At 38.7% G+C, this 284,145-nt stretch overlaps 23 protein-coding genes and 1 pseudogene across 58 annotated transcripts; 15 read left to right on the forward strand and 9 right to left on the reverse strand.

Annotated features, from left to right (window-relative positions):
• Positions 1-11,574: 11,574 nt before the first annotated feature.
• LOC120112717 (ABSCISIC ACID-INSENSITIVE 5-like protein 2) lies at positions 11,575-23,219 on the reverse strand. The gene is made up of 4 exons (XM_039132330.3): positions 23,098-23,219; positions 21,381-22,419; positions 21,162-21,233; positions 11,575-12,164 (listed from the first exon to the last, which is right to left on the reverse strand). Exons 2-4 carry the CDS (start codon positions 22,230-22,232, stop codon positions 12,084-12,086), a joined length of 1,005 nt encoding a protein of 334 aa, XP_038988258.1. The 5' UTR covers positions 22,233-22,419; positions 23,098-23,219; the 3' UTR covers positions 11,575-12,083.
• A 7,892-nt stretch (positions 23,220-31,111) lies between these two features.
• Positions 31,112-34,556, forward strand: LOC103719751 (AP2-like ethylene-responsive transcription factor At1g16060). The gene is made up of 7 exons (XM_088711033.1): positions 31,112-31,331; positions 31,491-31,573; positions 31,781-31,789; positions 32,001-32,089; positions 32,202-32,326; positions 32,453-32,529; positions 33,778-34,556. The coding sequence occupies exons 1-7, from the start codon at positions 31,120-31,122 to the stop codon at positions 34,233-34,235; spliced, it is 1,053 nt and encodes a 350-aa protein (XP_088567159.1). The 5' UTR covers positions 31,112-31,119; the 3' UTR covers positions 34,236-34,556.
• Positions 34,557-57,190: 22,634 nt separating this feature from the next.
• LOC103719732 (protein DETOXIFICATION 21-like) lies at positions 57,191-62,266 on the forward strand. Its single transcript, XM_008809109.5, has 8 exons — positions 57,191-57,485; positions 58,677-59,218; positions 59,353-59,439; positions 59,557-59,613; positions 59,927-60,165; positions 61,060-61,178; positions 61,615-61,701; positions 61,902-62,266. Exons 1-8 carry the CDS (start codon positions 57,222-57,224, stop codon positions 61,980-61,982), a joined length of 1,476 nt encoding a protein of 491 aa, XP_008807331.3. The 5' UTR covers positions 57,191-57,221; the 3' UTR covers positions 61,983-62,266.
• Positions 62,267-65,225: 2,959 nt separating this feature from the next.
• On the forward strand, positions 65,226-72,882 carry LOC103719734 (ADP-ribosylation factor 2-like). Of its 3 annotated transcripts, none has more exons than XM_008809111.6 (8): positions 65,229-65,409; positions 65,723-65,816; positions 65,939-66,098; positions 68,103-68,173; positions 68,360-68,479; positions 69,632-69,750; positions 72,097-72,178; positions 72,584-72,882. In XM_008809111.6, the coding sequence occupies exons 3-8, from the start codon at positions 65,951-65,953 to the stop codon at positions 72,587-72,589; spliced, it is 546 nt and encodes a 181-aa protein (XP_008807333.1). In that variant the 5' UTR covers positions 65,229-65,409; positions 65,723-65,816; positions 65,939-65,950; the 3' UTR covers positions 72,590-72,882. The 3 variants fall into 3 exon arrangements, with proteins under 3 accessions (XP_008807332.1, XP_008807333.1, XP_088566847.1); XM_088710721.2 differs by lacking the exon at positions 65,229-65,409 and adding an exon at positions 65,462-65,637; XM_008809110.6 differs by lacking the exon at positions 65,723-65,816 and having other exon boundaries at positions 65,226-65,409.
• A 4,042-nt stretch (positions 72,883-76,924) lies between these two features.
• Positions 76,925-86,687, reverse strand: LOC103719735 (EAP30/Vps36 family protein). 4 transcript variants are annotated; one of them, XM_008809112.5, is made up of 8 exons: positions 86,673-86,687; positions 85,880-86,582; positions 83,987-84,187; positions 81,352-81,445; positions 81,217-81,274; positions 80,937-81,006; positions 78,225-78,360; positions 76,925-77,444 (listed from the first exon to the last, which is right to left on the reverse strand). In XM_008809112.5, exons 2-8 carry the CDS (start codon positions 86,477-86,479, stop codon positions 77,293-77,295), a joined length of 1,311 nt encoding a protein of 436 aa, XP_008807334.1. In that variant the 5' UTR covers positions 86,480-86,582; positions 86,673-86,687; the 3' UTR covers positions 76,925-77,292. The 4 variants fall into 4 exon arrangements, with proteins under 4 accessions (XP_008807334.1, XP_008807335.1, XP_088566846.1 ...); XM_008809113.6 differs by lacking the exon at positions 86,673-86,687 and adding an exon at positions 78,051-78,135 and having other exon boundaries at positions 85,880-86,601; XM_088710720.2 differs by lacking the exons at positions 80,937-81,006; positions 81,217-81,274; positions 81,352-81,445; positions 86,673-86,687 and adding an exon at positions 78,051-78,135 and having other exon boundaries at positions 85,880-86,603.
• Positions 86,688-88,534: 1,847 nt separating this feature from the next.
• Positions 88,535-97,801, forward strand: LOC103719736 (putative ADP-ribosylation factor GTPase-activating protein AGD14). 2 transcript variants are annotated; one of them, XR_015973368.2, is made up of 13 exons: positions 88,535-89,368; positions 89,525-89,586; positions 90,557-90,644; positions 90,720-90,781; positions 90,893-90,989; positions 91,152-91,598; positions 91,711-92,292; positions 92,468-92,605; positions 92,686-92,802; positions 93,970-94,047; positions 96,510-96,954; positions 97,029-97,074; positions 97,158-97,801. XR_015973368.2 is itself a non-coding variant. In XM_008809116.4 (13 exons), exons 1-13 carry the CDS (start codon positions 89,273-89,275, stop codon positions 97,210-97,212), a joined length of 1,998 nt encoding a protein of 665 aa, XP_008807338.4. In that variant the 5' UTR covers positions 88,535-89,272; the 3' UTR covers positions 97,213-97,801. The 2 variants fall into 2 exon arrangements, 1 of the variants encoding a protein (XP_008807338.4); XM_008809116.4 differs by having other exon boundaries at positions 96,825-96,954.
• Positions 97,802-99,405: 1,604 nt separating this feature from the next.
• On the forward strand, positions 99,406-107,189 carry LOC103719737 (uncharacterized). 2 transcript variants are annotated; one of them, XM_008809118.6, is made up of 9 exons: positions 99,406-99,731; positions 99,878-100,376; positions 100,458-100,546; positions 102,989-103,098; positions 103,183-103,259; positions 105,470-105,542; positions 105,863-105,953; positions 106,032-106,094; positions 106,349-107,189. In XM_008809118.6, exons 1-9 carry the CDS (start codon positions 99,660-99,662, stop codon positions 106,871-106,873), a joined length of 1,599 nt encoding a protein of 532 aa, XP_008807340.4. In that variant the 5' UTR covers positions 99,406-99,659; the 3' UTR covers positions 106,874-107,189. The 2 variants fall into 2 exon arrangements, with proteins under 2 accessions (XP_008807340.4, XP_008807339.4); XM_008809117.6 differs by having other exon boundaries at positions 99,410-99,731; positions 99,878-100,546.
• A 1,152-nt stretch (positions 107,190-108,341) lies between these two features.
• On the forward strand, positions 108,342-119,167 carry LOC103719752 (Glyceraldehyde-3-phosphate dehydrogenase-like family protein). 2 transcript variants are annotated; one of them, XM_039132333.3, is made up of 13 exons: positions 108,866-109,192; positions 109,357-109,507; positions 110,083-110,160; positions 110,429-110,544; positions 110,699-110,752; positions 111,866-111,953; positions 112,042-112,134; positions 114,345-114,385; positions 114,811-114,864; positions 115,111-115,274; positions 116,142-116,211; positions 118,019-118,129; positions 118,800-119,167. In XM_039132333.3, exons 1-12 carry the CDS (start codon positions 109,097-109,099, stop codon positions 118,088-118,090), a joined length of 1,077 nt encoding a protein of 358 aa, XP_038988261.1. In that variant the 5' UTR covers positions 108,866-109,096; the 3' UTR covers positions 118,091-118,129; positions 118,800-119,167. The 2 variants fall into 2 exon arrangements, with proteins under 2 accessions (XP_038988260.1, XP_038988261.1); XM_039132332.3 differs by lacking the exon at positions 118,019-118,129 and having other exon boundaries at positions 108,342-109,192.
• A 1,764-nt stretch (positions 119,168-120,931) lies between these two features.
• Positions 120,932-134,348, forward strand: LOC103698772 (mitochondrial import receptor subunit TOM40-1-like). Its single transcript, XM_039132334.3, has 11 exons — positions 120,932-121,248; positions 124,914-124,995; positions 125,081-125,180; positions 125,307-125,402; positions 125,487-125,537; positions 127,211-127,276; positions 129,097-129,198; positions 132,395-132,463; positions 132,548-132,631; positions 133,702-133,797; positions 134,007-134,348. Exons 1-11 carry the CDS (start codon positions 121,083-121,085, stop codon positions 134,061-134,063), a joined length of 969 nt encoding a protein of 322 aa, XP_038988262.2. The 5' UTR covers positions 120,932-121,082; the 3' UTR covers positions 134,064-134,348.
• Positions 134,349-136,747: 2,399 nt separating this feature from the next.
• On the forward strand, positions 136,748-140,648 carry LOC103719739 (non-specific lipid transfer protein GPI-anchored 2-like). 2 transcript variants are annotated; one of them, XM_088710739.2, is made up of 4 exons: positions 136,748-137,204; positions 137,461-137,547; positions 137,739-137,873; positions 140,324-140,648. In XM_088710739.2, the coding sequence occupies exons 1-3, from the start codon at positions 136,856-136,858 to the stop codon at positions 137,870-137,872; spliced, it is 570 nt and encodes a 189-aa protein (XP_088566865.2). In that variant the 5' UTR covers positions 136,748-136,855; the 3' UTR covers position 137,873; positions 140,324-140,648. The 2 variants fall into 2 exon arrangements, with proteins under 2 accessions (XP_088566865.2, XP_088566866.2); XM_088710740.2 differs by having other exon boundaries at positions 140,362-140,648.
• A 6,518-nt stretch (positions 140,649-147,166) lies between these two features.
• On the forward strand, positions 147,167-149,131 carry LOC149751403 (protein ETHYLENE-INSENSITIVE 3-like 1a). Its single transcript, XM_089927320.1, has one exon. It carries the CDS (start codon positions 147,244-147,246, stop codon positions 149,035-149,037), a length of 1,794 nt encoding a protein of 597 aa, XP_089783446.1. The 5' UTR covers positions 147,167-147,243; the 3' UTR covers positions 149,038-149,131.
• Positions 149,132-150,805: 1,674 nt separating this feature from the next.
• Positions 150,806-151,997, forward strand: LOC149751404 (ETHYLENE INSENSITIVE 3-like 1 protein). The gene has a single exon (XM_089927321.1). The coding sequence runs from the start codon at positions 150,913-150,915 to the stop codon at positions 151,957-151,959; it is 1,047 nt and encodes a 348-aa protein (XP_089783447.1). The 5' UTR covers positions 150,806-150,912; the 3' UTR covers positions 151,960-151,997.
• A 7,080-nt stretch (positions 151,998-159,077) lies between these two features.
• On the reverse strand, positions 159,078-172,397 carry LOC103719740 (DNAse I-like superfamily protein). Of its 17 annotated transcripts, none has more exons than XM_088711149.2 (12): positions 172,097-172,397; positions 165,183-165,309; positions 164,929-165,013; positions 163,794-163,859; positions 163,614-163,701; positions 163,404-163,508; positions 162,371-162,959; positions 162,066-162,259; positions 161,851-161,959; positions 161,466-161,614; positions 160,871-161,061; positions 159,078-159,358 (listed from the first exon to the last, which is right to left on the reverse strand). In XM_088711149.2, the coding sequence occupies exons 1-12, from the start codon at positions 172,129-172,131 to the stop codon at positions 159,345-159,347; spliced, it is 1,752 nt and encodes a 583-aa protein (XP_088567275.2). In that variant the 5' UTR covers positions 172,132-172,397; the 3' UTR covers positions 159,078-159,344. The 17 variants fall into 17 exon arrangements, with proteins under 17 accessions (XP_088567275.2, XP_088567282.2, XP_088567286.2 ...); XM_088711156.2 differs by lacking the exon at positions 159,078-159,358 and adding an exon at positions 159,910-160,163 and having other exon boundaries at positions 164,929-165,004; positions 165,183-165,295; XM_088711160.2 differs by lacking the exon at positions 159,078-159,358 and adding an exon at positions 159,910-160,163 and having other exon boundaries at positions 163,794-163,918; positions 165,183-165,295.
• Positions 172,398-181,051: 8,654 nt separating this feature from the next.
• On the reverse strand, positions 181,052-187,127 carry LOC103719741 (uncharacterized). 4 transcript variants are annotated; one of them, XM_089927208.1, is made up of 5 exons: positions 186,358-187,121; positions 185,554-185,652; positions 185,474-185,518; positions 184,300-184,762; positions 181,052-181,810 (listed from the first exon to the last, which is right to left on the reverse strand). In XM_089927208.1, the coding sequence occupies exons 3-5, from the start codon at positions 185,491-185,493 to the stop codon at positions 181,499-181,501; spliced, it is 795 nt and encodes a 264-aa protein (XP_089783334.1). In that variant the 5' UTR covers positions 185,494-185,518; positions 185,554-185,652; positions 186,358-187,121; the 3' UTR covers positions 181,052-181,498. The 4 variants fall into 4 exon arrangements, with proteins under 4 accessions (XP_089783334.1, XP_089783335.1, XP_089783336.1 ...); XM_089927209.1 differs by having other exon boundaries at positions 181,052-181,418; positions 181,532-181,810; positions 185,474-185,652; XM_089927210.1 differs by lacking the exons at positions 185,474-185,518; positions 185,554-185,652 and having other exon boundaries at positions 181,052-181,418; positions 181,532-181,810; positions 186,358-187,127.
• A 9,762-nt stretch (positions 187,128-196,889) lies between these two features.
• Positions 196,890-198,729, forward strand: LOC120112784 (transcription factor MYB60-like). The gene is made up of 3 exons (XM_039132670.3): positions 196,890-197,238; positions 197,425-197,554; positions 197,814-198,729. The coding sequence occupies exons 1-3, from the start codon at positions 197,106-197,108 to the stop codon at positions 198,550-198,552; spliced, it is 1,002 nt and encodes a 333-aa protein (XP_038988598.2). The 5' UTR covers positions 196,890-197,105; the 3' UTR covers positions 198,553-198,729.
• Positions 198,730-204,114: 5,385 nt separating this feature from the next.
• On the reverse strand, positions 204,115-206,640 carry LOC103719742 (uncharacterized; annotated as a pseudogene).
• Positions 206,641-208,389: 1,749 nt separating this feature from the next.
• On the reverse strand, positions 208,390-214,958 carry LOC103719743 (NADH--cytochrome b5 reductase 1-like). The gene is made up of 9 exons (XM_008809129.5): positions 214,681-214,958; positions 213,758-213,899; positions 213,581-213,671; positions 213,305-213,382; positions 210,613-210,693; positions 210,433-210,522; positions 209,199-209,264; positions 208,824-208,910; positions 208,390-208,736 (listed from the first exon to the last, which is right to left on the reverse strand). The coding sequence occupies exons 1-9, from the start codon at positions 214,784-214,786 to the stop codon at positions 208,644-208,646; spliced, it is 834 nt and encodes a 277-aa protein (XP_008807351.1). The 5' UTR covers positions 214,787-214,958; the 3' UTR covers positions 208,390-208,643.
• A 4,934-nt stretch (positions 214,959-219,892) lies between these two features.
• On the reverse strand, positions 219,893-220,676 carry LOC103719744 (mini zinc finger protein 1). The gene has a single exon (XM_017845866.3). It carries the CDS (start codon positions 220,517-220,519, stop codon positions 220,244-220,246), a length of 276 nt encoding a protein of 91 aa, XP_017701355.1. The 5' UTR covers positions 220,520-220,676; the 3' UTR covers positions 219,893-220,243.
• Positions 220,677-225,871: 5,195 nt separating this feature from the next.
• On the reverse strand, positions 225,872-227,123 carry LOC103719746 (gibberellin-regulated protein 6-like). The gene is made up of 4 exons (XM_008809131.5): positions 226,833-227,123; positions 226,635-226,679; positions 226,506-226,539; positions 225,872-226,386 (listed from the first exon to the last, which is right to left on the reverse strand). The coding sequence occupies exons 1-4, from the start codon at positions 227,106-227,108 to the stop codon at positions 226,205-226,207; spliced, it is 537 nt and encodes a 178-aa protein (XP_008807353.3). The 5' UTR covers positions 227,109-227,123; the 3' UTR covers positions 225,872-226,204.
• An 8,051-nt stretch (positions 227,124-235,174) lies between these two features.
• On the forward strand, positions 235,175-242,333 carry LOC103719747 (putative arabinosyltransferase ARAD1). Its single transcript, XM_008809132.5, has 2 exons — positions 235,175-236,870; positions 241,408-242,333. Exons 1-2 carry the CDS (start codon positions 235,953-235,955, stop codon positions 241,918-241,920), a joined length of 1,431 nt encoding a protein of 476 aa, XP_008807354.3. The 5' UTR covers positions 235,175-235,952; the 3' UTR covers positions 241,921-242,333.
• A 1,571-nt stretch (positions 242,334-243,904) lies between these two features.
• LOC103719757 (uncharacterized) lies at positions 243,905-246,135 on the forward strand (the record flags this gene model as incomplete). Its single annotated transcript, XM_008809146.4, has 3 exons — positions 243,905-244,000; positions 244,478-244,671; positions 245,312-246,135. Coding segments are annotated over 3 exons (435 nt in total), but the record flags the coding sequence as incomplete, so codon positions are not given.
• A 5,884-nt stretch (positions 246,136-252,019) lies between these two features.
• LOC103719748 (E3 ubiquitin-protein ligase SIRP1-like) lies at positions 252,020-255,385 on the forward strand. 6 transcript variants are annotated; one of them, XR_015973305.1, is made up of 4 exons: positions 252,089-252,226; positions 252,841-254,115; positions 254,560-255,038; positions 255,181-255,385. XR_015973305.1 is itself a non-coding variant. In XM_008809136.5 (4 exons), exon 4 carries the CDS (start codon positions 253,030-253,032, stop codon positions 254,050-254,052), a length of 1,023 nt encoding a protein of 340 aa, XP_008807358.3. In that variant the 5' UTR covers positions 252,105-252,226; positions 252,445-252,518; positions 252,592-252,662; positions 252,841-253,029; the 3' UTR covers positions 254,053-254,435. The 6 variants fall into 6 exon arrangements, 5 of the variants coding, with proteins under 5 accessions (XP_088567142.1, XP_008807358.3, XP_026665290.3 ...); XM_008809136.5 differs by lacking the exons at positions 254,560-255,038; positions 255,181-255,385 and adding exons at positions 252,445-252,518; positions 252,592-252,662 and having other exon boundaries at positions 252,105-252,226; positions 252,841-254,435; XM_026809489.4 differs by lacking the exons at positions 254,560-255,038; positions 255,181-255,385 and adding exons at positions 252,401-252,518; positions 252,592-252,662 and having other exon boundaries at positions 252,110-252,226; positions 252,841-254,435.
• An 8,078-nt stretch (positions 255,386-263,463) lies between these two features.
• On the forward strand, positions 263,464-265,993 carry LOC103719749 (myb-related protein 2-like). Of its 3 annotated transcripts, none has more exons than XM_008809137.5 (7): positions 263,470-263,604; positions 263,682-263,892; positions 264,001-264,077; positions 264,160-264,217; positions 264,300-264,387; positions 264,468-264,537; positions 265,150-265,993. In XM_008809137.5, exons 2-7 carry the CDS (start codon positions 263,688-263,690, stop codon positions 265,906-265,908), a joined length of 1,257 nt encoding a protein of 418 aa, XP_008807359.3. In that variant the 5' UTR covers positions 263,470-263,604; positions 263,682-263,687; the 3' UTR covers positions 265,909-265,993. The 3 variants fall into 3 exon arrangements, with proteins under 3 accessions (XP_088567141.1, XP_008807359.3, XP_008807360.3); XM_008809138.5 differs by having other exon boundaries at positions 263,685-263,892; XM_088711015.2 differs by having other exon boundaries at positions 263,464-263,892.
• A 5,886-nt stretch (positions 265,994-271,879) lies between these two features.
• On the reverse strand, positions 271,880-273,609 carry LOC103705883 (uncharacterized protein At5g19025-like). Its single transcript, XM_039132349.2, has 2 exons — positions 272,927-273,609; positions 271,880-272,778 (listed from the first exon to the last, which is right to left on the reverse strand). Exon 2 carries the CDS (start codon positions 272,774-272,776, stop codon positions 272,105-272,107), a length of 672 nt encoding a protein of 223 aa, XP_038988277.1. The 5' UTR covers positions 272,777-272,778; positions 272,927-273,609; the 3' UTR covers positions 271,880-272,104.
• Positions 273,610-284,145: the final 10,536 nt, after the last annotated feature.

Consider the following 284,145-nt stretch of genomic DNA (forward strand, 5'->3'; position numbering starts at 1 on the left):
TGGACCCCCGGGAGCGGTCGACGATCCCCGATCCCCGAAGCGAGCGATCCCCCGACTAAGGTCGGGATGCCCCGAGGGTCGACCGTAGAGAACCAGACTCCCTCGACCTCGGGAAGCGTCACAGGTCGGTAGAGCGTGCCCAGACCCGCTGACCTGACGAACAACCCCTCGACTAAGGTCGGGATGCCCCGAGGGTCGACCGTAGAGAACCAGACTCCCTCGACCTCGGAAAGAAGCCGTGAGGGGTGGAAAGGGTGGCCCCACCCGGGGCGCCACAAAGTGGACCCCCGGGAGCGGTCGACGATCTCCGATCCCCGAAGCGAGCGATCCCTCGACTAAGGTCGGGATGCCCCGAGGGTCGACCGTAGAGAACCAGACTCCCTCGACCTCGGGAAGAAGCCGTGAGGGGTGGAAAGGGTGGCTCCACCCGGGGCGCCACAAAGTGGACCCCCGGGAGCGGTCGACGATCCCCGATCCCCGAAGCGAGCGATCCCTCGACTAAGGTCGGGATGCCCCGAGGGTCGACCGTAGAGAACCAGACTCCCTCGACCTCGGGAAGAAGCCGTGAGGGGTGGAAAGGGTAGCTCCACCCGGGGCGCCACAAAGTGGACCCCCGGGAGCGGTCGACGATCCCCGATCCCCGAAGCGAGCGATCCCTCGACTAAGGTCGGGATGCCCCGAGGGTCGACCGTAGAGGACCAGACTCCCTCGACCTCGGGAAGCATCGCAGGTCGGTAGAGTGTCCACAGACCCGCCGACCTGACGAATGATCCCTCGACTAAGGTCGGGATGCCCCGAGGGTCGACCGTAGAGTCCCAAACTCCCTCGACCTCGGAAGGCACTACGGGTCAGCAAAGCGTACACAGACCCGCTGACCTGACGCAAGATCCCTCGACCAAGGTTGGGACGCCCCGAGGTCCGATCATAGGGTCTCAAGCTCCCTTGACCTCGCAAAGAGCTGCAAACCAATAAAGCCTCCCCAAATCCTCTCAGCCTCGGCGGGCGCCGTTGGGTCCGTGAGAAGCCCGAGCCCCCCCTAAAGTCAAAAATGACTCCGGAGGTCGACGAGGAAGGGAGGCAACCTACTCCACCATGCGAAGCATAACTCCGAGAATGCAAGAGGTACATCTAACTAGACGCCCTCCTTGTCAAATTTTATCTACATACTGCTGAACGGAATCTCATCCAATGTTGGAGTCTTATCTCGCCCCAAAGCCGGGCTTCTCCAATAGGTCGGCTTAAGGCCGACCTTCTAACTACATTATGCGTGCTCCGTCCGCCAAGTCTCCACAATTTGTACAAAGTCTCCACAGATTAGGGTCCAACTCGGTTCCCCTACATAAACTCCGATGTTTAGCTGAGAAAGTGGTCCCGGCCGCGAGTATACCAGCCAAACACAAATACCAAGGCAACCTTTGGAAATCCCAGCCTTGCTTACCGAAATCTCGGCAGAGTCCGAGAACGATAACTATGAAAACATTCGGCAATAACTTGTTTATTAGCCCGCGCTCCCTACGAGGGGTTCGGAGTTGAGTTCGGAAACCCGACCAAACTCCCCAAATAGCAGCATGCATAGACCTAGTCCGGTCTTATTTGAAGGGCTAAGGCCCGACCTCAATGCCTTGGGATTTCTCCGAAGGCCGAACGCGACGACTTTCGCGATTCAAAGATCCGAGTTATGAGACTTAGAGAAATTTGCTAGAAACCCAAGCTCGGGGCCCCCTCTGGTCGGAATGACTGAAATCCGAGGAGGCCAAGGCACAATTCAGAAAAAAGGGGCACCTTCGTTAAACAGCCCGAAAATCAAAATACGGAGTCAGAGGTCGTCGAGGCGATTAGCTAAGGCTCTAGCCACATTCACGACAAGAAAGGGTGGAACGAGCACAGAATGACAAAAGCATTTTTTCATTGACAAAAGGCCGGAAGGCCGATTACAAAATTGGAGGTCGACCATTTAAGAGCCGACCCCGGATACAATGAAAAAAGAAAAAAAATACGCTAAGTCCTAAGCGGCGGGAGCAACGTCCGGGGGGTCGTCTGGCACATTGATGATCTCGGGATCTTCAGCCGGCACAGGCTCGGGGTCGGGGGCAGGGGCCTCAGGTACCGCCTCCGAGACGGCGTCCGTCTCGGCCGCCGGAGCCGCCTCCATGACGCCGTCCGCCTCGGCCACCCCCGTCGAAGGCTCGGCGGGGTCTTGTTCGTATATTCCCGCCTCGGATGTCAAAATGGCAGGAAGGCCTTCCGTGTCGGACCCCCAGCCCAGGTCCTCCCTCGGACGGACCGTCGAAAGGTCGTACTGAGGGCAGTACCGGCACATCTGCAGCCGGAAGTTCTCGAAGCCCCGGAGGAACCCGTCCACCGTCTCCTCCTCCAACATGTCGCGGAACTCTTGCGACTCCTTGAAGAGTTCCACGGCATGCTCAGCTCGCTCGAGTGCCCTCCTCTCTCGGGCCTCAAGCTGCTCGATTCGGAGGCGAGAAACCCCGTCCTCATATTTGAGGGCCGCGACCTCGGCCTGGACCTCCCCCAAGCGCGCCTCCGTACCGCGCATGGCCGACCTGGTCAGGGCGTGAGCAGCCCTTTCCTCTTCAAGCGCCCCCGCCATAGCAAGGCGCTCGGCCTCGGTGGCCGCCCTCCGAGCCTCGGCCTCGGCCAACGCCGCCTCCAATTCGGCGACTCTCTTCTTGGCCGGCTCCAACTGCTGGCCGAGCCGCCAGGCCTCCTCTTGACAGCCTTGGGCGATAAACACCAAGGCGTCGAGCTCGTGGACATGCTGCAAAGAGAGGAACAGAGATGATCGTAAATGGAAAAGCATACGAACTCGCCAATAACTCAAGGCAATTAAAAAAAAAAAAAAAAAACTTACTCAGGCAGTGTTGCAGTAAGCGCCGTTTACGACCTCCTCCAGCGGAATGTTCCGGAACTCGGCCCGGTCCGCTGGAAGCATCGCACGCCGTAGCACGGAGCGTGCGACCTCCGCATCGTGAAAAGCCGAACTCCCCTCGGGAATAGGGGAGTCCGGCTCGACTGACTCCTCCCGGAAAGCCCGGGAAGAGCTCGGCATGATCGAGCCCGAGGTCCCGGAGCCGCTCGCCTCGGGGCCTTGGGTAAGCTCGGGTTCTGGCCGCCGCGGCCGAGCCATGGACGACTCCCCCCGCTGGGCAAGGGGGGCAGGGCAAGGAGGGGCCGATGGGCCCGCGTCACTGACGACCCGCGCCCGCCTCGGGTCGGCTGTAGAGGCCCCCGCCTCGGGGCCGCCCGTCCCGGCCGACGTGGAAGCGCCGGCCAACCTCGCCCTCTTCCGAGGCTGGGGCATGGCTCCCCCGGCCTCGGCCTCTCGCCTCCTCAGGCGGGAAAAAAGCGATGTGTTGCTGGTCGGCATATGGGGAATATCTGAAATCAAAATTTCGTTAAGTGTCAGACCAGTGGCAGTAAAAGCAAAGGACAAGGAAAGAAAATAACGCAACCACCCTTACCCTCGGGGCGCGCCGAGCTCAGACCCATGCTTGCTAGGGCGTCCTCCCGCAGGAGCTCGGTCAGGTCGTTGCCCCTCCCGAGGGCTCGCGCAGAGTCCAGGGTCCTCAGCTCCCTCCTTGAGGGCTCGGAGAGCTTGTTGAGGGCCTTCAACCGAGGGTGCCCCCATGTCGGGTCAAACCCCCAAGGCGCCTCGGACGCCAGGAAGAAAAACTTCCCCTTCCACTCATGAATCGAGGAAGGGGCGCCCTGAAAGAGTGACATACCGCCCCGAAAGGCGAAGTATAGCCACCCTGCGTCCGCCGGATTCTTCTTCAACAGAAAACACCGGCGGAAAAGACCTACTGAGATCGGGATCCCGTGCCCGAGGCACAGGGACAAGAACCCGACTATCGTCCTCCACGAGTTCGGAGCCAACTGCGCCGGGACGAGCTGGTACTCGGCCAGCAGGTTGTTCACGAACTCGTGAACGGGAAACCGCAGGCCAGCCCAGAGCATCTCGCGGTAGACCGCGATCCGACCTGGGGGCGGCTGCGTCACCCTGTCCTCAGGCCCCGCGGTTTCAAGGCGAAACCCGGGCTGGAAGAAAAAGCGGGAGCGGATCAACTCCAGCTCCTCCCCCGACAGGCTCGACCCTACTTCTTCGGGACCCAAACCCATTCCCACAGGAGAACGAAATAAAAATTAAAAGCAGCGAATGGAAGGTGGGGAGGAGAAGAAGAGAGGAACTCTAGCAATCACCAGGTAGGAACCTACTGGACATCGCCGGAAATCGCTCCGGGCACCAACGGCAAGGTTCGGTTGGGGAAGGAAGCAAGGAAGAAAGACAACGAAAATAAGAAGCAGCCAAACAAGACCTTTAGGGCAACCTCGAGGGGTTTATATAGACCCCCCTGACGGCCCAGATCAACAGGGTCGGTTCCCATCCCCCGATCGGGTTGCGCCACGTGTCGACCTCGAAGATCGAGGCACCATATTCACTCCGGATCAATAAATCGGGTACGAAATCGAAGCGTTGTCCCATCGGATCTCGGGGCCTCATAATGGGTCCGCAGAATCAAATCGTCTTGAGGAACGAACGGACGCCACCCCCGCTCCCCTCATTTAATAAGATCTGGGACACGTGGAGCCACGATGTGGCCTCCACCTCCCCGGAATTATGATCCAGTAACACAAAATCGGAAGCGTCCGACCTTAGGCCATGCCGCGTGTCCGTTTTAGACCCCGTAACGGCGCACTCATTGATGAGCGAGGGGTCTCGATCGAGACACCGCCTCGACGAGCTCGAGGACCCCCATCATTAATCCGCCGCAGAGCGATCTTGGCTATCCGAGAGACGCCACCCCCGCTTCAAGAAGCGTAATGATACGAGCTTCATCATAAGCTCGCTGAATAAAGCAGCCTCGAAACGCCAAAGGGCGTAGGTTTCACCATGAAAGCTCCGAGAAGCGCAAGGGGGCGGACGAGACTCGCCCCCCAACTTTAGCGATAGACTTTACTTCCCACGTCCGAGCCCACAAGCCGCTCGAACTCGGAAGTCGGGGGGTAGTGTTGGGGGGAATAAGATTTTTTCCCTAAATGACGCAAATGCCCCTAAGAAGCCGCACAACCTCCGACCCTGGACGGCCGAAGTCGGCGTCCGACCTCGGAACGCCCGACCTCAAGACGACCGACCTCGAGACCTCCGATCTGAGAAAAACCCCGATGTTCGAGGTCTACTCTTGTCAACCACCTGCTACGGCCGTGCACCTCTGAGGTCCGATCGAGGACCATACCCTGACGCCCCTCTGGCATTTATTGCGCATGGCCGCTGTAACCCTCCGGCTCACTTAACAATTAATGCGGATCTCCGGCTTACTCCACAATAAATGCGGATCTCCGGCTTACTCCACAATAAATGCGGATCTCCGGCTTACTCCACAATTAATGCGCATGGCTCCTGTCATCTACGGACTCTCAGCTCTCCACGGCAAATTAGCCCAGCAGAGTCTAGTCGACAATGATAAGTCTCTGATCTCGGCCATACCTCCGACACCAATGCAATAATTAGCCTGGTAGCGTGCTAGTTCGGGTTGTACGACGCCCTCACCGCCGACATCAGTGCAATGATTCGCCTGACCGTGCGCCGACCTGAACGACATGCCGAGCCGTACTACGGCTTCGCCCTGTTACATCGCAGGTAAACCGACCCCCGCCTATAAAAGGGAGCCTTGGCCTCTCAGGAGGGGGTTGGAAGATTGATGCACTCTACAGACACTGTTTATCTCTCTTTTTACACTATTTGCCCCCTCCCTGACTTGAGCGTCGGAGGGCCGGCGCCGGAAAACCCGGCCACCGGTTCGTGTGCAGGCACCCAGACGGAGGACGCCGTCAGCTGACGAATCGCCGCCTCGCCACGAGGACCAGCTGCTCCCTCTCTCCGGCCACACCAGACAGAGGACGCCGCCCGCCGACCGGTCGCCGCCCCGCCGTGGTGACTCGCCGCTCCCTCTCCCTCGACCGAAGATTGCCCCCGGGTCCAATTTCCAGCAACAGTTCCTGTTCTTTTTAATGGTAGCAAACTGCGAACTCCTTGTACTCTTACACCTTTATCACTTCACAAAACCACTGTTACGTAAGTAGTAACATATGGCTCCACCAATTTCAGACTGATTCTGGAAGGAACTGAAATAATTTGTGATTGCTAACTATTTTATTGGAATGCAAAATTCAAGCATCAATGAAACAATTTTAGCTCTAGTAAGCTTTTAAGAACCTTGTTATATGGTTCAAACCAAGCTTCCGGATTCGGCTCAGGCTGCTGAAGGAGCAAGTCAAACCAAGGCTGAATTGGAAAGTTGAGTCGACTCAGTCGTTGAAGCGGGCCGAGCCCAAATGATGGTCACTGTAGACTAAGCCAGTGGGTCAGGGCCCGTAGACGCGGTAATGAAGGAGGCCGCATCGGGAGAGGGCCACCTCAAGCAGGGCAGAAGCCCACGAGCAGTCTGGAGGCCTTTCAGCCCGGGAAAGGCCGACCTCTCCCCAACCTAGGGAGGGGCGAGCCCTGCGAAACTAGTGACACCCCCTGTCTTCGAAGGAGGGGTGGTTTCTTCTCGCAGTGCCTCCGCGGCCCTCATGCCCTTTGCTCTTCCGTTTAGTGAGGGGGCATCGGCCAGTCCGGAAGAAGCCTTGGCGTCGGAGGGAAGCACGGAGGAAAGCACGAAGGGTGGAGAAACGGGTGGTGGCTCAGCTTTGCATGATTGTGCGCTTCAACAGCTAGAGGTTCGGAGGACATTAATGAAGCCCGATTCGGCCGCCGACCTTGCTAACTTAAGGGGGTTGGACTTCGAAGCAGCGACGACTAGCCATGGGAGGGCGGTGAGGAAACTCTAAGCAGGTTTGGCAAAAGGGTTATGCAGCTCGGCTGGTGCCTGTGGGTTGGCCGAGCATGGTAGAAGAGATGTTGTGGGCCAAGTGAGGACCAAAGAACCGGATGTATGTAAGGAACTGGTGGAGGACTCAATGGCCTGGTATGAAGATATTGGTTTAAAATTGTAGAGGGGCTGAGAAGCCTTTTTATATTGTTCAAATCAAATTATTAGGGATGCAAATATTTTATATTATTTATTTGGTACTTTCCAAGGAGCCGGAACTGCCATTCTAACCCTTCTTGGGGGATTCCATTCACAAACGCAAAACACTCCTACGTGAAAGTGGTAACTCCGTTACCTCTTTCACTCCTCTAGAACACGGAATGAAAGGAGGCAAGGTAAGGCTTCGCCGTTTGAGAACCCCTTCTTTCACCTTTGTGAAAGGAGGCAGTAGTTTTATAAATTCCCATTTATAAAACTATAAAAGGGAAGTACTAATCCATTCAAATTAAATTATTAAAGATGCAAATAGGTGAGAGGTAATTTTTTTCCAAACAATCTTTTCTTCTTACTTTACTCAACAGTACTAGGAAATATAGACGATAAAGACATTCCTGAATAGATGAATCGACCTCGGCTACAATTTGGACTTGGTTGCCACAAACAATTTGGACTTCGTAGGTTTCAATCTGTCCAAGCTTCTCCACTAAATTATAGCTCGAACGCTACAAGTCTTCTTGTCCCCATTTCCTGGAAATATCCAAGGAACAAACTTCCTACCTCCACTCACAGATGGTCCTAGCAGAATTGCCATTGCGGCCTAGCTCAGCTGATTCCTTTCAGAGACAGCCACCGGCCTTCTTGTCCTGATGTATCATATTTCTATTGGCATGGATGATGGGGCCCTCGAGTCGTCGTCGGTCTGCCCCATGGATACGGAGTGGATGTGATTGGCTTGCAGTCATGAACATCATGAAACATAAGGAACACGCCAATAGCAATTCGGCTTGCACCCCAGATTCCTTCTATTTAAGAGGCCCTTCCACCATCCTTGTATCACCCAAAGTCCTACCCAATGGCATCAACAGCACACCTTCTTCCTCAACCTTTTCCCAGTCTACTACTCCGCTATCTTGCCATATTGATCCTCCCTATCAACTCCATCTTTCGAAGGCTCATGCCTGCCTTTCTCACTCCATCTTTCATCAGAACTCCAGCCAGCTCCTTCGAGCCAAGTGATGAAGCAGAATGCGTCGTTTGCCTCTGCAGTATTGAAAAAGGTGAAAAGATTAGTCATCTCAAGTGCCAACACTACTTCCACAAGCTTTGCTTAGATAGATGGTTGCAGCATCAGGGGAGGACATGCCCCATATGCCGAGACCATCTATATGTAGGTAAGGAGGTGAAGAGAGGAAGCAAGCTTGTGATGATCCATGGTGAAGTGGATAGTATTATCATCTCCCCTTTTGGTGATCCAGGCCTTGAGGATACATGGTGGATAAGGTAGATATGAGTCAGCTTTCATCAGCAGCACATATCTGTCTTCTTAAGCCAAATTTTTATTATAAGAAAATAAAGCGTGCCAAAATGATTGGGCCTTCGGAGGATAAATAGTGTCGTTGTCATGGTAATAGACATTATTGTCATATATACTTCCATTTTGACTTGTCTTTTGAATGTAAACTTATGGTTTGGGTTCTACTTTATGACCATTCTAAACACATGTGGATGCTGATGTTGATGTCGATTTGATGACTGCTAGCTTTTTCTCTGGCTCGTGTCTCACGTTGAATTGTTTGGCTCCCAGAGAGGAACATCAACGAGCCTCTACGGCACCCATTAGGAAAATTAAATCACACCTACTGTTCTAGTGGCTGATTGTGATTTCTCTTTCATTGTTCGATCATGCACGTAGAGTTGATTTTGGTTTGTAAACAAGCATTCAACACATGTGATGCATGTTGGAAGCAAGATGAGTGGCTGTGGAGTCAAGATTAGAAGGTTTTATGGCATTTATATTAGATGATTAAGTCCACTTACACTTGGATTGCTAATACCTCTTTTGTCTTTGTTAAACAAAATAAAAAAGAGGGAAAGAAGCAGATGAGTTCAGTAAAAATTCATAAAAATTGTCCTTAAAATTTTGGGTGGCAGTTGATCAATTGTTCGGATGCCTGTCCACTTGGAATTTGATCCGTATAAAATTGTAGAGATACGACGAGAAAGAGTTTAATTCGAGAATATATGTACAATGTTTTTAGGCCATTTTTGTGTTTTTTTGGACTTCCATTTCTCTTCTCTCCTCTTGCTGAAAAGTATAGCTGGCTGTCTAATAAACAAAAAGAGTGCAATGGTCGATTTCTTTCTTTCTTTCTTTCTTTCTTCTTCTTCTTTTGCTTAAGCGGGCGATTCTTGCCACTCGGATTCGAACAAAATTAGAGAACAAAATATCACGAAGTATCTTAGACAACTCTCTCTTTCTAATCCACAATGTACTCTCAGGGTCGCATAAACAGCCACCCAATTTACGGTTCAATTCACCTCTTTAAACACATGTTTGGCTCTTGACATTCTTTGGAAACATACAAGAAAAAAAGGAATTTGGATACTAATGCTGGCGAATATGTTGTCAACCCCATCAGGTATTTTATTTAATGAAGTAATATTTTTGGTTAAACTCTGCAGTTTATTAAAAGATAAGAGAAATGTCCCAAGGTTTTCTGAGATTTTGATAAATCATATATGTGCGTTACCGAGGCGGAGACGCCGCGACAGCTCCGCGGCCTCTTGAATGGCCTCCGATCCCGCTCAACTGCCGCAGGCATCGCGGCGGTGAACGAGCCAGGCCATTTCGAAGACCACCTATAAAAAAAGAAAAAGAAAAAGAAAAAGAAAGAAAGAACCCCGAAAGGCTCACCCGTTCCTGGAACCCCCTCCTCCCTGTTCTCTCCTTGTTCTCGGACCGGGATGTTGCCAGATCTGGGCACTCCGGCCGCGTGATGTTCGCCGCCGTCCTCGCTCATGCTGGGTTCTACCTCCGGTATCCTCCGCCGGGGCCTCTCCTCGCTGGACTTCACCACCCTCGCCCCCTGCTCTAATTAGTGAGGTAAGATCCGTCTATTACCCCTTTCTTTACTGCCTTTCCTCCTCCCGATCCACTCGGGAAAATAGATCAAATAGAAGAGAGAAAGAAAGAAAGAAAGAAAGAAAAAAAAGGAGAAGAAGAAAGAGGAAGAAGAGAAAAGAAGAGGAAGAAAGAAGAGGAAGAAGAAGAAGAAAAAGAGAAGAAAGAGGCCGGGCCGCAGGCGCCGCCGGCCGCGGCCCCGAGCTCGCCCTCCTCCCTTCGCGGGAGAAGAAAGAAGAAGAAAAGGGGGGGGGGGAGGAGAAGAAGTCGGGAGAAGAGAGGGGGAGGAGAAGAAAAAGAAAGAAAAAAAGGGGGAAGTTTCGGAATAAAAAAGAAAAGAAAAATAAATAAAATGGAAAAGAAATAAAATGGAAAAGAAGAAAGAAAAGAATAAAAAAAAATAAGAAAGAAAAGAAAAGAAAAATAAATAAATAAAATAAAATAAAATAAAAAATAAAATATATATAATAGAATAAGTGAATAAAATAATAATTAAGAGAGAGATCACATTTTGAGTGCACCACTGCACCTCCTCTCTCTCCTTAATAAGTAGATTTTAGTCTGAATCACCCGATTGGACTTAAGATCTATTCAAGTTTATTTTAAAATTTTAATTTAATGAATAACGAATAATACATTTTGAACCGTTTGATAGATATAGAGAATTTGTCGAACGAGATTAGGATTCTGCGAGCGAACCAAAGTAAGTAATCCTGGCACAAATCTTATTGATTTCAAATTACTATTTAATTGTAGTATGAATTAGAGAAATATATATTTGTTATGATGCTTTTTTTCGAAAGTAAGATCAAGCATATAGTTGGATATGATTCATAAATTTGATCAAAATGCATCCTTCATAAATATTTAATTGGTATGAATTATAGTTATGATAAATTGCATGAAAATGAATTATTTTTATGAAGGTATGATAAAATTTTATCTTGTTACATGTAAGAATTATTATTATGACGAGCTGGGCAATACCTTACAGTAGCAAGACCGTGTCATGAGCCAAATTTGGGGCGTGACAAATTATGTCCGGATTCAGGTCGTGACAATATAACAACGATACCATGATAAAAGCTTTTAATTAATTTCCCTCGCAGTTTCCAATTTTAAGTAGATACCATGTTGTTGTTTGCATTGATTAACTTACCTTTGTGTGATGTTCGCATTATTGCTTTGGACACCAATGGAAGGAGCCCTCATAAGATGTTTTGCTCTTAGGTGAACTAAATTCCAGATGGAGGGTGGCTTAGCACACTCCGGCCGTCAGTAGATGCCATGCGAGACCGCATGGACTCCTGCATTTCAAATGGAAAAAAATTCTGAGGGCCATTTGCTCCAATACTAAGAAGAAAATTCCTCTAAATCATGCGTAATAGCCTTACTTAGGCAAAACATTTGGTCAGCATGTCTCATTACAAAGGATTGCCTGCTTCAAATCTTCGTAACAATAATCATGTGACTGAGTCCTTCGAAACAATCAACTCCATAGCTTCATGTGGCTTTCTACCGTCTGCAGTATTAATATCTCATCCCATCGCTCAAGTAAATGTTTTATAGACATAATGAAGTATCAACTACATTATATGATTCTGATTGCATGAACTGATAAACTGAGCTAGCATAGCAAATATACATAAATTTTTAACTGAACCTCCGAGTTAGAATTTACAAGTCAAATGAATCGCACTAATCCTGCAGCGACTTTATATGCAAAGCTTGATGCCCCGGAAGAGTTCACTTCAGCACGCAAGGAGTACTGTAATTACACTTTAGCTGCTGCTTTCGATATATCTAATGCCCAGAAACAATCAGAGCTGCAGTTCTTCACGCATCCACCTTTTATCCACTAGTTCAATGACCATCAAAGCTAACGTGCCAAAAAAAGACACATGAAATATATAAAAGAACTCTAATAAGTGCTCATGTGCCTAGCAGATTTACATTGAACAAAGCCTTAGTAGAAGTTTACAGAAGGGGCGGCAGCAGCATACGTAGGGGCCCTCACAATCTTAAAAACCCCAGAGCAGGACAGCGAAAAAACCAAAGCTACCACATATTTCTAACCCAAGACGCAAATACAACATCCCATGTCAAATCTACAAAATTTAATATGAACATGATCAGAAGGGAGCTGAACTTGTCCTCCGAAGCTGATACCTCGGTTCTGGTAGAGGTACTGAGAACAGTATCTTCTCCAATTCCTGCAGGGGGATAGAGAAATAGAGTCAGCTTTCTGGTGTGGCGTACAAGCTCAATCATCAAAAGAGAAACATTTTCACTAATGATCAGAAACTAAAACTAAAACTCTGGTCATGAATCGCTTTGTTCTTCTTTATGCCTGCAACATGAAATGCCCATGGATCCTTTGGAAATATAGCATCTCTGGTTTTCTCGCTAATCAATTAGGGAAGAAGAATGTACATAAGAAATTCAGTATTTTCTTGTAAAAGTCAGATAGCAATATTTCTTAACAACAAACATAAAAACAGCCACAAGATTGTAGAAGATGAATTTGATAATATGCACGGTGAGATGCAGAGGTTCTCTGAGAAAAAAAGCAGCCAAGGAGTATGTAAAGATACCAATGACACTTGCGAGGCGATAAGTTCAAAGAACTCATGGCATATGTGGCATGAGAACATTTACTATCTAAAGCAGACATTCCCAAGCGAGAGGAGAATTAAGCATAAACCGATATCATGTCATCATTTTTTTCGTTTTTTATACAAGTTTGTTCCCGTAGCAATTTCTGAGGCATAGGACCATTCACAAATTTAAGCAACTACTCTTCTGATCGCAGGTGCCTCTTTATCATCCTTTTTCAATCATGTAATACTCTATAATTATATTTTTTATGATATAGCTTAAGATCTCATCCTTACACAAATTTAGGAGCAATTGATGTTTTAACACTTTTCCCACCTACTATTTGGAAAATGCTCAATTGGATCACCAAGGAACAACATGGGAAAAAGAATTATTGAAGTCACGTTACATCTTATTCCCTTTTTTGGGTTTTGGGGGGAGTGGACAAACAGTCTTAATAAACCACCACCAAGGTTTGAACCCTGGACCTTCCCTCAAGAGCAAGCCTTTAGGAAAGGGGTGCCAATGCTGAGCTAACAGCCGGTAGCATCTTATTCCTTCTTTTTTAAAAAATCTATTTGCCATTAAAAATTCCTAATCTTCATGAGCAAGGACATCATCGATATAGATGTTTCTCCCACTCAAAAATTGCATTTGGTCCCTCAAAGGAACACCAGATAAAACTAAAGTAAGCTGATTCAACCTATACTCGCAGAAGGAATAACTAGAGCTGCTTCAGAAGCCCCAAAACTAACCCGCACAGTTTATGCACTAGGGTTGCTTAGCGACAGGCTTATGCTGACTCACTATTACTAAACATATCTATGCTTGTTGGAATGGAATTAGATAATAAAATTATGGCTTTTTAGTCTTTAACAAGAAGCATAGACATAAAAGAAAACTCTTGTCCAAACATCTCAATATGCATTGACAAAAAGATTTTCCAACTGCAAACAGAGGTAATATGAGAAATAAAAGTAAGAAAGTATCTAGGTTCGCCCAGATAAGACCAATGTTATTATTTACTCTAAACATAATAATTATATTAGTCTATTACCAATGATCCTAACAAAATGCAACCTACATGACAAGTAGACCTGTACCAGAGAAGAAATTGGTGAGTTTAGTTAAGATCCCTTCCAAAACATGCGATTGGGAGACGATTAACTGTCAGTACTTGCTTTGGCATGCTGGTCAAGGCTAAGGAAGCCTGCCTTTTGGCTGGGTTTGAAAATTCGGCAGGGCTGGAACAACAAAGTAAACAGATCCGATCACACATTTTTGTTTGACTGCCACATGCACAGGACACTTTCTAGTGGTTGAGATAAAACGTTAAGAAAGTTATATTAAAAAAAATTATGTTCCACTAAGTTAGAAGGGCACGTGATATGAAGATGGAATAGTTATTAGAACATCTAAAAGGAGAGTAGAAGTGACCCAGTGAGGAAGAGCATTCTAATTTCTAGTGATGGATCTGAAAAAACAAAAGAAAAGATAGAGGAAGGACCTAGGCTGAAGCAGAAATAAGGATAGAGTGTAGCTTGAGAAGAACGAACATAATAGTTTGGAATAGCTTGAGATGAAAAATTCATAACTCTAGCCGTGGTTGATGGTTTAAGATATGTCGGTTATAGTTATGCTTGCCCACTACATAGTCTTAAGCAGTCGAAGCAATTTGTCTACATCACCATCATCATCGTGCTACTACTCTCCCATACCTATTATTGGTCATGAGACCATTATTTTAAAAGGTGCAGATTGTGAAGGAAATGAACTCATCTATCATCCACAAAACATATAGAGGAAGATTGTGAAGCAAAACCAACATAAAGCAACAAGCTAGAAACTCAAGAATCTTTTAGAGGGCAACAGAACTCCAGATAAATCACATACATGCCCAATATCAGTTCAGATGGTAGAGGAGTTCACCAAGACATCATCTTGGCCTCCCATCACTAGCATTTCCTAAACTCGTAACAAGAAAATGTCGATAACCCTGAAAAGCTCAAGCATGAAACTTGTGCCTAATCTCCTAATCAGGTTAGTTTATCCAGAGGACATGGAAGGATGGGAAACCAACTATCTGCATCCCCTCTTCACTAATATGAGAACATGAACTCCAAGCAACATACCACAGCAACAACCTACTACTATATACTACTCAAACTAATACCTACTCCAAAAGACTCCCCTCCCATTACTGCTTATGATGACTCAACCAATCATCCTTGCCCTTACAAGATCTTTCAAATATCAGACTACTCAACTCAAAGATGCAGACTACAGAACATCTATTCTAGCTCATAGTTTACACGCAACACCTACTTCAAAAGCCACCTTTGCTACTGTAACTGTTTATATGATTCATTTTCAAATGGGTCACCCCAACATACTTTCGCTAAGTGAAAAGGTCATCCCTTCCTATTTTTGATTGATGAAGATCATTGCTTTTACTTGTTAGGGTTTTCATTGTTCTTGTATGAATTGGATCAGGAGTAATGGAAGCAAATTCATTTTGACTTTATTGCAATTTCTGGGTTGAATACATGACTCTTTTTATCAGACCTATTTTGAATAGAAATAGTTTCAACAGGTACTCCTTTAGGAGTAGGCCAGGTTAGGAATGTCTAAATTCATAAGGTCTGTGCTTTCAAGTAGTTTTGATGTCTCTAATGCCTTCATAAATGGGATTTGCAATTACAGGAATGTTTTGAGTGCCTTTTGTTGGAAAAAGGTCTTATAGCTCAAGCCAGAGGTTAGGAGCAGAATTGAATCTATGAAAGGAGAAGGCCACTTCATGCAGTTAAATCTTATTCAGAAATTTAATGACGTTGCTAGATTTCAACTCCTTGGAGAACATTATCATATTGATGAGATTCCATGATGAGAGTGTGACTTTCAACCTTTGAAATTGATTCTTAGTTCCAAAGCAAGCTCAGGCAATATCATTTCTTTCCTTTCACCCCTTGTTTTCTTCTCTGCCAGGGATTTTTTCCCTTTTCAGTCCGTGACATAGGCCTTTCTCTTCCAAAATCTCAATCATTTACGTCATCCCTTAATCCTATTTATGTATCCATCAGCTAATCAATCTTAGTGGCTCACACATAGTCAAAAATCAGAATTTTCAGGAGTTTCCAGCAAATTAAAAACATAGGTTAATGTTTACCCATATACGTCCAATAGTTTATAAATTTAACTTAGTTCGCTTAAAATGAGCAGTTCTAACTGAACATAGACATTTACACATTAGTTCAGTTCAAAAAATCTTTCTGTTGAACAGAGTCACCCCACCCCCTCCCTCTTCTCCCCTTCACCAACACATAAGCACACATCACCCACCCTTTCCCCTACCTCACCCTCACCCCCTGTGTTCCCCCTGGTCCCTACTCAATTGCCACAGCAGAATTGTTGAAGCCTATAACAAGAGCACGCAGCTTACAATTTAAGCAAGTTGCACTGTTACTTAGTGCTATTTATCACCATAGATATATGGCCAAGCAAAATATCTTTATAGGTAATCTTCTGACATGATTGGATTGTGCAGCATGATTGGTTTTCTTTTAACTTCTTTATGCCTTCTCCGCCTCCTAACTACAGTAGCAAATCAGGAGAAAGTTGCACAAATTGAAGATAAGGTTTTTGTTAAATTGAACTGTTTTTATAATGTAACAGCTATATAAATCCATGTCTAACAATTTCACAACAAGAGCACTTCACTGACTTTTCTCAAAATAAAGGTTGAAGAAGGGCTTCTTTCCACAAGTAGGTTTCTTTTTTTGTTTTTCAGTGCTGCCTTATTGCTTCATCTATTTTGCAAAAGTAATGCAACTTCAACAATATGTTATTTGTATCAAAGGAACCTTATTCTCCCAGTGGCTTGCTATGCTATTGTAGCTATGGTAAGACAACATGCAACAAGTTAGTTTTCCCTGGAAGAACAACTAATCAATAATCGTGATCGAGACTTGAAGGTCAAACTTCATTGACAAATAATACAACTTCTCGTTATAGGAACTCAAATCAGGAAGTCATCATGAACTAGATGCTTGAGAGTTGAAACTGTGCAAACCAATATAGTAATCATGATTTAGAGTATGACAATAGATAGTGAAGGATTGCACCCTTGTTTGTCATTGCAATTGAGTTACTAAACTTCATGGAATTATACTCAGAAAGTTTCTAAGCATCCTAGATTGCATGAATTAAAGATAAAACCAATCAAGCATCCATATCTAACAACTACCCTTTAAGTCTTCATGGTAGGCCTCTGTATTGCCAAAAACTACCTTGACTCAGAATGTGACATGAATTCATGGCAGTAACATCCAGGTGACAATCAGTTGTCAAAATCTCTTTTATCCATCCATGGACCCTTATCGAATTAAAGCAATATTCTTATAGCCAAACCCATTTTGATGAGATATCTTGGATGATGATGATGACCCTTGTGGTGGGGAGATATTTTAATGATTTTAATATACCAAGCACAAAAAGGTGAATATTGTTGTTTGAAAATTGAAACTTCATGATTATATCTAAAAGTGATAGAATATGAGGGCAAGATGAAAACTACCAGCCCAAAGAAGATGGGAAAGTACTTGAGATTTACTTCTACTCACACATGCTTGTATTCTTTTTTTCCGGTAACTTTGTATTCTTTTTCCAAGGCATAAATAAAACTTCTGCTAAAAATAACGTATTGATATGTGGTGAATAGTCCTTAAGAATGATCTGCAAGAAAATTTCTTCAAAGATGACGGATTATAATTTGCTATTAAGAAAGTTCCACAGTAAAGATTTGTTATAGTTAAATATAATGTTAGCTTGATTTTGATGCTTACTAAAAGGCTATTCCTAGAAAAGGAAAGCTCAATAGAGCATGTATTTTATCAAAATCAATAGTAAACATAATTATTATCGGATTCTTACATTTTGATTCACCCAAAACACATAAGTACTCATGTTTTATTTTGATATAGATATAATTCACTGACAATATAAATCACCTAGAAGTTTCATTTATTGTAAATACAGAAGAAGAGAAATTAAAATGACATTGTTTACAGCCACTAAAGTTTACTTTTCCTTGTACAAGCATGTTTTATATCCATTTAGTTCATAAAGCATGTTTTATATCCATTTAGTTCATTGCGATGGAAGTCTATGTTAAGATCAGAAACTTAAATGGATGACTAGAATAACATTTGATTTGATTTCCTTATTTTCTTATAAAGTTAAGAAAAATAATATTTATTACTTATTGAACATTATTAATGAACTTAAGGATTTGGAAATTTAATTTCATTCATATAAAATGAAAATTTAAGAATAATTTGTTTTCTAGAACATTGCATGTGATTGGTGCAATTTGCTTTCCAAGATTCAGGATGGAATCGAAGGATTGATCAAGAAGAGCCTTCCAAACAAGCATACAGATATAATGATTTGAAAGGAGATATATGGAAAGAAATTCCTTGTGCTCTTGATCAAGATGCTTTTCTTTAGGAAGCTTGCAGTTATACTGGGAAAATCTTGCTTTTATTTGTTCAAAAATAATGTCAGATGATGTCTTTGATCATAAAATGGGACAGACAAAAAGTGAAGATGAAGTTATGGGCGATTAACAGGAACTGATTCGCATTTTTATCTATTGTCTATGGCACTGGTTTTACCATAGGCAATTAATATTTCGATGATGTGGGGTGTTATTTACTACTATAAATATTTCTCATATTTATTTATGTTTTATTGCCATTAAAAACAAAGGGTTAATCATCACAGGTACTGTACCTTAACAAGGATATTATTTAGATAACTCTGAGACCTATCAAGCAACCAACTCTGAGACCTAGAAGCAACCTAAGCAAATGATGAGAGAAGCTAAATTACATACTTGGAAATTTTAGAAAAGCAGGCAAAAGGCCACATGCCATATTCGATGTCATATCACAAAATAACTTGGAGAGTTGCAACATCAGGTAAAAGACATGGGTTAAAGGTCTAGCCTGTGAGAGCATAAGCACATGTCATTTGCACACATTTGCACATCATAAGTTTGCAAAATTCCTTATTGCCATCAAATACATTCTTTTTCATTTAAAATACTAAAGAAATTGAGAGACTTTAGTTCATAGTATACAGAATGTGAGCTGGGGGCATATAACAGCCATCCCAAAGAGCCACTAGAGTGGAAAGCAATCAAGAAGAGGAGAGATATAGAAGAAATGAAAAAAGATCAGAGAAAGTCAGAGAACTTCTGGTTACAATTCCCCTCTTAATATCAGTGAGTTTCTTAAAGGTATTCTTATTGGTGGAATCTCTCAAACAATATTTGCATGCAGACAAGCTAAGTTTGGTGCAAAGAAATTAAAATTCTACCATGTGGTTTTCTTAGCAAATCATGGTGGATGCAAAGGATGTCAAAAATAAAACAATATGAACCTTCTCCATTGAAGATTTGAACTGCAATGGTTGAAAATTCAAAAAGTTTGATGGCTACTCCCATGTACAAGGATACGTAACAATACATGCATGCACCCACAAAGGCACGCATGCACGCAGGCGCATGCGCACAAACAAAAGGCTTGGCTCTAAAACCTAAGAAGGCATAAAACCCAACGAAATATCAGCCCTGTCCATGGGATATGTGCTCTTGATGCACATATCCCATGCATAATCGATATGCTTTTCTTGGAAGATCCATAACTATCCCAAAACTCCGTACCTCAAACTACAGATATGAGATCCCAGCTAGAATTAAAACAGCCCACAACCCTTGTTATTTCCACATCACAAGAATGAGAGTTTCATTTGCAAGGTCATCAATTCTTGGTGATGACCCAAAAATTTTCATAAATCTTTCTTGACCAATTGCAAGAAAGATTCTGAACAATTGACTCAAAAATTAAAAAAAAAAAAAAGCAAGAACAACGTACATGCAAACCTTATCCACCTACTTCCATTTTTTTCTTGGGTTATCAAAGATTTGGATCTTTTCTAGAAAAACTAGTCAGAAGAATAGCTACATTTTTCTTGGTACCAGAGTTACTAAATCAACTGTGATACCATACCTAGCCATCCAGCCTTTTCCCAGCTATTTAGGGTCAGCTACTATACCCACTTTGATACGTGTGTGTATATTTACATGCATGCATGCATACACATGTCTAACATTTGTTACTTTATGAACTCGAGTGATGAAATCTAAATATTAGCTAAATTATCAGAGGATAATTAGAAACACAGATCTTGCTCAGGGCATTAGTAAGGATAGGAAAAGAAATACCGAAGGTTTGTCAAATGAGAAATTTCTAGCTGGTTTGTCAAATGAGGTTTGTCAAATAAAACACAGATCTCATATTGGAAATGCATGTGCATCGAAGGCCTACAGAAATTCTTGGTAGTTCTCTAGCTTGTCATACAATAGATTAGAAAAATTATCGACCTATAAAGTGATTAAATAAGTATTCTTGAGTCAAATTAGATGACAAAGGTTGGTTTGCATTCATGCATTAAAAGAGGTATGGTGGACATAGATTAAGATCGGTGACAAGTATCCTTGGTAGTATGGTCAAATATTGAAGCTTCTTACTTGGGAAATTTTATTTCATTAGCTAAATAATTCAAAAGCAAGAAAAATCCAAAAAATGCATTTTTTTTTTGTCCACTTAGAGATAGTACATGATAATAAAAATATAATGATTTGGTGGGCATTGCGAAGATTATGCAGAGATAATTACAAACAACTTAAAAAGAAAAGGAGTAGACAATAAGCAATGTGCTAAAATCTCTGACCTCCTAGTTGTTATTTGTTTTACATAAGGAGAAGAGCTTTCAGGATGTGAACTACATAATCAAGTGCTTGCTCCTCTATTCAAGGTGGCATTTTTTACCTTCTAAAATCGATTACAGGGAATGTGTTCACAATCAGAACACATTCACAAACAACTATACCTGTCACAAATCTCTCAACCAAATAAAGCAATACAAGATTTTGAGTTTAGCCTGATAAATGTAGGGGAATATTCGGTCTAAGCTTTAGAGGAGTGCAAATTAACAGAAGCAAGTCATAGGACATAAGATTTTTAATCTTTTGAAGTAAATATACATTCACCAACAATATGTCTAAGTAAATATCCAATTCAAAGTACTTTGTTGCACTCTCACTTCAGAAAATTATGCAAACACTTAATGCATGTCAGATGAAGTGCTCATGTATTCTGTAAAAATCGGATGAGTAAAGTATGCATCTGTGTGCCAGGAATCTGATTTTTGAAGAACCACTTTCTCAACATTGAGTTTTACATAACTTAATCATTGATAAAGTCAAACTATGACAAATTGCCGGAATAAATACATTCATCTTATTGTTAAAAATCTTGGTTCATGATTCAACATCATACCAAATCTTAAGCACAATGAGTCAAGAAATCAAAAGTTTCTGCATTGAATATAGGAATCATAATTTTCAAATGCACTGATCTTAGATAACCTACAAATAAAGAATAAGAGACTACCACTAGAAATTTGTGTTTGATGATATGGAATACCAAATACTCATGAATAAGGCTACATCCATCAAAATCCTAAAAGACAAAAATGAAAAAATATACCTTCTGTTTCTTCAGTCTCACATTTTCCTCTTCCAGACGAGAAACCTTGATTTCTAGTTCATTTGTGTAGGCCTAGCATAACAACACAAACCTTTATTAGATAATGAATGATTGGATAAAAGTATAATAAATACCAAAGCATCGTATACCACATCATAGCAGACTGAAGAAAGGTGAACCAAAAAACAAGCCTTAAAAAAACATAAAGTGGAGCCCAACCTGCTTCCTAGCTCTTGAACGGGCAGCAGACTCCCGATTCTTAATCATCCTCTTCTGCCTCCTCTCCACTAATCTGTCCGTCCCGTCCCCTGAAGCTGCTCGTTTACGACCTGGCGGTGTCTGTGGATCGGAGAGCGCCCCCAATCGAGGAGATGAAATGTTCATCTGGCCATCAGGGAAGACAGCGTCCAAAATGGGGCTGGTGCCAAGACCCAAAGGCTGGGGGACCGGACAGCTCGGGACATAAGCACCCATCATGCTTTGCTGCCCCTGCTGATGCTGATCCATGGCAGACATCTGATGATATTGCTGCAACCAATGTGCTCCCTGTCCAAAATCCTGCAGCCCAGCCGCTGGATTGGCACTTCCAACAGGACCCACATTCCCCATAATATCATTCACATCCTTAGCACAGCCCTCCACAACCACCCCAGCCTTCACCAGAAAGTCCTCCAGTGTCATCTCTCCAAGTGTCGACTGCCTCTCACAACCTGATCTCTGCTCCTTGTTGCTCTTCTGCTGCCCCTGCTGGATATCTCTCCACAACTCATCCACCGTCTTCTTGCTTAGGGCCTGTGGCATGGTAATGCTTCCCTGGCGCTGGAGGCCAGAACTAGAGGTATATTGGCTGGTGGCGGTGTCAAGGTCCATTCCCATGGGTTGGTTGCCCTCTGGGAACACGCTTTTGAGGAGCTCATCAAGGTTCATGCTGACTAAGGGTTCACCCAAGTGGCTCTGGACCTCATTGAGGGTAAGGCTATAAAGGGAGCCTTGCCTCGCCAAGCTCTGAATCTGGGATCGCTGCCCTCCACTGCCTCCACCACCCTGCGACGCCATTGTCTGAATCCTCATTCACCGACTCCTCAACCAAATCTCAGCAGTCAGAGCCTCAGGCCCAGACCCCACATGCAAAATCTCTGCGAACTCCAAAATACAAAAAGAACCTAAAACGCACGAAGAAGTCTTCTCTTTTCTTCTGAAGTTCCTCTTTTTTGATAAAATCAACAACAAACACCTTCTATCCTTCCAAACCCCTAATCTGCAAATCAAAAGAACACAACTCAGAAAGAGCTTCCAATAAAACAAACCTAGTGATCCTGAGAACTCGGCTGAAAAGACTTCATCTCTGACTACCATGAAAGAACTCAAGATGCCCCTAAAAAGAGATTCCCGGAACTAAAAGGGGCTGAAAGTTTTCATCGATTCCAATACCCAAAAATATTTTTAAAACCCTAACAATGCCCACCTTCCCACATCGAACCAATCCCTTCAAAATCCCAATCCAATCCCCAATCCCAAAACCCAAAACCAGAACAATCCCATCAGGAATTCAAACCAGAACATGTTAAAACGGACCAAATATCTCATTTCAAGAAAAGAAGCAAGGGTTCAAAAAAGAAAAGAAAAGAAAACCCCCCAAAAGGGAAAGACTGCACTGAAAACAACCCCGCGGAACCGGAATTCAATCCCGTAGGCATAAAAGGAGATTGAGGGCATCTAATTTGGAAGAGAAACAAGAAAATCCAACAAGGCCCATCACCCAACACGCGACCTTGCCCCTCCCAAAAAGGCCTCTGGGAACAAGAACCATCATGCCCTCAATCTTTTCCTTTTTCTTCCCCCGAAATTTCCACCCCTAAAGAACCTGTAGAAGAACCCAAAATGCCAGAAATTCTGACCCCAAATAAAGCAAATCCAAAAATCTCTTCGTACTCACCAGCACTCATTCTCCTTGTTTTCCTCCAATCGAGTCGCGGTGAGAGGGAGCGACGATGAGAGAGAGAGACCCAAGAACCAAATGCCCATAAACAAAACCTATGATTTCGGCCGCGGTAATGCTGAGTTTATATATTTGAGGGAAGGGACTACTTGGGGCGGGCCCCACCAAGGTGGACTTTTGACTTGTCGTCTTCACCAGAGATCCTACGTATCCAATGGGACTTGGGTACTGTAGCTTGGTCAGAAGGTGACGTCGTTGGTCAACGTAGGGATATGGCTTCCAAGATATTTGTGAGGGTTAGGGCTTTCTGTAGACATGTTAAGATCTTGACATAGATAATCGGGGTGCATTCTGTCGACTTGGTGGCCCTGCTCCAAGATCAAGCTCTTGTGACACGATGAAATCAGCAAATCTTATCGCATCTAATTGGCGAAAAAAATGATTCGCTTAAGTTTTGATATAAAGAAATGTCGATGTCTGTGACGGTACAAAAAGATATATAGCCAATTTTCTCATCATCTATATCTATGCTATATCTTTGTCATTTTAAATATTTCAATATCTTTATGTGCTCACGGTAGTTGCAAGGTGCTATGGTGCATGAAAAACCAATGGATTTTTTGTTTCTGCTTCTCCATTCTCTGCTTATGTTACAGCTCTAATCTTATGATGACTTCTTCGTTGCAATGAAATGATGGGGGCTGATTAAACTTCTGCATAAAGTTATAAATAAATAGCATTGTTTTCACGCACAAATGCGTTGATGTAATCAGAAATATCACCAATAATATTGAGGTAATAATGTAACAGTGTTGTTAAAAATCGAATCGTTATCTCAAGCATCAAAAAAGAAATAGCGTAGCAACTATAGATTTGTAATGCTTTGCATCGGAGTCTATTGTTTCTTGCAAAACTTCGTAAAGCTAGCATCTGGGCTTTCAAATAAAATGGAGAGTAATTTCGCTATTGCAACAAATTGGAAAGGAGCCAATGAAGGAGAAAATAGAATTGGTGAAAATAATAACCAAGGGCCGAACTAATGTTCCCTTCCACAAAACCTTAAGCCACTTCAACAGTTACAGGCCAATAGCTAAGATCTGGATTTGATCCATCCACGTTGATGGCTCAGGACTAGTTGATTTCGAGTAAGATCTACAAAGCATTACATGTGAACGCCCAGATGTTTCTTGTGTAATCTTTTTTTTGCCTCTAATTGGGTCCGGTCAGATCTGATCGCATCTTGTGTCAAATCCATATACAAACTTGTTGGAAATCTTGGTTTAGATTTGACCTCAGTATTCAACAGTATATTGTAGTAGGGCATATGTGTTAGGTCTAGTGCAATTTGATTAGATGAGGCCCAGATACCTTGCTTTGCTACCTTTAACCCACTTTTTAAGTCAAGACAATGCCTTCAATGCATGACTTGAGTGGTTTCAGATTCCCTTATATCTTAGACATCAGCTTTTGTTGAACTTAGGAAAGCCTTCCTTTCTATTGCAATCTTATGATGGTGAGAGTGGGTGGGAGGCCCCATACTTTGTTTTATGCATCAATGCATACTCTGTAAAGCAGACTAAAGGACTCATCTTTTCTTATTTAACATTCAACCATCTTGTTACCATAGTCTATTGAATTCTACGATCGGAGTTATGTGACATACATGTAAAGTAATTGGCAAATCAATAGATCATTTTTCTTTGAAAAAAACCTTTTTTTTTTGGTTGGAGTACTTACTCTTTTCTATTGTGGAGTCTATTGTGTTTGGCACATTGGATCTAATGTTTGGCACCTACTCTCTAACTACTTACTCTTGAAGCAAGTCCGGGGTTCAAATCGTAATAGCAAAATGGTAATGACCTGTGATTGCTAGCTCAGTTTGACATGAGATTGAGCTAGGAATCCGACCATGTATGATTGAAATTTTGCAGTAAATAAATAGAGCTTCGACCTTGAGGGAAGTTTGGATGATATGTTTGCACCAACATAGTTGAATTATTTTTTCATGCTTAAGAATTTAGCTAGAAAATCATAAGCGATAAAGGTAAATATCATCTAAGCAATTAGATGCACTTATAAACAAATTGTAGTTGGATTAGCTTAACTTTTAACAGTGTAAATTAACCAATTAAAAGGAAGAATCGTGTGCTACAGTTATGTTCCTCTCAAGATTCCTTTAATTCCAGAGTGATGCAAGAGTTTATTTCACTTTATCTCAACTACTTGCTTTTGCTTTGGTTGTCTATTTTCCACATATCAAATGTATCTTTTGGAAAGAGTAATTTGAAAGGAAAAGGAAGGAGCACCATTCAGACCTTTCTACAATAGAAACCCAAAAAGTTAAAAGAAAGAATAGTTTCCCTTAATTTACCCATCCTAGAAAAAAGTGATTATAATAATTAGAGTGCGATCAGAGATCATGCTAATTAATGACGTTTGGCAATAACCTAACCTCTCAGAATTACATGAGCCCTTATGCATCCATTCCCAAATGAAGCTTACACCATCATCCATCTTTAGGGAGGATTTAAAAATTGTGATGAGATGCTATTGAACATCAAGTATTCAAACTCATTATAGAAAATTAAGGGTACATCTTGCATGCGATTGCCAAATGTCAATTATCAAGTCTATGTGATGAAGTTGATGACATTTTTTCAGAAAGACTAATAAATAATGCACTTGCTTGTCTACCATCTTGCATCCAACCAATCTCATCATAGAATATAATATCATGCATTCATGTCCATTGTGACGATTATAAGCGTGTATACAAGAGATGCGTGACCTGATCAACCATATCACAATCTTCTACTTATTTTTTCCATTGTATGAGTGCTATAATTAAACTAGTGACAAGGAGGGGACAGAACCCAACAAAAATGCTAGTATTCAATGCTAGGGCCTGCAAATCCATCATACTTCTGACATATTTAAAATTTTCTAAATCTTTAGTTCCCAGTACGAATTCCTCGCTCCTCCCAATTGGGCACAGGGAGCTCAATGTAAACCAAGGAAGCTGCCTTCATGTCCCCTCTTGTTGTTAAAAGAACCGCCAAATATAATTATACTGCTTGTTGCTTCCATGCCAAAGGACCATTCACAATTCTATCAGAGTCTCCACCCCCCACCCTCGGGTAAAAAAGAATGAAAGAAAAGAAAGGAAAAGAATCCAGGTTCCATCAAAGCATACTCTCTCCCTAGAAAATTTCTCTCTCTTAAGAGCTTCTTTCTCTTCATGAACTCCAGTAAAATTTCTCCTCTTTCTCTTCATGAACAACAGTAAAATTTTCGGGGTTGCAGGAATCTCCTTCAGGTATTAAGAATGATGAGTGGAAAAGCTATGCAAATTCTAGATCCTTTGCTTTAGAAAATATTAAGTGGACCCAAACGTAGGGAAGTAAGTCCTAAGTTTCTCCTTTTTCTTTTTTCATTTGTTTAAAAAACTAGTACACCCGTTTGTTGTATAGAAAAACATTCACGGTCTTCCATTAATTTTTAAGATTTGATGATAGAAGAAAAGGTGTAACGCTTACAAGCTAAGGTGTGATATTAATTTTCGAGCATTATTTTGCGATGCTTACAAGTGTCGATAGATGACTTAAAAAGTATTGGCTTTTTCAATTTTTCCTCTAGTGGATGCCGGCTTATGAGCATTATTTTCTCATTCCCACATCCTATGGCATTTGATATTGCGTTACTACATGGACAGCTTAATTGTGTTCTTTCATATAGAACTTTCTTAGTGGACTATTTATGGTTGGAGACAAATCCAAGGTAGGCAAGCTACATGACAATGTCCGAGTCCCACAACAGTCGGCAATAGAGATGACGCACATCAGCTATAAAATAACGTTTTGCCTTGAAGGATTAATTTCAATGAGCAACCTTTCCTGTCTTGCAACCGGATTGAGTTCAAATGGTGATGCGACGATGCCATGCGGTGGCTCAAAGATGAGGCGGCAATGCCAAGTGCCAAAGGAGCAGTGCTTGCTTTACTCAAAGACGTAGTAATAGTATTCGTTCATTCATGCTATATATGCCCTCTCTCTCTCTCTCTATCAGTTCTTTTTTTTTTATGATTGATAAATAGTTACTACATCACTATGGATGGCACACTCCACTGTACAAATGTGTGATGGATTGGATAGCCTTTCTTATGTCCTACACAATTGGCCTAATTGTTCACAGGTTTCCTGTCGTAAAAGTATAACATGGGAGAGAAAGATGATAAGGCAAACTGTGAGGATCCGAACGAGCATGTATTTAGTTTCATATCAGTTATATTTTAGGTAGATCTTGAATATTTATACGGAATTAAAAAATTTAAATAATGCTTTCTGGCTATTTTTTTAGGTGAGGTTCTGGGTTGACGATGTGCGACATTACAGGATGAAATCAGACCAAGCTCAAGAAGACATCCCATCGTTCTCCGCTGCTTGTCAAGTATTACCAGGCCCACTTTCTGCCCATGGGCCTCCACTAGATTGTTGTCTGAGCTTGCCCTGCCCACACGGCCCAACCAAATGGGATCCGGGAAGCTTGTCTGCCTGAACCCACTTTCACTTAAAAATTATTAACTTGCACTTCCTTTTTTTTTTTTTCTCCAACCACTCCGTGGTCACCGCAGGGACCAAAGCAAAGAGCCCCTCACCAAGCATAAAAAAAGAACTGCACGCATCTTTCCGTAGCATATACTTGCATAATTTCTTGATTTAAATTTAAGGGTCTGGAATAGAGCCCTTTAAACAAATAACCATCACGAGGTCTGTCTCTTCATGAACTGATGATCATTTCTGAATTTTCCAGCTAATGCATGCATATATTTCCAATAGGCTGTTTGGTTTGCGGAAAGAAAAGAGAAAGTATGGTCAATAGAAAAACAAAAAATTTTTTTTTATTGAAGTTTGTAAAAAAAAAAAAGAGATAAAAATAGTATTTTCATAAGAATAAGATTTTCGTGTTTTATAAGAAAAAAAATTCACGAGGGACAAGAAAAACCTTCTTTTTCATTGGTTGAAAATTAAGTTTTTTTTTTCCAAAACTACCCTTAAGCCATCAAAATCTATAAATAAAATATTTTTTATTAAGAGTATAATAGATATTTCACACAATTTTTTTTAAAAAAGTAGATGCACGATCAAACATAAATCACTTTGGAATATACCGCTTTTCCATAGTCAACTAAAAATACCAAAATTAAATTTTCAGTCATCAGATTTATAGAAAAAATATTTCAGCAAGAAATTTTTTTTTTTCACAAACCAAACAAATCCTTAATAATTGAGAAGATAGAAGGGTATCATAGGCTTGACCATATGTATTGTAGTCCATACTTAATTTTATCTGAGCGGCCTTATTTGGAAAAGCTTGCAAGAAACCATTCTAGTAGGGGTGAGAAGTTAGATGGAAGGATTTGGCAAGCCGTGTTCCTCCTTCCTAATTTGGCAGCCTAATATAATACCACAGAAGGCATTGATAAACGGAAGCAATTAAGGTTGATGGGAAGAAGGCTAACCATTAACAGACGGCCTCGCCTGTTTACCTCGTCCTACGTTGCTTTAAGTTAGGGAGACGTTGAAGCAAAAGCACATACAGTATACAGGAGCTATCCTTCACCATTTAATAGATGTATAAGCCTATTGCCATTGTGTCCTTCCTACCATACAAATGTATTTCTAAATCATACAAACTTTTTTCAAACTGGTATAAGTTTTTGAGAACAATTTCATGCAAATCTTGACGTATTATGTGGGGCCATTATCTAATGGGCAGCTTCCGTAGAAGACAAAGTCTAAGAGTGTCCTTTTTTTTTTTTCTTTTTTTTTCTTTTTTTTTTAAGATGACTCTGGTACGTAGAATTTTTACCAATCGAATAACTAATACCAGTGATGCAACGATTCAGAATCTCACCGAAAATGATTAACCGAAAGATATTATTTAAGTTTTTTGATCTTGTATTATGAGTATTCAAGATTTACCCAGTGAATAAGCAATGTGGACTAAATACAGTGAAATCCGATATTGTACAATTTTTGAATAACTTAATTCAAGCCTTGTGCCTACATTCCGGGACTATTATCTATTGCATAGTTTTCATCTATATCTATAATTATATATATATATATATATATATATATATATATATATATATATATATATATATATATATATATATATATATATATATATATATATATATATATATATATTGGGACAAGTGGACTTAGCTCAGATACAGGGCAAGTCAAATGCACCCAAATTTCCCACACCTATCTGAACACCCTCCACGTATTCATGGATGATGACATGATGTAAACAATGACGTAGTGGTTTCAAATTGGATACCACGTGGTGGTGCAGTGTGAGCTCACGTGAGCAGGAGCACGAGTCGTGGACGTATCCCCCGGATCCTGGGTTCTAAATTGTGGGGTGTCTTATTAACCGTACCTCCTTCCATTCATTTGAACCCCGGCGTGGAAGGACGGCGGACAAAATCCAAGCCGCGGTGGGGAGAGCCTTTTTAACTCTATTTACAAAATGAAATTTAAGATTTTAAAACTTAGAATCTTAAAAAGATCCGCAATTATCTTTTTTTTGCCGTTTACGATATAAAGGTCTTTATTTCAAACTATGCAGACAGGAGCCCCATGATTTCAGCAAATAGAAAACTGCCACGTTGTCCAAAGTTCATGTCGTTCTCCGCACAACGGACAGACCTATCCTCCAAACAAACCCATAAAAATTTCTCTGCGAAAACCTGATTGGCCGACACCGCCTCATCCGCTCGTGCAAAATGCATCATACGTGTCTATGGCCCATATATTCAATCCCCTCCATATTTTCTCCTACGCGTCGGAAGCAGGCACTATATGCCGACAACATCATCGTTGTGGAAACCCAGCGAAGGTAATTGGGCAGATTCTTCAGAAGGAGCCAAAAAAAAAAAAAAGGCTGATCATCCACTTCTAGAGAGCATCATAAGGCTACTAAAAAAGTGTGGTATCTTTCAGGCCTATGCATGTCTACTACAAGACAAATAGAGTTGCACATTGAATTGCCTTTTTTTGCTGTCCATCATTCTAGAAATTTTTTTTAGATCCATCTTGTATTTGTTCCTCCATCTCTGAGTTGTATCTTTTCTTTTGATTCTGAGCATGCGATGTACTATGGGGAGAAGGAGAAAGAAGGAAAAAAAAAAAGAAAAAGAAAAGAAAGGAGAAGAAAAGAAGCGGTGCGGCCCCTGACAGTATCCGACCGTGAAGTGTGAACTAAAAAGAATCGGGAAAAGAAAAGCCTCCTACTTTTTCTTCTCTCTCTCTCTCTCGCATGGGCTTTATTCGAGTCGAGTGCTTCATTACCATCTTGACAATGAATTACCATCACAGAATTATACTGGAGTCGAAAGAGTCTGTTTTAGATTTCAAATAAGAAGGCGGCCATCCTGACAATGAACATTACCATCACAGATCGAATTACTTGAATATACCACCATTTTACTTGGAAAATGTTAGGCTACCATTTATTTCATTTCCCACGTCACTAATTTAAAGCTATCAGTTTGGTCAAACGGTTACTTGTTTCAGAGAGAGAGAGAGAGAGAGATTCCAACACGGGCCAGCTGAGCTTGAGAACAAGAGAGAAGTGGAGACCACGAGTTCCATATTGGTGGCATGGGAAACCTTTTGCCCAGTGTTGAGCTCTCTCATGCAAATCCCTCGGGTCATTTGGACTCTTCCGAGCTCAGTAGCGGTGGGTCTTTAAAAGAAGACCCCCAGTAAACCTTAAGCAAACTCACAACTCTCTCCTTCGGATCCATTTCAGCACTCCAAAAGGTGGGGTTAAATCCTCCTCACAAAAACCTCAAGTGCTGAACAGCACACTCCCTCCTTTTTCTTCTCCACCTCCTCCCGTCACCATATATAATCCCCTCTTTGGTGAACCACCATCAGCCAACCCAACACAGTAGAAACAATTAAGGACTCCCTTTCCTTTCTTAGCTACTAGAACATTACCTACATGAAGAAATCACCTCCCTCTCCTCCTCTCCCAGCATCTCGTTCCTCTTCGCCTTCCAACCATGCACCCCTTTCTTCTCCTAACGTGAACCCTGTGAACAAGCCCAGGTCGAAGTCGAAGTCCAAGCCAAAACATAGGAAAGGTAAGAAACCAGATAAAGCACATCCGGACAGTATCAAGAGAAGAAGCTCTATCTACAGAGGAGTCACAAGGTAAACCAACTTTGTTGAAGAAAAAAAAAAGATTTTTCTTTCCTTATTTCTTTCTAAGGTGGCTCTAAATAAACCTTTAATTTTTTTCTGAATTTCAAATGATTTTTTTTCTGTTATATAAGTATCATGTTGATGCTAACTTGGAGTGCATGTCATCAGGCACCGATGGACTGGGAGATTTGAAGCTCACCTGTGGGACAAGAATTGGCAGCACCCTGTCCAAAACAAGAGAGGCAGACAAGGTGGAGAGGACCAACACTGATATCTTGAGATAAAACAATTAATAAGTTGACGATTGCACATTATTTATTTGATGTCTTTTGACTCAATTTTTTAGAGCTGACATTCTGAACTTGTTTCCTTCTCTCTTTTTCTCTCTTTTTCCTTGGGATCTGCATGGTGATCTGGATGGGTATCATCTCTTGATGCCTCACGTCTACGCTTTATAGTTTACTTGGGTAAGCCACAATCCTGTCTGATAAAAAAAAGCTGCCACTTCTGTGGCGTTCTCGTGATCCCCACTATTAAGAATATTCACGTACAAAGCCATTCTTATTTTTTCATTAGACTTCTTGTGATTTTTCTTATAGTTTATCGTTGTTATGTTCATCACCACAAACAACTTTTTATTGTATTTTTCATTCACATAAATGGTTTGATTTGGTGTAGGAGCCTATGATGCTGAGGCTGACGCTGCTCGAGCTCATGACCGAGCTGCCCTTAAGTTCTGCGGGCCGGAAGCAATCTTAAATTTTCCTGTAATATTTCTTTAAATGATAATCTCTTATATTACATTATTTTATATGAATCTTTATTTGAAATATCTTTTTTTAGATCATCGATAGAAAAAAATATATATATTAAATGCAGGTGGAAACGTATAGAGAAGAATCTGAGGAGATGCAAGCCATGTCCAAGGAAGAGTTGGTGGCTTCTCTTCGGCGCAGGAGCGACGGCTTCGCCAGGGGTGTCTCTAAATACCGTGGGGTGGCCAGGTTAATTAACGATAATCTTTAGTTATATAAAACTCTATTGTTTTATATTATATTAAACAACAAATGCTTTTAAAAATAGACTTTTTTGGGTGGTGGCATCTGATCCACATTGCCGGATCTTGGCAGGCATCATCACAACGGCCGGTGGGAGGCCAGGCTCGGCCTGGTACTTGGCTACAAATACCTGTACTTGGGAACCTACGGTATATTTTCTCGCCCTCACGCTCTCTAATTTTATTAATTATTGGGCTAATCATCATCATCATCATCATCATCATCAAGATCACCTTCACCATCCTGTAACAAACTTTTATGCAATGTCTCACCTCCATTCTTTTTCACAATCATATTATTTTTCAATTTGAAGCTTATAGACTTTAAATTTTGTCATGACAACTATAGAAGAGCTCATAAATCCCTATGTTGGTGGCACTCCTCATGCTCTTTTAGAAGGAAAGGAGTGAGAATCGGCTCGTCTTGCTGTCTTGCTTGCCTGCTTAATTTTTAGATTATGTCTCGGCCACTGCTGAGTTCCTCTATTTGATAGTTTTGTTATAGAGCTCTCAAACTGAGAGTAGGCATTGGCAACTCTTTTAATGTAACTATTCTTTAAAATAAAAAATAACATGTTTTAGTTAGATCTTATTAATCTTCTGTTAATTCATATGAGCTACAATGTATTACTGCAAGCAACAACGGGAACACCTTTGCTGGTGACACGCGAGATACACGTGTGTTCATTATGCAAAGTGCCCCCTCGTGGGCTCAACATATCACTGTCGGATCTCCACCCTTTGCTCTGCGCACTGTAGATCTGAGCATTCACGTGCTTGAGCTTATACACCTTTATCTGGTGTATTACGACAGCCTTAGTTTTTTTAACACTTCAGATTCTCTGGTGTGTCATCATCACATGGACCATGCAGTACCAGATAATAATAGAACTTTTTGCGTAAATATCCTTCTAAAAGTTCAAATTTGCATAGGTACTCTCTTAAAATTTATATTTATTTCTGTACTCTCGTAAAATATTATTTTTGCACAAATATTTCTAATTCTTCTGACAAGGTTAATAAAAATCATATTTATTTTAATTAAAAATAAAATAAAATTTTAAATTATCTTTTTTGTCCTCCATTCTATCCATTAAGGGTATTTTAATTATTGTAATTTGAAACCGTTAATTTTTTAATGGCGTTAGATGGCGTGGGTATGTATGCAAAAATAAGAATAAAAAAAAAGTAGAATAACAAAATAAGTATTTTACGAAAGTATACATGTAAATATCAATTTTGGAAAGATATTCATACAAAATTCGATATTTAGAAGAATATTCATGCAAAAAAAAATCCATAATAATAATTAGTTAAGATGAATTAATTAATTAATTATTGCTATTAGAGTAATTACATGTGTTTTTTTTATAAGACTCGGATCTTTTTCTTCTCCAGAGACTCAAGAGGAGGCTGCCCAGGCTTATGATCTGGCTGCTCTGCAATTCAAAGGCCCAGATGCGGTGACCAACTTTGATAGCTGTTTATACGTGAACTACCCTCGACCATGCGTAAAGCTACCACCAAGGCCTCAGATCAGCCCACCCCAGGAGCCCAGGGTTGGGCCTATGGAACCAAGGGAGTCCATTGATCAGACGGTCCCAAGTGAAGACATCTGGGATGCCATCACATGGAGCACCATTGGCATGGACATCTCCAACCACGTCGGCTTTGAGGGTGACATTGAGCAGCTCTTTGAAGGGTTTGAGACCTTCAGCTCCGATGCCGGTGAGGGTTCCTTGGAAGGAGAAATAGGACAAGTAATGGAGGGTGGTCTGAAGCCCGTGATCAGCCCCAATGGATCTATGCTGCAGTATCCCATAATCCACATAGGTTATGGGTCAGGTCTGCTCTAATATCATTTGTAACAACCTAAGACCTCATCCAAAATAGCTAATTGGAAGTTATTATTTGGGTTCCTTGATCCTATATAAGTACTCAAGATTTATCCAGCGAATAACCGATGTGGGACTAAACACACACCCGCACAGATCCTCACAGAATCTCAAGTAAACTCAATTTCCTACCCTCTTCGAATTAGTGTCTGCCCTTAGGAATCTTGGCATCTTGTCTATCTTTGAGTCTCTGAGGCTGTATTGGTGAAGGATGTTTGTGTTTTGATGTAATGAGGAATCTCTCTCTCTCTCTCTCTCATGCGAACATAGATCTTTGATAAATCCATAGTGAGCAAGGTCATGTCCGCTACTTTAAAGGGTGATCCTTTTGTGACCGGACTATACCTTGGTAACCATAATATTAATCTGTAGCCAGATTTTTTTTTATACAGCCAAACAAACTTTTATAAAATTCTGATCTTAAATCCTTAAAGTAAATAATATAATAATATAATTGTGATAGTGTAACAAAAAATACAGAGGTCGTTTAATTTTTATATTTTTTAATTTCAAAAACAACTCTAATCGATACTTCATTAAAGAATCAAAATATTCTTGTAGTAATCTTAATTAGATTCTCTCTTAAAAAACCAGAAACATGTTATAATTCTATAGAAGAAAGAATTCTATGTTAGCGGCTAAAGAAAACATTTGTTTTCGTAACTCCTGTAATCCTATATACGATCATTGGTGTCATTTTCTAAAACTATAGTTTGCATGTATCTCTTTTGTTATAGAGCTGATGGATCATTTTATGCGAGGGTCAAGTACATTTAAAGTCTAAAAGGGGGAGAGAGAGAGAGAGAGAGAGAGAGAGAGAGAGAGAGAGATTTTTTACTTGGACATCTTGAGAACCATACGACCTTGGTTCAAGATAGAGGACAATGGAAAGTAGTTTTGAGTCTTAGGGCTCGTTTGGTTCGCGGGAAAAGAAGGGGGGAAAGTGTGGTCAACGGGAAAGTAATGAGATGCCTCTTGTTTGGTTGGAATTTTCAAAGGAGAGAGAAGGAAAAGTTGTATTCCCATGGAAATGTGATTCCCACATTTCATGGGAAAGTCTTTCCCATGAGAAACATGGGAAAGTTACTTTCCCATGAGGCGGGAATCACTCCATTTTTACTTTTTCCCAAAAAGTCCCTTCAGCATTAAAGAAGCATTAAAGAGGTATTAAAAACCTAATTTTTATTAAGGGCATAATAGGAATTATATATAACTTTCCTAGGAAAGTAGATAGCCAACCAAACATAAGCACCTTGGAAATTTGTCATTTTCCCATGGTCAACCAAACATGCCAAAAGTACTTTCCTGGGCATCCTCTTCCTAGGAATTTGTTTTCCAGGAATCATATTCCTAAGAAGGAAAATGCTTCCCGCGAACCAAACGAGCCCTTAATGCATTTGAGTAGTCTCGTTGAAAGTTTTTGATTTCATTCACTACAATGCTTTTAACAAAATCTTACAGTTTTTTTTTGTTTCCAGAGGTAAATAGTAATCATACTTTGTATATTACTATTATGATGAGAGACATGATGGAGTATGTGCATGATCTGGTGGGCTCTAATGCAACACAAAAGATATTTGAGGACATGGCGAGAAGTAAATCTAGATCAAGACACACCATAGAAGGGACATAGTTGGAGCCATAATATTCTTAGTGTGACGGCGCAGTCTAGCGGAAAGATTTTATTCAAAAAAACTCTGATACTATGAACAAAATTCAAAAATTTTGATTGTTCAAGGAGGAAAATATTAGTCATGCTTTTATAGAACTAGTTAATATGTTAAATCTACTATTTGATTGCCCCCATTTTAGAGAATATTTCTCTAAAAAAAAAAAGAAATCTAGAGAGATGTGGGGAGAAAGCTGGACGACGCAGTGTGAGGAGTAAAAAGTGATTCAATGTCTCTTGCTATGCGACATCTGTCGGATGCTGAAAGACTGCAGCGCCTTCTAAGCAGTGCATGTGTACTGAAAGACGAACAGAACTGCAGACTAGATCGCATCCTATGCTGTGCAGCATTTTGGAGAGATCTATTGGCCACATTAGGGCCCCTCCTCGTATTTGTGCCAGATGATAGCCATTGATTCTGCTGACTGCACTTACACTAGAGTAGGATGGGCAGCCATTGTACTTAACAAAAGAGAGAGAGAGAGAGAGAGAGAGAGAGAAAGGTGATTCAAAAGCTAGAAATTACAATACGGAGATTACATATAGATTAAAGGTAAATTGGATTGAATAACTTTTCATCAGGGAAAGTTCTCTTCAAAAGTTTTTATTTCATTAATATATCAAAAGCTATATCTTCGCATGCTATGTAAGACATGACTTCTTCTACACCTAATTCAAGCATTATACGGTTATTATTATTAAAATATTTGATTGTCCAAGATCGAAAGCCGCAAGACTTGATCTCGTCACTAGAAATTTGGGTTTCTTTTCCCCGAGAAAAGGGACTGATTCGAATCTTTTTCATTCCGGGCGTTGCAGCGGAGTGGATGGGACTGCCGCTAGTCCGGCCGTTCTATGGCGTCAATAGGAGAGACAGCGGCGATGATGGGCAGCCGCCAACTTCGAGCGGACGTTTGTGACGACCGCTTCCTCTTTCAGAGCCTCTGTGGTACCCACTTCTGGCTTTTTATAGTTACTCACGGTCATCATTATAATCCTCTAAAATTAAAGGAAGCCATTAGCCTTGCTACTAATCTTCTCTTGTATTGGTTTAGGACGCTCCAAGTAGGGATGGCAAAATATGACCCAATCTACCAACCTGATCCATGATCAACCTGCCATAAACAGGTTTGTATTTGGCCTAAACAAGTTCGGGTCATAAACAGGTCGATCCATTTAACCTGTTTATTAATTGGGTCGAATACATATTTTAGATGTATGACCCATTTAACTTGTTTAACACGTTTAATATATAGGCCGGCCCGGCCCCGGCCCTTTTTATTGCCGAGGAGAACAAGTGCCCTAGCCCAACGGATACTTTGAAGAATCGAATCAAAGACAAAAACCCTAGGTGGAAATAAAACCCTTCTCGGCTTCTTCCCTCGTTCCCCTCACTCCTCGCGCCGGCCTCCTCCGGACCCCCAGCCATCCAATCCATCCCCAAATCCTCTTGCCCTCCACCATGGACGATGTCTGCGAGAGGAAGGAGTTCTCCTTCCCTCACCAGGAGGAGCGCATTCTCCAATGGTGGAAGGAAGTCGCTGCCTTCGAGACCCAACTGAAACACACCGAGTCCATGCCCGAGTACATCTTCTACGACGCCCCCCCCTCGCCACCGGCCTCCCCCACTACGGCCACATCCCCGCTAGCACCTCAAACCGACAACTCTCCAAAGCCCTTTTTATTGCAGCACCCTCCTTCCAAATCGAAGAAGAAATCTATCTTCAAAACCCTATCCTAACGAAATCCCCAAACCCTCGCTCTTGCGCAGTGATTCCTTTTGTCTTCTTTCCCTGCGATCATTGTTTTGAGATGGCGGCGAAGATCGGAATGATGGATTCGGCCTACTTCGTGGGGCGGGGCGAGATCCTGGCCTGAATCAACTCCACCCTCCAGCTCAATCTCTTCACAGTCGAAGAGGTTTCCTCAATTCTTTCTCTCTTCGATGATTCTTTTTTTTTCTTGGGCTTTTTGTTTTCAAAGGTTTAGATCCGAGATCTGATCCCCTCTTGCTGCAGATCTCGAGCATGCCCGTGAATAAAGATCGCATCTTGAGCTATCGCCGAGGACGAGGCCACCTCCTTCACGGGCTCCTCCTTCGACTCTTTCAAGGACCGCAACAAGGCCACGCTCCGTGGCTCGGCTCACGCCCAATTCCACCACCACCGATCGGCGACCGCCATCCCAGATATATGCCACCGTAGAGATCCCTGCACCGTCAATCTCGCTTCCTCCAACTCCCGCAGCCCTTCGATCTGAGCGAGACCTCTTTGCCTTATTAACTTTTATTTTTTTTTATTAAACAGGTTAAACGGATCAGGTCGAGTTACCTATTTAATAAACAAATTGGGTTCAGGTTGTAATTCCGGACCTATTTAATATAAACAAGTCGGGTTCAGATTTATGATTTTCTGACCCGACCTGTATCTGACCCGACCCGTTTTTGTCCGATCCGACCTGATTGCCACCCCTAGCTCAAGCCTTTAAATTCCGGCAGTAGTAAGTAGAGTAATATTTTTTTTTGTTTCTGTTTTGCATTTTCTGAAATGTGTGAAAATTAACTGAAGGACTTCTTTGAGTCAGGAGAGATGGAAATGCAGGGTAGGAGGGATGATAGGAACCATAATTCCCACAATTTTGATACTTATTAAGATATTGCAATCTATCCGGTAACTCCTTAGACCATGATTCCCATTATGTTTCTAATCTTTGTATGTCGCTCAACCTTTTCCTTCTTCTGCTTCATCCCTTCAGCTTGATTGTGAAAGCATGTAACTTTATTTCATGCAATGATGATAACCTTCTGTGAGGGACCAGCCCACACACGAGCCCAACGTGGCCAGCCCATCTAGAGACACCGGCGGAGTCTTTGGAAAGAGGATGGCTGTGATGGCCTGTAGAGGCGGTTATAACCGCCGAACAGAGAGATTAGCTGGAGGTGGATTCCAATCGTGTGATAGAGTTTTGCTCAGATCCATGAGCGCTGGAGGCGGATTCCAATCGTGTGATAGAGTTTAGCTCCGAATGCTTGGCCACAGAGAGTCTCTGTTGCACTTCCCATTCCTACAAGCTTGTATTCCCATGGTGAAAGATAAAATATTCGTTAAATTCCAGATTCAGCCTTTGAAGCTATGTTTGGTTGTGGCTATGTTAGAATATTCTCTTTTTTTTTCAATATTTAGTAGTAAAAAAAAATAAAATGAAAAATCTTGAGAGAAAATTTGTGGTCATCGAATATCTCTCTAATCATCCTAAAATTTTCCCTACCAAGATATCCAAGTTTTTATAAGGAAAAGCAAAATAAATCTCTTGTGGTAATGTGAATTCTTAACCGTTTTTTATTCTTTTTTACTACAGAATTTTAAAAAAAAAAAAAAAACCTTCTCAGCAACTAAATATTGTCTAAAGAAAAAGACCATATTTGGTTGGATGCAAGTGGCTTCATCTCTACTTCAGGTCAGCTAATGGTTGAAGTGGTAAGAAGGCTAGAAAACTTTCCATCTATAAACTTGCATGGTAGATTTACTATTATATCTATCCCATCTTAGTTTTAAATTATAATTCAGCTGATAGAATCATCAAGCTTTGCAGACCATGATAACGATGGAAGGAAAACAGACCAATAGCCCATTGGCAAAACGGACGAAGAGGGCAAGAACAAGAGCGTAGGCAGCGAGCTCCGTCTCACCATCATATCCCATGAACGACTGCATGCGTGACGACTAAGGTTCCGAAGGACGAAAGCCTTATGAGGATTGCGGGGCCTCCCACCCTCCATAGCTTCTTGGATTCGACCCATACTCTTGTGCTCAAGGCCTCTTCTTCCTCCTTGGTCCACTCAAGAAGCTTCTCTCCCATACTCCACCTTCCATTTTCTCTGGTGTGTGGTCTCAGCACTAACAGAACATAGAAAGGACCCAAAGAGGCTATATAGATTTATTGTCTCGTGTCATCGTGTGTGCACTTAAATATTACGTACGTACGTGGGGCCATATATATTTATGATTAAAATTCCATAATTTTTGCATGATCGAGTTACACTTCGCCAACAGGTAAGAGGTGGCCCCTTAAAAATTATAGTTACTTTCCATTGCTCTCTCTTTCCATTGCCAGCTACGATATCTTCTCTCTTCTCTTTCGTGTTGTTTTATTCTCTGTTTTTGTTGTTTTTATTGGATGTACTCACATTAGACCTGCATGATATGTTAATAATAAAAAAAAAAATATAGTTACTTTCTTGTGGCATTGGAAGAGATGGCATCTAGAAATTTTATCCAGCTGTTTAATTATATGTAAACCAGCTAAGAATAATGCATCGTTTGTTGATAAAAAGGAGAATGACACAAAGTTTAAGAATAATGCATCGTTTTGTAATAAAAAAGAGAATGTTGCATCATCATTTAACATTTTAAAACTAACTAGTGAACATGTTTGAAGGACACGAAGAGCGTTGGAGGAAATTAAGGGTGCTTCCTTTGAAATTGGAGCTTAAAAAAAGAGGTATGAGCTGGTTGGGCCTAGCATTGGGGCATCAAATTTTGGTCAGGAACGGTGTTCTTTCCCATTGCAACAAGATAAAATATATGGATCAGCTAGCGGCAGAGGCCGGACTTCACCTAGGATTCTGCATACGGAATTTTTATATTTTTTACTTATGCAAGCCAGAAAAGAATGAAGAGCTCGACCTCTCTCTTCCTACCAACCCTTTCGCTGGTAGTAGGTGGCAGCCGCGATGGCCTATCCGACAGAGAACTCGGAGGAAGTGCTGGAATTGGCGACTTCCTTTGAGTGATTTGGGATGGATTTATCAGAGGAGAAGAACATGTATAGGCGAGGTCTGTCTTTGGATTGCCTTGAAACTCCAGCATTTGATGCGATCAGGGAGGTTGGAATCTTCTTCTCCACCTCCCCCACAATCGGTCGATCGAACGCGATCAACAGGCAGATGGGCTTGGCCTCTTCAGGCCGGCCCATTAGCCCAACGAACTAAGCGTGCAAGTATAATACAAAAAAAATATATATATATCACGTGTTCCTCCTTTACTGCTCTTAAAAAATTAAGAGCAAAGATGATATCCGTAAAAGTTTATATATTATATATTAAATTTTGATTCTTTACGTCTCATAATGCACAATGCGATAAAAATGTCTTTTTAAAAAGATCATACGCAATCTGTTTCGTAATAGTTCGTCTCAGGATCCAAGATTTGTTCTGCGGGAGTTGTTGACTCTGCAAGCCCAATTGCTCTCGTTTTCTCCTTGAAAACGATCTTAACCTATTTTAATATATCTTTCAATCTCACACCAAAACTACGTACAGCGAGTCTACAGTCTTACCAAAAAGGGTTCATCTCGTCAAAATTACTGGCCAAATCGGCCTCTCACAATCGCCCGGCCATTACCCAAAATGGAGATCTCCCGTTCAAACACACCTAAGGCTGCAAATGGGTTGGGTTGGCCCGAGACCCGACCCGGCCCGACCCACGTAGACCCGACCCGACCCCGAATTGTAAGACCCGCGGGTCCGGATCGGATCCTAAAATTAGACCCGAATCATATTCTGGGTCGGGTCTGGATTTACCGAATGGACATCCGATCCGAATGGACCCGAAGAGAGAAAGAGAGAGGGAGAAAAAGCAAAAGAGAGTTTCTTTTTTTTTTTTTTGTGGGTCGTGGCACTATTGGTCCGTTAGGATCCTCTCTTGGTCTATTACACTGTTGATACCTCTGGGTTGTGTCTCGGTAGCTGGCTTTTTTTTTTTTCCTTCGGTTTTTTTGTTTCTGTTTTTTTTAACTTTTACAGGGAGGAAGTGAGGGAACACCGATCTGAATATGGGTCATGTGCCAGTTTTCTGCAATGGAATTGGATTTTGGAAGAAGGTCTGGGATTTTTTTGTCCTCGTGAGAGGGGAGCTGGGAGACACCAAGTTCCGTCCAATCAGTCATATGGACAAAAAATAGTGTGATATGAAATTTGGCTTGTAGACCGACTTAGTTGGTAAGTCGGGGTCATCTGTTCTGAGATCAATTGCAAGTCTTTCAAGTCATGGGTCACCCAGCACCTCATAATTATGATATAACCAAATTAGATTTGCCCAATTTCTTTCTCAAAAATACAAAAAAATTGGATTCGATTCGGACCCGAACCCGACCCGACTCAGACCCGGATCCGATCCAACCCGACCCGATCTTCAATCGGGTCGGGTCTGGATCCAAAATTAGGATCCGAACAAAAAATCGGATCGGATCTGGGTCACTCAGGATCCGACCCATTTGCACCCCTGTTACACACCTCACTGGCTCAAAAACACACACGTAATGCTGCATCTGGTTAACTCTCTGTTTCATGCGAAGAAAATTTGTAAAAAATTATATATTTCTAAATTCAATTAAAAGCAGATTTTAACATTAATTATATCTGTCTCGGATTTGATAAAGGTTGTTCTCCGAGGGAGAGAGAGTAAATTAATTAACCATGATGTCCGTATCTATGGCTTTAGCTCGAGCATGGTGAAAATTGGAGCCGTGGGCCAAATGATTGCTTACGGTAGGTGCCTAAGATGAAAAAATAATACTTCACACGGCTCGTTCATGCGGTGTACCGAAATGAGCGCTTGATGGATGGAGTTTTTTTTTTTTGCTAAAAAAAAAAGGGAGCAGGGAGGAGGAAGGGACAAGCCCAACTCCGCGTAGCAGCCCCCACTGGGCCCCCCACCCCGCCAGGAGAATGTTCGATGCGGGCAAACCGGGTCGTATGTTGGGCACGCCGACCTATTTTACTTATACCCTCCCCACCCGTGAGCCGGCTTGGTTACCCGACCCGACCCTCCGTGTGAGTACGTCACACCTGGCACCACCCAGGCTATCAGCCGACCAGTAGCACTTTCAGACCCCGTGTCCAGGCGTGGAGCATTCGGTCCTCAAATTTAATCGATGCCCGCGCGTTTCGAACCTGGAACCACTTGGTTGGAAGTAAACGCTCCGTTCCAACTGAGCTACCACCTTGGTGGCTTGATGGATGGAGTTTACCATTTATCCCTTGAAGAGGCCCTCAATCATTATGCCAAAATGAGTTCACTGGGAATTAGGTAGGATGTCTAAGTCGATGATCGAAGTCAAAAAATGTGAGCTCACATAAGAGACGTGACGGTAGAGGAGGACTGATGCTTTGGGAGACCCAAAAACAAAGGAAAGTTTATTGTTTTGTTGTCCTGATCGAGCGTACGGTGAAGGGTCAATCATTAAGTAGGAAATATAATTAAATCCAAACCTGCCATTGTTGTGGGACGGACATAGTGAAAGTTGATGGCTTGGATCATACGTCAGCCATTTTAAATGGCAGTCTGCTGTCCAATCGGCCATAAATGTGGCAAGTGAAGCCAAAACGTTCGAAGCCTGTAAAATAGTGCAACATGGCAGCAAGAACTTAAAAAAAAATTGTACGTCCATCTACTAACGTGTACATTTCTTTTTGTTTGTAGCGGCAATGGCTAAAACTTCTTTTACCACCTTTGAATTCACCTGAGTGATTCAGATTCAACACGCGGACGTCAATTAAATATAAAAATTAGATATCTCTCTACTAATTTATTTTATAAAATAATTATATGATATCACGTACTCACACAAAAAAAGAACTATCATACTAGTAAAATTTTATCATGAATAAAAAAAATATGAATAAAAAATATTCTATCTGTATCAAACATTCTTTACTGAAGAGGGTATGGATACAGTAAAGATTGCTACATAGGTAAGGTTCTTTCTTCTCTCTTCAGGAAAAAAAAAAATCCTTCTTTTTATTCAACTTGGGAACTTAGATGTGAACTTTTTGTTTTTTTGGGGTTACAGAACATTATTTTATTTATATGTCTATTTTTCCAACAGCGGGTGCAGTTTTGTTATTATTTTATCTTGAATAACTACACTGGGCGCAGCTTTTCATCTATTAAGATATAATGGAAAAAGTTTTAGCATCGGCCTCACGCAATCGGGGTTGGAGCCCGAAACGAATGCACCTTGCAACCTGCACGTTAAAAAAGAGAAGAAAATAGTCACATGGTTTTCCCATGCACTTCTTGATCCCACCACACGTGAATAAACTAAATATTATTTTAAGATACGTTCGTTTTTTTTTCTCGTAAATACGATAATTTATATAACTCTAACTTAAGTACAACCTGTCAAATCACGAGAAAGCAAAGCGTAAAAAAAAAAGAATATCTCCTATAGAGAAGAGGGAGAAAAAACGACAAAAAATAAAAAATATCTTATATTTAGTTAAATTTTTAAAAAATAGTAAAATATTTTTTTATAAAAATAAAATTTAAATATTTTGTAAAAATAAATTTATATAGGATACGAAAAAGTCCAATTTTTGTTACTTAGAAATTGGAGATTTTTTTTAAAAAAAAGAAAATGGGATAAAATCTTTTTTTATTAAGAGCATAACAAGTATTTGATACAACTTTTTCAAAAAAAATATATATTCAACTAAATATGAGTCACTTTAAAATATGCCACTTCTTTATAATTAATTAAACATGCAAAAAAATTTCTAGGCATCATAAGCCACTTTGTTTTTTCTTTGGGTAGATAAGACCTATAATAAGTTTTGAACTACACTATTTGGTAAGCCTCCTTCAATACCCCTAAATGCTTTCCAATCTCTAAAATTAAAAACACTTAATTTTAAGCCATTGATACAACTCCTAGGTGGATTAATTTGGGTTTGGGTTTTATCTTCCTCACAAGAGAATGATTCATCTTCTTTCACACCATTGGTCGTTTGATTGCACCATGCACAAATCTCAAAGCAATTATTGGGCGATCCAAGCACCTTGGAGGGCATGAATGATGGTTCCTACAAGTGGAAGGAGACTAAGTCTACCCATGCCTTTCCACAAGCTTCACATGGCCGTTTAGTTCATGAAAGAAGCTTCCATACATGCCATGTGTGACATTATAAGCTCTACCGCTCATATCCAAGATTGGGACAGTTGATGTGCCATTATGATGGTAATATTATATAGAAAGCATAGTAAGAATGTTATTTTACATAGAACCATTAATTTTATCCAATTAGTTGGTTCACTGGTCTCTTTCTATCTCTATTTCTATGCATTTTAGGTTCTATATAGAGATAATAAAAAGACAAGACTCTGGAGAATTTATCTGCACTTATGCTACTGAGCTTCCTTCTTTATTGTATCATTTTATTTTCTCTGATTTGGCAAGCTGTACCTACATAAAGCTATATGAAATGCCCTTTTTTCACCGCAAAGAAAAAAAATGATGACAGCCAAATTAATTAAATAAATAACTAGCTTAGAGGGAATTTGAATAAATTTAGCTTTAAAATAAAAAATAAGCAAAAAAAATCTAACAGAAATGCATTATTATACATGATGTCATGGTAAACATGATTGATTCAATGCACCAAAAAAATATATGATTAGATCAGTCATTCTGACCAAGAAGCTTCGAGTTGGCTAAAGAGAAGACAGCCTTTTATATGGAATTGAGAAGAAAAGGAATATTAGTTTCTTTTTTTATCTTGTTCGACATGAACCAATAATATTATGATTGTTAATTTGAAATTTATTATATTAAACAAGATTTTGATATATCAATTCTAGAAATATCATTCAAGATTTTACTAATTCTCTCTATCTAAAAAAAACTGAAATCACTATATTTTGATCCTAATCACCCCGTGGACTTGGACGATGTGTCAATCACCATGAACTTTTTTTTAAAAAAGCGGACGAATCTCATATATTTAGTATGAGTACATCCAAAAAAATCAGCAAACAAAATATCCGAAAAAGAGAGTGACAAAACTGCACCAACTGTCCACATCTAATTATCAGAGTAATCGGCTATGAAAAAAGCAATTCAGTTTGCAGCTCTATTCAACTCGTATTAAATATAGCATGCTCTAAAAGTAGTGAATTCTCTCGCATACTACCATGTATCTAGAAGTAGAGAATCTTTGTGAGTCTTCAGTCTATGAATCCAACTAATGATGGTGGCTAGAGATTTCACATGGTAGCTGCGTGCCTAGCCAGGATGGGTGTGAAAGTATCACCCTAGCCACCTACTCACCAAGCCTTGGGATTGAGAGCTATGTTTGAATTTAATTAAAATTTAGTATTTTAAATTCAGATATATGATCTTGGAAATTTTGCAATAAAGCTTTCACTTGCACACGTTCCAGATGTGTGGAGACCGTATCTTGGAAATTTGAAGCCAGTAAGATCTACCAATAAAATACTCCAAGGCCGGAATTGTAAAATAAAGTCGATCCTTTGATGCAAGTGAATTGGGAAGCCCGAGTTGCATCGCCACCTATCCTCTAGTTAGGGCCAAAAAGAAGCCTGGTTAGGTTAATTCAAGATTAGCTTAATAAAATCAAAAAAAGGATGCAAGTTCATGATCTTGGACTCGTTAGCTCAATGTCAAAAGAATATAAGAGCTTGTCTTAGACTTAGGTATGTTCAACCAAACAAATGTTGGTGATGTCATTATTTCAAATGGAACTTGAAACCTATCCTTGGCGAGAAAAGGCGCCACTCATAGCTGACTGGGTTGCCTCCTATGCGGCCCAGCACTCCAAAGGTTTTGCATAGATGGAGCATGACAGAGTCTCGAGCTCTTTATCTGCTTTGTTGTTTTCTGATTTTGTTGGCCGTATCTACACCCGCAAGGTATGAACCGCCGTTGTACCAAAAAAACCAAGAAGAAAAGGTGTCACTAGAACTTACTATTTGTCGGTGGACTCTCAGACTCCTCCAATATATTTATATGTATACACATACACACACGTATAAAGAAGCTATCATATATATATATATATATATATAAAAGAGCTATCATAGCTTCTTCTAGAAACTTCGAATAGCTTCTCGGAATCAAGAGATTTTCAGCTCGCACTTCAATGCAAACATTTTGACCAAATGATCCGGGTCACGTACTTTTAAAATCATTGTGTTGAAGTGTTTGACGTACTCACAAAGGAACTCTCCATCCTATTGCTTGATGACAAACAAATACTCTATTCCTTTCCACTGTCAGCAACTAACTAACAAAATGTGCCGTGAATAGTTGGCCGAATTGTTCAAATGAATGAATTGAGTTCGGTTGCAGCATAGTATACCACAACCAAGCTGTCTTTATGAGAGTAGCTAGGAAACTTGGCAAAACACTGTATCGGTGGCTTCTTGGAGCATCATGAGGGCTTTGAAGCTTTCTAAATGATCCAAGAGATCGGTAGTCCCATTGTAGACATTCAGCTAAGGTATCTTGAACCAATGAGGAAGAGGTTCCTCCATGATCTTAGCCAAAAACAAAGGGTTAGTTGTGAAATCAACTTTGTCCTTAAGCTCGACATTGTAGCCTCTTAAGGTCTTGAGACGTTGATCCATCTCCTCGAACCAACGGTCAAGATCAACTCCCTCCTCAGGATTCTCTCAGAACGATGGTTAATCCTCCGATGCTTAAATTAGATATAACTCTCAAGGAACAGAAGGAAGCTTGGGAGGAGCATAGAGGCAATACAAGAAAGTCGACCGAGAACTTACTTGAAGAGTCCCAAGAAATATAATACATAGGTGAGGATTGAAACCCATCGTCGAGTAAGTTGAGGGAGATCCACTGGTTGATAAGGCAACAAACCACGTATATTGCTCATAAATTTCATCCGCATTTTTCGGTAGCAAGATTTGCCCGAGTATCACATTTGTTAAGAAACAGCTAGTGATACAGCCAAGTTCTTTTATTTATGGAGAGGGTTTGAATTGCAGAGGACTCTCCGCACGTCGTTAGAGTAAATGATCATATTGGCAAGCTTCAAATAATCAACCCACATATGGATGACACAAGCTTTCATTATTTGGTTCATGATTCCAGCATTGGTCGGTTTCAAAATGCATAAGAACCAGTAATATAATCATTATTAATTTAAAATTTATTATATTAAACAGAAAGTAGGAAATTTTTAAGTCGCCTCGTGTCTTGAATAGAGTCTTCACGTGGTGGCTGCCACCTACCCACCCAGCCTTCGGACGGAGAGACCCGGCGCTTCGCAGACAATAGGACCAGATCACCAACTGTTTTAATTTAACTAAAATTTAGTATTTTAAATTCACATACGTGACCCAGGCAATTTCACAATAATACTTTCACGTGCTAGGCACTGGCACTCGTCTCACACGTGTGGAGCACGTAAAATTGCCAACCAAATCGGTGGGGCCCGTTTCCTTAATCCAGCTTAGGGTGGGCCCATCGGTGACAAACAACTCGTACATGATGTTGGTCCAGGCGTTATTTCTTTGGACGACAATTTCTCATTTGCGTGTCGCACGCACATTTTTTTTAGTACCCTTAATTTTCTCCCGGTGACAGCCTTGCATTCACGAGAAATTTGTCATTTGTTGTGGAGGGATTACCATGCTAAATATAATCAATTATTTGCTTAAAAAAATAAGTAAAAGTTATGTAGATACAAGATCTTAATTAATAGCCGTTGAAATACAAGGTCCCAAGTAGATCCGTGCGTCAATTGTGCTAGCAAGATCTATCAATAAAATACTCCAAGCTCGAAAATTGTGCTACATATTCGATCCCTTGCTAAAATTAGATTAGAAAACCCTAGTTGCAATTCCTCTAACTAGAGCCAAAAAGAAGCCTATTAGGTTAATTCAAGATTAGAACTCATGTTCCTGGACTCATTAGCACAATAATGTTGAAAGAGTACAAGAGCTCGCCTTAGACAAACACGTTATAGTAAATATGTTTGTGACATCATTATTCAAAATTGAACTTGAAATCTTTCCATGCCAAAAAAAATGTCATCGGTGTTGTTGCTGGAAATGGGACCCGGAGGTGATCGCGGACCAAAGGGGGGAGCTTCTGCCGCAGGCGGTTGTAGAAGGCTGTCTTCGGGAGATGATAGCGGCTGACGGCTACCTCCGGAGAACTTGCAAAAGCATGGGCTGGAGGTTCCGGCAAAGGCCCTCCGATGTTAAAGTCAGAGAGGAATTTGGAGATAGTTTTTTAGTGGAGAAGCCCAGGTGTGGAGGAGGAAGAGTCCCCGTCTTCCTGAAGTTCTTCCTCTTTATAGGAGGTGGTGTGGCAGTTACACGCTATCAGGCATTATGGCGGGGATTTCGAACCGAAATACGTTATCTCAATTGGCCTGGAAATTTGAATTAGCTGGCCCTTGGTAGAAAACAGAAGGATTTGAATTCAACAGCTGTCGTAGCGTAAATTGCGGGGGCCAATCTCGGATATGGAGAACGTGGAAGCCGTTTCGATTCAGAGATTAGCTTGATTTTCGGTGAAGTCGGTTGTGAGTTTTGACTGTGTCCTTTCTAGCCTCGGGATCGAGCAGGCTCTGCTCGGTCAAGGTGCGCTCGTCGAGCTCGTGCTCGCCGAGCCCATGGCTGCCAAGACCATATCTGTTGAGATCACGTGCGTCGTCAGATTTGGGTTCCTCAGCCACGTGTGTTGGTGGGCCCACTTTTCCCCATCAATAGGCGCCCACACACATATATGTATGTATGTATGTATAAAGTAGAAATATGGTAGTATTTTTGATGTATAATTTCTAAAAAGCAGAGATGGATAGATTTTTATCACTAAATATTAATAATGAAAATACTATTTAAGTAGATTGAGTAAAACCGCGCACATGCCGACTTTATGTAATGCTTATTCTCGTCCCGGACCACCAATTATTGCACGGAGCGATGGGTGTTAGGTCGCTGCACGCGATTCGATTAGTTCTTATAAATTTCTATTTTCCGACGGACAGGGCCATCTGGCCGACGCGCAAAAGCCGCGAGCGTGCAGGCTTTTTCCCTCCCGGTCAACCTAAAAGCTGAAACACATGATTTGAGTTGGTTTCGTCCACGGCCATTCCAGGATGGTCGGATCACGTGCTAGAAATTTATTTCATATTCTTTTTGGGTCACTCTTCTAGAACCTCTTGTAATCCAACCAGATCCATAATGGAGCCAGTATAAGACTATCGTTTAAGCTTATAAGCTCTCGTGCAGATCCAAAGAGACTTCAAAGCATCGCACCGGACGCGTTATCTTTAAGCGTATTTTACGGATCGTCGTACATGATTTTTCCCATCATTGTTTATCACGTTGGATTGCTGAATTCAACGGCGACAACTATAGAGACGAAGCTTTAAGATGGCACGAAAAAGCATCTTCTATATAAGACGAAAGCTAAAGATGGAATGCATCATTTTTTGAGAGCGACAAGACTATGGTGATCAATTGATTATAAAAGAAAGGGCGGCAAAGAGATGGAAGCTCTCTTCTATATCCCTCTTCTATAATTCTACCAAATTATTGTTTTTGATTTTGTTGGCTGTCTTTATACTAGATTAAGATGAGCTGCCCTTGTATATAAAAATAAATAAATAAACAGTAAACATGAGGTTGATTTATAGCATTTTTTTAATTTCCAGTAGGTTACACGACAGTCGGAAAACTGCACTTCAGCAACCGCACAACCAAAGACTGGAAGTATCCACTTTCCGGCGTGCATTTCCGAGAAGCACGTAAAAGTTGTTTCCAGTCACGGTCCTCGGTGGGAACACAAACTATGCTTGCCTAATGCTTATCTTACTATCGTGATGGCCAACAAGCAAGATGATAAGGTACGATTGAGTTTATTCTAACAAAATATCTTAGTCAGACTTTTCTAGCCAATTTAAAGATTAGAATGAGCAAACTAAAAGCAACTGACCTCCAAAACTGATATTTCAGCTTAACTAGTTAGCCCGACAATCAACTCGAGCCTAGCGAAACCTCCTCACAGCGGAATCAACTTGGCCTTTGGAGCGGGTATGGTACCAATAATTTTGCCACTTGATTGTTATGCCACATCGTCAATTGTTGCAGCATGATCCTAAGTGCACGATTCTTAAAAAATTCGGGATCCCAGCTATAAATCAACCCAAAGATCCTCCACAAGAGGCAATCTAGAAGAACCATAAAAACCTTAGTTGAATAATATTTTGTTTTTCTAGTTCTTTCTTCTACTTCATTTCTCAATAAAGAAATCCTCTCTAGCTTAATAATTGAAGGGTCCCATCGGAGCCAATCCCACGACCACCGTATCCTTGTTTATTGTCTTGCAAATCTGCGAAAACAGCCTATGTCATCAATTTAGGATCGGCAGCAATATTTTAAAGATCTATGCCATAAAAATAATGTTGGTTTAGATTGTTATAATTAAGTTTATAATCATTAGAGGAACAACCTAGTTCATTATTGGTTTATAAACTAAACAGCGCATGTTGCAAGCTAAAAAACTTCTACAAACGAGTCAGAGAAAATTCTTCCATCTAAGATGCATCATGGTGTTCCTCAACTTACACTATAAAAAAATTTATTTTTTTCGTACTTTTTAAAATTTTTGCCGGCACTTATAAGCATCAGTAAATTTTCCGCCGATGCTTTCTAAAGCGCCGCAAAAGCATTGGCTAGGTGAGAGTGAAAAAAAATTACTGATGCTTTTAAAAAGCAATGCTAAAGAATCGGTTTTTAGCGACTATTAAATTGATATTTTTTATAATGATGCTTTAAAGCGTCGTTATAATTTTTTTTGAAATATATACACATTTTCTACTAGAGAATAATTTAAATTTTATAATTCAGAAGACTCGTTCCAGTGCAACAAAAGTGAACATGATCTTGACGCTAGGCACATTTTTTTTAAAACACGCATCAGATAATCCCAGGGAATAAATTTCATCATCAGTGATCTCTTACTCCATGTACAAGAGATGACACTTCCACTTCCATTTTAAAAATTCATATAACTCCTAGCAATACAAATTAAATCTCAAGTGTTAGTGCATTATTTCCAATATCGAGACAAGAAAACAAGACAGCCCATCAAAATTGAAGCTTTAAAAAATCTACTCTGCTTGAAAGATCCTTCAAGCATGGACAGCAGCAACCCGCTGGATCCCTCAAGTTCCAAAGCATGTTTTTTTTAGTAGCGGGCATCGACCAGGATTTTCTTCAGAGTTGTCAAAGAGGCATAATCTGAGGAGCGAATCAAAAGAACGATTGTTCCGCCGCATCACTAGACCCATCAACCAAATCCAAGAACAAGATTGAGGATGCGAGAACGGAAACCCTCAGAAAACAAAAATCGATAGGAGGAAGGGGGTGGGAATGGGGTTTAGCGGGAGGGCGTACTGTTCTATAGGGCGATGGTGGACTCCTAGGGTTTGATGGAGATGTGGACGTCCTCATAGCAGATCTCGACTTTGGAGGTGAGGCTGATGAGGCTCCCGATATATGAATCCGCCGCTAGCGAGGACGAAGACGAAGACAAAGACGAGTTGGAGCTCGATCCCTCAGCGGCCACCCTAACCTTGGCTTCAAAGCCAAGAAAGTAGAGATCCAAAGGCCAAGGGGGAACGAAAGTAAAAAAAAAAGGAAAAGAAGGGAAGAACCTCGAAGAGATCTAATGAGTGAGAAGATGAGATGATGCTAATTACCCCATGCAAGCGAGAAGCTGAGAGATCCACGAGTACCATCGGATCTCCACCTACCATGCTAGGTTCGTCCTGTGATCGCATCCAGAAAAGGACTTAGACCTAGATTTAGGGCAAGAGGAAAGAGGTCGGCGAGATGGGGATGATCCTCAACTGTCACGCCCCGAACCCATCACCCAGGTCCGGCACGCGACCGGCCGCATGAGCCCTAGAGCAGTGCCCTAAAGATCATGCAAGGCCTAAAAGGTACAATATTCACATATATGCCAAAATCAAAGATTAATGTAATTCAATCAAATCCAACTAAAATGTACTGATTTATTACATAATTTCAAATGTCCATAAATAAAAGATAGATTAACTCCTATCTATCCAGCAATCAAACTCCATGCTGATCTTATTTCTCGTCCCACCCAATGGTCTCTACAAATTCAGTGCCTCTGAAAAAGAAAGTAAATGTAGTATGAGCTTTTCTAGCCCAGTAAGAATCCCAACAGCCACACACAGTAATAATAATAAAATAATCAAAACATTAAATAAATGCCATTTCATCTTTTCAAAAGCTCAACAAACAACAAGTGTATATAATCAGTACATATACACAAATCCTTTTTCACATTATGTGATCCATTCCCGTATTACTCTGATTCCCAAGTTTTCAGACTTTTCACTTCTGGCTTTGGACTAACCAAGATCATGACCCAGTCCAAGACTGCATAAATCCCACGCATAAGCTCGTGGCAGCTATCCCACGCGTAAGCCCGTGGAGGCTATCCTACGCATAAGCTCGTAGAGGCTATCCCACGCGTAAGCCCGTGGAGGCTATCCTACGCATAAGCTCGTAGAGGCTATCCCACGCATAAGCTCGTGGCAGCTATCCCACGCATAAGCTCGTAGAGGCTATCTCATGACAAGGTTAGTCCAACCCATTTTACATGTCTAGTTTTACATGTTTAATCACATTTCCATCACGTCACATATTTTCATAATTTCTCAAAAATATGTTCTTCCTTCCCAATTTTCAATACTTTCATAATAAACAAAATGCACACCTCATAGTGTCATACAAGCTCAAAAACAAATAGCAACATACTGATAAAATATATCCAACGATAAATCCAATATATGCATAAATAAAAGTGCTCAGATGTAGGGATTCTTACAGAAATTTGTGGATTGACTTAAACACGAATCCGAATCACAACCTACGCGCTGGGGTGATGAGTCCCCTGATCAAAATCTCCTGGCTCCGCCGACTCTTCCTCTACAACATCAATTACAAATCACAAACTAAATCATTTAATATTTAAATATTCTAAACCATAATTCACATCTACTATGGGGTCCATCACCAGGTCCCCAAACATCTCAATCCCTCCAGATCTAGGGTAGTCGGGATAGCCCGACTCCCACCTTATACCACCAGCCTACGTCATAGCCAGCCATAGCCGCAACCACGCCGCGACGATAATCGGTCCCGGTGAAGAGACCAAAAGAAGGGGTGGATGAGAGAGAAGGGTTCTTCCTCCACCTCTTTGGTCCAAGGGCAACAGCCAGGGTGGCTGTGCCCTCACCTTCCCCACCCTCGGCCACCATTGGCCGAACCATCGCCGGCCGCCCCTGCTGCAGTCGCCGGCGATGGTGGCTAGCCAAGAGAAAGAGAGAAGAAGAGGTCTCCTCCTCTTCTTCTTCTTTTTCTTCTCTTTCTTCTCCTTCTTCTTCTTCTTCTTCTTCCACCGACACTATCCCCTCCCCCTTCCTCCATTTCTTCCGAAGATCCACTGGCAGTGGCTCGGCCCCCACCCGACGGCAACCCCAGTGGCCCCCGACCGCCGCCGCCGTCGCCACTGGTGGCCAGCCGATGCGAGAGGGAGAGAAGAAGGAGGTGGAACCGTGCGGGACGCCCTCGGTCCACCATCCCCATCCCCACTAAAACCCTAGAAAATCCCTCTCCGACCGTCACACACACCCGACCAACCCTGCCGCCATGGATCCCGACCAACCCGGCGGCCGGCGGGGGCCAAAAACCGGAAAGAAGAGGCCGAAACTTGGGTACCCTGTTTCGGATCCCTCTTCGACGGTTTCGGCAGCCAAAACCCCTCCAACACCACCCTAAATCTAGCAAATGACATGCAAGGAGAGGAACCACACTTACCTCGGTCCGACGGGATGTTCCGGCGATCTTTCCGGCGAGAGATGGGTGGAAGAATCCGTGAGCAACCCGGATTAAAAATCACCGAAGAAAAGAGGAGGGCTTCCCCGCAGCCGGCCGGATCTCGGGTCTCCGGCGCTCGGTCTCCTCTGGCGAGTCACCTCTCCAACGCCGCCGCCGCCGTCGCCCCCCCTTGCCCCCTCCCTTCGTCCACCGCGATCGTGCCCTAGGCACGATCGCGATAGGGGGATGGGCCCAGTCTTTTCGGGCCGGCCCGTCCCCCTTTCTTTTTTTTTTTTTGGGTTTTTACACCAACTCCACAACTTTTTTTTTAAAATCTCAAATAGAAAGGAATTTCACATGCTCTATATGACCTTGAGGAAAGTAGAAGATCCTCTCCCCATCCTCTGTATCTGAAATAGAGAATAATAAGAATCAAGCGAATCCACGAGCAAAAATTCATACAAAAAGAGAAACTGGATACCCATCTCCACCGGCTGTAGAGCTCTACCTCTCCTAGGAGCGTCGGAGGCTGCGGTCCTCATAGCGTCGGCACCAGACTTGCTACATAGAGAGGAGAAGCTATCCCCCTTTCCATTACCACCGTTTTCTCTCGTTGTCACCTCTGACGACGCCATATCATGGTCCCCACAGGAGATCTATCATCCACGCCCCAAAATCGAATGTTTCTACCGGTCAATCGCCTCTCGAACCTCTAATTCGACGAGATCAGAGACGAGAGCAATCCGTAATTTGAAGATTTGTCCCCGGAACTCCCCCAAAACCCTAGATATCACTCTAATATCTCCTTTGAAGCCTCCAGATCTCTCTCTCTCTCTCTCTCATACCCCTTTCTTCTGAGCAAGACAAACAAAATAAATAGAGACAATGGGGATCGGGAGGCAAGCGATGGAGAGAGGAGGGGAGGGGACTAGGGATTTGTAAGTAGGGGGGAGGGCTTCCGACGATGCTTTCTAAAGTGCTATTGGGGGCGGGGGCATACAGGGTGTTGGGGCAATCAGCCTCCGACGACGCTTTAAAAAGCGTCGTTGGGGGAATCAGCCTCCGATGATGCCTTCTAAGGCGTTGTCGGAGGAATCAATCTTTTTTTATTTTCGACGACGCTTTTTAGCGTCGTCTAAATCAAATATCTGCTCACAGTTCCAGAAAAGTGTCGGTATCTCCCAACGCTATTTAGAAGAGTCAGCAAATTTTGGCACGCAGGCCAAATTGCCGACGTTTCTCCCTAGCATTGGCAATTTGGTGTCAGGAATAACTATTTTTTCTTGTAGTGTTAGTATACAACTCAAAGATATCGGTGTAACATAGTAGACTAATAGGTGGTATTGCAACAACGATTTTTGACCTACTAAAAGTCTAAAGGGCTCGTTTGGTTCGCGGGAAGCATTTTCCTTCCTAGGAATATGATTCCTGGGAAACAAATTCCTAGGAAGAGGATGCCTAGGAAAGTACTTTTGGCATGTTTGGTTGACCATGGGAAAGTGACAAATTTCCAAGGTGCTTATGTTTGGTTGGCCATCCACTTTCCTAGGAAAGTTATATATAATTCCTATTATGCCCTTAATAAAAATTAGTTTTTTAATGCCTCTTTAATGCTTCTTTAATGCTGAAGGGACGTTTTGGGAAAAAGTAAAAATGGAGTGATTCCCGCCTCATGGGAAAGTAACTTTCCCATGTTTCTCATGGGAAAGACTTTCCCATGAAATATGGGAATCACATTCCCATGGAAATACAACTTTCCCTTCTCTCTCCTTTGAAAACTCCAACCAAACAAGAGGCATCTCATTACTTTCCCGTTGACCACACTTTCCCCCCTTCTTTTCCCGCGAACCAAACGAGCCCAAAATGAAAAATTATTTGTCTATCTATTTTCCTTTAATTCCAACAATTTTTTTTAGCATAACATTTAAAAGTTTTATGAAAATTCATTAAAATTATGAAATACGATGAAGGCAAGTCATAAACTACGTCACTGCTTGGTTTTGATGTTTGAATTTTTCTCCTAAAAAATATCATGTGAATTATTTTTAAGACAATCTCAAGGTACAGGACCCAACAGTGGTACTTGTTTTTTTATGGTTCTAATCAACTTATCACTCCCATCAAAAAAAAAAAAAAACCGTGCGGTCTAAAAGTTTTGTCTACCATAATTGATGGACGTTCAATCATTCTGAAAACATTATTATAATATTATATGCATTGCGTAGGTGCAACAGCGATACAGTATCGCTAAAAGGACATGGAATCCAGATATTCGCTCACCTGTCCTGGCGGGGCCCAGCCATGCTGCTCACATGCTCTTGACCATTCGATGGGAGCGTGAATCCTGAGGCACCACGTTCCGTTCATGCGGCTTGTCGGACGGCCAAACGGTCCGGCGCCTGGCGAACCCGAGCCCCGTGAGCCCTCGCGAAAGCGAAATTCCCCTTCTACCCTATATCTTATACGGCGGTGGTAGTTGCCGTTGCTCATTTTGGTCATTTTACAAGCTCGCTCGCTACGGGCGCTCCCTACAAAAGCCCTCCCCTAACCTCGAGAAGAGAGAGAGAAGGAGAGAGACAGAGAGGGAGGGAGATGGCGAACGAGTTAAAGGCGAAGCTCCTCCATGAGGAGCGGAAGGGGGAGGTGGCGGCGGAGGAGGAGGAGAAGTTGAGCAGGAGGCTGTGGGTGGAGAACAAGAAGCTGTGGGTGGTGGCGGGGCCGTCCATCTTCACGCGCTTCTCAACGTTCGGCGTGACGGTCATCAGCCAAGCGTTCATCGGCCACCTCGGCGCCACCGAGCTCGCCGCCTACGCCATCGTCTCCACCGTCCTCATGCGCTTCGCCAACGGCATCCTGGTACGTCCTCCGATCCTTGTCCGTGCCATCGTCCGCATCAATGGGAAGGGATGAGGAAAGGATGTGTGGGTAGAAACAAGTGAGAGACAAACGTAAGAAACCATCCATCAGCTATCTCAAAATTTTAGTGATGTCAAAACCAAATTAAAAGGTGATTTTTTTATTTATATATCATAGAAACTTGTAGAAATGCAAGTCTAGCAATCTTCCATGATCCCTCCTAACTACTCGCCTTGCCTCATCTTTTCATGAGAAATTCCGAGGACTCTGCAATGAAGGACTGGACCAGGGCAGTCTCTGCTCCAACTTCAACTTTTTGAATCTTTTTTCTGTCCCTTTTTCCTCCTTCTTGATCAGTTCTTTTGTTGATGACCTTAGAGCCTTCTATACTGTTTTGGTATCTCCTTTCATTACTTCAATGAAAAATGATTGGGCCTCACCTAATCTTTTCTCAAAAAAGAGTACAGAAGATGATGAATCTTAAGCTTTGACAGAGAACTGAAGAAACGTAGAGGAAGAAGATTAAAATGATGTCGTCTTTTGCAATTGGAGTTCACTCCAAGTAGAGATGATGGATTTGCCAAAAAGAGAGTAATATAATATAATCCACGGGAAATTATAACTAAAACAACCTTTTTGATCTGCAGTACGGTTTTCTTCTAAGGATGGATGGCCTCATCCCTATTGCTTGCTCCTTAGACTCTCTTCGTTCTCACCTAAGGAGAATTGACCATATTAAGCGTACCTTTCTTCCGAATAAAAGGAATTACAGCTTTTTTTTTTTTTTTTTTTTGAGAAACCCAAAGCATGCAAACCTATACCTTGACATTTCAAACTCATGTTAAATACTTGATACGTACTAGATCTGCCGATTGGCACCCCTCAACCCAGCAAATGTGCTGGGAGAGGCTTTGGATAAGATAACGGAGCTTGCATCCTCCTCCGTCTCAGGAGAAAAAAAGAAGAAGGAAACATTAGCTCTATAGATTGATGAACCAGTTGCAGAGTATCCTCCTCCATTCACTAAATTTAGGATAATAGATTTAGCTATACTAAAAATATGCGATGATAACAAATCTTATATTCATGGAAGAATTAATATCTCTTAGTTTCAGTGAAACAATTTAATTCTGTCTTAGTTTCAGTGAAGCAATTTGATCGGTAGCTTGAGTCTTATCTTCTACACTGCAGCTGGGCATGGCAAGTGCATTGGAAACTCTTTGTGGGCAATCTTATGGCGCAGAACAATACCACATGCTAGGCATCTATCTCCAAAGGTCTTGGATCATCTTGTTTATGTGCAGCCTAGTAATCCTTCCAGTCTTTATCTTCACGACTCCACTCCTTAAGCTACTTGGTCAAGAGGAGTCCATTGCGGAAATGGCTGGCACGATCTCACTATGGTACATCCCAGTCATGTTCTCCTACATATGGGCATTCACACTCCAAATGTATCTTCAAGCTCAGAGCAAGAACATCATCATCACATATTTGGCAGTCCTGACACTTGCTCTCCACATCTTCCTCTCATGGTTCTTGACCATAAAGCTTAAGCTGGCCCTCGCCGGCGTGATGGGCTCAATGATCTTGGCAATGTGGATACCTGTGATTGGTCAGCTTGGTTTCGTGTTCTTCGGGGGTTGCCCTGAGACTTGGACAGGGTTTTCATTTGCTGCTTTTAAGGATCTGGGGGCAATTATCAAGCTCTCCCTGTCATCTGGTCTCATGCTTTGGTACTAGCTTCCTTTTCCTCTTATTTAAGAATATACCTCTTCTTCCACGGTGGCAAACCTTAGCACTGTCTTGTGAAAAAGCTTGATAGATTCTTCAATTTTTTTCTTCTAAAGTAGCTTTGTTACCTATGCAGTCTGGAGCTCTGGTACAACACCGTCTTGGTTCTTCTGACAGGTTACATGAAGAACGCAGAGGTTGCCATAGATGCTCTCTCCATCTGGTACTCATATTGCTCCAATGGAATTTCTTATCTCTTTGCTGCTTCTGAATCATTTTTCTTCTCGTGCTCTATTTACTGTTGATTTTGATATCAATTAGTCTTCATCAATTCCAACAGCCTCAATATTAATGGATGGGAGATGATGATTTCTGTTGGCTTCTTGGCTGCAGCAGGGTATGCCCACTCTTCTAGTATTTTATCTTACCCCAGTTTAGGATTCTTTTGCTCTTTCTTTGCACATTGAGAATTATAACAATACAAAAGCTTGTGTTGTCAACAAAGTTGAACAACAGCTTATAATTTCATCGAGGCATCCATAATATCACTTTATGCATTTCTATCAGGGAAAAAAAAAGGGGAATCACTTTATGCCTGACAACAAAGTGTAGCTAGATATTCTTTGTGATTAGTGATATAAGCACTTTTCTTGAGCACTGAGAATTTTTTGGATGTTTCTTTGTGCTGCCCTTGGATAAAAAAAATTCAGAGTTCGGGTGGCAAATGAACTTGGAGCAGGGAGTGCAAGAAGGGCACAGTTCTCTATCATCAATGTAGTGGTTACATCCTCGATCATCGGATCTGTGTTTTTTGTGTTGTTTCTGGTGTTCCGTAGCAGCCTTGCTTACATATTTACTGATAGTGAAGCAGTGGCCAGAGCAGTTGATGACCTCTCTCTGCTATTGGCTTTCTCCATACTGCTGAACAGTGTTCAACCAGTGCTTTCAGGTAAGTTTCTTTTGAAAACGTTCACAAGGTTGTATGATTATATTAACTAGTCAAATGTTCCCATCAGTCTATCCTAATTTTGATTTTAAGCTTTAGGATGCTCCTAGCCCATTATTGACACTCAAAGATTCCTGATGCTGTTGATATTAAGAGATCAAAGTCAAACTATGAAATCTTCTTAAGACTGCATTTGTAATGCTTGATGTTCCGTTACTATGAGTTATTTGAAAAAACTTCTGATTAGATTTGCATCAGCCCCTCCTTGGAAGGAACCATAGATACATATTAAGAATGAAAAATATAGCGATACCTCTATATGTTTCTAATGGGAGTTCCCCATATATTATTATAAGATTGTCATCTTTAATCCTTTCCTACATAGATGAGGATAATCTCGAGAGGAATATATCGTTGTTGTGAAACCTACAGAGTAATTAAGAAGAGAATACTGGAGCCGCATTTATTTAGTCTTTTTGTGTGAGATCAGTAGCCAAAGATATGAGATAAGCTCTCGATGAAATGATGAGAACACTGTGCTTCAATTTTTTCCAATCAAATGCTACTAATTCAGAATACCTCTATATCTGGATACGGGTTCACATATTCTTCTCTCAGGTGGAACCTTCGTTTAAGGCTCCAGAAACACAATTAACACAGTATTGTTCTTGACAAATCCATTCTAGAAAGAAACCATCGAAACATAAGAAATTGAGCTGCTTCCCACAACATACATGTTGTTGATGACATGAAATCATCTCGCAATCTTTATGTGATGCTTCTGATTTTTATCTTAAGAGGGAATAAGTTGCAATATATTTGTTGGAACCATTTATTGCTTCCTTTTGTCTGGACTTAAGGATGTGATCTCCTTTCATTGTTACATTTGCTGTCCAGGGGTTGCCGTTGGTGCTGGTTGGCAGAGTGTGGTTGCTTATGTAAACATAACAAGCTACTACTTGATCGGCATTCCTCTAGGAGTCGTGCTTGGTTACGTGCTTGGTTTTCATGTGAAGGTTAGAATTGAGTTCCGATCTCTAATGCTGCTGCTTTGCATCTCAAATCAGACCAGTCTATATTGCAACATAACATCATGCTTAGATGTCATTATTTCTGTTCGGTCCTTTGGCAACATGCAGGCAATAATTATTTGCATAGAACAGTGATACTGAATAGAGCATCTAGTGTTTGCTGAAAAAAGATTAGAGCAGCTGATATCTGTTTAGGCATATTAGGCCACAATAAATTTGAATGATAACAATACCTACAGGCTTCACTGCAAGATTTTAAATATACATCCTGAAAAGTTTATCTGTGGATTTTTCTCAATGAAAAAGAAGCTATATTATAGATTTTGCTCGTAATATCCATCAGCTTGCTACAGAATAATTTCATGCAGTAAAATTAAGAAATAAGGGCTGAATCTTTGTTACCTCTTCGATCTGATTGCAGGGTATTTGGGTTGGAATGTTAGTTGGAACAGCTGTTCAAACTCTAGTGCTTCTGGGCATTACCATGAAAACAGACTGGGAAATGCAGGTAATCCAAACATTGCATGCATTAATGCTCTATTTGCTCCCAGAGTTACTATAATTGCATGCGCTGCTCCTAGTTCCCACAATGGAAAAAAATAATAAATTTCAGCTATCACAGTTAGGATGGAGTTATAAGCATCAATATATACGCACTCACTCTCATAAGCGTGATCGATCCTCGTTATTTTTTTGCATGGCTTACAGGTTGTTTTGGCTCAAGAGCGCTTAAACAAGTGGTATATGGAAGCATCAAGGAGGTCAAATGGTTCCAGGGGAGCTGCTTAGGCTCCTCTTTTTTTTTTTCTTTTCTTTTTTCTTTTTGATACATCCAATTGTTTTCGATGAGGCAGCGGTCGGATCAAAGCATGGCATATATTCTAAGGTTTCCTTTACATGAAAAACTTCATTCAATAGCTCTCCCCAACTAAAAGAAACAACCTCCTGTCATGCTTTTGCCTAGTTATATTGCCTTGAGTACTTTTGATCTCTTCCACCATGCTCAGTTTTGTGTACATGGTGAGACTTGATGCACCATGACTCTTTTTGCGAGAATATATGCATTCACTCTACAACATAGTCTCCATCATGTTTTCAAGGTAAAATTGCCTTATGCGTTGGTTTTAGGTTGCCTTGATATCCTTTGGTCATGTTCACAATAGAGTAGATGACTGTTCTGCAGAATGTCTTGTGAGTTGTGACAGCATGAATGGGGTAAAAAAAAACAGAGAGAGAAAAAAACAAGCAGCTTGATCTCTTCTCTGTTCCATTTCTTGGATGAAAAATGTTCTTCCTCTCATGACAAAAAATAAATAAGTGAATAAATAGAAAGATAAGTTTAAATAAATACATAGTAAAGATTAATGAGCCATAGTATCTTGTGCAATTCAATATTGTAGGCGATATCCGTGCTAGCATACGCATTTGATATCTGATAAATTCCCAAGTCAATAACCATAATTTGGAAGAGTTAACTGTTTCTTGCCCTTGATTTCCTATAGAATGGAGCGACTATAACTCCACTGTAACTCACAAAATAAACATATGTTGTACAATTGATTTATAGGATTGCAAAAAAAAATTTCGCTATTATGACTTGTCCATGGGTTGATGTATGTAATTCGTATGGAGCAGAAACTTTTAGTGGTCTAATTTGTGTGGCTAGACCGTTGTTGTTGCTGTTGTTGTTCAATGCTAGGGTGCCATTTTTTAGGACCAAATTAGGCAAACCAAGCTTTGAAATGCTTAGGGTTGGCTAGCAGTGTGAAAGGTATGATCAAACTTGAGTTCTGCTGTGAGGCTAGGCCTCATCGGGCCGTCCTGTTGGCCCGGCCCAACATTCGAACGCGGACCGAAAGCCCTTCTGAACAAGAACCAAGGCAAAGCTTTGGTTGAGTACGGCGGAGGAGGACGTGTCCTCCTCCTCTTCATACTCTGCCGAAGACTAGATTTCCTAGTCTCTGCTCTATATAAGCCCCTCTCCATCCTCCACCACTGGAGAACCAATCCAATCGGGGTTTAATCGCCGGATTCTTCTCTCATTTCTTCCACGATTATCGATTATTATCGACACCTTTGCCATGGCTAAGCGCTGCTAGAGGCCAGGTGAGAGCCAAAATCTTTTGATTTCCTAGAACATCCGCACACCCTAATTAAATGATCTCACAACTGCATCCATCTCCAACATGTCTAAGCCAAGAGTAGTGATGCTAGGTCGCCTTTGACCTCCAAACAATCTCTGAGTGCCTTCTAGATGTTCTTAGTAAAGCAGCAGTGTGGAAGTAGATGATTTACACTCTTCTAGGTTGAATCCATGAAAGGTGTGTCGGAAATATTTTGCCTAGAAACTATTATATCTTTATTTTATAGAAGTATTATAAAAGAATAATCTACTAGAATAAAATTAGAAGATTGAAAAGAGTCGTTCTGAATCGATGCGTGTGATATATACTGTCCTAAGAATATGATTCGCCTCCTACGTACAAGTTTGCGGCGATCTCCTCCCTAAGGTGCAACAATCTGACTCGGTTCGATCCTTCTCTAACGAGCACGGTCGCTGAAGACTCCTTTGGATGCCCGGATGAAAAGAAAAACTTAAAAAAGATTTAAAAGAAGAGAAAAAGAAAAAAGGAGAAAAGAATTCTCCATTTCATCTCAGAAAGTAGAGAAGTAGTAATTTAGATTAAGTTATCCAAAACATAAAACTCAGAGCCTATTTATAGACTATGTCTGGTGACGATAAGGTGCGGTATTTCCGAAGATACGATGTTTTAGAAACAACGCATCCATACAAAAATCGGAACTAACATTTTTTAAGTTTTTAAATATCTAAAATTTAAGAAATAAAGTTGATATTTTTTTAAAAAAATAAAACCTTTTTTTTAAAGTTAAAATTCCAACAACATGCAACTCTAGTCCAACAACAAACCCTTCTATGGCAATAACTCCTTTATTTTCTCCAAAACTGCAGCCTTCCGCAATGCATAACGTGGGCATCACAAGCCTCCGCCATTGACGACCTTATAGAAGGAATCCCTTACCTTTGTTTAGCTTCAGCAGAACTTGCTGTTAGAAAACTAAATTATTTCTATCCTGCCATTAAAAACACAAGATGGCATGCATAAATAAAGCGTTCCATCATCCATGAAATTGTTTAGTACAGATAGTTACTCTTGGTATTTCCTCCACGCGTATTGGCTATAATTAAACTAAACAGGCACTACTCGGAATAATAAACTTGGAACAATTCCCTTAAATGCTCTTAAACAGTCTCCTTAATCTTGTAAGCAGCTAATCTTGTTTGATAGTAACAAAATCAGCAATGCAAGCCAGTATATCTCAGCCATTATAACTCATAGCAATAAACCGAATTGGGTTCTCTCCTGCTCTACGCTGCCCATTCAAAAACAAGTATATGCAAACTATTAAGATAGTATGGTTTCTATTAGGTTACGCATGTCTATAGAAAAACTAATGGTGTCGCAGATTGGGTTGCCTCCATATTTTATCATTACCATAATTTTTTCTGGATCAACTACGGGTCCGCACTGGAGCTACTATGTGATTTTTTTTATTTCTAAATTTTGTTAGCCCCGCTCACGTTAGTTATGTGTGAGCTCTTTTATTTATATATAAAAAAAAAACAAGTCAAGCCTTACTCAAAACGCGTCCATCTCGTGGAAACCCGAGCCTGGAATGTTCTTCGTGCTTTGTTGACGCCAAAAGCCCATTTGGTCGAACCAGACCGGCTTCGTCCACTTTGGCTGCTTTTGGAAATGCGACCGTCGCGCTGGAGGCAGCTGGTCTCTTGCGCCGACCAGACGATGGCATTATAGTAATATCATACCAAATCGATGGTTGTTCATATAATTGTACTAGGAATTATGTTGATCCGACGGTTCAATGATCCTGTAAGATTAGTGAAACCCGTATAAAATAATAAAATATCTTACGTGGGCCCGGGTGCAAGGAGGAGAGGGCGGTCGGTCGGTCGCAAGCGCATGGTCTTGATGCGGGATCCCATACTTCGCCACTTCACCCTATAAACCATTGTCCTCTTCCGTCGGTTTTTAAACTATCTGGAGAGAGGAAGCCTGGAGAAAGATTTGCATTTCTCGAACCCTCACCGCTCGCTCTCTCTCTCTCGCTCTCTCTCTCTCTCTCTCTCGCGCGCGCGCTTGCTTGCTCGCAGCTCTTCTTCTAAGAGGGTTCCCTGGTAATTTCCCGATCTCTATTTCATCTCGATCTCTCTTTTCTCCGACGGATCTGAGATCAATTTCTTGTTGCTCGCTTTCTACTTATCTTTGATTCGTTTTTCGTTGGTGCATGCAATAGATCGGTCTTTTTTTTGAAGTCACCTGTGAGATAATTTGATCAATTTCTATCTCTTTGATATCATTTTATCGATCTTGAAGTGTTTTTTCTCTGGATCTTGTCGATCCAGGTTTGAGCTCCTTTTCTCTCATAGATCTTGGATTCTTTTACCTTGTTTTTCTTCGATCGTGGGGTAATCTCTTTCTTTTTAACAGATTAATCCTTAGGTTGTTCCGTTTCGTAAGTTTTTCGTCCCGATTTCAACGCTTCTTGCCCTCGGATTAGAAGTTTGTGGTTACCTATCGAGAGGTGCGATTTCTTGTTGCATATCGATTGTTTGTCATGTCAGACTTTAGATCTTTGTCGATCTATTCGATTTTCGTTTTTATTTTCTGTATTTTGAGTTTGAGATGTGCGATTTGGCGTTTCAGAAACGGAGAAAGATGGGGCTTACCTTCACGAAGCTCTTCAGCCGTCTTTTTGCGAAGAAGGAGATGAGGATCTTGATGGTCGGGCTTGATGCGGCTGGTAAAACGACCATCCTGTACAAGCTCAAGCTTGGAGAGATCGTCACCACTATCCCGACAATCGGTGAGCGCTTGGTTTCTTGTCTATTTCTTTTTCCCTTTTCCCCAAATTGTCCGTCTCCTTTTTCTGTTTCTGGCTGCGTTCAGACGAAAAGGAAGATGATTGATCTTTCTGATGGATAAGCGATTTAATTTCGAGTTTTTTTGGTAAACTGATTCCTCATACATATTTGTTTATTTTTTTTTCCTTTTCCGAACTTGCAATTGTTGAAATGTGACGTTCTGGTGGTATATTATGTTGGATCATATGCATGTTCGATGTGATCTGCGCTGTTCACTATTTGGAGCTTTTTAGAAATTTTCAGGATCCCTTAAATCTAGTTGATGCAGTGTGTTTGATTACCTGATTGCTATCATATACTTATGATGCTGACATGGATGGTAAATTTGTGTGCATTTGTTATGGGGATAATTAAAATTGAGGGGATAAATGAAATTGAGTTGGCTTATGGTCCTTCACATTGAAGTTCTAGATATGTTCATAATTGTCCTTTATGGGATCGGCAAACTTGGAGGTACAAAAAGAACAATCTCCAAGTATTATCTATTGAGGCTGGTTTATACCAAAAGTGCAACATCTGCATGTTGGGAATGGTAACTTGAGGGCATATGGAAGGCTGTGATGCGGAAAATTACATTATGGAATCTATATTGGTTCTTTATTACCTAAATTAATGGTGTCATTACCTGTTTAGAGCCCTGTGCAAAGAGGTGTCTATATTTGACACCAACAAATTTTGCATTTTGGCATAAAGCAGCTTCTCTATGATTGGTAGGGCTGCAAATGACCCAAGCTGCTCCTGAGCAGCTCGGATTTGGTCGATTGAGGCTTGGTTCAGGCTCGGATCAGTTAGAAAACCAGCTGAGCTCAAAAAGTTTCTGGAGTTCAGCTCATAAACTAGCCATGTCTGATGGGGGTTAGATTAGAGAACTAAAGGGAAGCTTGGCTTGACTTATTAAAAACTTGGCTTAAAGCTTATATGAGCCAAGCTTGGACAGGATACATCAAGCTCGGCTTGCAGTCAAGCATTAGCTTGAGCATCTCCTCATACACTGAACCAAGCCCAAGCAGCGTGATACTTCGCTCAGCTCAGCTTGACTAGTTTGCACCCCTAATGATTGATGGGGAAGTGATATTCCATTCTATTCTTGTCACATATGGCACTACTGGACAATTCTGGTTGCTATGGTTTGGTATCATTGCTATTCTTTGGTATCGACAATTGATTTAGAGTCTCATGTATGCTATGATATTTTGTTATGTGCAATCACATGCGTATTCATTTTCCATGTTCTTGTATGACTATATTAGGTAATGCAGGCTGCTTCTAGCTTAGGTTAGATTCTTCTATTTCAAGCACTTAATGGAAAAGAAAGGTTGATAGGATAGATTTTTTTTGGTGGTTGTAGTCTTGAAATAGGCATTTATCTCTCTCTCTCTCTCTCTCTCTCTCTCTCTATATATATATATATATAATATATATATATATATATATATATATATATATATATATATATATATAAGTATCATTCAAGATATCATCTCACCACCTTATGTGGAAATAGTTGGCACGACACAACATACAGCAAATGTACAGAAAATAAAAACAGGTTTCTTCTACCCATTTTTACCTTTCAAGAGAGATTAACTAATCTAAAGAAAAACAAAAAAAGGAAATTCTTGGAAATGTATCTTTATTGACCAATCAGAATTGCCTTCCAAGACCTTTATATATATGCAAAATAAGCTTGTTGTAGGGGTTTAAATTTTAGTAGTGCCAAAAGTGCTATACCCCACCTTCGCGCTCACATTGCCCCTCTTTTTCTTTCTTATGCACATGTATAATCTTTTTCCCTTCTAAGACTTTTTAGTCTCTAAATGTTGCTAATATATTAGATTAAATATTCATAAAATCAAATATCCTATATTTTAGGAAATATGCTACAGCTAAGCTAGATGTGTCACAAATGCTTGTACACTCAAAAATTGATATCCAAATTTATGCAGGATTCAATGTGGAGACTGTCGAGTACAAGAACATTAGCTTCACTGTTTGGGATGTTGGTGGTCAGGATAAGGTAATGTGCATAATGCAAGCCTTTGTGCTGAAGCATGGGTTGTATTGCATAACTAACTAGAGGCAATCAAACAATAAACATGATTCTATATAGCAAATAGCTGATTATATCGCCAAATAAACTAGTTATTTTCATGATAGATGACTCGTGTTTTGATAATGTTGATGTGTTTAAAAAAAAAAACAGATCAGACCTTTATGGAGGCACTACTTCCAGAACACTCAGGGCCTTATCTTCGTTGTTGATAGCAATGACAGGGATCGTATTGTTGAGGCAAGGGATGAGCTCCATCGGATGCTAAATGAGGTAGGTTTAGTTATCTTGTTGACAATCCATTAAGATGGTTGCATGATTATGTTTGTGTGCCTGTCTCCTCAAACTTGACTTTAGGACATGCATGGGTTTATGTAAAACAGTATTTAAATCTGTGTAACCTGTGTATTATATTTCTCCTAGTGCACAAATACAATCTTTCAAGCACAAGAATTTTTGGGATATGTCATTTTCAAAATATTAGAAAATTATGCCTTCATGTAATCAATTGGCTATTATTGGGCTCGGAACAATGTTAGATAGTTTGCTTGTCTTCATGTTTCTTTGAGCCAAATTTTGAAACTATGCAATGACCTGTTACTGAATTGGATATCTACGGAGTTATATTTGGAGCTATTTAACCTTAAGTAGGAAGATTATTTTTTTAAGAGGCGTAACTGTTTGTAAAGTTCTTATCTGATTACCAATAGTATGCAAATATGTGGTCATATGTGGTGTTTCTTCACCACGTTATAATTCAGGTGATCATTTCTTGCTTTAAGTACTAATATCATGCATTTACATTTGTTGATTTAGTGACTCCTAGAACTTAGGCATCAAGTAACCATATTCTGGAGTGCTCATTAGCAAACGTACCAATTAAAAGAATCACAGTAACACAGTGGATCAGGTAAACCTGTTTAAAAATTAATGAGACAAGCAACAGGTTTTGGCTGTCATTCTATCTCTATACACAGCTAAAACATTAGTTGTATCTTTAATTGACACGATAGGTTCCAGTAAAATGTTTGGTTTGTGATTCCTGTCATGATTCAAGTAACATAGACTTTAGAAATGACAGGACCTTTATAAAAACAGACCAAATTGTTTAGGTAAGATTCAATAGTTTCCTAGTCTGATAATATGAGGATGACTTTATCAGCTCAACTTGGGGTACTAGGGGAGTTATTGCTGACCGCAACAGTTCGGGCAGATATCTGTTCCTGGACCTGCTGTAGAAATATTTAATTTATATTTTACTGTAACCTCTCGTGTATTATCTTTTATATAAAAAAGTCAACCTCTTTTTTATTAATATGCTTTATGTTACTCAAGTTGCTGTTGAGACTTGCCTCATTGAATTAATAATTTCAATTTAGATGAAATTGGTAAATGGTGACTGATGTTTTTGCGGGATGGTGGCAGGATGAGTTACGTGATGCTGTTTTGCTTGTGTTTGCAAACAAACAAGACCTTCCTAATGCAATGAATGCTGCTGAAATTACTGATAAGCTTGGCCTTCATTCTCTGCGTCAACGACACTGGTATAGTGCTGGTCCATTTTATCATAATGTTCTATGGATCTTGATTTATTTTCCTGGTTATACAAATTAAATTGGTGTTATTTGTGTCTATAGTGTTCCTGTTAGGAGGATTGTGTGTGGTGCTAGATGACAGGCCATTAGTGTTACTTCGGTATATGGGAAAATTGAGACAAGGAACCCCAGACATGATTATCATTATTTATGCAAGCATAAGCTTGTTAAGGAAGGTCTATGAGATTGTTGCTGGCTAAGATATAGAAGATCATGTATATTCTTGTACTAAGGGAGCTTGATGTATCAGTTGCATTAAAAAAAAAAGAGTACCAGCTTTGGTCTTCTTGGTTAAAAAAATTACTTTTGATCCTGAATAAGCATAACCATGAGTTAGCTTCTGAAGTTACAGAAGAAAACAATATTATTCTTTGATGTCTTGTTTAGCTTCCAGATTTCTTTTTGACAGAAGTTCTAGTTCTGTATACTATGTTGATTTGTTGTCACTAATCTATTTAATCAGATGTTTCTGTGAATTGATGCAGTTACATGTGTGTGCATAATTGTAAACATAGATTCGACAGATTGAAGAATTATAGATTAAGGATGCTAAATTTTTAAATTAGCTTTAATGGTAATTGTAAGATATGTATCCATAATGTTGGCTGTAGTTTGGCAGAAAATATACCTTCTTTCCCCTGATTAAGGTGTTCCATATGATTGGTTGAAACAAGGCCTATTTGCTTGGCAAGGTTCTAAACAGGTTAGGAACTTAGATATATGCCCTTGTTTTCCTGTTTTGTCCATATCCACAAAAATGCTGGTATGTTCTGTACGGTTTTGTTGTGGATGAGATTTTTAAATTCTTTTTGGTTTCTAGTATGCATGTATTACATGTGCTCTATTCTCTGTTTCATACATAATCAAAATCCCAGTTTGTTGATATTAATCATATGAATTTGATTTCATGCTATGCGTTGGGTGACCAATGGATCCTACTAGATTCATCCTTCCGATCTCGTACTTTGACATGTGTCTTACATTTTGGCATCTATTATAGAAATTATTTTCTGGTTGTCTGTGGGCATTTTACGCTGTCTGAATGTCTTAGATATGGATGAATAGTCATACTTTATGAATGTCATGGGTGGACTTTCACAGTTGATTTGATGGTTGGAAGAAGGATCCAAGATAGTTCAATTTCCCTAGCATCTCATCTCACGTCTCATGTATGACTTAAATTACAAAATATCTGGGAACCAAAGAACATTCGCAAGATGACTAGCAAAACATAACAGCTCAGCTGCGTATGCGATGAATCAGTAAGATGTGTTGTAAAGGTATAATATATTTAGAATGGGATTTTTGGAAACAATCATGTATTCATAAAATTAAGCTTCCCTTCTCAGCTAATATTTTTTTACCCCCACATCTGGGCCATGATTTTGTGAAATTTATCTTTTATCTATTTCATATTTTATGATTGCTCAAGAAAACTTGAGTATACCTGATAAAAGTTTGTTGATTTGTAATTTGGAGCTTATTTGTTTAGAGAGTGTGTGTAGATGATCTTGTAAATGCTTGAGTGTGAATAGCAAATGAGTCTGTTTACAGCATTACATGGGCAAAAGCGAATATACTAAATATAAATGATTTAATAGTTTCTATCTGGATTTAGTACATAGCATACAATAAATATCAATGCAAAGTGAACTTGCTCACAATGTGAAAGTAAAGTAAATCAATTTTTATCATTTTTATTGATTAATTGCTATAGTCTAGCATTGTTTTTCTCGTGGGTAGGTCTATTTTTGTTTTTACAACTTGACCAGGCGTTCTGGAGGATTTTTCTGATATACAGATTTTTTCCTTCCCGTATCGATCATCTTGAAAAGGATTTTGCATGTTGTATGGTGTTGCTTAGTATGCTAAAATTCAGAGTCCAATACTGACTGGCATCATTGGAGGGGACTGTGCATGCCCCGTGCGAGTTGCCTTTCTGAGTAGGGAACTGCCTATATCTTGACATACCCCGAACATGTTTACTTAATACTGACAAAGTTTGAGCTGGTTGCTGCTTGGCTACATTATGACATACTCTGGAGCATGTTTAGCTAATACTGACAAACCCCAAGCTGGTCATGTCTTGCTATGTTGTATCACCTTTAATGTTTATTACCTTTATTGCCTTAACCTTGTTTGTGCAACTGGATTTTGCTCTTCCGCCTTTTATTGTCTCTCTCTTCTATTTTTAAAGCATATATAGATGTTGTTTAGCCTGCCTGTTCATTTATTTTCTTCTGCCCAAATGAAGCAATCAGCCGCTTATCCAGGAAATGTATGTTGTGGTTGCAGGTACATACAGAGCACCTGTGCAACCTCTGGTGAGGGGTTGTATGAGGGGCTGGATTGGCTCTCCAACAACATTGCCAACAAGGTGCACATCCATTGCCTCTGTAATTATTTATTATTTGAATTGTATCACTTAACTCTTTAATTAACTCACATGGTAGGGCTGCTCGCACAGCCTTGTATGTGGAGGCATGTATCTATCGAGTGCTTTGAGTCTACCCTTGTATGTTGGGCTCGCTTATTAGGATAATGCTATAATTCACATGTTTGCATAAAATTAGATTTGTGGGCCCTGGTCTAGCATATCAGCATTGTCCCTTTGAAGCCTCCCCATCCACTCATGTATGTGGCATGCATTGGAATGCATGCATTGTGATGTGCACAAGATTTACGTGTGGGCGCCCTGGAACCTTCTTAGGGTTGTGGAAATTTCTACTTGGTATTTTCTAAGTTGTGACGCATTCTGACTGTCATTTTTGTTTATTTCCAGGCTTAAAATTTTCAACGTTGCTGGGCAAAGCGTTTGAAATATAAATCTGGGTTATATATGCTTCTTGCAGTTGTGGTGGGTGTTTGGTGTATGACAGTCTTTTAGCCATCAGTTTGTTGGCCAAGGATGATTTACCCTCTTTTTTCTAGGTTTCTTTCATTTTATTGTACCTTTTGGGAACCTTTCTTTTTCCGTGAGCTTTGTAGTATTTGACTTATGCAGTCTGCAGAGTAGTGTTATATGTTCTCATTACATTTTCAGTGGTTATCGTACAGGGCTGTGTTCTATTTTGGGTTCTAGTAGTGGCTCTGCATAGATGTTGACCCTGCTATTGTTTGCCTTATCACAGTGGCTGCGCTGACAGATGATGTGCTCATATGCTGCGCCAAAAGATCGTGTTATGGGTCTGATTCATGTGTAGCCAATCTGTGAACAAATATTTCCACGCCATCTTAAATTTCAGGGACTGGATGTCTGCCCAACGAGTTGTGCATCAGACCTGTTAATATTCTAGATCAGCCATGCCGGATCCCTGAAACTCGGTTTACCTAGGTAAGGAAGAGGGTGACGGCGTGCAGCTCAATCACCATGAGTGTGAACAGTTTACGTCTATAAAGCCATGCACTGAAAACCTGCATCTGTGCGCTCTGACAAATGATCATGATCATTAAACTTTTTTATTAAGATGCAGAATTGTTCTGGATAAGAGTAACGACTTATCCCGTCGGTTGCATTCTTCCTCCATAAGGAGAAGGTTCTAAGTTCAAATCCTAAGCGCTGTTCCCCAGCTGTCTGACGTGGATGGTTTTTTCATCATTTTTCATGGTGTTCATGAAATGATTGTTGGAGATACTGGCTGTTCCCCAGCTGTCTGACGTGGATAGTTTTTGCATCATTTTCATCATTTTTCATGGTGTTCATGAAATGATTGTTGGAGATACTGGCTGTTCCCCGGCTGTCTGACGTGGATAGTTTTTGCATCATTTTCATCATTTTTCATGGTGTCCATGAAATGATTGTTGGAGATACTGGCTGTTCCCCAGCTGTCTGAGGGGGATGGTTTTTGCATCATTTTCATCATTTTTCATGGTGTCCATGAAATGATGAAATGATTGTTAGAGATACCGCCACCGTTGTTCTCATTTTTTTTAAAAAAATAATATCATATATTTCAAATATTATAGGTTTTAAGGGATAATGGTAAGAAGTTGCAAAAATGCAACATATCCTATTTAGCAATTGTAATGTGATTGTTTCTTGGAATTATATTTGACCATTCATTTGACATAATTGTCGTTGCTGGTGCTATAAAAGCTTTGGATGAGGCCGTGGCAATAATCAAGCTTTCAAGTCATATATGAGTTACTGAAATATATACTTATTTTATATAACAACTAATATGAGAAAATCTGAAAAAGCTTGTAGAAAATGAACAGATTTTGAAGAAAATCAAGGCACTGCTTGAAGCATCAGTGTTGTTTGGGTATTTATAATGAAGAACAAAATTTCTATCAATTAGATTGTGATAGAAGTCAAAAAGGAAAATACGGTGGATTACGTGAGTTAAATAGATAACTTTAGCTCCATGCAGTCTTGGCTTGCGAAACCAACCTAGCAATTATTCAATAATTTCTCTCTCCACCTCTAATCTATCAGCTTCCTTGTACCGAAAAAAATCAATCAGCTTGCAGAATAGCATTAATGGAACTCCCCTTAAGATGGATGTGATCCTTGAACATGCCTACGAGGGTAAAATTTTTTTGGTGGAAGCGGCTATGGAACAGACTTCCATGAAAAGATCTACCTCACTAAGGGGAATTATCGAGGGCGGAAACAATTGCTGTGATTTATGCCATGATGTGGTTGAGGCCAGCAATCATGTGCTGAGTGAGTGCACGTTTGCTTCGAGTTGTTGGCACCAGCCGAGAAGAACCTTGGCAATCAGTTTTGTACCAACTTCTCTACCGGGTCTGGTAGATGTTATGTCTGCTGCCGGGGTCGAGGGGGAATGTAAATCCTTAATGGTTTTAATGGCTTAGACTGATTTGGACAGCTCGAAATGAAAGGATTTTTCAAAATGTCACACAGTCCCCTGCTCATTTAGTGACTAAAGCCTTCAGCTATCGTATTCCAAATGGGAATGCAAATGACCACACCAGTGAGTGTTCGTCCGGAACTGGGGAAGCAGTATTCTGCTAAATAAAGGCAGAAATCCATCTTCCCTTGTTACATGGCTACCTCCTACCCCTGAAACCTTAAAGGTGAACTTTGATGCTGCTGCAACATCAGATAAAGCGCTGCTGGATTTATCATTAGACATAGGGAAGGCCAATTAATTAGAGCTGGTGGAAAGATGCTGCCGCCCTCTGCGATCCCCTATGCTGAACTTGTTGCAGCATGGGTGGGATTGCGAACGACGTGTTATCGATTTAAATGCATCAAATATATGGCTGGAGGGCGACTTTATAAAGGTGATATCATGGCTTGCTAACTCTTCCTTGGGCAGGTCCTTGCAGATGCCACTACCTAAAGATATTTTACACTGGAAAGCAAACTGGAACAGATTCAAATCATCACACGCATTTCAGGAGGCAAACAGGGCGGCGACTTCATTGCAAAATTGGCTCTACAAGGGGACTGCAGCTGGGGAAGTGGAGATCCTATTCACCGAGATTTACTGTTTATTTTGCAGGATGACGAGGTTGGCATAGGCTACCGGAGATCATAGCCGATAGCAAGAGGAGAAAGGATCAATACTTGCTGCTGCATAGCTCGTTTACTGTAGTAGACGGGACGATACAAGGAATTCGTTACAAGATAGGTTTGCTCAATGGATGGTGACTCGCTAAACACTGTATGAAGAAGCGGTAACAGGTCCATAGAAGCTTCTTCGTCCAACGCAGGAACCATTATACCTGTAGACTGTTACATTTTGCTAGCAGATCTGATTTAATCTGTAACTAAGACAGTGGGGTGTCGATTAGCAGTGAATGGATTGTAAATTATAAACATGGGTTGTAAGAGTGCATGGACTGAGTTGTATGTTTCTATTACTAATGCAAGCGTCAGCTCCTTCCGTCACCAAAACACACACACACACACACACACACACACATGGTGGTTGTTTTTATTGCTACACTTAAGAAAGAGAAAGTCCTTTTTAGCATGATATTTTAATATCTTATCAATAACAAAGAGGAAAATAAACAATGAAATCTCTGTGCTCATGGGCCGCGCATCTCTTAATTACTCAGGGATGTTTCTCTTTGGGCCCGGAAATGTGCTCTTTTGAAGCCCTTGATTCTCTTCCAACCTTGAACTCCAAATGGTTTATTCTAATCTAAATCATCTGAACTGGTCACTAATATAGACAAACATACAAAACCTCATTTGTCCATGTTTCTAAACTGGTCACTAAGTCATCAGCACTCCTCATTTGTCCTTTCCCCCTTCCTTCCAAGGCAAAGGCCAGTCCCAATACTCTAGAATATAGACAAACATACAAAACCACTACAAAACAGTCGAGGTCCTTGGGGAGAAACTCAGTAATCAATTACCGGAAGGCAGTCAGATCATTCTTGGATTAGCTTCTCGTTTGATACTCCTCTTTCACGCAATAAGCTCTCCTGGTTGATTCTTTTTTGCTTATTGACACCATCCAATTAATTTTATCATACTTCAAAATCTCAGATAATCTTGTAAGCAGAACCACTGATTGATCGTACAGATAGGCAATGCTAAACACCCACTGAAAGATTTATTCCAAAAATGGGCAAAAATGTAAAAGATGGTAACACTAATTTTTTCATGATAGAAACCCGGAACATAAAGCAAGCCTATTTGAACGATTATCTTCAGCTTCAAGAGACGCGCTTCAATTCTTCCTGTTCCTAAGTCAGATAAATCCCAAATACAGATCACCATACACAGAAAGAAACGACCAAATCCAAAAAGAAAAATGTCTAGTCGCAGTCAACAATTAGATATAATTTATATACCCTTTTCCTCTCACATAGAAGGTACTAGTTTCATGTATTGGTTGGCTGTAACCAGTAGATTCTTTTGGAGCCCCCACTCCAGTTGCTAATGACCAAAACAGAACTCAAACCTGGAGCTGTACAACTTGAAAGAGTATATACCAGTGCACCTTCTAATATTTAGCCATAAAACTACAAACTTATCCCACCATGCAAACAAGAATGTTCTTTAAAAAAATCAACATAAGAGCCTCTATGAAAAACCACGGTTCCAACTTCCAAGTCATTCAAAGACCAACCAACTATTAAAGAGATAATTCAATCTAAGTTACATACAAACTAGAGATTGGAAAGAAAATCCAACTAGAGAAACACTCTGCATGCTTGGATAGATCACATGCACTGATATTAGTTTAACAGACGACAATGTTTCCTTTCTGTTTCTAAATCTACCCATTGTTAATGTAGACTCATGTACACTGGATATCTGAATTATACTTAATTTTACAAGCTTACAATAATCAACACAATGACTATTGACATAATATTGAGAGGTTGCAGGTGCTTCGAGCACAAAATGTGCATGCAAATATTGGGCAGCCTTATTTCTCGAATCTAATATTCTTAGTCTACTTTATGCAGTGAGCAATGAGTGTACCTGCTCCTCGCCTCAATATGAATGCTGTCATGAAGACAACAAAAAATGCTGTGAAACCAGTAAGACCATGTGCTTCAAGTCAACAACATTACTTTCACCAATTGCTGCCTTCTGGTGATCAAAAAAGATTCATCATCTGAAGAAAAATTAATTGACAGAATGTTATGTCTATCCAGAGGTAGACGTAGCAGAAACCCAAGCACCCACGAGTCCAGTAGTCTTAATCCTGCAAATGAACCAAGTGTCAATATATATGATTGTATATGATCCATTTTTCCTGACAATAATATAAAGCTGGAGGGTTAAAAAAGAAACACATCTCATCGATGATGCCCAAATAAAAACATAGGAAGATGAAAATTCTACCCAGTAGAAACTCATCTTTAAACAATACAAACTACTTCAGATGAATTTTTGGAATAGGTTAATGGGGTCAGGCTTTACTAGAAGACGGGTGACAAAAAAGAATGCAAAGCATGCCATCACATTCATGCATATTCATCATGTTAATCTGAACCACAAGCTATCACATGTGATGAAAACATGAAATTTTAAACCACAATGAAAGGATCCACAAAATCTGTATGGTCCTCCAAATAGGAAATATGATTTTTGTCTCCTTTTAATAAATTGATCTCTATTGTCTGCAGAGAAAAGTAACCACTCCCAATGGATGTTGACGAAACAGGAGGCAACAAAAGATGCAGTCCTCGAATGTATAACTTGTAGCTTTTATAAAGATGGGGTGCCCAAACTTTAGTATACAAGTCAAGCACAAGAAACCTCATAGCAAAATTAAGATGGTATCTGAATTCACCATAACCGTACTTACGAATATATATCACTTGGATCTATTTCTTTGAATAAATTAATGTAAAAGCGGAAGCCATCAGGGCTAACATCTCTGCATAAAAGACCTAAAAAAATATTGATGTTAGCTAAAGCCTCGATAATTTTGAGGAAATAAGAATCTTTTGGGAAATATAGGCAATTCAACTATGCATACCTTTGCTTTCAGCAGTTAGCATGTGTTCCTTGGCCAGAGCTGGTGCAATTCCTAATGTCAATGCAGCATCGCTGGGGCTTATTCCCATCAGGAGGGCATCTGGCTTCTGTGCAAGGGATGTGATTCTTGCAAAAACCTATATCAGATAAAACTTATAACCATGAACCATGAACCTGCGAGCCAAGAGTAGGAAAGGCAAAGATACAGGAGAAGAAAAAAAAATAAACAGACAAATATATGATAACAATATCTACTCAAGTATGTACATTCTAAAAAAAATGAGTTAAAGATATGCTGGTTTCCCAATTATTTTCAAATTTGATGTTTCTCATGCCACTTTGTCTCTTTATCAGTATATATATATATGTGTGTGTGTGTGTGTGTGTTTAGATATATATGTATATATATGCATGTATATGCATCTATGTATATATATGCATCTATGTATGTGTGTGTGTGTGTATTATGTATGTATGTATGTATGTATGTATGTATATAATCTGTTGGAAGTGTATTTACACACCAAAAGATTAAAATCATTAGATCAGCATGGTCCATCAAATCTACCATTTGATTGGCATATACATGGTATCTCGCCACATCAAGGAAAAGCTTTTCTCCTCACTGGATAAGTTGTGCCATGATGCACAGTAAGTGATGCAGCAATGGATCATTGAGTCATCTAGCATGTGAGTAGGTTGAGGATGGTGATGTTACAAGAGGGGAAATGTTAAAATTGTTTAAGTAATTATATTGCACTTAGAAATGGCAGTTTTGTAATTTCCTCATCTCTTCCTAGAGCCCAAACAGGAGTGAACTTTTGCCCAACAACCAGCTGGTATTTGAAACTGTGGATTTTCTCTAATTTTGAGCATAAATGATTAGCACTAGAGAAGGAAAAAAACAAATTAACTCGATTAGAGTCTAAATCTGATATGGTCGATTGGTTTCTCATTGGATCGAATAAAAAAGCACGGTTCTAGAGAGGTAAAATGCTACCCAACGAACCAGTAGCAGCCAAAATGCCTTCTCTTGTGCTAGACCTTGAAGGAAATCTTGCCTGGCCTCTTCTAGACTTCGGATTGATATGAAAATTTCTCGGGATAAGCCCATTAAAATTCGTATATGAGCAACATGGTCAACAGCTAGCATCCATCTGGGATCCCATTGCCTCTGTCCTCCTCTATATAAAGTGCTAGAGGCTGGGCTAGAGAGGCAGTGATCCAATCCAAGGTTCCGATGCCAAATGGACACTCTGTGCTGAGGTTGTTAAGGGTCACAAACAGCTTAACAAGAGAAGAAGACAAGGTTCTGCCAAGAGAAACCACTCAAGAAGGAAGCTGTGCACTCCCTGTTTTCGCAACTTAGCGAGGATGAGTTCAAGGAGAAAACAGATCTGGGAGATTCTACTCTCTTGTGAGTTCAAGAACAGAAGAAGAAGAGGGGGGGAGGGGGGTTGTTTCCTTTTATTCACACTATACATTTGCTTCTTCCAATTCTTTATGTTATTTCCCGCCCAATCATCTGCACCTTTTTTTAAATCTAATATACAATACACTATTCAGCTTTTCACCAACAACATTTTAGCTACACACAAAGAAAATCATCCTAAATGTTAGCTCTGTTCACTTGGATATACGATGCTAAATAATTAATGTCATCAGATGCTATATCCACATTGGCTGAACATATGAACAAATCTATGAAGCTAATTGCTTGTTGGAGTTATCATAGATATAGCCAGGAGTAATGACTGTTTTAGATCCTGTCGTTTACTTCTTGATAGGCCCATACAACTGATCATTTTGTTGTTATTCCATGCAAGTCTATGAGGGCCATTGCTTGGTTAAATGGTAAAAGGCCTGGGCATACAAGTGCAACAGCACAGGTTCGAGTCCTAGGTTTGTCCCTAGTTTGCCCCTCCCAGGACCCCAGATAGCTATGGGCCTGAGATCTTTATTGGGTAATGGCCTTTTTCTTTTTTTTCCCCCATGCAAAGTCCATGGTCTCATGTGCTTTCCTTGGACCCAAGATAATGAATTTGCATTGCTTGTTGCCATCCGATGTGCAGTTCATGAAGATGGCATGATTGAGTTGTAATAACATACCAATAAGCTATAACCCATGTTTGACAAGGTCCCACCATATATCAAGCATATTGAGCTCTCAAAGCAATAGTTGTTGTCATCCTAGACCCTATCAATTAGGGTTTGCAGGTTTAGCTCTTGCTCTACTATCTATTTAGATTGTGTCGTTGCAGAGTTGACATATGTAGAACCACACATGTCCATTTTCACAATATCTTTTGTTTATCAATTACTTTTGATTTTATTATGTGCAGTACATCACATGTATTCTATCATATTTTATCTACCATAGTTGCTTGCATAATAATAATTTGTTAAGGGATTCTTGATCACTTAGTTGTAGCTGTTCTTAGAAAGAGAATGTAAGTAACTGAGATTTCTTTAGAAGCCTCAAGAAACAGGTCACCCACACTACATATTCAAGTGATCAAAACAGGTTCAGATATCAGAAACAAGTGACTATCAAGTTCAGGCCATAATTATTAAGACAATAAGTACAGAAACAATTTATTGATCAGAAAATAACCAGCATTAAGTTATGCAAATGATACATGGGACACGAAAGTGGAATATTTGTACTGTAATCAAAACATGACAAAATATGGAAGAGGCAAATATGAAATACCTCGTCATCACTGTGGGCCTTATTCTGAATAACCATTACGCCACTATCAAATTTCCTAAGCATTACTGGGCTGTTAATTAGAAATTAATAGCTATAAGCACAGGCTGAAAATGAAAAAAAATAAAGGATACTTCAGGGAATCTATCACAGTATAGTAGCGGGTGGTAAAACCGTTGGATTTGACAATTTTGATTGTTTTGTATAGCTTGCTTAGTATGATGTCATTGAATCAACAGCAGTTTCGGAACCTGAAAAAGATTGAAGGTTCTGTCGTGCATACACATCAAATTTTTCCCAAAGTGCACAGGCTTGTAAAAGGTCCTCTGGCGAAATCAGTTCTAGAAAGAAGAGCACAATAATTAACTTTGGGAAACTACAGAACTATAAGAAAGGAACAAGCCAAAATCACAAATACCTGTTCCTCTTGCACGATTAAACAGACAGTAAACATCTATCAATGCAATCATCCCTCCAGCCTTTTCAAGTGGTAATTTGACAAAATCTGCTAGCTGACAGAAAATTAAACAGAACTGTTTCACGAAAAATGATCTGGCTTCTTATTACAAGTGCTTTCTACCCAAGAAGAAAGGAGCAGCTGATAACTGAATGATTACAGCAGGAAACATAAGCATTTTGTGCTTGAATTTCCAATTGTCTGTCTACCAAATTCCTTCGTGCTGGCAAGTCATTCACATAGGAATGGATGTTTATCCATGTCCAACTCAAGGATTTCGTATTCTATTCCAGCACGTGTAAGAGAGAAATTGAGCATTTATCGATCAGACTCAAACCACGCATATCCTGAATTTTTGTTAGCAAGAATAGCTAGGTATATATCTCACGCTAGGTTTAGTATTCAAGTATCTCTAAGAATCAAAATAATCATATATTCGCAAGAACAGATGAGCCATTGTGCCAGCTTGATAGATTAGAATTGGCATAATCATTTGACACCATACTTATGTTCTTCATCTACTAACTGCCACCTTAAGGCAATCTTGAATCTTAACAATATGTTCATCATTCTCAGATTAAAGGCCTTGAACTGGAATTTAGGAGGAAGAAATACTCTGAACAGCCAAAATTTAAAATTTAATTATTACTATCAGTTAGATAGGTACTGGATAAGGCGGTTAATCATTTGCATTGTTTCAGCACAGTGCAAACTCTCAGCTACATAGCTTTCAAGTGGCATTTGCTATGAAGGATTCAACATACCAACTTTAGACTTTCATTTCAAGAAATGCACTAAAGGAACAAATTTTCTTAGTTGGATTTGTTGGATAATGATTCTTAGAAGTCAACCTGAATAAAGTCAAAATAACAAACTAATAAAGTAGCTTATATTGGAACACCATATGATAACATGACTGGAAATGTCAGTGTGAGTTAGAATATAAGCCTCTTCAGTTCTATTAACAAGTAATGTTTATCTGCAAACATCTGAAAATGTCATATCCAAGGTTTTAAAAACCTATAACGGAGGTGGTATCGGATTTTTGCTAGACCAGCAAGGAAGCAATTTGTCCTGTGCCAACACAAGATACAGGGCAGCATCCTGGTCTCATACCGGGACCCCCAAAGTCCCTCCTTTTTCTAAATTATTACTTCTTTTAAATACTTTAAATAAAATATTTGTTTCTTTTGAAGGTATCTCCTCTCTTGCTGTCATGGTTAAAACGAAGACCCATGCACACAAGTGCATGGATTTGAATCCCATGTGCAACATTAGTTTTACCAGCCCTTAAAAAATAAATATTGTATATTTTTATCCTCACTAAATATACATATATTTTCTGCACAGAAAAACAAATATTATATATTTATCTCCTTACAATATATATAGATATGTATATTTTCCACACAGAAAATATTATATATCCCTAAATTAACATTTATATTGGTATTTTTGTTCAAGATATTAATACATTCATGTTAGCCCACAAAAGTAATTTTAATGATATGCCTTTTCCAAACTATTATGTATACTTTTCTGAAATTAGTACATTCATGAAATTGTTGCAAAATATACAGGAATTAGAAATGATGATAAAAATAATCTTAATGATTCATCCAGATAGTAAAGTAATGATTTTGCTGACAAAAATAACTCATCTAGACAGAAAAAAAAAATCATTATAATTTTACTGATGGCATACCAAAAACTATTGGGCAAAATACTTCTTCCAATGGCACAAAAATATGAAAACATGCAAAAAATTTAAATACGATCAGACAGAAAATAATAATTTTATTGAAAAATTAATATATCAGGATAAGAGAAAATATTTATTATAATTTTAATGATGACATCTGAAAGGAACTCTCCTTTACTCCTCTAGCCCCGTGCAAGCATGTTACTTAAAATTTAAACCTATATATTTTCATAGCAAACATAAACCTCCAACCCTTGGGCTAAATGTCCAATACTATAATAGTTTGGTACTTTTTATGTAACTTTATTCTTTTACTGATTTATACTTTTTTTTTAAAAAAAAGGAACACTCTTTTACTCCTCTAACCTCATGCCTTAGCCCCTTTTACTCCTCTGCTCCTCCATTCACCGCCTTATGCTCCCCCTATCTGCTTCCATCCACTGTTCCCGTCTAAGGAGTCGTCGCCCTTCACCATTGTCTTTGACATCATTGTAATTGTCCTCTCAACGCCAACATCATGAATGAGGTCTACCTGCTTCTTCTTCTCTCTCTCCCTCTCCCTCTCTCTCCCCCACAATTTTTTTATATATTAAGCCCCATCATGCCACCCTTCGAATTGGTTGAGCCAATCCCGGTACCCGCTAATACCAACTTGTTTCAACAAAGTCACACAACCCAAGCATTGTACGCAGCAAAACGGGCTTTGCATCAGCAGCCAAGATGCCCTATTTTTCAGATTTCAGCGATCCGGGGGCATCCCAATGCCAGAGTCATGCCAGAATGGTATAGTACCAGTTCTACCTCCCATTCCGATTGTATTTAAGTCCTTGGTCTCATCCAAGCTATAACAAATGAATGGAACTAAAACAAAGCTCTAAGTGTGCATGTAGGTACCTGACGAGATAATTGTTGATGATATAGAGCACCTGCAGACTCTTTTGTAACTAGTGACACAATACCAACACTTAGTAGCCAATCCTGTATCTCTTGCTTAGAACCCAACTCGTCATCATTTGCACTTGCTTGAGCATTTGAACCTAATAATAGCTTTTGCCTCATGTTCTCTGCCAGCTGCACCATCTCCTTAGCTTTACTCTGCACAAGTCCCTCGCCTTAGTCCTTCTAGAGGATGTTGGAATAGCAAAAAAAAACCCATGAAAGAGCACATAAAAAGCTATAGCAAACAAAACAACCATTAAAAGAGTACAATGGAAGCTTCTATTGAACTAGAATTTGTCTGGAGAACCTACAGAACAATTAAGAACTACCATTTTGACCCAAATGGGCTCAAACATTGGTAATGCTTGTTGAGTGCTGGCACTCAAGTCTCAGGAGGAGATGCTGCTATAACTGTTATTGAAAAGTTCTATATATTCTTATAATTCACTAGAAAAAGAAGACAAATCAAACTTGATTAACTCTTGTACAAATATATGCAACAGTTGTTTTTAGTCATCACATGATACATGGTTACATGAACAACCATGTGAAAAATATCCAAATGTTCAGTTTTTATGTCCAATAAACTACAACTACATACAAGTTGACAGTCATGTATGCACCTAAATTCCACAGCCCACAAAAAAGTATTGCAACATGCTATTTATAATACTGCCCATAATTAATAATAGTAGTTTAGCTAACTATGATGACAAAGACAGCACATGCCCAAAAAAGTGTTATGGAATTGATTCTTTCAAAATTAAGAAAAGAAAAAGATAACAAAAAAAAGAAATGACATGAGACTAAAAACAATAAATGATGTTACTGTTTGGCAGGAATATGAAAGTGTATACCTCTAAAGGCAGTCTCAAACATAATAACAAATTGTTGCCCTATCACATTTTTGAAGGTGTATTGCATTGAAAAGGTTATTGCTTCTCCTTTGGACTTATGTCAAAGATTCCAAAGAAATGTTATCAGAGGCGAAATAGTGCAATTTTATTAAAAAATTATATGACTCACTCATCTGTTCCATTAAGCATGTGTGAGGCAGTCAAATCATGTAGAGACAAAGGTTAGCATCTAAATGCATAGGAGAAGAGAAAAGGCAGACCACAAATGAGTGTCTGTAAAAAGTTTGTCAGTTTTCAAGATCGTGATTCACGCCCGTCTGTATCACATGGGGGGAGAAAAAGAAAAAGAGGAAGGAGGAGGAGGAGGAGGAGAAGGTGAAGTTAAACTGTAAAGAGGTTGAATTTTGCATGTTTCATCTGTTTTTACTGTCAGAAGAAGTTTAACTGGAGTTCTAGCAGCCATAATACGTTGTCATAAATTCGCACGCGATGTATTAAAGACAGTAAGCAAAATCACATGAGGATCTGGAACTAGAGAAGAAATTTAAAATGTGCATTAAAGGTGGGAGGAATAATCTGGGATTCAAGAGTCTTAAGACATGTATCCTTAATTAAAATGATAAGGAGGGCCCAAAATCATATGTTCTAACTTATTATGTCCTGGAAATAGCTGCCTCAAATATATCAAAAATGTATTTCAACTTCAATCAAACATAACAAAGCAACGTACATCATTTCAGAACGTACCAGTGGAAAGGAACGTATAATCCAATGAAAGCAGAATACGGAAACAATTTATTGCAGCTTTGCATCATACGTCATTCATATAAACGAATAGCTATTACATAAGCTTCTGGATATAGAGTAAAAGATCGCAGCTTTGTACATTCAAACTAGTAAGATTACAGAATTCGGTATTCCAGTGGCTATGAGCTCTAACTTCAAACCAAAAAAAAAGGAAGAAGAAGAAGAATGGAAGTCAATTACGAACCATGAGAGCGTTCAGGTCGTGGAAGGCCTCCTGCAAGCTCTTGTCCGTGCTCTCCCACATCTCCTGCTCTTTCCTGAGAATCCCCGAAACCCCCACCACCGGCATCCTCACCCTCGCCGAACCCTCCCCCGATCCCGATCCCCTCTCCCTCCCCTCCGATTCCTCCGACGCCTCCCACGTCCTCGACCTCAGGACCTCCAGCAGCCTCCCGTAGAACACGTCGGGGTCGGTCTTTCCCCTCATCACGATCGTGACCATCTCCGACCGCGTCCCCTTCTCCCCAACCCTACCGTCCGGCGACGTTGACACCTGGATCCGGACCCTAGGGCTCGCGAACATGTTCCGCAGCGACTTCTTAGGGTGAAAGACGTGGACCACGGCGGCGAGGGGGATGGCGCAACCCGAGGAGGAGGATTCGTCGATCCACAGGATCCGGTGGGAAGTGAGGACGAGGAGGCCGGATCGGAGGGTGGGCAGGGCAGGATTCTCCTCGGCCTCGAGGTCGACAGCAGACAGGAGGCAGCGCTCGATCTCGCCGGGAAGGAAGACCGGTCGTCCGGAGGCAGTGAGGAGGACCGGCGGGAGCCAGTTCGCAGCCATCGTCTGTGTGAGGAGATTCGCCGGAGGCCAGGGAGAGAAGGGTTTGGATTCGACGAGAGGAGAAAACAGAAGCGGCGAACTGATCAGCTTGGAATTGGATTGCCTGTTTCACGACATGGTTAAATTGAGATCTAAATTTTTGACCCGCTTAATAAAATAGGTTCAGATTGGCAGATTTTTAATTTATTTGTACCCAAACCGATCAATGTCTGATCCTCCCCGACTTGGGTGCCACCCCGAGCAGTCCTGCCAGTTTCCGGCACTCTACATCTAAATTTTTATAAAAGCTCTACTTTAAAAAATTCTATTTTCAATGACACTATTTTCAAAAATTTTACTGTCAAGCATTTTTTTTTTTTTTTCAAACATAGCCTAAATATTGAAAATGTGAAAAGCACCCAAGACATGAATATTTACTACCATAACTTTGTCATATAATTAATATAGTTATTTTAATTATTTTATTTTTTTCAAATATATATAATAAATTTGAAATTTCAATGTAGTATTACATAGGGGCACCATATTGGTATAGTATTATTGTGCTCGATATGAGTCAATTTAGCATACCTACACTCGGTATGCATCCTGCACCGAATATCAATTCAATATTATTATGGTGCAATGCACAAATAAACCTTGAGTATATATATTATGTAATTAGTATTAAGGGGATCTTGGGATGGACCTGGAGAATTTGTTGTTTCGTTAGTTTGTAGTGTGGTGTTTAAAATATAAATAATAAAAATATATTTTAGTATATATAAGAATAAATATTTTTCTTTGATACTAGTTTTAAAGAAGTATACCAGCTTCTATGAATTTTTCACTAATTATTTATCTTTTGTGGTAGATTTGAGCTTGATAATTCTATCAACATCTACTATTTGTCCATAACATGCCTTATAAAATATTGGGCACGTGCAAGCCACCTAAGGTATGAACATATACTATGATGACTTGCTCGTACAATTAATATAGTTATTTTGATTATTTTATTTTTAGTCAAAATATATATATAATAAGTTTGAAATCTAGATATCAAATTATATATTGGTACAGAATTATTATGCTCAATGTGAGTCAATATGGTATACCAACACTTGATATATCCCTTTACCGAATATCAACTCAACATTGTTATGGTACAGTATACAAGCAAACCTTTATATATATATATATATATATATATAGTATTGAGTGGACCTTTGGATGGACTTGGAGAGTTTGTAGTTTCATTGATTTGTCATGTACTATTTGAAATATATACAAAAAAATATTTTAGTATTTGAGAGAATAAATGTTTTTCTTTAGCACTTTTAAAGAATTATATCCAGCTTCCATGATTTTTTCACTAATTATTTGTCTTTTTTGATAGATTTGAGCTTGATAACTCTAACAATATCCACTATTTGTCTATACCGTTTAAACATTTTTTATGAATAAATTGATAAATAAATATATGGTTACATTGTTCAGAAACTTGATATAATTATGTCTAAATTGTTCCTATCAGCTAAACATGTGTTAGTGTTTCATGAAAACTAAAAGTTTTTGCTAGGTTCAAACTGAGCTACATATTTAAAAAGGTATGGTAATCAACTATATCTGGTAGGTGAGGAAAGAAATGGGGAAAATATAAGTATTGCTCTGGTGATTAGATGTGTTATTTTGTTTTGCAATTGAGCGGACTTCAATGGAGAAGATCTTTCACCAAACATCTAAATCCATGAGTATTATTTCTTAAAATATATAAGATTACTGAAAGGCCACTTAGCTATGCAAGTGCCAACAAATTTAGTTAACAATAATGCATTATGTACAACTACAAAGTTTGGAACTATATTGTTCTATGGTCAAATGATTCTATGGAATACCAAACAGATTACTCATGAATATTTAGAAATTTTAGCTACTAGAACGTAGTACACCAAATATGATGATCTTGAATCATTGAGAATCTAATTACTCTGAGATAAAAATTATCAATGATCTAAAATTATTTTGATGATCCAATCTAGGTCATCAAATGCTACTCAAAGAAATTCATAGAACTCTGATAGGGAGACCTAAGAAGGGCCAGGACCGGACCGGTCCGGCATGGTAAAAGATTTTCCGGTCTCGCCCCGTCCGTTCTCTCACGACGAGAAATTAACGGATCCAACTCATAGAAACCCTCTATGTTCAAAACCATCGTCGGTTGTTTCTGTTCTTTGCCAGCGTTCCACACAAATTTCTCCCCTCTACTATTCGAGCTGTCCATCGTTGCACGACCACAGAAATAGAAGAGAGAGAGAGAGAGAGAGAGAGAGAGAGAGAGAGAGAGAGAGAGCGCCCATCGGAAGCCCCTCTGCTCTCTCCTCTCCTCTCCCTTCAGGCTTTCTCCCCGTCGATCACGAGCTCCCTCAACCCTACTTTCCATCCGTCGAGCTGGCGATCTCGGCGAGAATCCTCAAGAGGAAATTCTAGATCTTTGGGGCGGAGAAGCCCCCTCCACGCTGGAATCGTTGGAAGGGGTGGCGGAGGGGATCGGGTTTTAGGGTCTGACCGGATTCGCGCCTGGAAGCGACGCCAGAGATTTCGAATCGTAACTCTTTCTTGGTTGGATTGAAACCAAGGTTGGAAGCTGGAGGGTTTGGGTTTTTTTCTAAGATCATCGTTTTGGAACCCTAGAGTTGGGCTCTGGGTGCTTGGCTTTCGTAGAATTAGGCGAAATTGGTTGAGATTTTTTTGTTGAAAGTGGGAATTGCTATTTTATTGGAATTATTCCTTTTGTTATTGTTCGTGGAGAAAATGAGTAGTAGAAGAGAGGAAGAGAGGAATGAGAAGATTATTAGAGGTCTCATGAAGCTTCCGCCAAACAGGAAGTGCATCAACTGCAACAGCTTGGTATTTCTTTTATTTTCTCTTCTTTTTGTATGTTAAATTCCACATACTATTTTTTCCTAAATTTGTTGTGCAATTTTGGATGGCTAATTTTGTGTTTATTTAATATATATTTTTTATCAAGGTAGACTTCTAAATCCTCGTTCTTTTCTGGTATAGGGTCCGCAGTATGTCTGTACAAATTTTTGGACCTTCGTCTGTACAACATGCAGCGGGATACAGTGAGTATTTGGTTTACTTTAGTTACGAGAAATTAGATTTTTGATTCTTTTACCATCTTTTACCCATCGCCAGATTCTTTAATCACCAATTCATTCTTTTCTTTAACTATATTTTGTTGCAAAACAATATGTATTAAAAAGGTGAGTAAGCGATGAAGAGTAAAGGATGTTTCATGCTTTTTGTTTATTTTTTCCTTGATTCTGAAGGAATAGCTTTTATCATTTTGTCGCTGCTTTTAGATTTGGTTAAGAGACATCTGAGAAGGTTTTCATATTTCCTTTTTATTTTCCTGACATGGATTTTAGACATCCTCTTCTCATTCCTTATGCAAGGTCACCCAATTCTATATGCCCTTTTATGCTCAGTCAAGTCCTCTGACCCATTTGCAACGCAGCAAATTAGGGTTTTGCAAGGGAAAAGCAATATCAAAAATCATTCAATGGTTTTCACGTGTGACCCCTGTGTATACACTTGTTGCATAATGAAATCGACAGTAACTTTGAACTGAACTCGCATATTTGAAGCCCTTAGTCATCTGATATGTGTTTTTGTGGTCCGTATTTTGATAGTACTGCAACTCCACTGTCGCATGAACTTTCTGACAATTTCATCCAAGGTCTGCGTACCAACCTGTACCGTTCTGCATTGACCGCACCGTAGTGTTTTGGTAAGGTAGTATGTTACCAAGGCTTGCTTTGGTATATGAGCCAAACCAATTCATACCAGTTTGAACCGAACAATACCATCTTGTATCATCTGGTATTTACTCATACCACCCGATTTTTGGCGGTATTATGATTGGGAACGAGAAAAAAGTGTTGGGAGCATATTTTTGGTTTGGGTGCATATTGTACCTTACATCTGTACCATATGGAACTTATAATGTACTGGTACAATTCTTGGTACCAGTTTTGTAGACTTTGATTTCAACTCTTGGTTTTGATGTAAATTGCTTTCTATAACATACAGCCGCGAGTTTACTCATCGGGTGAAGTCAGTATCAATGGCTAAGTTTACCAAAGAAGAAGTTGATGCTCTTCAAAGGGGTGGCAATCAGGTAACTGCCAGCCTATGTCCTTTCCGTCTAGGATGAGTTGTCAGTTCTACTCTCATGTGATATTACTTGTTGTAGCGTGCGAGAGAAATCTTTTTGAAGGACTGGGACATGCAGCAGATGAGATTGCCTTATAGCAGGTAAAAAATGAAATTATTATATTACTTGAACTAGTTAAACTTGAAAATTATGTTTCGTATATAACAGATGATGCGGGTTAGTAATTTGGTTTTTATGTTTTGTCATTCCAGTAATGCTGATAGAATTAGGGAATTCATAAGAAATGTTTATGTGAACAAGAAATATGCTGGGGGGCGAACCTCTGACAAGCTGTCTAGTAATACAGAGGTAATGTTTCTGATCGAACCTGTACTTCAGGCTTGAAATTTTATTCTTTGTACATCCTATATTTTGAACTTTGCTTCTGTTTTCTTTCACAGTACTGTATGCTGTTCATGCACCCAGATTTTTGTTCAAATTCTAACACTAAGGTGTTCATGCTTTGGACAGAGCCTCAAGAATCATGAAGAAAATCAGAGGAGGGCTAGTTCTTATCATTCTTATTCTCAGAGCCCACCTTATGATTATCAGTATGAGGATAGGCATTATGGAAAACAATTTAGCATGCTTGCTAGAAGGCCAGGTTCGGATCGAGGGCATTATGAAGGGAAAATTAATCGCTTCATTTATAGTCCAAGTCGCTTACGCGAGCAGATGTATGATGACAGATTTGCTAATGAAAGTTCTGGTTCGAGATCATCGGACTTCTCGGTATCCAGCACAGGTGATCCATTCAGATATGATGGCCAGTCACCAAATTCTCAGGACGCTGAATATTGCAGCCCTCGTTTACACCAAGTAAGGAAAATCTTAGTTGAAGAAGCACAGCCCCAGATATTAAATAGGCAATCAGAAGCAAATGTTCAGGGGAACTTAGATGGGATCGCACGCCCACAGGTTATTGATCTTTCTCTGTATTCACTACTCATGTTTATGTCCTGTCCTATCATTTTTCATGTCATGGATAAAGTAGCTTTGGTTATAAATGAGAAATCATTTCTTTGTTCAGAGAACTGCATCTACAGGCAGCTTTGGATACTCTAAGAGCTTCTCCTTGTCTCATAGATCAGTTGATTCAGGTGGTTTATCAGATGATGTTGTTGAGCGTGTCCGTTCTACTGAAACTCATCAGGCAGTGCAATCTGCATTCACTTCTTCAACACAAACATCTACTTCTTTGCATGCTACAAAGCAGGATCCCTTCAACTTAACATTTGTTGGATCACCAATGACTTCTTCAACTTCATCTATAGATTTGTTTGCTGATTTCAGTAATCAACATTCATCTGTAACTCCTCTTGATCAGAAACCATCCACAGCTCCCTTCTCAGAAAATGAAGGATGGGCTACATTTGACCTACCTCACCATGCTGGAGTTGCTTCTGAAACATATGCAATGGTCCCTGCTTTAGTTTTTCCTGGTGTTGGAGCATCCAAGGGGACTGAAAATGCATCAACATTAATGCAAAACAATTCACAATGCTTTTCAGTTCAGAGTTCTGTAGCTCCTGCACCATTTACACCAACAGATGGTCAGTGGCATGCAGGTATACATAAAGATAAAAGCTCTGCAGATCAGAAAAGCTCCCAGGTGAAGAACTATTGACATAACTGCTTGCACTAGTGATGATAGATATATTGTTCTTTCAGAAGGCTTCCTTGGGGTAAATGTTGGGCAAGCATTGCACCGTTGCCTCATGTATAGTAATAGAGCCTAAGACCACTGTGATATTCTAACAATTTATTGTTGTTGTGGTTTGTTGCAGTTGTGGAATGCTTTTGATGATTCTACTGGGAATATGTCTTGTACTTTGTTTGGGAGTCTACCACAGAATAATAATTCACAGGTTACAGTGTCCACGTCTAAATTGGGTGATCCACATATTGGATTGAAACTCCCAGAGGTGCTACTATGTCTGTTGCTTTTTGTTCAGGTTATATAAAATCTCTGCATTCTATTCTTATAATTTTGATTCGATTGCAGAACACTATTAACGATGGGCTTCAGAAGCCAGCTCTGGATGGTACAGCTACCCATTTTAATCTGCCACCTAGGGATGTCAATGGATCACCATTTTCTCTGCCAGTTCGGCCTTTGATGGTTTGTATATTTTCAAGCTTTCATCATGCTAATTTGGTTTTTAGTTGTGTGCCTGAGTGGTTGGTAATGCTATGTAGATGGTGTAAATATTCACCTACCTTATATTGGTGCAATTATGCCTGCCCTTGTCTTCATTCTTCATGCCCTACTTTACATGGTAATTGTTTTCTTTTTAGAAAAATAATGAAGTTGGAGATTTTGTTGCCATTGATAAAGCTAAATGATCCAACTTCACAGTGTATAGTGGCAACAAAACAAATGGGTGAGGGTAAGAGGCCTAGGTGCTTAGTTGATCATCATGGATTGTACTTGCTTTCTCATAAATAAGTCCATGGAGTTCAATAGTATACTTACCTGTTGCATGTTTGGTGTTTGGAAATTTAAACAACAATAGAAGGTTTTTTCAGTATAGCCAGTGTTGAGCACAAGATGCATGTGAAACAAAAGAAGCATCTATAAATCATTGGTTGCTTGCAGCCAGATACTCAATGACAACACTGATAATGATTATTCATATAATTGTTTTTTCTAATGGGGCCCATGGTAGTTGCATTATGGTTGGTAAATTTAGGTACTCTCTGAACATGATAACTTGCATTGAAGGCATTGATAATGTATTCGGTGTGGATAACACCTAATGCAAACAATCTTCAGTACTATATGGCATGGAAACCCACCTAGAAAAAAAATATTTAGATGGATGATACTGATCATATGTTTACGAATATTTATTTGTATATACATATGTAAAAAGATAGATACATGTATACAATATACAAACATAAACATACATACATACACACACACTTATATATATTACATATTTTATGTGTATTCATACAAGCACTACACATATATTACATCTCTATCTACATGTATATGTGTGTATATATGCATATGTATATACACACATGTATGGACATACATATGTTTTCCTGCTTTCATGCGCATACTTAAGAATAGGAAAATTCTCATGTTTTTCTCCCTTGCTTGTAACACATGAAGGACATGGGTGAAAGTATTGCAGTTGTCTTAAGTTGAAAATCCAATATCAAATTCTGGATACACTCACACACTTATAGTGACAGGCACATGCATATCTAGTATAGGAGGCAAACGCCCATACATGTTGCTCTGTCTTATAAGTTGTTTATTTGTGTTTTGCAGGAAGGGTCTACTCAGGCAAAAAAATCAATAAATCCTTTCGATCTTCCATATGACTCAAATTTGGAAGCCAACAATTCGGTATGTTGAACTTTTGTGAATTCTATATGTAGATAATAATGGTAAAGATATGGAATTCTTTGTAACTTTCTTCTTCTATCTCTTAGTATGTAGTTAAGAGTATACTATCATCTTAAAGAGATGATTAAAAGAAAATAAGGCATCCCAGGGCACGAAGCTTCGCCACTGGAGGGTCAGATATATGGGGCTTTTCCTCTGTATGTGGAGAGACTGTTTCTATTTTATGAACCTGTGACACACAGGTCATGATGGAGCAATCTTACCATTGCTCCAAGGTCCGATTTCAGAGAGATGATTAGAAGAAGGATCACAAAAATATAGTAGTAAGTCCTAGTCAACCTAAGGGTGATTGCCGAGAAACACAACCCTTAACAGCAATACTACCCTTAGCAGGATCATCTACAATATCATTAGCTTGCATAAAACAAGGGAAGGAAATGATTAGATTCAAGGCTTCCATAATGAATTGTGCTTTAACTGTAATCTATGCATTTGAACCAACTTTATGGTCAAAGTTCACTTTCAACATTCTTTTATCACTCTGTTATTTTTCCACATCATCAAGTTATTCCATTTTCTCTGGATTTGTTTTTAATTTTCAAGCATGGGAGGTTTTAAGTCTTCTATACTTCACACATGGTTTGTCAACTCGATGGTTGGGCTCTAGACATGGTCATGTCAAACCTGGTTAGTCCAAATGAATGGATTTTGGATTGACGTGTTTGAGCTGTAAGTTGACTTTAGGACAGAAGGCTGAGAGTTTAGCAAATTCATTGAAAATCTTAAGAGAAAATCTGAACCCGAGTTCTCCAGACCTGAATCTTGACACGGTTAACTGGTGTTCTTCTAGTGCTCCTCCTAAAAAAGAAAGAAAGCAAGCAAGAAAAGAAGGAAAAGCAAAAAGAGAAAAAAAGAAGAGGGAATGCTTAACTGATAACCATATTCTGCTGCTGTAACATTTTTACTGCAATTTAGTGTTTAAGATAATGTCTTTTGAAGTACATTAGATTTATTTTGCACTATGCTTATGGAGTTGATGAATGTTTTTATCAGCATTGCGCTGTCTGCATTAGCAAACTAGTTTCGCTAGTGAAACATTAAACTTAGCAATCAGGTACTTGATTGTATAATTATCAAAAGAATTGCTATCTTGGAGGTTCCAAATTATATCACAAAAAAAAAACTTAATTCTTTGTAAAAGATAATGTATTATATTTGTAACAATTATCTATCCTTGATGACTTGACCTGGGAAACTTAGTGAAACTTCCCTGACTTTTCAAGTTGACATGCTCCAGGATTCCGTTTATGCTAAGCTCAAGCTTGAAGCTCTCATGCCATGCTTTAACCCTTGCCATTTTGCTATAGTGAAATTTAAGCTTCATTGATGTCATTAGATGTAGTAAACAATGATGTAATATGCTGCAGTTCTATCATCTAGGATGTCTATCAGATATGAAAACCTGAGAAATTTTAACAATGATGACACTGATATGGGTATATAGACATTCTGTGTATGCATGTACATGACATCATTCTTGTTCTAACACAGTAAATGAGCTCATATTGAACTGTTATAATCTTTTAATGATAGGTAATTATACCAATGAAGTGACTTATTATGTGCTCAAGTGTCTTGAACCCAAGAAATATTGGAATTATTTTTTTATCAGCTCTGATTGCAGTACTCTAGTTTGTGCCTCATGCCGTCTTCATGAACTGTCTACTACTCCATTGTTAGTGTCCTCCAGTGGTTAAAATGCTGCTGTATATTGTTAGTTATGGCCTATAAAGTACAATTTCAGTTTGCTTTGAATATGGATGGGCATTAAACATGGTTATTGAGTGGCAGGTGTTTATTTGGTTGACCAGAATATCATAATAGATAAACAAGTTGTAGCGAGTGATTGTTTATTTGGTTGACCAGAATATGGGATGATAACATGGAGTACATTTTGTGCCAAAGAGTTTATTGGTTACCTCTCTCCACAATAATAGTTACACTGTTAATTTGATGCCTTGAATATGGATATTTGAATTGCTTCATATGGTTTAAAGATGGTTAAAAACTAAGAATTGGAGGCTTCTGTACCTTTTCTTTTGACAAATAAAGTAAGCGGGATATTGTGTTGAGAGTCTTGAGACTGAAAAGTACAATTTTTATAACATTTCAATAAAGAGCAAAATCCAGTAAGTTCTAAATTTCTACTTATTTGTTTCTTTATTGTCCTTTTTTTGTGCAGATTCTTCTGAATATGATTTATGGTTTTCCTCATAAAAATGATTTATTGTTTTTTAGTGCAAATTGCTTGTTTTTAGTGATTGTGGGTCATTTTGTGGTCTTTTGGTAATTGCCTTCCTTTATTTGTTCGTTTGGATAATTGTATTTTTATTGTATGTAATTATGGATTTGTTGCAAATATTTTTTTAATTTTTTTTTGCCATTGCTCATTTGTTTCGAAGATTGCAGGCCAGTTCGTTGCATTTTGTGCTCGATGCTCAACATTCGTTCCATAGTACACTTGTTCTTAGCGAACATTTCTCATCACTTGGACTTGTGGTGGTTTATCTTTAGTTGGTTAACAGTCTGATGCCCAATCCCAAGGAACCAATGTAGCTCCGATTGGTTTTAGTTGCAATCATTTTAATGCTGCGTGCTTGTAGAGGATGATTATATGCATATACAACTTGAAAGTTACTGAAGCCTCTCTTGAATGCGAGCTCTTGGAATACATGACCAGTAATTTAGACTTTGGCCTAACAGATTTTCTTTTGCAGTTTTTGGACATGAGCTCTTTAGAAGCAGCATTACCAAATCCGCAGTTGCCTACTGATTACATTGGTGGCTTAGCGCAACCATGGTTTCCTCAAAATTCTGCTACAGCATATATTCCTTCCTTGCCTGAAGGTAAGTTTCTAGTGCTGCTTTTCAGTCATGGCTTATCATCTTCCTAAGATTACTTGATTTTCCACCATGTTCAGGAGGGCTGGCATCCATGGCAGGGCAAGCACCAAGCTCTCAGTTGCTGTAAGCTTTCTTGATATCCTTATGGTTTATATTATTAGAGAAGCTGTTTGCTGTAATCTGACGTATTATAGCGATAATGGCAGGAATTTACCTTCTCAAGGCCCTGTTAAATCTCTCGGTGGTAATCCATTTGCATGAGGTAGTGCCGGGAAAAACATCCTCCGAGCGGACCTGTAAGGTGGCAAATGACGTTGTCCCACTGTCATTATCCTTGCATTGAAATAAGGCCAGTGGTTCCATTTGCATTCAGGATCTATTGTGTAACAAAACCAAAAATTATGGGATTACTGCAAGAAAAGTTGCAAGCAGTTGTTAGAACTGCTCCAGCAGCCCCTACTTTTGATGGCTTGTGGCTCATTCCTGAATCTGCTGGAGGACATACATGGAGCCGCCTAGATGACGCCATGATTCCTCTGATGCCATTTTATGAAGCCCATGTCTTCAGCACCATGATGCAATAGGCTGCATGAATTGGAAGCCTTCTTACCGCAGGTGATACGAATAGTCCAGTATGGTGTTTTTTTTTGTGCGCGTCGGTGCTTGTGTTTTGGTTAGTTTCTCTATTCTTGTAGCTACAATCAAGAGTGTTAAGGCGAAAACAATTTCTCGTACAGTTGCATCACGAGATTATTCTTGTGCCATATATATGGTTCGACGTTGTTGTTACTTGGATTCGTTTGAAAGAAAATAATCCTGCCTGCGGGGGGCAAAGTGCTAATTAGAGCTATAAGTTATTGCATTGATTTTCTACAAAATGTTGAGGAAGTCCGATCCTTGGAAAGATTGTTTGATTTTTTTTTTTTTTGGGTACAATAGCGATTCACATTTTATGGATGTGAATGCAGACAACAAAATTCGAAAGTAACAAAGCAGAAAGAAAAATCGGCAATGCTTCCTCCAAATAAAATCTTTAGGATGATGAGCCGCATAATTTATTTGGCTATTTAACAATCACTAGGCGAGATTTTTTTTTTTTAAAAGAAAAGATGACAATAATTTTAAGAGGAAAGAAAAAGGATAAATTTTTCTTCAGCTAATAATTTGGTCCAGCACTCCTTCTGACGCCAAAGAATGCAGGATTTGTGAAAGACAATATGATTTAAATGAAAAAAAAATCCTCTGTTATTGAATTAATGAAATCACTCACTCTTTCTAAAAAAATAAGATCAGTATCTACAAAATTTATTCTTTCTCCAAAAAAAACAAAAAATCAAAAATTTGTCTGCGATTTACCTCGCAGGGCTCGTTTGGTTCGCGGGAAGCATTTTCCTTCCTAGGAATATGATTCCTGGGAAACAAATTCCTAGGAAGAGGATGCCTAGGAAAGTACTTTTGGCATGTTTGGTTGACCATGGAAAAGTGACAAATTTCCAAGGTGCTTATGTTTGGTTGGCCATCCACTTTCCTAGGAAAGTTATATATAATTCCTATTATGCCCTTAATAAAAATTAGGTTTTTAATGCCTCTTTAATGCTTCTTTAATGCTGAAGGGATTTTTTGGGAAAAAGTAAAAATGGAGTGATTCCCGCCTCATGGGAAAGTAACTTTCCCATGTTTCTCATGGGAAAGACTTTTCCATAAAGGGCTCGTTTGGTTCGCGGGAAGCATTTTCCCTCCTAGAAATATAATTCCTGGGAAACAAATTCCTAGGAAGAGGATGCCTAGGAAAATACTTTTGGCATGTTTGGTTGACCATGGAAAAGTGACAAATTTCCAAAGTGCTTATGTTTGGTTGGCCATCCACTTTCCTAGGAAAGTTATGTATAATTCCTATTATGCCCTTAATAAAAATTAGGTTTTTAATGTCTCTTTAATGCTTCTTTAATGCTGAAGGGACTTTTTGGGAAAAAGTAAAAATTGAGTAATTCCTGCCTCATGGGAAAGTAACTTTCCCATGTTTCTCATGGGAAAGACTTTCCCATGTTTCTCATGGGAAAGACTTTCCCATGAAATGTGGGAATCATATTCCCATGGGAATTCAACTTTTCCTTCTCTCTCCTTTGAAAACTCCAACCAAACAAGAGGCATCTCATTACTTTCCCATTGACCACACTTTCTCCCCTTCTTTTCCCGCGAACCAAACGAGCCCAAAATGTGGGAATCACATTCCCATGGGAATACAACTTTCCCTTCTCTCTCCTTTGAAAACTCCAACCAAACAAGAGGCATCTCATTACTTTTTCGTTGACCACACTTTCCTCCCTTCTTTTCCTGCGAACCAAACGAGCCCTGAATGTTTTTTTTCCATTGATAGTGGTAATTGGTAAACTAAAGGGTGACCTCGATCACATACTCCGGTACAATTTTCACTAGAAAGGTGTTGTTTAATGAAGCAGTGTGGTGGCACCTGGCAGCCTATACACGGACACCTTACTTCTATATTTCTAAAACCCTACGCTAAATCTCTTCTGTCTCGGCTTCTCTCCTTCGGCGGGAGATTACTCATTCTAGCCTTCCTAATCTCTCTTCGACTGGAGGAAAAGTCCTCCCCAAACGAGTTCCCACACTTTACTCCATTCTTTCCGCCGAAAAAACAATCACCCTTCCCTTGTTTTTCTCTTCTCGGAGAAACCCTATCGAACGAGATGCATCCCTTCTTCCCCTCCCTCCCCAACCAAATCCAACCCCAAGGAGGCGCCGATCCATCTAATCAACAGGTAATTTTTCCTTTTATTTATTTTTGTTTGAAAGGGGGAAGGGAAAGAGGACACCACCCAAAAAAATGTCTTTGAACCAATTTAAATAATGTGTTCTTTTTTCCTTCAAATTTTAACGTGGATAAGCGTCCTTGTAATTGAAACAGGCGATGCTGTTAAACCCTACTCAGTTCCCATCCCATGGCCGAAACCCTCAATTTCCAACTCCACCGATGGCTAATTTCAACAATCAAAATTCCAATTGGAGAAATGTCAGCGGAAACCCCATGGGCATGCCCAACCAGCCTCTTTCGATGCCTTTTCCTTCCTTGCTGAGAGGTCCCAACGTGCCTCCAATGGCCCAGAACAATCAGATGGGAGTTCTTCCCCAACCAGGGCCGTTTGGTATGAACCAGGCTGTGCAAGCTCTGAACCAGGTCATGGCGATGCAGCTGCTCGGACAGCAAAATCTCAACTTTCTTGCTTCGTTGCAACCAGGCAGCCTGTTTTTGGCCAACAATTTGCCTCGCAACATCAACCAAGTTGCGCCTCTGTCGAATGAACAGGTTCGTCTGCAAGACCTAACGATGCAAGGGAATCAGATCAGTTCTCTCAACTTTCCTCCGCCCTCTCATCCTACAGGATCTAACAACCCTGGCTTCGTTGGTACTCCTCATATGCCTACGAGTAATTCAAATACTAATATCGGTAATGTGAAATTAGCTTTTAATGCCACGAAAAATACAGTGGGTCAGAATGGCAAGCCCATCTTCCGAGGTCAAATGCAGAATCATCAGTATGGGAAGAATATGCAACGAAGTGGGCACTGGCCTCAGGTAGTTATGATTTATTCTGTGATTATTTTTGGATAAAGAATGCCTAAATAGGTGCATTGTATATGTCGTTTGATACGGTAATTCTCAATTTCTTGTTTCCTTGTGCTGTTGCTTATTTTTTTATGTTTCCAGTGCTGCGTGAGTGGAAAAGAAACTCTCTTTTTTCTTTGCTTTATTCAACTTTTCTTTTATGTCAAATGCCGAGTCTTTTACTGATAATAATATGGCCATCTCATCTTCATTTGATAAAGCAGACCTACTGCTTAACTGGGATGAATTGTTGTAACATGATTTTTCTTTCTTCTTCTTCTTTTTTTTTGCATGGGTGCATGTCATTGCTTTGTTATTCAAACTTTCAAGTTTGTTATTTAAACATTTAATATAAAATTGCATAGAAATTTAACTATCTAACTACCCATCTTTACTTTCTCCTTCTCCTTTCCGTCTTCCTCCATCTGAGGTTAAAAGGCTCAATTTTGGTTTTTGTTCAAGCCTATCCAATTTTGGCTTTGGTGGTTTTCACCGGTTTTTGTCCAAGTCTTGTACTTACGTCAAAAAGTAGAAAAATAAGAAAAGTTAGATGGATAAAAAAAAAGGGCAAGGGAATATATCACAAAATTTTGAAATTTGTATTGTTTGGAACCATTGGATATATGTTACAATTTGATTTTTCCAACTTAAATTCTGAGATTGTAATTGAAATTTGAAATTATATTAAAAAATGATGAACATGCTAAAATATTTGTTACACATAAATAAAGTATCACTCATGTATATACATATGCCTATATGCATATATATGTGTGTGTGTGTGTGTACATATACATATTATATATATAATATATTATAAAATGCACAAAACTAGAATTATAAGAACTTGATTTGACAGCGACCATCATATCAAGTGGCTAGTGCCAGCATATACAATATGTAAGGTTCAAAAGTAAGACTATAGTTGTCAACTTTTTATGAGATTTAAGCTATCTTGTAAATCTGATCAAAAACTTTGGGATGCATGGTACCAGGATTTAACCCCTTGGTTGTCGTTGGACCAGAGATCCATGATGTGTAATCTTGATTGATCATGAAGAAAGTGTGTAAATTATTTTCAAGGCAAATTCTTTGCCTCTGCTCCACTATGAGTTTTGAGTTTCACCGCTATCTCCTTTGTCTCGAATTTCAAATGGAGGCCCAAGATCTTGGAAGGAGGCAGCAGAGCGCCTCATGAGTCATTATTTATTTATTATCTTCTTCTTCTTCTTCTTTTGATATCAAATTAGCATGGAAAAAAATCCTGAAACAAGATTGGATATATCAATTGCAGATTTGTTTTTTAAAAGTTTTAAAGCCTTTGAAGGAGTACTATTGATCCAACTAAACAAGTTCATAAGTTTGCTGATCAACCAATTATTCTTTGAATTGGTTAAGAAGAACATGAATTTTGCACTGCACTCCAATTTTTTTGTCATTGAATAGAAGGATGCAAAAGCCATTTGGGATTTGCAGAATCCTTTTGGTTTAATCAAGATTGTGCTGAAAACAATTAATCTAAAAGGAGATTTTTTACTTTACTCTTTTTCGATAAAAGTCGTTTCACATCATTTCCCCATGAACAACTGGTTTAGATGAGATCCAATTAATTCATGTATCGCTGTTTCTTATGTAAACCTACAAATATTGAGAACTCCCTCCTCAGCTTCCGCTCTTTCGCTCTCCTCTCTCTTCACACAATAAGCATTTTGCTTGTAGTGATAGAGTTTAAGGAGCTTCTAAACATCCAGACCTGACAACTTTATTTGTCCTGTGGTGATCTTGTTGATCAATTTTGATGGGCGCAATCACTTGGGAAAGTGAGTGTTTGCATGCATTGATTTACTGTATTCCTTTTTTCCCTTACTCTTTCCGCACATGTGTGCAAGAACTATTTTAACATTTGCTTTTTAAAACATCTGCAAGTGCAAAAACATCAACTTTTTATCTGTGCATTTTGTGACTTCTGTTGCTATATTTTTCTACTTTTGTTATCTGACATGTTAAAGCTGATGTATTCTGTTTGACAACAAAATATAATTAGCTTGTATAAGGAACAAAATTGCTAAATCCCCCCTAGAGTTGCAAACTGGTAAAATGTAATATTCATCTTAATTGCTCTTTGGTGTCTGACTTGCCCTGAGTTTTCAATATTATGGATATACCATATTATCCATCTAGAATACGCATGATACTTCTATATCCTGTCAAAAACATATGTTTCCCCCTTAAATATGTTGTAGTTTCTTTTTTCTTCAGTTATAAGTTCTGCTATGAATTTGATGCAACGACTCTCAGCTGAATGAATCCTTTTTCCAGATTCTGTATTGGATTGCTGACAAATCGAATAGATATCCAGGGTGGCTCTCTTTTTCTTTGCCTTTATGTTTTGTGTGTGAATTTCCATTGTAGGTGAATTCAGTTGAAGATGGTAAAAGAAATATCAACTCTGAAAATTCATCTAGTAAGAAATTCACAAGAAATCTTCATGGATATGGAAAAAGAGAATCATCACATATGAGGTAGACCAGCCTTCTATTTTATTTCAGTACTTTGCTTCTAAATCTTCTAGCTTGAAATTTGTCTTAAACTCTTAATATTTGCAGATTCCAGAAATCTCAACTTCATCACTCAAAAAATCCAAATGGAAGTAGGGGACCATTTAACAGTCCTTGTAGAAGAGGTCATGTCTATTGCAATTTGCAGCATATGTTTTTCAATTGTTGATAATAATTGTTATCATAATTTAAAAGTGTTCTTTTTAATATCCAACAATATGATGGAAGGGAAAATGAGGCTGTAAACTTTACATGGTACAGTGCTGCATGCTCCTTAGTAATAAACTTTTAGGCTTTTAATCTTTTGTTTTGTTGATGAAAGACACAAACTACACACCTATGGTATAATGTAGATTAGGTGAGATACTGTTCTGATTAAATTTGTCGTATCACATGAGCATGATACATGTAAGATGAAATTACTGTGTTGTTTGGTTGGCATAATCCTGAGGTGTAAGTGTTGAGAAGTAGCAACAATTCATTATTGTGGAGCGACAGGCCATTGCATATTTTTTCAATAACATGGGTTCTGATGCAATGCATGAATTACACTATAAAAGCAATGATGTATTCTTTTAAACAATCATAAATTCACCTCTCTTTTTCAACTGCACTATAGATTACAGACCGAGAGTTCTCCAATAAATAGATTGGCAGTGCCTGGTGGGGTGAGTCACCGTGATGAAATTTGTTAGCTGCTCAATAAGTAGGAAGTGATTTTGGAAGAATTGTTTGAATTCCCTGAAGAGACCCAATCTGGTATCGAGACCTAGCCTGGTATAGAAGCCCAATCTGGTATTAAAGTTTTGATCCCTGGATTTGAATTTTGTTTAAGCATCTTTAGAAACCCAATCTGGTCTCCATATAGCATATCCTTTTTTTGATGTTCTTCTTCTTTAAGTAAATAGTGTTAGGGGAATAATGAATGTGCCCATAGGGCACCCACTTAAATTGCTGCCCCAACCTTACTGCTCATTAATCTTCAATATTAAATCTGGTTGAGCATGCCGATAAGATCCTGTGCATATTACTGGAAAATGTACCAAAATTGCCTCCTTGCCAGCAGGTTTTCCTTCTCATTCCAACAACACTCGTGCAACTTGAAGAGGGAAACATCCTGTTTAACTTTATATTATTCAGGAAATCCATTGGGATGATGATAAGACATGGATCATGATCAGATTATTTTTATTCAAAATTCTGTTAAATCATGGCAAAATGAAAAAGAGAGAAACCAGCAATTGGGTAGTTTTAGTTCTAGACTTCTACATGCTAACGTATATAGTACAAGAAACATTTAGCAGTTCATCTTCTCCATATTAGTATATGCTTATCTGATACCATTTGTTGAGGCGTGAAGGTGGTGGAAATAATAAGACCTTTTTTCCCCCGTGTTTCAAAACCCAACTAGTTATGCGACGTTGATTTTTCTTCTGGTAGCCTAGCCGGGTTTTATGATCCCATCTGTTGGAAAGTACTAAAGAATTTAATGCACATGAGAAAATAGTGTGCATCAGGGGTTTGATCGCATGCCTTCTGGGCATTTGTTATAATTCTTGATATTTTCATCATTTATACAATTGGGCTTGCAGATTGAGAGTACTAATATTAGTTGTAGAAAAGTTTTTGATTTCTGACATTTGCACGCAAATTACTCTAAGCTGCATTTGTAAAACAAGTAAAGTGAATTCTTAAGGTACGCAATTATTTGGGAGAATGAATTTTTGTTATTTATTTCCTTGTTCTGTCTAGAATGTCAACAACCGGATCAAAGCATGATCAAAATTTGCCAATATGTCCCTGGAACCCCATCCTGAGGATAATGTAAGTTCAGGCTGTGATACGCCTTAGAATCCAGCAAATTGACTTTAGTCCGTGTATCTGCACAAATATGCGATTTATTGTTTGAGCAATTCTCTGGAGACCACTGGAATTTTTAGGTAATAAGTTGATACCCTGACCACAAATTGTTGGAGTATCATTCACCATATACCTATATTAGAAAACATCTGTTGAACTTTTGTACCAGTCTTTTTATTTACCTTTGTTTTGTTTGCACTAAATGATATTGGCTTTGCCAACTATTTTTTATCAAACAAATGAAACTACTGAAAACTATTTTTGGTTCTATCTTCTTAGCGATGCTACTTGCTGTGAACGGGCATTAACACAATGTTGTCATAATTTGTAGATATGGTGCTTGCCATTTTGCATCAAAGCTTTTCCTATACGGTTGGAGAGTTTAGATTGTGGCGAATTTCAGGATGGTCTCAATCCTTAACGAGTATCACTGATGTCAAATCTTTGTTTTTGTTGCTTTCGTTGCTTCAAGCAGGACAGGACAGATGGAGAGAGAGAAAACCTCAGCTTGCAAACTGTAGTGAACCAGCTACAGCTGGAAGCAAAAGGTATCCATTTTCGGTTTCGTATGTTTGTGTGTGTGTGTGCGTGCGTGTGGGTGCTTGTTGTGCATACGTGCGTGCATGCACATTTATGGGTGTCTACGCATGCGCATGTGCTTGTGCATGGGTGTTTTGTGTCTTGCAAACTTGCAAAAGCTTAAGCATTCATTGGGCCTGGATACTCGAATTACAAACTTGCGACTAGTATTTGTAGCATTTACGAGTTTGCTATTCAATATGCCTTCAATTTTACATGTTTGCACACCACAATGCATTTTCCTTTTCAATTTTCTCAATTGTTTCTTACTATATGAATTCTCTTGAAGGTGCCTTCCTGTAAGCTATGCTGAAAATGAAATCCAACAATGGCGTGAAGCACGCAGAAAGAACTTTCCAACCAGAGCTAACATAGAAAGGGTAATATAACAACACAAGGGAGTGTTATGCATTTTATTCATCATAAACAGTCAGTCAGACAGTATATTTGTGTTGCAGAAATTGACTGGAAGCGGCACAAGTAATGAAGATGCTGATAGTGATGCCAAACTCCGCTGCCAGGTATTCCGTTGCATTTCCTTTTACCTTTCTTGTGGCCAAAACTGGTTCAGACAGACTGTATATGCTACACTAAGAGAATTCTTAATACCAAGAGAATTCGTACTTCTCCCATTAGGGAATAGTGCTCAACCATTGAAATGGTCAATGGCATTTTCATCCTCTTATGTGGATTTTATTCTTTCTATTTTTGAATAAACAACTTTAGGTGCTTGCAAATTCTTCTTGTAACAAACCTATTTTTACCTTCTGTGCAGCAATTGAAGGAAGTTTTAGCCAAACAGGCAGAACTAGGTGTTGAAGTTGCTGAAATACCTCCCAATTATCTTTCTCCTGAAAATGAAAATGAGAGGAAAGAACTGCATGTGACTGACCGATTTTCCAATAAATACAATAAGAAGAGAGGTAGTCATGGTCGGGATAAGTGGAATGCTAAAAGGCCAAAATTTAAAAATGAGGTATCCACTGATTCTTTTCCCACTGTTAAGAAAAGGGAACCAACCCTTCTGCAGAAGCTTCTGAACACTCAGATAAAGAGAGACAATATCCAGCTGTTGCAAGTTTTCAGGTTTATGACCTTAAATTCTTTCTTCAATGGGTTGCGTGATAGGCCTTTGGAATTTCCAGAGATTACAGTAAAAGATGCAGGACTGGAGAATGAAATTGGTTTAAAGAAGAATCCATCCTTGAATAGTGTGGACATTGATGATTCCAGAGCCAGCAAGAATTTCTTAATTGAGGAAATCAAATGTCAAAAAGATTTGAATGTAGTTAACAATTGAGAAAGTGGATCCAGCAAAGACAACAGTGATAGTGTCATTGATGAGGATGAAAGTGGATTTTAACCATGTGAGCAAGGAAAATTCTATTGGAGAGAGTTCTAAAAAAGCAGGAGGAGAAGAGATCAGTGATTAAAGAGAGATCTTGCGGTCATTTGGTACCTAATATGGAATAGCCAATATATGACTCTATAGCTTAATTTTCATGTCGGACTAGGGTTTTTGAAAGGTGGGTTTTATTTATATTTTTTTCCCCTCTTCCTGTTGAAACGTCTGCTGCTTTGCATGAAATGCCAATTGTCATGAATTTAGAGCTTGAGTTTTACAGTAGAATTCTTATTTAGCTTGCTGATAGTTCTGCAGAATGGTGACTGTGGGCAATATTTGTTCAGGCTCATAGTACACAGAGCTATGACCTGTAATTCCAAGTTATCTGCAGGTCAACAATTGGATGCAACATCGGATTATTAAGCTTATGATTTGGATCTTAAGCAATGGTCTAATTTAGGAGCCTGGGTCTGTATTCTCTTTTGGTCTGAAAATGTGAATGGAGCATGGTTAATTTTCATCATATTGGCACTGCAGGATTCAAGAACAATGTCTAATGAAGTCTGAACGTTGTCTTTCTGATAGCTTCATTGTAATTCTCCTTTTCTTGGGCTGGACGCCGTGCAAGCTAGATTTGCAGCTGAAGGCGCTTTGTATGGATGCGTGCCGATTATATCCCCGAGTTGCAGAATATGCTTTACATTAACTTCTTGAAAAAGAAGTTAATAATTGGAAATCAATTATGAACTACTCAGATTCAAAATTTATATGGTTGAATCAACACTATAAAAAAATATATAGAAATCAAGATTTATTAGTTTTAATAATATCTAATCTAATTATCAAGTAGGTATAGAAATATATTGTTTTAAAAGCATGATATTATATTTTACTATTATCTAATTATTAACTTTTTTTCCCAAAAAGTAAACATAAAGTGTGTAGTCAATCAATCTCTCTCTCTCTCTCTCTCTCTCTCTCTCTCTCTCTCTCTCTCTATATATATATATATATATATATATATATATATATATATATATATATATATAAAGGATTAGGAGGTGATTAAGAGTCCACCTAATTTTTTATGAGTCAGGATTTTTTGCGGTATATAGTTTGTGTTAAAGAAGATTTTATCGTTCTGAATGGTTGCTACATTATTTATCTCGAAGAGGGATAGGTTGTCTTTCATCTTTTGAGGCGTCATATTTGTCACGTCGTGAGATGAGGGATGATTGATTGTTCGCCTTTGAGATGATTGATTGGTGGTTATTTAAGGTGCTTAAGGTTGTGGAATCACATTTTGCTAGATAGAAATCGAAGCAAGGCTTGAAATCACACCCTAACTTTTTGCTCAAAGGATGACATGTAACATAATTCGGGCATGTGGTCGGTTTCTTCTACACAGTTGGAATTGGTTGTTGAAGAATGGTAACGAATATCTAAAACCACGCATTAGATATCCAAAATCAGGCATGTTATCCTTTAATAACATACCAGACCATCCAAAAGTTTTAGAAGGTCACTTAGAAGCGCCATCAATACCTGAATGAGCTTATTATTGATGTGTCCGGTGAACATATCTCCTATGGTTTTGTTTAAAAAATTTGGACATCTTAAAAAGATTTTTTTGTTAGTTTTCTTTCTACCACCTTTTATGTCATTCTACATGTCATTTTACATTATATAAGCGAATGACAAGAAATTATATAGCAACATCTGATTACTATTCTATTACAAATCAAGTCATTTTATAACAAAAACAATAGTTGTTATATAGCAATCCACTGATGTAAAACAATATATATTTTGTTAAATTTAAAATCTTTGCCTTAACAGTTATTTGAAGAATTCATGTTTGTCATTTTTGTATTTTAATCTTTATTTTTCATTACAGTGATGCATAACAATAAGTATATAAGCGTTATATAAATTCCAAATAATACTAAATAAATCTGGACAAATAAGAGCCATTACACGGCCGCTATAATGATCAATAATGGCGATTCTAGTAGATTTATTTGCGACGAAGACGCTTCCTAAGTGATCCTACGCAAAATTTTCTCAGACATCGTCCCATAAATCGACAGCCCCAGACATCGGAAGCGGCGGGCAAAGCTTACGGCAAGCAACTAGGCAACCAGCCGACGGAGAGAAAGGAAAAAGAGAGCGGAGAAGATGAAGAGCATTCCGGTTCTGCTGCTGGGCTGCGGCGGCGTCGGCCGTCAGCTTCTCGAGCACGTCGTCAACTGCAGAGCTCTCCACTCCCAACAGGCACTCTCTCTCTCTCTCTCTCTCTCTCTCTCTCTCGCGAGAAAACCCATTGAATCCAGGGTTTTTAATTTGAATCGCTTGTTCTGAAACCCTGTCCGAGTTTTAATACATTGGCTTCTCTTCTATCCATTTTCTTTCTTCTAAAGTAATCTTCTTTTGATTAGGGTTTGGTACTACGAGTGTTGGGGGTCTGCGACAGCCGATCTTTGCTCGTGGTTGACGACGTTGCGACGAAGGGAATGCAAGATTCCTTTTTGATGGAAATTTGCCGTGCGAAATCTTCCGGTTCTTCTTTATCATCCCTGCTTAGACTTGGTATGTCCCGATGCAACACTATTGCTAAAAAAAAGTTTTTAACTTGTTGATTTTTCTTTATTTTTTTGGTCATATTGAGCAATCCCATTCATATTTCTTACGGTACTGGAATTTGTGAAGTTTTCAGTCTGTTGGCTTTAAGAATCGATTCATATTCCATGATGTCATAATGTTTTCAAAGCAGTGACTGACCATAATTTATTGGTTTTTCTGAGAATATTAGCTAATTAACTCTCACTGTGCCTGGCCCAGTTCAGGTAAATATCTGACCATTTTGTGGACTTGCATCTTAGGACTGTGAAATTAATCTAACGGTATTAAGATAACTAATATGATTATTCTAGAAATTGTAGAAAAAATGGTCATCTAAGTTTGAAGCTGTGGGCTTGTGATTTTTTTGGTCTTATACTGTTTATTCTATAATTTTAGTACATGGATCTGATAGTTGATTATTGGCACCACTATGCATATGACTTGCTTTTGATTGAGTATCAAACTAACAGTGGAAAGTAAAGTTTACATCTTTTATTGATTTCAGCTGTTCTTGTTTTGGGCTTTGGATACTTTGATTTCAGGTCAGTGCCAAATATTTAAGGACGCAGAAATGATGGATAAGGTTATTGATATTGCTGGCCTTCTTGGCAGATCCACTGGTTTGTAGCTTCTGAGCTCAGGTGTTGCTCGGTATTTTTTGAATGTTCTGGTTGTTTCCAATGTCTGAAACTACTAATCTGGCATTGGCTGATGTTGCTAAACTTTAAGCATAATGTTAAAGGCATACAGGAAAAGTTTAACATCTGGCATGTTAATCTGTGCGAGTCTTCCATGACTGTTAATATTAAACAAATGGATCCTTCATTTGTTACAATTAGCTCTGTTGTTCGACTCTTCTCACTTTGGGTTCTTTTACTTTCTTGACAGGTCTTGCAGTAGCTGACTGTTCTGCCAGCTCTGAGACTGTCAATATATTGAAACAAGCTGTTGGTCTTGGTTGTTGTATTGTGCTGGCAAACAAGAAGCCACTAACTTGTGGAATTGTATGGCCATCTTTGATTTCTTCCACAATTTATCATAAATAGTGAACCTTGTGTCAATGTATTAAACGTTAGATCTAGATCATATCTCTCTATCTTCTTCCCGTTTAAAGATTCGTTGCTTGCTATATAACTAATGTAGTTGCATTTACTGCAGGAAGCTTATGAAAAGCTAATCTCAAATTTCCGCCGCATTCGATTCGAGTCAACTGTATGTGCTGATCTGTTTATTTGATTTGATTTTCTGCCTCATTTAGTGATTAGATAAGTCCTTCTACTTGCTGTTTTCAGCTAGATCTTTTACCCCCCAGCTTGGTTTTTTTGTTTGAGTTTATTGACCTCTTAATATGAATGAACATTGCACAAAACTACGTAACAGTGCAAAACCATTTTTTCTCCTTGTTCAAGCTAATATTTGTGTAACTTAGAGCATTATCATATATGTTGGATAGTGATGTTATCACCTTCAATTTTTTTCTAGATTCTAAGAAGAACCATTTTGCTTTATGGATACTTCTAGTTGCTCCCAAGGTTAAAGTTTTAGATTTTCGTTCTGCAGCACAATATTGCTGACAAGATGTTCACCAAAATACTTGCTAATAACATTTCTCCTCTACATGACACAGACTTTTCTTTTTCCTAAGATTTTTGGGAGTTCACAAATTCCACCAACTGTACTTGTTCTTCCTCTTGTTTGTCTGTTCTTTTTATTCTTTTTGGATGTCAAATACTCTAAAGGCTCTGCCTCACTGTTCCTCATGTTATAATAACCTTTATCATGATGAATGTTTGTGATGTTATTTAGATATTGTTATAATTGTGGAATTCTTCTGTTCTATTAACCTTTGTATTTCTTGGTAATTATGTACCTTATCCTGGTCAATGTCATGTATCTTATTTTGGTCTACATTGTGTTCATGTTGTGTATATCTCTCTCTACTCTTCTCCCTCCCTTCCTCCCTCCCTCCCTCTCTCATTCTCTCTCCCCCTCTCTATACCCACACACACACGCACATTTTTGGTCTTTTAGCATTTTTCTCATGTGATGCTTCAGCTTTCTGTGTGGAAGCCCATCAAAACTTGTAAATATCAACAATTTCTGAGCAAGTGAATTGGTATTTTCTTCTTCTTCTTCAATCCTGGCAGATAAATGCATACCATGCTATTTGTCCACACACTTCCTCTTAACTTTTATGAGGTGTTTGTTAGCAATCTTTTTTGGTATGTGATCATTTAGTTTAGTAGTTGTATCATGTATGCAGGATATTACTTGTATAGAGTGAAAATTCTAACCTACAGAACTTTGTAATCTTTTGATTTCTAGGTTGGAGCTGGTCTTCCAGTAATAGCTTCTGTTACCCGTCTACTTGCATCAGGGGACCCCATATATCGTATTATTGGGAGTTTGAGTGGTAATTATTTAACATAACTGTATTGATGCATCAAATCCATTCTTTTTGTGGTTATCATATTTTTTTTTACCCTGCAACTGTTCTAAAGGTACCCTAGGGTATGTTATGAGTGAAGTTGAGGCTGGGAAGTTGTTCAGCGAAGTTGTTCAAGCAGCTAAAAGTCTTGGATTCACAGAGCCAGGTAGGATTTAAGATACCTTGTAAATCTTAGTTTTGAGCAGTGAGTAATGTTGTCTCATTCATCACAACGATGTTTAAATCATTTTTAACATGCTTGATACTTGCAAAAGTTCTAGAATAGGATGATTTAATCATTTGAAAAGAAAGGTATTATTTCTCGATACATATCTGTCTCCCTTCTCCTTTCACCATGTCAAGTACACCTTTCTTGTGCCTTGATCTCTCCTCTTAGGAGAAAATGATGTATCTATGGTACATTTGATGAGCTTGTTAATGCTCATCTAAAGAGGGATCAAAGCAATATTTTGTAAAGTGGAACAGAAGTCAAAAGAGCCAACCTGAAACACTAGGCCACAAAATTGCAGCAAGTTGATTTCAAATTTCAAGATTGTTTGCATGCACAGGTACATGTGTGTATGTGCACATGCACCTCCTTGAGACTTGCAAGGTGGCCAAAATACCTCTCCAATATTATGAGGTAAAAGAGAGCAAGTCTGATGTTGTACATATAAAAAGAAGAAATGCTATTTTATGATCTCCCATGATTAAAGTTCGTCAAAACAAAATATTCTGGTTTTCTTTTGTTCAACTCAACTGGAGTGGAGGGCTGAATTGGCATAAGATATAATTTTTTCTCAGCTGGAATGGGGTTACTTATCTTTCCCAACAATTGTGGTACAAAAGCAAACTACTTTACTGTGTTTGAATTGTTAAAACAAATTTAAATTCTGTGTAGTATGGATAATGGCTTGATTAAATGAAGTTTCTACCAGTCATATAATTTATTCTATGCATTTTTTGACAGCTTAGATGTGCACAACTGATGGCTAGTTTATCGTTATTACTTCATAAAAATATCATTCATCACTTTTGCATTTTGTTCTTAAAAAAAAAAATCCATGGTAAGGTATAAAGCATCATTATCATGCATTCATTGACATAATTTGTTACAAAAATGCCTTTCCTGATCCAATTATGACCACACGTATAGTTTATGTACTATATGTAGCTTTTGATTTCATGGTTAAATTTCAACAGTTTATTTAATTGTTTGTATTTGCATTTCTGCATTCTTATTTTATTACTTATTAAAAAATAATATCTCCAATAATTTACAATTAGCAGTTATCTTACATGATTAATACAATTTTTGTGAAATATATCTTCCTCACATCATGAGATAAAGTTATCTATTAACTGTCATATTGGACCTTTGAGTGGTTATAACCTGATACATGATAACATATATTACCCATAACATGATCTCAAAATCTTTAGTTGTAATTTATATTTTTCTTTTCACAAACACTTATTTTGATTGTTATGAGTTTTATTTTATTGCTTCATGAAAACTTTTCTACATAGTCTCTTTACATGATTATTATAATATCTGCTAAAAAATTCCTACTAGTTTTTTCACAAAGTATTAATGGTTTTAATTATTTTATTTGCCAAATAATCATTATCATTGTACTGTCTTGACTTTTTTTTTTTTTTTGAAAACTTCCTAATGTAAATGACGTCAATTTAAGAAAACTGAAATTTTTGGCTTAAAGCTGGCATTAGTGCCACCCTTTTGAACCTAGGATACATCCCATCTAATGTGGTTTATTGACTTGTCATGTATAACTCTTGGACTGCATTTATTTCTTAGAGCTACATGACAACTATTCTATGTTCTGTATAATGTAAAGTCGTATCTCAGCATTTACTTATGTTGTTTTTGCTATATAACTCCGCCTTATATTTATCAGTCTATTATTTGCAGATAAATTCATGAATGCTTCACTCCGGTAATGTATATTGTGCTTTATATGTCCTATTTATGATATTGTTCCTGTCATGCTATTCTTATGTTTTTTGATGCACATACTATGTCATTATAAAATGATTGCCCAATGAGGTCCTTTCAAAGTCTTTTTTTCCCTTTTTCGTGACAATGTGTATATCATTCTGTACTAAAGGACTCTTTAGTTTGTTTTGTTTGGTCAAATGAGTTTGAAGCTTTTATCAAATTAGCTGAATAATAGAACAAGAGAGAGAATCCCTCCTTAGTACATCCCCATTTTGTTTTACTTCCTGCTACAAGTATCAAAGCACCATGCCATTCTTGGAGAGCTGCCTTTTCATGCTATGTTTTATGTTTTGCTTGATTACTGACATAAAATGGTTGATGATGTTATTGACAGTTGTTACTTTTCATGTTGACAGATCCACGTGATGACCTCAGTGGGATGGATGTGGCCAGGAAGGTCTGAAAATTTATCTTCTATATATTGCACTAGTTGAGGGTTTCTGTGGTTAATTACTCTTCTAGCTTTATGTAGATAAACAAATCATTCCTCTTCTGAGTTATACTTGGACCTGAGTCTGTCTTTCAGCTTAATATGTGAGTCATGCTTGAGCTCGACAACAAAATCTATGTTTGTTTTTTAGCTTATCTTAATACTTGTTTGTATCTATTAATCCAAGATATTCAAGCACAACATTTTTATACTTTTCCTTGCTTGAAAGAGCTTAGCTGTACTAGTAGCTAATATAAATGTTGGTTAATTGCAAGCGATTGGGCTCAATTGATTGGTTATGAATATTTGGAAAATCAGGACGTTTATTTTATTCCTCGTCCAAGAGGAGTTGGTACCCCAGATAATATTTTTCATGGTTTGTATGGAAACAGGCTTTGATCCTTGCTCGACTTCTTGGACAGCAGATTAACATGAATGACATAAAGGTTCATGCAACACCCTACTTATATTTGTTCCTTCAATAGGTTTTTTATGAATCTGCAACCTATGAAAGTTGAGTTTGAGGCTTTATTGCAGTTATGGACTATGTTTGTGCAAACTTGAGGTTATGGGACTCAGCTTACCATAAGCTCTAGAAATTACTTGAATAGAAAGCTGACCGACAAAATAATATTAAAATTAGCCATTATAATATATTAATATATTTTTTCTTAATCATTTATGCTTTTCAGGTTGATAGTTTGTACCCTGAGGAACTGGGGCCTAACTCGATGACCGCAGAAGATTTCCTCAGATGTGGTCTTTCATCAATTGATAGAGATTTTCAAGAAAGAGTTAGAGTGGCTTCTTCAAACGGGAAAGTCCTTCGCTATGTTTGTATGATTGAGGGATCAAGGTATTCTTCTAGTTTACTTAAAAATGATTTTCAATGAGAAAATAAATGTGCCAAGTTTCATTATATTTCCATGTATCCTAAGACTTCATTAAGACCTATTTTGGGGGTTACTTCATATAATCATAAAAAGATTTGATGTTCTCTTTAATTCTCTGGGTCTCCATTATATTTATTTGTTACACAGCCTAAAGATAGAAAATGAAAGTGGGATGCTCCCAAGAAATCTACAGAGCACAAGGTCCTCAGTGGTGCATGTATATAAAACTTCAATATGCCTTACCTTCATGGCAAAGGTGGCTGTGGTGATTGACGGGAGAGCGATGGGTAGGTGGCTCTAGAGAAAGATTTGGTTGGAGGATCACTATAATCAAGAGGAAAGAAGGTGGCAATAATTGTGGTGGCCTATGGGAGGGGCTGTGGTTTGATGTTGGAGAAGAGAGGAGATGGACAAGATCAGGAAAAAAGGCTAGGCCCCAATAGTGAAGATTTTTATGAGAAGTGTGCCGACTAATGTCTCTAGCAAGGTTTTATGTACCAAACCATACCAGCCAGTATGGCACATACATTACCAACATATGGTACATGTGCTGTGTTGACTACAACATTGTACCATGTGATAGTATGGGGGGGTGTACCATACTATACCAACCTTTGCTTGTAGGGTACCATTGTAGGGTCTGGTACCGAGACAATATTAGTCTATAGTATGTCACTTCCTCAACCTAGGTAACTTAATAATGAAGTTTTATCATTTGATTTTTTTATTGTTAGGTTGAAACAAGGTTCAGTTTAGACTTTAGATGAGTGATATGAATGTCAAAAATTGTTCTCTTTTCTTGATATTTATGGCTCATTTTCTCCTTGCAGGTGCGAGGTTGGTTTACAAGAGCTTCCAAAGGATTCTCCATTGGGGAGATTGAGAGGAAGTGACAATGTGGTATGCTGTTTTCCTTTTTATGTTCCTTTCCGTTTTATGTTGTTCATGCAATAACTATTATTTGGTCATTTTTCTTTTGTCCGCACTTCATGTACAAACATATGTCATGTTCTTTTTCTTAAACATGGATGTCATTAGGTAAATCTTGTAGACATTGCCTAAGACAGTTACACATCGCGAAGTTGTGGAGTGTTGGCAGAATAAAATGGCAAGTTCGCATGTTAGTTTCTTTACAAGGGTATATCTCAAAAATCTTTGTACGGGTGTAAGTGTGGAACTACGTTCTTATCACAGCAGATAAGCTCTGCATGCTGCATATGTGAAAGCTAATTCATTCCTGCTCAACGAATTTAATGGAAATCTACTTAAGGATTTCAATTGCTAGTAGGGCTGTTAACGAGCCGAGCCAAGCCCGAGCCTTCGCAGGCTTGGCTCGGCTCGTTTCACCAACTCCCCGGCTCGGGCTTGGGCTCGTGAAGCTCGTTTGCCCGAGCCCGAGCCCGCCCCATCCCCATTCTCGTCCCTGTCTCTGTCGACCGTCGGAGAGAAGAACGAGCAGCCGCCAGCCGAGCTCGGTTCCGGCGGTTCGTCGGAGAAGAATGAAGGAAGGAAAGAAAGAAAAGAAGAAGAAGAAGAGAAGAAAGAAGGATAGAAAGAAAGAAATTAAAAAAAGAGAGAAGAATGACTTACCTCGTCGCGTGCGGCGGCCGCCGGCATGGGCTTCGGCCGCAGGCACGGCCGAGGACGCCACGGGTGCCGCGGGCTCGGCCGTGGGCGTCGCCGGCCGCGGCCCGACCTTCCCGTGCGAGGGACTCCCCTCCTCTGTCGCAGTCTCGCCGTCGTCGCCGGTGGAGGAGTCGGCAAAGAGGGGAAAAGAGAGGGAGAAACGGAGAAGAAAGAGGGGGAGGGACAACCCTATCCAGTCTCCGATCGAAACCTCCGGAACCGAGCTCGGCATCGGTGGCGGAGGGAGGCAGCGAGGCATCGGCGGCGGAGGAGGAAGGCGAGAGGGGAGGGGAGGGACACCCGGAGGGGAGGAGGGGAGGGACACCCGGAAGAGGGGATGGGAGGGACACCCGGACGCTTCTGGAGAAACCCAGAAGAAAGGAGAAGAAAAAAAAAAGAGGAGGTGGGAGGGAAGGATTAACGGATTGGGTTTGGGTTAACGGGCTAAGTCCGAACCCAAACTAATTCAATTCGATTTTGGAGCCCTCTTTTGGGCTCGCGAACTGCTCGGGCTCGGGCTCGGGCTCAGATTTAAACGGACCTCATTTTGGGCTCGGGCTCGGGCTCGTTTGACTAACGAGCCGAGCTCAAGCTGGGCTTTTACCGAGCCAGGCCCGAGCTGAGCCCGAGCAGCTCGGCCCGTTGACAACCCTAATTGCTAGATCTTGAATCAACCTGATTCTTCTTGTGGGTCCTTTCATGTTACATTTAAGCAGGGTAGGCCATGAGGATGTTATGTCAGATTAGACATCATTAAAGTTGGAACACAACAAAAATTTCCTGCAATGCATTTCTTTAGTGCCTGAGATGGTCGACTTGTGAACTGCACAAAGTTCTATTGGATATTGAGATGGTTATACCCAAACTCTAGAGTCTAGACAGAGATTATATTTTACAGGCTTTTTTGTCTGCTTTGTTTAAGAAACTACTATACTAGACATTGAAAATGTGCAAAGCCTGTATTTTTTTTTTCTGAAATGAAATCATGATTGATTTTAGAAGTAACACTAATATTTAAAACTATTAAAAAATTACATTAACTTCCCGAACGATTACTGAAAACTTCCATTATGCCTGGCAGGATCATACTATTTGGTGTATTTTAAATATTGCAAGGGCAACTTTGTCAAGACCATTGGCAAAGATTGTTTAAGATATCTTCTCGGGCTCATCACCTTTTTAATGTTTTGAGGTAAGTTGGGGCCCAGCAATAAATTCTTAAAATCTCTTAGTAGACCTAGCAAGAAAGTAGTTTTTTTGGGCCTGTTAATTTGTAGATAGAAACTTAGAGACAAGCCCTACTCACCCCCCTGCCCCCTAAAGAAAAAAAAAATAAAAAGAGAAAATTGATGATAAAGTAGGAATATTGTACAAGGCGAGTTCATTAGTTTTCCATTATTATTATAATTTCTTTCAATGTCATACACAGAAATCCCTATTCAACATCTATCTCCTTAAAGTTTTCAGTCTTCAAGTTGTTAAGCTGTAAACTTTCCCATGCTGAAGTAGAGGGGAAAGCTAAAATCCTCTCTATCGATATTTCCCTTGGGGCATATCTAGATCTTTGAAATTTTAAGATTTCTCCTGCTGGGAAATCGTCATACAGATTGTTTTTTGCATTTTAGATGTTTCTCAATAGTCGTGGCTCTCCTTTTCCCCTCCCTTTTTCCCTTTCTTTGGTCTTCCATCATGTTATATCAACACATCCGTTAGCTTGTTAAACTGTATGCTAATTTAGCCTTTCGACATTGTAAGCCCTAGTTGTGTGCCCATACTTCGTGATGCCGTGTTCATCCTCGATCATATAGAAGAATTTCCTTTAGACATTGCTGACTAAACACAACTTACATTCAACTTTGCAGGTTGAAATATACAGCAGGTGTTACAAGGACTCACCTTTGGTGATCCAGGGAGCAGGAGCAGGGAACGACACTACAGCTGCTGGAGTCCTTGCCGATATCATCGATCTTCAAGATCTTTTCCAGTGAGACCTATTATTAAGGAGGGGCAATATGACGATGAGTGTGCACGGAATCCGACAAGGGCATCAATAATTTTTGTCCTCCATTTGCTGGGTGGGAATCAAGAGTCTAATTGATATTTGGATCGTTGCCTTATTTTCTCTTGTAAGCAGTTCGCTGAATTTTTTGACAACTATATGGTCTAAGTGATGTTCTGTAATCCTGGGATTGGCGTTCACCAAGTCATTCACTTCCTGAGCATTTAGTAATTCTGTGATCTGTATGCCATATCGATCTTCAACTGCCACATCAGCTCGCCATATCAAATCTCCAACTGCCACATCAGCTCCATAAGCTGAGCGGCGATCTGATGGTTGACAGATATCAATGCTCCAAAAAACTATAGCAAGAACATCCAAGGCATATCTAGTGAAGCATTTTGTCCATCTATTTTAGCCAACCGTGGGTTGTTTGTTAGACCTGGCAATATCTGTAGCCACAACGAAGATCACAAAACCTTGTCCTAGCTATTTGTTGATTCTGTAACCTTTTTCTTGTGAAAGGAAAAAGAGATCATAAAAAATAAAAAAGTGAAAAATGAAATCATAAAACCGCCATCGGTGGCATTAAGCTGCATGATAAAAATCTGAATGGCATGTTAGCATTTATTATAATTGGAACTGGAAAAAAATTTTGAATTCATCATTTTACCATCGGTTACATGATTGGGTAAATACTTGACACATCCATAGAAGCCAAAGACGACTTGAAGGCCAAGCATTATCATACACGGTTGAAGACACTAGTATCGGCCCATCAGTCGCTTTTCCTTAAGAGTTTGTCTAGTATCCACAGTAACTGTATCCTCATTGGCATCAGCATCCAATGATTCTGATTTCTTCATCTTTTGCACTGAATCTGATTTGAAAATAATAATAAAAAAGATATGGATGAGCCGGATTAAGAGGAGTAACTTGGCCAAGGAAATGGAGATTTACAGTAATATTTCATGCACTAAAAAACAAAAAAAACCTATTTTTCCAAAGAAGTAAATCGTAAATAAATGCTGAGGAAACGAAGTGAATACTTATCAGATACTAATTTTTCAAAAATATATATTTTACTCTCTACAAAAATATTTTTTGAGACTAAAAAAGTTGGAAGGAATAAGTTCTAATTCAAGACAATACCGTCCCTCACAGCTTTGAAGTGCCTACTTGTGCTGGTGGAGGTGATATTTATTTATTTTTTTTGCTAAAACGGGCGTTTCACTCATTATGAGTATGAATATACCCAATAAAATTAGAAAACAACAAGTCTTAGGGTGTCCTAGGCAACTCTCCCTTTCCAGCCCATAAAGTATCTCTAGAGTGGCAGGCCACATAAGAAGTCACCTAGTTCGCAGCTCCGTTGGCCTCTCTGAACACATGCTTAGCTTAAAATGCCATCCCATTACTCACCATAGCCAAAATATCCCGGTGTCCTCCTCCGGATGGCATTTAGGGCTCGTTTGGTTCGCAGGAAAAGAAGGAGGGAAAGTATGATCAACGGGAAAGTAATAAGATGCCTCTTGTTTGGGCGGAGTTTTCAAAGGAGAGAGATTGGAAAGTTGTATTCCCATGGGAATATGATTTCCATATTTCATGGAAAAGTCTTTCTCATGAGAAACATGGGAAAGTTACTTTTCCATTAGGCGAGAATCACTCCATTTTTATTTTTTTCCAAAAAGGCCCTTCAGCATTAAAGAGCTATTAAAAATCTAACTTTTATTAAGGGTATAATAGGAATTACACATAACTTTTCTAGGAAAATGGATGGTCAACCAAACATAAGCACTCTAAACTTTTTAGGAATATTCTTTTTAGGAATCATATTCTTAGAAAAAAAAATATTTCTCGTGAACCAAATGAGCCCTTACTATTCACCATTCGCCATCTATAAAAGTCGGCAACGTGGCTGCCAATTCTTATCATTTTGCACCCATGTCCGTTACGGATACCTACGCTATAGTCGGCACAATCTTCTATTTTTGGCCCAAACAAACCAAATCACAGTAAAAGAAACCCTCCAAAACCCCCCGTCTCCGCAGCGGCCCAGCTCACTACCCGCCGCTCCTTCTCTTCCATCGTCTCGTTGCTCTCCCGATCCGCTCTGCTCGATCGGGACGCATTCGTTCCCCGAGGGATGGGATCGTCCGTAGGCGACGCCGCCGCCCCTCCGCTGCCGCCGCCTCCGGTCGGCTTGGCGGTGGCTCTTCCACCGAAGGCGGAGGATAAGAGCGAGAGGAAGGTCGACTATCTGAACCTCCCTTGCCCCGTTCCCTTTGAGGAAATCCAGCGGGAAGCTTTGAGTAAGTTCTTGGCGTCTGACGGTTTCTCCATGTTTCTTGTTTTTGATATCCATTTTTGATTCTTTTCTAATCCGAGGTTTAGGTTTCTGTTAATTTTCCTGAATGCGTGTCATATTGGCAGATTATACTTGAAATTTGTTAAAAATTCTAGATCAGATTGACGATGCATGTGTGTTCGGTGGACTCTTGAAGGAAAATGACAATTTATTCTTCCTACATCGGTTATTCGCGGGTAGATCTTGGGTACTTATACCAGACTAAAGAATCCAAAAATATCTTTTGGATAGTCTTTTTGGGTGAAATCTTGAGTTACGACAAATGGTACGAGTATGGACTCAATCCATAATCTATGCGGACTAGGAGACACAACAACATAAGTTCATAGAGATTGACCATAGGCCTATCATGGTACTTGTGATTAAATTTGAATGAATTTAAACCCTTAGCCTGCCGAGAGCATCAGAGCTTGAACAGGGAAGTATGCGAGGACTCGCCCCAAAATAATACCTTTGAGACAGCTTTTTTGGGTGAGGTTCTAGATTGTGACAGTTGCATTTTGATAGTTAAACTTAATATTAATCAGTTCCATTGCAGTTGGCTGTGAAATTGAATTTTTAAGAAAAAAAATCGAGTCTTTGCTGCAGGAAGGACATGAATGTCAGACATTGTCCTTAACTACATAGTATTGGCTTTCCAACCTTCTTATTTTGCTGTCCCTTGTTGCAAATTGTTACCTTGTTCATCTGCAAACTTATCCGAGTCTTTCCCCGCAACATCCACTTGAACTTTTAGGAGTTTTGTCTTTCTCTCTTCTAATCCTTGACACAAATTCTGAGCTCTCTTCTTATTAGTTCCTTTTCATGCTTGAGCTTTAAATTGCACTGTATTTGCTCCAGATTTTCTTTCTTCAGATCATGTGCTCCAGCCTTCTCTAGAGCCCAACATAACTCTCTTAAAGTTTGCTGATATGCTGATTTTGTTTTTAGGTAGATGCCAGAGTAAATGGGGAAAAAGCCTCTAAGGTGTTCATGTGGTTTTAATCTATACTATCAAGTTGCTGACTTTAGATGAAATATTTAAAAGCTAGGCGACTTTGTGCTTATGTAATGTGTACATTGGTCTAGATGTTGGATTGATGAAAATGATGCTTATCCGCAAGTCAGATTTGTAAATGTGAAAAACTGAAAGTATGGAAGAATCCTCTCTAAAGGGGACTAGGAATTACAAGCTACAATGTTGTGACCATCATGGGACACAATGTAGAAAAGAGTGGATGCCTGTATTTTGTGGCAATCTCTACTAAATTCTTCTCTCTAATTAATGGTGTCTACAGATGTTATAGAATGATCTCGAAGCATAAGTGGTGATATTTTCTTAATGTGGGATTCAAAATAGGACGCTAATTTTTTTTCTCAATTAAAGGACTCCTAGAACTTAAAATTCAAATGGCTTATTTACAAAGTCTAATGTTCCTTCCAAAAAAAAGAGGTCTACTGAGAACCTAGGAGTCACATGGTAGGTCAGTCTAATAACTATGATAAGAAAAAGATTGTCTCATATTTTTAAAAATTTTGTGCTGGAGTTCATGGAGAACAACTTTCGTCCCCATTCCATTGGTGGTTAGATGATATTTCAATGATCAGATAGCTGAATTCTAACTTAACTTTTAGCTGAGTAAGGTATATTCCCATAGTTCATGACCACTGAAAAACTTGCCATTCCCTTCATCCAGTATAAGACTCGTACAACCTATGTTGTTTAGTTTTTGATCAAATTTCCAGTACCTATAGTCTGGTTCATTGCTCCAATTGCATCTCATAGCTAAAAGATGATGTGAAGAAGATTGAGGGTTTCAGAGCATGTTAGTTTCTGAGGTTAAAGTTCTTGTGTAGTCTTGATTGCAAGACAGATATGTGCAATGTTGCATCGGATGGATTTTCTTGGATTCAATGTGATCTAGTGTTAGTAATTCGGGAAGTGGTATGTTGCAGTTAAGGGTTTCTTCACTTTCTTGTAATGCATGTTATGCACCTTGGTCTAGTTTAACAGGAATGGGATGGGAATATCGTTTGTGCGACTCATATTGAGTGATATCTTCATTTTTGTGGGGCCACTTCTCTTCAAAAATAGATACACTCACTACATAGTAAGACACATTTTGTGGGTCTAATTAACCAGAGATATTATGTGATTCAACATTTCTATATGATAGTTTGGATTTTGATTAGTAGTATGTGAGCAAAGCTTTTTCATTAGTGTGAAGGTGCTAATTGATACCTCCATTTTGTGAGTTTGCATTAATATTGCATGGATATAGATACGAGAATCAAACTTGGGTGTGTATCCAAGTGTTTGAGTTGGCAAGATGGAAAAAGAAGATACGGGGATATGCAGGATTATAATTTTTAACTAAATTATATAATTTATAACTTTAATTTGTTTAATATTTCAATATACATGTTTCCCATTCAAATTCCCAATCAACTTAAAGATATAATTAACATAAGATGTTGTAAAGGTATTTTAATATCTACATCCTTGCCCAATCACTAAAGAGAATGTATACTCACTTCTAATATGAAAATGGGAGGTCAATCTCATTGTTGGAAGAGTTCAACTCTTTGCCCCTTTAAAAGTGATAAATCATAGAATTTCATAAGTATCCAAGTGTCCGATATGTGTCCGACTCAAATACATGTTCAACACTGATATTTGGAGCCAAACACAAATGTATAGGCAAGATAGGTTTGCACCTCTAATAGAGATGTTTGAGTATTGTACATTGTGCAAAATGGGTTTTCTGGAACCACTATGTATGGCATTTTTTAAAATATTTCTTTGGCTATGCTAATGAGCGTATAAAGGGGATAATGTCCCTCCTAGTACTTTTTATATATGGAATTAAATGCCACTTTCTAGGGGGGTAAATTTTAGAGTTTTTGAGAAATTTCTTCTTCCAAAGTTGTATTTGGAGAGATGCTCGAGTAGTCCCTTGATTTTGGAAGCGATCTTCCTGAATGCGATACTTTTTCCTAAAAAAAAAATCTATACGCAAAACTCATGCGACATCTGAATTTCTTTTGTGAAGCTAAAACTTGGAGAATGGCTGCAGTAGACATTCAAAATCATGTTGTCGTTTACTATTCTAGAGCCAAGATGGTGCAATGTTAATGTTATTTTCCCAGGACGTTGTTAAAGAAATGGCAGCCTTACGTTCATGATGTTCTGAAGTCATTTACTGATTGTGTGAACCAAGGTTTTCAATCTTGATAGTGGACCTCATACTGGTAGCTTATTGGTATGAGTTGGATTCGTATGGTGCACTGCACTCCCATACTGTCACATGATATGTTGTTGGGGGTAAGACCTAGTTGCACAATCTGGCAGTATATCGAGTCTCCATACAGTACTGATACCTTCTTGGGTCGATATGGTATAGCTGGTATGGTTCATTATAAAAATTGACCATAATCTATTCGAAAGATTATGTATAAATATGCCATAGCTAAAAAAATATATCCATTCTGCTTAAAAATTGTTTATAAATAACTATGGTGCACCAAACAGTTAAATATAGGTATGTCATAGGAAAGATATGATTATCAAGGTGTCACCAGGACATTTTCCAGTTCTCTTTAAACATTCTTTTGTAATTACTGCTGCAGTGTCTTTGAAACCAGAGCTCTTTGAAGGATTGCGATTTGACTTCACAAAGGGACTCAATCAGAAGTTTTCACTCAGTCATAGGTGGCTTTTACTCTATTTGTGTTGGTTGGTTTGATATGCTGCTGGTATTAATTTTAAGTCCTTTGACCTAACAACCATCTAACAGTGTGTTTATGGGATCCGTGGAAGTTCCTTCTCCATCTTCGGGCGCTATCAAAGTCCCTACTGCACATTATGAGTTTGGTGCTAATTTTCTGGATCCAAAGGTTGATATCTGTCCCTATTCTCAACTGCTTTTATTTAACAATAGTGTTAGTCTTTGGAGGCTAACTTTTATGTGGAATACATCTGATACATCCAAAGTATGGGAACATTTATTGACATTTCTATAGTTGATGCTTATCGGGAGGGTATTGACTGATGGAAGGTTGAATGCACGGGTCAAATGTGATTTAACTGATAATTTAACTCTGAAGATTAATGCCCAGGTATCTTATTCTTCTTGATGGTTTAGCGATGTTGGGCGTATTCTTAACCGTTAGGTTAGTGACTCCTGTTGTGTTTTTCTACAGCTTACAAATGAGCCGCATTTCTCTCAAGGCATGTTTAACTTTGATTACAAGGTTAGTCTTCCGTACTTAAATGTTCTCATATTTCGTGGTTATACAACTTTGTGAATTTATTTAAAAGAAGAGTTTATCAACTCTATCTATGGCTCTTGTCTTATTACTTGTAATTTGAGTATCAACATGGTTGGTTGGTGATGTTAGGCACTTTTTGTTCTTGATACTTACAGCAAACTAAAATAATCTTATCCAGAAAGTCCACTACCTAAGACACCTATAAGAGGGAAAGATACAACAATTCTGATATGTCTGTAACTATATGATCCTATCCCTTTTCCAAGAAGCTCGTGTTGATCTCTGTTTGATCCGCAATCCATTTAATGTATGATGCCATATTTTCTTTCCACATTTTTGTACTCCCAACATATTTACCAGATGGATGTTATTGAACTCAAAACATTTCTAGGACTATTTGTGCATATGATTGGGTCATTTTGTGAGGGTGCATTCTCTGATACTTGACATCTTTAATGATTGACATGAATCAGGTTACAGTAATTACTTTATGTTGCTACCTGATTGGTTGCTTCTGAGTTTGACTTCATTGGAGGCTTTCTGCCTACTTGCATCACTTGGTAGTAGAATCTCTCTCCCTCTCTCTCTCTCCCCCCCCCTCGCTTTTTGAATGCGCACAAGCACAAAATATAGAAGCAAATTTCAGCTTTCATATTTTTATTCTGTGTTCTTTCTAGTACTTGAGGGAAGTTTCTACTAAATTAATACAACATTGCAGATAGGTCTGATTGCCATCTTATAGAGAATCTTCCTTGAGTCACCGTGATATCAATTAGTCATATAAAATTAAAACATTATTCACCAAGGTAAATGCTTCAGATTCCAAAGCTTCTGATATTTTCTGGGTCCTGCAAGTTTTTTAACTAAGTTGAGGCGAATGCAATCACCACATTGTTCTTAAAGATAAATTTGCTTGCATGATGTATCATCATGGTGTGTAGTCTGGTGACTTGGATGGCACTATAATGCCTCTTCTTATTTAACAATTCTGCTGCAGCATCAAAATTTGCATAAGTAATGCCAATTTTTATTGCAACATGAGCAGCAGCCCTTGTTTGACCTACATAAATGTTGACATTCAAAGCTACAGACATTTCCCTTTGCAAAGGAATCGATATGTTACAATTGTAAATGTTAGTCTGACTCAGCTCTTGGAGCTGAACTTGATGCAATCATTCTGGCATGATGTCTGCTTTCAGAAATCTGGATTCACTTAACTATATGGCTCTTGTTGCTTGCAACTAAAGAAATATCTTCTTGGGATATCTGATCTTGGTTGTAACCTGCCTTTTCCCTCTACTCTGTTGACAAGTATAAAGTATCTTATATTTCTGTGGCCATGCATGTTTTACATCTGTCAAAGCCATTGATTGCATTGGGTCAAGTTTTTTGTTTGGTTGCTTCCTATTGCCTAGGCTATCTGCCCATATATATGCAGATTGTGTTCTTCATTCTCTTTTGGCTTTACTGTATGCAACATGAAGTTTCTTATTTATTTTGAAAACTAGTAAGACTGTAAAATGATTGTATGTGCAACATGAAGTTTCCTGAATGTAAAAGGATTGTAAGTTTGTGAAAGACAGCTAACTTTATCTATTTTAATATTAAGTTTGGTGCATTTCAATTATCTTAGTTTTTGTTGACTCTTTGTACAGGGTAAAGATTTCAGGGCTCAGTATCAAATGGGGAACAATGCCTTTTATGGGGCCAATTATATCCAGGTAACTGATCTACTTTACTATTCATTGTATTTTTCAATTTTGGGGGACACAACGGGATTGAATTTGGTACAATTTGGAAGAAAATCTACAGTGAATTCCTTAAACTTTTTTAATACTTTGGAAAGAAAATTAAGCACCAGTTCAGCAACAAATGTTTGCTACTAACAAAATGGTTGGTTAAAAATCAAAAGCAATATCTTTATATGGGTTTGTTGCCTTAGCTAATTAATATTGTCGATCCTGATTAGTGGGATGATCTGGGTCTTGTTTCTGGAAAAATGCTATCTTTATTAGGAGGCTTGCATTGAGGGCTTTAAATGCAGGTCCCAGATCTGCTATCAGCATTTCCGCAGTGAAGCCATCAAGTCCACAACAACATGGATGGAAATGATGGATTTTGGCAGCCAAATTTATGGGTGGATCAGGACATATTTTGTATTCACACATGCTTGCTTGCTCTGAATGTGTTGGATTCTGTGCTTACAACATTTTAGCAGTAGACCCATGGACTCATCAATTCCAAGAAGAATTTTGTTTTATGTTAGCATAACATCATTATGCTAGAGTACAGTGCACGGACATGTAAAGGTGATGACATAATCATTTGGTGTGAAACAAAGAACAGTCTGTTGGATAACAATTGAGCATCCTATACATGAAGCTCAAACTTTGGCATATGTAACATTATCCAAGGTGGACATAATATATGCTAGCTTCATGAAAAAATGCACTCTCAACTTTTTGAGCTTGTAATAACTCTAACGAAGATAGTAAATCAACTCTCTAGTTCAAAATCCACATGCTGTTGTAGTAAGGTGGTGTAATTTTATCTAGTGACGCGTATGCAGAATCCTTTATGCTTCTTTTTTTACAAATTAATTTCCGGTATGCCTAAAACCATATGTACTATTGATGTGATATGGGCTGTGGTCATCAACATTGTTAATTAAAAGAGTATATGATATAGGAGTGTATGTTTTTGCTCATCAAAGGTCAAAACTCAACAAAGCCAAAAGGTAATTAATTATCATTTGCGGAAATCTGTAATCTAACTGCAAAGTCTGCCAGAAAGCAAAGAAAAGTTTATGTTTTCCTAATCCATCTTTATCGAGAACAGAACTTCAGGAAGAGTTGGGGTTAAGAATTCTTGAAAAAAATCTGGAAAATAATTGCCAATTAATCCAGAGATTATACCACTTGAGTTTTATATATAGATTGTCAGTTTTAAGTCTCTTTCACTCTGTCAATCATTAAATTATGTATACAAGCTGAAATGATGAACAATGTTTTAAAGTCCATTTACTCATATGTTGATTGCATGATGAAGTTGTGTCATTTAGATCATTTCACCCATTTTTCAATTGCCATTTTTAGTAATTAAATTTGTCATGTATAACAGCAAATGACTAAAATGGAGAGTTAGGTCCACTTGATTTATGACAGCGGACACCACCTGACACCTGATAAACCACATCTCAAATGGGCCTTACAACTTGTGAGCAAAATACTTATGGTAGCTCAGGTAAAGTAAAATAGTGATTGGGGATCCCATGGACTATGTGAAAGGTCACAATTAGATCAATAGATGCATTCACTCAAATCGTTGTCAGGGACAGATAGATTATCCTATATGAAATTCAGGAACTTTGCAGCTTCTGCTCATTTAGCAGTTTCCTTTTCTTTGTTCACGGGTTCTGAAGGCTCCGTTGTGGCTAATCCATGATATTTTGTTTTTCCTTATCTGCTAATATTTTTTTTTCCTTGTCTTATTTTTGGCATTGACTTATCCTTCTGTTTAACCATTTTTCCCCCATCTGCAGAGTGTCACACCAAATTTATCTTTGGGAAGTGAAGTTTTTTGGCTTGGTCATCAGAGGAAGTCTGGCATAGGTTTTGCTGCTCGGTACAACACAGACAAGATGGTATTCTGGCTTCTAATAATCTTGGTTGTATCTTTTGTCTTCTGGGTGGTTTCGTTGTTCAATAATATTATACATTTAGCTTATATGTTCTTCCAGTGTAGTTTCTGAGTATCTTTATCTTTTCACATGTTATTCGCTTCGAAGCAGTTTGCAATAATTTCTGATAGACTAGCAATTATTGTCAAAAAATCGCCAATCTGGCCCAGAGCAGTTGAGAGAAAGCTTGATGATCATGGCCTTTTCACATCAAGTAGCTTGAGAGAAAAAAGTACTTCTAGTTAAATCTAAATTTGACTTACATAGAACATGCTTAGAGGATAAAAATTGATACCAGTAAGATATAAGTGTAGCCTTAACTGGAGATTAACAAAAAATAAGGCCACTTATAGTTGATGAATCTGAAATTCCCTTGAATGCCTATTTGATTATTTGAATTTATTACACAAAAATCTTGAGAGTTAGTATTTTTAAGAAGATAGAATACGTCTGATGAGTGGAAGGGTGCTATTGTGGTGTTGTGTTATTAATGCATCTTAGGGAGATTTTTTAATAAAAAGGAACCTGGCTTTGTTGTTTTGTTCAGAGTATTGGACACCAAAAAGGGTGAAGCATTGAGGATGGCTGTATCACAGATGATGCAGTGAGCATGTGATAGGTGATGCCGAGGCTAATTGCAGTAAAATTATGAAGGGTAACATTAGAAAAGATGAAGCTAAAGGAGATCGATAAGTTTCACTGTGTATGAAAAATCGCCAGAACAGATTGTAATCATTATTTAACGCAATGAAGAATGGAGAATCTCCTGTGAGAAGTGGGACAAATAAAGGCGTAAATGGCACATTAAAGGGAAAGAAGATATGAGTTGAGGTGTTATGAGAGGATTTGAGTAGGTTTGCCTTAGCAAATGCCTTAAACAATGACATTGCAGAAAGATCTCAGGATGAAACTCGAGTGGTAGGACAACGATGTTAATGTCTAATGGATGTAATTGATGGTGTGGAGTCTAGAGTTGGCGAGATGGAATAATATTAATAATAATGAATTTGTAATGAGAGACTGGGGTGGGTTTTTGTGTCCATTTCATTTTTAGTTTACCTTCATAACCCAGTGTTGCATGGACGTAGATATGAGAATTGTTGGATTCAGACATGTATTCAAGTGTCCGACTATGCAAGAGGGAAAAGGGAAATATAGGAATACATAGTATAAAATATAATTATAACTAAACTATATATTTAAAACTTTGAATATTGATTTTAAACCTTAAAAAGAAAATATTAAAAAGATATTGTTTGTTGAGATCTTTAAATATACGTGTTTCTCATTCAAACTTTTTAATTTACTCAAGGATGTAAGAAAAATAATATTCTCAAAGTTGTTTCAATAGCTACATCTTTGAGCAATCTTTAAAAAGAACAAATACTCTCTCCTAACATCAAAATAGGCTACCAAACTCATTGTTGGAAGAGTTCAATTCTCTTCCAATCTTAAAAGGTGGCTACAAAGGACTTCATAAGTATCCAAATACCTGATACGTATCCAACATGGAATTTTAGAACTAGATGCCAGTGTCTAGTAACATAACATAACACCCCTATATGAACTTATGATTAAAAGTGTACACTAAATGAGATAATTTAAAGTTGATTGTTGATGCAGGAGCAAGACTTCAATCTGAATTAAAATTGTGGAAGGCAACTTTGGATGTTGAAGTTGAAATTGCAACAAAAGTGAAGACTAAGACAAATTAACATGATGAAGAACGAAAAGATTGAGGACTCCATATCTTATAGTTTTAGACTTAGATGGATGAGTGGAAGTATGAGAACCTTCTGTGGTGTTATGCAGTCAATTCATGCCATTGGCCTACCATGAAAAAGCGATTAATTTGAAGAAAACAAGCAATCAATTTGAAGAAAGCACGGTGCTAATTTATGAAAAGTTCAATAATTGTATTAGAAATAAATGTTATTTCTATTTGAAAGCGATACGAACATAATAAGATTAATTATTCAGGTTTTAGCATCCTAAATTATGATCATCTTGAACATTAGATATCATTCTTACATCTTTCTAAGCATGACACTAACATACCACTTCTCCACACGTTTTTGAACAAAAGTCAGCAAAAAAAAGGTATTCGATATTCTAAAAGTGGCTTCAAGCAAAATACCACTTCCCAAAACATAGTTTATGTTTCTAACTAATACATGACACAAAGACCACTGAACATGCTAGAACAGCCCTCTATTTACGAGGGTTGGGCTCCAGTAGACCAAAACCAACATCATAATAAAACTAACAGAGCTCTAAAAGAATGGTGAAATAGGATAGGAAGACTATTGCTAGACATTAGGGTTGTGCTTGCCTGAATGCCTTTCTTTGTCTCAGGAACTCGCCTTGGTGTTGCCTTAGTAAACCTGCCTTACCCATGGATTGTTAAGGTGCTCGGTGGTTTCCTCACCTTGCCGGAGCGCGGAGGCAAGCACTTGGAGCACCTTTGACAACACTAACTATATTACTATTAAATGTATTAATTTAAAGTGGCTCTTTCTTTCTTGTTCATTATGTTATTATAGTATGAATATGAGCTTTCTTTAGTTTAGTATTACTGTCCTCAATCTTCATAGATAGATAGATAGATAGATAACCAAAAAGATACCTCATCCCCCCCTCCCCGCCCCCCCCCCCCCCCCCCACAAAAAAAAAAAAAAAAGAAAAAAAAAAAAAAAACATGGGGGTTGACTTTAATGCTCCCATCGCATAACTTAGGGGTGCCCTATGGCCAACTGCTCAACTATGTATATGTGCACTGCCATCTTATTGACTGTTCCTGTAAGTGCTTGTCTATGGCCAAGAAGTTGGAATATTTAAAAGATAGAAGCTATATTTTATCTATCTTGAGATCTGGATGATGTTAGCGGATACAATCCATTTATGTATAATCGTTGCCTGTATTGTTTCAACGATTTTATCTCTAATTTTCTGAAGGATCTTTTCCCCATTTTGTTACTACTGGTGATATTCTTTTTACCTTTTTTGATAGTTCTCACTGTCAACTGAGTCAGGTTTCTATTTCTTTTAGAAAGTGATAGATATGACTGTTCATAAAGAGATTGCTTGCTGGTTACTTGGTAGCTTTTTATTTTTTTTTTTGGGTGGAAGTATCTTCATTGGTACTGATTCAATTATGCAGGTTGCAACAGCACAAGTGGCAAGCACTGGAATAGTTGCGCTGAGCTATGTTCAGAAAGTTTCTGAGAAGGTAGCCATTTAACAAAATCAGAAGATATTACCTGTTCTTTTCATCTTTTGTGATATATATCATAGCTCTATAATTTGCCTGCAGGTTTCCCTTGCCTCTGATTTCATGTACAATAGCATGACAAGAGATGTAATTTCAAGTTTTGGTTATGATTATATCCTTCGGCAGGTAGCTTATTTCTGGTTCGATTTCCTTTGTATAGCATTCTATTTCAGTCTTGATCTTGATTTCTGGTTTAGAAATATTGCATGGTCCATGGACATCGTACACTTTTATTATCACATGCAGAAAGGTTTCTGTAACCTTTTCGGTTTTAGATACCTTGCAATTAATAAATACAATCCACTTTATGGTGTTATCTAATATGGAAATTCTCTTTGGATTAGTCTTCTCGTCAGTTTCTGTATGTTGCTATCATATATGCATCCATAAACTCAATATTGGTTTTGATGTCCTGTGAGAATATTCATGACTCATTGTTCCTAAAATTAAAAAATTTAGCATGAAATGGTTCTTTTGCACTATGAAGTTCTCGAAGTTGTATAAATACAAATAGAGTTGGGAGAGAGCTCCTTTAGTATGACCTGAGTTCAGATCCCACCAGTGAAATATATGGGCCAACCTCAACTTACATGATTAGAGTACTTGAAAAAAAAAATATTATTTGTTCTTGAGGCTTCTTAATCATCAATTGGTCACAAGATGAGCAAAATTCCAATTACAAGATAACGGTTTGATATGGCTGATTCAAGTCATTTTGTCTGTTGGTCCATGCGTGTCTTGAGATGTGTCAACTGAGTAATGGTATGGTTTAAAATTTATATGATCCACACTGATAATTAATTGCATGCAGGTGTTCCAGAACAGAGTGGTCAGGATGTATCAAAGCTTGCATATAGATTAGTATGTGGGTCATTTCTGCCCCAGGATATGTTAATTACTTAAAATGTCCATTTTCTTGCAATTTTAAATTGATTCTTTTAAATCCAAGATTTTGCTAAAAAGTAGGTGACCATCTGTATAGTACGTTTGCAGGGAATGACATGAAGATTTGAACTAATGAAATCATGAAAACCTTGATCTTGTTGTGCTATATCTGTAGAAAATTTAATTTAAGAATTACTTTTTTTTCTTTTATAAATTGAAGGGAAAGAGGTATAATTTTGGACTCTCGTTACCAAACAATATGCTTGATTTATGTTCTCCTCGCTTTATTAATTATGGGTGAACTGTTGCAGTGTCGTTTAAGGGGAAAACTTGATTCCAATGGCTGTGTGGCTGCTTTCCTAGAAGAACGATTAAATATGGGTGTCAATTTTATTCTTTCTGCAGAGGTGAGCATGACATAGATACATAATGTCTTCCTATAAACATTATTTTCATAGTGCATTTTAACCTAAATTCATATTTCAATATAACTGGATGACCTTGAAGTGGATATACTTGAAAATGAACTCTGTTAACAAATTATGCTGTATATGGTAGGTCCGTGACATTTATATTGTGTTGAACTATGTATTCAGTGTGATGGATTCTTGTGCAGATTGATCATCAGAAGAAAGACTACAAATTTGGGTTTGGAATGACGGTTGGAGAGTGAACTACTTTATTGCATTTTCTTATAGAAGAGAGGGGTCATCGGTTTTCTTGACTCTGGTTTCACCGTCGGGGACTTCATGGGTTGCCTGGGCTCACATGTGTGAATTCAGCTGGTCAAAATCTGGGTGTCATCCGGGTCAAAATTGGAGGTCCAATGAGAAAGGAGACCCTCTGTATTTTCTTGAGTTCATATTGTTTATTTGTTTTTGGCAGCCATTTCGACAATGTGGCATTTGAAGGCCATCATTTTTGGATTGAGAAAAATGAAGTTGCATATTCTTGCTCATTCAAGTAGTTGTTTGTGAATATCCTGAAATAAGGTTTTACAGAAGCATCACATGTTTGCTGCACTGGTTTAATGTTCTGTTTGATGCATTTTTAATTGCAGATCAGGTATCACCATCCTGCTGCTTTACAGTTTACGGGATTTTTTAATTCAAACTGTTGCTTTGCTCCTAGCAAAGAGAAGGCCAACCAATCTAGCGGGTGAAAGGAATAGGAAAACTCATATAGTTATGTTTCAGTAGTTTATGGCCACCTTCTGACCTTAATTACATCTTCAACGGTTATTTTAGATCCAATTTTTTTTCAGAAAAGATTTTAGATGCATATTGAAGACACCATAAGCATTTGGTTTTGAAATATGTATTCGTTCAATTTACTTTATTGTACATAAATTTTTCGACTTCGAGTTCTATCAGACTATCAGGTATTGTTGAGCACTATTTATAAACTATCGGCTTTTGTGGAAAGGAACCAGTGTGAGAACTCGTGCGGGCGTGTGTTTAGTCCTACATCGGTTATTCGCTGGGTAGATCTTGGGTACTTATATAGAATTAAGAAACCCAAATAATAACTTCCGGTTAACCATTTTGGGTGAGTTCCTCGGTTGTTACAAATGGTATTAGAGCGGATCCAGTCCATAATATATGTGGACTAGGGGATACTGCAGCACAGATCCATTGGGCTGACTACGGGCTAATCGTGGTGTTTGTGATTATATTTGAATAGATATGAACTCTTAGCCTGACGAGGATGTCAGGGCTTAAACGGAGGAAGTATGTGAGAACCTGTGCGGGCGTGTGTTAAGTCCCACATCGTTTATTCGCTGGGTAGATCTTAGGTATTTATATAAAATCAAGGAACCCAAATAATAATTTCCGGCTAGCCATTTTGGGTGAGGTCCTGGGTTGTTACAACCAGCATTTCGATATGAATGATATTGGTCGAGTGTAGTTTCTATGAATCAGGTCGAAATATTGTTTATGAAGTATTTGTTTAGAAATTAAGTCATTACTTACAGAAGTTGATAAAAGTTTTAGAGAGCTGTGCAGCGTTGATGAACGCCTAGCAGCAGGCCAGAAACCATTTGAAATTGCAGGAGTGTACCTTGATGAGTGTCGTAATGGGTCATGTCTCAATAAGTTATGAAGAAGATAGAGGAGCTACTAACATTTAAAACAAGCATGTCATTTATTTGTATGATTTAATTTGAGAAAGTGAATACTAGTTAAATTCTTGGGGTTGGTGTCACCTCCGAGACACGAAGTAACCTTGCGAGTTCGCTCGCTTCTGAAGAAAAACAGCCCAAAGATGAAACCCACAAATACTGGGTGGCTACAGTAAGCTTCACGTACGTTGATCTTTCGAACTCCTTTTTATCTGCTGTATCCATGTAGCACAAATCAGCTGAAACCAATGTTAACGGGAGATATCCGGTATATGAAAAAAATGCTGCAGGCTAAAATCTCTGTACAAATCTGATGGATTTTCTTCTTCGCTGCTTAATTTTCATGGTAGAAGATGGTTTTGGAGCCTTCATCTGCCTACACAGCTATCTCATCTTTTACCGGTAGATGGGTAAGTCCGCATGTCTCCTCCGTGATGCAACTCCTAACTCTTAGATATCAAAAAAAAAAGTAGGAGAAAAAAATCAAAACGTTACATCTGCTGGTCCCATGCGCTCGAATGATGCTTTGTTCAGCGAAAGGGAGAGGTCTGGCAAGTTTCTAGGCGTGGCATGAAAATTAAGATGCCGACTCCACCAAATGGATTCCCATTGACAGGGATTGAATAGGTCTCAATATGCTTGCCAATGAGGCAGGAACAGCTGAAGCACTGACGCTCATCAGATTAATTAACAGTTTGATGTAGTGTCAATCACACATCAAGCACAGAGAGATGCATAAATTGGATGGTGCTACGCCCCTGTTCATGTGATGTGCATGCATGTAGCTGTGCGTCGCACATACATTCATCTGCTACCTGCCCGGCATCACCATATCAAATTATCAGAATGGTATGATGAGCACCAGTCTTGAAACAGCTTGGCCTCAGTTCAAGATTGGTTGTTATTTGTGCCATGCTGCAGCGAAATGAATGACCCATAGACCAATCCCCTGCACCTTACGCTGCTTTTTTTTTTTTTTCTTTTTCTCAAATCGTAATTTCCATTTTAATGTCCTGAGGCTCTCTTTCTATTGGACAATATCTATCTTATCCTACGGCCACTTGTAGTACTTCAAGAATCTACGGTGAACGTATAGACCCTACAGGAATAAAAAGCTTAGCCGAACAAGTGGAAGCCCATACCCATAAATAAAGAGTTTGGTGGTTGGCAGTCATCAATATCGCCAACCCAATTCTGTCACGTAAATACAAATTAAGGCCAACCTAGCCTACCTCTTTGCAGTTACTTAAGGCATACCTCCATACTACAAAGAGCGGCAAGAGGAGCAGAGAAGGTAAAGTTAGAGGCGGTTTCCTCTTCATCTCTCAGCTCCACCCTTAGCCATGTCGATGGTCCGCCGATCACCGGTGATCGCAGTCATCGTCGCATGCACCATATTTTATGGTGCACGAGCACAGTCGCCGGCGCCGGCGCCGGCGGGCACGGAATGCATGACAGCGGTGTTGAACACGACGGACTGCCTGTCGTATGTGCAGGCGGGCAGCAAGGCGAAGGTGCCCGACAAGGCCTGCTGCCCCGAGCTCGCCTCTCTCGTCGACAACTACCCAATCTGCCTCTGCGAGCTCCTCGGCGGCGCCGCCAGTTCCTACGGCATCTCGATCGACAGCGCCAGGGCCCTCAAGCTTCCGTCCGTCTGCCACGTCACCACGCCGCCGGTGAGCACCTGCGCAGGTCAGTATTGCTGGTTGCCGCCATGGGGAAGGACCAAAAAAAAAAAAAAAAACCGGCGCACGTTAGCCTTTGCGGTAAGGATTCGCCGGAATGGGCTTTGGGAACCGCATTTAGTTGGTTTTGGGTCCCAAAATATGATGGAGAGATGCCGGGAAACGAGATTTTATGGAGCCTTGTGGTTATGCCTTTCCATTTTGTTTTAGGTTCCTCTTTGAGCAAGATTTAGTATTGTTTGTATTTGGATTCCTCTGTGCAGCTCTTGGAATTCCAGTTGGTAGTCCAATGAGTCCTTCCATGGCTCCCGGGAGTGGATCTCCATCAAGTGGAGGCCCGGAATTACCTGGTAATTAATCACTCTTCAAATCATAACTCAATAGTTGAACCATCTATGCAAGTGATCATGGTCCAAAAGAACACATCTAGCACGTTTCGGATCATCCTTCGATGGCCCGGCCGGGTTCGATCATGCAAACATGAAAATATTGTTTGCCCTAAATGTTCAAATAATCTCACTATTCTTATTTGAATATCCAGGTGGATCAACAAGCTCTCCGATTGCATCGCCTCCAAGCGGCAACCATGGCAGCCGGTGCTCTAGAGGCATCGAACTCTTGCTCGCCGCCAGCTTTTCGTTCATCGTCGCCATCGTCGTCGTCGGAATTTTCTAAGGTTGCCAAATAGTTTGATTTGTGTCTCCTTGATTTAGAAGTCTGCTAAATATTTCATTGTTACATATTGTGTTTTTAGTCTCCATTTGAGCATACATTCAGTGCTTTGTTACTCTTCACCCATCTCACGTATCTACTTTAATAAATTTATTTGCTTGGTAATAAAGGGCTGGGCTTATTTAATGGTAGTAATGTGAAAGCAGTGAGGTTGGTGACGAGTGAGGAAGGAGGTTGACATTAAAATAAGCGGTGATGATATGTGTATTCGTCCTCGTCTCTCTTGGTGGTAGGCGGCGGTTTAAATTGGTCGCATGTGACCTTCCATCCTGTCATTTAATTTCTCAACCGTCTCTTCTTTGAAGGATGCAAGAAAATCTAGGAAAAATGTAAAGATTCCAATCAAAAAGTTAAGTAAAAAAACATTTGGTAAGATGCCTCACTCATCTTAAATTCTTTTTGTCAACGTGGCATTCCCTAGGAATCGTATCAAATACTTCACAAATATCGTGCCAGTCTTCTATCCTCTAGGGCGATATTGCCTTAGTCCACCACAAATGGAAGAATAAACATCAAATATATTATATTAATATTCGAAGATAATATACAATGTAAAGAATAATTTTGAAAAAAAATGATAATTTTTTTTGTTAAAATAAAAATATTACAAAACTTTATTGTAACTCTCTCTGCAGGAGCGATCCAATGTATTTGAAGACCTAAGATTATTTTGTTTTTAAGATTTTCTCTATAGTAGGCAGCCTAAGGCGAACTCACAGAAAGCTTTTTTTTTTTTTTTTTTTTTTTTCATTTTGTTTTTGAAGCTTTTTTTATGGTGGATTTTATTTGAGCGAGAGCCTTAGGCAACCGCCTATATGATTCATCAGAGACGGCAAATAAGCCAAAAACCAAAGGATAAGATAGGACGAGGCATACCCCCTTATCATAGCATCCATGACGACAAAATCCATGAGTCCCATTTGAAATAAGACTATCTACCTACCCTACATCCCACCAAAATATATAGGAATTAGTGGTCAGATATATACCAGGACTCAACACCGCCAACCGCTCCAGGGATATGTTTGGTTGAAAAAAAGTTGGGCTCTAGGAGGATAAGAACCGCAATAAAAATGAGTGATTTTTTCTCCATTGGAGAGAGTTCCATTTATATTTTTATTCTAGATCATAATTGAAATGCCCCAATCTGCTAAGATCCAATCTCAGTTCTTCTTTCAATATCTAAATCCTATTTTGCTAGATTTACTAAAGAAATTGGCTTTTCAAAAATATCCTTCTATTTAATTGATTTTGTTAAGAATACTCCTTCATTTAATTGATTTTTTGATTTTAATTTCGGTCACAAACCAAATATATTAAGAAATATGGTCATTCTAATTCATTCCAATTCCTATTCCAATTCCAATTGCGAACTAAATACATTCTTGATACTTGAATCTAGGACCTCACCGTTAATCTACTTCTACTCTAGTTAAGTCTATGACCTTAAGTAAACTTTTTCATCAGTTGAGAGAGGAGATAATGGAGAAGTGCTGTTCCTCCAAACCATTTAAATATGGGATGAGATGGGTTCATGGATTCAACTGGATATTTTACCGGTCGAGATGAGAAATGACTGTACGGAAGATATCAACACACTAAATGACATGGTAATATGATGTATTAAGCTATCATATATGTGAGCTACATTGCTCCATGAAAAACGTAGAGGGAGAGGAGAGAATCTCTTTATTCATTTTCAAACAATGCTCGAGCCCACCTCTTCCAGTTGAAGATGGTTATACAGCTCATGTACATTAAATCATACAGCTCATATACAGCTTATATATACTGCAACATGGAGTCAGATGGAAATTTGCTTTGTCGGAAAAGAGGAGGAGATGATCAAAAAGGGCGGTGACATTAAAAGTTCTCACAAAGACAGCCTACCTCCATGCTTTCGTGTACGCTGCTCGTTTTCGTTGATTAGGTTGCTTGCATGTCGATGGATGCTGCGTTGGTTAATTTGCGATCGATATCACATATGACAAGCCAGTGAACATCACATTCCTCACGTTACTGGTGGTGGTATGGATGAAAATGATGAAAAATGCCACGTCTAACATTCCCTACAGTACTTGCATAAACATCAAAACAAAATAAAAAGTTAGTACCCAATCCTTTCTTTCATTGGAGTTTAACACATGACACCGTTAGCACTAGGTTCTCAGTCCCGCACACACCTATACAAAATTTGCATGCATACATATACTTATAGTAACTTTTGTACGTAGTTATATTTGTCCATACGCAATTATATTATCTTTGCATTTACATAATTATTTGTAACTACGCACCTATATGATATAATTGTTTACAGTTGCTACTGATAAACTTAAGATGGGTGTTAAAGTTCTAGTGAGCACGAATTAAAGAAATTTCGAAATTATGCAGTTATGCTCGAAAGTGACTCGGCTATGGTGATTGGATAGATTCAAGAGTGCACCGGTGGCATGGGTGGATGCCATCTTCTACTCCGGAATATTTGGGGCACGGTAGGTGGAGACGTCGCTTTTGAAGACCAATAAAGTTGCCGATTGGGTGGCTTCATTTGTAGCAAATCACTCTGGGGATTTCTCTAAATTGGTGAAAGAAAGCTACCTAAAGTGCTCCGACACTTATTAATTTTTGACTTTTTTAGATGTATTCATGCTGGAATTGTAAAAGTCATCCATTATAGCAAGAAATAAAATAAAATAAAATGAAAGTTGTACTCCAATCTATAAGAGGACCGACTATTAAATCCCCTACAGCGTTTAGGATTTTCAGTATACATGCCGCTGCCTGTGTCAATCTCGTAACCAAAAATGCGAATAAATCATGGCTGTTAAATTTATCAAGAAAAAAAAAAGACATTCGTTCTACGTTGCATGGCGAGGTGGATGACTTAACTACAGCACCACATAAAGCTAGAGAAGTTTGGGAGTAATTTCTATGGGACTAGTGATCACCTGGGCGTTAACTTAACGGCCACCGAATTTTGTGTAATGTTATCTTTAATGAAGACTATGAATTCTCAAAGGATTTTTCCTGGAGTCAATGTTTTTGGATTTGATGTCTCATCTGTTTGCTCCAAGCAACCCTTATGGTGCTATAAACAATTTTATTCCATAAAAATAATTACTTAATGATAATTTTGTTAAAAAGAATTCGTGCTACTAGGCATGAGCGAGTCTAAATCTTTAACTAGCCATCCTTTGTTTGTGCCCTGCCCGGTTATCCCTTGGAGAAGCCTTCTGCAAAATTTCAGTAAATATAAAGCGACTCACTTCAAGTTCCAACTAAATGAAGAGGATAAAATTTTTTCCGGCATCATCTCAATTCTCACACGAATTGATAGGGCTGCTTGGTTGACAATTTTTAGTAAAATACATTTTAAAAAAGTTTAAAATTAAATGAGTTCTATAAAAATAATTATTTAGTTATTTTATACAAAAACCATTTTATTAAGATCCGACTTGTTTAACTTGTTTAAATTGTTTGAAATCTGCTTAACCTATTTCTGACCTGTTTAACCTGACTCGCTAAATCCGTTAATATATTTAAATCTATTTAACCAGTTAAAAACTCGTTTAATCTGTTTAACCCGTTTAATAAATAGATTACGTGGGTTGAGTTGGATTACATGTTTAATAAAAAGGTCGGATTCAGATATGAAATTTTGATTTGTTTAATAAACAAGTCGGATTTAGGTTGATAAATTTTTGACCCAACTTGCATCCAACCCGATATGTATCTGACCCGACCCGATTGCCACCCCTAGCTAAGAAAGATTTAATGAGAACAAAAACAAAACATAACAAGATTTCACTGCACTTGCTTATCTTCTATTACCAAGGTTGCATTTGGAGCTTTTATACTGAAAAATTATGATTTACTTTCTTTATGAATTTGGTTGGTTGGCTGGCAAAATGAGTAAGTTTAAAATAGAAAAATTTGAAGATAGGAGAAAAACTGTTAATTTCTGAACTTCTACTCAAAACAAAAATGTTTGATTTCATAAATTTAGGATCTTTTCGATATGTCATCCCCAATTAGATACTTAACATCACAAAATCATACTTAACTGCCCAATTCATTGCTTAAAAAATAGAATCGTGATTTATAATTCTAAAAAGTGTAAAATGTCATGATTTCCCGTACATCCAAATATTACTCAAATGGAATCAGGATGAAAATACGAGAAATTCGGAGAAATTGCCTACATCTGAACCAATTTCTTGCAAGCAATAAGTCTAAATAATTTATTAAAAATTCTTTAAAAAAGCAGAAAAATCCAAGGAAACACAATCGAGGTTGTAGTATGAAATGTAATCTCGACGGAAAGATTAAGACTTTGGGAAAGATTACGATCTTCTTAGAATGTCTAAATCCATCTTTGGTATGGACATTTAAGTCTAATCCAGATTTTAGATTCTACGGCCTTTGCACAAACCCTAGATTGATTGCTCTTCCAAAATCACAAAGATCTATTAATCATGGCCCGAGAGGAGCTTTGACCACTGGTTCCGAGGATCCTTTGGGTTGATGGCCTCCAAGGCCGCGTGGGAGATTGAGACAGAGAGCGAGATTGCAATGTTGGTTAGGGTTTTCATGGTTTGGATCTTTTTTGAAGGAAGAGAAGCTGGGAGAGAAAACCATTTTAGGAGAATTATCAATAATTCCATAATAATATTCTATGTTACTTAAAGGTCCCTTGGTTATTGAAAAAGAATGCAATTATTTGAGCCTTTATGTGAAGACTGCATATCGTTTGCAGTCTTTATATGAAATTGTTTAGAAAAAAATGTTTACCACATCCTTGATAATATTAGGTGTCGCCTGCCAATCTCTAAGTTATCAAATATATGCAAATACCGCAAGCTCGGCTCTGATATCAAACTCGATCGACAAATATTATTCGCAAGCCTCAATAAAGATCCTATGTTATTTAACAATCCATAAGCTACTATTTTCATAAAGAGACTGCAATGATATTGATGTTTGCAATCTCTTTATGTAAAATTTGTTCAGCAAATGTTATCCAAATTCCTCACAAAATTCTTCTTATGCGTATAGTAACTTATATGCTCAAGTCCTATGATCATATGTTCATGCAAAGTCACAAGTCTATAAGGTTGAGAATGTACTTTACACCATGGACCCCATCCCCTGCGTGCATTTCCATACCATACGTAAACTAGAAAGTAGAAACACTACCTACTAGAGACTAATGTGACGCATTCATCCTCTCTTTCTCACCTACTTCATGTAGTGGATCAACAAGGATCCCCCTTAGAGCCTTCTTTTTGTGAGTAGAAAAGGGACTAGCAGTACCCTATATTTATAGTTACTATGATGGGTTAACTATCTCCCTTCAAATGTAACTAGGAATAGTATAGAAGAATATTTGACGTGGTTTAGGGTTTATTAACTATAAAACTCATGGCGGTCGTGCACGACTAGGATCTCTTCAACCAAACTAAATAGTCCCATCCAATTTGAGGTGAAGATTTTAAGGTTAAAAAAAGAAACTTCTATTCATTAATTTCTAAATGAGAAATATGGCTACATTCATCTTTCTTCATGGCCCGCTGCCTGAAACGTATAATAGGGAATAAGCTCATTGTTTGCCCATATGAACAGGACAAAATGACATCTTTTTCTTCAGGTCTTAATTCATCAAGTTGTCCTTTTAATGCAAAATAACTAGGGAAGCAATAAGTTTTTCCGGCTCAAAAGATAATAATAGTAATAATTAGACTGCATTAATAATAATAATAATTAGATTGCATTTGAGAGGAGAAAGTATCTTTGGAAAGCTTCTAAATTCATGCCTCTGGTCTTAATGTTTCATCGATATAGTAGTTAAGTGAATAATGCAGCAAATATCTCTCCATTTAGAGGAACTAGTTGGCAATATGATAGGCAAAGACACGTAGTGAATCTTGTAAGATTTATTTCATCAAGAGTAGATCTTAGGCATATCCCTATTTTAGTAAAGGGTAGTTCTATATACACCCCCCCTATTGCTCAGGACACCCCCCAAAAACCAAAAAAAAAATATCCAAACTAACCTTTAGTGTAATTACCATATTGCCCTTGAAATTTTCTCAGTACACCCCCCCTTCCTCCTTCCTCCTCCTCCCCATCCCCCACCTCCCCCTCCACCTCCCCCTCCACCTCCCCGTCCTCCTCCTCCGCCTCCCCCCTCCTCCTCCGCCACCTCCTCTCACTCCTCTTCCCCCACCTCCCCGTCCTCCTTCCTCCTCCTCCCCATCCCCCACCTCCCCGTCCTCCTCCCTCCTCCTCCCCATCCCCCACCTCCCCCCTCCTCCCCTCCACCTCCCCCTCCACCTCCCCGTCCTCCTCCTCCGCCTCCCCCCTCCTCCTCCGCCACCTCCTCTCACTCCTCTTCCCCCACCTCCCCGTCCTCCTTCCTCCTCCTCCCCATCCCCCACCTCCCCCTCCGCCTCCCCCCGCCTCCCCGTCCTCCTCCTCCGCCTCCCCCCTCCTCCTCCGCCGGCGAGGTGCTCGTTGCTCGGGAGATGGCCGGGGAGGTGCTTGAGGCGAGGTTTTTTGGGCGGAAGGGAGAAGCCGGCGGGTGTTTTGGAGGGGAAGAGCGGGGTGGGGGGGGGTTTGAGGGGTGTAGAGAGCAATTTAGGTGAGGGGGTGGGAAGGGTGGGGGGTAATTTAGGAATTTTTAATTTTTTAGGGGTGTCCTTAGCAAATGGGGGGGTGTCCTGAGCAATAGGGGGGGTGTATATAGAACCACCCTTTAGTAAAGAGCCATCTCGTTAGTTTACAAGAATATCCTTGGATTTCAACAAAATGGACATGTTACCCATATGTCAAATGACTAATTTACCCTCATACACTTTCTAGGAGCAAGCTAGAAAATTATAATCCTTATCGGTTAGAGTGCTCGTTCATCATGCAGAGTGCTACAACATTATAGCGGTATTTGCACAAAGAAATCTAATACTACCCACAAATATCTTATGCCAATTGAGCTCATACTTTGAATGGAGACTCATCCGATTTACCTATATTTGATGCTCTTTGCAATTTAGTATTTCAAATTTTGGTACATGTAAATAAAAAAGTAATAATAATAATATGGTAGTGTAACTTTTCTTTTACCACATGTTGCATATGTTTTGGTAGTGATTATTCTAAATAGTTGGTGTCGTTCATTGGTTAATTTCTAGGCAATCTAGTTTTTAAATAATTTTGTAATTAATATTTATGAATAGAAATAATTTCCGCAGTTTCTAGACTTATTTCTTGTTAGAACATGTTCTCGAAGTTCATATGTTCTTCCAATAAGTGATTTAATATTTAAATATTAGAGGATCTTATCTCTCCAAAAATCTCTTAAGCCTGGCGTAATATGAATGCGATTATTTTTTGTAATGAAAATTTCATTCGACCACAAAAAATCACCTCTTAAATATTAAGAATCTATCATTGCATGATATCAACTTGAAATTATTTACTTCTTTTTTAAATAAAAAATATACATATGCCATTTATATCATTACTCCATGAAATTACTCTATATTTTCAAATCTTGACAATGTAGCCGAAATTTGCACTACTTATTTACTTGGACATGCATCCTATCATAGAAGGGCATTCTTTCTCCAAAGTATTCTCCACATCTATACTTTTTGTAAAAAAAAACAAACTTAAATAATCAAAGTATCTAATGAGTAAATATTATTTATTTTTAATGCTTATTCTGGTGGCTTTGATGACATTTGAGTGCATGGTTTCTACTTGTGCTTGCATTTCTAGGGTAGTGGGTAAAATGGTAATTTCGGATTCCTTAAAGCGCGATTTCTATGGTGTCTTGGATTTCAGATGCTCAAATCTCGGGTGAAAAAAATATGGGGGCTGAGGAATTCGGCTCCTATTTAAAGTCCCCATGCCTTCCTGTATCTCAACAAACAAAGCCTGTCCCCTCCCCGGGTATCAGAGCTTGAGGAGAGGGTGGGAGGAGGGAGGGAGCGAGAGAGAGGAGGAGCTTGGTGAATGAGCTATGGTGGTATAGGAAATCGCTCAAAGGTTGGAACTTGGCCTCCTCTCTTTGTTAATCTTATCACCAGAAGTTGATGCTACTTTTCTATGCCTTCTTTATGTTTTGTTTTTCGTCTCTATTTGTGGTTCGTAATTGCTTTATACTCTCATCTTTGCTTTTCTAAGGTTCTGCAATGGCCTCCGATGCTATTTTTTACGTGATTTTAGATTCCAAAAGTACCTTTTTCGTAGCTTCCCTCTCTAATTGTTTTGGTTTCTCTGCACTTTGTTTCTATTATCAATCACCTTTTTCAAAACTATTGCCACTCTTTTTTGTAGTAAAAAACCTATTTTTTACATCTTTATTGGAGTCTATTTCTATGTTTCTCTTGTTTGGCGGCGGTTGTGTTCGAACTGTGATGATGAATAAGGAGTAGGTTTGATATGATGATCACAGATGAGGGCGTTTATGGGACATTTTACAAGTTTTAAGTTATCTTTGTATGCCACAAAACTCCACTTTGTGAATGAAAGCCACTTGTGCATGAGGGAGACTTCGATCCTTAGCAGTTCATGTTAGGATTGTGGGCTTCGCATGGTTCCAATCTCCCTGATTCCATTTGTCCAAGCATCTCTTTCCTCCGTATATGGTTGGTGCTTGAAAGATGCTAGCGTTGGTTGGAAAGAAAAGTTTCTATTTGCAGAAGTTTTGAGGCCAAAGAGTTGTTAAAAGAGGAAGAGAAGATAAATCACCTTTCAATTCGAACAAGTAACCAAAGATCTCGAAACTATCTCCTTCAAGCATTTTCAATTATCCCAATCATTGTCATTCATTTTAGGCTCCATTTTTTTCGATTGATCGTCTTATTCGTATTTTCGTATGTGGAATTAATGTGTAATTGTGATTCTTCTATTTTATCATTTTTGGCATAAAGATGCAAAACTCTACTTTGTTTCCTTTCACAAAAAGTAGAAGAAAAACAAATAGTTGGAAGCAGGCTCTTTGGGACTAAGCTAGGTAGGTTAAAATCTGCTTGTAGTTTTAATCAGCAAAAAAATCTATTTGTGATGCTTCTAATGTTAGTTTTAATCAATTTTTGTGCCAGATGTTTTCCTCCTATATTGATAAGTTTCTTTATTTTTGATGCATGATCCTGCATATGAATTGATAAATATTTTCTCTTTATGGCACCAAGATACTAGAGATACTAAAGAGTTTCTTTTGTGTATTGCAGGAAGCATTTTGTTTCCCAGTCTTGTAAACTCTGTGGATAATAGACTTGATTTCTTTGGCGGCTTGTCTCTCTGAGATAATGCAAGGAGAAGCATCTGAAAATGGTGGGTGCTCTGGAAGGCTTAGGACGATTGGTATTTATCCTTCAATCCGTCAGGATATAGCTTGTGGCCCGGCCACCTCTCCTGACCAGGTTAGGGCCTCCAAAAGTGCGAGAGATTCTGTGGAGGAACTACAAAACTATCTCACCGATGCTTCTGATGACATATATATAGATGATGAAGATATTAGTGATGATGATGATGATATTAGTATAGAAGAGCTAGAGACACGGATACGCCACACCAGGATGTTGATAGAACGATGGCAGAAGAATCACAAGCAGCAAACTGATGGAAAAGAGAGACAGTCAACAGAGCAAGCTCGGAGGAAAACGATGTCTCGAGCTCATGATAAGGTCTTGGAGTACATGCTAATACTAATGGATTTAGGTGGTGCTCGGGGTTTTGTGTATGGTATTATCCCAGAAAAAGGAAAGCCTGTAAGTGGCACCTCCGATAATCTAAGGGGTTGGTGGAAGGAGAAGGTGCGATTTGATCACAATGGCCCATTGGCGGTTGAGAGATATCGACTCGAACATAACATTCCATCGCATGGGATAAATACCTCGGTCTCGATTCCACAACTACTGATGGGTTTCCAGGATTCAACTCTAGGATCTCTACTGTCTTCCTTGATGCAGCAATGCGAGCCTCCTCAAAGGAGGTTCCCCTTGGACCGGCGAGTTTCGCCGCCATGGTGGCCAACCATGGAGGAGGACTGGTGGCCCCAGCTTGGGTTGTCCAGGGACCAAGGGCCTGTGCCATACAGGAAGCCACATGACCTCAAAAAAGCCTGGAAGGTTAGTGTCCTTATTGCAGTCATCAAGAACATCTCCCCGGATTTTGATCACATTCAGAGGACCGTGCAGAATTCGAGATGTCTCCAAGACAAAATGTCTGCAAAGGAGAGAACACTTTGGTCTTCTGTGCTCCATCAGGAGATAAAGTCATACATGGAGCTCCACCCTGATGCTCCTCAACTGACTCTCCACAAGGAGGCCGCGACTTCTAGCAGCAGCTCCACTAAATATGATGTTGACATTGAGGATGATGCTTTTTATGCTGGTGTTGAAGATGACAGACTTGTTGATCCTGATGATGACAGGAAGGAGGGGCTGATAGCTTTGCTTCCAAATAATAATAAGCTGCAGCAGGGTTCTCAGGAGAGGGTGGCAGCTGACGAGTTGCGGCAGATACCGAGCAAGAACAGTTCTGTATGGGAAAATCCTCTTCACTCAGTTGTATTTGTGGATCAGAACCCTGCTGTAGATCAGAATTCTCTCCAGCAGCCACTGATCGAAGATTCCAATCCTGCACAGCAGCAGCCAGCTGTATATCTGAATGCCCTTCTGCAGACACCAAGTGTTGGTCCAAACTGTCTTTTTCCAATGTCTGGCGTGGAACAAAGTCATCTTCAGCAACCAGCTTTCAATCCAAATGCCCCTCTACAGACACCAAATGTTGGTCCAAATTGTCTGCTGCCAACGCCTAGTATGGAACAAAATTGTCTTCAGCAACCAGCTGCTACGGATCTGTACCATTTTTTGCAGAAACCTACAATTGATATAAATTCTTCTTATGACCATGCTGGGAAAGATATCAAAGCAGTACAGCCTCCTTGGTACTTTCATGCTCAAACTATTTCTTTTGAACCAGCATTCAAGAACCACATCAGTGGTTTTGATAGTGACTTGATATATGATTCTCCTTTCAATTTTACCAATTTAGGGGGCACACTGATAAGGAAGGATGATTCTTCCTGGTTCTTTTGAAATAGTTGGAAGCCTTAATCAGATGACTAGCAAAACATTGGAACATGAAGCAGCATGCATGTTTGTGTCATCATTCTTGGAGTTCGATGCTTGTTTTCAGACATCTTTATTGAGCATCAATATATGGCTCAGGATATGATTTCTCTACATTCAGCAAGCAAGCATCACCCCTGCCCCCAACCCTTTCTCCATTTTTAGAATAAAGCTAACTAATATACTTCCTAGGTCATCTTTTGAGATTATCCCAGAGGCCTTCTGTCAGATTGAGGTACCAAATGTGAAGTGTTAAGAGTTCATAATACAAAGAAGACACTACAGTCTCTGCAGGTTGTTATATTGGATATAAATCATTCCCGCATAGAAATGCTTATACACCAGCAGTCATAGAAACTTTATATTGTTCGATTAAAGTATTCCTTTTTCTCCTTTAAATTTTAAATGTCTAGCCATTTTTACGAATTAAGTTGTATGCCATTCCTTGTAATGTTAAATGTTCATTATTTTTGTTGAATGTGAGGTTTCTTTCATCCATCATTGTGCCTCATAAGGTATTAGACTGTGAAATGTTAATAGTTGACAATACAAAGTCAAGGCTCTACCGTCATTGCAGGATATTTTATTGGATATAAGTCGGTATTCTTTGTGAATGAATATCCACAAATTGGACACCGAATGGTTGGGAAAATGCTTGATGGTTATGGTTCCGTAAGCTATTCTGGCATTGAAATGCTTATACATCTGTGGTCTGAAACTTCATATCATTTAAGTAAAGTATTTACCTTTTGTCCTTTTAACTCCCTAGCCTTTTCTATGAATTTAGTTGTATGCATCATTGTGCCTTAAGATGGAAGCCTTCTAAATGAATTTGATCATACCATCCGACTCCCCTATGATTGAATATATGGGCGGCAGCAGTGCTCCTTGATTAGAAACTATATCACGGTGTGGAGTTTTGCTCACAAATTAGTTGCTTACATTCAATATTATGCAGATGTGATTGTCTATAAGCTTGGAGTGTACTATAATGATGAGTTAGTTCATGGATTCCTTTATTGACTCTGAGATGCAAATTTGAAACCAAGCTTTCCTGCTTACCGATGAAAAATCTTGTGGAGAAAAATGGGATGGCACTATTTCATCTAACTAAAGATCAGCTTTTGCATCATATTGTTTGTTCTATTAATTCTATCCTCTGTCGTCAGCTTTGACTCTAGTCTTTGAATCCATAATAGATATGTTCCTTTTTGAATTTATCCTTTATCAATTTTCTCTACTAACCAAGTTTGCTGCGCTTATCAATGAGTAATTACTTATTTCTTTCATTCTTTATGCAATTCCCATTCTGCTAAAAATTGTGAAAGTCCTCTTTCTGAGGCAAGACCAAACCTTGTCTCTTAACCAAACTCCTTGATCAATCCACTCGTTTTGGCATGCTAGCAACCCCATAGCCCAGAGTTAAAAGAGGAAGAGGAAGATAAATCACCTTTCAATTCGAACAAGTAACCAAAGATCTTGAGCCTATCTCCTTCAAGCATTTTCAATTATCCCAATCATTTTCATTCATTTTAGGCTCCATTTTTTTTGATTGATCGTCTTATTCTTATTTTCGTATGTGGAATTAATGTGTAATTGTGATTCTTCTATTTTATCATTTTTGGCATAAAGATGCAAAACTCCACTTTGTTTCCTTTCACAAAAAGTAGAAGAAAAACAAATAGTTGGAAGCAGGCTCTTTGGGACTAAGCTAGGTAGGTTAAAATCTGCTTGTAGTTTTAATCAGCAAAAAAAATCTATTTGTGATGCTTCTAATGTTAGTTTTAATCAATTTTTGTGCCAGATGTTTTCCTCCTATATTGATAAGTTTCTTTATTTTTGATGCATGATCCTGCATATGAATTGATAAATATTTTCTCTTTATGGCACAAAGATACTAGAGATACTAAAGAGTTTCTTTTGTGTATTGCAGGAAGCATTTTGTTTCCCAGTCTTATAAACTCTGTGGATAATAGACTTGATTTCTTTGGTGGCTGTCTCTCTGAGATAATGCAAGGAGAAGCATCAGAAAATGGTGGGTGCTCTGGAAGGCTTAGGACGATTGGTATTTATCCTTCAATCCATCAGGATATAGCTTGTGGCCCAACCACCTCTCCTGACCAGGTTAGGGCCTCCAAAAGTGCGAGAGATTCTGTGGAGGAACTACAAAACTATCTCACCGATGCTTCTGATGACATAGATATGGATGATGAAGATATTAGTGATGATGATGATGATATTAGTATAGAAGAGCTAGAGACACGGATACGCCACACCAGGATGTTGATAGAACGATGGCAGAAGAATCACAAGCAGCAAACAGATGGAAAAGAAAGACAGTCAACAGAGCAAGCTCGGAGGAAAACGATGTCTCGAGCTCATGATAAGGTCTTGGAGTACATGCTAATACTAATGGATTTAGGTGGTGCTCGGGGTTTTGTGTATGGTATTATCCCAGAAAAAGGAAAGCCTGTAAGTGGCACCTCCGATAATCTAAGGGGTTGGTGGAAGGAGAAGGTGCGATTTGATCACAATGGCCCATTGGCGGTTGAGAGATATCGACTCGAACATAACATTCCATCGCATGGGATAAATACCTCGGTCTCGATTCCACAACTACTGATGGGTTTCCAGGATTCAACTCTAGGATCTCTACTGTCTTCCTTGATGCAGCAATGCGAGCCTCCTCAAAGGAGGTTCCCCTTGGACCGGCGAGTTTCGCCGCCATGGTGGCCAACCATGGAGGAGGACTGGTGGCCCCAGCTTGGGTTGTCCAGGGACCAGGGGCTTGTGCCATACAGGAAGCCACATGACCTCAAAAAAGCCTGGAAGGTTAGTGTCCTTATTGCAGTCATTAAGAACATCTCCCCGGATTTTGATCACATTTAGAGGACCGTGCAGAATTCGAGATGTCTCCAAGACAAAATGTCTGCAAAGGAGAGAACACTTTGGTCTTCTGTGCTCCATCAGGAGATAAAGTCATACATGGAGCTCCACCCTGATGCTCCTCAACTGACTCTCCACAAGGAGGCCGCGACTTCTAGCAGCAGCTCCACTAAATATGATGTTGACATTGAGGATGATGCTTTTTATGCTGGTGTTGAAGATGACAGACTTGTTGATCCTGATGATGACAGGAAGGAGGGGCTGATAGCTTTGCTTCCAAATAATAATAAGCTGCAGCAGGGTTCTCAGGAGAGGGTGGCAGCTGACGAGTTGCGGCAGATACCGAGCAAGAACAGTTTTGTATGGGAAAATCCTCTTCACTCAGTTGTATTTGTGGATCAGAACCCTGCTGTAGATCAGAATTCTCTCCAGCAGCCACTGATCGAAGATTCCAATCCTGCACAGCAGCAGCCAGCTGTATATCTGAATGCCCTTCTGCAGACACCAAGTGTTGGTCCAAACTGTCTTTTTCCAATGTCTGGCGTGGAACAAAGTCATCTTCAGCAACCAGCTTTCAATCCAAATGCCCCTCTACAGACACCAAATGTTGGTCCAAATTGTCTGCTGCCAACGCCTAGTATGGAACAAAATTGTCTTCAGCAACCAGCTGCTACGGATCTGTACCATTTTTTGCAGAAACCTACAATTGATATAAATTCTTCTTATGACCATGCTGGGAAAGATATCAAAGCAGTACAGCCTCCTTGGTACTTTCATGCTCAAACTATTTCTTTTGAACCAGCATTCAAGAACCACATCAGTGGTTTTGATAGTGACTTGATATATGATTCTCCTTTCAATTTTACCAATTTAGGGGGCACACTGATAAGGAAGGATGATTCTTCCTGGTTCTTTTGAAATAGTTGGAAGCCTTAATCAGATGACTAGCAAAACATTGGAACATGAAGCAGCATGCATGTTTGTGTCATCATTCTTGGAGTTCGATGCTTGTTTTCAGACATCTTTATTGAGCATCAATATATGGCTCAGAATATGATTTCTCTACATTCAGCAAGCAAGCATCACCCCTGCCCCCAACCCTTTCTCCATTTTTAGAATAAAGCTAACTAATATACTTCCTAGGTCATCTTTTGAGATTATCCCAGAGGCCTTCTGTCAGATTGAGGTACCAAATGTGAAGTGTTAAGAGTTCATAATACAAAGAAGACACTACAGTCTCTGCAGGTTGTTATATTGGATATAAATCATTCCCGCATAGAAATGCTTATACACCAGCAGTCATAGAAACTTTATATTGTTCGATTAAAGTATTCCTTTTTCTCCTTTAAATTTTAAATGTCTAGCCATTTTTACGAATTAAGTTGTATGCCATTCCTTGTAATGTTAAATGTTCATTATTTTTGTTGAATGTGAGATTTCTTTCATCCATCATTGTGCCTCATAAGGTATTAGACTGTGAAATGTTAATAGTTGACAATACAAAGTCAAGGCTCTACCGTCATTGCAGGATATTTTATTGGATATAAGTCGGTATTCTTTGTGAATGAATATCCACAAATTGGACACCGAATGGTTGGGAAAATGCTTGATGGTTATGGTTCCGTAAGCTATTCTGGCATTGAAATGCTTATACATCTGTGGTCTGAAACTTCATATCATTTAAGTAAAGTATTTACCTTTTGTCCTTTTAACTCCCTAGCCTTTTCTATGAATTTAGTTGTATGCATCATTGTGCCTTAAGATGGAAGCCTTCTAAATGAATTTGATCATACCATCCGACTCCCCTATGATTGAATATATGGGCGGCAGCAGTGCTCCTTGATTAGAAACTATATCACGGTGTGGAGTTTTGCTCACAAATTAGTTGCTTACATTCAATATTATGCAGATGTGATTGTCTATAAGCTTGGAGTGTATATAATGATGAGTTAGTTCATGGATTCCTTTATTGACTTTGAGATGCAAATTTGAAACCAAGCTTTCATGCTTACCGATGAAAAATCTTGTGGAGAAAAATGGGATGGCACTATTTCATCTAACTAAAGATCAGCTTTTGCATCATATTGTTTGTTCTATCAATTCTATCCTCTGTCGTCAGCTTTGACTCTGGTCTTTGAATCCATAATAGATATGTTCCTTTTTGAATCTATCCTTTATCAATTTTCTCTACTAACCAAGTTTGCTGCGCTTATCAATGAGTAATTACTTATTTCTTTCATTCTTTGTGTAATTCCCATTCTGCTAAAAATTATGAAAGTCCTCTTTCTGAGGCAAGACCAAACCTTGTCTCTTAACCAAACTCCTTGATCAATCCACTCGTTTTGGCATGCTAGCAACCCCATAGCCCAGAGTTAAAAGAGGAAGAGGAAGATAAATCACCTTTCAATTCGAACAAGTAACCAAAGATCTTGAGCCTATCTCCTTCAAGCATTTTCAATTATCCCAATCATTTTCATTCATTTTAGGCTCCATTTTTTTTTGATTGATCGTCTTATTCTTATTTTCGTATGTGGAATTAATGTGTAATTGTGATTCTTCTATTTTATCATTTTTGGCATAAAGATGCAAAACTCCACTTTGTTTCCTTTCACAAAAAGTAGAAGAAAAACAAATAGTTGGAAGCAGGCTCTTTGGGACTAAGCTAGGTAGGTTAAAATCTGCTTGTAGTTTTAATCAGCAAAAAAATCTATTTGTAATGCTTCTAATGTTAGTTTTAATCAATTTTTGTGCCAGATGTTTTCCTCCTATATTGATAAGTTTCTTTATTTTTGATGCATGATCTTGCATATGAATTGATAAATATTGTCTCTTTATGGCACCAAGATACTAGAGATACTAAAGAGTTTCTTTTGTGTATTACAGGAAGCATTTTGTTTCCCAGTCTTGTAAACTTTGTGGATAATAGACTTGATTTCTTTGGCGGCTGTCTCTCTGAGATAATGCAAGGAGAAGCATCAGAAAATGGTAGGTGCTCTGGAAGGCTTAGGACGATTGGTATTTATCTTTCAATCCGTCAGGATATAGCTTGTGGCCCGGCCACCTCTCCTGACCAGGTTAGGGCCTCCAATAGTGCGAGAGATTCTGTGGAGGAACTACAAAACTATCTCACCGATGCTTCTGATGACATAGATATGGATGATGAAGATATTAGTGATGATGATGATGATATTAGTATAGAAGAGCTAGAGACACGGATACGCCACACCAGGATGTTGATAGAACGATGACAGAAGAATCACAAGCAGCAAATAGATGGAAAAGGGAGACAGTCAACAGATCAAGCTCGGAGGAAAACGATGTCTCGAGCTCATGATAAGGTCTTGGAGTACATGCTAATACTAATGGATTTAGGTGGTGCTCGGGGTTTTGTGTATGGTATTATCCCAGAAAAAGGAAAGCCTGTAAGTGGCGCCTCCGATAATCTAAGGGGTTGGTGGAAGGAGAAGGTGTGATTTGATCACAATGGCCCATTGGTGGTTGAGAGATATCGACTCGAACATAACATTCCATCGCATGGGACAAATACCTCGGTCTCGATTCCACAACTACTGATGGGTTTCCAGGATTCAACTCTAGGATCTCTACTGTCTTCCTTGATGCAGCAATGCGAGCCTCCTCAAAGGAGGTTCCCCTTGGACCGGTGAGTTTCGCCGCAATGGTGGCCAACCATGGAGGAGGACTGGTGGCCCCAGCTCGGGTTGTGCAGGGACCAGGGGCCTGTGCCATACAGGAAGCCACATGACCTCAAAAAAGCCTGGAAGGTTAGTGTCCTTATTGCAGTCATCAAGAACATCTCCCCGGATTTTGATCACATTCAGAGGACCGTGCAGAATTCGAGATGTCTCCAAGACAAAATGTCTGCAAAGGAGAGAACACTTTGGTCTTCTGTGCTCCATCAGGAGATAAAGTCATACATGGAGCTCCACCTTGATGCTCCTCAACTGACTCTCCACAAGGAGGCCGCGACTTCTAGCAGCAGCTCCACTAAATATGATGTTGACATTGAGGATGATGCTTTTTATGCTGGTGTTGAAGATGACAGACTTGTTGATCTTGATGATGACAGGAAGGAGGGGCTGATAGCTTTGCCTCCAAATAATAATAAGCTGCAGCAGGGTTTTCAGGAGAGGGTGGCAGCTGACGAGTTGCGGCAGATACCGAGCAAGAACAGTTCTGTATGGGAAAATCCTCTTCACTCAGTTGTATTTGTGGATCAGAACCCTGCTATAGATCAGAATTCTCTCTAGCAGCCACTGATCGAAGATTCCAATCCTGCACAGCAGCAGCCAACTGTATATCTGAATGCCCTTCTGCAGACACCAAGTGTTGGTCCAAACTGTCTTTTTCCAATGTCCGCGTGGAACAAAGTCATCTTCAGCAACCAGCTTTCAATCCAAATGCCCCTCTACAGACACCAAATGTTGGTCCAAATTGTCTGCTGCCAACGCCTAGTAAGGAACAAAATTGTCTTCAGCAACCAGCTGCTACAGATCTGTACCATTTTTTGCAGAAACCTACAATTGATATAAATTCTTCTTATGACCATGCTGGGAAAGATATCAAAGCAGTACAGCCTCCTTAGTACTTTCATGCTCAAACTATTTCTTCTGAACCAGCATTCAAGAACCACAGCAGTGGTTTTGATAGTGACTTGATATATGATTCTCCTTTCAATTTTACCAACTTAGGGGGCACACTGATAAGGAAGGATGATTCTTCCTGGTTCTTTTGAAATAGTTGGAAGCCTTAATCAGATGACTAGCAAAACATTGGAACATGAAGCAGCATGCAGGTTTGTGTCATCATTCTTGGAGTTCGATGCTTGTTTTCAGACATCTTTATTGAGCATCAATATATGGCTCAGGATATGATTTCTCTACATTCAGCAAGCAAGCATCACCCCTGCCTCCAATCCTTTCTCCATTTTTAGAATAAAGCTAACTAATATACTTCCTAGGTCATCTTTTGAGATTATCCCAGAGGCCTTCTGTCAGATTGAGGTACCAAATGTGAAGTGTTAAGAGTTCATAATACAAAGAAGACACTACAATCTCTGCAGGTTGTTATATTGGATATAAATCATTCCCGCATAGAAATGCTTATACACCAGCGGTCATAGAAACTTTATATTGTTCGATTAAAGTATTCCTTTTTCTCCTTTAAATTTTAAATGTCTAGCCATTTTTACGAATTAAGTTGTATGCCATTCCTTGTAATGTTAAATGTTCATTATTTTTGTTGAATGTGAGGTTTCTTTCATCCATCATTGTGCCTCATAAGGTATTAGACTGTGAAATGTTAATAGTTGACAATACAAAGTCAAGGCTCTACAGTCATTGCAGGATATTTTATTGGATATAAGTCGGTATTCTTTGTGAATGAATATCCACAAATTGGACACCGAATGGTTGGAAAAATGCTTGATGGTTATGGTTCCGTAAGCTATTCCGGCATTGAAATGCTTATACATCTGTGGTCTGAAACTTCATATCATTTAAGTAAAGTATTTACCTTTTGTCCTTTTAACTGCCTAGCCTTTTCTATGAATTTAGTTGTATGCATCATTGTGCCTTAAGATGGAAGCCTTCTAAATGAATTTGATCATACCATCCGACTCCCCTATGATTGAATATATGGGCGGCAGCAGTGCTCCTTGATTAGAAACTATGTCACGGTGTGGAGTTTTGCTCACAAATTAGTTGCTTACATTCAATATTATGCAGATGTGATTGTCTATAAGCTTGGAGTGTACTATAATGATGAGTTAGTTCATGGATTCCTTTATTGACTCTGAGATGCAAATTTGAAACCAAGCTTTCCTGCTTACCGATGAAAAATCTTGTGGAGAAAAATGGGATGGCACTATTTCATCTAACTAAAGATCAGCTTTTGCATCATATTGTTTGTTCTATTAATTCTATCCTCTGTCGTCAGCTTTGACTCTAGTCTTTGAATCCATAATAGATATGTTCCTTTTTGAATTTATCCTTTATCAATTTTCTCTACTAACCAAGTTTGCTGCGCTTATCAATGAGTAATTACTTATTTCTTTCATTCTTTATGCAATTCCCATTCTGCTAAAAATTGTGAAAGTCCTCTTTTTGAGGCAAGACCAAACCTTGTCTCTTAACCAAACTCCTTGATCAATCCACTCGTTTTGGCATGCTAGCAACCCCATAGCCCAGAGTTAAATTTCTCGAGAAACAAGTGGCCTACAACTCTACGAGTGTGTGCAGTCTTGAGACAAAATATGTTCAGAAAATTTAACCATACGTCCCCTAATGGATGCTATGTTATTTTCAGTCCCTAATGGATACCATGTTGTTAGCATCATATAGTTCGTTCTACTAAAAATTATGAAAGTCCTCTTATTGAGGCAAGACCAAACCATGTCTCCTAACTTAACCAAACTCTTTGATCAATCCACTCGATTTGGAATGCTAGCAATGGTATAGGCCAAAGTTTAGTTTTTTAAGAAACACGAGGACTACAAGTGTGTGCAGTCTCTATATAAAATATGTTCAGAAAATTTAACTGTATGTCTATGTTACTTACAGTCCCTGAACTATGAAATTCTTATAGACATTGAAGATTGTCTGCAGTCTTATGCAACACTTACTAGACATCCAACATACTTGCTATACTAATAGTTTACGGTAATGCCTGTTGTTCATAAAAAATGGTGATTAAAGGTGTTTATTGATAAGCTAAGCTGGTGAATTAATGGGTTTAGTAATGGATGATCATGGTAATATAGACAAAAAATAATATTGTCCAAGACTAATTAATTTTGCATCACCATATTCAATGGATGTTTGTGATGCAGATAGCTGATGGCATATTATTTTCAGAAAATGAGAAAGAGCCCAGCTCGGATTGACAAGAGACTCGTTCGATCTCAATTCATATGACGAATGAGCCAAGCTTGTCTCAGGTTTGATTACCTCTCTTATATAATGAACCTATTTAAACCCCATTTCAAAGAAAAGACTGCCTGTGTACCTCTTCAACCTCCATTGTTTTGTTCTCCTTGTGGTTAAGTGCTGCTTTCACGGGTATCTCACCTCCCTTCACATGTCCACCCGACTGAAACCCCCCCCCCCCCTTCTCACACTTGGGAGTGAATCCACTGATCTGAATAACAACTGTTGATGCCCCTCCAACTTTAAAGTTTAGTAAATGAAATTATTCATTAGTTCATATACCCTTTCAACCTGCAACAACATAAATGCTCTCCCTAATGGTGCATGGGCTACTTAATGTGGTAATAATGGCTCTAAATTCACCATGGTTCCAAGGAAGAAGAGGTATGCCTTGAGAGAGTGATATTAAAAACAGAAAAAAATGCAATCCACCTGAGTCAGAACTCAGCCATGATGGCCTGATCCAAAAGGGAAAAAGTGTCTGGTTAGATCTCATCAGGAATAACTGCTCAACATGAACTCTATATCACAAGGCTTTAGCTCAGATAACATCTAACAAGATTTAATTTCCTATCAATCAGAGGTGAGTTTCTGAACAGGGATCCCATCAAGTCAGAAGCATATGGCAGTTAAGAAAACAACACAAAAATGCAGTTCCTGGAATTCTTCATCATCACTGAAATAACGATGTTGCCTTTCTTGATAAAATAAAAATGCATAGTTTTGTACATTCTTTTTTTTTTTTGAACTGTAATGGAGGCAGATGGTTGTTCTGCCTAGTTTTGTACATTTTGAAAGCCTCAATTAAGCATGCATTCCTCCCCCCAAGAGAACTCGGTATATGCTTAGAGGTAGAATTCATATATTCTCTCAGTGGAGAAAAAGAGGGGGAAGAAAAAACAAGACAGAAGATGTCTTCCCCAGTATGAGCTTAGATTTCGGTCCCTTCTAAGTGGAGTCAATGCGAAAGGAAACAAACTTGCACAAGGCATAAAGATATCATGAGTCATTTTATCCATGAAGAGAACATTTAGAATAATAAAGGCAATGCCTTCTCTCTTTTTTTTGTCACAATTTTTTAGCAAAATGGTGGTGGAGACCACCACATGACAAAAGTATAGCCTTCAAACAAACTCACGTACCAATTATATTGTTAGTAAGAATTTATATGCAGATTGACCCGTATCTGACTCTGTGATAGTTTCTTCAGATTCACAAATACATTTTCTGTGACAGACACTCTTTATTCTCACATGTAAGCACCTGAGTCATGGTGGAGAACCAGATCAGTATCATCTAAAAAGAAATTCGTTACTGTGATTGTAAGAGTGGAAGGAGAAACACATTGGAGATAAAACGGGAATGCAATGATTATTGCCTTTGCTAGTCCACAAGCTTCAAGGATTAGGCCAAAAACAATGTTTTCTCACTAATTTTTCTATGCAGAAATCTATCCAACAAGGATGGTTTGATTTATATATGAGCTATTAATCTAACCTGTTATAATCCATCAGAGCTTAAAACATTCTATGACTAGTTATCAACCTGACATCAACCTTCTACAAATTGGAGCTGAGATCTTTCGCTGATGCAACAATATGCTAGAGGGGACTAACTTAAAACCTAAAGGGTAATTAGCTATTAGGAAGACTTATCCGACCAGTATTCTTGTTTTTTTTTGAAAAAAATACCTTTCTTGGTGTAGTTTTTAATCCATGACTTGGGTTAAATATCATTTAACAAGCTGATCCAGGGCCAAATTAAAACTAAGAAGTCATATATGATGTTGAAAAGATAAGTATGTCTACTGTCATACATGTACATTTATATGTGTAAACATTTTAATTGTGAAGCAAAAACTTTCAGATGGAGTTATTTAAAAAAAAAAAAAAAGAAAAATCAGATGTGAGTGCACCAAGGTATGTATAAGATTGTATATACTCATGTCCATTAGGAAATGTAGTCATTACTTGGAGGTAAGAGCTCTTCTGCACCAACTTTCATGTTGGGGGTGGACAAACGCTTGCTCAAACTACTGTCAAGCATGCCTACCTCCATTCTGAAAACTGCACATACTGGGCGATGATCAGAAAATCTCGACTCCCCACGGATGTAAGACAACTGCACAATCCCATCACCATGCCATAGTATGCGATCGCACCTGACATCATTGAAATCATCCAGTGCGATAGTTGTTGAGTGGTACTTAATACATTTCCCTCTTATAACTAATTGAATTGCTTCAATACTTAACAATATTATGTAAATTTTAAGCAATATCAAATCATACAGTGTATCCCAAAAATGCAGCAATCAAGCAATAAGCTATGTTTAATGAATATATATGAAAAATGTGGATGCTGTCTATCAACAATTTTCAGCATCATTGTGATTTTTAAAGCTATGCCTTCAGAAAAGCATTAGAACAGGTATGTCAGTGGTCGGAAAGTTAAAAATTTGTTTATATTTGGTCAGAGGTTTGAACCTCTGCTAAGTCTTATTACCGATGGGGTGACACATTTGCTTCTCAAAAAAACAACCATTAGAACAGAGGGTCTTGCATACCATGCTGGTGTTCTTCTTTTCTTCTTTGATGTTGCAGCCTCCCCAGCATATGCATCTGAATTATTAGAGTATTTGTATGTTGGAGCGAAATAGATGTTCCCCTCCTTCCACCCCTTGAATACTCGCCCTGCTTCTCTTTCAATTTTCAGCTATCAAAAGAATACACCAGATAGAAGAAATTATAATACATGGAGTTCTGTAGATATTGGAGGAAGGTATCAATAAACTCTATAAGATGTCCGTTATTTCATAGAAGAATAAAGAACATCTTGGAAGGAACTCAATGATGAATAAGACTTCATTGAGTTGAGCATTCGATTTATATTTGACTTTGATAACAACCCAGAAAACCTCATTTTAAACTTAAGTGATCAGGAGTAATTACCTGATCCTTCTCAAGAAGAGCATTCCAGTTATTATCTTCAAGAAGCATCCTGGTCTCGGAGTAGCTCAAGGCAATTCGGTAGTTCAAATCCCCCAACCATATGACCCGACTGAGTCATAGGAAGGAGAAAGAGGAAAAGAATCAGGAAATCAATTTCACTTTCCAAAATTCTAGCTTTACAGATGGATAGTACGATTACAAAAGGGGATGCTTACTCATGTTCAAGAATTTTCTGAGGAATTCTTCGACAAGCTCTTCTGCATATCCTTCGGAAATTTGTGTTCTTCAATATCTCTGTAACATCAGAGTTTCTCCTGACCTCATCCCCATCTTTGTCCCCTGAAGCCAAGTGACTGCAAACAAAACAAAAGGTTGTCTGATGCAAAGACATGCTCACAGATATACACCCCTGCAACCCAAAACAGGAAATCTCTTGAAACAAAGGTAAGAAACTTCAACTTTAAAAAAAAAAAATGTAAGGAGAGAACACATAACAAGGCATGGCTAACTCAACTCTCACCTTGTTACCAAGATAGCCCATGATTCCACGCCCAACACAAGAGAGTCTGAGATGGCCTATATGTTGGACTAGTTCTCTTCTAACCCAAACAGTGACAAAGATCCCTACCATCTGTTTGCTAGCTATGAGGCTATACCGTCGTTGGCTATCTGTAATAGAGACTGCAGAAGCTGTATCTGCAACTGAAAAACTGCTTGTTACCTCCTCTTCATCATCGGAGGAGTCATCGTCACTAATATAAGCTTGGGGACATCTGAAACAAGAGTCTCTGTAGTATGTCCTTGCCACTTCCGAGGGGCAGTTGCAGGTTTTTAGCCGTCTTCCCTGCTCTGTTATGAAAGTTTTGCTTCCAGATTTTAGCGACTGCTTTTGGAAGAATAATGAATCACTGCTGTTCTTCAAATCTCTAGAAACAGAAGCATTCAAACTAGAAGCTTGAGAAGAGGAGTCGGTGTATCGAGATAGCGTGTCAGTATCCACTGATGGTCTGTTCAATGCTTGGTTGATGAGAGCAAGCCATTTCGCTGCTGGCTCATTATCTTCTATAACAAGCACATTTCCAGCATTCAGAGGGACTATTTCCTGAAAACTAAGAACATCACCGAAGAAAAGAAATCAAAGAGAATAGTTCAATAAAAATACAACAGAGACCATGCTACAATCTGTAAACACAAAAAACAACAAACAAGGAAACCTATAATATGTGGATCATCAAGAAATATTCATAACCTTTAAGAAATGAATAAAGCTAGATGACAAACCAGAAAATAAAAGGAATTATTTATTTATAAAAGATATTAATGGAGAAATGGTTAAAATTGTAATTGAAGTTGAGAGAATAAATCGAGATCAAGGTTTTAAGTCCTGGCGAGACGGTAGGTGTCCCGGCCATCTCATCCCGTTCCTGTGAGAAAACGGGACTGGGATAGGGGGTCGGGACTCCAAAAACCATCCATGCTTTCTTCTATCAAGATGTACGAATATCAAGAAATTAGATAATTATATATTCACAAGTTTAGACTACCATACATACCCTAGTACATATATATCTGAATGATCATCAGCTGGAATAAAATCATTAAAGTTCAGCCCACTATGAGGTGGTTTTCCTCCGACATTCCATGTTGCAACAAATATCCTAGAGAGAGCAGGGGGAAAGTAGAAGAACAGAATGTAATTGATAAAATAGCTACAAAACACGAAAGAAGGGACAACTGATAAAATAGAGAAATTAACATTGTACCTGAGGGCCTGGGTATCTACATTGTCTTGTAATAGTGAAGAGCATTCATTGCGACTTATGCTCCCTAGCCTTGAATTAGAGTCTGTGTCTTCAAAATGGAATATGAAGAAATGGAGTTAAAGATAATGTGAAAAAACTTATGAGATGTCAAATGTGAGTAAAAACTAGATAACAAGATACCAGAAAAGCCTTTCATGAGAGCAGGAGAGGCAGTCGTCGAGACAGATGGGCACTCTCGGAAATCAACTGCTATTTGCAAGGGCACAGTTAGCTATAACTAGAGAAGAAGCAGGCAAGGTAAGAATCTGGAAAAAGATGATAATTTGTCTTAGTGCATTATCAAGAATAATTAAAATGTGGCATTTACTAAATCAGCATGCTTGAAGGTGAACTTCAAGGACCAAAAGAGTAACCATAAAGAAATATTAAGAACAAGATAAAGCTTCCATATGCTTTATATTTCTCTAAGTTTCTGCTAATATCCTCTGCTTTATCATTCTATCTTTTTGTATTGGAATTTTTTTTTCCCACAAGTTTCTTGTGTAGTTTTCCTTGGTTAAATGGGATAAAATATCCAAATGTTAGAACCACTTACCAATTAATCATATATTTCCACCAAAAAGTTAAATGCAGTTTTAACTAAACGTAACAACTTTCTTATTAGAATTCCCCAAAGAAATTAAATTGTCCCTGAACTCATTTTATGGACACAAGAACTGTCCACCTGAACAAAGATAAAAACTGCACTTGAGTAGAAGAATAATGTTGGTCTTACAAGATAAGTATTCTACAGGACCCATGAACTCTCTGTGGTTTAGACAGATTTCAATCTTTATCTGGGCATTGTTATCTCTCTTTTTACTCCTTGAGTGGCTATTTCAAGTCCCGACAGCCTCTTGTATCTTATCACTTACGTCTTGATATAAAGAGGGATCCTGCATTATTTGCTTCAGCCTTTGAGCGACAGAATAAGAGAACAAACTCAACTATAGGTGACAGCAATTGGATGGAGTTCCCTCAAAGCAGAAAGTGACAATTATCATTTATTTTATTTTTTAATCCTATTCCCCAGCCTAACTATAGCTTTAGATTCTCAGAATTTTACTTTTTTCTTTTCTAGACCAACAGGGTTACTTTAGGTATTGCCTAAGAAGTATGGAATAAATTTTAATGCCCAAAAAGTCTCCTTCTAAAGAAAAAAATTGCTGTTCTTGAAATAACAGAGAGATTTTATGTCTCCTTAATGCAAAACAAGACCAACTCATCAATATATTTAAACACAAAAAGTATCAAACTTAAGACCGCAAGAACATACCAGAGGGGTTGAGTGAGAGCTCATTTCTCCTTGATGCTTTATTCCCTCTCATCCCAAAGTATTTTGGGAAAAAGGACTGCAATGACTACCGGTTAGAATTTCAAAAATTGATCTCATACACTTCAAAGGAGGGGAAAAAAACTTGATTATATGTTGACTCCAAACCAATTCCTTGAAAATTATCATAAATTAGAAAAATTAATCAAATTAAAAGGAAGGAAGAGCTCAAGAAACAATGAGCCAATAACACATACCTTCTTTCTTCTGTCATCTCTGAAGGTCATCTGTCCAACACCAGGGCTTCCTGTTGCAGGTGCTGATTCAGAATCTAAAATCTTCCTCTCAATCGACTTCCGCAAATTAGTAACTGTAAATGACAAACTATGAAATATAACTCAAAAAAACCAATCAAAATGCTTAGAATTGAGATTAAGCATAACAATAAATTGTTGCTAACAGATGCCTCAGAATAACCATTTCTCTTGCTGATAACACCAAAACCAGAATAAATAACCTCCGACGGAATCAAATTTTAATTATAATAACACGGCTGGCAGCAGATTCAAGCATTGGTGGAGGGCGGCGTAGTCCCGAAAGCACCTACAAACTTTTTGAATAATATGATAAAGTGCTCGAGGATACATTTTGAGAGCAAATTCATTTCCATCATGCAACCTAATCACAAGAACAAAAGCAGAGCCTAAAACAATTTTAAAAACAGACCCTCTTCATCTATCAAGATTTCATTTTTATAAGAGAGTAGCAGAACTTGACTTCCCCTAGTCCATAAACAACCTGAAACAAATTTCCATTATAATAAAACAAAAAATCCATTAACCCAAACCCCCACCACCCCAGTTAGCCCTAAAAACTCGAACCAAGATTCATTTTTAGATTAGTAAAACACTCCTTGCCTTCACATAGTCCAGAAACAAGTCAACGGAATTTCCATTGTATAATAAAACAGAAAATCCATTCACCAAGGTTTCATTTTTTCAGAAGAGCAAAACACTCCTTGCCTTCACCTAGTCCAGGAAAAAAAAAACAAAGCACAATAAAACAGAATCCATCAACCCAAACACCCCGCTGCTCATATTGTTTCTAAATCTAGTCCCAAAATTCCATCTTTAGCAAAGATAAGCCTACCTTGCCTTCACTTATCTCAGAAACAAGCTTCCAAGCCTCGTCAAATCCACTCTAATGGCGCCAAACCAAACCCCCACGAATCCAAACCGTCCCAGACCCCTTGCTTCAAACTCCAGCCATTCAGAAAACAGTAGAATAACAACAAACGGTTACTTGGATCTTTTGGAAACATCCACAGGATGATCCATGGAACATAGCAGAGGGCCCGAATGTTCTCGGCCCTGGGGCATCGAAGACGGCGACTTCAACCTAAGGACCGCCGCCGGCAATCTGGCGACCTGAGGAAGGACATGTGTCAGGCTGTGGGTCGCCCGAGGACGCAGTCAAATTGGGGGTCTTCGAGGAATATAGCAATAATAGCATGGTGAACGGCCGTCCGCGCTTGCCCTTCTCCCCAACTCCAATGGCCTCTACATTTTATAATCTCAGATCCGGACACCGATTCGGTAAGCAAGCACTCGCTCTCGATGTCATGCTATTCGGGGACAAGAAAAAGTGGAATAAAAATAATTATACAATTCTTATTATGCCTGGATATAGTTTTTGCCTTTTGGAACGTCCCCAAGTTTAGTTTTTGTCCATAAAAATAAAAAGATAAATAAGTATACATAGCATAGGATGTTTTTTCCTATAATTGAATTATGACAGGTTTTCTTTAATTAGATTTGGGATAAGTAAATTTGATAGATAAATTAATTCTTACTTAAAAAAAAAAAGGCCCTCACGGCAGAATAGAACAATTATAGAATAAACTTAAATAAAGAATATAATAAGATAACAAATGAAGGAACAATGAAGAATAAGTCAATTCTACTATTTTTTTTGGGAATATTATTGTTCTAATGTTGATAGATCATTGAATAAAAATGTTCAAAAAAATTTAAAAGTGCTCATGAACTGAATCTTTTATTTCCACCATAAGGTAGTCGTGTTTCATAGAATATAATGGAGTAAATTAGAAAAAGTAGTAATGTGGCATAGATTCGTCACTTGTAAGAGTTATCGACTAGACAGGTGGACCAATAATAATATGTTATATGTCTTTGAATCAAAAAAAGCAGCCCATTATATTCAATAATTATGACACAATCGTCCATCTTGGGTAACAATTCCATATGTTTATTTCTATATAAACAGAATACAGAGGGCCACCAGTTATATTCATCCTCATCCCATTCTACTTTATATAGTTTCTACTTTCAGATCTTTTTGGCCCTAATTTAGGTATTAGATGGTCCTTTGTTGGATAAAGTCCGACAACCTTCGGTGTTTCTCCTTTCTATCGATATGTCGAACATCTATTGTGACCGGACCTTCAAATTGAGCAAACTTTAAGTCGACCAACCGTCATTGGCTAATTCATCCTGCTCTTTGAGATTAGATTTTGGTGGCAACAGGTAGATTATACCTCTATTTATCCAACAACTAAAAAAAACTAAATAAGAAATCCATTGAACTGTTCCTTACTCCACAACCATTCGAAGTCTCAAAGGTTATCCCCATTTTATTCCCAAGCAAACGCGGCATGTTGGTTTCGATCTGGGGATAAGAGTGCATGCGGCGAGCGAGGAGGATCGGAAATCTTTCTACTGATCCGTTGGCATAGATCTCAAAGCAATCATTGCGTGATCCAAAGATGGATTCGCACCGAAGGAAGGATTTGTGATCCAACGGTCGATCCGCGCGAAGGAAGGTGAATCTTTCGCGCGAAACATACAACCCTGTCCCTCAGGAAAGTCGTACTGCCCACGAGCTCACTCGAGAATCGAACCTAACAAAAGATAACTTGCGGCAGGAATTTTTTTTAGGAGGTTCGGAGCCCTTTTTATGCGGACTTTCCGAACTCTTGACGACAACCATGTGCTCGTTGAACTCCAATTCCCGGATTTGCCCCTACGATTATTCTTAGTAGCAAAGAGCGTAGGGGTAAAATAGTCAAGTCAAATCAGTTATAGGAAGCGTTAAATACGGAACGGCAGAATTCTGCGAACCAAAACATGACACGTCTCTCGTTGTCTTGTGGGGGAACGAAGAGAGCACCAAATCAGGGCACATGTCGGTCCCCATGTTCTTGGAGGTCCGAACTCGCAGCTCACGAGACTGGTTTAGCGATTGGAAAGCAGCCTAGATGACTGTTTTGTCCCTGTCCCTTCTCGGTGGTTTGAGCCTCATACGGGGGTAAATTTGTCATCTAAATTAAGGATCGCAGTCTCAGTGTGAGGTTGATCCACTACAAATTTTGTGTCAATGTCTTTAAATATGAGTCCGAACCTCCTTCACTCATACCTAGTCGAAGAGAATCAGTTCTTTGCTATTTATTTATTTACTTATTTTTGATGAAAATCAGTTCTTCGATCATGGTCATGCATGATTTATGCAACAACAACAATTGGATAGGCCTCGCATGTTGCATTGATCAAACTGGTTTTATAGTGCCAAGTGGAGCCCATCCAATTGAAACAGGTGTCACTCATAGACAGCAAACATCAGAGGACTGGCCTCTCTAGTTCATGTATGAATAGGTGAGAATCTTAACTCATAATAATAGCAACAAATATGGGAAAAAATTTCTCGCAATATATTATTGACCTTATTAAATGTTATGGAATCATGGGGTCTATGTATTGGTGCATTACCTTTATGAACGAAGGTGATAAAAGTTAAAAAAAGATGGACAAATGCGAGGAATCGAAATAATAACAAGAAGGCTCATTGTTTTGAGAAGGTTATTAATTAGCTGGCCATATGCATGCAAGGTGTATTCGAAGGTTATTTACCATGTGCATGCCCTCTATTTAGAAATGACCTCCTATTTGGATATACTGTGGCAGTTTAATTTCTAAGTAACATGGTAAAAAGTTTAAGGGTATTTTATATGAATACCCTCTTAAATATCGAATTTTATATCAATATCCTTCCAAAATTAATATTTACATGTATACCCTCGTAAAACATTTGTTTTACTATTCTTCTCTATTTTATCCTTATTTTTATATATGTACTCACGCCATCTAACGGTGATAAAAAATTAACGGTTTCAAATTAAAATGACTAAAATATTTTTAATAACTGATGTGCAAAAAGAAACATTTAAAAGGCGATCGCGATAGAGGATGCAAAAGTAATTTCAAAATTCTATTTTATTTTTAATTAAAATAAATATGATTTTTATTAATAGTGTTAAAAGAACTGTTATATTAAAATTATTTGTGCAAAAACAGTGCTTTATGAGAGTATAAAAATAAATATAAACTTGAAGAGAAAATTCATAAAAACTTAAATTTTTAAAATGGTATTCATGAAAAATATTCAAAGCTTGAATACCGCACCGGTCAACCAGAAGTCAATAGAATCAGTTATATCTGTCACCTTGTATAGACTAATATTAAATGCACAATCACATATATTGATCTGGGATCCTTTTTAGAGCATCTTGGCTACAAAGGTTTTGGTTCGGTTTCTCCCATCCTATATGGTGTAGGAAGGATGACCACATTCACTCATGCCAAATTGTCAGAGCACGCTTGAAAAGATGGATGAAAAAGAGTCTGGTACAGGTCAGTATAAGCTCAGAAACAAATTACACCACGGAGAGGCAATATGAGATACATGATTCTAATTCTATAAGAACTTCTGTAGTTAAGAACTACTATTAGATCCTCGGTTCCTAACACTAATGCCTTTGCTTAACAAAAGAAAGAACTGCCTTGCCTGTGAACTCACATAGACAGCAGGAATTACGCAAAACAATAATATGAAGATATGCGCTACCAGAAGTACAAGATGGAGGCTCTTAACATGCATCATGTTCAAAGAAGTATATTGCAACATAACCTATGAATTGTGTGTTTCAGTTAATGTCATGAACCTAACATGTTTTGCCCTATACCTGAAAGTAATAAGAAAACTAAAAATCTATTAAAATTTAAATTCCTCGTTTTAAATTAAAGAATGTGTGTGTGTGTGTGTGTAGAGAGAGAGAGGGTGGGGCGGGGTAGATTAATTTAGATTGAATAATGTCTATCAAGTTCAGAAAAATAAATCAAAAAAAATAACCTCCACAAACTAATGGCCCATAAATAATCTCAAGTGAATCCAAATATATAAAGACTTCGAAGGTTAAGCACTGAAGTACAGCTGAAGTGTTTGACATGGGTAATTCTTCAGTTGTTTCAAAGAAATGATTGATAGATTTTCAAACATTATTCTCAAAGTAACAACAACAAAAAGTAGCGAGTTGTGTATTTTGACTCCATTATAAATCCTATGACTGAAAATTGATGTTTTTCATCTTTTTTTTTTATTATTATTATCACGAACTAGTACAGGAGGAACCCATATTATTGGTATCAATTCTCAATAATTTTACCAACTTCACTAGTTACCACACTCCAAAAAATAAATATTTTATTCCAAGGTTTTATCTATTCCAAGAATTGACTAAATTGCCGGTTCTTTTTTGAGAATAAAATCAATACTCATTTAATTAGCCCATCAAGTTTTTTTTTTAAATATACGTTTCAATTAGGCAAATAGAAGCAACGGGATCAGCTTACTGTGTTAGATCAAAGAATGTTCAGAAATGACATTTTGATTGGGTAGATAAAAACGGAACGCATTCTTTCAAGAAAAATAAGAAACATACCACCACCCGTAGCACCTACCGGGAAAGCCTACTTTGAAACAACTAAATGGGCATCGAATCATTTGATCCACATAACATACTCAATGCCGTAAAATCCTTCATATCTCCTACCTTTGTCTGCTCTTTCATTGGCACATATAATGTCTTAATGTGTGGACACCGGACAACAAATCAGACTGCATTTTCAAGTAAATCTTTTAAGTACACCTCTAAAATATCATTTTTTTCGGCACCTACAGCAAAACAAATGATTCTTCAAAAAAAACACTATACATATAGACTCCTCAAATCTCATCGAGTGTCCAAAGTTCTTAAGCACTCACCAGAAACAGTCTACTTAGCAAGATTACTTTTAAAAGTCATGGAAGAGACAGTGTGTGCTCCCCTCAAGTACTAATACCGAACTTTCCATGATTATGGCTGTGTGGACAACATTATATGTTCTCTTATGAGAGACACTACTTGCTGCTGCTACTACTTTCAGCTCCATGAATTAACCTTCTCATAAGGTTTTGAGGCTGCTGCATGCAAGTTTGGGGATTCTCCTTCCACTCTCGATCACACTACAGCATACTCATCCCAAAAGTCCATTCTAGAACATCGATGACATAAACCAGAAACATTCAAAAAGCTAGGACTCATAACATGGCGATTTAGACTCGATTTGCCTGGGAAATATTAAGAAACGACTGATGAGAATTGCAACTACGTTTGTTGGCCATTTGGCCTTATCATGTATGAAAGATATGATTCCAGTGGTAAGGTCATAACAAAGCTACATGATAGAAAGGAAAGAGAGAAAACTGGGAGCCTAACTCCTGAGGAAAAAGATTTAAATATATATGAATATACACACACACACTTCGAATTAAAAAGAAATAAGTAATTAAGGCCACTTGTGTTTTAATTTTATTATTTCATTGTTTTCTTCTTCTAAGTGGGGGTGGGGGTGGATCACCGGCACTTTGACTTAAATCCCAAACCAAGCACCTCGAGTCCACGGCTTCTCCGCGGTCAACATCCTACCATCCCCCCACTACCTTCGAGGACCAGAAGGATCCAGAGATTCAAAACTGCCCTGCGTCACCGGAAAGGAAGAATACAAAACTAAACAAAAAACTAGGGGACTAAGACGACTATTCTTTATATTTTTTTATATTATATATTGCTTAAAAAATATGATGTTCTTCGAAATCTAGAAAGAAATTTTAAGGGCTTTTGAAGTTTTGCTTGTCGTGGCCGTTACGGAAGGCGGAAGCTCACTGATGAGGAGCAACGCTCGTAAGACGGAATTCAAGAAGAGATTTTCTTTGAAAATAAAAGAATAGAAATCTGGAGAGCGGGCAAAGAAAGAGAAGGGGGGAAAAGATCTCTAACCGCGTGATGCCAACGGGATCGCGGATCTCCGCCATCGATCCACGCCCTTTCTAAGTCGAAGACGCCGGAGGCTTCCTGGCCTTCAACAGATGGATCGCGCGCCGGCGATGGACGTCGGCATTTGGAGATGCGATACGGCGTTCGTCTTGGAGGCTTGACGGCGGAACGAAGTCCAGAGCTTCGTGTTCCGCAGGGACAGTTTACTGATGGACAGGAGAGGAGAGAGAAAAATCTACGGCTGGTGAGTGGTGAGTCGGGGGGAGAGAGAGAGAGAGAGAGAGAGAGAGAGAGACGTGGGTTCAAGGGCAGGCGCGGCGGGTATATAAGGGGTGCAGGTATACGGGCGCAAAGACTTTTCCTTATTTTCTAAACTACCCTCACCAGATGCCGACTATTTACCGGCCAGATAGAGCTTCGGATGAAAGCGACGAAGGGTATTTTAGGCATTGAAGTTACATGGCCCTTTGCGCTTAACGACGGGAAGCGCGGCCCTCGGTTTGCTCGGCCCAAGCGCGGCGAATTAGTTGGTGAAGAAGGGTATTTCTGTAATTTGAATCTTTATGCCAGCTGGCACGCCGGTTTCGGCTCTCCTGCCGTGTGACTATTATAAGTACGGAATCCGCATAGAAATGTTTATGGATAAGAAAGATCGGCCATCGATTTGCCTGCTCGGTTCTGATGTAAACGGCAGATCTGATATCCGTATAGATAGTTCTATAGAACGCCGCCCAAGCAGGACCGAGCCGCGCCGCGAGAGCTTACCTTCGCCGGTGTGGATCGAGTCACGCGCTACGTGAGCTTACCTTTTTGTTGCATTTTTTTTCCATTTGTAAAAAATATTTATATTTGCACACGAATATTGACTATAAAGCGTGCTTTAATTGAAAATCCTTCAGAGAACGGTTTTGTACAAGAATGCATACACATACAAGTATATAACCATTAGACATATTATATTTTATGCTATATATATATATATATATATTAAATAGTTTATAGTACATAGAATTTTCCTTTTAAATATTGCTTAAGTGAGATATTTGAGACCCCGGCATTAATTCCTATTTCCCACATACTTTTTTTTTTTTTGAGTAAAGCGGAGTTCACGAGTAATGTACCCTATGAGCAAGCTCTATAAGGTGTTTCCATCGCATGCAGTTGGCTTTTTTTTTTTTTTTTTCTGGTATCGCAATCATCCATCCATAAGAAGATTATGTTATGCTTGCTTTCCACTTGTCAAATGAAAGAAACAAATGGCATGCATTCTGCCTCAGATAATTGGCTTGTGCATCTAATTCAAGGATATCATTATGTCGTATTTGAAGACAATTGCTGCTAAAAGAATTCAAAGATGAGAAAGATGGAGAAAACTGTAGCAATGACAATGAGTTCTCATGTTGTTATGGTTTTGATGGCCTACTCATGGATCATTTTCTTGTCCCCTTCGTGGTCCAACCACAGTGGATGAGATACCATCTCTGTATACGTCACCCAGCCACTTGAATGTGCAACCAACCGAGTTGACACCTTTTGCTAACATCAAGAGATAAAAATTTTTTGTGGGGAAAACTAGAGCTTGGGAAAATGAATGTATGCAAGTAAAGAGGATCAGGTGCAACTGATATGTCCAGTCCTTATCCATGAGTTACACTAGTCTTCTTGTGGTAGAAAAATTTTTATACGCACGAAATAGACACCCCCAAGCATTAGCATAATCCAAACGGCTTACCGAACGAAAAAATTGAGAGAAAAAAAAAATTTAATACAGAGATTTTATATGGTTTGGCAATAAGCCTACATCCATGAGAGTGAAATGGTTGTAATTTCACTCTCTCAAAAACAATAAGGATTCTAAGATATTTATAGTTAAACTCTGTCCTAAAGTCCTAACTCCTATCAACATCTCTAGTAAAATAAAATACTACATAATTGCTCCATAGATAAATATATATATATACCGTCGCTTCACTTCGTTCAATTAGAATACCAGTGTACCACTCAATATAAGCCACTTATTCTAACAATTGTTTTTTTCTAAAAGACTATAGTACATGAGAAGGAAATAAATAGACTAAGAATTTAATATATGCATGGTAATATTTATGAATTTCACTTCTATGTTTCTATCCTAGTCATTTCATTAGATTTGAATCGATTTATTAATATGTTCACATAACTTGAAAAAAAAAAAATCAAAACTCACCTGCTCAAAAACATGAAGCAACATAATGGTATTCATTAGAAAATTTTTGATTCATCATGTCTTTTAGAATGTTTACTATAAACAAATTTAAGTAATAAATTTTTGAAGTTCAAATCTAAATTCGTATCTGTTTGGACTTAATTTAACTCAAACTGATTTTATGGAGAAAAATCTATAGGAGATTCTTAAATTGATGGAGAAATAATTGAATTAATTGATTTTTGATATTAAACAACTAATTATCGATATAGTTCTAGTGGATGTATCTCATGATGTTCAAGAAGCCCATGGATTTAGTTTTTTGCAGATCATAGTTTGATCTCTATTCATCAAAGATGTTTATTGATTTTGAAAATCTGATGGATATTAACTAATGAGGTCCAAATGAGCCACTTTTCTAATTTTCTCAATGATGAATAAAGGATGCTTAGGGATCTGAACAACCCTTACATTAATGTGTAGATTTCGCTAGAAGTAGGATCCAAGCATATCCTAAGAGAATGATCTTTTCTTTGGTGCTTTTGCTGTATCTTTTTAGACTAAACATGTTATCCTCAGCACACAACCCATGACCTAATCATATATATATTTCCATAGGATAAATAGTGGTCTTAGCTTGGGAGGTTCTCCAACATAGTTTGGAAATCCATTGCTTGTCCTACTTATACTAAAATTTTATCCTTAGTTTATCTTTATTTTTGATTACAATTTTAGTTCGAATAGTTTGTTTTCTAGTGCTATTTTATTTTAGTTAGATTGAGTCCTGGACTTAATATACTTGAACAGGAAGCGAGTTAAGGTTTGGAGACCCACCCAAACCGGCCGTGCAAAGATTTTATGAATCTACTGTCTGTGACGCACCTAGATTATTGAATTATTTGACTAAGTGACTCATCGTAACAAATCGCACATTTGCAGATCGGTTGGATTGCTAGCTGTACCAATGGCGGTGGCTTCGGGCAACCAACGGCGGCTCTCGGCACGTTGAGTCCGCCGGAAAGAATCGGGCGGTCCCAAGGCATTGTAGCCGTCCGATGGACGTCCGGCCGTACGCCCAGGAACCGTGGACGGTGGGTATGCGTGGCTATTACGGCGGTCCATCAGGGAGGCCAACGAGCCACCTAAACGTGACGCCTGGCACGTCATGGGGCTCGGGTCTCACGTGATTTGTTGTGGTAGGTGAAGTGGCAGGGCAGCGTCCGGTGGTGAGGACCGTTGGTGCTGGCTTATGTGTTGCCGGGGGAAAAGATTTCGTGACTGAGGTTTGTTCGTAAAGGGAAAGATTTTAAATCATTGGTCGGTACGGGGTTTAGATTTGTCAACAGAAGCAGCGTTGGGGTCTTTGTCAATTTCCAAACAATCAATCAGGGCTGTCCATTTCTAAACAGCCAATCATTAAGTGTATGTACTGCTAATATGACGTGGTGCACATCCAGCAGGCTAGGCCAATCTAGTGGTGGCCTCAGCTTTGTCTCAACCAACCCAAAAATGACCCAGCCTGAATCCAATAGAATACGACTCAAGGCCCAACCGAAACAATCTGAATCCAGCCTGACTACGTTGCATCTAATCTAGAATTTCAGTTAGATTTGGTTGGGTGGGGTTAGATTGGGTTGCATCTAAGGTTAGTTTCAGAGTCTTATATTCAGCTCTTCCTATCAAGATTACTCAAATCGTATCGGAATTTCCTTTTATGGTACATCAGCAAGGGATTGAGATTATGGCAAGAAATATCTTAGGTTTGGTTGATCCAAGTTGGGCTGAGCAACGACCATTAACCAGAGATGATCTATGTTGTAAAATGACGCTTTTAGATCAACGCTTCCATTTTTCTGCAGAATTATAAGTGTTGTGAAACCTTTAATTATTATGGTACAAACCTCTATGCTTCAGTGTATAACTTGTTGTATAGGCAAATGAGCATTTATTTATTTACTTTTGAATGAAAAGCAAATGAGCATTTGTTAGTATGTAAGCAAGGTTGGATGCACCTTCAAGTTATGAACCCAAACTTGATCAAACCAAAGTTCAGCTCATATTCTCTATATTCAGACCAACCCAATCCCATAATAACTTGATCCAGCCCATCAAAAAATGCACTTTACACCCCATATCTCTACTATTATAATGCAAAGCATTGCCATACATCGATTTTAAGGTGCTTTATAGATATTCCTTCTTAATGAAAATTATAAATTTCAATTCCTCTATCTATTGCTTAAAGAATAGAAAGAAAAGGAATGCGCCAACTACTAGTGCCTTGGACACCGGTTTATAGTTTGCGCAATTCCAGTTTGTAATAATCTAAGAAAATATACTGTGGTTGATCTTATCCAAATTCCTGAAGACATCTCTCTCTCTCTCTCTCTCTCTCTCTCTCTCTCTCTCTCTCTCTCTATTTTTTTTGAAATCTTAGTTGTGGCATTTGATTTTTTGTAATGATTTTCTGTTATCATTTCATCATAAGCATAATAGCATTCTTGACATAGACATGATTCCAAGGAGTGACTTCTATCCTGTGCGTACATAGATTTGTTAAAGAGTGTCATGGAACTGGATTCTTAATTATTACAAGGTCCTTCTATACATGAAATGCAAAAGATTGCGATGTGTCTACAGTAACCTTTAATACCCGAACAGATAGCGAATTCTTCAAGTGTAATGTTGGTTTTCAGAAGTAACTATGTGGATCTCTTGCAACTACGTTCCTTTTCAAAAATCACTAGAAACTTAATAAAGAACAAGGATTTCCTCTGAAGAGGGGAGCTATGAGAATTATCAGCGCACAGTATGGAATATTTTGGCACGAAATAATTTACTATATATGCTAGAATGTTGATTTCCTTCTTGTTAGATGTAAAATCAGGATCAAATAGCACTCTTTTTTGTCAAGAAAAGGAAGACACACAATTCTGCCTCTGTTTTTGAGATCATATAGGAACTAAAGATTAGGTGTTAATTGATGTATATTAGATCAGTTTGCGACTGTACATATACAAGGTTTCAAGTTTCTACCTTGCTAGATAATGCAAATTAGTTGTAAAACAAAGAATTTAAGATAAAAGGTGTTAGGGGAAAAACCCTAAGTCATATATCCACAGAGGCGCTCGGCCGAAGAGCGCCGACCGGAAAGCTGCTCGGCCAAAGGATGCCGACCAGGAAGGCGCTCGACTAGAGGGCGTCGACCAGAGCGCGCGCCAAGAGGTGCCCCACCCAAAGCTGCTCGGTTAGAAAGTGCCGACCAAAGACAGCGCCAAGGCGTTCTGCTAGAAGGTGCTCGCCTAAAGGGCGCCGACCAGGAGTACTTGAAGCAACCCCGCCACAGGGCGCCCCATTGGGCGACCAGCTCGGCTCGGCACTCTTGCCGAGCCGATGCCTTAACCAAATGTTCAACCTCCGCCTAAAGTCCAAGGGACTGACAACTCCTACGGCTTGCGACCTGCCACTATCTCCAAGCCATCAAGGCATAAGATCTTCGCAGGTATTCGGCACGACCTGCCATTAATGCACGAGACTCTCTCAAGTCTCCGATGCACTCAGTCATTTAATGAACACGGCCCAAGACGATCTCCGGATCACTGAACCATCAGAGCGCATGGCTCTACCTGACCGCCGGTTCATTCGGTAATAAATGCACTTACCATCCACAGACCCCAGGCCCGCTACGGCCGGCGGTTCAACCACTCCAACAGGTCCGATCGACCGTGACAACTCCCTGATTCCGGTCTGATTCGGCCCTGTTCTCCACTATGCCATAAATGGGCCAAATCGTGCCCAATTATCACAGACAGGGACAAATCCCCCGGTTACCTCCCAGGTAACGTAATCCCCACCTATAAAAGGGAAGCTGGGAGAACCAAGGGGGGGGGGGGGGGGGAAAAACAAACAAAAAACGGAAACAGATCCCCGGGACTGAACCCGCCGGAAAGCATAGATACAATTGAGGACATCATCCTCTTCGTCTTCTTTATCCTATCCAAATATTCTTGCTGTCTTCTCCATATACTCTCTTCCCTGCTCTCTCCACATACTTGCCCCCTCTGACTTAGGCATCGGAGGGCCGGCGCCGGGGAGCCCGGCCACCGGTTTTCCTTGCAGGACTTGCACACCTCCCCGCAGCGGAGGACGCAGCCGGCCGGCGCACCGCCGTCCGCCCCCTGTAGCAGCGGAGCTCCTCCTTCCCCGGCTTCGCGGCGGCCCCCGGGTCCAATTTCCGGCAACAAAAGGGATGAAATATAATCTAGTCTGACCGAAGTACGAGGCAATGCAGATTTGCTTGTTATTTTTGTTCCATAAAGGATGCTAGTAGTGCCGTTTGGTATCCAGAAAGTGGGCAAACATGAGCAACCAACCCGAGACCTTATCTGGTCCTGCCAAGAAGAATTTATTTCATGCACCTAAATTTGGATCCAATGTAGGTCTGCTTTCCCAGTTGGTGCTAGATCTTGCAGTTTTAGGCTTGTCTGACCCTGTCGTTCTTGACATGACCTACTGAGCCCAGGTAGCCTTAAATCCTTCCTCAGGTACAAAACATCGATAAAAAATTCCTAAATTTGGGACCTGAAGCCAATTTGGACCACCATTCCTAAATCATAATGGGACTGATGATGCAGCCTATAAATTGACTCTGCCTAATTCTGAAAAGAAACAAGATAGTTCATAAGATGAAAATGCCGCAAGGATTCCAGCAGCCAAGCAAACAATTGAAACAACAAGAGATAAAAGAAAGGGAAGCCCAGTGATTTATAACCACACCTGCCTGCGAGAATCCAGAATGCTTACGATGCTGCCAAGTGAATTAAGAAAGAAGACAACAAGAGAAGTTAGAACACAATTTGGACCTTTCTATTCTCCTACATTGCTGTTAAATAGGGAGGATGATAACATCTTCTCAATTCTTTAATATTTCAAACCTTTCTTGCTACCAAGCTCAGTCCAAGATCCTCACCAACCATCTCCTAAAATAAAGATGCGTCAAAACCTCTGAAGCGAGATTTCTCAGAAGTGGTGGGAGAAAAAATGGGAAAGGGAAGGACCTTGGTTGAGATTGCCATTGCAGCGGCCCAAAGAAGGAGCAAGAAGAGGAGAGCATGAGTAGATCTCCCCATGTCAAGATGAAGCTAAGATTGCAAGAATCTGATGTAGCTATTGCCAGTGGCACCCCTTCTCATAAGTTGGAGACCGTTAATTTGATGCCGGATGCTTGAACTGTAACTTGTTGAATTCAAAGCTTCAGAGGAAGGTTTCAGACTTTACTATGTGGGTATGTGGTCTGTACACAGTGTGTGTGTGTGTGTGTGTCTCGGACTGTATTTTGTACGAGCAAAAAGCAGCCACAGAATGCTTCCCTTGAGATTAGTGAACGGAGACGGAGAAGTTCTACAATGGTTACCTTCGATCCATTGGCTACCTCATTTAAACAATTATATTGTCCTATAGCCTACCATATACCTAAGGAGGTCCAAAAATGATGATATGTAAATTTTTACTCCGTATCTAGCAGCTGCTTATCAATCAGGGGCATAACCAGAAAGAGCATTATCGAATTCTATACAATTTCAATTGCAGTATAAGATGTTGGAGGCTTGTGATATAGGGCATCATATTGTCTTCTATTTGTTATGCAAACATAATTCAGATATTACGTAATCCGGTCGGGGTTCCAACCATTCCCCACTGCCTTCGTGAAGATGGAACTTAAATCATCCAGTCTAACTGTTGATGCTGCCCAGGAATCAGACGTAGGGACTTCTCTTGTAACCTCTAAAACGAAGGCATAATGATCCAAAGGCAGATCTAAAGTACCTTGGCATCAACCAGAGCATGGTCAGGGTTCTGTCCGGGTAACGATCACCATTGATATACTCGAGAACTTATTTGCCTGCCATGTCCGTACAAACAAAAGTCTGCAGGTCAACTACTTAAATATTTAAGTTTTCAATTTTCAATTATTAGCAAAACACTTCTATTGTATTTTTTATAACATATTTTATTTTTTTGTTTGTTTATTTTTGCTTTTGATACAAACCTAAAAATAAGTCCATGGATGGTGGGGCCAAAAGCTGATAAAAAACGGATTGGCTATCAATATATTCATAATCATATACTTTTATAGTTGGTGAATATAGATACGGATATTCAACAGATACAAAAACTTACATCTATATTTATTTTAAATAGATAATTAAATTTTATAATTATACAATTAAAAAAATATCAAATAGAAATAAATTAATCCATAATATAATTATATGATAATTTATTCTTTAAAAAAATATAAATATTAAATAATATTAAATAATATTAAATAGGATGACCGACAAAATTGGATATACATTATTGATATCCATATTTATTTTTCTTTGTTCATTGTTCAACATGGTATTAGAAAGAGACTCAAATTGTTATACCCACCCAAATTGAGGAGGATACAAACCCATCCATTTTCACCTCCATCTTACGCTGGTCTTCGACATTTCTGACCGTCATGTAGACTCACATCTGAACCAAGCATTTCAACCATCCAATGAAGCATAAATCAAGGCAATATCAAGGATCAAATTATCATAACATATTAGAATAAGAATTGTACCCTTTCCAGCTCTCCAGATCAGCAGTGCCAGAAAGCCTAGATAAAAACCTGGTGGTTTCAGTTCATGCGCCAGCAAAAAAATAGCACCATACACATACCATAGTCAACAGGGATAGCTCATCTATGATTCCAATCGGCATGAACTACTCAAACAACACTATTTGAATAACTAAATCACTTCAGTTATACTGAAAGGACGAGGAAACAAAAGCATCGTTGATAATGGTGAACATCACCAACCAACAAAAAGAGAATCCCAGTTCTGGAGTTTCAACAAAGATGGATCACAAAACTGTTCTGCACCCTGGCAGTTTTGATCTTATTCATAAGCAAAGAAAACCATTGCTTCACAGAATAAAGTTTCCACTCATGAGGCTTTGGAAACTTAAAGATGCACTGGAGCAATTGACTCGATGTAGAAGCTGCTTCCACACTTCAATTCTTGGGTCCTAACTGCATAGTCCAGGACCTCCACCTTTGACTCGTCACAATCATTTAATAGTGGTCTCTCATGAAGTGATTGCAACCTGCAAAGAGTTCACTTATGAACAGGAGAACAACAGCATCCATGCATGGTTCTGATCACGTGAGAACACAAAAAAGAAACCTAACAAGCAGAGTCATGAGAAAAGAGGACAACCAAGTTTTGAGGATCAATTAGATTGCCGGCATTTCTCTTGTAAGCATGTTTCCTGTCACCACCACTCCCTCGAGAAGACTTGCCCTTGGCATGCTTGTGCTTGTAATAATCCTTCTTTGTGGCCTTAGGACGGTAGCGGTGACCCTTTACTGTGTGTGATTCAGATGTAGGTGGTGGGTCATAGACATCTGGCGACCATTTCACACGTAACTTCATTTTCGGGAGCATCCCCTCGTGGGAACGGCTTCCTTTCATGGCAGACACTAACTTTGAAACAGGCTGTCAAGAGACGAAGGTACAATCTAAATCATTACTAACCAGAATGCATTGTTAGAGATAATTTTCTGTTTTTGCTCCTCTCCTCCTGAGTAAGCTGAGATATCTAAATATTACACATACCCCTTCTTATCATGGAGAAACAAATGATAGGATTCATGAAAACAGAAGCATGCTTTAATAACATAGTCATGGTAATGTTTTGCTCATTGTCCAGCCATGCATATATTTGGAGGTGACTAGAGCCCATATACAATTCGCCTTTTGGTTACCAAGTTCCCTCGGCACTAGACAAATGTGCAGTGCAATGCGATCTAATGCCATGTTTCTTTGTCATATACTACTGGTCATTTAAGATAATGAACAAAGAAGAGATTGAAAAGAATACAATAGGGTAAGGATTTAGGAGGTAAATGGCCATCAGTGCAGAAAATCTTGGAGAAATTAAATAAAATTGTATAGTTGAAGTTGGCTATACAATTTGACATCTCAAAGTTTGCCAACTAATATCCGATATTTTGAAATTATCTCCGACCATCAAAATAATCTCAACCTATCATATTTCTTGAATCATTATCCAATACATGGTAGGCCTTGTCAATCAGCAGATCTCCATTGAAGGATCACTTCACAAATGAACCATGACTGACTCTTTTATCTAGTGGCTTAAAAGAAAGGAAAAATAATGCCAATCAAAATTTCTGCAAGGAAGTGCACTGTGTTTACTTCATAGCTTTTGGTAGTGATTCAAGCTTATTCAGAACATAAACATTTATATATGATATAAAACTCAAAATGGACGAAGGAAATTTTTAAGGTCTTTCAACAAACATGAGAAAAGATTAAAAAGAGTGCACAAGGCAATAATCAATAAACCATGGAAGGTTTCTTGTTATCTTGGTCAATTTTTACTATTGTTTGTTCTTAGTGACTTAGTTGCGATATTCTGGATTTTTTTAAAAAAAATAAAAAAACATATCACATAGCCTTTACATACAACTTGCAATGATATCAACTTTACTTTGTTCCTTTATTTTGAGAAGCAATGAAGCATTGTTCATGGATAACATTGTCCACTAAAAAATATTATTGCTTGAAATTTCACATACTGAAGACCTCATAAACATGAATATGTACTTACTACATATAAAGCTTATATAACATTAAGGTACTAATAAAACATGTTGCCGCCCCAACAAATCACGAGCACCATAATAATGAAATTTTTAAATCTAATACTTTCAGCTTCAGTTGCATAAATTCTTCGTGAAATGGGTTACAAAGTCCGAAGTCCCTAAAACACAATATGAAATTTAATCAATTAATATCTTTGGGAACAAGTTATAAAGACAAACAAAGGTGAGAACAAAAATAGGTAATTCAAAGAAATGGATGACAAAAGATTATGATCTCATCACAAGGTTTCTATGACATACAAATGATCCATCAATCATTCAAATGGATCTCTCCATGTAGTTGACCATATATCTTTTGTGTGTAAAGGCACTTGATCAACAGCCCAGTTCCCCAAGCTGGACAACATAAGCACCTAACAAGAAACATGTGAAAACAGTTCTTCCTAATCGACTAAATGTTCAAAATACATAACAAGAATTATGGGTTATCATTCTTTATGATCATAGATATAACTGTATTATAGCCTTCCGTTTGATGCTTGCTAACGACCTAGACATATGCAATTATGCTAAATAGCAAGATGGCTCCTAAATAGTGCAACCTGACAAACCTTACGACATGAGATTGCCAGAAGAGGCATAACCACATTCACATAATGAGCAGTCCAAAAGATATGGACAGGACAATAACATGGGTGACAATATGACACTCCAGCAATATCAATATCCATTGGCAGTAATGAATTTGCAAGAATCAAATGCAACAAAGTAGAACTCACATAGATCAGGTGATTAGTCATCTCACATGAATATTTTGTTATGATAGGTATTAAAACTGCAATGTAGAAAGTCTTATAATCCAGATCATGCATGTCAAATGATCCAATATCAACACAATTCATATTTCTTATATCAAATATTATAAACTAAATTATGTTCAGGTCAATAATGAAATTTATACACAATAATAAAGGTTACATTTTAAGATACAAAAATGGAATGCATTAAAAAAAAGTCTTAATTGACAAAATTATTTTTAAAAAGGGTGATTTGCAGGCAATAAAACAAAGGAATTATAGTTCATAATTTAAAATATTCAGCAACACTTAGATAACAGAAATGGAATGACAGTGAAGAGTAATCATTACATATGTCACAATCAATATAAGTGCTATAATATGATCAATTTGACACATCTTACCAGCCAATTTCTCTTCTTATGAAACATTGAAAAATGTCAGTGATCAATAACTACATTGAAACCCAATGTACCCTATAACATACTTGTGCTAAGCATCTATTCCAATAATTTAAACAAACAGCTACTTTCAACTCAAACAGACATGCAGAACTTACAGGCTTAGAAGAACTCCAGATATGCACCACCGGACTTGATAATCTCTCTCCTACATCTATGTCTAAAGGATGCAATTGCAACATTTCTGAACGTGACATCATTTCACATTTGCACAAACCATTCAACATATGTGTATTGACAGAGAAAGACTGCATCTCAGAGTCATTGCAGATCTCATGCTGATTTAAAGTGAGATTACTATCATTCAAGCACTCATCATGAATATGCAGGACTTCTTCAAGAGCAGTTCCAAGTTCTGGAATGATCAAATTATCATTCTCAGTTACACAATGAATGTCAAGATCCTCTAGAGATATTCCCTTCATAATCTTTTCCCTAATGCCATAAGTACATTGATCTTGTTCCATGCATGCATGCTTATAGTTATGACTGTGGAAACGTGAATTCAAGCCAACAGCTTCAGAAGTTGAACTTGGCATGGAACTTCCCATCCAGAGGCCACTGTGATAAAGTATGACAGGAGTTCATGTTAGAAAAAGCAAGTTTATCTCAACTCTACTGAATTTATCTCAACTCTACTAAATAGACATCAAAGAAAATGAGCTAGTTAGAAAAGGCAAATTTATCTCAACTCTACTAAATAGACATGAAATAAAATGAGCTATCTTATATCATTTTCATAACAACAAATATTGAAATAGTGTGATCAGAAAATTTAATGCAAAGCTTACTACAAGATCATCAAAGCCTTATCATACATGAAGGGAATAATTAGGTGGAATATTATCTGATGCCAGAACTACAAATATAAAGCATGCCAAATTGCCAACCTCCCTGTACTTCCTATTTGGCAATTAACAGAAATTCGGAAAAGTCACTATGAACTGGAATACCTGTAAGCCTATAGATGAGCTTTGATATGCCTTCTTGATACTTAAACACATGCTTGCATGGTAATGTACTTTAAATAATGACAAAGTAATTACTCGATAGATATTTTTCTCACTGTTAGGTATCCCATTTCCTATTATTACTTCATGTGTACACAAAAGCAAAAAAAAAGAAAAGGAAATAATTAATGAGCGGATATTATCGCCAAAGTTAGTTCAGTATTCAATGTTCCATTGCAGCAAAAGTAATTTCTGAAGCACATACATGATGCATAAGATATATTGAGAGAAACTGGAAACACAGCAGAAAATGGAAGCATACCCTGAGATAACCGAGCACATCGCAGGAACCCTAGTTAATGCATGCCTCAGTGTTAGGGTGTCCAGCAAATTAATGCATGCCTCAGTGTTAGGGTGTCCAGCAAATGCAAGATCTTCTTTTCAAATTCTTGTTCTAAAGTTACATGTATTGCAGCTTCAAAAAACAACCAATTTAGCAACCTGACCACAACAAGATGATGAAAGGCCAAATTTCAGTAGCTGAGGATGTTGAAGGTACTATTTTGAGTTGACCAGGGTTGCTGTACCTTAAGTTGCTATAACTGCAGATCCACGCAACTCCAGGCACTTAGCATTTTCAGTTACCTATACCCAGTGGGCTCTATAATATAGATTATACATCATATTTCACTTACCAACAGCCAAGCAGACCCTACTTTAGAGATTGCACATCATAAATAATGAAAAACGACCCTTCCTGTGGCCAGTGGCAACCATTGCTATCCTATGTGATCTCAATGATCAACATCCAACTACTGACCTCAGATTACATAAGGACCTTTTCAACTAACAAATCCTATGGCGGATCAGAACTCCATTCAACTCAATTTTGGTTATTATTGATCTAACACAAACCACTAGTGTAAGGCTTAGAAGGGCATGTCCTAAAACTCTGCCTGATATTTGACAAGAAAGACCTCCAATAATAGAAAAACAAATCAAAATGCGCAGGCTTAAGACAAGAATATGGAATGGGACCTTTCATATTAAATCAGAAAATGCTATGCGACACAAAATCATTCACCATAGAGAAAAAAGAACATTTTTTCTTGTTAAGATTCTATTCAAATTAAGGTACATAAAAAATACAACTGTACACAGATTCTACACTACACCAGATAAAGACAGGCAGTTGAGCTATATTACCTCGACGGAAAACTCTGTAATCTCCACCAATAAGAGCAAATAACTCAAAACCTGCACCGAAGCCCGAAGGAAACAATTCCGACGTTCCCCAAGCACGCTCAGATTCAGATCCAAGAATAAGGCGAAATGCCTCAAACGCTGAAACGGCGACGAAGAAGGAGAAGAAGAACAAGAAGACGAAGAAGAAAGAGAGGAGAAATCCCAAAGAACGAGGGTAATATCTACCCTTGGGGGCCTAATGTTAGCTGAGATTACCACGACGATTCCACTTCTCCAACTGTTTCAGACGATGGGAACAACTACTAGAACCGCTATGGTACGAGATCTGAGAGGGTACCGGAGCCGCGCCCGCTCGCCTCTGCAAGAATTCCCCGAGCACCGAAGGCATTGTCGATGCTCTTCGAATCCAAGAGCCAAACCCTAATCCACTTCTCTCAAGAAAGAACCCAACGCCGCGAGAACGAGAAATCTTCGACTTTCGGTCGATTGATCGGCTTCAAAGTTAGCCCATCAGAAGCGGAGGAGAGATCAGAGGAGGAGACGAATCGGATCGAGAGCGAGAATTCCTTGTAACGGGTGGGCGGGAGAAAGGGTAGCGCGAGAAAACGAGGGTTGCGGGGGTTTGGGCAACGCGGCGCGGCGCGATCTTGTTTTCCATCCTGATCTAAAATTGCGGCCGCACACGGCATTCCGAAGCCAACTCACAGATTTCGCATCCCGGCTGTTGGATTTGGCTGACGGCCGGCAGGGCATGTCGGCTCCTGACTCTCAGACCGTTGACATCTACCTTACTTTGGAATTAATATTTTATTTATTATTATTTTTTATATCTTAAAATATATAATTATATTTTTTAAAAAATAAAATAACTAATGAAGCAGATGAGCTGATTAAGAGCCGGATCTCGAGCTTAAACTATACTTATTTTAATTAACCTTTGGACCAGAGGTATTTAAAATTTAACATTTTTTTTTGTGTGTCTAAGCTCGGCCTACGACCAACCCTATCAAACCAAGAAATGGATCAAGGAAGAAATATAGGGTGGCTTATCAAAGAAAAGTCATCTCGGTGTCTTTGCTATCGTGTTCTGTGATCAGGTCAAAAATCCCCTTCCAGTGCTGAATTGCTGTGTGGTTATCATTTTGAGTATTGATATAAGCCATGCTATTTTTTTCCTGAAATAATCACTCATTGAAAGCATTTCATGAAAACCAGCCACCATAATAGAGTGTACTTCTCTGCATTTAATTTAATCCACTCATTGAAAGCATTTCATGGGCACACCAATTTGGGTCCGATACTAAAGTCCAACAAACTGTTCTGCAGCCAATGAGCCAGTCCAATCTAAATACTATTCCATAAAAGTAGTCGCTATTTTGATATACGATATAAAGTCTAATATTAATTCTATTAGGGGGATGATAGTGTTTCTCTAACTCGGCTGCTAGAGACTATTAGACTCTTACCTCTATAAATAGAGGGTAATGCCTCGGGGGTATGTAAAACATACATAAGCATTAGGAGGATCAAAGACTCAAAAAAAAGCCAAGCGAATGGCCTAGAAAAAATTGCACTTCCCAAACTATTGCACTTTTTGTTTTTGCTGAAACAGATATATCATGCAGTACGAGTACGGATATAACAAAAAAGGTCAAAAAATAACAGGTTCTGGAGCGCACCGGACAATTCCCTCTTCTCAACCCAAAGAGTATCTCCAGAGTGGTTGGCCACATACGAGGCCACCCAATCCGCTGCCCCATTGCCTCTTTGTACACATGCTTCGCCTGAAAGGTCATCCCTCTACAGACCATAGCCCGGATATCTCTAAGCAGCGGGTGGTAGTCGCCCACACCACCCACGCTCTGTTGGATCCAGCCAATAACCGTCGTCGAATTGCCCTCGAGCAGTACAGCTCTAGCATGCAATGCCCGCGAGCATAACTCAAGCTGGCCCAAACCGCCCTCAACTTAGGCCCCGAGACCGAGGTGTCGAAAATCTGGCAACCACTAGTCGCAATCGTCCTGGAATCCAGACCTCTGATGATAAAGCCAGCACCCCTCCTACAGTCATCTAGTACGCATCCGTCGAAATTGACCTTGAGGAAACTTGGAGGTAGGGGCTCCTTAGTGAAAACACCGTACAAGACGCTCTATGAGCAGAAGTAGAGCCCTAGATGTTCCAAGCTATCAAAGATCCATCCAACAGATGCGACTGAGCAATCTCTGCCACATGGAGTTGGGCCTGCTTGACAACGAGCCTCGGTAGGGGGACAGCTCTCGCCAAATGTCTAGGCGTTTCTAGACAACCAGATCTAATAAGCCGTATAGGTCGCCTCAATAGCCGCCTATCGGGACTGCTAGGTAACAACCCATCATCTGAGCACCTGCAAAAAAGACGTTGAGTGACACCAAACCTTTGGTGGAATCGTGCCAAGCCTCCAGATCTTCCTTGTATGCTAGCACTGGAACAGGACATGGTCCACTGACTCATCCACCTGGCATATGAGGAACTATGGGTGAATGCCCAAACCCCTCTGACTCAGGATGAGTCTCATCGGGAGTCAGCCCCATGCGACATTTCAGAGAAATAAAGCCACCTTTGGGTGCAAGTTGAATCGCCAGATCCAGGCACAATCTAACCCCGGATGTTTCTCGCTCTGGAGAATGTTGTAGACATCACCCACCCTGACCCTGAATCTGCATGTCGTGCTCCACACCCTCACATTGGGGCTGACGCATCCCAAAACTAGCACTGACTAGATCCTCTCCGCAAGCTGATCTCTAAATAGCTGGCCAATCCGAAAGTATCCCACCCTGCCTCTTTAGGATGAAGAAGATCACAGACCCGAAGTCCTCCCAGGGCCTCGACATTGACCATAGTCGACCAATGCTTCACCGAGAGTGAGTTCACCCAGTGGTCCTCCACCACATCCATACTCTGCCCATCACCGATCAGCCATCTACAATTAGTCAAGGCCATAGGCACATACCTGCAAATCTCCCGCCAAATAGAGGAGCACCTTCGGCCCCTTGTAGGTGCCTCACCCATCCGAGCAGGACCATATCAAGCTGCCATCACCTGACTCCATAAGCAATCTAACTTCAGGACAAATCTAGTTGGATGACGGGCGATCAATGCCCCTTTCATCGTCAGGAGAGACTACACCCCTAGTCCTCCAACCCAGGTCGGCTGGCAAATCGACTCACAAGCCACAGGATGCACCTTGTGACCATCTCCATGAGAACCCTAAAGGAAGGCCCGAAGAAGCCGCTCGATTCTCGTCAGCACCGTCTTCAAGACTACGATGTGGGACATGAGGTAGACCGACATAGAGCACAAGACCGACATAATTAGGGTCACGCTGCCCATCATGGACACCGAGGCTGTCCTCCATCCCTCCAGCTGCTCCTGGACACGCTGGACCACACTAAGGCACTCTGATACTCGCAGCCTCTTTTCAATAATAGGGACTCCTAAGTAACTCCATGGCTCCTCAGACCCCGGGGCTTTGTCTTCTCCAAGAACCCAAATTGGATCCTGGCCTCAAACTTCGAAACCGTCCCAACAAAAGTAACCTTCTCCACCGCCTCCACCTCGATGTCCAGCCACGGAAAAAAAAAAGTATCGCCCTTCGATCTGTCATCCTCCGTCCACTTGGATCTGAAATAGTCAACCAAAACTCGTCTGATCGAGCTCTCCTCCTCCAACCACTGCCTTGCCCCATCCCTCAAGGATCGAGTCATGCTACTCTGCCTCATGATGATGGTTGACCGGTGGAAGAAGCGAGTGTTCCTATCTCTCTCCTTCATCCACTAGATCCGGGATTTATATCTTTAGAATACCTCCCGGTATCTTAAGAGAGAGTGATGTGTGGCGAGCTTCTGCCGCAAGACACTCATGTTGACTTCTGGCAGCCCACCCAAACGATCCTCCCTCTCCTGGAGCTCCACAATGGACGCCTCCACCTCCTCCAAGCTCCTAAAGAAGTCTCCTACTGCCAAGCAGTTCCACCTTTACAATCTACATTTGGTAAGCTACAACCTGCGCGAAACCCTCTGTATGGCATCACCCCGCACCAGTATCACCCAGGCCTCCCGAATAATGTCCCAAGATTGGGGATACGATAGCTACATCTTCTCAAAGTGGAATGGGGGGCAATGGCTAGAGCAATCGACTGTAGAAATCAAGAGCAAACAATGGTCAGAGGCAATCCAGGCAAGATGACATACCTGGTATGCTGAGAAACATTGAATCCAGCAAGGTGATGCAACAGCCCTATTGATCCTCTCACAAACCCTGGCATGGCCAGCACGTTTATTGCACCGATAAACCGTGGTCTGGAGAACCCGAAATCCACTAGCCCGTTCCTTGCTAGGAACTCCCGGAACTCCCTCCTCTCCACCTTGTCGGTGTAGGCACTGCCACCTTGCTTCTCGCTCGGCCCTAGTATGCAATTGAAGTCTCCCGCTACCAAGGTCGGGACCCCCCTTGGAAACAAGGCTAGTGACCTCATCCCACAACAGGCTCCTCATCCTGTAATTAGTGCTAGCATACACACCAGAAAAAACCCACGGAACTTCATTAGGCCAGAGATTATTAATACAACTTGCTGAGGGCAGTCGCGGAACACATCCACATTGCCACCCCCACTTCTCCAGCAATAGGATAGCCCATGACAGCCCCTAAGACTACACTACGAAAGACTCCCATGCAGCCCCCAAGTGATTTTGAGCTCGACGAAGGCTATGCCCTGACAGCCGCATCTCATATTAAAAGCAGATACTCAGGTTGTTCACCTGGACTAGTCTTCTAAATGATGTGTTGAATGAGGGCTTCGCGGCCCCTCTTCAGTTCCATGCAAAGATCTTTTTTTTCTTCCACTCTGCTGGTCGAACCCTGCGCATCCTCACACTAGGCCCCAGCTACCTTCACCCCCAGCCGGACCAACCCTTCACCGATGCTCATGCCCTCTGCAGAGCTCGGTCCATCTCCCATCACCACCATCTCCGCATCATACCATGTATCAGGCCTCGCTCCACACCCAATAGTGGCTCACACACCTTCCCCTCTAGTTGGGCCGGCCCATCAACTAAACCAAGGCCACCATCATGGTCGGCTACTTCCCCCATCACGGCTGCTAGGAGCTTCCTCGCCGTCAAGGAGTGGTCCGAGTGCCTGGCGGCCCCGTAAGGGATTCGCAGGCTGACCACCGACGCATCACCCTCGGTCGTCGCCTCGGCCACCCCCTTCCACGGTCGAGACTTCTGAGGAACCGCGTCCGCACGACTCAGGTTGTCGGTGCACACCACCCTTGCCTCCGGAGGCTAATTTAGGGGCCCCGCCACCTCCCCCCCCCCCCCCCCCCCCAAAAAAAAAAAAAAAGTGAAGGCCCAGATGGGGGGTGGAGTCGCCGTGGCATAGGCCTCCCGGGCCGAAAATGGCGCCAGGTCGTTCGCTGGGGAAGGCAAACCTTCCAGCTCCCGAAGACCCGAGCTCACCCTCGGGCCCCGGTTGGGCCCGGCCCGGCAATCACTTTCCCTGGATCCACCCCTCAATGTCGTGGCGGGAATTTCGGCCCAGACTCCTGGGTCGGCCCACAGCGGTCTGGCCCAGACCCACGCTGGTTGGGCCAGCTGGGGTTTTGGGTCACTTGTTTGACGAGCCTGCATCCACCATGTGGACTTCTGGGCCGGCTTGCAACCCAGCTGACCCACTTCCTTCCACCTCATCCACCGAGTCACCCAGGTCCGAGAGCGGGTCAAAGGCCAACCCAACTCTGTCACCCCTTACCGCCGATTCAGACCCAGAGCCGAACTCACCCTCGCCAGCCAACCTATCCTTTGGCGGGGACCCGTGCCTAGCCACTTTCGTCGGTTTCTACTACCCGTCCAAGCCTGGCGGTGAGCCGGCGGAGCTCAGGCGATTCGGTGGTGAGATCAGCCTCGAGGACGACGAATCGAGCAAGTGGCATCACTAGCTAGCCTCCTAGCATTCGATCTCTCAGCCATGGCCGAACTTGCACGACTCTCACTATTGCACTTTCAACCATAGAATCGAGCAAGTGATCCAACATGAGGTCTTGGATACATTTTGTCTGCTCCTATGTAAAGTTGATCATCCAAATTTATTAATGTTGTGATTCAATGTATCCTAGGCTTGATGGCGTCTTGACAAAACATGATTAATATCCTTCTTTATGGTTTCCCAGAAGTCACAATTAGGTAGTTGCAGGTGAAAAACCCTTGATGCATAAGGAAAGGTGGCATATCCTATGAGATCTTCACTAAAACAATTTCACATGAGGGGCAACAAATATTTTTCATATCCAATGAAATTTAGACAAATCAGCTGGTGCATGTCCAATTATGGACTTCTTTAATGTTAGTTCTTCTTTTAGCCGGTCTCATCCTAACATGGAGAACTTGATCAGTAACTCTTGGAACCATAACAGTAGTAATATGATCGATTAATTCATGTGAGAATCTTTATCTATAGTATGGTGTTGTAGGAATGGACAAATAAAATATAGAAGGTAAGAAGAGGCAGAGGAATTTTTTCCTTCTTTTCGGGGAAATAAAAAGAGAAAAATTATGGTCCCTCTTTCTTTCTATGGTCGCTAGTCTAAAAAGTTAGAAAGTTCAATTAGATCTTAAATTATCGGACTTCATTAAATACAAATCTAAATTGTAGTTAATCATATAGGATTATTTAGGACATAAGTGTTTAAAAATTTTAACCTTTCAAAAATATAGTCAAAATAAATTTATTCTAACCCCATCCTCCTCCTTATAGAAAAGGATGGAAAGGGTTAGCTGGGGTGCATAGCTAGTAACAGGCTGCTAGTATTGCCAGGTGATGCTATAGGTAGCAAGAATAACTAGAGGATGTTAAGATGAAAAGTTGGATGGATTTGAGAAATTATACTCTACACTAGGTACACTGCGTCAGCAGTGCACCATGCCAATCAGATTTTTCATTGTTGTGGGCCCTATTCATCATGCGATTTGTCTCGAGTTATCGTCCTCCTCATCTTATCTCAAATTGTTCCTGCATTGCACACCACGGATATAATGCATTTGATGTAGGATATAATTTTTCAGACGACCCATCACCCAATGAACTTTTCTCAACCCACGGAAGACGGAAATGGATTAGTGATAATCTTGTGGAGCCAAACTAGCGGAACATCAAGAATTATCATGTCAGCATTATGGCATCTAGAAATTACTATATTACTTTTAAATAATGATTTCAATTTAAAACTTATAATAAAAAAATTAAAAAATTAAATTGATGGATAGTTTGTCTGGATTGAGATGTAGGAAAAAAAAAAAAAAGCCCTATCAACACACCCCCTCGTGCGGATCTGAACGTAATTCCACCCCATGCACACGTATTCAATGCAAAGGAATTCACGGAGTTCTAAAAGCTTGAGCCATGTGGACGCATGACAGCACAGGCGAGGTCCTCACATGTGTTCCCGCTAAAATGAGGCCGACAAAAGATTTGGAATCTACGAGGAACATAAAAAAATTATTTTTTCATCGGCTGAAACTTGAAATTTTTTTTAAAATTATTCTTAATTCAACAAAATCTATGTATAAGATTTTTTTTATTAAAGATATAATAAATATGTCACATAACTTTTTGAAAAGTTAATGTTCAACTTAGACCATTTAAGAATCTTCCATTTTTCTATACTTAATTAAATATGTCAAAATTATTATTTTAAAAATTATTTTTTAAAAAAAATATTTTGATGAAAGAAAATTCTTTTGATGAAGCGAAGGAGTCCCAAAAGTCTCAAGACTATTAATATTAATAAATTTGTCCAGTTTCTTGGTGTGGTACGGAAGAACAGTATTTATAGCAGAATCTCACGTGTGAACACCCTCATACATCAAGCTGCATCTAGGTATCATGATAGATTTTGATGGATTTTGATAGATTTTGAGTTATCCTTGATATAGAAAAAGATAGATTTTGATTTATTATATGTAATAAATGTTGCAGTGTACAGTAAATATCAACAACTAAATGCTACCTCAGTATAGAGTATACAGTATTGTACTAAAAAAAAAAAAAGTACAAAACACACATTCAAATCGTACAAGCCCCGTACTGAGGTGTACTGCCCCGTACCGAAGTGTACCACCCCATATCGAGGCATACCAACGTGCGCACCGGTCGTACTGAGGCATATCGAGATAAAAATTAAAAAAATAGTTAGAGAATTATTTCGGTACAGAGATATATCATACCGTGCCATACCGTATTGTACCATGTCGAACCGAACCGATAAAGTACCGATATAATACTTAGTACCATGATTATAAGCCTTGCCATAAATAGTTTTAGGTAAGGTTCTCTTTCTTTCAAACTAAACCGGGATATTGGTAAGGTTCGCTTTCTATCAAACTAACAGGGATCTTGGTAAGGTTCGCTTTCTATATATCAAACTAAACATAGATATTGGTAAGGTTCTCTTTCTATGAAACCAACCTGTTTGTTGAACTCGATGTATGCCTTTTGCTTATAAATGTTTATATATGAATCTAGAACTTTTTCAACGAAAAATATGAATCTAGAACTTATGATTAGCAAATAAACATTTGGATGCTTACATATAAAACTGGTATTAAGCATGCTGAATTTACCGCGGCCTACATTTTATTATTTTATTTTATTTTATCTTTGTAAAGAAAGAGTATTTGATGATTCATGTCCCATTAGGTGAGAGAGAGAGAGAACAGGAACGCCCTGCTGAAAGACAGGGCACAAGAAGGAAACCATATCATCTACTTTATGACATGGTACTTAACATGGCATGATACACAGGTGGTATTGGTTCTATGCGTTAGAGAAGGAGTATGTTTTAAATTTTTAATAAAAGTTTATTTCTTGGTCTTAGTGACTGTCATTATAATTTTTATGTTGTGTATAATCGGAAGTTCAAATATTAGTCAGGCCCTCGATATACCTTTTATTTGATAATTTTTATTTTCATTGAGAAGGAGTATTATTTAGGGGTAATTAATTTTCCACTCTCCAGATCACTCGGCTATTATTTACTACTAATGCTTCTCAACGTGAAACTAGAATAGGGACCGATGAATCACAGCCCTCCAGGCTTCAGGCAACTCTCCCTTTCATTGGTCCGTTCATATAGTACGATAAACGAATGCAATTACAAGCTTGCTTACACTCTCCACCATAAAGAAGAGGATTAATAAATTATAGGTAGCATAGCACGCGTATTTAAAAGTAGATTTGTTGGGGCCTGAGGGTGGCCAAGCCGGAGGAAGCCGAGAAGATGCCGACCGGGACAGAGAAAGATGGCCACCTCTTGCGCTTCGGAGTACCTGCACAAAGCCTTAGCCGGAGATTCCGGCGAAGGCCCTCCGATAGTTAAGTTAGAGTTGATCCAATATTTTATGGGGAAAAGTTTATGAGTGTTTTTGATATGACTTATTTATAGTCCTTACAAGGGTGCCCAAGTGGTTAAGATATGGTCCATCTTCATCATGGGAGGAGATGGTTTTGGTCAGGTGGTGTGTGGCTAAGGCCAGGGCTCGCTTGATGCATGTACAGTTTGGGCAGTCTCTGTGCACGATATGGTGTTGTCTGGTGTGGCAGGGTATAGCTCTGGGTAAGTGTAATAGGATATGGCTCTTGGCAGCAAATATGGCTAAAGCAGCAAAGCATGGTCCTTGGTTGGCATGTCATAGCGTGGCCAGCAAGCAATGGTTCGTGGAAAGGGGCTGGCTAGGTTGAGATGTTCAGCAGGTGCAGCTGCAGGCGAGGTTGGCTCGACCTTCAGCGGGGGCTGAGGTCAGTTTGGCCTCTGGTCGAGGTTGGCTCGGCCTTCGGCTGGGTTCGAGGTTGGCCTGGCTCTCAGCGGGATTGAGGCCTAACTTGATTGGCTCTGAGGTCTGCTTGACAGGAATTGGATGGTTCCATGCTAGAGCAAGGCAATTCATTTTGCCTCCCATCAAAATTCATGCATGGATGGAGGTAAATGCAAGTATATTACTCAGAGAGAGAGAGAGAGAGAGAGAGAGAGAGAGAGAGAGAGAGAGAGAGAGAGATATTTGAACATAATTACGAATGTCTCAGATGGGTATGTACTTAAGGCTTGGTATAATTCAAGTTGTGTGCGAAAACTAGAAGATCGCATTCTCATGTTAGTTGCATGCATCATGTGTCCATGCATATGCATGTGTGCTCCATATTTGTGCATGTATATGCGCAATATGATTTACATACTTGAAACGTACAAAGAAAGATCTGCTACAGTGGTTAAACCGAGATTGGTTATTTATTGTGAACTACATTTCCTTGACTTAGGAAACAATTGTCGATTGGATGATCAGTGTCGAAGCGGTCCCCATGATTTCCTTGCATTAATGAGACCTTATGGACTCCCCTTAGATGCTGACATCAATTACTCTGGTAGTTTCTCCTCTTGGGGAAGAGTTTGTTGACTCATGTGACCCTTGGAAATAAAAGAGAAAGGAAGAGTGAGTCCAGCTGACTCTGCATCAGAAAGAAGAGGAAAGGAGAGCAAATGAGTCAGAGAGGTAGATGGTAAGTGCAAAAAAGAGCACCTCCTTCTAGTCATCCTATATATATGCACTCACACGCTCATGAGACGCTTGAAGGGAACAGAGAAAAAGAAAACCAGGGAAGAGGGGAGGGAGAGAGAGAAAGTGAGATAGAAGAGAGTGGTGGTTGTGAGATAGCCAGCCATGGGAAGGCCTCCATTCTGTGATAAGGTTGGCATCAAGAAAGGTCCCTGGACTCCAGAAGAAGACATCATCTTGGTCACCTACATCCAAGAACATGGACCTGGAAACTGGAAATCAATACCTACAAACACTGGTGAACTGCCCCATTAATTTTCCCCACTTCCTTTCTTGTCTGTATACTTGTTTTAATTTTCTATCTGGTTTGAAACTTGGAATGTTCCCTGTTGGGTCGTCTCATTCAGTTGGCTCTATTCACTGCTGAAGAACAACAAGCATTTCCTTCTTCTGTCATATTAAACTTTATATTATTTAACTGTAGGTTTGATGAGATGCAGTAAGAGTTGCCGATTGAGATGGACTAACTACCTCCGACCAGGAATTAAGCGTGGAAACTTCACCCCGCATGAAGCAGGAATGATCATCAATCTACAAGCTATGCTAGGCAACAGGTAATTAGTTTTCTTCTTTTTTTCTAAAATTGCACAATTTAATTTGTAGCTATATCTTTGAATCTTAATTCATCATAAAAATCTCTCTTCAATATATTACTTTCTTAGTCGCTCATGAAATATGCATGAATTTTTTCACTAGGACAACATAGTGTTGATACTTACTTTAGGCTGGCTATGTGCTTTGCTGAAAGTAAAAAGGCTAGGTGTTAAACTGTGCCATCTTCGGGTGTTTATCTCTGATCATTTCTCTCTGCAGGTGGGCAGCCATTGCTTCTTACCTTCCTCAGAGAACAGATAACGACATCAAGAACTACTGGAACTCCCACCTGAAGAAGAAGATCAGAAAGTATCCAACAACAGCTAACAGCTACATGACTCCATCTAATTTAACCATTACCTGCAATGAGCTTATATCCAATGGCTACAGCAGTGAGACCGGAAATTCAGGCATCTCCACCATCCATTCCCCTCTCCTCAGGTCCAACCATAGCACCTCCACCTACGCATGGAGCACCGAGAACATCTCAAGACTCTTAGAACGGTGGACGAGGTCCTCTCCAAAGGCCAATCTCAAGCCAGATCGAGGTGAACAATATCAAAGCGTTCATGCCTTCAACGACAGCAGCAGCAATGCTACCAACCAGCCATATGTTAAAAAGGAGGAACTTAAGAGCAACCAAGAACGCGGCGATCCTATTTCCCAAGCATATATTAAGAATGATGGAGAATGCTGTGGTTCCATTCCCCACAAAGAGCTCGTGTCGTTGTTCTCGTTTGAAAACTCGAGTGGCAATGCCTGGGAGAAATCATTTGTTGACTCGACATCCTATAAGCCGCAGTCCACATTAGCTGATGCTGAGGCCAACCAGAGATTGGACAGCCAACAGCACATTCCTTTGTCTTTGTTGGAGAAATGGCTGCTGGATGAGGCCACAGGGCAAGCAGATCTCGTGGAGCTATCTGCTGGCTGTTGCTCAGAAGCTATGCCGCAATAGTTCTTATCATGCCATTCTAATGTCTTTATTAGCTGTGCATAAGATGAATGCAAGATCAATACATTTGATTGCTGTTATTAGTATTTAGGAATACTTAAAGACAAACAAAGATTGTAGTAAATTTGTGGAGCTGAGTTTTATGAATCATCTGAAATAAAATCTACTGTTCCACTTTTACTCTTTCATGGTTTTCTGTATTTTTGAATCAGAATCATCTCTCTGATAAATGTATCCATGAAAGTGTTCGATGGCGCTGAAGTACATCATCCATGTCTTGGTTCAAAGTTTCCATATACCAAATTTGTCTAGAAAAGGGCATGGGATGGGGGATAATGAGTGGTTTCCATCCATTTCCTCCTTGGTCCTCGGTTCTGGAACATATGTAATAAAAATCATCAGTAAAAGCTCCATTTATATGGGCAGCCAATCATAGGCCAAAACCAATAAGATATAACCAATATCCAGTTTTCGTAATAAATTTAGGTGGCTCTATAGAAAAAGCCACCACAGATGTGGGTTGGATTCTCTCTGCTCATCTCGGTGGTTATCTAATTCGAATCAGAAGAGATGATTCGAATCAGAAGAGATGTGGCCGGAATTTAATTGAAATCAGAAGTCTAGTCTTCCTTCAGAATAAATCAAGAAGCATGTGCATGTGTATGGTGCTTAGAGGATGGACTTTTCTTTTGAAAGGTTTTGCAGTGGAGATGGCTTGTGAATGAGAATGAGGAGAATTGTAGCCGTACAAAGTAGCTCTATGTCTCTTTTGAGAGCACATGGAGTTTCTTGTGACCATGGAAGTCTCTTTATTGGCCATATGAGCTTTTTTGCATGGCCAGCGTGCGAAAGAAAGGAGGCTGGAAACAAGAAGGAGAGGAGCCAAGTGAATTCAGGTAATTCTAGAGAGAGAGAGGCTAGGATTGAAATTTCCATCATGCTATACTTACAAACTTATCTTTTGAGCAAAAACATCTATAAATTTAATTGTGAGTGGAGCTTCCCCTTGAATGAGGAAAAATTTATTGCTAAAAGGGAGATGAAACCTTATTTCTCTACGTATGCTGGTAGAGTGCCCACCTTCCATTGTTTGCCTTGGTCAGTATAAGCATATCATCTTCTATATTAGAAATGGTGGAGTTAGCTCCATAGAAAAAGGCGCGGTAGAGTTATACCCATCCTATAATAAGGACGCAGAAAATTTAACTGCTGATTCCTGCTAGTCTGTCATTACGTGGAAAGACTCATAAATTTGATCTATTTTTTTTGCCAGGGAGTGGATAACTAGTGATTGATTTATTCATGGCTTTAAATGAGAGATCCCGAGACCTAGGTTGCTAAACATCTTTTTCGTTATAATTAGCACTAAAGTTTCATATCGGTCGTAGAATTCACATGCATTGGCATGGACCATAAGTCAATGCAGTCTTTCACAAATTTAGATGGACCACATCAAACCAAAAACAAATGAAGCAATGTAAAATGGCTTTCAGAAGAGGGTTAACCAGTCCCTTGTGAAATGGCATGGCGTGGCATGGCATGAAGACTATGGCAATTTCCTTCTTGAGTTTCTTGTTGTGCATGGGAATCCTTTCTTCAGGTACCAAGCCAACCATCACATTATTTCTATCTAGGTTCCTCTCTCTAACTACTTTTCACAGCTGAAACAACTGAAGAAAAATGCTGTATATACTAAGAAACAAATTGCATCATATCATATCCCTTCAAATGTAAACAATGCTTGGCATTTGGTGCCATCTTTATGGCTGCCATCTTAGGTTAAGCATGTGGGGCACCAACCAAAATAAATAGAAAAGCAGTACCACATCCTATCATATGTGGGATCACAGTCAAGGATAAATGAACTTGTGTGAGAATGAAGATAAACCAAAAATAATGGGATCATAATCAAGGATAGATTGACTTGCATGGGAACTAAGATAACCCGATACTAATGCACATGGACGGCAACAAAATAAAGTATAGTCACTGATAGTCATCAACTTCTCGTAAAGGAAAAATCTCGCTACAAGTATTTCCATATTATGCACACAAGGAATGCTACTAAACAACTAAGATAAGGGATAATTAGAGACAGATTTCTTTCATGCAACTTTATTTTGCAACGATTTATTCCCTGCTTGCTATAGTCTGATTAATTTAGAGTACTAATTTTTTTCAAGAAACGCTCTCTTCTAATAGATATGTGAAACAAACATATACCATTTCAACATATAATTAGTATATCCTTGTTAATGAACTTTACTATGAGCTTTATATTGAAGAGAAACTTATTTATAATCAAGACACCGGACATCACTAAATCCATTTGGAATTTTTCTAACGATTCCGATGCTTTAGTATCATTAAGTACTTTAATACTCTTCATTGTGTATATATAAATAATATAAATAAGGTAACATTTACCAAACTAATTAAGTTTTAGGCTAGGCATATAGCAAAATAAAAGTCGTAGATGATAAGTAAAAAGGCAGTAGGAACTAGAATGAACATTGCAGTAGCAATAAATACAAGAATATTGACTTTTATAATCTCTTTTTTTTCTTACTTTGCAGCAGCTCGGGATCTAATTCTATAGAGATAAGAAATTTTACTCATGTCAATTCAATGGGATGAATAGAATTCTAATAATACTGATTATCTGTCATGCTCGCCTCTGGTCCTCACTGCATGCTTTTTGTCTCCATCGATGAAAGAAAACTAAAGAAAATAAACTTATATATCTTAGTAATCATAAAAGAAAAGTCTCACCAACTTCTCATCGAAATAATGATATGTCACAAACTCTTGATTAATGTTGGTGCGTACGACCTCGTATAAACATGAGGCTCAAAATATGTCACGTTTTTAGCTTGGCAAGTTCCACATAATCATTTTGCTGCTGCTGCAAATTGGACTGGAAGAAGTGAGGGGAGCTGCCAACTATCCTATAAAAGTATAATACTTTTGTTTGTATTGTTGTATTTAGAATTATTAAAAACACCACCACCACCACTAACACACTAGATTCCACCGAAACTAATGCACTGGATTTCATCGTACCAGCAATCATACCAACACTAATGCATCGGATCTCATCAGTGCAGTTAGGCATAATTGGATGAGAATAGTACTATGATATATGGGTGACCCCTAGGAAGTCCTCGTGATCCAATAAAATAATAGAATTGTTAAAAGCCAGTCCCTTTCTTTATGAGATCTATTTCACTTGAAAACAATTTATCAATCAATGTTTGCCCCCAATTCTAGCTAGTGCATATTTAAGTGCCACCTTTCCTGTTCAAACTAAAAGACTGCATTCATATTCTGAGATTCCATATATTGCTCATAGACAAAATTTTCCCATTCTCTCCTAGTCATCCTAATTCACCTCAGCACTTCACATTGTCTTTTCTTTATCAAGATACGCTAAAACAAAATGAAGAAATATGGTATCATTGGCTTCTTTTTCACCAACTAAAGAATACTTGATACATGATTAAGAGTTGTTACAATCTAATGGTCAAATGATTGTCTAGCTAATTCTACCGTCTATCTTACGGCGATTACTAACGCCTTTTTTTAGTTTAATCAATAGTTGATAGCCTGGGCATACATGTTGAAGACCGACATCGCCTCTATGTGCAAGCTACTTATTTTCAGAGTATCCACATACAAATTCACTTAGCCAGCTAACCTGCTGACTTCCGAATCTTTATCCGGATGACATAGGTTTTTCAGGCCAGTTGTATTCCTCTATCCTTGCACAGACCTCTCTATTTAGTGAATGAAGGGCATCTTACAATCTTGCCAGACCAAGGGAAAGAGATGCTCAGTATGTGTCTGGCCATCATAGGGGGATTGTTAGAAGGATCCTCTTGGTATATGTACAAAAATTAAGCTCATTTGAATGATATAGCTTCCTGGACTGAGCTGCATGAATGAAAGAAACAAGCAGCACATATAGTTTGCAGCAAAGTAATTAAGAAGAACCTGCAGCTGGTTCTTTTATTGCTGTTATTATTGGCCAGTGGGTGGGACCCAAGAATCAGACTTGGTTACATATTTGGTTGTACATTGCTAAAGCGAGCCATGCAGGCCAAAATGGTCGCCCTTGTCTGTTATCCGCAAGAAAACACCTGATATCAAATACCTAAGTCATTTGCAAGGTTCCCATAACCTGCAAGTACCACATGGTTACCTACTGCGAGAGAGTAACTTCTCCCACCTTTCCATTGACAACAATGGCATTAAAGTCTCCAAGCATCCGTCTGCTCAAATTCTCCATGGAGACATGTAGTTGGCATATCCTATGATCTTTCATGGATGTATGTGCAAATTCTACTGTACCTCATGGGTTTTTGTCAACTGAAAAATTTAAAAGATATGAGACTGAAGAAGATTCTCCATGCGTCGAATCACTTCGAGAATGAGTTAGTCTCCCAAGTATGTTTGTTCTTCAGATTTCTTGCCAATAGCTTTGTCCATCAAAATAGGAAAATGATGGCTGTATGTACAGGCCAGTCCTAGAATATCCTGGGTACAAAAGCACAACAATGTCACAAGGGAAGTATCTGAATAGGGAAGTATCCATGATATGATATGAGTTGTGACTGGATCAGTTTTGCACCATTGTTCATATGCTTTTAGCCATGATTTTAGTTTGGTTATCCTTTAAACAAACTTACTTAAGGGCTTTTGTCAAGTACTCGTCTCATAGGAAGTCCTGTATATGATGAAACCGGAGCATTTTATGGGAAGACTGGAAAACATGAATTTTCTGTAAATTTATTCATCTTTTCCTCCTGAAGAAAGCAAACTTATTCATCTTAATGTGACTGGATGAGTTTTGCACCATTGTTCATATGCTTTTAGCCATGATTTTAGTTTGGTTATCCTTTAAACAAACTTACTTAAGGGCTTTTGTCAAGTACTCGTCTCATAGGAAGTCCTGTATATGATGAAACCGGAGCATTTTATGGGAAGACTGGAAAACATGAATTTTCTGTAAATTTATTCATCTTTTCCTCCTGAAGAAAGCAAACTTATTCATCTTAACCTAGATTTTCAGCACTTAATGATTATTTTTTCATAATTTGGTATGTAGCAGATGTTATTTTTCCATGCTATGTTTTTTAGTTGGCTTGTTGGAACCTAAAGAATTGAATCCATGCTATGCTTCATGATCTCATCAATGAAATGCAAGCATATCCAATTAATCCAGCATATGCCCGTCCTTCTTATGTTTCAAGTTTCAACAGTACTGCCATCGTCGCCAAACTCAACTCTGCCCCAGCAAGCTCAAGCAAGTAAAAGGCTTGTAAGGAGGTAGGGACCTATGTTTCTTTCGGACAATATGAATTCCTGAACCAGCATAAAATGAAGCACCATTTTATGAGCACAGAATGGGTCCTACACTACTGGGACAACAATCAGAGGAAAAAATATTAGCTGAAACAAACTGCATTAAGGTGTCTGGTCATATAGTTTTCTTGCTAGCCCCTATGAACCATAGAAAAGGAAGAAGAAATCTCACGTTCTGGAAAACAAATTCTTCAAGATATAGAAAAATATAACTTGAATTTTAATGATAACATAGAAAAGAACTGGATATCCAATTAGACTTCCAAAATCACTAAACTGTTACAAATTGGATTCGTGTTACATCAGAGCTTCTCCGTCAATCTTATCATAAAAGAACTGAGAGCCACAGTATCCAAAACCATCCAAGAAGACTCGAACAACTCATGAAAATAATCAGCTCCAGTTTCCTCAGCTGCTGTTCTAAAAGCTATTCCAAATGAGTTACCCTGCCTAGCCCCAAGCCGTGATTTGCCACATACACCAACAATCAGAACCTTGTCGGGGTCTTGAGCCAAGCAAGCACATATCAGAGGCTTCATCTTTGCACCTCTTTCCTTCAAAGCATCCATCAAAAAGTAGCAGAACTTGGTAAGAGCCTGAGGATGACCCAACTGCTCGGTGTCCACCGGGTCTTCAAGCTTCGCCCAGCGAAATTTTCTGCCACTTCTGATATACCCAGTCTTGGTTATTGCAGAGCTCCCTTGCCTAAGAATGGCCCTCTGGATCTCAATCGCACTCCGAATTCCCTTTCTAAGCTGATCAATACTGTGCAAGGACAAAGCAGAGTAAGCAACCCAAAATCGCTCGGCAGTGGAAGAATCTTTAGCTACCGCAGATGTTTCAAGCAATGCCGTGACTCCATAGACTACATCAGCAGCTGACACTCTCGAGCAAGACCCATGCATTCTTAAGAAGCTACGGTAGTAGAGCTCTGTCAGCCCATACTCAGGCAAGAACCGCTCGAACTCATCCTTCATTTTCTGCTTCGCTTCCATGTTCATGTACTGAAATTTCTTCTGGCAGTCCACAAGAGGGAAACCCATTCTGGCAAGCAAAAGCTTTAGCTTTTTCAACCCATTGTCGCTCCAAGTCTTCAACTTGGTAGCTATGTAGGAAGAGCAGAGCATTGAATCGTACAAATTCCACTCCCTCAATAGCATAAGCCTTGGTTCATCGTCATAGGCAATTCGATAATTTTCTGGTGCCTGGATCTTTGTACCATCCTTGAGCGTCGCCGAGCTGATTGCATCCAGATTCCCCGAGCTGTTTATATGCTGCTCGAGCTCCATTACCCCTGCTTGATACCTCTCATTTGTCAGCCTCTCATGCACAAACTGATCAGTGAGGGAAACACAAGCTAGCCAAAGTGACTCATTGGTGTTCTTTCTTAGGGAATGAGCTAATTCAAACATCAAACAACCAGAAGGCCTTCCATGGAAAGTACCCAGCTTGTAGTACTCAGCTTTCAGCTTCGCAAAAAGCCTAACTGGATCTTCTTCCGACCCTTGAGAGACCCTTCGCCGTTTCCTATTCCCTCCATCTCCCTCCTCTTCATTCTCACCATCACTGTCTTCATCGCTAGGAGAATTCTCATCGATTACGTCGTCGCTGTTCAGGTCGGACGCATTAGCCAGAGCGGAGACATCGAAATCGTACGCAAGATCAGCCTGGTGCTCATCCTCCCGAGTGTAGAGAACAACTACGCGATCATTCTGCTCGCTGAGGTTGTGGAGGTGGACGGGCCGGTGGCTGTCTATGACGAAGACACGAGCATCCGGGCCAGGATTCAAGATTCGGCGGAGGTCGCGGTGGCAGCCCCAGTTGATGAGAAGAAGGGAGATGGGCTGATGAGATGACCGAAGATTAAGGCCCGCAAGCTTTTCGATGTCACCGAAGGAGGAGACAGGGTACACCGAGTAACGAATGGAGTCGGACTAGAGGACATGGGCGACGATCTTGAGGGCGCAGAGGGAGTCGGCATCGGACGCCGATGGAAATATCAATAGAGGGAAGGAAGAGGAGGCCGAGGCAGCATCATGGAGTCGCGAGTAAAAGGATTCGGCCCGGAGCTCCCTCATAATCCTTCGGTTGGTTTTCCTACAACTGGGAAAGGTCGGTGCTTGCGGGAAAGCATGAAAACCACCGGAGAAAAGCTCGTGATGGTTTCCAAGATCCAAACTTACAGCTAAAATTGAAAATTTTTAAATGTGCAATATGAAAAGAACCAAAAATGATGATAGAGAGCTCACTAATTCACTGAAACAACACCTTATTTACCCTTTCATTACCGATGGAAGGAACGAGATAGAATCAGGAACAAGAAGAAAATTGGGGATTGCTATCTAAAACTCCCATCAAGATTATGCTCAAATCAACAGAATATGGAATTCCTGAGCTAAAAATTTGATTCTTTTCAGAGATGGAGGGTTATAAATACCAGAACTCGCGGATCTTTCGGAGGAATACAAGCGGGATTTCCTACAATAAACCAGATATCTGAACGAAGATCGAGAGAGAGAGAGGAGGCGAGGGAGGGGGGAGGAATTTTAGCTGGGTGTGGAGGTGGATGAGGACTTGAATCGGGAAGGGAAATTTTTTGATCGTTTGGATTCGAATTTCGAACGTTTTGAGAGCTCCCGCGAGAGAGATTTCGGCGGCTCTTGCATCTTCGGACGGAGTCCGCGAATCCAATGGAGACCGGCGCGCGGCTGCAGAGGTCCGCTGGAAATATTTTAAGCGGACGGTCGCACACGTTTTGGATTAGCTTTCCGTATTCGGACGACCTCATGTTCGTTTCTGTGGGTCCCCTTTTAAAGGGGGTGGTAGAAATTGAGCTGACCGGTTCGATTGTGTCCGGACTTTGGAGTCTTCGGACTTTGTTTTAGAATATTTATATCAAATTAGGTGGCAAACGTGTTCTATCACAAGCTTTGGGGTTAGCTTGGTTGTCAGGAAAGTAAGTTTAAAAGAAAAAAAAAAATCATGTTTGGTTATAACGATAGATTGATGTCGCCTAGGGTGACTTAAACGCCCACTCAAAAACTACTAAGTCAAAAAGGGCAAAAAATTGGCTAAGAAATTTTTCAAAATGAGATTTCAAAGTCGCGAAGCCAATTCATTTTTTTTATAACAAGTAACGATTTACATTTGTGCAAATGTTGATAAGCCATTAGCATGCACCGTACACAAACACACATGGAGCGGACCCAACAAAAGTTGGTATAAAACTTAAGAATAGACAAAAGACGAAGCGTGGCTAACATCACGTACAAATTTATGCATGGAGTGTTGGATTTAATCCATATTGAGAGACCATCATAAGTTCTATGCTAACTATTAAAATTACCATTTGTCCCAAAGTATGTGAGCCGGATTTTTGTTTAATAGATAAGCTCAATATGTAAAATTTTTTTAATAATAGAGTTAAAAAGTGTGGAAACAGGATTCGAACACAAGACCTCTACTCTAACATCATATTAAATCCACCACCTGTTCCAAAAACCTAAATTTACAAGATGAAATAAATTTATTTATATATTTTATATTTTTTTAAACTAACAGATGACGGTGGTTTTATTTTTACACTTTTATATTGGGTTTTGCAATCAAAGCTTTGACAGGTAAACGGGTTTTACGATTTAAAAAAGTTGATAAAGATTGAAGTTCTGATATGGGAGTTGATTCATCCTAACTACTCTGAAGGATATAACACTCATCTCTATCTCCGTGACCTCGCTGACAGGTGTGGAAGGTTATGAAGATTCACACCTACTTAGTCTCTGGTCTTATTGTTAAGCGATTGTGAGACTTCTTCACCATTGACATCAAGGAAGTGGTTGAGAGGGAAACCAAGGGATAGTTCTCCAAGGGTACGAGGGATCTCATCTGGCTTCTCATGTTGCTGACATGGTGCCAGTGCAAAGATATGATGCCTAACCTTGAATTGTCCCATTAGGTTAATATTGTAGTATTAGAGTTGCCACGTATGTAATTTAGTTTGAATGTTTAGAAACCTACCATCTGAGGGGATAGAGTTTGTAGACGAGGGGCAGATATTTTCCGGACTTCCAAACTCAAAACAGGTTTTCTGCATCAAAATAACTGATGCCAATGGCAGAAATCTCCATTCTGTTAAGCGTTTTATCGATGACTTTCAATGAATTCTCCTACAGGAACTCCAGCCTAATCTTGCTAGATTACTTAAATAGATTTTTTTCTATTTAATGCAGAAAAAGATTCTTTGCTTTTTTTTCTATTTAGGGTAATGTTTTCCACTGGATAACCTTCAGGCACAAACAGTAAAGATTTTAGTCAGTCATGAATGCGTTAGTGATGTGGATTCTGCACTGACTCATATCAGAGAGCTTCAGGAGGAGTTACTTTGCCTGGGATGGTTTCCCTCGGGAATAAACCATGATGCAAGCCAAGCTTCCTGCTTTAATCACACAGAGACGCACAAGGAGGAAAAAAAGGAGGTAAGAAAAGAAATGAATATTTTAGTAGAATGTGGCCTGGAGAATTCAATAGTTCCCAGGGGTTAAAAATTTTCTCTTTAAACAAATAAACTGGTGTTTGGTTTCTCCAAAGATTTGCAGTGCATGAATCATTGGACTGATCACAGGTTTTACAACAGGTAACACCAAAGCAAGGGCTCCCCAACATTATTTTGGTCCTCTGCAAAACTTGAGGGACAAGTAAAACACAAAAAAACCCAAGAGACGGAATGGGGCTTAGAACTGGAATTGCATCTCCTTTGTGTATCCAAGCTCATCAAGGTGGGCAGCCATGGCCTTGTTCATGGGAGGTGGGCCGCATCTCAAAATCTGTCGATTAGTAAATTATATGCTATCTCTTAAACCTCACTTATGTTATCACTTGCTCAAATGCTAATGTTTATGAAACAAAAATACCTGGATGCCTGATGCAGGCGGTGGGCAGTGATTTTTAATCATTTCTTTGGATACAAATCCGACACCACCATTCCAGAGTTCAGGAGGCTGATTAAAATAAAAAGGACAAAAAGAAAAAATTGTCAGAAGTTGCTCCCAAGAACAAGCTTTCAAAAATTGCAAAAAATAAGAAGAGATTGGTAACAAAAGCAAACATGATAGTAATTTCTCACAGAATCATTTGTTTCGATTACTTCAATGCAGAGAATTATGATGAGAACACATGACCTTGTTTAATCACCAGCCAGAGTTCATAGCAATGGCCAGATTATGCAGCACAGAATCCGGTAATACATCAGACAATTTTCAATATACCACACAGAGGAGAGAAAATACCTGATTCAAGACAAAGTAAACTTTGAAGCGGTTGGGATAGTTCAGAGCTAAACCATCCAGCTCTTCCTGCATGATTTATAGATCATAGCAATAAAACATAAGCATAATTAGTACGATTAAGGAGATGGATTTCACTTCTGGCAGAAAATAAATTAACCATGTGCATTAACCCAACTCTAGAACATCATTCTGATTTCACATCCAGCTGATATTTTGTGCATTAGCAAAATCGAAACAGTGTTTTGTGCATTAGCCAATTGTAAAGCACTTTTGAGTTAAAAAGCATTTACAGGGAATCTTCACGAGTGTAAACATTAATATATAGGGATTAGATGATGGGCAACTTTTGCTATCACTGATAACTCTAAACTAAGCAGAATAGGTGATCTTTGAGAACGAAGTCAAACCTCTAAGAACAATGGGTGATATAAACAAACAAGGTGCAACGTGAAACTGTTTTTCAACTTGACGGAAGATAGCTTCATTAAATAGTACACTCACTGAGATTTTAGAAAAAAATGTCATTTTAGGTTGAGGAAATTGATGTCCAAACTCATACAGTTACTGTCTCATTACTGAAAATTGAAGATCAGATCAAATGATTATTCCTCAGAGAATTCCAGCTCTTGGGGATCAGGGGAGCGCAAGAGTATTACATTGGTGGGAATTTATACATAGAGTAGAGCCTAAATGGGTGAGAATAAACAGCTTCATAAAATATAAACTAGGACTTAACCTGCAATCAGCATGTGCAACAGCATAGGACACATACACAGCAATAACTAAGTGGCAAAGGGAATGCATGACATATATGTTTTCAGAGAACCCACAGCTGGAGAATCATGTTCTCTCATTAATAATAGGTAAGGTCCATCTCTTCTTGCAAGGTTTGTTAGTAAAATGCTTGAAGGTCAGCTCTTGACTGAGTATATGGTTACACAAAATTACATGTTTTATAAAATATATTGATTATGATACTACTACACATGAGCCCCATGATAAATGACCTGTTTCCGCAAGTCCATGAATATATTTAGATACTCTCCAGATAAATGGACATGGAATATATCGTGATGTAGATGTCCATTAGTCATCAACAGAGAGAGAACAAATATGCAAGGCCAGCCTGCTTGTATTTATTAATTTCACTATACTATCCATAACATGTTAAAGCAAGGAACCTTCTCATCGATAATATTAAAAACATATAACTAAAAAAAAAGAGGGAGACTACCTTAAGAAGGATGTCCTCATATGTGACATTGGCATAGATAAGATGAATCTTCGTATTGTCCTTCAGGTTTTCCAATATTGCCCTTGTAACCTAAGATTAAGGCCAGGAGAGGAATTCATCAAAAGAGAAGCATAACTTTGATGATACGTCCAAGCAATGAAAATTCCAACTCATATTTACTTGAAACATTGGTGTGATGCCTGATCCTCCAGCTATCATTCCAAATGCTCTGACTTGTCCAGGTTGATATTTGAAACGCCCCTATAAGCATGAAAGCAATATGTTTATGTAAACAAAGGTGAACAGGTAAGAAATGCAACTAATCAGCAATGAATTCTAAAAATTTCATGATGTACAACCCCTTTGTTGAACAATTAGCACTACAATCACCACAGAAATGGTGGAAAATAACTCGGCTAGTACATCCTCTGTATGATGGCATGACATGGGTATCTTATTGTGACACAAGCATGGTGACTGAGAATTGCATCTTTTCATAGTCCAGGCAGGGAAACAACATTATGTATAATAATTAAAAGGCTATTACAATCTACCAAAATGTCTATAATGAAGAAGAAAGTGAAACTATGTCAGACAGCACAAGATATACAAGTATGAACTTAAGAAACCATCTGGTGATTGAATATTTCCTTCTATCCAACCTTCTTTTCTCCTGGTTTCTTAACAGTCAAAAAGGACCTGCAGATCTTTGTCTTCTTGATCAAAGCTCACAAGACAAGGATATTTCTCTGCTAGAATGCTCTCCCATTACTTTGAGTTAGAAACATTGTGAGAAGCTGATATCGTCCTGAATTTCTTAAGATCATCCTCCTTATAATTTTTCCATTCGATCTTTCAAGTTTATGGACTTAATGTTGAAATTAAGGACTGCTTTCGCAATTATAGCATCCCCCATTGTGCGAAGATAAGATTTGAATTGATACATGGATGTATCGTAATATACGATGTTTTATATTTCCCGGAACTTAAATCAGCTTGTGAAGTTTCTCAGGAAGAAAAGGCAGAAAGATAAAAAAACAAAAATCTGATACCTCCTTCATCAGTTCCAGCATTAAAATTGAGTTTGCATTGCATCATACAGTTCACACTAGAAATTAAGATCTGATCCACAACCATCTAGACATTTTACCTTAGTCACAGTAGTGTCCAACATCCATCAATCGACGTGTGTGTTTTGCACTGAATCCATGTTTTTCTTATTTAAAAATTATTAGGAGATCTAAGATCTCCGCATGCTTTTCTATTCATATATTTATTTATGGAGAGTCTCTCTTTCTGACAGGAGATTGACAACCTCGAAAATGCCCATATTAAGGTGCTCATGTATTTCACTCGCCCCTCATTGAAAAGTAAAAGTTTGCCATATACTTTCATCTGGTAGCAAATCATAGGTTACCGCCTAAGGATTTCAATGTCAATATCCTCTTCCTAGGAACTGGCTGCCCCTAATAATATTTTATGAGCATCAGGTGAATCCAAGGCCATTTTGGGAATTTGTTACACTGTCTTCCACATAAGCATGATAGCCTTGACAACTCTTTTCATTGACAAAGTTTCATCTTGTAGGATCTCTATTAGCGATCATCACCATTGATGGATTCTCACCAATGAAATATTATAATATCTCTCTTCATTGCTGGATTATCAAATTTAAGGATTAGCTACACCTTTGACCATAACTAAGCACAAAAGCTACATTCTCACCTTGTAGTACTCTTCATGGCAATAATATCGCTACTAGATTTGCATTTTTCACTAGTTTTTTTTATAGCAATGCTCTTTATCTTTAGAATATTATATTATAGGATTTTTCATAATATTTCACAAGATTTCCATTTCCCATGATTTTTGGTATGGCCCTTTCAGCAACAAAGGAAAAGACCCAGTCACCAGGTAGGAAGACCAACAAATTGTTTTTTAACAAACTTGACTGTGAAGCAACCCTTTGGAGTTCCTCTACATTTAGAAAAAGAAAAGATAAAGAGAAAAGAAGTTAAGTGCAAGACAGAGAATCGAATCCATCTATAATAAATAATAATAAGCCAAAGATCTAAATCAAAAGCCGCAAAAGAAAAAAATCTTTCATGGACAAGCACTCGTGCACTCTATATTTCTCAGTTTACTCTTCAAAACAGTTATAAGATGGCTGTGCCTTCATTAAGGCATTTCATGCAGCTAGAACTAATTACTTACTTTATAGCCCACATACAACTAATATGGTTGGGCATCGATAGTGAAATGAAACACTGACAACCTAGGACTGCTATAAGATGAGAAAAGGAACACCAGATGCGCTTTGTTCTAGACCAGCAACACATGGCCTTGCAGTTCTAGGAAAATGGAGGCCTATAATTGTTGGTTTTGTCGATTCTGTGGTATCTTGTTTGATAAAAATAATCATATATAAGAACAATAAGGACAACCACATTACTAAAATATTTTTCTTTCTTCACTGTTAACTAACTACAAATTGAGTGAAGCAATGAGACAAAATTCACCCGAATTTATAATCCCGAAATGTGGAAAGGTGCTAGAATCTATAAATCTATATGTGAATTAGAATATGTCAAGTAGATTGTCCAAATAAAAGATCATTAGTCATGCCAAGAAATGTAATGATAACACATTGACCAAGGTTCGCAATTTCAATATTGGATCCCATGCTAGCACCACGTGGATACAGTGTTGGTACGCCCAATACGCGGGTCGGTTTGGCACACTGATACCCGGTAAGCCCCCATATTAAGAATTGGTTTGGTACTGGTACAGTAAAGTAGGCACCAGTACAAGATGGTATGCACTAGTATTGCAAATCTATTATAGACAATTATGGAAATAAAGATATGCATACCTTAGGTCCCTTTACAGATAAGTAATCACCAACATGCATCTCACGAAAATGATGAGACATTCTTCCTTGAGGATACATCTACATATCAGAGATAGTTAGCAATATAAAAGGATATCATATGGAACAAGAAGCTTGAACCTCCACATGTTGAAAATGTGACAATTTGAGAAATTGTAACATCTGTTATCAAGCTGCAATGCAGCAACATAGAGGAAATAATAAAAAACCAATAGCTCAAATAGGAAAGTAAAATATTATTGTTATCAGTTTACTGACCTTTATAACAAGTTCAAAGTATCCAACATCTGAGTCCAGTGTAGTTGGTGTATAAGGTTTTATAACTTCTTCACCAACACTATCCTTTCCTCTATTTTGTGGCAAATTGCAATTACAAAATCAGTTTGAGAAGTTCAGATGATGGCTTCCAAATCAAAAGCACAAAATTAAGCCAACCTGCAACTAATATGTTGTCCGATGGGAAGACCAAGCACAGCAGTAGGTGTGGGAAGAGCAAATCGGAATTTGGCCACATTATGACTCAGTTGTTTCTTGTCAACAAGTTTAAAATCCCTGAAGTTTTCTGGATCCAAGCAACCTAAGAGAACAAACCATATCAATTCAAAGCACATGGTAATCATTACTGATCTTGGCATCTTGCTCACAAGCAGTAACCCCATACCAAAATAAACTAATCAACAAGCAAACAATCGTAAGGTCAATCTACAGTTCACTACCACAAGAGCAAAATACTGTAATTTTGTAGGGCAACCTACTCGTGATAGGTTCTATATTCTCATGCTAATATTTTTAGAAAACCGACATTTTGAATTATGAGAAAAGTAGTTGTGATTTAGCAAGTTTCACGAGTATCAAACAGGTTATCCAGCATAAAAAACAATATAGTTTTACCCAAAAGAACATAAATTTAACGGTAGCATTCACCCAACTTCAGAAATAAAGGGTTTGAGACAAATAACAGCTATTATTAATTTCCCAAAATAGAATTAAATCACATGAAAATTAGTACCCAGAGAACTGGTTGCAGGAAACGAAAGAAACAGCCACCATCTGGCCATCAAATGATCAAAGTCTAAACTTTTTTTTTAATACCAAAGCAGCCAATTTAATCATCTAAAATCACAGAATTAGTACATGCAAACCCGAAACACAGCAATTGCAAGCATTACACAATGATAAATCACGGGATTCAACATTCACAAACCACGTAAAAGAGTTAAGAGAAAACACTAAGTGCTTTACGATTTCCTTTTCGAATAAATTAACTTCCGTGAGGAAAAAAAATCAAAAAGGACAAAAAAAAACAGAAAAATCATCGCCGACGACCAGGATTAGCTCCGAGAGCTCATTGACCTCACCCGTTGGCTTCTTGCTGAGATACAAGTAGGCAGCGCCGGCGCCAACGGCGACGACGGCGGCGGCGACAGCCAAGATCTCGACGCTGTTGCCCTGCAAGAACTCCATCAGAGCCCTCCGATGGTCCTCCAGAAGCCCTGGTTTTTATTGGTCAAACAACCCTAGACCCGGCGGCCTGAGGAAATGAAACGAAGAAGCCTCGGTTTGGACGGGAGGGAAGGAGAAATAAGCGAGGGGAAGCGATCGCGTTCCCTCGTCTCGCCAGCCACGCTTTGGCTGTGGACTTTGAAGGGCGACCAAAAGCTTAGACTAGGCTTGTTCACGGCCCAAGGTAGCAGGCCCAACAGGCTGGGCTGCGCTGGGCCTGAAAATGGATCTGTTTAATTAACCAAAAAATCGGGGCCGGGCTCAGGCTGGTAGATTAAAGCGTGGTCCGACTATATATATATATATATAAACTTAGTTAGCAATTATTATTTATATAGGAATTTAATGAGATAATAGATAGATTGTTGGCAATATTTGATTATTTATATTTAACAATTTTTAATTATTTTTAAGCATTTTATGTGTTGTTAAGTATTTTTAAAAATAATAATAATAATAAATCACAATGCTTGAAGCCCAGCATGAGACCCAAGTAAGAATCAAGCTCGGGCATAGAAGTAGACATAGAGGCCGAGCCAAGCTCGATCCTAAAAAAAAATAGTTGACATTTAGAAAAAGCTCGACCCAAGCCCAGCCCATGAATTGGTCTCGTTTGAGCTATTAAAGAAGGGCCAGTCCAAGCTAATAAACCCTTGTCCCTTTCTATTAATTGATATAGAACTATGATAATCTCTCCCACCTAACCTTGCGACACCTTCATCATAGTTGATTCCGACTCGATATATAGGGCTTTCCTACTTGGTCCTCGACCTTGGAATCCCCTACTGAGGAACCTATATAATTAATAAGGGTTATGACACATATTGGATACCACTTGTTATAGACTCGTAGCCCAAAAACTTAAGCGACTTGGAGGAGGACTGGCTCAAGCTAATAAACCGGAGGTAAGTCAATGTGGGACTATAACATCTATGGTTTGAGGTGCGCTTCAAGGATTCGATTTGGATTGTCAAAACCACCATTGTGGCTATGGTAAGGTGTGATTCATTATAGCCATGTTCGGTTTTGCATGATTAGATCAATTATGTGGATCGAAAAATATTCTAGCAGTCAACGTAGCAAGTTGGGTCCACTTCTCATCACATCATTCGATGTCTCAATTACATGCTAGCCTTTGATCACAAATTAGTTTTTGGCGTTGATGCACTTTTGCAGTTCACAAAATCCTGGTTTTTCTTGGATCTTAACGAAAGATGGAGGCCGAGTGCAGCATGAGACCATCAAATTGTAGGCACGTTTTAAGTTGGAAACTTGAGGGGTGAATCTCCAAAAGTTGTTCTTCGCTTTCCCTACCACTCTCTCTCTCTGAAAAAAAGAAAATCAAAGACAAAAATAATAAGTCATGTCATTGCAAATACTACTTTATCTGGTGTTTGCTTTCTCTAGTTTCATCTTTCACAAGAAAAGTTTGCATGTAATAATCCAGACAGAAGGAGCTTGCTTTTAAGTCAAAGCTCAACAACAAGGAAGGAACATGCATTATTATTCAGCCAATGCAGCAGTCCTAGTTATCTTCTTCAACTAAAACCAAGAATATCTCATGTTTAGGTATGAGCATATTATATGGGCTACATAAATTTTGTTAATCCCACTAAGATCCTAAATTGAAGCCCTGTCTTGATTCAGAAGAATTCGTCATATTTCGATGAGGAACTAAAAATACATTGCACCAATCTTGCTAAATGAGCATGAATCTTTTTCTTTTATTACATGTTGGAGAGGCATGTGAGCTTTGACCATTCAAAATTTCAGATGAGATAAGCTTTAAGGCAATGTTGCTCTTCCTCTCTCTGTCTCTGTAAAATAGAAGCAGAAAAGATACTGATTCCTGAGATTGAGAGTAAGCAAATACTGCACAAACATGAGCAGCAAATATGTTTCCTTCTCTATAGGATGCTTGGTTTTCTTGGACATTTAAGCATTCGAAAACATTTTGAGATACATAAGATGACGGGTATGTGGTTGCTAAAAACATTTAATAACTTATTGTGAATCTTTAGCTTCAGAAGTTAATTTGTACCGAGTTTGAAAGACCAAAATTTTGAATGCAGATATGTAATGAATGGAGATGGCTGATGATATGTTTTCAAGAGATAAGACAATATGTAGAATTTCATGAGGGCAGGAATGTAGAGTCTCAAACAAAAATTCCTTTGAAGTATTAAGAGCAATTCTAATTACATCACTGAGTGCAAAGGACTGCGGACTAAAATAATTCCTCATGAAATGGTCTAGAAACTTTCAACACCTCACAAAAAAATGGGTGCTTAGAAGGGTCAAGAGGAAGACTTTTCCTCCGATCAATTGTCCATCTTAATTGCGTGACTTTGAAAACTGATGATGCACATGGTCAATATAGTACCATCCAATTGGGAGAGCCATAAGTCAAATAAAAAGCAAGATATCATATCAAGAAGTTAGATTGGATTTGATGACTCCAATCATCCAAGATATGTAATTCTTCTACTTTACATGACGATCCACTCTACTGGATCTACTCTATGGACGACTTTGTCGGGTATCCCTATTGATTCTTCAAATATTTTATTTTCTGATTTCTATGACTGTATTTATTATAGAATAAAAAAAAAAAGTGCAGCATCTACAGGATTCATGGGGATCATATAGCAATCCATGAATCAAAGAACTGGTTCCAAGGTGTTATTGACTACATGTGGCATATGGATTGAGTTGCTGTGGTTTGGGACCATCCACATAGGTTTTGACTCGAGTTTTGGCCTGCCTACTCGACATGAGGACCTAGTTCCAATTCAAAAGCCGCCATGGTAGCTCATCCATTTCAAAGCTTAAGTTCGCTTCAAGTCCCTTTCCTGCACCTACTTCTCCTCGGTTTTGCGCTCGTTGGAAGCTAAACGGAGAAGAATTTGCCCACCTCCCAATTTCCCATGTTTGATGGACTTGGAACACCACCATGCTAAGGTTGCCTCAATTCCCTCTTTTGATGACTACTTGGGAAGTACAATATAAGCAAGATAACCAACGAATCTAATGCTCTCTTGCTTGGATACTTTGTTTAGATCATAATTTGGTGGTTTTGGATTACACCATTCCTTGTGTTGAGGACTCATATTGGTCTGTGTCTTTTGGTGCTGAGGCAATCATGGCCTCTGTACATAGTCAAGCATGGTAGGCGAGCTAGATTCAATTGTCGGCTATTGAAATGTCTCATCAAGTTATGGTGATTTGCTTCCTTAAGGTATATGTTAGAATTCTACCAAGTAACCCCCTTGTTCCGAGTAATTTTTCTCCAATCGAATGCTTGTTTCGATTCCATTGGGTGTATTCATACTCGTGATGTATGAAATGTCCATTCTAGCAAAAAAAAAAAAACAAGCTTGTTTATGGCACGGTTAGCAAGCCTTACATCATTTATAGTGCCTATTGTTGTCTTTCGCACTGCCCAGAGTAATAGATGATGATTCCACTAAGCATATTAGATCTAAGCTGCCACCCAAATAGGCATTGGATGATTGGACCCATCTTTGTTTTTAGAATAACCAGTGCTCCTTGTTGAGTTCTCTCCCCTTTAATTTCAAAAGAGTTATGACCTATGAGACTAGGTTTCGACCAAAAACCAAACCCTTTATTGCATGTGCCTGCTCTTCACAGTATTATCATTTAAGCTAATAAACATTACAGAATTCTTGCCCATCCTCATTCAGTTGCTCGTCCAGTTCGTGTCATCATCAACCGAGCAAAAAGACCGACAAATTAAGCACAAGTGAATGCATTGTCTCACTAATTACATGCCTCATCAAGCAGTAGGCATTGCTTGTTTCGCGCTTATTCATGCTTGCAAAACGAATGAATTCATTGGTTGAGTACCTGCAATTACCAGAATAATGTTGTAGTTGCTACCTCAAGGATCTTTGCAGATGGAGATCACTAACCCTTATGTTGCCTGTACAAAACTTTTGGATGCAGGACATTCTCTTTCATCGATAGAATGCGCTTCATCATCGATAATTTGATTCAGTACATTTGAGTGCACTTTTCACCTGAAGTTTAAGCAAGATATCGTACTTTACATTGTACAAGATCTGAAATCATTCTTTTTGAGCAGGGTGGTTTTATCACCCCCCCTTTTCATCAAAAAGAGAGAGAGAGAGAGAGAGAGAGTTCCTTCTGTTTCGGTGCACCACAATCATTTATAGCTCCTCTATTTAGCTTGATAGGTTGTGTATGATAAGCCCACTCAATGGTTGTTTGAGCTTCATCAAAGAGGTGGGCATAAGTTGTTTCACCTGTTTATGGAATTTAAAGTAAAAGGCAGTAAGGCTTCAGGGAATGTCCCTTAGGAGATTCAAAGAGAACATTCATTTTCCTTTTTTGTCTGATAAAGGAAAAAAATGACGCAAAAATATGAACACCTGTAGATTTGTGAGGTAATTTTGTCCAATGGAAAAGGAAAGGCCCTTAAAAGGTCATCATAACATTGAGTTACAGATAATATGGTCGTAGAATGGTGTTAACATTCAACAAAGCTTATAGCTTAGCAGAAGAAAAAAAAACAAGCTTATAACATTGTTTTAGTTGGCTGGCTCAAAGATGAGCTCGATGAGTGATTGGAAGACAACAGTGATCTTTACAGCCACTATAAGCAAGAAAATTTCCAAATTATGACACAAGTTTTAAGTTTCTTCAAAGCTCTTCTTTCAGCAGTAAAGATAATACTAGTCTCAGCTGAGTTTCCTCTCCATGTCCCTCCCTATATGAGCTGCAATGAGCAGACATCTTAGCACTATATAACTCCAATTCCTCAAAGGGATCTAGACAGGACTGAGAGCAAGATATGATAGTTTAATAACTCCCTTGAATTTAAGAACAATTGAGGCATCATTTTCTCCCATAAAAGTATCGCAATTTTTATGCCGCTTTCCATGCAATTTCATTTTTCAAACACAAATCCATACTAAGGAATGCAATTTTTAATCAAGATTCCAAGCTATTCACATCTGAGATGCTTTCTAATAATAAAATTAAGAAGATGAAAAGTTCTATCCGATTGAGCTCTAATCTCGTCAGACCAAGATCCCATTCACCAACACCATGAATAGAGATTTAAATTGCCAAGATCCAAACAAACCACAATTGGCTATCATGTATGAGATAACAAGCAACAATAGACTCGCAAAACAAGCACCTCTACAACTTAAACAACCCCAAAAACAAGTCCTATGCGACACCACCCAACATTTTAACTCCGAGTCCTTTTTAACACACTCCAAAACCAAAAGGACGAGGAAAGGACCCCCTTTATACCACCTTAAATCCCTTACAACAATCTCTTTTCATTAGCAGTAGTAATTAAGATAGAAGAAATTAAAAGGCATCCAAGACCATGATAGCAAGAGATAGAGCCAAGCTCGTTGATGATCACCGCCGGGAACTGGAGACGGAGGAGCAGTCACAGTCGGTCTCCGTCTCGACCACTCTCTTGTGGAAGCTCCGGTGGCAGTTGCAGGCGGCGCAGTGGAGGGCAGAGCTCGTCCCCGCCTCCCCTGACGCCATGAACTCGCGGCAGCCGTCCACCGCGTAGCCACCGATGCTGGCGGCGTGGTTCTTCCTGCACTCTCTGTACCTCACAACTCTCTCTTTCTTCTCCATAGAGCCATTGGAGGTGGCCTTCTTGGGGTCTTGTTTGGGTCCCATGGTGATCTCTCTCGGTGATGGTGGCGGCGGCGGCGGCTTCTTAGTGCTCACCGCCGATCCCGGGTTTTGAGGAAAGGAGGGGGAGAGAGCGGGTTGGAAGAGAATGGAAGTTGGCTTGGATGGTAGGGGAGAGGTGGGTAAAAAGCGTTCGAGTTTTAAATTTATAAACAAATTTAAATTTATTAAAAAATAAAAGGAGCCTTATCTCCTAAATTTTAGTTAGTTTAAATATTATTATTATTTTTTTAAGATTGCCGCCCTTCGGAAAACAACACTGTATCGGATGTGATGTTTCTGGAACATTGCATGGGTCGAAAATGCAGCATTTTATTTGATCAGACAAAATCTATATATCGGCTTTGGACCAAGAATCTAGGATCAATCAAACACCATTCTCGATCTCTCGTCCATTAGTGCTCTTTCTCCTTTGGAGAGTTTCTTCGCATGTAGAATTTTTCTACTCTACAACTTTCTAGTTTCTATTTTTGTAGGGGAAGAGTTATTTAGGTCAAGTCTCCCTGGTGATTGTGCTTGTTAGAAGAGGATCAGCCTGAACCGAATTGCTATACTTTGGGAATGAGACCGCCACAAATCAGCACATAGGATAGGGGGTAAATTATAATATTAGGGCAGTGTGCATGATACGTCTCAATCCAGATAAACTTACGACTAATTAATTTTGAAAAAAAGTTTTGTAGTAAGTTTTAAATTTTGATTCATTATTTCATATCAAAAATAACAATTTCTAAGATTTCCGGTTGAAGATGGAAGGAGCTCGATTTGGGGTGAATTTAAATGGAAAGGACTTAAATGCACAGCCGCTAATATGTGAACAAATTTTAAATTTTGATTCATTATTTCATATCAAAAATAACAATTTCTAAGATTTTCGGTTGAAGATGGAAGGAGCTCGATTTGGGGTGAATGTAAATGGAAAGGACTTAAATGCACAGCCGCTAATATGTGAACAAATTTTAAATTTTGATTCATTATTTCATATCAAAAATAACAATTTCTAAGATTTCCGGTTGAATATGGAAGGAGCTCGATTTGGGGTGAATTTAAATGGAAAGGACTTAAATGCACAGCCGCTAATATGTGAACAAATTTTAAATTTTGATTCATTATTTCATATTAAAAATAACAATTTTTAAGGTTTCCGGTTGAAGATGGAAGGAGCTCGATTTGGGGTGAATTTAAATGGAAAGGACTTAAATGCACAGCCGCTAATATGCGAACAAAGAACGGGAAGACACTATACATCCTAAACCAAGTACCATACACGCAACGGCACAGGGAAGGACACAATGATGTGGCCACGTAGGATCTCGTCTCCCCTTATTATAGTTTATGACGTGCGTGTAAAACCCTCCAAATTATCCAACCAAAGTTCTTGTGCTCTAATCTCAAACAAGAAGAAAATCTCTCAAAATAACTTCAATTTTTAAAGAAAATACATTTTTTTTCACGTATCCAAAATTGTAGTGCTCACGTACCACCCCGATTGCATGCAAAAATAGATATGACGTGTTTGAGAAAAAGGATATCAAGAAGCCAACAGGATTAGTGTAAGCCCATCATGCCGTCTCTTTCTCCATATATTACACCATGCTACCAAGTAGAGGACTTTTCCATTCATATAGATGAAAGGTGAATCCGGGAAGATATTCGAACAAAAAGAAAAATCTGAGAAGATTAGATAAGCTAAATCATGTTTCATATGATTGCGCTAGTTTTGGTGAACATGAACAGTTGATAGGTGTAACCTACACGATCTGATGTAATACGTAATAGAACATATTGTGGCATTTTAATGTGTCATGCACTTACTAATAAATAATACTAAAACACTAGTTATTGATAGTTCTTCAAAAGAAGAACCAAGAAAAAGTGTAACAACCTAAGATCTTACGCAAAATGGCAGCGAATAATCGATGTGAAACTAAACACACGCTCGTACGAGTCCTTACATACTCTCTTATTTAAGCTATGATGTCCTCGTTAAGGTTCAAATCCATTCAAGTATAATCACAAGCACCACGATCGGCCTGTGGTCAGTCCCAATAGGCCTGAGTATGCTCTGATACTATTTGTAACAACCCAAAATCTCGCCCAAAATGACTAGCCGGAAGGTATTATTTGTATAAGTATCCAAGATCTACCCAACGAATAACTAATGTGGGACTAAACACACGCCCGCATGAGTCCCCACAAAAATAAAAGCCGGTATATAACAATACTACTGATGTACACTGTACTTCATTTGGATACTACAAGTATTTCATGCATATCTGATTACATTAGGGGAAGTATTGATGACTAGCATCCTCCATCTAACATATAAGCAGGAGCTAGATTCAGCAGAATGTATGTGTGTTGAAAACTAGGACATATGGAGCACCTCATGGATGGATATCTATCATGGGATTCGAATTAATTTTTGTCATATAAATATAAGGATGAAATTGGCATTATATATCCCATTTTGTTAGTCTCCATCATTTGTTCTCTATCAAAATAGGGCCCATGCAAATTTATCATGCTGGCTATCCACACCAGTCTGCAGGTTCTTCCCCCTTACTGATGAAAACTTGAGAGCATGATTTGGACATGATGCGAAACGGAAACTTCGATTGGCCAAACAATGTCAGCTCTAAACTTTTCGAGTCGGCTGAGGATAGTAGGTTATCGCACTTCATTGGCTGCCATCCGTACACTCGATTCCAATGGTGCAACATCTAAGACTAAAAACCTTCTCCATTTTACTGTGTCATAGATGCATCAAATAGTTCTGGCGCCGTATACATCTACTAAAGACACCTCAGGATACTTTTTTTTTTAATTTTCATTTGAAAAGTTCGTATTCACCTTCTTTTTTTTCAAAAAAAAAAAAAGTACGTCTTCAACAGTGACCAGGTATGAGTTGATCAGTTGCTTGAACCAAAAAACAAAAAAAAAGGATGGAAATTTGTAATTTTTTTTTATCCAAAGCATTAAGCAGGGCAATCCGTGTGTATGTTTGTATGGTCAGGGTCAAGTTACAAAGAGTTGCACTTTTTATGAATTAGATGATAAAGATCCTTCATTGATGGGCCAAACCATTATACATGGCTACTTATAAAAACTGTTTATACATCAAAAATTATAAAATATAGAGGCTTCTGCATCAAATAGTTAAAAATTTCATGCCACACAAGATGTAGCTTGAACCTAGCTATAGACTCACCAAAAATCATGCGACTTAGAGACTCCTCACCTATGCATCAAATAGTCAAAATTTCTGTATTGTACAATATGCAACTTGAACCTGAATGCAAATATGTATGTATGTATTTATATCGGTCACGATCAAGTTATAAATAGTTGCACCTTTTATGAATTCGATGATAAAAGTTCTACATTGACAATCCGAGCTATTGAATATAAGTTACTATCTCTAAAAACTACCTATACAACAAAAATCATGTAACTTAGAGATCTTTTGCCTGTGCATCAAGTGGTCAAAAATTTCATATTATATTAGATATAACTTGAACCCAACCAAAGATAGAGATATGTATGTAAGTCTACATTAAATGCATGCATGCATATGTACATACGTGCATTTGTATATAGATACATATACATACATATGTACGTACATATATAGAGTCATAATCATTTCTATGAGGATTCATGCAGACGTGTGTTTAGCTCTATATTGGTTATTCGCTAGATAAATTTTGGGTACTTATACAATATTAAGAAACCCAAATAATACTTTTCGGCTAGCCATTTTGAGTGAGGTCATAGGTTGTTACACATGATATCAAAGCGAATCCGGCCTATAACCTATGCGGACTAAGGGATACTACAACACGGATCAATATATTGGGACTGATCATGGACCAATCGTGATGCTTGTGATTAGATTTGAGTGAATTTAAACCATTAGCTAGACGAGAACGTCAGGGCTTGAATAGAGAGAGTATGTGAGAATCCGTGCAGAGATGTATTTAGTCTTACATCGGTTATTCACCGAGGAGATATTGGATACTTATACAGAATCAAGAAATTCAAATAATACCTTCCGGTTAGCCATTTTAGGTAAAATTCTGTACTATAACAATTTTTATATCTAAAGCATCCACATATGGCAGCATTTTGCATATCTACATTGAACCTATCAATGTAGATGAGGATATATGAATGCTTTTTAGCTTTAGTTTTTACTTTTCTAAACAAGGATGATGGATAATGGTATATTATTGCTATACAAATACTGATGTTTGGATATGATTCTGATACAAAAATGTTTTGATATCGAAAAGAACATTAGCACATTGAAATCAGGGTTCTTTTAGCTTACTGTTAATTATAGATTTTAAGTCTAACCGTATGATCAGTTTTATGTTGTTTATTCTAGACATAGTATATGCATGTCTAATAATCATACAGAAACAACCATATATATATTATACGCACGTCCATCTTGATACATATAGATACGGACATAGACATAAATAAAAAATATTACTTACCTATCTCTACTTTTCATACATATTTTTTTCTTAATATATATCTATAATTGGTTTAATTACATTTGCTGTAAAAGTAAGCAATAGCGTCAGTTTTCAATACCATAGCCCTAGTGGGCATTTACAGGTTTTCCTTTCACGCATGCTTTAGAAGTTGCAGAGGAAACAGAGCAGGGACATGAATTGATGTTTTGTAGTGGTCATGCCCCACCACCCCCTTGTTTATTAATTGTTCTTAGACTTTGGAGGCCAGGAAGGTGGAAGGCCGGCATCACGGTTCATATATTAGAATTTCGTGTGGCGTGCAACATGAGGTAGTTTTGGCTCCTTTTCCTTCTCACTGTATCCATGAAGAAGGTGATGAAACAAATCAAAAGTGGAATAAAGTGGAGTAGGTAAAGCAGCGAGACATTCTCCATAAAGCAATGGAGGCTGACGGCAAGCGAAAAAGACTGGTGAGGATTCAGTAGAGAGCTATGGATGCAAGTTGCCTTTCGGTTCTTCTGCATCTTTTTTTGGGTGGCCACAGGCCGCACAAGGGTGGGTTACAAATGGACTGATTTGCCAAGGTGGAAAATTTTCAGAGTTTCAAGTCTTACTTTTTGTTTTCTGAATCCTTAATGACAACATTTTTTTTGGTGACAATTGCATGTTCCTTCACATTCTCTAGTTAATCACCTTTTCCAATTTATCTCCTCGGTAGAACTAAATCATTTACAATAAAAGCACAAAGGAGGTGGAAATATTTTCTCGAATAAATATCTTACGCAAGTGAATCCCAATAATCTCCACCAAACTAAAGCTTGACAAACCACAACAACTAACCATGATGGGATGAGACCAAAAAAGGAGAGTTCAACATCAATACATCAAATAGATGGAACAACACTCGGTGATACCATAAAAACAAAAAAGCACATATCTATTGGCCAGAAGATAGGAGGCAACTCCTATAACCAAGGCTAGTACTTTAGCAGCAAGGATACCCGGGACAGCCCAGCCCAACCCATTCCAAAAACAGAGCATGACAAGCCCATTAAAGACAAGCAGATGATGATGATGGAACACATGGTGATAACAGAGAAATCACCATCCATGGAGTGAACCCATCCATACATAGACTTGTAACCATATAACTAGCTAAAGGATTAATGGATCCATATGGATCTCAAGGGCATTTGGGGCCGCCGCGCTTGGTCTTCCAGTTGTTGTAGCAGGAGCAGACCTGCTTGTTTCCATAGAACCCCGGAGGCACACACAGACATTTCCTGCAGCATTTCTGGCAGAAGAACATGCATGGCTTGTGATACTGCGTCCGAGAGCACCTCCTGCTGCACTCGCCCGGACACTCTACACATACGAAACCCATCACAAATACCTCAATTAGTTACTAATCACAGCCTAAAATATATAACAAGATGAAACTCTGTAGAGATATTTCACATAAGAGCTGGTTAGCGGCAACTTACGATAGTCTTTTAGGCTTCCCGGGCCATACCTCCCCTGGTTAATATCCAAAGATAAACAAAGTTTGAGACTTACTTAGAGCTAATACGAGTACTATAACATGTATTAAAATGTTATAAAAAAAGGCTCACCCTTTGGCTCTTCTTAGCTAGCTCCACCTCTACCTCATGCACGATCTACACCAATAAGCAAGGGGAACAGGTGAGAAATGAGTACCAGCGCGTGCACATAGCACGCAACTTGAGGCATTTTGTTATATTATATGCAGATATATATACATATTATATACGGATTCATGTGCCTAAGAGAGTACAAAGGTAGAAACTCACCCCACATGAGACCATGGAGAATGTGATGAGTAAAAGGAGGAACAGTGGAAGCAACTTGGCCATTGGAGAGGAGAAGAATGGAGGAGAAGAAGGGTTCCAAGCTTGAACTGCGAGAAAAACAGAAAGGGGCCTCAAATTTATAAAAGCAGGTTGCCGGTATCGTTTTGCAGGCAAAGTGGAGGGAAGAGGTTCAGGGAAAGCATGTGGGCTCTGAGCGGCGGCACACTGCACGAGGAACAAGGTGACCGTTCTTGGCGCGCTTTGGAGCGACTCCATGGCAAGACTCTGCGTGGTCTTCTTCTATTGGATGGAAGGGTCAGGTGGAGTTATTGTGTTTTTTTTTTTCGGTAAATGGAGTTATTGTTTCTTTAAAGGTGGTCAAAAAGCGCAAAGATTACTTCTGTTCTGTAAGAGGTGGTCAAAGTGGAAAGATGACTGACGTCTCGTAAAACAAACTAGGTGGACCAAAAATGTAACCTTGAGAGAGAAAATGCCAGATAATCCACCAGCTGGGTGTTGCACGACCATGGGCAAATAAATAAATAAAAATAATCAAGCAATGCAGTTTTGCCCGGCTGAATTTAGAAAATGCAGGTGGCATGGATGGCTGTCATCTATTACTTTAAAATTTTTAGGTCGTGGTGACGTGGTCTTTCAGACCAAAGATGTCTACATAGAGGTTAATCGAGTCTGCAAACTTGGTGACCTCCTATAATAAATAAATAAATAAATAAAAAGGCTGCAGGAGCATGTTTGTTCATATTGTTTTTTAGTTGGTTTGACCTATTAGCTCAGCAGTAGACTTGATTCGGCTAATTTTTTTTAATATTTTTAAAGAAAGTATTAGATGGATTAAATTTATTTTGGACCTAAAATAAAATTTTTAGATAAATTTATTTTATGTTAGGTCCGCAGTAGATATGATTTATCTAATAAGTTTTTGATTTTGATAGACGAAGAGGGATAGGGGTGGAAAATGAGGGCAAGGGGTGCTGGTTGCGGTGGGTCGGTGGAAGAAGAAGGAGAACAAGAGTCACTATTTAATCTCTAGTATTACAAGTGATGACATGCTAGCACTGTATTAGCTTGCCACATCATTCGAGCAAGTTGTTCTTAAGTAGTTATGCGCAGGCATTGCATTTTTGTTCTATGGAGATGAGCCAAAGGAGAGATCTTTGTTCGGTGGGTGATATAAGTATGGTGGGTAGGTGGTTTTAAGAAAATTTTGAAGTAGTTAGGGGCATTTGGGGCTCCCATCCAGCTTCTACAGTGGCCGGGTTGACTCTTGTTTCCTGGGAGCCCTCCATCTAGTTTCCTTAAGGTAAATTTCAACAACAGTATCTCGGATAGTGGTAACAGAGGAAAAGTGAGCTTTGTGATCAGAGACCATGCATCCAGATTTTTTGCAACGGACGATCGGTGCACAGCCAAGGAGTCGATCCTCGGAGTAGAACTGAGAAGCAGCCTGAAAGGGTTTCACATTTTCTAGGCATGCGGTGGGAGCAGACTGTTAGCAATATATTATCTAAATAAACAAATAAATCTAAAAATTGCAATTAATGAAAAATCTTAAAGGGAATAATATATGTATATATTATTCGGGGTCAAAATAATTCTATTTTAATACAAAAGAAATCTATCTTAACACAAAATAAACCTATTTATTTAATATATTTAAATCATAAAATTGCAAATATTATAAATCTACTAATATTAAATTAAAAATAAAAGTTAGCAGAAATAGCCTGATTGAAGACAGGTCGAAGCGCGTAGACGCTGTCCCAAAGAACCCTCACGTACGGATCTTCCGGCAATCCTTTTCAGAGATACGACGATTCTAAACTTCTTCTTCAGTACGTCTCGGAAGAAGCCAACTCGAACTTGATCGAACTTGCTGCTCTAGCGAAGAACGAAATAAAAAGAATAAAATAAACTAAATATAATTGTAAAAATGAAAATCAAAAGTGGCTAAGAGGAAGAACTTTTCTCCATAATTTTTTTGATATTTTTCTCTGATTTTTTGTTTCCCGAATAGGATGAAATTGAGGGGTAGCAATAACGTTATTTTTAAATTTATATCTTAATGATTTATAACGCATTTTTAAGTGCCTGCTCATTTTTACATTAGCATTTTCTTGGTTGCATTTATCTATTGCAGATTTACAGTCACAATGTAAGGAGACAGGTGGTAAAGATGACTCATCTATAAGAAGGTCTATTAGTAGATCTCTAAGCTACTCAGCCTCAATACTAGTGGTATCTAAAGCTATCAGTTCAAACTTGGTTTAGGGTGAGATCTCTTTGGGTATGGCTCAGGGTCTTAGCAAAATCAGACAATGAATTAGGTAGTTTATCTATTAGATAGACTACCTCGAATGACTTATCCAAATTGGTTTCATTGGCCCTAAGCTGGTGGATCAGGATTTCAAAATTATAGATTTGGTCATTCATAGGCTTTAAGTCCACCATTCTAAAGTTATTGAAGTCAGAGGCCTTGAACCTCTTTATCCCAGCATCATCAAGACCATATTTGCTATCTAGGGTGTTCCAGAGTTCTTTCGTACTCTTGGTTATATAATAAATGTCATACAGTCTTTCAGAAAGGGCACTTAGAATTCTATGGATGCAACGATAGTCTATCTCGTTAGGTTTCCTAGAGGGTGTACTGGTGGAGGCAGAAGGTTTAGTTTGGGAGGAGGATGAACTCCAGTTTGAGTTGGAGTTTTGGCGAGTAGCAGGCGTGAAGTAGTTGGGTTGGACCCGTTATCAACTTCAGTAGTACTCTCACCTATGGCTGAGATCAACCCTAATGTGGTGAGCCAGAACTGTATTTGGTTCTGCCACCTCCTAAAGTTATGGCCATCAAATTTTTCAAGTTTGGCAGTAAGGTGGTCACTAATATGAGAGGCCATAGGTTCAAGGTTATAAAAAAGAGACAGAAAGCTGATTGAAGGCAAAAAGTTTATGTCAAAATATTGCACTAAAATTTGTATTGAATTTTGAACGTCTAGTTGATATATCCAAAAAAATAATAGTCAGATCAGTTCCAGATAGGTGGTGGAGCACTAGGCTCACTTAAATACCAGCTTTTCATAGGCACGTATGCCTTTTTGACAAGCTTTTCTTTGACACTATTAGTTAGTGGATATAATCACTATAAATCAGATAAATTCAATTTTTACAAAAGTCAAAGTGCAAACATATTTCTGTTATTATGGATTAATCAAATTTTGAATTTTCTGTTTGAATTTTTCAAATTAATAATAATTAATTATTAATTTAGTGCTAGCTAGACAATTATTGTAATTGAAATCTAAATATGTCAATTCAGTGAATTATATATTAGAATTGATTTATTGCCTTATTAGAACAATTAATTACTAATTTTGTGCCAGCAAATCAATTATTATAATTGAGATCTAAAATGTAAATTCAATGAATTATAAAATTTATTACCTTATTAGAATAATTGATTACTAATTTTGTGCTAGCAAATCAATTATTGTAATTGAGATCTAAAATGTCAATTCAATGAATTATATGATTTATTACCTTATTAGAATAATTGATTACTAATTTTGTGCTAGCAAATCAATTATTATAATTGAAATTTAAAATGTCAATTCAATGAAATAAGATTAATTATCTTATTAGAATAATTGATTACTAATTTTGTGCTAACAAATCAATTATTGTAATTGAGATCTAAAATATTAATTCAATGAATTATATGATTTATTACCTTATTAGAATAATTGATTACTAATTTTGTCATAGCAAATCAATTATTGTAATTGAGATCTAAAATGTCAATTTAATGAATTATATGATTTATTACCTTATTAGAATAATTGATTACTAATTTTGTACTAACAAATCAATTATTGTAATTAAAATCTAAAATATCAATTCAATGAATTATAAGATTTATTATCTTATTTGAATAATTGATTACTAACTTTGTGCTAGCAGATTAATTATTATAATTGAGATCTAAAATATCAATTCAGTGAATTATATGATTTATTATCTTATTAGAATAATTGATTAGTAATTTTATGCTAGCAAATCAATTATTGTAATTGAAATCTAAAATGTCAATTCAATGAATTATAAGATTTATTATCTTATTAGAATAATTGATTGCTAATTTTGTGCTAACAAATCAATTATTGTAATTGAGATCTAAAATATCAATTCAATGAATTATATAATTTTTTCATTATTAGAATAATTGATTACTAATTTTATGCTAGCAAATTAATTATTGTAATTCAGATTTAATTTGTCAATCTAATGAATTATATATTAGAATGATTTATATCTTATTAGAATAATTGATTGAGATCTAATAAGTCAATTCAATGAATTAATTAATATATATTAACCAATTTTCAAATTTTTTTTTTGAATGAGATCTGTAAATTACTCCTTGAGGAGTCCAAATAGAGATACTGATAAATCTCTTGAAGGTTAAACAAATTATTACCTGTTTAGAATAATTTACTGAATTATATATTACTAACAAAAAAAATAAACCAAACATTTCTTTGGATTGTTAGCAATTTATTATCTAAATAAATAAATAAATCTATAAATTACAATTAATGAAAAATCTTAAAGGGAATAATATATGTATATATTATTTGGCATCAAAATAATTCTATTTTAACACAAAAGAAATCTATTCTAGCACAAAATAAACCTATTTATTTAATATATTTAAATCATAGAATTGCAAATACTACCGATCTACCAATATTAAATTTAAAATAAAAGTTAGAAGAAATAACCTGATTGAAGATAGGTTGAAACGCGTAGACGTTGTTCTAAAAAAGTGTTTTCCTCCATGTACAGGTTTTCCGGCAATTATCCTCAAAGATATGACGACCCTAAACTTCTTCTTCGGTACGTCTCCGAAGAAGCCAAATCGAAATCGATCGGACTTGCAGATCCAGCGAAGAATGAAATAAAAAGAATAAAATAAACTAAATATAATTGCAAAAATGAAAATCAGAAGTGGTTAAGAGGAAGAATTTTTTTTAGAATTTTTCTAATATTTTTTTATAATTTTTTGTGTCCCGAATAGGATGAAATTAAGAAATATATATAGGGGTATTGGTCAGGGGCTTTGTGGTCATTTTTGCGGACGCGTTCGCGGTAATTATGCGGAGGAAAACCGCAGCAAGCGCCCACTGGCTATTGCGCACGCGGCCCGAGAATGGCTGCGTGTGCATTTAATTTTTTCAACACAGACTGCATTCACTTGGAGGGCGATTCAGCCACGCTAGTTAACTGGATACAGGGAAGGCACAACAACAAAGGATTACACCCATTGGATATGCGTGGCATTTTGAGTGAACTTGCTGCCTTCAGAGCCACGCGTATATTTCGAGAGGCGAATAAGGCAGCCGACTAGGTTGCATCCTATGCTGTTCACTACTCGGAGGGCTTCCTTTAGGAGAGTATTGAGGTAGTCCTGCCTACTCTATGACAGATACTTATTTCGGATTAGTCCGGGTGCACTCATGCTCGACTAGTGTGAGGCACCGGCTCATTAAAAAAAAAAAAAGGATTTTGATGATGATACTGCAACGTGTTTGTACTGGCTAGGCATGATTCGTGATAAATTACTCTTCTTAGATTTGGGAACCTTTGATCAGAACCGTCCAAATCATGGTTGCAATACGGACCTAGTTTTGTGCTTTCGGTTTATGTAGAGATTTCTAACTTCCAGATATCAAATAGGGCACAAAGTTCTTCCTTTTTCTGATTCCAGTACGACATTTTGATAACGCTAATCTGGACATCCTGCAAACTAACTTAAAACCAGAAACAGCAGCCCGAAGAAAGGGTAAAAATGAATCAGGTAATAAAATGTAACTTGTTGGTGTTAACTGTAACTTTCTGATCATTGCTATGATTTGATGTTTGATGGTGATATGATAACTACTGCAATCCATCCCGATTGATATGTGATAAACTACTAGGGCTTTTTTTTTTTTTTTTGGTAAATACTACTACTACTAGGTGCCTTTGGAAACTCATATGTACGTGACTTTGTCCTGACATATTTATTTTATGCTTAAATTTTTATGCTTAATATGGAAATAGTCAGAACCTCGTCATTGCAAATTGCTAGACCACCTGGCAGGCTGCCAATAGAAATACACCTTTGCATTAAAGGAGTATGCTGTTATCCAATCCAAACAATATAATCGTTGCATATCAGAGCTCATTTGGCTCTCACAAAAAAAATTTTCATACTAAAATATTTTTTAAAAAAATAATACTTGAGTAAATAATATTTTAAAAAATAATTTATGTATGTTTAGTTAATCATAAAAAATAATATTTTACATGATGATTTATATTTAGTTGATTTTTTTTATAAAAAATTATGTAAAATATTTGTAATGTTTTTAATATAGAAAAAAAATCTTATTCTACTTTATTTAAAAGCTTGAGGGCACTTAAAAAAATATTATTCTAATTTTCAGCTAGTAAAAATTAAACTTTTTCATATCCTATGTATTGTTATTTTTTATAAAATATGAGAATCCTGTTTTGATAAAAAAAAATTAATTTTTTATTATTTTGTTTGAAAATTCTAACTAAATATGATGTATTTTTTTTATTTTTTAAACATATTTTTTTTTAATCTTTTCGCAGACCAAATGAGTCCAACAAAAAGTGATTTCAAATTTGTGACTTTAGAATGTGATAGGAAAAAATTCAAAATTCCATTTATGGTGTTGACCTAATTTGATAGGCTTTGGACCATTCAGATGATCCCCTTTCGTACAAAACAAAGCTCCGAACCGGTCCCCAAAAATCCACTTGCACTCTTTCATGTGAAGCATCAGCCCTCTCTTACCAAATCCATTACCTAATCTCACATCCAAAGTAGTAAAGTTTTCACCTAAAATGACGACTTCATCACAGCATTACCACACCAACATTGGCGTCTAAGATACATCACATCCATATAACTATCATAAATAAATCATATGGTAATATTTTTTATAATTATTTCACATTTTTGGCAAGAATTTATACTTTTAAATTGCTCTACTACGACTCCTGGTGCTTCTTGTCTTGTCTTGAATTAGGGGGGCATTCACCTATTAAACCCCACATTTAAATTAGCAAACTCTTCGCCTATCAAGCATCTAAGCAATTGACTTCATCACCACACTAATGCTTGTTTATACGAGCAATATCCACACTCCCATTTTTAACTAACATTTATTATACAATCAAATCATATATTTGCTTGGAATGTATACTTTATAGTTGTTTTACTGCCCGTCTTTCTTGTCTTGTCCTAAATTAGCTAAACGTACGCCTAGTAACCTATTAAAATTTAAATATTTAAACAAATGACATCAACACGATGCAAATGTCGGTTTATAGTTCACTCACATTCCTAAACACTAAACAACTTCAAGAGGTTGGTTTGACTAGGTACGTCAGATTACCATTTCTGAAAATTATTATATGAAAGAATGGTCGTGAGAATGATGAAAAATAATACTTAAAAAAATAATATTAAAAAAATTATTATGTTCAATTAAAAATAATTTGATATAAAAATATTATGAAATTTTTAATAATATTTTTGAATAAATAAGTCAAATGATAACATTTTTTTAATCAATCGGTTGGCGGCTCATATAAACAACGCCACTATTAGCTACTTTAAATATTCAAATATAGTTATATAAATTAATAAATATTTTAAATTAATTATACATATATTAAAAATATTTTTTTATTCTAAATAAATTTTTTGGCATGTTTTGATATATAAATAAATATATTAATTATTAATAAATTCTATGTTAGATTTACTGATAATTAATAAATAGTTATTAATTATTTACTAATTATTATTTATTAATCAAAAATACATTAATATATTAAATAAATATTTTAAAATTAATATATTAACATATTTACAATATATTAATATAATATACATTTATATAATTAATATGAATTATATAATGTAATTAATATAAAATTAATATAATATAAATTAGGGTTAGTTTATCTTCATTTGGTAGTTTAGTATGAAAAAATAAATACCACTCATTCAGAAAAACAGACATAGAATTGATCATTAATTTTATTTTTCTTTCTATTTATTTTTTTGTATCGAATTTGATATTTTGATGCAGAATTTATTTTTTCAGATTGCCCCCAACGAATTATAGCTAGTGGACATTATAATTAAGCCCTATATAAATAAATTAATAATATTTATAATTATTTTACTTTTTAAAGAGTTTTAATAATTGCTTCTACTTTTAACTACCCCTCTCTCTCTCTCTCTCTTTCTCTCTCGCTATTCCCTTTTCGTCTGGCTTAAAAATAGGAAGTAAATCTCCAGTGAGGAGGAAGCCGAGCCCGCTTCCCCCGAGCGACCCGAACATCGCGCAAGAGCGAGAGAGTTAGAGACGGCCAAAGATGGAATCCTTTTCAACCTCGCCAGGATATGGAGATCATCAAACGAGCTCATAAATCCTATCCGATGGATCTCTCGTTCTCTTTCCATCGTTTCTTTCATCTCGATCCTTTTTCCCCTCTTTTTTCAAATCAAAGTCTGCCCTTTTGATGGTTTTCTTCGATTTATTTCCAAGACTTTGATCTGGTTTCGATTTTTCTGTTTCTTGGTTTGGTTCCGATCATAAAGCCGCATTCTTGATTGATTTCATCTTTGATTGATTGAGATATGTAGCTACATCCTTCCCTCATCTTAAATTAGAATTGGATCTGCGGAGAGTTTTGGGTGATTGGCTTTTGCTTGCGGGGAGGGCGTGATTTATTCGTTGTTATTATGATGTTTTCTCAGAGATTTTTACGTATTTGTTTGTTCTTTTATACATGGCTTCTTGATCAAGATTCAGTCCATAATTGAAAGGTGGCTTGTTGTTTGGTTAGCTGATTCTTGATTAAGAGCCTCCAGAGTTCTTTATGCTTCTTCTTGTTTCCCTGTTTGTTATGTGTTTGACTCCGGTTCTCAATCGGTTTCCGCCGATATTGTTGTTCTTGGGTCGATAGAATTTTGATGCTTTGGTACTAAATTGGGCCTTTTCTTCGGGGATTAGTGATCAAATGGCCAATAGAAACACACAGACCCATGGGCTTGTTAGCCGAAAGCACTTGTGCTGTTGGCTCTTCCTTGCGATAGTCCTGGTTTTCTACTGTATCTTCTTCTGGGATTCCACTGCCCTGCGTGCTCCCATCGACCATAGCCTTTTGCCCAATCAAAAGGCCTTCTCGTTGTTCGAAAATCAGAGCATTCCTCTCAGGGATGAGCTGAGGGATGACCTGCCACTGAACAAGGAGACCTATTCCTCGAATCAACCCGAAGAACAAGAACTCGAAAAATGTGATCCGAGCAAGGCACTCTTGAAAGTTTTCATGTATGATATGCCTCCTGAGTTTCACTTTGGTCTGTTGGACTGGGTGGCCGATGGCAAGAGCGTCTGGCCAGATATCCAAACCAAAATTCCATCCTATCCTGGTGGGTTGAATCTCCAGCATAGTATAGAGTACTGGCTCACATTGGATTTGTTGTCCTCAAGATTTCCTGATCGGAGTGGCCTATGCACTGCTGTAAGAGTTAAGGACTCTTGTGAAGCTGATGTTGTGTTTGTGCCATTCTTCTCATCTTTGAGCTATAACCGGCATTCGAAGATCAAACCACCAGAAAAGGTTAGTAGGAACAAGATGTTGCAGCAGAAGCTGGTAACGTATTTAACAGCTCAAGAGGAATGGAAAAGGTCAGGGGGAACAGACCATATCATAATGGCACACCATCCAAACAGCATGCTGGATGCTCGGACGAAATTGTGGCCTTGCATGTTCATTCTTGCGGATTTTGGAAGGTATATTCCACGCGTAGCTAATGTGGAGAAAGACGTTATTGCTCCTTACAAGCATGTGGTCAAGACCTTTGTGAATGACACATCTACCTATGATGGTCGCCCTACATTGTTATATTTCCAAGGAGCCATCTACAGGAAAGATGTAAGCACCTTTCCAGTTTCTCTTGTTTGATACTTCTGTTTTTTCTCCTGCCTTTCAGTCTTTGCAGTTCCACTAGCACTTTGATGGCTAATAGTTGTAGTTTTATAATTCCAACTGGTTAGCATATCATTCAATATAACTAACTATATATCCTTTACCACTTTCGGATTAAGCTGAGTTAATGCACCCTGTTTGAACAAAGATAACTTTTAGAAGCATGGTAATGCCTATTTGATGAAAACTCAACTGGTTAATGGCATTGTAGATTGTAAATAGGTCTAAACAATAACGATGTAAAGTTTATCTCACAAAACAGATGGTTATCCAAGAACACAAATATTTCTGTAATTCACAGTCAAATGACGCATGGGGGCCATATCTAATTCTTAGAGGCAGTGGATTGATTATGAAGCAAGAAACTAAAGAACCAAGTGATGTGCTTCCGCTATTAAAACTTCTTCCATGATAAATATTGTGTCAAGGACTTTTTGGTAAAATGATAGTGATCCTCTGGAGTTGTTTACACAATCTTGATGCTGGAGCTGCTATTTAAACAGAAATTGTTTAAGCATCTTTCAAGTACCCATAACCAGGAGTTAGTGAAGAGAACTTAAATTCGCATCTTTATCTTGGAGCTGCTTGAGATGAACCTTTGACTTGTTGATTATGACCTTCTATCATGTCATTAACTTGGATTTGGTGGTTAAGGTGTGCTGCTGATAATGTTCATATCTTCTAATTATGTGATCAATACATTTATGAATGACTTATCTGATATTGATCATCGCCCAACTTTGTTACATTTCCAAGGAGCCACAATCACCTACAGAAAAAGGCCAAATGCTTTCCTGATAACATTGTTTTGGTTTTTTGCCTTTCCTCCCTGGTCCTTTTTTGTAGTTTCATTAGCAGTTTGATGACTAGTAGTTGTTCTTTCATCATTTCAACTGATGCACACCACGTGATAATCTATTGTTCTACCATAGTCTATCCATAACCTCTCATGGATTAAGCAATTTGTTAGAGCAAAGATAATTACTATAGGCATGGTACTTGACTGAAAATTTAACTGGTTAAATGGCTTTTTTGGATTTTGCGCATCTAAACAATGGTTATGTACAGTTTAGAAGCTCCTTAAGTATATTGTCAGCCCTCCGTTCAAGAAAAGCAGAGTTTACATTGTCAGCCAGAAGACCTATTTCTGCAATACAAAGTCAAATAACCAATTACCTTATTTTAAATAAAAGGGATGATGCATAAGGGAAATATCTAAAAGGCATAGGATTGCTTATGGTGGAAAACAAAGGATTCCTTTGTGCATAAACTCATTGCTGGAATGGCTCTTCAAATGTACGTAATGAGCGCACCTTATGTATCCTCATTATCAGGTATCAAGGGACCAGACCTTGAAGTTATGTCTTGGCTTTGGAATGTATCGAAGTTCAAGCCCTGGGATGAGCTAGGACTTGCTGCTTGTGACTCTCTATCATCTGTCATCTTATTACCTTGGAATTGGTGGTTAAGTTGCACTATTTTAGCGTTCGTATCTTCTATTTGTTCCATGTTCCTGCCATTTTGATCATATAATCTACTCATGGATAACTTAAATTCATAACCTATCATTCTGACCATTCTTATAAAACTCCAAGAACAGTAGTCTTACCAGATTCTGATCCCTAAACAAGTAATACCTGGAATCTCAGCCACATCTTGTGACACGATGATACTTTTTTCCTTTTTGATTTTTTTAATACTTGAAGTTTTCTAGGACTTGGATTTTTGTTTATAGCTGATGCAATATCACAGTCCATCTTCAGCCTTGGTCCATAGTTGGCTAAGCCCAGTCATTATCAGTGCAAGATATGTTTGGTCCAGCTTTTGTTCAGCGCAGAAATCTTTTTTTCCTATTTAGTGAGAATTTTTCTTTTGTTTTTACTTTAATGAAGGCAGCAGTTTGGTGTCATTGAGGTTTTTTAAATCTTGATATTAATGGGCTCTTATTTTCAATGTTTGTTTTTCAATTCAGCACTTCATCTCATAACTCCTTACACCAAAAGATTGCTTTCTTCCCACTTTTGTTATACTCTTTCCAGGTCTTGTAGGTATCTTAATGGCTGCTCCTTGGGTGCATGAACTTAAATTGCACAGCCAAGCTAGTATCCTACTTGCTAGTAAGCTTTCTAGCTTTCATATGAGGGTACTTCTATTGCCTAAAGTTTCCTTTGTTTAAAAATTGAAATCAATTCAATGGATTGTCGTCGGGTTGAAAATTGATGTAAATATGTCTAGTTTTAACAAATTATACCTTGATTTGTAAGGCCACACTGCACAGATACATTAAGCTTCTTGGTTAACTTTAAGTATGCCATGTTAGCATTCAAAATTTAATTAGTTATTTTATACCTCAACAAAAGAGTCTTTCAGGGAGGCTAAAGTCATAATCAATATTGAACAAGATACTTCTGTAAGTCTATTGATTTTTTGGTGCATGAAAGAATCAATTTAGTGGTTGAGTAGTCACCATATGCAAACTCTTCATTCACCATGGAGTGGAGCAATTCCTTCAAATGAATTATTCCGTTTAGTCAGTGATTCTACCCTACAATGAGTGATTTCTAGATCTATTAGCAACCTGTTCTAAGTTGATTCTTTCCCCCTTGTATCATTCTTTGGTATTGCACGCACTCAGCGCCAGACAGCGCACTGATGCCAAATTGTTTTTTGCTGTTCTGCATCTTTTGCCTCAATTAGGAAATGCCTATAGTAGCTTGGATTGGATATCAAAGATGGTGGACCATTTGTTTGTTGATTGTGATGACTAAGCAATGTTAAGTTTTGTATTATTATGGAATTTGTCGATGACAGTGGGATTTTCTTGTGATGCCATGAATATTTTCATGAACAGGGGGTGATTGTATTCTAGCCAACCAGGAGGGGTTAATTACGTAATACATTTCAAAGTCTTGTAGAACTATGCCAGCATTGTGCAATTTAATTGAACTGCATTCAATTGTATTTATGAACCAGGAACTTCTCTTCTGACAGAGCGGACACCAGGAAATTGCTAGGTTATCCTCATGTGCTATGAAGAGGTTGAAGTATTATGTTTTCTACAATGTCATGTCACTTAGAAATAGTCTCTGATGCCATCACCAACTTATATTTTTAAAGTTAATATGGAAACCCTAGTGATGATGATTCCTTCTAAGGCCGTGAAGTTGAAAGTGTCTAGCTAGTTTCCTTGAATCATATACATTGGTAGGATTCAAATTTATTTAGATAAAAGGAATTCTGGTCTCTGGCTGCGACCTAAAAGGTTAGCCAGCACCCGAAGGATGAGCAAGTGGTCGATGCAACTGTCATTCCATTGTATCATTCCTGTAGGGTGGTGAGTATGAAGAGTGAGGGGATGATGGTTATGGATTGGAACAGAGAGAAGTTGTTAACTGCTGCTCTCCATTGTTTCTTGTGCATCACAATTTTCTTTCAACCAGCAAATCTAGGTCCATCTTGTCCTGGAACTTATTTAAGCTGAGGTTAATTTCTCACTTTTCATTACTTCTTATAAATTTTACTTTACCAAAATAATGTGCATTGCCATATAAATTAATTCTGTATTCAAACAGCAACATACTGATTCTGAAACTACGAACCAGTGATGCAGGCCTGTGGAATCTGGTTTTGTAAATGATGCCTTTTTTAAATAGAAAAATGATGCCTTTGATATATGATGAATTGCTTATGCTTTAGTTTGGGTTTATTGTTTGGTGGGTCTGAAGATGTGCCAACTCTCTACTTCGGATTTAATTTCAATCTAACAAGAAACATCACCCTTTCTTTATGGGAGCTAACCATGGCCCAAGATTCACCAACTAAGATGTGGAGAGAATTGCACATTGAGTGGCTAAATGATTTTTTGATCTAGCAGATGAAGGTAACTTTCAAATATTTTATGAGTAGGGTATGGTTTGTCAGCAATATCTCTATTTTCTCGATGTCTGTATTTTCCACCCAGTTAAGCTTTTAATAATTAACATTTCATAAATTGGGCCCTGAGAATTGAGTTTGTGCATGTCTCTTAAAATATAACAGGCATTAATACAATATTTGCTACTTTGTTATTTTCTCCAACACTGTTAAGCTTTTAAACACTACTGACCTTTCTTGCAGATAAGGCCTGTCATGTACATTTATATACGGTATTGCAATTGTTAATTCTTAACAGTATATTTGACTATAAATGATTTTAACTTCTCTACCTCGTATATTTATTGTATACCAGTACTAATCAATGAGTTCATGTAGATTTGTGATATCAGATAAAGTTTAATATTGTCCGTTGTTACACTTTGAATTCTTCATATGAGGTTCTAAAATTTCAATACGAAACTGTCATGGATCATAAAAGCTTTACCTTAAAAATACACATTAATCAATGTTGCCTTTAAATTTCTTGACTTCTTTTGAACTCTGTTTGCCTTCCTAGTAGTAGTATGAAATTTTAGTTAATTGACAGTCATCTCAATTTCACCCATAGGGGGGAAGCATTCGACAAGAGCTCTTTTATCTTCTCAGAAATGAAAAGGATGTACACTTCTCATTTGGCAGTGTTCAAGCGAATGGGATCAAGGCAGCCAGCCAAGGGATGCGTTCGTCAAAATTCTGTCTGAATATTGCTGGGGATACTCCTTCCTCCAACCGTCTTTTTGATGCCATAATCAGCCACTGCATCCCTGTCATTATAAGCGATGAGATTGAACTCCCATTCGAGGATGTCCTGGACTACTCTGAATTCTGCATCTTTGTACGTGCTTCTGATGCAGTAAAGGAAGGTTTCTTGATGAAGCTGATTAGAGGCATAAGCCGGGAGGAATGGACACGAATGTGGAAAAAGCTGAAGGAGGTCGAAGGCTACTTTGAATTCCAGTACCCTTCTCGGAAGGATGATGCAGTACAGATGATCTGGCAGGCAGTGGCTAGAAAGGTGCCTGCAATTCGACTGAAGGTACACAGGTCCAGACGATTTTCTCGGTTTAAAATTGGGAGATAGAATCTGAACCGAAGTGTATGTCTCACTCTGAAAAATGGCTGCTGGAGTGCTGAGGATCTTGTTTCATATCATTCCTCCAGCAAACAGATTTATTCTCAGGACATGAGGAAGATTTGGGATCTAACAATTTAAATTCCATCGTAGCAATTTTCTCTGACTGTTAAACATTGCAGCTAGTGAGGGGGATAAATGTGTACTTTCTGTAGGGTTTAAGCATTGATTTTGGAGTTTTGGACTGTAAACAGTAGGGTGTCAGTTGGCATCATTGTATCAGACTTGTACTCCAACAGAGAAAAACATTATTGCCTTCTCCAATTCAAAGTCTAATGAGAGGAGAAATATCATTGTACTGTAAAAACACTGGAACAAAATCAACTCATTGAATACAGAAATACCAGTGGATCCTTAAGGTATTCAGTAGTAGCCATCTTTGAATTTATTCTGCCATTGCAGGCCACATAATTTTTTTTTCAATTTTTTGTCCTTTTCATCGGTGGAGGCTTATAGTAGATTTGGGATCCACAAATAAAGTAGGCTCTCTTCGGTATTGCTACAGTTTTTGGTTTTCAGATTTTAAAATCAAATATGAAAAATCTGAGAAAAAAAATATTGGGTGCAGCAGTTTTTTCATTTTTTTTAAAAAATTCTAGTTTGATGTTGGAAAGAAAAATAGTAAAAATTGTAAAAGAGAGAGTTTTTGTTTGCTGGCTCTTGCGTAACGGTCGGATCTCTTTTGCCATGCCAGCAATATAAAACATATACACACGTTAACTTGACGACAGTTTGCTCGCCATCAACTATGGTACAAAATGTTCTCTCCTCAAGATGGGTTCGTCGTGTCGACATCGGACGGTGGGGCAGTAATGCAGTAACGTGTACGGTGTACCCCAGTTTTTTCTAGGCCACGTGATATGCCAGATGTAATGGAATCTGGTGGCGAATAAATTGTGCCTTGCAGCATTTTTTTTGCCCATCCACACCTGCGGGCCTACAAACACTTTGGAGCGCGCTCCACTGCCTCTCTCCCTCCTTTGTATCATAATGGGTAGAATAATGATAATTTTGTCTAATTTAATCCAATCATTTATGATCTAATTATATGATTTGTAAAAATAGCCATAAATAATTTTTTTTACGTTGATAGAGGTAGAGCTCAGAGCTACCTAGGAGGGCATCATCTATGTGAGATGGCTATCGAGGGTGGAGCGGATCCTTCTTGAAGGGGATGTAGTCACAATAGTTGACTGGACACCCGAGGAGGGGGGCGGATGGGGGAGGAGTCCCCTCTTCTTTACAACATTCGTTGGTTGGTGGGAGAGTGTAATACCTTTCAGGCTGTATATGTGTACTGAAAGGCAAACAAAACGACAAACTGGGTAGCCTCCTAAGTCGCCCAGCATTCCGGAGAGATTCTTTGGACACAGCAGGAGGCTCCTTCTCCATTGTTAGGTTATTCTTTCACTTATGATTCTGTTGGCTGCACCTACTCTAAAGTTGGATGATTAACCGTTGTATCAATATATATATATATATATATATATATATATATATATATTAATTATAATATATATATATTTAAATAATTAGGTGGAGTTATAAAATTTAATCGTCACCCCCACTACCTTAAAAGAAGATAGAACAACTTTCATTTTCTTTACTTAAGTTTGAACATCCTTATCAAGCTAAAAGTTAGATTTGTGCTAGGTTGGGTCTGCTATAATGCTATTTATATTTGATATAATTTATAACAACTAAAATTTCATCCAAAATAGTTAACTAAAAAAATAATTAAAATTTTAATTTTATATAAATATTTAAAATTTATTGAGCGAATAATAGATGAAATTAAATATAGGTCATGATATATGTCGCGGAGAAGAACGTTAACTAAATTTAAACTTTAAGGACAAAAGGATCCCGCGTCCATGCAGGAGGAGGGGGCATATTTCTCTCTCACTCTCTCTGAGTTCGGTTCGGTTTGTAATGCCTGGTCTTTACGTACCTACCATCGCGGATTCGATCGTCTCTTCGGGATTACGATAGACTCCAAGCTCTCGCGGTTATCCTCGTCTACATCCAAGTGAGCAGCTCCTTCTGCATCCCAACAGTCTCTAGGTTTTTTTTTTTTTTTTTTCTTGATGGGAGTCTCTAGGGTTTATTCGATCCATTGCTCCTTTCTATTTCTAAATCAATTTTTATTATGCTCTTATTTGGCTGGATTCAGTCGCTTTTCTAACTACACCCGAAATTAGGGTTATTTCAAGAATCTAATTCTATCTAAATGAGTTTATTCGCGATTTCTATCATTTCTTTGTATAGGATTTGAATTCTACGGAGGCGAGTTTCAGCTACTCAAAATTTGTATTTATTTTTGGTTAGTTTTCATGAATTAGTTCTTGTTTTCTTTTATCACTCTTCAGTATGGATGCAAAATTGGTCTTTGATAACTGATTTGTTTCTGTCTTTCATATCGTTACAGTGAAAATTGAACTGTTTTAAGTGGACATCAGCTCAATCTGCTGAAGTTATTTATCTACTTTCTTTTGTGGCATTTTAGATTGGGTGCGCTCTGGTTGGATCTCTTGGGGCATTATATAATGGTGTGCTGATGATTAATCTGGCGGTGGCGTTCTTTGCACTGGTGGCGATGGACAGCAGCAGCCAGAGCCTTGGGCCGACCTACGCCGTACTTCTCTTCTTTGCAATTTTGCTGGATATTGCGTGGTTCATACTTTTCTCGCACACATTACGGTATGCCACTCAAGTATCCACAGCCAAAGCCTTGTTATGGATGAGTAGTGTCTCCTCAAGTAGACCAATGAATATAGTTACGAGCATATCAGAAGATCTTCGGGCCTATCTCTGTGCATACATATTTTTGACCTATTTCTTTAGTAAGGTGTCTGAGAAAGATTTCATTAGCTTTTGAACTGAATTCAAATAAAGAAGTGAAAGGAGGTAGAAAAATAGTGTGAAGATTTTTTTTCCAATTCCTTTGGGCTGTAGTATGCATAAAAATGATATATATCACATAATAGTTAAAAAAACATATGCATATTAACATGTTCACAAATTGTAAATTGTCAGATGTGATAAATTGCCGATCCAGAGAGCAGTTAAATTCAACCAACACTAGGTCTTACCTGAGCATTTTCCCAACCTGAAGCAATGCTGTAGCTGAACTTAAGTATTATTATAAAAAGTTCTCTTCTGAAAAATAGACTACAATTGGTATGTAAGGCATTGGACATCTAAGCCTCTAGAAACTTATCTGAATTGGAGCATGATAAACTTGTCGTATGTTTAAGATGCTAGAAGCTGATATCTGTTCACTGTCAAGTAATATGTTAACTTGGACTCTTTCTCCTCAATTTTATGGTTGTTTGTACAGGAATATTATTCCTGATGAGAAATATGAGCCACTCTTTGCATTCTCGCTCAGACTTGCTTTGTCAATGGAAATTATTGGCTTTTCAGTGACGTTTTTTTCCTCAATCTTATGGATTCAGATAAGAATAAGACATCTGCTGTCTTAAATTATTGGATGACATAAGATTATGAGACCCTTCTTGAACTATTTTAAGCATGAGTATGTATTTGAGGTACAAGGGTATTTGGCGTAGATTCATGAAAACTTTCATACAAAAGAATAGAATGCTTTTATATAGTAGCAATAGTAAAGAAGATATGAGAGATGGTAGGAGTTTGAGAGCTGAGAGGAATTCGGGAGTTAGTGGGAGTAATCCAGCTTGAGGAGTAACTAGGAAGAACTGGGAGGTTTAATAGGAGCTTTTAATAGGAGAAGTTGTGGTGAATCTTGCATCTGATGATTGCAATTGCTTTAGGGAAAGGTGACAACTACTGCTGCCATCATAGGAGGAGAAAGAAGGGGAAGGAAAAAGAACTGACTTGTGAAATTTCTCATTTTTTTTTTGATTTTTTCTTGTATTTTATTTGTTTTTCATCCTCACTTGTTGTGGTATTCCCTGCGATGCTACGCGGGCTTTTGTCCGCTCATCAAGTGCCTAGTGCTTTCTGAATTATTGAAATTGGGTAAGTTGGGCCGAATATCATGAAGTCTTCTGAAAGATTCATGTACCTCTGCATATGGGGTTTGTGGGGACCAAATTTTCTATGTTTCTTTTCTTTTTGTTTTTATGCTAGCCTCTTTAATAAAGGGCTAGACAAACTTTTTTAGTTACAATTGAAGCCCTTGGTTGTTTAATTTGGAGAAGAGAATTGTTTTCTTTGTCCCTAAGTTCTTGTTTACTTGAGGTATCTGGGGCAGTAGAATTTATTTATTTGTTCTATCTTAGGCTTTTAGTCCGTGTTTTTTTATCTACTATTGTCCATCTTTTGTGTCTGATGAGAAATTTAACCAAAAAAAAAGAGATAGATATCATATAAAACCAATAAAACCCCCTCAAATCTCTGAATAAAGATTAAATTCCTATTTCTCTGCTGGAAAACCCTATTTTTCCCCAAATTTTTTGGCCTTGGCACATTCTTGTAGGCCCAAGGCTAGGCCCTTGGGAAAACTTTTTATATTACATTACTACTATCCATGCACATTCAATTCTTTTGAGAATAATAATATCAATTTGTTTTTTGTAAACTACGATTACCAGTAGCTGAAGGATTTGTAGCTTAACTAATGCTTCACCATACAAACCTCAATGTTGTCTTTTACTCCTTCGATTTTCATTCTGACTTTCTGAGGTTTCTGCAGAAGCATGTCTGTCTTAACTAAAGTCCCTGTTTATTCTTTTAGCCAATGAAACTTTAGTCTGCCAGTTGGTAAATGGTTCTGGGTGTGAACCTGGAAGGTGGCATTCCCACAGTTTTTCTAAAATTTCTAAAATCCAGGACAAAGGCTAGGTTTCCAGGTGGGATGCATAAACATTTCATTAGGCACCTAGTCTGTCATTTTTATGGGACTCTCATTAGGTTATGTAAGCTGTAGATATGAAGAAGCATTTTTCCTGCCAAACTGGATGTTGTCGCCAGACAACTTTCTTCTTATGTTCTAGTCATTCTAATTGTTAAATGTTATGCTGTTGCAGATGGATGATATGCTAATAAGGTCCCTACATCATTGATTTGTAGAGCAGTGGAGGATGGAATTTTGTTCAATGTCCGGCCCATCTTTTCCTTCTCCATATTTTTGAATGCACCCTTGCCCTGAGGGGTATCCGGTATCCCAATAGAAAGAAAATTACAGCTTCTGCTTACCATCACAAGCTGCATGCGTGATGATAATGCTATTCGCCGAATCCCTTGGCCTCTTCTAGCAAGTTAGCTATCGTCCTTGCAGCTCTGAAGCTCTCCAGTATGTTGTGCAAGGACACTGGTCAATCTCTCTCCCTCTGGCGAGGACACTGGTTAATCTCCGTGTTAACCTGTGCATGATGAGTATACATGGTAGCCGACATTTATATCTCCAGCTGCTGATGAATTATTTTCTGACGGTATTGGAAAGTGAAGAATTTTTTAATCAACTTGGATTTTGGTAATGATCTGTACAGATTTACTGCTGAAATTTTATAAAGAAAATTCATCATACTGCTGCAAAGTATGATCAATATATTTTCCAGCAGGTGAGAGTGAATAGCAGCATACGTGGAAACTTCTATATAAGCATTTGAATTGTGGGTGAAAGCCGAGCACAGATTTCAATGTTTGCGATCCACTGTCTACGTATGATGTAGATGCACAAACTTGGGAGTGGTGGAGTAAATTTCTGTTGCAATATTATAAAAAGCGAACAGGCTCCAATTGTTTTTTCTGAAGTCTAATTCCAAAATTTTGTTGCTTGATTTGCTTACTGTTCTCTCTGAAATACCTCTCAAATTCATATAGTACATCAGCTCGGGGTCATAACCCATGCAGTGCTCATATTTATCTTGATTAAGTTACAGGATTTTTCCAGGTACAGAATCTGGATTCGTGTCTCCAACCAAACAATCCAGGTATTTTCTCTTCTCCTACATGTAGGTTTTCGATCCTAATATATATATTTTTTTTAAAAAAAATCGTCAAGTGCAATGCAGAGATGTGAATGAACTGGCTTACTTGACTAAATGGGTTGCTTAGGCTGAAACACTCATCAAAAACTTACTAACAAGAGAATCCTTATAATCTGAGGCAAAATTTTTGGGCTAACAGTCTGCTGATTGTTTCTTTGTGAAGGTCTCACGTGGAACATCCTGCCTCACGAGGTTCCTCTCCTCCATCGCCATCTGAGATGATCCTGATTCTCGTGAACCTAGTTGTCGTCGTTGTTGATGCGTACTTATTTTGAAATTTCATACGGTAGGTGATGAAGTCATCTGTATTCTTTTTGTTTTTTTTTTGGTAACTCGAAGTCATCTCGGCCCACACTCTTTGTCTCCATCTGTTATGTGTCGATATGAGATGTTTTTTATATGTTTTTTTTGTTTTAATAAAAAGTACACCAGATGCTGTATCAGAGAGAAACAAGAAAAATGATGTATTGAATGAAGTTGTAACCATCCAATAATCCATGCTTGACGCTTGCCAAGCACAAGGAGGCATTACTGCCACCTGCCGAGCAGGTGTGGACATGCTACGCTAGTGGCATCCAGCAACCAGAACAATAGTGTATTGAAGAACCTCTTTTAATAGCTTAAATTCTTTTATCAAAAAGGAGAAAAAGGACCATGAAATTTTTGGTGCAACTTTTTTAAGACATGTTAGGATGATTGGGCTGAAAATTTTATTGGATTTTTAGATTGGTTTAGAATAATTAGCAACATCATAGAATTAGAGGTTGAGCTAGGTCTATATTCATAAGTATTCATAAATAGTTTCAGAGTCCAGATTTTTTTTTTTTATGAGATTTTGGACGGTCCACTCCAAAGTTATATCTAAGAATTTTGAGTTCTTAGAAAATATATTTAGTCCAGTATGTAATCTTATAATTTTGCTGGTCGCACTAGCCCAATCTATAAATTCTAGCTCAATCATCCAAATAGGTCTTAGTCTAGGATTATCGTATTACACACCTAGAGCTCAAAAAAAAGAAGAAAAAAATGATGGAGATACGGTATCATTGGTTTGAGATCATATATTTGGCTACTGGATAAAATTAAGTTTGTTCCTTGAAGCCATTTAATGAACATGTATACTTGGATTAGGCTATGTATGATGATGCTAGTACTATTGCAACAAAGGCCACTAAATTTTTTGGTCGGTAATAATTTTCTGTGAGATTGGCAGTATTAGTGATAATTAATAATCTTTAGTTAAAAGAGCAAGGTAGGAAATCTTCGTACGCAAGTGTACGCGAGCCAAGACTGAAATAGGCCTTATAGGAACTCATCAGAGAGACGAAGACATTCTAAGCCTATCATGATCCGAGATATTTCTTTCTTTCATTATTAAATGACTATTTCCTTTATCTTTACAACTTCGGTCGATAGGACTTAGGTGCCATCATTTTCTATGAAAGGGAAGGCTTCTGTGTATTGGAACTTAGTGCACAATCTTTGGTGGATGTGAGTCGGCCAAATTCCATATCCATATGCATCACAAGTTTGTCAATATGTTAACTGTTTTCAAAATTTGAAGTTTTAATAAACATTCAACGATTTACATCTTAATTAGATAATCGTTGAGGACAGAGGTATACTAAACACAGCTAAACTTAGGAATTCAGGACTCTGATTTGACCCAAAAGTAGGAATGGATTGGAGCAGGATATTTTAACCACCGCCTTGTTCTTTAAATATTTCTTCATAAAAAGTTGTAGTTCCATGGTCTGATTTAGGAGTGGCAGTTTACAAATTGGGTCTAATAAATGGATTAGATTTAGTGTTCTAAACCATTCAGTCCATTTTGACTCATTTAGGACTCATTTGGTATGGGAAAGAGAAGGGGGAGAAAATATAGTCAACAAGAAAATTAAGAAATACTTTATGCTTGGTTGGAATTCTCGAAAGAGAGAGAGAGAAAAGTTGCTTTCTTATGACTTGAGCTTTTAGATAATATGGGATAATGTCTTTTTCTTTATTAATGGCATAATATTTATTTCACACAATTTTTTTAGAAAAATATATTCTCAACCAAACATATGCCATTTTGAAATATGCTAGCTCCTCATATTCAACTAAACATACAAAAATCACTTTCTTAGGTACTATACATCTATATATCAACTTTTTAGAAAAAAATATTTCAGTAAGAAAAAATTGTTCTGACGAACCAAATAAGTTCTTAACAATGGCTTAGGTTATAGCTTGATCCTTTTTAAATTTGTTTACATTTAAGGTATGTTAAATACATTTAAAATCCATTTGACTCCTTTAAAGCTTGTTTAATCTATTTAATATTATTCAATTTATTTATTAAATAAATTATGTGAGTCTGTCTAATATATTAATAAACAAGTTTGATTCTCTTCGTGTCTTGATTGCCACTCCTAATTTGATTGACCCTAGCTTACTGAGTATTCCACCAAATGGAAGGGTGGTGATACGGTACTTGGTCCATTCGGAAACATCCCAAGCATTTCTTGCCCGCTCCATGCTTTTGTTAAGAACATTGTATCGAGCCAAGCCCACATTTCAACAGTCATAATCGAAGACCATCCATATTGAGCACCTACTATGCCTCAATTCTTCTATAGCATCCTTAGTTGAGACTTGGAGCATATAAATGTACCATATTATCCTTGTTTTTTCTCTTTTTTTTTGCTTAAAGTGGATGCTTTATACAGTGCATGCATGGATACATCCAATAAAATCAAAATACAACAACTCGCGGAATGCTAGTGTCAGCTTCTACTCTTCTGACCAAAAGGTGTACCCCGAATGATGGGCTGCATAGGCAGCCACTTAATCGGCCGCCCCATTAGCTATTATATTATATTATTATCCTTGTTTGAGAAAATAAAATAGCGTTTTGTTGCAAAATAAGGCATGGGAGAGAGGGATATGTCTTACTCCATTAAAGAGACGGCCCTGTTTCGGTGGAATAAATGTATTTTGATGTGTGGTTGAGAAATAAGTGCATAAAATAAATGGAGAGCTGCACATAATGCGTATTGAACTTCGCAATGGTTTAGATTTTATTACAAATACAAAATTTCTCTTTCGTTTTCTTGGAACAGGAGCAAGTCTATTTTATAGTATTCGTTTCTACCATAATTTTTGTAGAATAGACTAAAGCTATGTGAGAGATATAAACGTCAATTTTTTGATCTTCGGCAAGAATTTGGGGATATTCTCCTACCTTTAGGGATATCCTGCACTTATTTTGCAACCAAACACCATCTAAAAGTTCAAAAGAAGTGGATTTGCTCGAATACATCCCATTTTTTGAACATAATATTTCAATTTTCGGTCCACTAAGCCAAGCTAGTGCATACCAGTTTGAAGAACCCATGCTGCAATATAATTAATATATATATATATATCACAATTATACTTAAAATTTATTATATATAAATTAGCTATGTTTCTCTATAAAAATAAAGAATAGTCAAGCTTGAGTTTAATTAGGAAACTACAAGGACGCCAGCTTGTCATGATGCCGATGGCCATGCATGATAGTTTATTAGACTTTCATAATTTTAATGCCATTTTTTAAATTTCAGTAATTTGCATAAATTTGGAGAACTTGAAATTTACGCAAGTTTTACTAATAGGGTCGGCAATCTCAACTTTATATTATGATATGGTAATATGGTCGACAATCCAAATCTTGTCATGCTGCGGTGTCAACATAGAAATCCAAACCATCAGTTTACTATAAAAGATTCCATCACACCAAAGTCCTAATTTAGCCTTATCTCAATAGTTTTTTTATTAAAAAATTATAAAGAATGATCCGAATCCTGTCAATTACACTATATCCTTCCATGTGGATTGGACTGGTAGCATTAAAAGAAGAATTTACACCTCTAAAGCTGCAAATTTTTTAACAAAATGTGGACATTTTAGTAATATAGGATCTTGGTCCCAAAATACCTATCCATGGCCATGATTAAATTTACTGTGAGACTTGGTGGGCCTCCCCTGTTCTGTTTTCAGAGATGCAGAACCCTTACCACCAAACCCTTGTTTTGAAATAAAAAAAGAAATTATTAACGTTGGTAACGCGGAATTAATACTAATTAATACAGACACAACTTTTTATGGGAAACGATTAAAAAAAGGCTAAAAAAATCAACTCCGGGGAGCAAAGGGAAGGAGATAGGAATTGTTTGGCCTCCCATATTTCCCCTTGCCCAGAAACCCCAAGAGAAGCGAATCCAGATCAAAGCAAGCCTAAAAATCTTTCCAAGGTAGCACCTTTTTCTCCTCTTGCTTAAGATTTTGGGCGAATCTTATGGTTTTCTTCTGCCTCTTTTATTTCAGTTCCGTTTTCAAATTTTGCTTTTGTTTGTTAGCTTATTGGATCGAGAAGATAGATTTTTTTTTTTTTTTTTCTTTTGTCTTTCTGTTTTTTGTGCTTCTAGATTCTTCTATTCCAAGCTTATTTTATCTTGGGATTCTTCGGAAGCTTGAGGAATTTGCTCCTGTCTTCTTCCGCAAGAGAAAAGCCCTCTTTTTGGGGCCGTTTCAGATCTTCTCCTGGTAAATTCTTGGGATTTTGTTCGACCCTGAGCTTTCATTTGAAGTGAAACATGATTCCTTGGTCCGTTTTCAGGGCTTCTTTTTTCTCGTGTTAATTTCTTGTGCATGAAAGAAAGGAATCTCCTTGCCTATAATTTCTATCAGGTTCTCTTCTTTTCCCTTATGATCTGTGTCCAAACTTTGGACTTGTTAATTTATGTAGAAAGATAAATACTTAAACATCTATTTCTGCTGGATTGCAAACACTGAGATTTTTTTTCTAAAAAAAAATTCTTCTTGCTGTGACCAGTCTGAGATATGTTTTTTTTCTCTCTCCCTGTAGATTATCAGTTATGACAGGGGGATGAAGGGATAGATGTTTTTTAGCTGAAAGATTTCTGTCTGCTGGGCTGAGATTTGCATAGATCTGGTTTATCTAAAGTGCGCTTTCTTCCAATATAAATTGTTGGATTCTTTGCATTGTCTTAGTAGTGGAAGTTGGAAGAGGGGGGTGGATTGGGAAAATAGTAAGATGGGTGAAGCTCTTGCTGGTAGATACTGGTGCTATGTCTGTTCAGAGGTAGTCCATCCAGTCATGGAAGTGGAGCCTAAGTGCCCCCTTTGTGATAGTGGATTTGTGGAAGAGATGGATGGCAGAGGGGACATAGACACTGCTTCTGATCTTGGATCTGATCGGTCCCTCTCTCTATGGGCTCCGCTCTTGCTTGGAATGATGGGACGTCCCTCACGGCGGTCACGATTCCGAAGGGAAGAGGAAGATGATGACTCGGATCATGAGCTTGAAGATTTCCTACGAAGGAGGCGGCGGAACTCCGCCATACGTCAGCTGCTTCAAAGCCTCCGGGATGATATTAGGTCAGAGTCTGACAACCCCGAGATTGAAAGGGGGAGGGAGAGGGAAAGGGAAGGAGAAAGAGAAAGGATGATTGTCATCAGTTCTTTTAACCAAGCCATAATTCTCCAAGGAACCTTCGATTCTGACCAAGATTCCGGCAACAGTGGTGTCGGTGCCTCGTTGGGGGACTACTTTGTGGGGCCTGGTTTAGATCTATTGCTGCAGCAGTTGGCGGAGAATGACCCAGACAGATATGGCACACCACCAGCTCAGAAAGAGGCAGTGAATGCTTTGCCTACCGTAAAAATTGAGGAAAGCATGAATTGTTCAGTCTGTTTGGAGGATGTCACTATTGGAGCAGAGACTAAGGAGATGCCCTGCAAACACAGGTTCCATAGTGGGTGTCTATTGCCATGGCTGGAGCTCCATAGTTCATGCCCTGTGTGCAGGTTTCAGCTGCCTTCTGATGAATCAAAGGTTTCAAATGGCTCTAGCAATGGCGATAATAGGGTGGAAGGCAGTGGTGAGGATGGTAGTGATGGGGATGGTAGGGGAAATGGTAATAGATTCTGGCTTCCTGTCCCTTGGCCTTTTAATGGACTGTTCTCGTTGTCAGGGTCTGAGAATGGTGGCAATTCTTCCTCAAATTCACCATCATCATCGGCTTCTGGAAGTGACTCACATGCAGAGGAGAACTGAACATGTTTGCTTAACGGCTTGAGAGTAGTGGAGGACATGCGAGCAGATTCTGGGTTCCATCTGGTGGGTGTTTTATAGTCTGTTGTCGTTGTCAATACCGCGTAGTGGTTAAGTTCATCCTCGACTATATCCACATCTGGAAATAACTTCCATGTAGATAGAGAACCAAAGATGTTTCTTTGGTGGTTATCTTCTTTACTTTCATGCTATCATTCTGTACATAACCTTTTGTTAACTGAACTGGGACGAGTTCCTTCTCTCTAGTTTTTCTCCAAAGCTTCCTGCCTTTGTGTTTGAAGGATGATATCTATTGTAATGCTCCGTTGTCTTTTAATTTTAAATAAGTTGAACAAATATAATAAGAGAGACATAAGTTTGGGTCAGGAAGTCAGAGTTTTCTCTGAAGGATTATGCGTTTTATTTGATTTTCTTGTTTGTGCTTCTGAAACAGTTATTACTGGAAATTCTAGTTACAGAGATGATATTCATGTAAATGGTTGCTTTCAGAATTGTTTTTGCAGCTCAAATTCATGGCTAATTGTTGAAATATGGATCATGACCTCTAAGTCCCAAGGGCTGTCATCAACACTGAAGAGCTGTTTATGTCAATATCACAAACATTTTTCAACATCTTGAGGAACAAATGTTTGAAGAAAGTTATCATGATAAGTAATCTCCCCATGGATCTCATATCAAGGTATGATGAGTTATCATTTATCAATTTTTGATCTTTTATTTTGCCAATTTGATATTAATGGAGGACTAAACCTGAGCATCTGCTAGAGGATGGTGTGGGCTTGTTATTCAAAATTGTGGGCAGGCGAGCAGGGGTGGACTCCCACCTGCACTATAATTACGCAGGTCCAGATGGTTGGGGATGCATCGTCTAAGAATCGAGAACCTCTGGTTACCGCACTGGGGCAATCCAAATTCTCTGTCACAACTCAATTGGCTGCAGAGTAAGGTTGAATTGCAAGTATTTCGAGGTATATAACTGGATTGTATGGATAGTATTGATTCTATTCACATCTGTGACCTTATTTTGGCTTAAGGGTTGAAATATAGAGTGATAACCCCCATTGCTAGCTGCGATAGGCTGATCTGAACTTCCTTCTCATGGACATGCAGGATTCGATGGTGTTGGAAAGGGTTTTCCAAATATATTGGGAGGATCTGAATTTGTTTAGGGTATGGAGGCTGGGTGACTTGGGCAAACAGCTAAACAAAACTTGGTGTGTGAACAGCAGAAGCCTTATGTTATAATGAAATAACATTTACCACCAGGTGGCATGCCAGTGCCTGATTATTGATGAAGATGTATCAGTTCAGCCAATCTTTGCTGTTTAATGATCTTTACATATTGCATCATTCTTTGCAGGATTACTCTGGCCTCAGATGCTGAGAAAAATTATTGCTGGTTATTTATATAGCACAAAGCATTGGATATGAATACCTTGTTTCAGGTGATCGAGGATTTTCAGTCTATCTGCAATAATTTTGCCACCAGGTGGTACTGCTAGTGCTTGATTATGGTTCAGTCAACATGGAGGATCCACCTCAGGTTTGATCTTCGGGAGTTCTCAGTGAATTCCTTCCATTTCCTTAATCAAACACTTGTACATGGATGAGATCTTGCTTCACAGAAGGCAGGCATTATGTTGGCTTTCAAGGTGAAAGCAGCCTCCACATTCTTTTTTTTTGAATAACACCCTGAAGGAATAGACCTTTATTATGTACGTGTCAGCTAAGTGAACTCACAATTATATTAGCAAAAACAGCCACTATATTTAAAATCCCTATTTTATGATTGCCAAAAACTTATTGGATTGTAGGCATTTCAAGGTGTTTATTTGATTGCCATCCACATTATACAATGAATTTATTTTACATCTTCTCTATTCATTATAACAGAATAATACATTTTAATGCAGATCCCATAACTATCCTGGAGAAAGAAATAAAGGTCCATGATCTGGAAAAAAGAAATTGCTACTAGATTATTAAACGAAAGCGCTTAGGAAATATAAATTTATAATTAATCTGAAAAAATCCCTCCCCCCTCCTCCTCCAATGGGTATGGTATGTAGTAAAAATTTTTGGTATATATATCACATATATAAATATAAACAGCCACCAGGTCTAGCCTATAATTTTCAAGGGATTTTACCTCTAAATTTAAATTAATCAAGATATTTTTAATATTATCCAATTGTAATTGAAGGTAATTCACATCATCAGCCTTTGCGAATCCAGTTTACTTGAAAGCTAACCTAACCCAACTCAACATTCTTTCAATTGGGTCAGTTTGGTGTTCGGTTGATCAAGGTTGAGTATGATTAATTTAGTTAGCATATGTTGTATAGGTAATTTAACTTGGATAAAAGCTTGGAACACTTTTGTTAAGTCAGTATTCCATTGGTTGGGACTTTTGCCTTGAAATAAAAAGAAGCAAAAGTATTCCATTGGTTGGAACTTTGTTTGGGTCAAATGCAATTCTGCAACTCAAAAAGGCCTTGAATATAGTGGAATGAAACACTAGGTTGGCTCCAAAGCTGGCGTTTAGATCAACCGTAAGACCTAATCACGGGTGCAGACTGGGTTTGGGGTTGGGATCCATAAAACTGCAAACTTTTCCTACCCAACGAACGGGTTGGGCTCAGGGTTGGGCTGGTTGAGCGCAACGCAACCTGACCCAATTGAAGGATTTGTTTTTGATCAAAACAAAGGATTCTTCTCTAACTTGGTTGCTAATATTTGACGCACTAATGCTCTTAATTTCAGACGTGGGTGAACCCAATCTCAGCCTAAGCTCGTTTGCAGCACATTGGGCTGGGTTTGCACCAAGCATGCAAGCCTGGTATGGGCTTAGTAAGCTTAAGTTGATAGGATGAGGTAGATTTATTTATATATTTTATATTTTTTTACACTCCTCCTCACATGTGGGCCGGACTTTTCGTTAATGGGTGAGCCCAATATGTGAAATTATTAATAATAGGCCGGACTTTCTTTTAATGGGTGAACCCATATTAAAATTACCACTTGTCTCAGAAACTTAAATTGATAGGATGGGATAGATTTATTTATATATTTTATATTTTCTTACACGAAACCTGACTCGTCGCAATATACTGGATACTCCTATGAAACTAAGACCAGGGATGGCAATCGGTCAGGTCGAACAAAATACAGATTAGGTCGGATACATGATAGATTAAAATCTGTTAGTCCGAACATAACATGGTTATTAAAAAGGTCAAAAATATAGATCCAAATTTGACAATTTTATTAAACAGACAATAGCGCTCGATCTACAATGGGTTGAATCAAATTAAACGGATTAAATGGTAAAGCATTGCCACCCATAGCTAAGACTCTGGATAGATCAAAACTTTCTAGAGAACCTTCTCTACCATGACAAGGGTACAATTGGCTGGATAGATCAATGTGTACACTTTCTTTGTGAGTGGATAGAGATCAACATGCACATGATCCCTTGAAGTGCATATGTTGTTATATATCCAGCTGCATGCATGACACTGCTACTTTGATGTCGCACTCAAAAACGCCTGTGCTTTTGTTATTATACATAGAAAGACATCCATCTCCATACCACAAACTTGTTGTTGATCAAAGAGAGCGACTTCACCATTTGCACACAGGATGCAAACCTAAGAGAGTCGGGTGGCCATTTTTGTTTCAGATTGTGGGACCTACCGAGTCTGATCAAATATTACAGAAATCTATCCTTGTCGAGCTCAACAGTTCACCAGCAAACCATCACAGGGCTTGATCATTTCAGAGCATCTAAACAATAGAAGAACAGTTGACACCACTGAAGCAAATACACTGGCTGAAAGCCATTAAAAGGTGGAGGCAGCTTTCTGGAGCATCTCAAGCATGGAATATTAGGAACCAGATACAGATGCCCCACCATATGAAAAGAAGCAAGGAATCTGGAAGTATGATGAGGAACAGCAAAAGCCTTGCTCATAGGAATTTCCCTTGCAACTTGTGAGACACAGGTGCCGAAGGACACTGAAAGAAGAATATATGCTCTGGTTATGGTCCGCAGAATATATGTTTAGGAATCGGACAGCTTCGGTCAAAAAAGCTCAAGTGAACTTCAGTCTGCTCCACTGGGTTCGACTCTACTGAGTTCCAAAGGTTAATCATATCAGGAGAGGGTTCTTCTGAAAGTAAATCATGCACAATTGCTTTAATTTTTTCCTTTTTTGGAAGGTATAATCTACTAATATTTTGGAAGCAATTTATTTATTGGTTATTTTTTCGGAACGTCGGGGAAGAGAATTGCCTTTTCTGGATTTGTTTTTTTTTAAAAAATCTATCAGGAAAGAATCCAAATTAGATGCCAAATGGACACAAATCTTAGCAAGATATTACCGATTTCATTATTTTAAGCTACCTTCCTCTCCCTGAGGTCCATAAGCATAACCGGCATGATGACCAGGAATCTGATGCCGCATTCAGAACTAAAGAACGATGGAACTCTATACTGCCAACAATGGTAGAAGCTTGTAACCAGATGCAAGGTATTAAATTCTGAGACGGTGGTGTCCCAGTTTTTTCATGAAATGGAATGCCCCGCTGTCCTGCCTCATTCATGTAGCAGTTCCGATAATGCATCATAGTACATATTCTCCATTTCTCATCCCTTCTTTCCTTCCTTCCTTTCTCTTTTTTTTCCTTTTTTTTTCTTTCCTTTCTATCTTTCTTTCTTTCTCGTTCTTCTTTTTTTCCTCTTTTCTTTTCTTCTTTTTTTTTTTTTTTCCACTCTCTTCTTATCCCTTCCTTTATTTCGTTTTTCCTTTTTCTTCTTCTTTCTCTTTTCCTCCTTTCTTTCTTTCTTTCCTTTTTCCTCTTTCTTCTTTCTTCCTTGTTCCTTGCTTTCTTTCCTTTTTCTTTTCCATATCTTTCCTTCCTTTCTTTCCTCTTTCTTTTTCTCTTCCGCCTCGCATGAGTTGGTTTGAAGTCCAGACCTCATCTCGTCTTCTCACAGAAACAGGACAAGACAGTCGAAACAACCTCTATCCTGCTGGAACTTAAAACCTTGACCAGATAATTATTTTTTTTCTTATGCCAAATTATAAACCTGCATAGTCTTGGAGAAGATAAAAGATATTGCCAATAAAATACCATCTGCTAATATAATAAGGCAATGTTGTACTCAGCTCACTCCCAACGTGATATAGATCACAAGCTCTTTTTTTCTTTTGAGTGAAAAAAGTGGGGAAAAAAATCATAGGTCCACGCTTGATTTCTCTTTGATTTTTTTGTATGAAATTAATTTATTCAAATAGTCATTGTAATACTGCAACAACACGAAGAAATGGAAGCCTGTTGCTGGTGGAAATCAATAACCTATGGACAGAGCCAATACAGGGAACTAATCATTTAGTTCAGTCATTTGACAGAGGAAAAGGATATTACTTGGAAGCTGAATTAGTAGTAGATTATACACCTAGTGGACATCAGCAAACAATATTCACTAGTCTAATTGGGGCCAATGAGTAGTCTTTACTTGAACATTGCTTCCTATCAGGATATTTTCTTCTACCATGCTGGAACGATATCTAAACACTAGTTGCAATTAATTATGGCCATCTTTTTCTCTTTTTTTTTGCTAAAAAAAACAGAGGGGGGGAGGGGGGAGCCTCACCCGCGTAGCAACCCCCACTGAGCTCTCTTCCATCATAAAATGTTTGATGCAGATAGAAAGTTTGCTCATATCCTCCCTGACCTGTGCGTTACTCCATATGTGAGTACATCACCCAGCGCCACCACAGTGCCAGCTGGACCAGATGACGCTCCCTGGTGGAAACAAAGCTCCGTTCCAACTGTGCTACTACCTTGGTGGCATGGCCATCTTCTTTGACCCTTCAACCTGAAGCCACTTGGATCTTCACGCCAACTCTAGGCCAATGTTGAAGCACACTGAGCTTCCAGAAACAATATATCCCATTTTATTTGCAAGGGCAAATTCCATGTTATCCTCATGTCAAAAGCACAAAGAACAAAAAATCTTACTGTCCTGCTCGTATAGTAATCCTCATCATGGTTATTTTTATGCTGAGATCTCTTTACTGATCTTAATTTATTATTTAGCCACTCTAATATAGTCAAATTTGTGATGTTCTTGTTTATCTTTCTATCTTTCTTTATAACAAAAGGAAAACAAGTTACTGATATACTTGTGTGTGATTTATTCATCAGACTGGCTGTAGATGTGTCCCTGCTTCCTGACAGCCGTCTAATATTGTGCTTTAGATAGAGCATAGCATCATTACCAGAACAACAAAAGCATAACTAAGAAATCATTTGGTAAAATCTCAAACTGTGAGTATATCAAGAAGCTGGAAACAAGCATAACAATTAGATTAGAAATTGGATGAAGGCATGTCTCGACGCCTGAGTTTCCTATTCATGTGATAACACTGGAATGGTAGAAAGAGCTAGGAACAGGCAGAGGCTAAGAGAGGAGAAAGTTGGAAGTAAGAAGGCCAGATCCCACATTCCAAAACTATTTGAAACAAGAATTCACCTTCTAATTGAACTCCATTCAACAAAAAAATTGAGCATTTGGAATGCATGGCCTATACCCAATCCTGTATGCTTCTCTCCCATCTCTTACTATTTTCAGACATTCACCAATTGTCTGGGGATAGCTGAGATCCAGAACTTGGGCACCAGAAGAGGCCCTACTTGTAATTTGCAGAATTGTGTATACTGCAATCAATGAAGAGAAGCAAAAGCTGAAATTTGTAAACCAAGATAATTCGACAAGGACGTTTCTATCTGCAGGCTCTTCGGCCAAAGATGTTTCTTTTGATAAGCCAGGTGGTTGGCCTCGAGGTCTGAAATTTCAAATTCCAAAATTCCATGAGTGTGAACTTGTGGAACCACACCTCAAACCTTTTTTCACCGTCCAAAAAGCACAGCCATCGTCAACATTTCCTTAAAATATACAGCACAGTACAGGTTAAAATTCTGGGGACCCATCGGAAGCCCCACACTGCATGGCCGGCAACCAACTAGTTGATTTGAAATGTAAAAATTTATACCGAATCCAAAGACACCAATGAACTGTTACCTTTACTTCCCAAGCTAGTCCTATAAATTACTGACTGAAGAATAAAAGTGACATAGTGGAGCTTAAAAGGAAATACATACAATTTGTATCGACAAATAGAGGACATCAACACTAAAGGAGAAAAGAGTTTCAGATGCATTTGCTCTTTGGGCCACTCGCCTTTAAAGAGAAGTCTTTCGCTATTGACCTGGATGGTTGGAGGAAATGCTAAACTGGATGATAGTTACAGTCACTCTGTGAGGGCAACTGGAGTTTAAACAAGGAGCCGCACCTACTTGTCAAGATCAAATAAAAAAGGGGATATATATTCCTGCTTATACTTTTCCTGAAAGAGGAATTCCATCTTGATTTTTCTTTTTTTAAAAAGGCAGAGTGGGGTGTCGACATATGCCACAATGGAAGTTTTTCAACAATTACCTTAATGGAAGCTCTCAACACTTTGATGTAGTATGTTTTAAGATTCTTCCTAGCCAGATAAGCTTCCTCTTCTCAATCTAATGGGATATTATTATGCACAATCTTGTAATCTGATCAAGAGAATTCTATATATACAAAAAAAGGGGAAAAATGCTCTAGTTATACATGCAGACCATTTGGTCTCACTTAACTGGTGGAAGGGAGCATAAGAATCTTGCAGTTTTCTGTTCTATTAATTCTTAATGATGTCTTGTTCCACAGGGATTAGAGTCTCTCACATGTAAAGGCAATACTGTTTTTGTCTCTCCTCTTATGTCAAAACTATGTCGATGGGCAAAGGATATAGTTCAGGTTCTGGAGATCAAAATAGGACCATATAGGCCATTAAATGATGCATAAATTATTCACCTTAAGATGACTACAGAGAGATTCTCTCGGAATAATTTAGTCAAGTTATCTGGGGTAAATGAGCACAATAGTCTAGGCATGAAAAAATCAGCGACCTAAATAGTAATGTTTTGAGCTACCTCTAGTCCTCAACACATATTCATTAATGAAGACTTTGGATGCATGAGGAATGGCCATATGAGCTTTCCCCAGCCTAGGATGAGGCAAGATATGGTGAATGAATATAATCCAAGTCAGGTTAAAGATTCATGACGAGAGTCTAGACAAACTACAAAAGATAGCAGATATGAAACCTGTAGACACACTACAGAAGAGAGTAGATATGAAACCTTTGCAACCATATAGGCACACAGAGAATAAGCATATTACTAACATAAACAAGTGTTAAGTTATGAGATATTACCTATAATCAAAGGTTTTGACCTTGTAAATACATCAGATTCCTACACAAGCCAAATAAATGAATTTGTAGATGCAAATTACTAATGTAAAAATGCACACATGTACAAAAATGAATGCAGAGACATACATAATCATGTGCATGCATACATATATAATATTATAGTAACGAGCAGATTCAAAGATAACAGAAAGTCAAGTAGTCCAACATGAGCAACTATGAAGTATGAAAGAAACTATTCTTTCTGATCTTAATATTGTATATTTGCACCAAATTCAAGTGCAACAGTTGGTGATTGACTGATGGCTTCAGATGAATGTTGATTGAATGGGGTCCACTTCTTTTCTGCTATGTTGTTGAATAAGTACCAATCTTAACAGAGGAGACAAAAGGGAATTACATGCTTATTCCAAATTCTGTACCTTGCTTTCAAACAGTACAAAGAAAGCATCAATTAACAGTATGTATTAGTTTTTCAAATATGATGTTCTGTTTCTCAATGCATCAGTCAAAGAACCTTAAGAACTTCTATCATTAATACATACAAAATTCCTGAAATTCTACCTCTTATAGTCCCAAACCAGAATATATACCATTGTAATATTTTAAGTCGCATATGATGACTCATGGAATGCCAAAGCATCATGGAACAATCACCAAGCATGACCCTTTGAAGGCCCAAAGAAACAAGCGTTCCACATGCAGTGCATCTAAGAAATGAGTTGTTTCAAAAAGTTCAATGAATCAGGAACTCCAAAGATTTTAAGAAATATCAAGTGGCAAACTGTTGTATCAGAAATTCCCTTGGAGGGGAAAAAGGTTTTTCTTTTTCTGCAGAGATCAATCTAGAAATAGATTGTTATAGATATATTCCTTTACATATATCACAAGTGAAATCTGGAGCACGAAAAAGTTGTCAGTGGCCTGAGAATTGACAACAAAAGTTGACAGGGGCCACAAGAAACTAAAGCAAATACAATGTATCATATCAATTGCCTTGAAGATTGGATAAGGTTGAGTGTTCGTTCCAAAGATTCCAAATACTTTTGAGCCTTATAAAGAGAACCTAGAATGCACTCCTTATTGTTGTGAGAAGAAATGAAAGCCAAAGTTCATTCCCTAAGAGCAGAAGAACTTTGGAAGCCGGCACAATAGAAGCAAATCAGTGTAGGCACTAGCAGCTTCCACATAAATTTCCAGCACATAAAAGGAAATAAAGGTATGGATCTCCAAACAGATCATGCTTGCATTATGCACGCTTCTTTAATTATCTTCAAACTGCTGTCCATTCATCAGCAGGAAATGTATCATCAACATCAAGGAAAGAATGACCTGTTCTCTTCTAGGGCAGCCTTTCCACCAGAAAGGCATCTATACCTACAAGGAGGAAATGCTCCAGGAAATTCAGGACTAATTCTCTCAACTGATGCTAAGCCTAGACTGAAATGGACCCCAGAGCTCCATCAACGTTTTATAGAAGCAGTGAATCAACTGGGTGGAGCAGACAGTAAGTATACAAATAAAGAAGAACGAAAAAACATAACAGCAAAATTTGTTTCTTTGAGTAGAAAATTCATTCTGCCAAGTCAGCTAATTCAAAGATTTCATCATTCAGAGGCTACTCCAAAAACAGTTATGAGGCTTATGGGCATTCCAGGACTGACCTTATATCACCTAAAAAGCCATCTTCAGGTACCCACAGTTTTTTTTTAAAAATTTTCACGTGAAATTTTGATCTATAACACTGAAAGTAAGTTGGTATTTCGATTTCCAGAAATACAGGCTTAGTAAAAATCTTCAAGCTCAAGTTAATACTGGGAGCACCAAGAATGGTAGGAGAGCAGTCTCTCAAAATTTATCTTGGACATCTATAGCATGTGAAAATTATGTAAACATAGATTTGCTATGTTTCAGTTACAGGATCCGTGATAGCAGCTGACAGGACATCTGAAGTGAGTGGAGCACTAACGGACACTACAAACATTGTGTCTCATTCAAACAAGTAATCAATCACAGAAGACAAATACTAGATTGCTGTTCTTCTAAGAAAGTTTGTGCTAATGATATGTTTTTGGATCTCAGAACCATGCAGATAAGCAAAGCACTTCAGATGAATATTGAAGCGCAAAGACAGCTGCATGAGCAACTTGAGGTGAGGGCCAGTAATAAAATAGCTAATACTGTTTTAAGCAATGACAGACTAATCAATAAATCTAGCTTAGGTTGATAAAATGGGCTTTATGAAGCACCTTTATGTAAATAATATGAACCAAAAGAAGATTCAATTTTAAGTAGCATTCCATTGCAGGCAAAGTCTTAGTGCTAAATGCCCTGAGCTGTTGTACAGTATTTACATAATAATAAAATAGATACTGTCATGAAAAACAAGTATACTTACAGATACAAACCCTGCCACCCTGATATACATCACAAAGACACGTATATGTATGTACATATTTGGATGAATGGATGGATAGTCAATTTAAATTTTCATGATGTAAAACGACAAGAATGAAACAACAAGAACCTTATCAGTTTATTACCTCTGCTTGCTTTATGCGTAAAATAAATGTGGTGGCAAGATCATATATGATTATAACATTCTAATCTCCTCATAGGGTTAAAAGTTGCAAGAAAGCTACCCTGGACTAAAATAATAATTTTTTTACGCTGTCCTTGTTCCACCAAGTTAGTGTCTCATTTCATGCTGATAGATAGAAGACAAGCTTTGTTCTAAACCAGAGACTATACTGGAATCAAATAGGTCCAAAGGCACTTACAGCTCCGGATAGAGGCCCAGGGTAAATACTTGCAATCAGTGCTGGAGAAGGCCCAAGAGACTCTTGGCAAGCCGAGCGTGGGTTCTGTAGGGCTGGAAGCTGCCAAAGTGCAACTCTCTGAACTGGCCTCTAAAGTATCAAAAGAATGCTTTGGTACTGCATTTCCAAGTTTGAAAGAATCTTCCAGTTTACACACCCTGCAAGGACAGACAACCCAATTTTCTGATTATTCAGGGGATAGTTGCTTGACTTCGTGTGAAGAATTCCAAAAGGACCGAGAAACACATAATGTCTGTGTTGGATTAGGAACTTGTCCTAGCAATTCACCCCTATGCACGCAACAGATAGGGAAGGATCCCACACTTGAACAGAATCAGTTCATGTGGTGCGGGAATGTGAATGAGCATAGATTGCTTCATTCATCCACAGTAAAAAAAAATGACATGTCAATTTTTCCAGTTGAGGGAGAGTCCAACATAGTAACAAAGAATATTAAAGTGCAAGGAGAAAATGGATGCAGTATTAGCATTTCTGAGGCAAGACGAAAAGGAATAGATGGAGAGGACCCTTATCTTGAATTGCCAAACTGCAAGAGAGCAGCAGTCAAGCAAGAGAGAGGAAATCAGTTGAATGAATTTGCATTGCCATGTCTAACATCACAGCTAGATCTAAATTCCCATGATGACAATGATCCTCCTCCAGGCTGCAGACAATTTGATTTGAATGGTTTCAGCTGGAGCTGAGGATGTTATGTAAGCCAATCAGCAGACACACTTAATGAATAACATGCTCCTATGCTAATATTACAAGTCTAGCATTTATAGTTAACTTGTGAATAGGCTGCATTACATGTTGATAACCCACAATCCTTCTCAAGCCTTCAGACGTTTAACATGATATTAAACTTTAGAGACTATCCTGCAGTATGGCATGCCAGTTAGTGTTTCTGTTGGACATGTACTGAGTAAATATTACTTTAGTCTATTGTGACATCAGCAAACTCTGTAACAAAGTCTAACACAGAATCTCCAGATTTCTTTCCAGTAGGTTGCAGCTGCATAGCATGAAATTGAACTAATGTCATACACATGATGTTCTACACGACACCGCAATCAGAACGCCAATAAATATCCCGACAAGAAGTGCAGGCCAGCTGCAATCTTTGCAGTTCGTCAGGATTCATATAGGATTGTATTCACAGGATTTCTCATCCTCTTGTTTTGTCAGCAGCACACAAGCAATAAGATCCCTCTGGAGTTGCACTGTTGTCATTCTTTCTTCCAGACGAGTCGAATTGCACAAGTTATCTAACCCACAAGCAACAAAGCAATAACACATTCTCTATTTCTATTAGCCAAAATAATTCTGTTACATTTGCATAAAAATATAAAATTTAATTTGCTTTTCATCAATAAAAAAAGTGAAACTCATGTGAAACAGAATATTATGACTACTCCAAAAATGACGCACATAAAGTTTCAACAAATCGACTTGAAGAAGACCATGCAATTAAAGGAAAGGATATCTCCACTTTCAGTCACTAACCCAACAAGTGCGAATATAATGTAAAGGTATCATGAAACAGGAAACTGAAATGGCAAACTTTTTGAATGAAAAAGGAAAAAGAAAATCTGATCTCTACTTGGTGGATAAAAACCATGCAGCATTCTTGGCTTTTTATGTCCTTTCCTGCAAGCATATTATAAAGCAATATTATCAACACTTTCATTTCCTATCCCACTGCAAATTTAGTGCAGCAGATTACTACAGAATCAATTGCTTTCAGTATTATACCTGTAATCAGTTTGTATTTGTAAACTCATTTCTGATTAAAGTTTATTGTTCCAGCATCTTCAAGTTAGGTAGGTAGTTTAAATTTTCACCAGTAAATCTTTCCAAAATTAGATAAACCCTAGACCGTTATGGCAAATATTCATAATTTTTTCCTCTTGATATTTACCATCTAGTTAATTATACTCTTGTAAATAAACTAACTCATTTCTAGACAAACATGATAATAATAATGTAATGGAATGATAAAATTGATGGACAGTGTTGACTCAGATATTTAACACGACATCTCCGTTTACCTGAACAGATATCATGCATAACCCTGAAGCAATGCTATTCATGCTAACCTCCTCCACAGAAGAAGTCAATGATACTTCAACTGGGAAACCTCCTCTAAAATTATGTAGTATCTACACCTAAGCTACTTCATTTTCTGCTTCAAGTTTCCTGCTTCAAGTTTCCAAGCTTCCTGTGATAGTTCCAGAAATACCCGTTCACGAAACTAAATTCTGTATCTACTCCACTGAGACGAGTTAAAATTTCTAGGTTTTTTTAACCTGAATGTGCAACAATCACTAATCTGAAATGAAAAATGAAGTATATGAAATGAGATGATGCCAAATTATTATGACATCAAACTTAAGAAATTACGAAAGTAACAATATGAACATTGAATAAAAGCTACCATATTGTAATTTGTCGAGAAAAGTTGATAGGGAGCTTCTACAAGTGTGGATAACGAGAGGCATCAACTGGGTCTGACACACAAAAAAGTCAAACCAGGCATCTATGGAAGAGGAAAGATGTGCTACTGATAGGTGTTAGCAGTGAAGCTTCTCCAATTTCATTAAGATTCATACTATCTATTGGCAGCCACCAAAGAAAATACAATTTAATAGATTTCTATCTTCTCCTTCACCAGAATGTGTGTATGTATATAAACATACTATTGATAATTACAATACTGCCCTTATACAAAAGGGTATTGACATTTAGCTTAACAGAAATAGGAAAAGTGTCTGAAAGGATGAAAATGTTAAAAAACAACATCAAGTATCACCAACCTACAGCTTGGAAACTTTACAATCAAAACAACGTTGAAAATTCCTTTGTACACGAAGGAATGATAAATTTTGAGATACATCTTTAATATGTGATTCACACATAGCTACACATGTAAACAACAATACTAGTAGAAACATACAAAAGATAAAACTTTCTTCTATGATGGTTGCACAAACAGAAAAGCAAGGATGAATCTTGTAAGACATATTTAATTTGTGAGCTTGCTGCCATCAAGATGGAGGAGGTAGCTTACGGTGAGTCAACTCATTTGCACCATCCCTGACCGCATTAGGTATAAGGTTTGTCAAACTCTCTCTTTATTTGCCAACAAGAGCTTAATGATAGCTACTAAGGATCAATAAGGCTTGGATGGGCTGCTCCAAGGGAAATCGAATCCAAGGGAAATCGAATGGTTTTAAGTATCAAACCATAACGGCTAGTACAGGGCAAACCATACTGACCTGATACAATATCCATAAGGTATGGGGGCTCCATATGCCCCTATATCTACAGATGGTATAGATGTTGGACCTACTCCAACAGTGTACTGTGTTAGTTAAGGGGGGATAATCTTACCAACCTATACTGGAAATGTACTCGTACGGGTTCTGATAATGAGACTTGGAACATTGATGTGTGATGCACTTGACCACTATCTTCTATGATGGATAAAAAAATAAATCATTTAAGAACTATTAAAGATCTTATGCCAATTTTTTGATGGTCAAAGATACTTCTTTCAAAAACTTTAGCTATACAAGAAAATAAAACTTGGAACATGTAGTTTCTGGATAGTAAATGCGCAAAGTATAACTTATGCCAATCATTGCTAAAGTATGTGGCAAGTGTTCAAAAAATGTTTTGTATTATAACTCCACAGATCTTGAGAGTAAAAGGAAGAAAGAAAAGAAACTAAAATAGGTATAAATGAATGTTAATATCCATTGAGAACTCAAATTCAGACTGATGTTTCGGTCCCGAAAACCAGATTCTAGAGGAAACCAAAAAAAGGGAGAACTAAATCTTTTGCTTTATCTTAAATATTCTCTGTACTTTGATAGTGAGTTGCTTTATATGAAGAAGTAAATCATTGCTTATTTTGGTGGCTGACGCCCAAAATAATAATATGAAAATATTCCAAATCTTTTTGCTTCTTCATCAGATAAAGATTTGTGATAAGCCAAAATATAATCAACTCTAAGCCTCGCACATAAAGAGAAGAATATCTAACAACCAAACTGAAAAATTTTGAAGGCCAAATCAAATGCCAACAAATGAAGTTCACACTAGGATGAAGTCTGATCCCAACGTTTACTTAGTTTATCACAAACAATTCGAGGGACGAAAAACCTGTCTATGCATATGCATTCTAATCAAGAAAATATATAGTTCCATAAATTCATGATGGGGGCTTTTAACCACCATGAATAAAGTGAGTCATTGGTGCAACCATCCTCCAGCAAAATCATATACATAAGGAGTCACCTCTAGGTAGATTGGCGTAGCAATCAAGCAAATACACCATGTCCATACTTGTAAGAAATATAAACAAGCCAAAGACGTATGCAGATAAGATGTCGTAACCATGACTTGATTACTACTAAGAATCTAATCCTGATGAATGATTTAGGAATTTTTTTCTATAAAGTGTGCAACTATATTATGCGCCCATAATACAAGCTAAATGCTTGCAAAACAAGAAGACTGCTTTTATTTTGTTTGCTCAAACTTCCACCTTCTTGGTACAAAAATAATATGATATTTTACTCTAAAGAACACCACTTTTATTCTAGATCCTCTCACATTGATCACTGAAGATTTTTTTTTTTTTATGTTTAACCATTCTCTTCATCTTCAATTTTGTGAAAGAAGTTTCAATGTATAACTGATAAAATATTGACAATAAGTTTTGAAAAAACTCTTTGATTATAGTATTCTTCAAGTCCAAGAGACATAAAAGCAAGGTCTGCTATGCAATCCCATACCGATCGTACCAATAAGGTACTAGTGCAGTACCGAGGTTCAATTCAGCATATGAGTTGAGCTGGTCCATACTAGTCTGAACCGAGCGAAACTGTCCCTACCACCCGGTGCCACTGAAATTGGGGTGCATACCATAACACATTGAAACTATCTCGGTACAAGATGTGTATCGTACCATACCGATTGTATTGTACCGAACCAGTAAGTACTGGTATGGTACCTAACACCGAGATTGCGGACCATGTATAGAGCTTATGTTTTGTGCGATTGGAGTTCAAGTATAAAGATATTGAGAAAGAGTTCAAAAGGTATTTTGCTATTCTTTGAAGAATACTGCAAGCAATTTATTGATCCTTGCTCATAGTTTATCCACAACAAAAAGCAACAATCTAAATTTTTCTAAAAAACTAAGTGATCGAACATGACTCAAAATCACTTGGTCTCACTCTCCAAAAAAGCAGATTGATTCAATATATTGGATTTTGTTGTCTAGTTCTATTAGAAACCGCATGAAGTGAGAAAGCAACATCAATAAGATAACGGCAGATTTTCAAACAATCCTTGATGATGAAGTACGGCGAATAAATAAAGAAATCAAAGAAGTTATTTTTAGCTTTTTTATTTTAAAAGAAAAAAAAAAGAGGATTTGGAACATCACACAAGATTCAACAACTAAAAGAAGGATTGATTCTTTTGGATCCTATGTATGTGTCCTGAAGCTGGTACAGAATGTTCTTGACTGACCCAATTTTTTATGGTTAACTCGTACAAAGAATCATCTTCAGAGGAGGATGGTACAAAAGCATTATTAATCATCCCACAAAGGTAAAATAGGCCAAATGGCTCAAGGGTCTCTGAGAACAGTTTTCTATTTGATGTGTCAACAGACTGAGATTGGCTACTCCTTAGTTTATTGTTTGTAATGAAGAGCCAGACAATATTCATCATGCTCTACTTCAATTTTAAGTCATTTTCTCGTCAAACTTTCTTTCCGCTAACTTAAAGTTAATATAATAGAGATAAAATGAAAGTTAATACTCAACTTTTTACTTTAAAGTAGAACCCATTCTTAGACACGACTCTTGGTCAACTTTGCAGTTTGCTATCCAAGTGGTTATTCCATTGACCTCTTTGCAGTTAAGTTAAATCAAGCAGATTACAACAGTAGGCAAAAATTGATGCTTAAAAGGACCATGCAGGATGATCAACATGACATCATATTACCTACCTTTGGTTAGTGATAGAAACAATGCATATATGTACTCCCTCTGCCAGTCAGCCCACAAATCTTAAAAGTGAACTATTCATAGAAGCCATGCATGAGATAAAATTAAAAGGAGAATCCTTTTAAATAATTTCATCGTGGAATGGAATTTTAAGTGAGCCAGGAATTTGCTCCAACATCACCATCAGGTTAAAGAATCAGCATAGCCTTTACCAATAAGCATGAGTGGGAAGAGACAGTGAACTAAAGAATATGCTCTTTTAATGAAGGAATACTGCAAACACTCCAGCTCTAAATAACAAATAGATAAGAGAAAAGGATGACTGAATTATGACATCCATGCCAAACAATTCATCAGCAAAAGAAAGAAATTAAAGAAAAACACTGCAAAAAATCCTGCTCCATAGCAGGAAATGGACCAAAATATACCTCACCAGAATGCCAATAATTCAAGTTAGCAAGCAAGGTTGCTTCTTACCCAATGAATGGAATAAGGCTTGCAAAAGTTTACAAGATCAATACACCCACCAAAAAAAAAGAGAAAAACTATAACTAAGGGTAAGAAAGTAAGGAAAAGAAAATCCACAACAGAATAAAAGCTCACTCCAACATGTCATCATGAAAATATCAACAGCTAATAACAGCAAACGTAACTCAAAAATGATGTCTTGAACTTTGTAACATTAGAATTAAGATAGAACTAGTTCAATAGCATTATGGTTATTCAGAATTCTACATGTGCTAACCCTCTGAGTATACCAAATGCACTTATTTAAACATGGATTAAGGTACCATCTCACTGTCGGGTATTTCTAGTTTATTCCTATAAAAGAACATTATAACTAGCAACAGAGGAGGCACGCCTGCCTACTTTCCTACTTCTTGATCCTACGTACTTTCTTCGGCCCCCAGACTTCCATTCTTCCTGCAGGGCATCCACAGGGGGAGCGACAGATGAGAACGGTCCGGCCATTCAGCGGTGCCATCTTCTTGAGCTCAGCTTCAAGTTCTTTGTGGTCCTCCCCTAGTTCCAGGGGGCGAGTCCCAAACGCATCCTTAGGCACCGGTGGCAGGCACTTCACGCACTCCTCCGACTCAAGCTGGATATCGAATGCAACAGCTTTACGCAGGCCTTTGCAGTAAGGTTTGCCACATTTCCTAGCCTGATGACTGATGTACTCCCACGCGGCAATCCCGGTGATGAACATGAGAACAAAACCAGCAGCATAAGCAACAGGGGCTTGGTAGAGAACATCACCCATCAGTTCTACGGCCACAGGGAGGAGCTCAGCAGCTTCATGAAAGATGAACTTGAAGTAAGGGACAGTCAGAACGGCGAGCGCGCCGAGCACCAAAAAGAGCATCACGATATCGATGGCGGCGAAGGGGGAGTGCTCGCAGAAGGGATGGGACAGAGGGTTCAAGGACTTGCTCCTCCGGTTTCGGGGCTGGCTGCTCCGGTGCTCCGACGAAGCCTGGGAGTTGGCCATGATGCGGTGCTGCTCGAAAGTTCTGCAGAACTCGATCAAGCTCCGGCAATCAACCATTGCTAAGCCCAACCGATCAAACTCGGTTACCAACTTTTCTCGATCACAGATAGAACTACCAACGTATTGATTGCATCCAATCCAAAAAAAAAAAAAGGAAAAGAAAAAGCCCTTATAAAAAGATAGCAATTTTCCAGACGGATAGCTGACCTTTTAATCGGAATTTAATAAAAGGGGCAAATTCCGAGTTCTTCACAGATTGAGATCGGAAGAAGACCTGAGGATTTTGGATACCACCAAAAAACTCCAACCCGAATCCAGAGAAATCCAATGCGATCCGAGCTCCGATCGAGATCGCCCGTGCGCGCGACGCCTCGGGGCTTAATTTTACGATCGGACCTAGGGATTGGAGACGCAATCCGATCGAGGGCGCGGGATTTCCGATGGCGCGCGAGATCGGATGGAGGCCGAGATGGATCGAGATCAAAAACTTCAGATCCCAACGCCTCCGAAACCGATCCGATCGGTCTCCAACGCAAGAATTGTAAGAGCGAAAGCTCCTTGTTTTCTACGTTTTTCGTGATACCCCCCTTCCTTCCTTCCTTCCTTCCTTTTGAGGTTTTTCTGGAGAGTGCCGGCGGAGGGGGATCACATCCGAATGACGTGTGGAGAGGAGAGCCGTGTGGATTTCCAAAAAAAAAAAAAGAGAGAGAGATAGAGAGAGAAAGAGGAGAGAGAAAGGAGTGGAAATTGGAAACGAGTATTTATAGTAACATCGGTCGATAGATTCGATGTTGCTGACGTAGATATCGATTCGGTGGGTCAAGCTCCCGCCCGGGCTTCACGCCGCTTGGCGGACGGAAGCTCCATCGACCCATGACTCAGTTGCCATTGCAAAATTGCGAGACTGCCAAATATACGTGTTAGGCAAAGGGCATCTTCAGGGCTGAAAAAATGTCCTTGCTGAATGCCGGAAGGAAGAGATATCCTTCTCTCTTACGTAATGTCAAAATCATGGAGCTTTGAATTATTCCAGGGGAGGATGTTGATTTTGACCTAATGTGTAGTTTCGATTTGGCTAGGTTAGAATGTGCGTCTATTGCGGACCGATTTGGGCAAGGGTTACATCAGCTCGATATTTGGTTGGTTAGGTATAAGATGAAGACCGAGTTTTCAAGAGTAAAATTTCTTGGTATGAATATGGTAACATACATATTGTGTAGAGATCATATGCGGCCTTAGTTTCTTGCAAATATATATATATATTTTGTACATAACAATTTTACCAAATTTAAAATTAAAATATTCAAAATCGATTATTATTTATAAAAAATAAATTATAAAAATTAATTAAGAGAAGTATTTTTGGGAATTGAAAAGTTGAAAATGTTTTATTTTCATATAATGCTAAAATAGATAATCATAACAAGTATAAGTATGGGTTGCCCATAATGATATTTGCCTTTAAATGTAATTTTCTTTTTTTAAAAATATTGGTTAAATTAATCTAGAGCAAAATTATACTATATTTTGAAATTGGAATATCTATATGATGGTTTGATGTTCAACGTAGGCACTCCATTGGTTAAGTCAAGAGAAAAAAAGATGCTCCCTCATATAGATCCTACAACATCATGCTATCATAATACACCTTACCATGTCCATTTTAGCTAGATTTAGAAGGCATGTTAGGATTGGTTGATTTGGGTATACATGTTTTTCTTTTCTTTTTTTTGTTGATAGATAGGATATGCAAGTTGATTGATTTGGATATGAGTTTAGCTTAAACGTTTGTCCTTTTTATACTTCTATTCTCTAAGGAGACTATTTTGGGGTGCTCACCAGCACATATAAAAAGTGCCTCAACCTATCTATTAGTAGTGCATGACATCGATTCTTATGAGATGCACCAATTTTATAAGCCCATGTAGGAGAAATTTTTCATCCATGAAGAATTATAATAATCATGGTTTGATTATCATCAGGTTACATGCCTTCACCTAGTCAATCAAGGAGACTCGGTATGCATAGAAAATTCTTGTTCCTACAAAGGAAATGAAAAGAAAAAAACAAGGATAACATCCTTTTCTATAAGCAGAGTTGAATCCTTGGTTCACCAAAATGATAAAAAAGACAGCTTCAGATTATATGGTCAATAGATAGCTTGCAACAATATCTAATCATAATGATGTCTAGCTAGATAAACTGACCATGAATATTTTCATTTACTATAGGAGAGAATACAGACAAAATTTGAGACTTTTCTCGAAGGAAGTGCTTCTACCCCCAACCATGTGGTTGACATCCAATTCCTCTGGCCAGCTTCTTTTTTATAAAAAAAAACTATAGACAGAGAAAAAACTTAACCAAAACTCATTGCTACTCTTATTGATTTCATGATTTGCAAAATCAAATGCTAATAGTATCTATGCACTTTGTGACTCACATAAAATAAAATAGGTGAAAAATATAAAAAAACAATTTAGATGTTACATCGTCATGTAACGTGCACAACTCTACTCTTTGGCGGTCTCTCCCCAGCCTATATAGCAGTTTGCTTCTTAAGAGTTCTTTTGTGGTGCTTAAAGCATTGCTTTAAAATGGCAAAAAGGCGATGCATAAGTTTTTCTTCTGCGAATGATAGAAGTTGCGTTCTTGAACTGATTAGCTCTCATTACCCCCAACCCAAACTCTTTGGACACCCACCATATGGTGAAAGCTCATACATGCATTATAAATGCAAATAACAAATGAAAAGTGCTGATACATTGTTATAGGTTACATGTTATAAAATTTGTGATTACTCCTTGCTTTTAGCATTGTAATGTGAAGTCAGTATTGGCAGGTGAAGTCGTTGAAAGCGTTTTCCCTTGCCCCACCCCTAGCTCTAACTTTGGGACATATACTTTATGACATGGGCCCTATTGCATAAGGGCCCCTGCTTTAATTTTTTGCCAACATCTGGCAGTATTATATTCTCAGCTTTTCTTTACCGCTCACATCAGCTGATGATAAAAGAAGCCAGTACAGAGAATTAGACTGTTGGTACAGTCGGTCTTCATGGGTCCCATGATGCCTGCACGATATTACACATTCCAACGTATCTTTTTACTCCTCTTTTCCTCACCCTGCTTTTTTGTTTTTTGATTTCTCTTCCTGACAGGCTCTGAAATCAACGCTGGGGCTTTTCACTGAAGATCCATAACGAAAATATCAGATTGGCCCCTTGCTTCGCGTTTTTTTTCTTTTTCTAGCGAAAAAAAGAGACCAAGGAATTATCTTTTATCCCTTGTTTTTATAAAAATAATTTTTTTTACTGTAAATTTTTTTCTGAAAAATTAATACCTAAAAATATAATATATATAAAATAATTTTTATATATTTAATTGATCATAAAAATAATATATTACATAATAGTTTATGTTTAATTGAACATGGGAAATATTCGTTATATTTTTAATAAACATTTTTTTTCATTCTATCTAAAAGCTTAAGGATATATTTAGAAAAATATTATCTTAATCGCTAACCAATGAGAATTCAACTTTTCTATATCCCACTTGATATTTCTTTTTCATGAATTATGAAAATTTTATTTTAATAAAAAAAACTATATTTCTTTCTCTCTTCTTTAAAAACACCGATGGAACATAAGATTTGTATTTATTTTTCTATTGATCACACTTTCTCTCTTCTTTTCTCATGAATCAAGTGAGTTCTAGTCACCTGAATTTTGTTACAAAGTCAAAGAAAATTTATAAATGATTTGTCTCGTGTTCACATGGACAGATTCGGCGAAACCAAGCAATTGCAATGCAATAGGCATGATGGACTTTGAATTCAGCTTTAGAGTGGGGCACTCACCAACTTTATTTAGTATAGTTTCCAACTTCACATCTCATATGATGTAATCATGGTGAGTCCTCCCCACGAAGATACCAATTTTGGGGGCCACAAGAATAGCTTATAATGTCAGCTGAAAGTAAAGGACATATATAACAACATCAATGGCATAATATTATGTATCCTAAAATTCTTTGAGTTGGATCCTAAAATTTTTGGCTCACTCTGTAATCTGTACATTCTTTTGACTTGATGAAATCTGGAGGAAGTATTTTGCTTCCTCCATTCTCCCTCAAAAAAATAAAAAAAAGAGTTGGATCCATGGCTGTGGTTGATGTTTGCACTGTAACATAAATCCCACAATGGTGCATTTACAAAGCATTAGTGGCTACAAACATCGATATCTGACATTTTATCATCCTTTTTAATTTCATGATTTATACCTCCAAAAGTGCAGAAGAAGGCCACTAAACAGGCAATTTATATCAGAAAGTAATCCAGAGATGCAACTCTGGCAAGTTGCTGAATAGTTGAAGCAATGGTTGGGTGATGCAACTCAGTGGGGATCTGATAGGAAAATCCATCATATTTCCACCACAATTCTTACAATTGCCATCGTCGACATACTTGGATTTATCGGTGTGCCAAGTAATCTCCAGTCAATTGCTTCGATAAGCTTTAGAACCGCTTTTGCTTGTCAGTTTCAGCAACATCCAAATGATGGCTTCAAAGGAGTCTTGCTTGATCAACCTCATTCATTAAATGTGTAAACAATTAGTACATCATAACCACTAAAACATTATTTCAGAGAAAAAATAAAGGAGAACTGATCTTATGCTCCACATTTCAGTCATCTCTCTACCATGGCGAAAATGGGTGGGACCAGCATGAATTATGACATACATTTCATGTCCCCAAGAATGCAAAGCATGTGTAAGAAATGTCTCCATTCAAGAAATATATAGATATGCCACCTTGTGCTTTTGAATCTAGAACATCTTTTTAGCACATACACACAAGGAGAAGGGAGCCAACCAACAAACCTGGTCTCATTAGTGGAAGCAAGTCCCTGGATATTTTTTACTCATAAGTTTAGAATTTTCAATAACTCGAAACAACTAAAAAATTATTAAAACTGACTCTAAATTAATTCACAAGTGAATCCCAAACCTACTTTGCTGCTCTTGATATGTAATGGCATATATCTAGCCTGTAAGTAAGAAGTCCTATAGCTAATCAAATGGCTCTTGATATGGTGTTGAGCCTGGACACAGCCCACTTAAATATTAACATTCCCCACCTTCAAGTGGACAAGATTCACAAAGGATAAATGGAGAATAAAGTACATGGATAGGACTAAGCTGACCCACTTTTTGCAAGCTATGCATGCAATAGAATTGCAATCTGAATAACAATCAACCTACATGCATGGATTCAATTTTATGATAGCTTTCGAAATACTCATCATCGAACCCTTACTAATGTTATTGACTGACACCTCAAAATCTAGTATCAGTTTACCAGCGTTGCAGTGTCTGGTTCAGCAAGATCTGATGAATCTGGATCAGTCACTTGAATCGATATCGGCCGTAGCTGAAAAAAACTATCTTAGCAAGGAGAGCAGGTGGGTCACAACCACAAAGGTTACATGCACCAGTTGTTCTTAACACTTTTACATGCTACTTCCACCAATGGGAAAATGCAGCTGCCAGAAGTTTGTCTGCAAGTTGGTTTTGGTATCAGGAATTTCAGTTCCATTATAAGCTTTTGAACATTTTGTTTTTGACAGCGTGCAAAGCTCGCTGCCGAAGCTGACAAACTGTTCGTTGATTTCATGAAACATTTATCAGTAGAAAAAAAAGCCTTCCACAGTAAAAGATCTAATGAAGAGTGATCAAGGATTCGATAATATATGCAATGCTAGAGGAAATGATTAAAGATAATACAGAGATTTAACTTTCAACTGTTCCAAAATCTTTCGAGTCCTCTTTGCAAATTTGATTTTCTTTTGACACCGCCGAAATGTTGCATACTTGCATCCTGGGTATGAGTAACATAAGACAAGGAAGAATGTTATCATACACAACCAGATTGAAGCACCTGACTAGAAAACAACTGGTTGGTCTGAAGGCTTCAAACTGCTATATTTCCAATTACCGTCCTTCAACATGTCTTTCCTCCAGTAGCAGATCTCTATACATGGTTAAAGCAAAAAGAGTAAAAGGAAAATGCATGATTTCAACATTGATCAACTTATAATAATCAATTTTATTACCTAAATTGCAATTTAATGCTCTGATGTTCTACATAGCTGTGAAAATGACCAATGTAAGCATGATGAGCTTGGATAAGTTAGCATTCTTAAGTGCTGACTAGAATGCAAAAGATAAACTACAAGCCTTGACTCATCTGTGCTTAGCTCAATGGATCTTATTCTGCTAATAATTTCAAGTCAAGCTCAAGACCCAACATTCTCAGATTTCTACAAGGTATTCTCAGTCATACCAACTCCCTACATGCCGCCTTTCAACCAAAATCCGATCGATTATCTGAAACACCATCCAAATACCAACTGGAATGTGTAAATCTATAACCAGATTAGCATATAACGATGCAGGCCATCAACACAAAACTTCTAAAGCAAAATGGGTCATGCATGACAATTCAGCCAGCCAATCACTAGTTTGATGTCTACAGAAACTTTCAGATGAGTGTTTTACAGTGCATCAGAAACTAAATTGCCAATTTATCCAAATCAAGGACTCACTTTCTAACTGAATTACTCTGTAGTCTAATGATGCAGTGTGAATAAAGTCATTGCTTGCAGAATCATTAGGCAAACAGTACAAGATCGTTAGTTTATGCAGCAAAATTAAAACTTGCTAAAACTGAAACAACTGACACCCAAAAAAGCTGCCTAGTACTTTCCAGTCTGGCCTTCTCATCGTTGCTATTTTATTGCATAATCTGGGCCTATGTACTCCTTTTATTTCATTAGTGGGAAGTGTGTCTCCTAGTTCTTAAGATCTAACCAGAGAAATGTCCATCATTCAGATTGCTTCATAGATTTAAAGAATGCACTCTTGACCCTTATTCACAAAAGGGCTTGCTTTTTTATAATAAGTAAACAACCAGCATTGAAGCTCTATCCAAGAACCATGGTCTATCCAAGCTCTATGTCATTTGGATAGAAAACTATTATGACAGATCAAAGGGTCATTTTTTTTCTTCCTTTAGAATGTTGAAGTGCTTAAACACTCCTTTCCTTCTAAAAATGTGATCATTGCTCACAGTATTCAGTGTAAGGTTCCCCCTCAAATACTGGTACTCTTAGATGGCAGCGATGTCTATGATTCAAGACCAACAATTTTTTCTTGAAGCTTAATCTCAATCACCATCCTAAGTGCGCTAGTCTTGGCAGGTTTCCATAATTACATTCTAGAATACATTCTCTTTCAAAAAAAAAAAAATCTAAAAAACAATCACCATTAGGTGTAGTAGCTCAGCTCCATTCTTTCGAGCCTCAAATCCAAGGCCATTATCCTCCATCAACATTACTACTTTCCAAATCAACTACTTAGCATGTGCAATGACTACCATGTTTAAAACTTCATTATTTCAAAAGAAAAACTCTAAAGCATGGTTTGTCGTACTGGTCCAAATCGAACGGTATAGAACATACCATATCGTACTGCTTCGGTACCAATACCTAGTACGGAAGGCGTACCGATACTCGGTATGCCAGAAAGATCATATACCGTACTGTAGTAACATGGTGCTAGTGTAGCACCGGTACGGGATTCGGTACCGAAACGGTGAACCTTGCTCTAAAGATTTAGTATCCGAACACAGAGCAAAAACTATCACCAATCAAACAAGCCATGTACAATCTTTATTCTAAGGTTATTGCTTCTAAACCATTCAACCATGTGCACAATTCCATCCAACAAGCAGAAGCACCAAACCACCCTCCAAACCCATTTAAAAATAAATAGACAGATAAATAAATCTGTGATCATCTTTACCCATCCTCACACTAATCAAAATCTCTAGCTACAGCTAGGGGTGACAATTTCTCACCTGAACTTGCCAATTCACCCAAACCCATCCAATGTAAAGCTTCTATAATCAGCTCGGAGTTGGGTTCCAAAGAGATGGGCCAAATTGGGTTGGCCCTCGAAACAAAGGCTCACCATGGGCTGAACAAGCCCTTATAGCCTAGCCCCAGAACCCTAGGATAGTGGCAATGGTGCAGTAGTCAAGGCCTGGTTTGGGTAATCAGAAAGGCTGTGCAAACGAGGGTTAAGAGAAAACACAAACTATATTGAAGAGAGAAGTCGAGTATACAACACACTCAGAATTCATCATGTCTTCTTCTCTATTTTAATGTCCTCCTCTCCCCTCTCTTACTTATCTCAATGCCCAATCTTAGACCCCTCTTCCTGGTTCTGTTTTGTTTTTAGTTTTTTAATGTATACAATAGACAAGTAAAGCCTTGATTGGTTCACAAGTTGCATTTGGGTCCATACAAAATAAATAGGTCGAGTATGGATTTATTCTTTTCAACATGATTATAAATAGGTTGGTTGAGCATGGGTCATGGGTTTTCTAATTCAATCCAAAGTTGATCCAATCCAACGCTCTGCCACTCCTGGTTTAAAGTTTTGCAAGCATCCAACAAACTGCAGACTAAGCTAGTGGCCGATCCCAAATCACACTTCCTAATAACATGCAACAAATAAACAAGAAACCAGCATGATGTAAGTAAATGTTTCCCAAAGTACCTTACCATTAGCTTACTTTCTATCCTGAATGTGATGGGGGAGAAATATTAGGAATTTAGGATGATTAAGTACTGACACTTGACACTATCTCAAAGAAAACTTGTTTAATAAGGAGATGCCTTGCTCCTAACTTACAAGGGGGTTCAGGTGGAGGATACAAGTAAAACCTTAGTGGCACTTCTTTTTCAAAATAACGAAAAAAAAAAAGTATAAAATAGCAAAACAAGTGTTTTAAAAGGGTATACATCCAAATATCACTTTTGAAAAGGTATTATGCAAAATTCGTTATTTAGGAGGATATTCATGCAAAAAATCTAAATAAATATAATGAAAAAATATAAAAAGACATAGTTAACATCAAGCGAAGGATAAAAATTAAGAAACAAGATGCAGAAAATGGTCATAAAATTTGCATTAAAAATCAAAAATAAAAACAGAATATAGCAGAGATTTCTTAAAAAATAAATTTTAGAAAAATCGTACTTCCAGTTGGACCGGCCGCAGGAGAGGGGGGGATGGAGGAGTTACCGTGTTAGTCTGTAGCGCAGGTTAATATTTATATAAAAAGACGATACACGAATTATGAACTATGGATCACCGTCCAAGAGACCGCAGATTTGGACGTTTTTGAATGAGAGGGTGGGGGCCAGTATTTGGACGGTTGTTAATTGATGGGATATGGGCCAAGGGAACAACGACGTAGGTCCATAAGTCATCAGCTTCACGGATTGGATGTCCGGAACCGTTGATCGTGATGGTTCACTGTAGGCGGCAATTAATGCGTCTGAACCCTGACAACTTTTGTTTATAGCGGGCCTGATTGGGATTAGGTATATCGCCAAGTAGATCGTTGCTTTGGTCCAAGTGAGTGCATAGTGTGACACGTATATGAAGTGTGTTTGGCTCTGCCCTTCGAGTAAGTCTCCCTCTCCAAGCCGAAGAATTTTTCCAGAATAGTTACTCACATAAAAAGCTATTCAATTTGCTGCTCCATTAGCCGCATGGTATACATGCTTTACCTAAACGGCCATCCCCCATATACACCATAGTCCGAATGTCTCTAAACAGTAGGTGGCTGTCATCCACACCTCCTACACTCCGCTGGATCCAACCGATGATTGTCGTTGAATCATCCTCCAATACTACAGCACATGTAGGCAAGAAACGTCGGACATAACTTAAGCAGGACCAGATTACTCTCAACCCGCCTTCGGAACTGAGATGTCGAAGATCTGGCAGCCCCCAGCCACAATCACCCTAAAGTTTGGACCTCTGATGATAAAGCCCGTCCCTCTCCTACTTCCGCCATTCAGTACACATCCATAGCATATTTTCAACTTTTAATTATTTTGTTATTATTGTTATTGGTAGTGGTATTGTTTGTGGTAATTATCAGTGTTAGGGGAATGTAAGTGACCCCAAAGCACGTGAGCACATCGACAGCACATGACCTCGAAAGCGCCCGACCTCGGACGCCCGACCGAACGCCCGACCCCGAACGCCCGACCTCGTACGCCCGACCTGGCGCCCTACTTCAGAGCTCTCGACCTCGGAAGTCCGACCTCGCCACTCACCTACCGCAATCACATCCTTCTGTAGTTCGATCAAAGATCATATCCTGCCACCGCCTCTAGCATTTAATACGCGTGGCCTCCGCAGACCTCCGGCTTACTCCACAATTATTGCGTATCTTCGGCTCACTCAATAATTAATGCGTATATCCGGCTTACTCAATAATTAATATGTATCTCCGGCTTACTCAACAATTAATGCGCGTGGCGCCTGTTATCTACGGATCTCCAGTCCTCCACGGCAAATCAGCTCGGCTGCATCCAGCCGGCCCTGACAACCTCCTGATCCCGACTTCATCTCCGACGGCAAGGCATTAATTCACTTGATCGTACACTAATTCATGCGACGTGCTCACCGACGGATTGCCGCCCGCCAGTTCTCGCCGGAGCTCCTCCTTCTCAGCGGATCGGTCGCCCCCGGGTCCAGTTTCCAGCAACAATCAGAAATATTGTAGAGAAAATATGATGAGATTTTTTAATTTTCCATGTTTTACGGTAGACTTTTTATTTTTAAAAATTCTTAAAGTGTCCTTCGAGGTTATCTGGCAATAGTTCGGGCGGAGGAAAGTGAATTTTCTTTTGACTGCTTTGAGATGTTTTTGAATACGGAGAGTGTGAGTGTAAAACACAGACACTTAAGATATGCTACTGTTTTTTTTTTGGGGAAATATTTATTGCTTTATTTCTAAATTAAATATGACCATGTATATCTTAATATTTGTTTAAAAAAAATTACAGCTATATATTATGCTGGAGTGATTTTTTTTCTACAAATCTGACACTTCTTTTGTTTTTTTCCCGGAGAATTTCAAAGCTCTATGAGGAATATTGAATCCCTTGCATGTTTCTTATGCTAACCATGATCAAAAACCTTCTCTTTGGCGAATTTGTGTCAGCTTAAGTCTACGAGATTATGCATGAATTCTGTATTACTTTTGGATGGCTTTACAGTTAAAAATTGAGTCTTGATGCAAGTCTTAGATCTAGTTGTGGGAGTTAGAATTACACCAACTATGGATCAACTCCACGTTGGGCATCTAGGCTAATGCAAATCTGCTGCATCTCTAATAATTGATGTCTGATTCATGCTTGGCTCAAGTGTCTGGCTCCACAAATTCAACTGGTTGCTAATTGAATTGAGCATGAGCTTTATATCGATGCCAAAGCTCAAGTCGACCTAGCGAACAGAGCATCATCAGTTCCATCTAGTCTTCATTACCATCTTATGGAC

Source organism: Phoenix dactylifera, chromosome 14 (assembly GCF_051530095.1).
Source record: "Phoenix dactylifera cultivar Ajwa chromosome 14, Ajwa_hap1_PhDact_Kaust_v1.1, whole genome shotgun sequence".
NCBI lineage: Eukaryota > Viridiplantae > Streptophyta > Magnoliopsida > Arecales > Arecaceae > Phoenix > Phoenix dactylifera.

Coding starts and splice junctions, on each gene's coding strand:
- LOC120112717 (XM_039132330.3), bottom strand. CDS start 22,232: ATGAGGATTCAGACAATGGCGTCGCAGGGTGGTGGAGGCAGTGGAGGG. Junction 21,234..21,380: donor GTTCAAGAGCTAGGAAGCAG/GTTGGGCTCCAC, acceptor TTGTTATGCTAG/GCCTACACAAATGAACTAGA. Junction 12,165..21,161: donor TGAGACTGAAGAAACAGAAG/GTATATTTTTTC, acceptor ATCCCCCTGCAG/GAATTGGAGAAGATACTGTT.
- LOC103719751 (XM_088711033.1), top strand. CDS start 31,120: ATGAAGAAATCACCTCCCTCTCCTCCTCTCCCAGCATCTCGTTCCTCT. Junction 32,090..32,201: donor AAGCAATCTTAAATTTTCCT/GTAATATTTCTT, acceptor TATTAAATGCAG/GTGGAAACGTATAGAGAAGA. Junction 32,530..33,777: donor CCTGTACTTGGGAACCTACG/GTATATTTTCTC, acceptor TTTCTTCTCCAG/AGACTCAAGAGGAGGCTGCC.
- LOC103719732 (XM_008809109.5), top strand. CDS start 57,222: ATGGCGAACGAGTTAAAGGCGAAGCTCCTCCATGAGGAGCGGAAGGGG. Junction 59,440..59,556: donor ATAGATGCTCTCTCCATCTG/GTACTCATATTG, acceptor CAATTCCAACAG/CCTCAATATTAATGGATGGG. Junction 59,614..59,926: donor GGCTTCTTGGCTGCAGCAGG/GTATGCCCACTC, acceptor AAAAAAATTCAG/AGTTCGGGTGGCAAATGAAC.
- LOC103719734 (XM_008809110.6), top strand. CDS start 65,951: ATGGGGCTTACCTTCACGAAGCTCTTCAGCCGTCTTTTTGCGAAGAAG. Junction 68,174..68,359: donor ATGTTGGTGGTCAGGATAAG/GTAATGTGCATA, acceptor AAAAAAAAACAG/ATCAGACCTTTATGGAGGCA. Junction 68,480..69,631: donor TCCATCGGATGCTAAATGAG/GTAGGTTTAGTT, acceptor GGATGGTGGCAG/GATGAGTTACGTGATGCTGT.
- LOC103719735 (XM_008809112.5), bottom strand. CDS start 86,479: ATGGCTGCGAACTGGCTCCCGCCGGTCCTCCTCACTGCCTCCGGACGA. Junction 81,446..83,986: donor ATCAACAATTATCTCGTCAG/GTACCTACATGC, acceptor ATTTTCTGTCAG/CTAGCAGATTTTGTCAAATT. Junction 78,361..80,936: donor AGGCCCACAGTGATGACGAG/GTATTTCATATT, acceptor TATCTGATATAG/GTTTTTGCAAGAATCACATC.
- LOC103719736 (XM_008809116.4), top strand. CDS start 89,273: ATGAGTAGTAGAAGAGAGGAAGAGAGGAATGAGAAGATTATTAGAGGT. Junction 89,587..90,556: donor ACAACATGCAGCGGGATACA/GTGAGTATTTGG, acceptor TATAACATACAG/CCGCGAGTTTACTCATCGGG. Junction 92,606..92,685: donor TTGGATTGAAACTCCCAGAG/GTGCTACTATGT, acceptor ATTCGATTGCAG/AACACTATTAACGATGGGCT.
- LOC103719737 (XM_008809117.6), top strand. CDS start 99,660: ATGCATCCCTTCTTCCCCTCCCTCCCCAACCAAATCCAACCCCAAGGA. Junction 100,547..102,988: donor GAAGTGGGCACTGGCCTCAG/GTAGTTATGATT, acceptor TTTCCATTGTAG/GTGAATTCAGTTGAAGATGG. Junction 103,099..103,182: donor AGAGAATCATCACATATGAG/GTAGACCAGCCT, acceptor TAATATTTGCAG/ATTCCAGAAATCTCAACTTC.
- LOC103719752 (XM_039132332.3), top strand. CDS start 109,097: ATGAAGAGCATTCCGGTTCTGCTGCTGGGCTGCGGCGGCGTCGGCCGT. Junction 112,135..114,344: donor TCTTGGATTCACAGAGCCAG/GTAGGATTTAAG, acceptor TCATGTTGACAG/ATCCACGTGATGACCTCAGT. Junction 115,275..116,141: donor TGTATGATTGAGGGATCAAG/GTATTCTTCTAG, acceptor TTCTCCTTGCAG/GTGCGAGGTTGGTTTACAAG.
- LOC103698772 (XM_039132334.3), top strand. CDS start 121,083: ATGGGATCGTCCGTAGGCGACGCCGCCGCCCCTCCGCTGCCGCCGCCT. Junction 127,277..129,096: donor ATGGGGCCAATTATATCCAG/GTAACTGATCTA, acceptor CCCCATCTGCAG/AGTGTCACACCAAATTTATC. Junction 132,464..132,547: donor TTCAGAAAGTTTCTGAGAAG/GTAGCCATTTAA, acceptor ATTTGCCTGCAG/GTTTCCCTTGCCTCTGATTT.
- LOC103719739 (XM_088710739.2), top strand. CDS start 136,856: ATGTCGATGGTCCGCCGATCACCGGTGATCGCAGTCATCGTCGCATGC. Junction 137,205..137,460: donor GCCGGTGAGCACCTGCGCAG/GTCAGTATTGCT, acceptor TCCTCTGTGCAG/CTCTTGGAATTCCAGTTGGT. Junction 137,548..137,738: donor TGGAGGCCCGGAATTACCTG/GTAATTAATCAC, acceptor TTGAATATCCAG/GTGGATCAACAAGCTCTCCG.
- LOC149751403 (XM_089927320.1), top strand. CDS start 147,244: ATGCAAGGAGAAGCATCTGAAAATGGTGGGTGCTCTGGAAGGCTTAGG.
- LOC149751404 (XM_089927321.1), top strand. CDS start 150,913: ATGCATGATCCTGCATATGAATTGATAAATATTTTCTCTTTATGGCAC.
- LOC103719740 (XM_088711147.2), bottom strand. CDS start 172,131: ATGGCGGAGATCCGCGATCCCGTTGGCATCACGCG. Junction 165,014..165,182: donor GAGATGACAGAAGAAAGAAG/GTATGTGTTATT, acceptor TCTAACCGGTAG/TCATTGCAGTCCTTTTTCCC. Junction 163,702..163,793: donor TCTCATGAAAGGCTTTTCTG/GTATCTTGTTAT, acceptor TCCATTTTGAAG/ACACAGACTCTAATTCAAGG.
- LOC103719741 (XM_089927208.1), bottom strand. CDS start 185,493: ATGTGCTCGGTTATCTCAGG. Junction 184,763..185,473: donor ATGTGCTCGGTTATCTCAGG/GTATGCTTCCAT, acceptor ACTTTATCACAG/TGGCCTCTGGATGGGAAGTT. Junction 181,811..184,299: donor TCTGGAGTTCTTCTAAGCCT/GTAAGTTCTGCA, acceptor GTCTCTTGACAG/CCTGTTTCAAAGTTAGTGTC.
- LOC120112784 (XM_039132670.3), top strand. CDS start 197,106: ATGGGAAGGCCTCCATTCTGTGATAAGGTTGGCATCAAGAAAGGTCCC. Junction 197,239..197,424: donor ATCAATACCTACAAACACTG/GTGAACTGCCCC, acceptor ATTTAACTGTAG/GTTTGATGAGATGCAGTAAG. Junction 197,555..197,813: donor CAAGCTATGCTAGGCAACAG/GTAATTAGTTTT, acceptor TTCTCTCTGCAG/GTGGGCAGCCATTGCTTCTT.
- LOC103719743 (XM_008809129.5), bottom strand. CDS start 214,786: ATGGAGTTCTTGCAGGGCAACAGCGTCGAGATCTTGGCTGTCGCCGCC. Junction 213,383..213,580: donor ACTTTGAACTTGTTATAAAG/GTCAGTAAACTG, acceptor TCTGATATGTAG/ATGTATCCTCAAGGAAGAAT. Junction 209,265..210,432: donor ATGAGGACATCCTTCTTAAG/GTAGTCTCCCTC, acceptor TAAATCATGCAG/GAAGAGCTGGATGGTTTAGC.
- LOC103719744 (XM_017845866.3), bottom strand. CDS start 220,519: ATGGGACCCAAACAAGACCCCAAGAAGGCCACCTCCAATGGCTCTATG.
- LOC103719746 (XM_008809131.5), bottom strand. CDS start 227,108: ATGGAGTCGCTCCAAAGCGCGCCAAGAACGGTCACCTTGTTCCTCGTG. Junction 226,680..226,832: donor TCTCCATGGTCTCATGTGGG/GTGAGTTTCTAC, acceptor TTATTGGTGTAG/ATCGTGCATGAGGTAGAGGT. Junction 226,387..226,505: donor GGGAAGCCTAAAAGACTATC/GTAAGTTGCCGC, acceptor TCGTATGTGTAG/AGTGTCCGGGCGAGTGCAGC.
- LOC103719747 (XM_008809132.5), top strand. CDS start 235,953: ATGGCCAATAGAAACACACAGACCCATGGGCTTGTTAGCCGAAAGCAC. Junction 236,871..241,407: donor GAGCCATCTACAGGAAAGAT/GTAAGCACCTTT, acceptor TTTCACCCATAG/GGGGGAAGCATTCGACAAGA.
- LOC103719748 (XM_088711016.1), top strand. CDS start 253,030: ATGGGTGAAGCTCTTGCTGGTAGATACTGGTGCTATGTCTGTTCAGAG.
- LOC103719749 (XM_088711015.2), top strand. CDS start 263,607: ATGGATCTCCAAACAGATCATGCTTGCATTATGCACGCTTCTTTAATT. Junction 263,893..264,000: donor TCAACTGGGTGGAGCAGACA/GTAAGTATACAA, acceptor TTCATCATTCAG/AGGCTACTCCAAAAACAGTT. Junction 264,388..264,467: donor ATTGTGTCTCATTCAAACAA/GTAATCAATCAC, acceptor TTTGGATCTCAG/AACCATGCAGATAAGCAAAG.
- LOC103705883 (XM_039132349.2), bottom strand. CDS start 272,776: ATGGTTGATTGCCGGAGCTTGATCGAGTTCTGCAGAACTTTCGAGCAG.